Source organism: Hydra vulgaris, chromosome 01 (assembly GCF_038396675.1).
Source record: "Hydra vulgaris chromosome 01, alternate assembly HydraT2T_AEP".
NCBI classification, from domain to species: Eukaryota; Metazoa; Cnidaria; class Hydrozoa; order Anthoathecata; family Hydridae; genus Hydra; species Hydra vulgaris.
This window is the reverse complement of record NC_088920.1, coordinates 20,235,819-20,492,836: the sequence shown is the minus strand read 5'-3', so window position 1 is coordinate 20,492,836 and position 257,018 is coordinate 20,235,819. Positions and strand designations below refer to the sequence as shown.

At 27.7% G+C, this 257,018-nt stretch overlaps 7 protein-coding genes and 1 long non-coding RNA gene across 22 annotated transcripts; 3 read left to right on the top strand and 5 right to left on the bottom strand.

Moving 5' to 3' along the window:
* Positions 1-54,402: 54,402 nt before the first annotated feature.
* Positions 54,403-64,263, top strand: LOC136075184 (merozoite surface protein 9-like). 5 transcript variants are annotated; one of them, XR_010635728.1, is made up of 3 exons: positions 54,403-54,788; positions 61,926-61,994; positions 64,081-64,263. XR_010635728.1 is itself a non-coding variant. In XM_065787639.1 (3 exons), the coding sequence occupies exon 3, from the start codon at positions 62,738-62,740 to the stop codon at positions 63,491-63,493; it is 756 nt and encodes a 251-aa protein (XP_065643711.1). In that variant the 5' UTR covers positions 54,403-54,788; positions 61,926-61,994; positions 62,269-62,737; the 3' UTR covers positions 63,494-63,862. The 5 variants fall into 5 exon arrangements, 2 of the variants coding, with proteins under 2 accessions (XP_065643711.1, XP_065643710.1); XM_065787639.1 differs by lacking the exon at positions 64,081-64,263 and adding an exon at positions 62,269-63,862; XR_010635729.1 differs by lacking the exon at positions 54,403-54,788 and adding an exon at positions 58,116-61,856.
* Positions 64,264-79,333: 15,070 nt separating this feature from the next.
* On the bottom strand, positions 79,334-81,916 carry LOC136074203 (uncharacterized). The gene is made up of 3 exons (XM_065786507.1): positions 81,910-81,916; positions 80,762-80,976; positions 79,334-80,635 (listed from the first exon to the last, which is right to left on the bottom strand). Exons 1-3 carry the CDS (start codon positions 81,914-81,916, stop codon positions 79,334-79,336), a joined length of 1,524 nt encoding a protein of 507 aa, XP_065642579.1.
* Positions 81,917-86,825: 4,909 nt separating this feature from the next.
* Positions 86,826-214,334, bottom strand: LOC136075182 (uncharacterized). 2 transcript variants are annotated; one of them, XM_065787629.1, is made up of 4 exons: positions 214,208-214,334; positions 115,743-115,810; positions 113,555-113,663; positions 86,826-89,850 (listed from the first exon to the last, which is right to left on the bottom strand). In XM_065787629.1, exons 3-4 carry the CDS (start codon positions 113,589-113,591, stop codon positions 87,008-87,010), a joined length of 2,880 nt encoding a protein of 959 aa, XP_065643701.1. In that variant the 5' UTR covers positions 113,592-113,663; positions 115,743-115,810; positions 214,208-214,334; the 3' UTR covers positions 86,826-87,007. The 2 variants fall into 2 exon arrangements, with proteins under 2 accessions (XP_065643701.1, XP_065643702.1); XM_065787630.1 differs by lacking the exon at positions 214,208-214,334 and adding an exon at positions 115,909-116,118.
* LOC136074202 (uncharacterized) lies at positions 124,374-125,144 on the bottom strand. Its single transcript, XM_065786506.1, has one exon. It carries the CDS (start codon positions 125,142-125,144, stop codon positions 124,374-124,376), a length of 771 nt encoding a protein of 256 aa, XP_065642578.1.
* LOC136075183 (uncharacterized) lies at positions 125,950-148,322 on the top strand. Of its 7 annotated transcripts, XM_065787634.1 has the most exons (7): positions 126,097-126,228; positions 128,077-128,137; positions 129,162-129,260; positions 131,786-132,593; positions 138,953-139,051; positions 139,378-139,717; positions 148,253-148,322. In XM_065787634.1, exons 4-6 carry the CDS (start codon positions 132,062-132,064, stop codon positions 139,695-139,697), a joined length of 951 nt encoding a protein of 316 aa, XP_065643706.1. In that variant the 5' UTR covers positions 126,097-126,228; positions 128,077-128,137; positions 129,162-129,260; positions 131,786-132,061; the 3' UTR covers positions 139,698-139,717; positions 148,253-148,322. The 7 variants fall into 7 exon arrangements, with proteins under 7 accessions (XP_065643705.1, XP_065643708.1, XP_065643706.1 ...); XM_065787636.1 differs by lacking the exon at positions 131,786-132,593 and having other exon boundaries at positions 126,094-126,228; XM_065787637.1 differs by lacking the exon at positions 131,786-132,593 and having other exon boundaries at positions 126,101-126,220.
* Positions 173,782-184,665, bottom strand: LOC136075181 (uncharacterized). 2 transcript variants are annotated; one of them, XM_065787628.1, is made up of 4 exons: positions 183,926-184,664; positions 183,146-183,807; positions 175,484-177,226; positions 173,783-175,231 (listed from the first exon to the last, which is right to left on the bottom strand). In XM_065787628.1, exons 3-4 carry the CDS (start codon positions 177,117-177,119, stop codon positions 173,877-173,879), a joined length of 2,991 nt encoding a protein of 996 aa, XP_065643700.1. In that variant the 5' UTR covers positions 177,120-177,226; positions 183,146-183,807; positions 183,926-184,664; the 3' UTR covers positions 173,783-173,876. The 2 variants fall into 2 exon arrangements, with proteins under 2 accessions (XP_065643699.1, XP_065643700.1); XM_065787627.1 differs by having other exon boundaries at positions 173,782-177,226; positions 183,926-184,665.
* LOC136074812 (uncharacterized) lies at positions 178,136-180,067 on the top strand. 3 transcript variants are annotated; one of them, XR_010635461.1, is made up of 3 exons: positions 178,507-178,803; positions 179,001-179,401; positions 179,868-180,067. It is a non-coding gene; the product is annotated as an uncharacterized LOC136074812 (long non-coding RNA). The 3 variants fall into 3 exon arrangements; XR_010635462.1 differs by having other exon boundaries at positions 178,523-178,803; positions 179,001-179,097; XR_010635460.1 differs by lacking the exon at positions 179,868-180,067 and having other exon boundaries at positions 178,136-178,803; positions 179,001-179,097.
* Positions 212,439-213,002, bottom strand: LOC136074201 (uncharacterized). Its single transcript, XM_065786505.1, has one exon. The coding sequence runs from the start codon at positions 213,000-213,002 to the stop codon at positions 212,439-212,441; it is 564 nt and encodes a 187-aa protein (XP_065642577.1).
* Positions 214,335-257,018: the final 42,684 nt, after the last annotated feature.

The following is a 257,018-nucleotide window of genomic DNA, read 5'->3' as shown; positions in this document are numbered from 1 at the left end:
ATCTAATTAAAACACAACTCAATTTTTTGTGATTTTAAATTGTTATAACTACACATAAAAGAATCTGTGGTTCAAAGTTTTGATGTTGAAATATAGATTAATTTTTTTTCGTAAAGATATCAATATTAGCTATAAATCCGTTCCATTTTTTTGACTTCATTTAAAAACACCATTTTCGTGTAATATGAGGATGCTCAAATTACCCAGTAATTTTTTTTTAAATTATCTAGTTTAAAGTCTTAAAATTAATATTGTTTTAATAAAAGGTAGCTTAAAATTTGATCTTTTAATAAAAAAATTTTTTTATAACGAATCATTATATTTCACAAATTAGTTCTAACCCAGCCGGCTTGTATCTTGTATTGTAAATAGCCAGAGTATTTATCACGTATTATATACCGCTGTTGATACCAGAATAATGCGCATTTAGTTTCAAGTTTTATATTAATACGTATATATAATACGTACATATAATACGTACATAAAATTATACGTTTAATTCAATAATACGTATAATTGTGCCCGGTTTTTTTTAAATAAACAGAAAAATTAAAATTTGGGTGCAAAGCGCATGGGTACACCTGAATCGCAAGATCAAAATTAAATTAATCAAGAAGTTCAGTAAGAAGTCTTTATTTAATTTATGTAACTTTTAAAATTGTCTAAAATTATTTTTTTGTTTTAATAAAAACTTTTACTCTATAACTATATTCAGTCAGGAATATTCAGGTATATAAGAGTAAAGTCTGTATATTGCTTTTGTGATATAACGGGTGATGCGGAAGTTATCGGACAAAATAAAAACGTCAATAACTTATTTATAAATAAAAAAAACAAACTACTATTATATTTTTTTTAAATAAAGCATTTATCTTTTAATAAAAATATATTGTTTTTTATATAAAAAAAACCATCTGCAATTGATCTCAATTTTGCTCTGACGCCTTTCATATGCGACTGTAAAAAGTTTAAATCAATTTCTTGTAGTTTTAGTTTAATGCGATCAATCAAAACTTGCTCTGTTGAAGCTTGCCAATCTCCCTTGAAAACCTTCTGTGCCAAATGTCCCCAAAAATTTTCAATTGGTTGTGCTTGAGGCACATTAGGGGGATTGGATTCTTTATCAACGTAATAGACATATTAGTCCATCCAATTTAGAGAATCTTTAGAATAATGAGAACTTGCTAAATCTGGCCAAAAGAAATAGTTAAAGTCTCCATGATACTTGTGAATAAATGGAAGAAGTCGTTTTTCTAAACATTCATTAATATAGATTGATGAATTGATCGCTACAGCCTTGGAAGTGCGAAAAAATGGCTCGGACATACCGCGGTCAGATATGACTATCCACATTAATAATTTTTTTGGAAATTTCTCTTTTCCTATAAAACGAACACTTTCTGGGCATGTCTTTTTGTTGTTTGTTTAGTATTCAGAATTTACAGGCATGTTGTCCCCTGCAAAACAAAAGTGTTTTTCGTCATCGATGACTAGAAGCGATTTTGTATTATAGAGTTGGTTAACTAGTTTCCTGCTTCTTTTCTTTGCCTTTCTTTGTTGTTCTATAATGTATTTTGGAGTCGTTTCACGTTTTCTATATTTACTATTCATTTTTTTTAACTGACGACCAATTGTCGATTGATTTACACCGAATTTAATACCTATTTTTCTCTGACTGACACCTTTTCGATTGTTGACAAGTATCATATATTTTTTTTATTTTTAGATTAGGTTTATTTACAAAAAACCTTTTTAGTCGCTTTCGAAAAGATTCTCATTCAGCTGCATCTAACCTCATTTTAAATAATTGTGTTTCAAATAAAAAAGTTTATATTTTAACGTTTATGCCTACGCATAAAACCACAAAAACTAATTATTATGCTTGAGCATAATAATTAGTTTTTGTGAAATTAGGATTTGTCCGATAACTTTCGCATAACCCGTTATGTGAAATGTTTTAGCAGAACAATATCTCTTCTGAAGAGATATTCTTCTAATAAAGTATTTCACACGTATCAATGCTTTCATTTACATTATACTATATAATATATAAATAATATTATATAATTGTGTTATATATTTACAAGTTCATTAATATAATATTAAGTTATAAGAAAAGATTTCAGTTAAATCCTGTCTTATAACATAATCGTTCAGTTAAAGCACTATCACAGTTATTATTTTAATAAATGATGTTATCATCTAAAACTCATCAGTGCAAATTGTAACGGGAATTTATTTATAGTCACTTAATATAAGTCATAATAGACAGAAGACACAAAAAAAATCTGAAGTATATATAGAATAATTCTATCTATACCGTAAAACAGGGTAAGTAGAAACAATTTTCAACTTTGGTTTGAAGTTTAGCATATTTGCAGTTGTTCTAGATAAACAATTTTTTGCCCAAACAAATGTCTCTGTTTGACCTATTTGTTTATGGTTATTAAATTTTTTAATTTTAACTTATTTTAAAGAAAAAAATTAAAACACGGTGTTTCTAATCACTATGCAAATTGGGGTGAATAGTACTTTAATTTCATGCTTTTTCTATTGAAACAAAACGGGGGTTGTCCCCAATCAAAAATTTTTGATCAGTTTGTTTTTTCAGATATGGAAGAGCAACTGTCAGGAACCCAATCTTCAAAGCAAAAGGAATCAAACAAGCTAGACTTTGTTCTATTGTACCTGGCGTTTTTCGGCCCACCCTCTGTCCAGCTTAGCTACAAGTTCTTTGTCTTGTACACAACTTATGCGGGTAAAATAGTGCCATCAGCAGTGGCTGCAAACATCACAGACGTAGATGCCTTTGATAAAATATTACTCATTTATTTCAACTAAACTTACTCACTGTCTTTAAAATGTCACTGAAAAAAGCTGCATTCAAACAAGGCGATCCAGTCTCAACACTCAAAGATAGCAAAAATAAGAACAATAAAAGTTTCCAAGATACAGCAAAGGTACTCTCTGATGAAACAGAAAGAATGATGGTGCATGCGTTCCAATCACTTGGTGCCAAGTGTTATGGTTAAACCCAAAGTGAGCTCATTTGTAACTGACTACCTTGAACGTGAAGATAAGTTGCACTTATTCAAAAATGGAAAGCCTTTGCTCCAAATATTCAATTATAAAATCAGGTTGGACTGAGCACGATAAGTTTATTGAACGGCTGAAAGAAGTATCTTTATCCAAAACTGAGCAAAATGGTGGTATTATAGTACTAGATGGCCATACCACTCACATGAGTTTGGAAGCATTGTTACTGTGCAAAAAGCACAAAATAATCTTGATTTGTCTCCTAGAGCATTCTTAACATATTTTAAAACCATTGGATAGAGGTGTCATGTGTCATCTATTGCCATGTCAAACAAGCGTGGAAGTAAAAATTTCTAACAGCAGCACCAGTAACATCTTCCTCAGTCACTGCATTATCATCATCAACTGCCGTCGCAGCGCCTACTCCATCTACACGCCAGTTATCATCTCTATTAACTACACCAGATTTAAATTTTAATAGCAATCAAGCACGTGTTGACTCAACACGTGTCTAATTGCTATTAAAACTTGAAGCTGGCGTAGTTGGTAAAGATGATAACTGGCGTGATTAGTTGATAAAGATGATAACTTGTCATTACTATAATCTTTAAAAAGGAAGAGGACTCATTGATTCATTCTTTATGGCCCTCATGGTCTTACTTGGAACCTTAGTCATTATTACAGGGATCTTGACGGTAAAAATTAGTAATAACAAAAAAAATAAAAAAAAAATACAAGAGGTTGTTAGATAAAAGAAAAGAAAAAAACAGCTAACTTTCTGGAGGGTTCAATTGAATTGTGGAGAAAGCGGCATTTTCTTTGGTGTGCGTTATAGTTGTTAATCCTATATCCTTAAAAGTCTACTTTTCTTAAAGTTTTGCTCCTTTTGGTCGTTCTGCTCCTTCTGCTACTTTTTTAGCAGCTTTAGCACGGTTTTGAGCGCAAAAAGATTTCTTTCGAACCATTTTGTCGAAACACCTATATTTAATTTTAAAGTTTTTTATAAAAGAAGGCAATTTCATTTTCATATTTTAGTGTTTATACAAATCAAGCGTGTTTTACTCGAGCAAAATTGTTTTTAATAGAATTTTATTATTATAATTATTTTAGATAAAAGAAAATAAATTAATCGCATTTTGTTTTAATTGTTATTTTGTATTATTTTAATTTTATTCAACGTTCTCAATTACAAGACCTAAAAGATAAAATAATTAAACCCTTTTTGGTTATGACTTTTAAGCATTAAAATGGCATTAAGGCTGCGACACAGTGGTCAAAAGCTTGCTTTAGAAGCAAGAGATCCAGTGTTTGAAGCAAGCTCTGGACATATATCGCGCCATCGTTAAGGTAGGACATGAAAACTTTCTAGATAAACGCTCTTCCGCGGTGCTCTGTTACAATGCCCTAAGTTTTTATTTGGGAAACCTAAATCAAAATAAATAAATAAATGAAACTTTAAGTAAACTTATCTCAGTTTAATTCCGCGAATTTTTGAAAAAACATTTTATTTTGTTTAAACATCAAAAATCTGCCCCATTACTGGTTCAACTATTTCTAATAGTCTATTTGATACTTCTCCAAAATTAATAACATTCGTATACCTGGTTCCAATGTAAAACAATAGGATTAGTGCTTAACAAAATGTATAACTGCTTTACCTATTTCCTAACCTTTACACTTACTTCAACACTTAAGTCCATCTACTCTTCATGATATGGAAGCTATTGACATTAGATCTTTAATTAAGCCGGTTACATTAAACAGTCAGTAATTCTGAGTAAAACAAAGATTGGCGATTAACTTGAATTTTTTTAAACTTTGTTCACTAAGAATACAGTCAAAATGGTTCGAACTATTTAAAATATTGTTGAAATCAAGTAATGCAAGTTAATATGTATAAAAAGCTATACCAACGCCATTCTAGCGTCTGGCCTGGCAACCAAGGCCAGACGCTAGTATGACAAACCAACCAAGTTTTGATCGTTTTTGCCCCCTTTTCCCTTACTTTACTACAAAATCGTAACACTTTAGTAGCAAGTCTCGTAATATATAGACGACCCCTAAATTCGAAAAAAAGTTCTCAAAATCTCCGATATGCCGAAGAGAGATAAATAGTTTGTCTCTTTTTTCCGACAATAGAAGGTTGTAATTTAAATAACGACTGAAGGTACAATAAAACCCTTTTTGCCGAATAATGGTGTATATAATGGTCTTTTAATGAAGGTGGCTGTCACGCTCCCTACATACCCACTTCGTGCCAGCCTTTCTGGCAACACGGAACAGCAGTAACCACCTAAAGTGCTGTTTATGTAACTATTTCCTATTGCCTTCCTCAACGATGAAGCTTTTATGGTTATAATACGAGAACAATGTATATTAAGTCCAGCACATCACTGCGACAAATTATTCATTAGAATGGTTTCTTTTAGAGTTTAGAACTATTAAGCTCATTTTTTTCTTTCTCGAACTTTATATATTTTTTTAAAATATTGTTTTATTATTATTATATTAGTAACTATTTTTTTACATTTTTTTTTAATGTTTTTTTTTCATTTAAAGTCATTAAAAGTTTGTCGTTTGACGTTTATAAACAACATTAAAAAAAAACTTTGAAAGAGAGAAATATTATTGTATAAGTAATAATATTACTTATACAATAATATTTCAATAATTACAATAATTAGTTTACTAAACTATAAACTTTATAGTTTAGTAAACTAATTAAACAGCATAACCAAGGTAAATAAGTTTTAAGTACATAATACTTGTGTAAAATATTTTAAATCTAATTTTTATTAATAATTTTATTAATTATTTATAGGTATATAATAAATTATTTGTAAACAATTTATAAATAAGTTACTTGTAAATTTTTAAAAATAAATTACTTTTAAATAGAGACTGTTAAAGACTTATTGTTTAAATAATATTACTAATATTATTATTTATACTATTCTAACAATGTAAATCTATAAATCTATTTAAAATCTGTAAATCTATTTAAATGTAAATGTATTTAAATGTAAATGTATTTAAATCTATGTAAATCTATTTATCTGTAAATCTATTTAAAAAAAAATTGTTTCTTAAATTTATTAATGATTATAAAATTTATAACAATGAATTTGTTTAAAATTGCTTTGGTATTCTTTAGTTTTTAAATTCATAAATATAGTTGTTAGTGGTAAATGTTTAATATTCATATTATTATTGGTAACATGATAATAATAACAGCATCAATAACAATATTGATAACAATGATCATAACAATAACAGCAGCAACAACATTGATAAAAATAATAAAATATACTTGTAAGAATAGTAAAATAACAATACTAGTAGTATTTATTAACAAATAGTTTTTTATTAACAATTTTTTTATTAACTATTTATTTAAAATTACTAGTATTTAGTAACAATACTAGTAGTAGTATTTGTATAAATAATAACAGTAATAACAATGATAACTGATTTTTTTATTAATAATAATATAAAAATAAATATTTAGAGTATAGTGTCGTAAAAAAAGAACATATTTATTATTAGAGTAATTAAAATGTTAAAAATATTTGGTATGAATTTATTCTAGCACAAAATATGAGCAGCAAAAAGTTGGCAACTCAATTATCTGCTGCTGTTTCTGCAGTTATTATTCCAACTTTTTTAAATTCAGATTCAGAGGTATATATTTAGCTTAATTGAGTTTTTATTATATGTTTCGATGTTTTAGTTTCAATTTAACTAACAAGCAGTTTTAAAAAAGTTTAAATACAGTTTTAAATGGTGTTATATTTTCAAAATGGTTCCACAGTGGTGTTTGATTATGATATAATGAATTATTATTTGACAGAAGCTGTTATTGATGGGTGAGAATTTAAGTTTATAATGCCAATTCTTTATCAACATTTAAAATGTTTGTTGTAAAAATAAACAAATGTTACTATGTAGTTTATGAAGAGCAATTGAGAGTAAGTATAAACAATGGATTATTCAGTGGATTAACTACTTTTTTTTATTCAAAACAAATAACTCAAAAAGTCGATATTAATCTGCCACACATGAGTGATGTAAAACTGCTAATATATTTTTACCCATCTGATAAAGATTATAAATATTTTGGCCTATAGCAATATTGTAGTAATTTTGAATTTTGTTAATTTTGTTTTCAGTAAGCCTACCTTTGCCACCAAGTGACTTTTTATCTTCAAGATCATTTTTGTTTGTACATTTTTTTAAGTTTTATAGTCTAGTGCCCATACATTTCTGGACATGACTTACACATTCACCTTTTTTAACTGTCTGTCCTGGATAGGGATTAGCTGCAAGTATTGCTGGATGCAAGGAAGTTTCACCATCACCAATGTATCAAAGATATCTTAATTTTCTTGCCTCAATGTAGAACTGAAAACATTTATCAATACCCTTCGCCTCCAATGATCCAGCTGATCCTTTGTGATTTTTTGAGCAGACATGATTGTCTTTAAACATCATATTTTTTGATGAACCTTTGTGTGGATTCAATACTCACAAGATTTGCACTTCTTAGAAAGTCTGCAATAATCTATACATTTTTCATTTGTTTTGGTAATTATGGTAACAAGTTTATTGAGTGATGAGCATCCTCTCTTTTGCCAAGCTCCGTCCCCTGAAATGTCCTCATCGACTACTATATGATCATTATAATTTTTTTCAAACTTATTATTCTTACTTCTTTAACTGCAGCATTCATGCTAGCTTCGGCAATGTAATTGTAAGAGTTAGCAATTTCTTCACTTAAAGAATTAAAAGAAGATTTGTTTATAGGATCAGGTATATTCATTAAACTACAGAATTTTTAAACTAGAGTATCCTTTACCTATTTCTCAAAAAGCTAATATAATTCTTAAATTAATGTCAAAACTTTTCGGACCGGCTGTAACTGGTTTGCTTATAGTTTTACTAGAATGAAACATTTGCTCCTATTGGCAAGATGCACAGGAAATAAATATACAGTGTGATAAAACATTTTTAAGTTTAGCATCATGGTTATAAGTCACATTGGCAGAACATTTTAGACAGCAGCCAATAACAGTTATTATTTCTTCTAAAATGTTTGTGTTTATAAAAATATAGCAGTTATTGACTGATTATCATTAGCAGAAAAATTATTTTTATTTACAAAATCATTATTTATAATATCTATGAAGATTTACTACTAGAACTGGATGACAATATGTTCATTTTTTTTGCTGAGCTACATTTGAATTGTAATTCTTGTAAATTAGATTTTCTTCAGCTACAATGTTTGATGATTTATGTTGGTTTTTTCTGAAGAGTCTACGTTTACGCTATACCTTATTTCTTTTATCTTTGTTTTCCATTATTTTAGTAATTATTTAACCAAGGTATGAACTAAGGTAAGAACACAGAAAATTAGCCAAAGATAGATGTGGTTGTTGTATAGTAAATAGATATATAGCTAAGAAATGCATTAAAAACCATGTAACTTACTGCAACAAAAGCATTTATTATTTAACAAAAAGTAGTTTTAGAGTAGCAGTCACCACACAGTTTTTTTCTGAATTTTAATGGAATTTTGTAAGATAACTTGCTTTTTAGCTACATAAAAATGAAACAATCCCTTGCTGTGGGAAAATTTAAAAATAGCCTAACCCGCATTATTAAAAACTGTTTTTTAAAAGGGTTAGCTTTATTTTTATATAAAACTAACTCAAAATTTGTAATCTACGATAATTATTTACTTAAAAACTTTAAAATTGAAAAAATGATTTTTTTGATTTTTAATAGTCGTCTACCACCTTAAGGGAACTAGTAATGACTTGTTATACTGAGTGATTATGGTTTTGCTGATCATGGCTTTTGTAAAACTGGTGAACTAAATTAAGTAAACTCTTTTTATATCTGCACTCATTTTTTATAAATTGAATTATTAAGTTGGTACTTATTGTTTTAAGAATTCTGAAGTTAAGATAAGGTCACATTGATATAATCAAAAACAAAAAAAATAAAATGAAATATATAAAAGCAGTAACACTAGTAAATGACATGTTTCCTAGATTTGCGTAGTTCAAAAAGAAGCAAAGAAACAAGAAGTTTTTTTATTTTAGCGTCAGCAGTGTTTATTTTGCACAAAATTTTATCTAATGAAACTCATCATAAAATGATAAAAAAAATTTATATATAAATAAAATTTTTTTAGTCAATTTTGACTAGTCAGCTTTAAAGCTTTATGCTAATGATATCATATTATACAGTTTATACTGGGATATAGGTTCAGCCATAGCTGATTTGTTGTTTTAGATAGAGTTATACTTCTGCCAGAAACAGGACCAAGTAGTCTAAAGTAATAAGACTTAGCTCAATGCTTAAAATGCTAAGGACTATGTTTAAGTCAAGTACTCTTTAATAATTTACCTGACTATAAATGACTATGAATATAAAAATTATTTTGTATTACCAAGTTGTTGTAATATATATTTTACAAAATATATATAGTCTTTGGAATAACTTTTTAACTTTAGAATTCCTCTTTATCTTGTGGGTTATCAGATGCCTAAATATAACAGTTTTTTTTCACATCATCATCATCCACGCCATTTCATGCCATCAAGTTGAAAATGAGCTTCATTGCTGACAATGATATTTGAAGCAAAATCAAAATCAACTTTCAGTTGCTTATGAATCCAATCACTGAATATTTAACTCTTGTGATGGATAGTCTGTTTTAAGAAGTTCTTGAGAAACCAGGTTCCTTTTTAAAAAACCATCTTATTAAAGTTGCAGTTAAGCCAAGTTGCCGACGTCTAACCAACTTTTTCACATAGCTGTTGACTTTATCAACACTTTCATGTGAAAAAGGTTGAAAAAAAATTAAATTTTTGAAAAATTTCTCTGAACGCCATTTTTCTGACAAAATAACAAGGTCTCAATTATAAATTTTAACAAAACTTTTCTGACTAAAAAAACAAGATTCAATTTGTAAAATTTTGACAACTTGTTTTTATTTTAAAGCTTTTAAATCAATCATGACATTTCATATGCTATTTCATAACTATTTTTTTAAGGGAGTTAAAAATTTGCAAGTTAGAGTTGACAAATTAGCAGTGGAACAGGATAATCCAAAACTATATTAAGTCTTTTCAGAAAAGGCGTGCAGTCACCTTATGACTAAGCATATAGTATTTTGTTTTGACAACTTGGTCATGGCTCTTTGCAAGTTGGGATACTTAGCTGAATATTAAAATGCGTTGAATAAACAAATGTAAACTTGAACTAAAATTAAAAATAAACAAACCATAAATTCAATAAATAAAAAAATAAAGAAATAAAAAAATAAAAAACTTAACAAAAAAAAATCTTAACTCTTGATAAAATAAATAAAAGATAAACCAGAAAAAGAAAAAGCATTTTTTTTTTTTTAATTTGAAAGTGTTTCACTTCATAAAGTTTAAAAAAGTTAACTTTGAAAACTTCATTGAAGTTTATTAATCCAAGGTTATTTAATCCAAGAGTTATTTAATCCAAGGGTTATCACAAGAGTATTACAATATTACAATTAATATTACAAGAAACTTAAGAACAAGAAGGTGAAAACTATGGGTTAGAGTAATACTTCAGTTGAAATCGACCAGAAGTAGTTAAAGTTTCTATGATTTCATGATTTATATATATATATATATATATATATATATATATATATATATATATATATATATATATATATATATATTTATTTGTTTATTTATTTATTAACATATACATATACACTAATATTTTATATATTATTACATATTTAGATATTAAAACACCAGAAGAAATTAAAGAATATAATTTTAATGCAAATAAGGATAGTGTGATACTTGTTGATAATTGTTATAAATTCAATGAAGACCAAGGTAAAAATAATTTTAATAGTTTTTATAATAAATTTAATGTAAAATTTATATTGTATAAGAGAGTGTGGCACCATAAATTATATATAAATTTTTTTGTTTTGTATTTATTTTCTTTGTATATTTCATAGTCAACTGAAATAATCCTGGTCTGGAAATGCTGTTGTTTAAACTATTTTTTTGAACTGTATCTTGAATTGTGCTTGATCTAATTTAATCTAATCCAAAAGTCACTTGATCGGACCTGCCCAAAACATATCGGAAAACTGTGTCTTCCGATGTGTTTTGGGCAGGCGATACGGTTGGATATATACATATATATATATATATATATATATATATATATATATATATATATATATATATATATATATATATATATACATATATATGTATATATATATATATATATATATATATGTTTATGTATATGTATTGTGTTTTTTGTGCCAAAAATGAAACTTTTGAAACATTGTTTTTTTTTCTTTGCGAAGATAGTGGTAGGTCCTATGAGTAAAAATTATTGTAAAGATTCAAATCATGAATATTTTTTATTTTTTAAACTTTTTTCTTCTGTAGTTGCGGTTTTTACAGGATCTGTAGGCTATTTATTTGAAAAAAGGTGTTTTGGGTTTGTTGACAAAATTTTTGCTGTGATAATTTGCTTATGGTATTTACTACAGAAAGTAACAAAATTGATAAAATATTATTTTTAGTTCATTGTTTGTAACAATATTGAAATTTTTTGTTTGTATTTTACTTGATAAACATAAAATAACGTTAACAGGGTTTTATACCTGGAAAATAGCTGAATATAGTTTTGGCTTTATATACGAACTTATATATATATATATATATATATATATATATATATATATATATATATATATATATATATATATATATATACATACATAAATATTTTATATATTTATATATATATATATATATATATATATATATATACATATATATATATATATATATATATATATATATATATATATATATATATATATATATATATATACATATATATATATATATATATATATATATATATATATATACATATACATATATATATATATATATATATATATATATATATATATATATATATATATATATATATATATATATATATACATATATATATATATATATATATATATATATATATATATATATATATATATATATATATATATATATATATATATATATACAAAAAATAATAAATAGCGTTTTGATGAAAATATTGAACTAATTTTAATAAAACTTTTTTATAATAAAGTAATTATTTCATAATTCTTATAATTATAATACATTGTTTCCAGTTTCGGATGTTGAATGCTGGATCTTCCTGGGGGGCGAAATTTTGTTTTCTGACAAATAGGTGAAATTTTACAACAATCATGATCAGGATAACCATGTGACTATTAGAATCTTTACAAACAATAGGAAAATAACAATTAACATAATAGATGTAGATCACTCATAACATTTTTTAAGCTTTTGCTAAAGTTTGGCATGCTGGTCTTCTTCATGAGCTCTCTTTTTAAGGTGCATTAGGTAATATCTTTAAGATTATTGAATCCTTTCTTACCAATCACAGTATAAAAGTTGTCCTCAATGGACTGCACTCTTCTTCATTCCCTTTAACTTCAGGGGTTTCTTAAGGTTCTATCATTGGCCTTATACTTTTTTAAATTTACATTAACAATCTCCCAGAAATTCTTAAATCACAAGTGGCATTGTTTGCTGATGATACTACTGTTTACTCTTGTTTCCATATGTAGTCAGCACTCTCTGGTTGCTTGGGAACATTTGACCTTGAAAAGGATCTCACTTCTGCTACAACATGGGGCTCTCAGTGGCTGGTAAACTTTAAATCAGATAAAACTCAATATTTTTGGCTAATTGTTATCGTAACAATCTAGATCTTCTCTTCACTTACTCATCATTTTCTAGAATTAACTCTTTTTGCGATCATACTTGGAAGTAATATATCAAATCTGTTGCAGAATTAGTATTTTCTAAGGTTGCAACTCTTTATTGTGCTTGCCACTTTCTTACTCTGGATTATATTCTTTATCTTTATAAGTCTCTCTTCCGTATTTGTAAGGAATACTTTTGTCATATCTGAATCAGATCTTCGAATGATGCCCTTTCTCATTTAGATAAAGTTCAAAAAGGCATTGTAAACATAGTTGGACCTGGTCTTGCAGCCAACTTTCAACTTTAGTTACATCATTGTCATATTGCTTCTCTTTCTCTTTTCTATAAATGCTATAATGGGCACTGCTCTTGTGATATCTACTAAACTTCATTCTCATGTTACTCATTGCTTTGTTAAGTCTCATACTTTTACTATGATTGTTCCTAAGTGCCCCAAAAATTCTTTTTTGTCTAATCTTTTATTTCAAACATCAGCTTTTAGCAATTTGCTCCCTTTATCTTGTTTTCCTGTTTCATTCAGTTTGTGATCTTTTAAGTTGTCTCTTAATCGTTTTCTCTAATCTTAAACTTCATCTTTCCTCTTCCAGTAACTTTCAACTCTAATAGTGATTACTTGCTGTCTTATTGGTGAATATGTTTAAAAAAATTAATTAACTAAGTTTGTATCTAGATTTGTTTAAGTGACTATATAAAAAGTGAATAATAACATTTAACAAAATGTTTTACAGACCAGGGCTTCTTCTATTGACTATGTATGTTTTATAAAAAATGATTTGAAAACTCTCAAAAAATTAGACCAAAAAGAATTAGACCATCCAAGGTTTTTCTACCTCTTCATGACTACCTACAGTTAAATTTGGTGTTTTATCCTAAATCACTGTTATCATGCTCTCACCCAGCTCAACGCTTGTGTAAGTTGATGTGGGTTAAAAAAGGCCTGCACAAAACATAATTTTTTTTTTTGAAAGTTATTTGAAAAACCAAAAATCTCAACAAGTTAAAGTAAAACTTTTACTTCAGTGAAATTTTGGTATTTGATAAAACAGTATCAAAAGTATTTTAGTATAATCAAAAGTGAGATATTTATAGTGTTTATTTTATGCTTGTAATACAAACACAATGCAACACTTTTAATGTTCACATAGCACTTCTATTGTATATGTTATATAAATATATTTTATTTAATTTATATAAATATATTTAATTTATTTATTATAAATATATTTAATTTATTTATTATAAATATATTTACTTTATTTAACATAAATATGTTTAATACATTTGTTGGACCCTCCCCTATATGCACGCTTATGCAAAATCTCAACTTAGGACACCCCCTTTTCCTGGGTGCTTTCATAATATATAGATGTCCCCTTAATTAAAAAAAGGTTGTATTAATTTTAATTGACTTTATCATTGCTTGCTTAATGTTTAAAGTTTTGAAAATTTGATTTAATCAAATGGTTCTTTTTAAGAATGTTCTAAAATGGTGTAAGGGGTTACATGCAATGGATGATAGTGAAAACCTAAAACCCCGAAAAATATATTTTATGGATAATTCATTAATTCCTGTATTAATTTAATATTTTGAATATAGATATGTTATATATAAACACATTTTGGGTATATGAAAAAACATATAAATATATATTTAGACTGGAAAATACAAAACGAACATCATAAAAGTAACTTTTATTCAAATAAAGATAATGGAATATTGATCAATTATTGTTTTGAATTCGATGAAGAAAATGGTAGTTATAATTTAATGTTTTAAATTACTTTTAAAAAAAAGAAAAGTAAAGATTTCATATTTTTTGTTTTATTTTAATTTCATTTCACAATTTATATAACATAAATAAATATACCACTCAAGTAGCCAATCAAAAGGAATTAAAAGTAGCTGATACTTTAAGTCAAGTTATTAGTTGCTAGCCCATCCATTTGACTTTTTGGTTAGTCTACATTGGCTAAGGGTTTTGTTTAAGGAAGACTATTTTTTATTTGTCTTGTTTAAGAAAGAAAGTCTTTTTAAAAGCAAGTACATAAAAAAGTCTTTTTCTTTCCCTTTCTATTTTAGAAGCTCTTTCCACTCACACTTCAAAGAATTTTGATTCTTCTATATACGGAGATGTTTCTTCTATATATGGTGATTTAAAGTTCAAAGGCTGTTTGAAAAATTTAGACATTCCAACAGAATCAGAGCTTGATAAAATAATTGAACAACTTCCGAATTCATTGAAAAAGAATGAAAGCTCATTTGATGATTCTGATAATCTTTATGAATCTAATAGTAGCGCTTCATCTCTTCTCGAAAAACTTGAATCGATGATGGTTCAGTTAAAAAAAGAAAACAAGAACAAGTTGGAATTTTTAGGCGCTGCAGAAAATTATTTTTTGATGGAATCCAATTTTTTGCCAGTAAGATTTTTTCATTTACAAAAAATAATTTTATGCTTTCCTGAGTGAAAAATGTAGAGATAAAAAAAAAAATTTTATGTCGTCAAATCTCATAAAAGTGTTTTTGATGTTATATTGCATGCATATAGCATATTATATTGCATGAGAACAACAACAGAGTAAATACAGTAATTGGTTTGTGATTATTGAACAGAAGCTTTTTTTGTTAACATTTAGAAGTAAGTTAGAATTTTAGTAGTCGGGGTTATTGGAAAATAGTCATGTTTTATGGGGGATGGGGCCATAGATTTTGTGATACTTTATGACATGGAAAGGGGTGCTTGTTAAATTTGTGATGTCACAGTTGATTTGATCTTGGTCATTAATATTTTAGCGCTTCAAATTATTGTTATTTTAAATTTATAAATGTATTTTAAAATGTAAATATTTATAAAAGTTATTGTTAATTAAATTTATAAATGCATTACCAATCCATTAGTCGCATGCATAAAGACATTTGACTTTTTTAAAATAAAAATAAAAATTTTTTGAAAATTAAAGAACTTTCTTGATGAAAGTCAAATGCTCAAAATACCCAATTCTGGTCTTCAAAACAGGTTAAAGCCTAAATAGGCATTGGGTTGTAAAAAAATTTAGCAAACAATGTCATTTAAGATAAAAAATTGACCTTTGTCAGGGTTAAACACTCGGACTTTTGGTTGCTCACCAGAAGGGTTACTGAAAGTAACCAGTTTATTAATTTTGAGTCAATTTTTTTATTAAAATTTTTGCATTCAGCGGAGTTCTTGCATATTCTAGTGATTTTTCTTAAAGGGCTAAATGTAGGCTAGGAAATATTTGCGTAAATAAAACGAAAATTGTAAACTATTGATAACATTTACTTTTTTACTTTCAGATAAAGCACATGCTGACATATACGCCATTAGTTTTTTCACTTCAATTAAACACTTATTTTATAAAAAAAACAGGTTCTTTTTTTGTAACAACAGTGTATTGATAAATATAAAAAAACAATTTACAAATACTTTAAAATCCTTTGCTTTTAATGCGTTGTAATTATTAAGATCTTATTTGTTACAGAAGCCTGAAAACAATTGATTATTTGAAAGTATTTGAAAGTATTGTGTTGTCATTGAATTTAATATTTAATTTAATTCCGCGTTATAAATCATTTAATCTAATATAAGAATACTAAGTTATTGATAGAATCTGAATTCGATATTTGAAAAAGATTATATTTCTTTATAATTTATTTCTTAAAACTATCTTATATTAAACGTAATCTTTCGTTTATCACAATTTATTTATTTTAATTTTTATGTATTTTATGTAGCATTTTTGATAAAGATTAGAAACAATTTTTTCAGTTACCAATTAGATATATGTAAATGTAACTTATGTTTGTAAATGTGTTATGTCAAAAAAACTTTACATGGTATTGAATTAATAAGAAAGAAAAACACTTCTAACTTTTATAAGAAAAAGAAAGTTTTTAATATATTTTTGCATATTATAATTTATGATAATCTATGATGGAGAGAGTTATGTTTTATGTCGTGAATTTGTTAGCAGAAAATAAGAAAAAAATTTCTTTAATAAAAATTGCAAAACTATTTTACATTCTCTTAAACTAAATTTTACATTTCAACATTGTACTATTTTACATTCCTTCAAAAGTAAATTAAAATTTTTCAAATCATATTTAAATTCTTTTAATAAAAGAAAAAAATTATAAATTAATTTGCTTCTTCAAAAAATTCACAGTTGCAGTTAAATGCTTTTTTTTACGACCTAACATTTTCTGAATAAACGTCACATTAAAAGATAATTTAAATATTTCATAATAAAAAAGTCTTCACTAACATAAAACTATTGAATGTACAGATTAAAAAGCGAGCATATATAATCTGATATATATCCTGATATATACACTCGCATGAGATTGTTTAAAGTGTTCCTCTTTTTGTTTTGTATAAACCTAAAGTGTTTAAAGTTATGTTTTATATACTTAAAGCGTGATAGTTATTTGCTTTTTACTTTTTTGATAGCTTCTTGCAACATCGTAACATCATAAGAAGCATAGATTTGACTGTTAAATTTTTACTTGTGAATTCTAGGCATTTTTGTTGTACTTAAAAATTTATATATTATGAAATTATTAAAATTTGCATGAATATTTATATTACAGTTAATTCCCGTCATGTAAAATTCTTGTAAACTTGAATTTTTGTTATCTTGAACTGAATCATTTGGTCCTTTAAAAATATATATATTATAGTATAATATATATATTTTTAGAAAAATAAAACTAGAACTGCGGATATAAATCAATTTTCTGGCAACTTTTTTGCATCAAAGAAATATTTTTAGTTGCCTTTCACAAAATTTAAAACATGAATGTTGAACATAATCATGAATGGAAACATGAATGTTGAACATATTTTTTATAAAAAAAAAGTTCTCTATTTTTGTTCAAAACTTTGTACTTTTGTGTAAAAAAATTCTGTTAATTAGATGCAAAATCTGCTCTTAAATACTTTAATATACACTTTTTCTTATAAAAGTTTTATGTGGCCCCCCTGCTTATGAATATTTTTGTATATTTTTGCTCAGGCTGTTTCTTGTTTTTGCAAATAAAATAATGCTATGAATTTAACTTATTTAAAATTAATATATCTTTTGTTGAATATAAATTAGTAAATATTTTAATATATCTTTTAATAGTTTCCCCTATAACATTTTAAAGTTATGTTATTTCTTAATTGGTTACAATTGGTAACAAGGTTACATTCTCTAACTTTTAATTAAATATTAAGTATATAAATTTGATAATGCAGTAAATGTTTGTTTATCGTTGCCGTATTGCTAAATACTACCTTATGTTTTATTTTTATTGTAAAATAGCTTCATCTCAATTGGTTACTTTGTCACGAAAAAAAGCTAAGTTTTGATTTGCAACGTTACGTCTCAAATGTTTTTTCTTTTAATTTTCTCAAGCGTTAACAAATACTTAAATAATATTGTCAATAAAACAATTTTTTTAAATACCGTAACTCATGATCATGAGTTACGATATTTAACAATGCGTTTGTCGAGACATTTGTAACTAAAAAGTATTTTTTTTAAAACTGCTAATTATTATTGTTTATTTCAATTGTAAAATAGATTCGTCTAGTTCTTTTTTTTTTTGTAACTTTTTTGTTGCGAAAAATAAAAAGTTTCAATTCGCAAAGTTACGTTTCAATTATTTTATTTTAACTTATAAAAGTGCAACTTTTAAAAAGTGTAGACTGAAATGTAATTAATGTTTAAATCTATTTTTTAGATATATTTTAACTACATCTCATATCTAGATTTTGTTACAATACATTACGTTTTTTTTCTTGTCAATAATAAAAGTGTAATACTTCATGAGTTTTTATAAACCCACAAGGCAAAATGTATTTAAAATTTCAATCTTTCTTATGATGTCAAATGAATTATTATGTACATTAATTAGCTTAAGGCAATTATGTGTATACTAGCACTCTCTGTGCATTATGTCTACACTCATTCTGACTTGACTTCACTTTTATCTCTATATTTATATAGCTCTCTATATATAGTAGCGTACTCTCTGTACGTATATTTAATTACATATGAAAAAAAAATTATGTAGATAGATACTATAGATTACAATGTTACATATCATTAGGTCAAAATGTTACTTGTTGTTATGTAACACTTTTCACATTGCGTTACGTTACAATGTTAATTTTAATGGTACGTTTACAATGTTAATTACAATGTTACGTCTTGGTTATGTAAAAATAACGGACATTTTGCATGTAAACTAACAAATCCCGTTTTTGTTACAATACATAACGTAACTTTAATATGTAAAAGGGGTTTTATAATATATTTTTATTTGCAATTGTTTTATAGACAATTACACAAAAGAAAAAAGTTAACCTGACTGTTATGGCTTGCTACGGAAACAATTGGTTAGATTTTTTTTTCTATAATTTATGTATTAATATAATGTTTCAATAAGTAAATCTACACTTGCAGTAATTAGTTAAAATGATAATGATTTCTTAAAGTAAATTATTTTGGTGCAGTTATCCTACATTTGGAAGATACTCTTTTACAGTTACCTTACCTTTAGAAGTTACTCTGTTAAAATGTATTTTACATGGTGCTTAATAGTATTAATTTAGAAACTTTAAAAAAAGTTACTTTAAATTCTTTTTTTCTTAAAAATAATATAAATTGATATGATCTCGTATTAAAATTTTTTCTAATTTCAAAAGTTTGAAATTAAAATAATAAACAATGAAAATAAATTATAAGTATATAAATTATTTTGAGCAACAAAAAAGTAGAGTTTTAGCAAAAGTAACCTAAAAAATTTGGCTATTAGTAATTAATTAGTATCACATACACAAATCACATCCCAGTGGAAGTAGTTTCAAAACAAAAAATATATTCCAGGATCATGTTTATACTTTTTTAGATCCATACTGACTTCTACTTTTAGAAAATAACACCATGGAAAAAAAATTTCAAGGTCCTTGAAATTTTTTTTCCATGTGTGGAATTAATCTCCAAGGGAATAGTTTAACAATCATTATAGAGAGTTTTTCGTATAGTTTTCAAAAGGTAATTGCTTGTGTTGCAATCATTAATCATTCTAAACCAGTATTAGAAATTATTGTCAAGGGGAATCGATTTTGTAACGTTACTGTTATAACAATCATAATATTGCTCAATATTATGATTGTTATAACATTAACATATAAATCAATAAGCAAACAAATTGTCTAGTCTACTGTACAAATGTGTCTGAGCTTAGTGGGAAAAAAAAATATCCCCAGAATATATTTTGAAGATTGGAATGGATAGAGAAGAAGGATTTCTAAAGGTTTGTTTAAGTATTATTGATTGTGAAGTGAATGAACTTAAAACTAAATCCTTATACAGAAAGGGAATGAAGCAGGATAAGTTCAAGCATTTTTTAGCATTGGACTTAAAAGCTTACAAACATTTATCTTGGCAGCTTCTTCTACTCATCCCTGCAATTGGTATGAACTGTCAAAGCAAGGCATGCGGCATTTCACAATGTGTAGCCACATAAGGTAATTAGGAGTTGGTTTGGCATTATAAAATTTTTTTTTTGTACAGATAAAACCTCATTTTGGATATTTTTTTAATAAAGGATTTTAGTCTACTTTTTTTTAGAACACTTCGTATGATTAGTAAGACTCACAGAAAAAAAAGTCTCTGCTGCTCTATTCAAGAATTGTGTCCAAACTCCTTTGCTAGACCTACCCAGATCGTACTTTTGTTGCAGAAATCCTTACTTCAATATAGCTTTATTTTTTTCTAGAAATACAAATGATTTGTAGTGCATAGGTGACAATATACTGTCAAAAACAAAAAACATCTAATTCCATAGGTATGTGGAATAAGGTAATTGGATTTATTGCACAGCGGCCAGTTCAAGAGAAGACAGTGTTTAAAGCTATTGGATAACATTCAAACATTAGACAATATTCTTATATGCAAGTTTGAAATTGTAAGTGATGAATTGAAAAAGCTCGTGTTCAATGAAAGCACTTAATAATATCAAGAAAACTTGCTTCGGTCTACATTTGGACATATCTTACAATCACATCAATGCCAACAATGAAGCATATATGGAATTGAATGAAAAAGTATTACTGAAATAACATGGTCTAGTCATCCATGTACCAGCTTTTTTGGAATCAATGGCAGACAAATACTCTGAAACAAATCTTGGCTTTTTGTAAGAACAGGCTTTTAAATCTGTTCATTACAACTTCAAACAGTTTTATGAACAAAGAAAAAAATTCCAAGTTGTCACAAACGGTATCAGTCAAAACTCCTAAAATCGGTTATTGTTTATAATAGTAGACATCCACATTTCAAGATTTAATTTTATAGAAGACATTAATTGTTTTTAAAAGATTTATACATATTTTAATACACAGTCCATTTTAAGTCCATTTTGCTGTTCTGAGAAAAAGGCATTTATTGTTTTTAATTCGTCATTGCGTTTGATCTTCTAAATTAAACCAAATTGTTTTTAAAGTACTTATAGAATAAGTTATTATTTTTTACAATATAACTAATAAAAAATGAATATTTAAGTTGATGAGAAGTAACAATGCAAACAAACTTTAGATAATCTTAAAACTATATAAAATATGACAAAATTCTAGAAATTAAATTGCCACTGCAAAATAAGACAATCTTGAGTCCGTTTTGATTTTCTGAGAAAATCAAAATGGACTTAAGATTGAAAATGACATTTAAAGTTTTAAATTTAATCACTGCTTCTGCTTTTTTTTAAATCTACTTGTTTTCAGTTATTTATTATATGTGAAAAGTATTTTCAACATATAATAAATAACTGTAAACTAAAAAAGTTTTTTATGCCAAAAAATGGACTTTAGAATTTTTTTTGCAGCAATGATGTCTATTAATTATTTTTTTTAGGACATAAGATATTTGAATTTTACTCATAGTTGCCAAAGTTGAATCAATTTTGGTTCCATACTTTGTGCGATAACTTTTGTGCACCTAAGGAGTATTTTAAACCAAAAAAGTCAATTTTGCCAAAAATGAACTAAAGATATTTTTGCTTTGCAGCGACGATTTTTATTCTTATATTTGTAATTTATTTATATGTAAATATAATACATTCAAATGCCAAGTCTGAATATGGTTTCATTTGCCATAGGAAATAATTAAACAACTATTTAAAATATAAGTATTCCCTCATTTTTAAACCTCCTTATAAAGATATTGAGCTTGACCATTTCATCGGTATAATTTTTTTTAAATTTAAAGAATAAAGTTATTTGAAATTGTTTGTTCAGTAACTTAGTAATCATAATTGTTATGAGAACATATTACCTATCAAATAAAACCTCTGTCTATTGTGATTATTTTAAAGATTATAAAATATGTTATAGTCTTGGAATAATTTGTGATCAAATAAAATATTTATTTTTCATGTAAGGAAAAATGCTGGCCTTTCCGTGCGTTTACAGAAAAGTATTTTTTTTTCTTGGACCCCAAATCTTTTTTTTTTCTTTGTGTTATGTTCTGAGAGTAGAGGTCAGTACAAATCCAAAGTATGACATGACCCTGGAACATTTGAACATACTTCCACTGGGGTGGTAATATTTTTTTATACTTCATGTTTACTATAATTTTTGCCTAATGTTTTAAATTTTAAGGTAAATGCATTTTTTATGAAACTAGCCAATAAAACTATTACTAGAATTCTAGTTTGCAAAGAAAAAAATGATTTTGCTTATTAGATATTTAGCATAATAACTTAGTTAAATTTTTGATTAAAATGTCTATTCAACCTTATCAATTTGAAATGTAAAATAATTTAAGCAAGAATAAAATTCAGAAATAAATTTGAATAGTTAGTTGATTTAATGAGCTAAATAATAATTAAATAACAGGTCATATAAATAAGTTGTTATTAAAAAGTATTGAAATAGTTAAATAGTTTAAAAATTATTTAAAATAACACACACACACACACACACACACACACACACACACACACACACACACACACACACACAAGTGTTTTTCTGATCTCTTTAAATTTGAATTAAATGTTTGAGTCAAAAACCACACTTGCTTGTGTGTAAGACCAAATGAATCTCCTTAATTATTTTTTTTTCAACAGTATATTTAAAAATATGACTTTATGATGGTATCTTTTTACTCCATTGTCATTTTATTAATGTTAGTTACACTGGTAATTAATTACTATTTTTTTTTATTAAATATTTTATATCTTAAATTATTATTTCCTCCCCCCTTCCTCCCCCAAAGCTATAATTTTTAATTTATTTATTTAAAAAATTTTTTTTTTTTAGTTCTACAAATACCGATGATTTTGATTTGGACGAAGAAGATATTGAAAAAATGCGCCAAGAATTTAAACAAAAAAGTCAAAGCATTATTAATTTATTAAAAAAATAAGAATCTCTAATGCCTTGCCGTTACATAGAAGAATCTAAACATTTGAAAATAGAAAGAGAAAATGAAATTGATTTTAGGAATCACATTAAAGTTTCTAGACATGAATTTTTGGTAGGTGATATTGTGGATATTACAGTCAAAAAAAAGAAGATGCAAAATTGAACATTACTGTTGATAGCATGCTGGATGAGGTGAACCGTATTATGTGTGAATTCGATGACCAAGTTTTCTTGAATAACCATTGTGATGATGAAAACAGTCAGTTTGTAAAAACTTCTAAAGTTATATCATCCAATGAGATTTGTGACATTGTTTCTAAGAAAACTATGGATTCTAATAAAGTCAATGATAATAGTATAAACAATGTTATTAACAATAAAAATAATGAATATAAATTTAGGCAACACAAAATGTGTAGCCCTATTATAGAAATAAAAGATAACGATGAAGCTGGAAATCATAGTAGATTTTTATTTTCATTTATTTTCTCTATTTTTGTTTTGAAAATATACATGTTACGCATTGTGCTTAGTTTATGGTTAAGGACCTATTTTAAACAAGTACAGCTTCACATTAAATTAAGCAACTTATAAAAATAATAAATTTAAATGCTTTACTGCAAGATAACGCTTACAAAGTATGTTATTTTATTACTAAAAGTACCTTAGTTTGATTAACATAATTTAACATAAAATGCATGTAGTCAGTTAAAAAGTTTAATTTAGATTAATTTTTGTTTGCATTGTGGCAGTGGTTGATTTTGTTTGCTTAAATTTTTATTGTGTGCACCTTATTTATAAGCATTGTATATAAAAAAAAGTATTAGGAATACAAAATTATTTTTGCCTCAAGTCTCTAATATATCAAAAAAATAAATAAATATTTAATTGTGCATGTAATATAACTTACAGCTAATGAAAACAGCCATCTGCTGGACTTTTTAGATTTTAGGATTTAGCAGGTAGTTAGGTTTAACAAGTATCTAAAGCATTTATTAGAGCCATAAATGACAGTTTTACAGCATCATTAATTACTGTAATATAAATGTATATGTCTTTTAAATAGCTGCATAAAAGACATTTATAACTATTAAAAAAAAATTTAGTTTTTGTAATATCCTTTTTCTTCTCTTGATTTTAGTCTCAAAAGATATTATTTAAGACTATATTTGTTCTATGCCAACTTTAACCTGCAATAAATGTTAAACTGATCTTATATCAAAGGCAAGTGAAGTTTCTCAGTTGTGGTGTAGCTAGGAGAAGAAAACTTTGATAGCAATAGCTTACTCATTTTGCTTATCTTTATAATATACTGTTTTTGTATAAAAAACAAAAAATAATGAAAGAATGGATTGCTGCCCCAGTCGAAACCCTCAGTCAATGTAGGGACACTCCTTTGCAGCAGCATGCTATAAGATTGTCCATGTATTTACTAAAGTTCCCAGCAGCAGGATGTTTTAGTATGACGTCAGACATACTAAAATATCCTGTTATCTAATCATTATCTTTTTTCTAAAAGCTCTAGACACTCAAAAACGTTTTGGTATTTTTTAGATTAGAATATTTATAGTCTTTTTTGTTTTTTATATTCAATTTCACTTTTATTTTCATTTATGATTTAGAAGTTTCACAATCTGTACACTTGTACCCTGTGTTTGACTCATGTTGTTACATAGACTATGATATGAAGACAGAAGTTATTGACTGGTGTAATATTTTAGATAAAGATAGTTATAGTGAAAAAATTTTTACTAGTCCATTAAAAAGTGTTCATAATGAAGTGTTCGACAGCTTGTTTACAAAATTGTTTTTTTCAGCTGAAGGAGCATTAAAAAATCTAAAACATGAAGAAAATAAAATAATGACTAAACCGAAAACTTCTGTATTAAGTAAAAAAAACAAAGATACTCATGGAACCAAAGATGAAGAAAGTTTATTTAAAAGTGATACAAATTATGTGTATCACTTTTAAATGGAGAAGTTAAATCTTGTTTATATACAGATAGTAATGTCTCCCTTGGCTCATTAGCTCAGAGCTTTAAAAAGCAGGTAAACATAATCTATTTAATTTCTATATATTTATTTAATGAACATTTTGTTTATATTATTATAATTAATACTCTTTTTATGCCCTATAATTTAAAACCTAATAAAATTTATTTAAAAAAAAGCAATAGGGTTGATCAGAAGAGATTATTATTTTGTCATTTTATGCTATACACAAATTACTTGTGTTAATTTACGCATTTTTCATAAGAAATTAAAAGGTTTTACTTTAACCATCAAATATTTTAAATTATGTATTGCAAGTTTATATTGTAAATTATATATTTTATAAGTAATATATTGAGTTCTAAATAAGTCAATTAATTTCATTTAGTCGATTATCCTCAGATTATAGTTGGTAGCAGAGGTTAGTTTCTTTGTTACAGAAGAATGGCAAAAATAGGAAATTGAAAATCAAATAAGCTAAAAGCAGGCTTGGCCAGGAAGGCGTGAAAATAGCTTTTATGACCACACAAATAATATTCTGTTTTGACAGTATAACCACAGTTTTTATCATTTTAAAAACGCGCCGAATAAATTGATATAATAAAATTATATCAATTTTTTAAAGAAACAATTTAATTATTTTTTCTTTTGTTTATGTTACAGCGAAGAATTGTTAACAATCTTTTTTTTAACTTTTAAACGTGGGTATTTACTAAACAATTGTTAGATGTAAGTTGTCAATGTACATTATTTTAAAATGTTTTGACTAATATTATATTATTAATATATTAGTAGAGATGGTTCAAAGTTATTTATTCCAAACATAGTTTAAATAACCTTATCGTTATAATTTATTATTTATTTTAGTTAAGTTTTAATTTTATTTTTTTGATTTTAATTTTAGTGAAGTTATTTTTATTTTATTTTTCGTTATTATTTTTTTTATGAAGATCTACTTACTTCTTTGCTTCTTTAGGATGAGTTTTTTTTTTAGTTAAGTTAATTTAATTTTTTCAGCGCATTTTTAAAAGCATACAAATTTTCAAATCATCTTAACAGACATGATCAAGTTTTCAAAATCAATTAGTATTTGCATTATCATATTATGACATAAAATCACACTACTTCCTGGCCAAGCCTGTAATAAAATATCATTTAAGTGTGGGCATTCAGTAGGAAGAAAATAATTTCTTCCTACTAAATGCCCACAAGTCTATATTTATGTGAACTAAACATCAAATTATTCAGCTTCTCAGAGACGGCAAACTAACGTATAAAATTAAGTTATGTGAATTGAGTAACAAAATAACAAAGTCAAAAAAAAAAATGCTGGTGTAGATGTATTTATAATACATTGTTTCCAGTTTTGGATGTTGAATGCAGGATCTTTTTGACTCAATGCATGGGTTTTGCTTGTGTCTCTATTTTTTTATGACTAGGCAACTCATGCTGTTATCTCCTAATGAGGGTACAGCTCTAAAACTCCGTTTTATGGTTTTTAGGCCGACTCATAGTCAGGTTTCCCAAACTCTGAATTTTAATCACATGTAAAAAGGATACAGAAACTCAAAATTTTTTGGAATTAATGGTTGTACATATAATCACAATCATTTGCTTCACAAGAAGAATTTACCCAGAAGATTTGCGGAGGAACCCAAGAAAAAAGATATGGTAATTGAAAATTCTTATGTGTCGAATATTTAAAAAATTAAGATAAAAAAATGATGATAAAAAAAGTGTTTTCAATGCATTGCTTAACAATAAATGTATCAAGTCATACTTGAATTCTGATGTAACACTCATACTTGAATTTTGAATCACTGCAAGGTACAACAAAAAAGATAACTGTCATTAAGATAAGCATAAAAATTGATTCTTTTAAAGCAATGCCAGTTGAATTCCTGCTGAAGTCATTAAATGAAAAAACTAATAAAAAAAAAGCTTTGGGCGAATGGTGTAATTTGTAATGGTGTAACTGTAATGGTGTATGGTGTAGCAAACTGTAATTGTGTATGGTGTAAAGAATGGTGTAACTGTGATAGTGGAAACTTAAAGTATTTAATTAGACAAAAATCTCAAAAAAGCAAAAGCATCTAAGAAACATAGAATTATGGAATATTGAATTAAAACCAAAAATATATATTTTAATTCGCATGGATTATGAAGAATCACACTGTGCAATTGAGAAAGTTAAAGGAGGATCTAAGGAGCCAGTTATTTGTCTCACACACCTTTGATAGACATGTGCTGGTTCCAGAAAATATCTTTAAACTCACTTTACAAAGTTGATACCAAATAATAGAAAATTAGAAGGTGCTAACAACACAATTAAAAAGTTATGGGAAATTGAAGGTAATAAGTAATTTAAAAATTATTAACAAGCTTGGAAGGCACTACTGCACTAAAAATGGTAACAAGTTTGGTAAAAACAGAGAACGAAAGGTATGATTTAAAGTAGTCATTTCTTAGAAAATGGACAGTTGGATGATAATTATTCAATGCCATTAAACTAAAGGCAAAAAAGACAAAAATAAATAATTGTACTAATTTAGTATTAAGTAATGTAATAATGCAATGTATATAATGCAACAGTGGCATAAAAATATTGTTCACTTGGTATAAACCATATTGTTAATCTTTAATATACTGCAATTGATTACATATTTTTTTTGGTCAGTAAAGTAGCTTTTAATCAAACAAAATATTTTGTTTGTTAGAGTATTGCTATATTTTTTCTAAAATTATAGAATCATATATTGTGTCAATTACTTTTGACAAGTCTTTAAATAAACTGACTTACTTTTAAATTGTTCGTTATTTGGTTAACTAAGTTATTAATTGCATGCTCTGTAAGCATTTTTTAGAAACCAAACTGTTTAGGGTTTAACCATAGATTTTCATAATATTATTTTGTTTTTATTTATTTTTTAGACCAGATTTTTAGTCGTTATTTACTCCGCAAGTAAACAGAATATATATATACAGCCCTCGGAATTAGGGTTGGCATTCAGAAATGTAGACCTAGCTGCTGACCTCGAAACAACTTCTAACAGTTTTGAGGTTAGCAATTTATTTCCGACCTCATTTTTCCTAATTCCTAAAGAGAGAGAGAGAGAGAGAGAGAGAGAGAGAGAGAGAGAGAGAGAGAGAGAGAGAGAGAGAGAGAGAGAGAGAGAGAGAGAGAGAGAGTTTTGAAGGATATAGTAATTTAATTTAAATGGATAAATATTAGTTTTTATTTTAAAGAGAAACCTTAATATTTATTTAATTTCAAAATTAATTTTAGAGTCTTTTTTATTCATAGTATTTGTCCTTGGTTTCACCGTAATAATTTTTATATATCTTGAGAAGTATATTTTTTTTTTCTTAGAGTGTGTCACATCAAGAAGAATATCCATTTATTCCAAATACAAATAAACAGATTTTAATTTTGAAAATTAGCTTAAAATCACCTGGTGTCATAAAAATGAATTGCCCTGATTCAGTTTTCCTTGTTATTAATTCATTAGCAAGTGATATTTATATTGGATTGGTTACTTTGTTTCACCTTTTGTTACAAGGTAGTAAGTGGGAGATGACTTCACAATTAACAGAAATACCGTTTGATGTTGTATCTTTGTTTCAAGTAAACTTAGATGGTGAACTTATGCTGGTGGTTGGTATAACAGAAAATCAAAATACAAAACAAAAATTAAAAAAAAGCAAATTTGGATATACTTTTTTCATGCAGCATCTCATTTTTTGAATGTAACAAACTTGGAACAAATTTTAAAAAAGATATGGGACAAAATAGAAATTGAAAGATTAAAGTCGGTTTTTAGTCAAACTGTTATTTTTCAACAGTTAGAATTGCAAAAGAAAGAAAAATGTGAAATACCTGGCACTGGTAAGCTCTCCTCTTTTATTAGTATTAGTCCAGATGCAAACACTTTAAATCGCATTTTAGCCATGAAGTCACCATTATCTATCCACACTACTGATGACTCTCCAAGTTTCTCTTCCTTTCAATATGATTCGCAGATTCCAGAGGAAGAGTTAACATGCTTAACAATTCAAAACATTTTATCTATGTCTCCTAAATGTATATCTGATTTTTTAAAGACATTGAGGGATAACTCAGTTGAGATAATTGGTTTAAGAACAGGATTCATAATAAATGGTAAGACTGTAAATTTTTAGTTAGTAGCATTTTTTTTATTTCATATTTTACAAATTACATTTCTCTCTTTTTCTCCCTTGATATTGGGTTGTGCTGACTTTAACTAGTCAAAAACAAAATTTTGCAGATCTGGATACATTATTAATCTGTAGCAGTAATTTACTCTACTAGTTGATAAAATTACTTTTTGCCCAAATATTTCCATTGTTAGCATGCTATTATCGCTAGTGATTAGGACTTCTGAAAAGTGTTAATATTCCCTAGGACTCAAGGACTCAGCTTGGAATAAAAATAAATTACATAATTTGTTAAAATATATATAGCTTTTATATAAATTTTTTGAAAAGTAAAAAAAATTTTTTTTAATTAAAACATTAAAATCTCGATAATAAAAATAAACTCTTGTTTGCAAATTTTATCTCTTGTAAATATAAAAAATTGTTTGAAAAAAACAGCATTTATATTTATATATGTAAGTTAAGGGTTTTACTGAATATTATATGAAACCGAATCTATCATTCAATCAATACGTTTTGACAAATAGCGTTAGTTACATTATGGTCTACAAAAAAAGTTATTACTATATTTCTTATTTATTATCAATATCTATTATTATTATTATTATTATTATTATTATTATTATCATTATATATTATTAATATTTATTATTTATTATTAATATCATGGTAACAATAATCATAAAAGTAATGATAATTATATGTAAATATACAATGAAGATAATTCAATATTAATTATAAATCAACAATTGAATTTCTTTAAAAACTTTACAAATAAGTTGCGTCAAAGTTAAGTTTGTTATATATATGAATGAAATAAAATTTAATTATTCGAATTTAAAAAAAAATCTTCAATGTTTGCTTATTCAAGATGATTTAAAAAGCCTTTAACTACAAAGCATTTATAAATAGCTTTTCATTAACTTCTTTAAATCCATTAATTTTTTAATTTTCAGTGGTAATACTTAGGTTTTTAGGTAACTATTAGGCTGTTTTAATTTATTACCAGAATGCGTAATCTTAAGAAAACCTTGTAAACTATATATGCTAGTAGAACCTTGTAAACTATGTATGATAGTTTTCCTGGTTGAAGTATCAAAGCTTTTTGTCCTGATTTGCAAAACATGTTTATGTCAAGAACATCTACTTATAAAAAGTTGCTCTAACTCTTTCATGTCATATTTAAATTAGAAAGTAGCATTATGGAAAGTTTTCTAAACCACACAAAAAAAAATGTTTTTATGTTATTAAAATCATTAATATAATAAAAAGTTGTTACAAAAAAATTTAAAAACTCCTGTAAGTAAATATTTTAAGCAGGGTTGGTGACAAATATGTATTTGTATTTGGTGAAAATAGGCTGATTTGGCGTATTTGAATTTGTATTGTATTTGATTAAAAAATTTCTTAAATATTTGTATTTGATTGAAATGTATTTATAATTTCTTAAACTAAATCAACTGGTGTTTTTTTTTTAAGGAAAAACTTAAAGTACAATTGTATTTATTTAAAGTAATGGTATTGTATTTAGAAAAACCCCATTGCATATATATGTGTTTAAATTTGTATTTGGAAATCTAGAATTAACTTATTTGTATTTGATCAAATGTGTATGACCCTAACCCTAATTGTCAATGTATGTTTTAAATTTTTTCAAATAGGTTTTTAAAAAGCCAATATGAAAAAAAAGATTTTTTGCAAGAGAAAAAATCATTTTGGTATCTTAATTCTTTTTTTTTTTTTTCCAGTTTTCTTTGATCCAGTTTAAATAAATCAGTTTTCGATTTTTAAAGATAAAGTTTACTCATAATTTGTAAAAGCTTTTTGTAAAAGATTTTCTTAATAGATAGATATATTTTTAGTTGTTAATATTTAATAATGATACTAATAAATACAATTAATGTTATAGTTACTTAATAATAATTGTTTCTAGAAACTTTATTGAATGTCATATCAATAAATATAATACCCTAATTTGTGACATTGTTAAATTTAAATCTTATTTTTCATTACAGATATGAAATCGCAGTTCATGCTTTCAATTTGTATAAATGAAGTCAGTTCATTTATACAAATTGAAAGCAGTTCAATTGTGAAGAACTTAAAAAAATTAATTTTAATTTTTATGCTGATCTTTTCCTGTTTAATAATAATGAAGACCCTATAATTAATTTTCCTGTTGGCAGTAAGATGGCTTTTCAACTGGTTGTTCAATGGTTTGGACCACATTATAAAGATCACGATGAAGCTTATTTAGCCATTAAAGAATATGAAATGGTTTCTTCTCAAATTAAAGATAAAAAATGGAATTTGGAAACATCAAGTCTTTCTCTTTTAGCAACCTGCTTCAGTTTTTCTTGTTTGCTTGTTTCGTCTAGTGTTCCCACTTCATTTTTAACATTTATTATTAGTTTCCCAGAGAGGAGGGGACTGCAACTTAAATCAATGTGTAAACTTCGTATTTCACTAAAAGAGCAACATGCATGGAAAATAATTCCTGATCTAAACAATAAAACTTACTCAAGCATTAATGAGAAACATACTTTATTAGTTTTTTATGGAAGGAGCTGCCCATACCGTTTACTTGGAATTGTTAAGAAGCTATGCAATATATTAATGAAACCCACAACCGGAGAAAGTCTGCGACTGCTGTGCACTGACGAGTTTTTTTAAATATAATGAATTAAGTAAAAGATGCAAATCTTATTTACTGTCCCACTCAACTAATCACATAATCATGCTTTTATATTTTAATGAACATGTCGTTGCTTTATTGAAAATGTCAGAACTGCTACCTAACCCATCTTTACTTGTTGACTTACGAGATATTGTGTTTGAAGCTAGATTGAATCTATATACTCCAGAACTCAGTCTAATCGCTTTATTAGTTTATGGTACAAGCCTTGTTAGACAAATGTCTGTTTTTTTTCAGAATTGTTTTTGAAGATTTATTTTTTGATTGCATAAACGCATGGCGCCAAGCCTTTCAAAACTGCTCAATGAAAGTTTTATATGCTCCTAATTTAGTATGGCTTGGAGTCAAATATATTTCCAAACTTTCAGCAACCCAAGTCAATGATTTTATCATTTACAAACCATTTAGCACTAAATGGAAAACAGAAACAACGAAAATGATAGGAAAAGAAGCTAATCTTGTGATATTTAGAGCTGTTGACAAGCGTGAAGTTACACGGTTAATGGCAAAACTAGAAGATTTTATAATCGAATCTAAATCAGATAACAACCATTCTGATATTATTCTACATTCTGGTGCAGAATATGTGACTCAAATAATGTATAAATATTTTAATGACCATGAAATTTATGGTGATAGTTTAGCCTGCTAATTGTATAATTATTACATACCAATAGATAAGAATTTATTTAGTTTGTCAAAAATGTTCTATTCTAATGCTGAATATAGTTTTGTTTTTTTAGAGCATGTTCCTAAACTAGAATTTAACAAATTTTATAATTTTATTCCAAATTGTGACAAAGTATATAAAGTAGAGTTTAACAGAGCTCCCTTACTTGCCCAATTAGTTTTACAAAATGAACAGTCCTATGTTGGTTTTTCTGTGTTGTATAATACTGAACAAATTTTAGCCATCTCTAAATCCCTTACAAGAATTGTCAATATATGTTTTCAAATATGTGCATTAAAATTTTCTATTTTAGTGTTTGTTTTTTTTAATGTTGTAAAGTACTGTCTGGACTATTTATCTTCTTTTTTTTTTATTTCATACATAAACATTTGAAATAAAATGTGTTCCATCTGTGTTTTATGCTATTTTGTTAAGTTTTTATTTAGTTTGATCACAGAGTTTTCTGGATGCATTTAGTTTTTAGGCGATCTACTACATTTTTTTATTAAGCAAGTTTTTACTTGAACTGAGGAGTTCAAGTAAAAACTTGCTTAATAAAAAAATGCTTGGCGTGGAGTGGTATATATATGATTATTTTGACATCTGGTTTATAATTTTTAAATTTTTTGCAGTTATTCAATAATAATTTTCCTAACAATATTGTTATAAATTAATTATTTTCAAATTATTTTTCAAATATTTTTTTAGTTACAGAAACTGAAGAGGATTTGATGTTTTATTGAAAATAAGCAGAATTGAACTCTGGAGGGATATTTTGTTCCAACTATTTTTCTTATGTCCATGGAGAGAGTTTTTTTAAAACTTTATTTTTTTAAATTCATTTCACCTTCCCAAGTTCATGAAGCCCACTACAATTGAGAATGCTACTTTTAGTTATGGTTACAAACCTCTTTCAACTCTATAAATCTGAAACACAAACCTTGACAAACAAGGCCCCTGCGCGGAGAAACAAGTTGAGCACAGTACTACCAGGGACTTGGGGTGGGGATCAAATTTAGAACTTCTCGCTTTTGTGGCGAGCGCTCTACTACTACACTACTACTGCTATTTAAAAACTTGCTCTATGATACTATCTACTATATAATGATGTAAAATAGAAAATTATTTCTAGCAGTTCATTTGATAAAATTATGAGTTAATTATGATATATATATATAATTATCTACTTATACTATATAATTTCAAGCATATCTGTTCAAAAAGGATATATATTATAACTTTTTTATGTTAATTGTATTACATAATTGTTGTTGTTAAGCTATACTGCCAATATATTCCATTAGGCAATATAGTAATACTCCATAAATAAACATAACATAATTAGCTTAAACATAAATAACAAATAAAACCACCAAATTTGCCTAGAGCTATAGTTTACATTTTCATTTACTTTTATTAAAACCCTAAATGCCGAAAGCGCAAGGAATATCAAACTTTGATATTCTTTAATGAACTGCAATCATTCCATCATCCAATAAGTTATTTACAACTTTGGATTACCTTTTTTTACCTATATTATTTTTTAAATATTTGGTTATCCAAGAATTCAATTCTGAGCATTACACAACATGCTTGTAAATAAACAGTAAAAGTTCAAAATATTACTTTGTGTGAGTTAATGATCAATTATTTGATAAGTTATCTAAATGTATATGTTCATACTTTTAGTTGCATTTTGAGTATTTTTTAAAATACTATTTTGAGTATTTTAAAAATTAATGGTATTTTAATTTTAAATTTAAGCATTATTTATAGAGTTTGGAAGGATTTAAATTTGGGACTTAGACACAAAATATAGGCTATGATAAGTTATTCTTATCATATATATATATATATATATATATATATATATATATATATTATATATATATATATATATATACAGCCCTCGAAATTAGGGTTGGCATTCAGCAATGTTGACCTAACTGCCCACCTAAAAGTGTTTGAGGTTGGAAAAAAATAGATGACCTCATTGCTATATTTTATGATAATCTCTTTGTGTTAAGTTTTTTTTGCCGACTTGATGCCGACCTCATTTTTCCTAATTGCGATATATAAATACATATTTTATATACAGTGGGCAAAATAATTGTCTGTACATTAATGAATAGTATCTATATTTGATCAAAACAACATTTAAAAGTATTTAGATAGTTGTAATTAAGAGTTTTTAAAGAAATATTATAATATTAAAGTAATTTTAAGTGTATTAGTTAAAAATATATTAATATATGAAAAGTTATATAAGTTTATTTGAAAAGAGTTAAAAGTTTAAACAAAAAAATTGTCCGTACACTATGTTAATTTTTAAATTAAAATTAGTTAAATTTAAATTAATATCTTGTTGGACCACCATCAGCTTCAATAGCTGCTCTTCAACGATTTTTCATTGATGAGACAAGTTTAGACGTAATTTCTTGATTAATTGATGACCAAACATCCAAAACCAATTCTTTGAGCTCGTTTTTATTCTTTGGAGCTCGATCTTTCATTCTTTTTTCCACCACCGACCATAAATGTTCTATAGGGTTCAAATTGGGCGATTGTGCAACCCAATCCAACACGTTAATGCCATTTGCAGCAAGATATCTGGTTACAGATCCAGCTTTGTGCTTTGGATCGTTGTCACGTTGGAATATAAATTCCGTTCCAAGTCCTAATTTTCCTGTCGAAGCCACCAAATTCCGTTCTAATATGGATCTATATAAGTGTTGATCCATTTTCTCATCAATAAATTCAATTTTGCCAACACCGGACGCACTCATGCAGCCCCAAACCATAACATTTTCCCATATATATTGAACAGAGCTTGGTGGTATTTTCAACATTTTTGCAACTTTTCTAATTGATAATCCATTTTCCCTATCAAAAATTACTCGTTTACGTAAGTCAATACTACATTCTTTTCTTTTTCCTTCCATCATAGCCACGTAGTTAAGAAAAGGTTTATATTTATTTATTATAGTATTATTTAACTTAAAAGTATAAGATATTATTATAAAAATCATTTATAAACAATATTTTACCTTTTAAATCAAATGTACGGACAATTAATTGGTTTTAAAATTTTTAAAACTTTTAAACAAGTTAATTATAATTTAAATTGTCGGAAGAAAATTAAAGATGGTGTATCGTTTTTATTTGTTTTACTTGTGCACTATCTATTGATTTAATTTATTTTTTTCTATCATTTAAAGTTTTAGAGCTTTTTTAAAAAACCTCATTTTTCATTAATGTACGGACAATTATTTTGCCCACTGTATATACATATTTTATATATATATACATATTTTATATATATATATATTTTATATATACATATTTTATATATATACATATTTTATATATACATATTTTATATATATATACATATTTTTATATATATATATATCACATATTGTTTTAGAAATCATTTTTAATGGATAAACAACACCTTATCTTGGCTGTTGTAATGGTTGGGTCTTGTATTTTATCAAATTTCTTCATAACTTTGCAAAGGTAAGATGCTATTGTAAATTTACTTTATTAAATATATTCCACTCTGATTTTGATGCTGCTATTTCATCTCAAAAATTATATTTTTATTGCTATGATGAAACTGTTGGAAGCAGATGTTCTGATGATATATGTTCTATGCTGCATGATTTTGAATTATTAATTCTAATATTAATTAATTAATAAAAAATCTCGAATGTAAAGGATATCAAATTGATTTCCAATTTATATGCTAGGCAAAATATAAAATGAAAAGTTTTAGATTGATTTTATTATCTAGTTCATAAAACTGAAAAACTTGACAGCATTACTGTTTCATTACCAACTCTGTAATGTTCTGTATAGGTATGACACCTCTATAGAATGTGACAGAAACATAGCTGTTTCGAATCAAGTTTCTTGCAGAAACATTAGTCGACCTCACAAAAAACCAGAACAATTTATTATTATATACAAAACATGATACAAGAAAAATTGGCCCTGGTCATAACAACCACTCTAACAGAAATGAAAATCAATTAGTTTTTATTTATTTATTGATAGCTATTCATATAACTGTTGTCTGGAATAAACTAATTTCGATTAGTCTATTCCAGACAACAATTATTCCAGTTAGTCATTTCCAGAAAGGACTTTTATTTTTATTAGATTGGTTTTTGACAACAACCATGCTGAACGAAAGAAGCCAAAATACAAAACTTAGAATAAAATTGCAAAATGAAGAGCTATTTCCAAAGCAAGAACAATATACCAGGCAGTCTTAAAAATTTTTTAAATAACTGATGTAAATAACATCAAGAATAATTTTTAAATGAAATTTAAATAAATTGAAAATAAAAAAATTAAAGTTAAAAAACTAAAAGTTAAAGTAATTAACTTAAAAAAATTTATAACTTTTTATAACCACAACTGCCGCTTATTTTAATTTATTTAATATACCAAATTTAGTAGTGGGGTTCAAAAAATCACACATTTAAATTTAAAATTATATGGTCGATTGTGAAGTATCTTGATGTTATTTCATTATATAGATGAAATAAGATCAAGTTCTTTTTTTTCAGTAACTTTGGTTAATTTATTTACTTTAAATTTTCAAAAATTTAAATTAAAAAAGTTAACAAAAGTGCAAATCACAATATTTAAACAACCAGATGTCAATCACACATTTAAAATCAGACCCGTAGCAAGCCTTTTGTTTTTGTTTGAGAATTTAACTTTATGTAACTACATGGAGCAAAATCCAAACATTTATTTATTTATGTTTATGTAAAGCCTCTCAAAAGTATTGCAATAATTGGAGTCTATTAACAATAAACCCCCAAATTGTTTATAACATTTATATATACATTTTTTTTACATTTTAAACTTAAGTTTAAATTTAAGTTCATTAGCAAGTCTCTTATGTCATGCAATAATTTCTTAGTGTCCAAAAATTATGCCCATATAAATTGTGAGTTTAATGATTTTGTTTTAGTTGACAATTATAGTTTTGTATTTTTTAGAAATATGCCTTAAAAACTAATATATAAGTAGCTGAAATACCAAATTTTGCTGTTTTAGTATGTTGTTTTAGAAAAAGAAAAATATTTTTCTAAAATATAACATACTAAAACAGAAGAAATATTGCATAAACAACGGAAGTTTTTATAATTTTTTTTTTTTTAAATATAAATAAAATGGTTTTAAAAAATATTATTCATGAAAATATAAATTAAACAAAATACAAGATTTAATTTTAAATTGATTTAAATACGAATGGTAATGTGTAGTACTATCAAAAGTAATATAAAAAGGTTTAATAATTTGAAAATGCAGCAATTCCTTTATCACTAAACCGATTAGAATTACTTACTACAGCATTCTTTAACTGATTGTATTATTCTATAGTTATGTACAAAAGAGGTCTTTAAATGTGTTGTTAAAAACCATTTTAAAATCATTTAAATACTTTATGAATAACCAATAATATAATGAATATAATTATGAAAAACCGATGATTTTGGTTAATATATATACTTTTGGAAAATGAAATATATCTAAGTGCCAAACTTAAGTATGTTTCTGTTTATATCACATTTGGTTAGGGTGTAAACCTATCATAACTTTTGAAATTTGAATTTTATAACCTGTTGTCTAAAATTTAGTGTAAGAAAATAAAAAAATAAAAATTACTAATTTGTTGCCCTCACATTTAGAGTAGGGATGGTAGATGTTTTAGGGTATTTTTGTTTCCAGGCCCTAATCACCACAAGTTTTAATTCTTAATCTTCATATAAATCATTGCATAGATACAGCTCAGGTTATTTGTAGATTACACAGTGACATAGCAAAATATTTTTGGCCAGTAGACAGACATGGCCCAGGTGCATAACTTCTGTTCTCTGGAACAATATTTTTTACTAAATAAAATCAAAACACTTTAAATACATCTTGAGGCTCCTAAATCTTGTGACCCTGAGCCTACTTGCTTAAGGGACCGTAAGTTTTTCTCACATTGCCCTTGCTGTAGTTAGGTCACTGATACTACACTCAGATAATGATATTTAAATGAATAGTTCTAAATTTTACATGCCCATTTAAAAAACCGTAGTTCTTAAAACTAGTTCCGGGTTTAAGATTTGCAGGGTCTAGGGATATTTTTGAGGAGGTGGACATTTTTCTTATTAAAGTGGCAAAAAAAATCTTACAAAAATAAAGCATCCTCTTGAAAATTTCGGGGCTCTTAAATCTGCAGAACATGGGTTTGTAGCCCCCCTAATCTAGGACTGCTTTAAACTTTCCTTCCTTAGTTTTTAAATAATAAAAACTTTTACGTAAAAAACCTGTAAAAAGAACTAACAATAAGGCCAAATATGCCTTTCAAATAGTCAATCTTTTTTGAGTCTCACATCGGTATATGCGTCTTCTTCTCGCTACCATGTTTCAGCTTTATCTGATTTCTAGACTTTACATTGGTAATGAACTGGGGCTGGATGTTGTTGGTAACTGAGGGAAATGTGGTAGAAAACTGATAGAAAAGTAGATATGCTGGATAGCATGCTTGAATAAGATATTTTTTGTTTTTATCGTTGATTCTTATGATTGAGAAGACACAAAAGTTGCAGTCATTTACATGGTCATATTGCTCTCGCCATATCAAGGAATAGCAAAAGGAATTCAATGTTCACTTGTCAACCAAGTATCCGTTCTGATGAACATCTCATACAGCAAATACGTGGTACCCATGTTTTATCCTAATCTCCAACAGCATAATCAAATAACAGTTTGTAGAGCTTTTTGAGTAAATATCATCGCATATGTAACAAAAGCCATCATGATGATCGATCCCGTCTGGAGAAGCCATAAAAATGCACAAATAATAATGATGAGATGAATGACCTTAAATTTTTTATACTATCTCTAAAAGAAAAACAATAGACGATTATTTTTATGGGAGAAACTTTTTTGATTTTGTGGTTTTTTAATTTGGTAGATTGAGATCTTTTTGTAAAGAGGACGGTTTTTAGACTTTATGATTTATGAACAGACTAGTCCGCATATCATAATGCTTTTTGAGTTAATTTTTTTTTAATATCAGTGTTATTTATGTAACTATGGAATGATGTAATATGTTGGTTTCCCAAAATTCCAATGTAAATTCGCATCTTACAATTTTATTAAATTTCATATTGTTTTTAAACAGTCTGCCTATTAGGCCTAATTTACTTCCTTTTTTTTTAAACAACATGCTGAGTTAAATATATAGATGTTTAAAAATGTACAGATATACAAAAATATTTTCACAAAATCTATATGAAATGGACAATTGCCTCTCCCACCCCCCACCTCATCCATGAAATCGCCCCTGCATACATTGGTTGTTTTTTATTTTGATAATTTTATTATTCCTGGTGTAAATCGGTATTTTATTATTCCTGGTGTAATGCAGTTGTGGTGTAACGGTAGAGCGCTCGCTTCATAAGCGGGAGGTTTCAAGTTTGATCCCCACAACGTCCCTGGTAGTACTGCGCTCAACTCCTTTCTCTGCTCAGCAGCCTTGTTCGTTAAGGTTTGTGTTTCAGAGTTATAGAGTTGAGAGAGGGTTATACCACAAATAAGTAGCCTCCTTGTCTGTAATGGCCTTCTCGGCCAAAAAAAAAATCCAGAAATTTAAAAATGTTTTAGTTTTAATAATTATTGTTATCACTTGCAACGCTTTATCAGAGTGTTTTTGAAGTATATGAAGAAAAATTTTTGTTTATTGAACAGTGCCTACAACACATTTTTGAACTAATATAAATTTTAGTAAATGATCTGATACATTGATATAAATAATCTAGTTTTAATTTTTATACTTGCAAATTTGTTAATTTGATCAATTAAAGATTAGAATAGATTAAAATTTATTAGAACAGCGATACATGTTCTATAGGACACGCAGGTCAGTAAAATATGAAGGACTCTGACAATGTGCCCTACAATCACATAATACATATGCTAGACAATTTACAAAATACATATTATAAATATATATAAGACCACAGTTATAAAACAAAAACTAGTTACCAGTATTTTTCAAAGTCGATAGAGTTAATTTTAATTTTGAAGCTCTTGATATATTTTTGGCATTCACAACGTCAGACAGCAAGTTATTCCAAATATTAACAAACCTGAGTGAGAAAGAGTATTTACGGACATTGAGTTTACATTTTAGTTTGCGTAATTTGAAATTATGACCTCGAGCGTAAATATGGTTGTTAAATAAAAAGAAACTTGATTTATTTAGGCAAACTGAGTTGTTCAGAATTTTGTAACATGTAATCGTGTCTTGCTTTAGGCAACGAATTTCTGGTAGTTCCAAACCAAGAATTTTAAGTCTATTTAAAAAAGTTATTTAGGTTAGCAATTCTTTTGGTAAAATGTCTTTGCACTGTTTTGTTCATTTAAGTGTGGTTTGGCGATCAAACCAGAGAGCAATATTCTAAGATCAGTCTTATGTAGGTATTGTAGGCTTTTATGATAACATGTGGATTGTGACTTTGAGGTTAAGCTATTCCTAGTAATTCAAGTTGGTTTATTTATAATAAATAATACTAATAATATTTATAATGTCGTTTTATGCGGTTTTATTTATAATTTCAATCGTTAATGGTTCACACTCCTTACTCATTATACTAAATTCCATTAGCGGTTTAAAGTATAAAGAGTTGTGGATAAAAATACACTCCTCCACCAATTAAATTTATTGTTTTTTGGTTAAAACCTTGTTTTATTCTGTAAATGCAATGCATTCTAGTGAAGCTGCACGGAGCAGTGAATGCCTTACAGATGAATAATAAGTACAAAAAGATGTCCAGTGGAAAACAAAGAGCCTCAAAGTAGAAAAATACTAAAAAAGTGATAAGTAAAATGTTGTAAAAATAAACAATAACAATAAACAATAGTCAAGATAAGTAAGAGTCATTAATTGTCGTTCTACTAAATTGTTGTTAGTGTCAAGCATAAGTGTGATGTGTAGACAGTATTAGTGATGGAGCAGAATTATTCCTTTTATAAGTAGTTATCATGTAGTCTGTATTATTAGGGTGGTAAACATACATTATTGATATAAGTGTGTCGTGGGTGTCTCAAGTACAGTATGGATTCGCGCCTTACGGTACAGTATTACCATTTTAGACATTTGGAAGTACTTTTTTCGAAAGCAATGAGTTAGACAACTGATGGGACAGCAAACAATAAGCTTGCTTTGAAAGCAATGTCATTAAAATTATTGGGTAAGAAGAAATTTCATTCTATATTTAACATTTGTATATATGTTTATTAGGTTGATTGAAAAAGCAACTTTTCAAATAGTGTGCTGCTCAATCCTAAATGTATTCTATATAATAAAATCACACTAGATAAAAATTTTGATACTAGTACTCAAAAGACGCAATATTAAATAAAGTTTTTAAAAATAGTAATCATTTTATATAAAAATTATTATTTCAAGAAAAACTATGGTTTTTTGACTTAAAATGAAAGTCAATATTTAGTTTGTTAATAATAATTATTTTTAAATGTTTTTTATATAAAATTGTTATTATTTTTGAAATTTTTATTTTTTTGCAATAATTTTATGAACTCGTCTTATGTTTAAGGGTCTTATGAAAAATATTTTTTTAAGTTTTATATCTAGTGTTATTTTATTATATAGAGTAGGGTTGGGGTGCGGAATATTAAAAAAAAAATGCTTTTTTAATTACCCTTTACGGTGATTCAAGCATAGGGTTTTATTGTGAGCATGCGCATTAAATTAGCTTTTTAAAAAAATGGCGAAGCAGTTTTCCATAAAAACTAAAAACTTTAGTGATTGATTTCCTTTTTAAATATGTAATTAGTCTTTGCAATCAAAAAAAGAAAAAAAGTTTTTAAGTTATATAGTTGATAAGCTCTTCATTAAGCTTTAAAAAAAAAAAAAAAAAACAAGTCATAAAAAAAGAAAATTTTTTGTTTGAAATAATTAGGTTTTTAGGTAAAATAAAGTACAGCATCACCTCGATTATTTAAAGAATATTTTGCAAATAAAAGATTCAGAGATTATTTTTTATCCTCTTTTTGAATCTAGTTTTAAAAAAATATCTGGAATTAAACTTTTTGAATCGTATTAATTTCATTAAAATGACTTTTGTGGTACATATTGAGACAACAAGATTTTTATATAATTGACTATACTACTACCATTATGCCATGCTGTTTACAGTTTGATAATTTTCTTATTAATCTAAAGTATTATTTTCTATATTTAGAAAAGCAATATTAGTATTAAATCTTATTTTTATAACTTAACCTGATTATTAATAGTTTTTAATATAAACAAAGATGGTAAGAAATTATATAAGAAAGATCAATATCTAAAATGGGATGAAATGCAGTTTTAGCTGTGAGAATAAAGGAATTTAAAACTAGAAAAGCTGCTGATAAATATGGTATTTTTAAGTTTGCTCTACATTGGCTAATAGATGCGGAAGTGGTGTAGTGGTAAGAGCGCTCGCTTTGTAAGCGAGAGGTTCGGAGTTCGACTCTCATCATGTCCCTGGAAGTACCACGCTCAACTTAGTTTCTCCGCGCAGCCGCCTTGCTCGGCAAGGTTCGTGTTTCGGAGTTAAAGAGTTGAGAGAGGGTTGCACCACGAATAACAACTATAAAATAAAAAACACAAAAAAATGAGTAGCCTCCTCGACTGTAGTGGTCCCCCTCGGGCCTTGGGGAGGTGAATAATCTTTAAAAAAAAAAAAAAAAGATGAGCCAGCTCAACAAAAATGTTGCCAAATTGTTTCAGGATATTTTTTGTGTGATTCATGTGATTCATAATATTTTTTGTTTAATTTTGAATATAATAGTAGTTACCAATTTAATAATATATAGGTTAGAGCATATGCGCATTTTATAATAAAAATTATTATAAAATGCGGAGGCATTTTATAATAATTTTTCAACAATTAACTTTAGCAACATTTTCAGCTTAGTAACAGTTTAAAACTTAAAATACCAAACAAAACAAAAAAATATATAATCTAAATTCTAGCAATGATCATCTGCATCATATAAAAATTAAATTTTGATTTTGAATTAAAAGGCCATATAAGTTATAAAAATTTTATTTATTTTATTTATTTTAGCTTTCAAATTATATAGACATTTTCATTCAATATTAAAAAGTCCCCTCATATTAACTTTTAAATTTACATTGCTTATGGGCTAAAATCAAAAAAGTCATAAAATGAAAGTTAAAAAAGAAACTAAGATTTTGTTTATGATTTATATTTTTCAAAATTTATAATAAATCTAATTTCAAAATTCTTTTGCAAAAAACACTTAGTAAAAAATTTCTATAAATTTATTTTTATTATTTTTTTACATTAAGCTTTATATATTTTGCTTTTGGGTGATTTTATATAAAATGTTCTTTAATAATGCTTACAAGCTATATGCCAGAATAATCTATTAAAATTGGTGAATTTGGCGTGTAAACCCTTACCATAAACACCTATTCCTAATCTCCATTTTTAACCATGAACACCTGTATCTAATCTCCATTTTTCAATAAATTGATATACATGATTTTCAAGTAAATGCATTTTTGGTGTTACAGAAGCATCTGATCATGCGAATCTATAAAATTCAATAAGTTGTTTGATTGCTAAATCTAAAAATCGATAAGAATTTCCATTGTACAATACATGATGACAAAATAATACTCGATAATATCAAATTATAAAAATAATATAAATATAGTAAAAATAATAAAAATATTAATCAAATAATAAAAAAAATAAAAATAAAAAAAGTTAGTTAAGTTCCTGAATATCATGATCTTAGAAATAGTATGAATTATTTATAATATTATGAAAAAAACTTTTTAAATTTCAGGCTCACTTTAATAGAAAGTAAACACCTATAAATTCAAGGTCTATAATTAGCTTAGGAATCGAATCGCATAATTCAAGCAACGATTGATGCTATAAATTGATTAAAGAATATCAAAATAAGTCATATCAATTCATAAATCCAGGCATTATAAAAATTGGGCTTTAATATTATATACAATAATAAATTTTTTTTCTTAAACACTTATATTAAAAACTTTGTTGTATATTTATACACACACACACACACACACACACACACACACACACACACACACACACACACACACACACACACACACACACACACATATATATGTGTGTGTGGTGTGTGTGTGTGTGTATAAATATACAACAAAGTTTTTAATATAAGTGTTTAAGAAAAAAAATTTATTATTGTATATAATATTAAAGCCCAATTTTTATAATGCCTGGATTTATGAATTGATATGACTTATTTTGATATTCTTTAATCAATTTATAGCATCAATCATTGCTTGAATTCATAACTTAAAATAAAAAAACTTCAGCTTCTTTATTAAACTCTATCAGCCTATTTTGTACAAAATTTAAAAGCAAGTTTTATGTATTAATTTTAATTACGAGTAAATTTAATGAATAATACTTTTATTTCAATACAATACCTCTTTTTTTTCTCAATTCATAATAAAGTATTCTTGGTTTACTTTTAAAACATTTTCAAAGCACTTTCTGGCTCACACAAAACTTGATTCCAACTCTACCTTGCAGAAGAGCAATTTTTTTTTAAAGATAATCAGTAATAATGCTATTCAAAAAACATGAATGGATATGCTTGAAATTATATTTGTCAAATTCAGCTTTACCAATATTTTTACTTTTTAATTCAAATTCTCAAGCAAGTTTTATATCAATTAAATTACATTCATCATCGTAATAAAACGTAATAAAAAATTAAATAAACTGTCCACACAGCATAATCATATTTCTTATTAAGAAAAATTTTTCCTATTATTTTCTTAAAATAAGAAAAATAAATCTTAAAACAAGAACTTATGCGCTTAAAAAATAATTTAGAAAAAATTATCTTTATTCAAGATTCTATTTTTGCTGTTGCTTGTTTAAATTAAGCAAATTTGTTCTAATATTTTTATCATAATGAAGTTAAACTTAAAACAAGAAGTGAAATTCTTATTTTCAATACAAAATAATTCAAAAGTAATTATTTTCTTGTTTCAAGACAATTTTCATGAAATGAATTTCTAAAATTTATCTAGAAACAAGATAGTTTCTTGTTTATAATAAGAGTTGGTAGAAAGTAAAATAAGTAAGAAAAAAATTTATTAAAACAAGAACTAATAGATCTAAAAAAATCTTTAAGAGAAAAATATCTTGTTTTGAGTTTTTATTTTTATCTTTAGTTTGGTTCAAATTAAGATAATTTGTTTTAATATAATTATCATTATGAAGGTTAAAGCAAGGAATTTTAATTTTAAATATGGAGTAACACTCAAGCAATTATTTTTTTGATTTAAGCTAATTCAAGTGCAATATATTTCTGAAGTTTTATGATATTATAAGTTAATATTATTATCTATGAAATAGTTGCTACAGAAACGTTTAATGTTTTTTCATTAGTTTCTAGGCTTTGAAAGAGTGCAAATGATGATAAGCTTAAAACATGATATCAATAATTTAAATATCTGCAGAAATTTCAGATCCGATTGTTAATCGTGATCTTTATGGCATTGTTACAACTTGCATGATTCATGGCCCATGTGGCATACTCAATCCAAATTTTCCCTGCAAGAAAGATGGGGCGTGCAGCAAAAACTATCCTAAAGAATTTAATGCTAAAACAGTAGCAGTTCATAATGGTTATCCACGCTATAGACATTGTGATAATGGTTTGGTTATCAATATTGAAGGTAACAATGTAGATAACCGCTGGATGGTACCTTACAATCCATGTTTAGCATAGAAACATTAAGCTCGCATTAATGTTAAAGCTTGCATGTTTGTTAAGGCTGTTTAATATTTGTACAAATACATATACAAGGGTCACGACTGTGCCAATATTTTAATAAATAAACAAGTTAATCACGATGAAGTAAACACTGTTTACTTCATCATTCAATTTACTCTCTTTTTTTTTTTTTATATATTTTTAGCATCGTTTTCTGTTACCAGTGAAAGTGGTGAGGCTATACTTTATATTTTAATTAAATAAATTTGCAAATATTTTTAATTTTTAATAAATATGACATTTTTTAACTGGTCGCGTTAGACTCATATTTTTATTAAAATAAATTTTTTACATGTTTAACCCTATTTAATTTATTCTTTTTTTTTTAAATATCTTTAGCATCGTCTTCTGTTACCTGTAAAAATGGTGAGGTTATGCTTTTTATTTTGATTAAATAAAATTGCAAACATTTATAATTTTTATTATATTCTTCTATTTGTAATTTTAGAGTCGTTAACATTTGAGAACTTTTGTAATTTTAGATTCGTTAACATTAAAGTACTACAGAAATTATCGCTCCCAACACCCAGGGCCTCTCTCGGAGAGGTTCTTTAAAAAGTGGTGTAGTAGTGACGGTATGAATGACCCCAAATGGAGGGCTCATCCATACTGGGGTGTTGGGAGACACCGAAGTAAAAACAGCAACCAAAAGGTTGTAAATGTCTTCTATCAGTGAAGATATTTATATCTTTTTTGTTGCCGCTTTTTCTTTGGTGATTTTATTTTTTTTTAATTTAGTAATTTTTTTGAATAATATATTATGTTGTATATTTGATTTGAATTTACTTAAGACATTTAAGTAAAATCAAATTAACTTAAGAACAAATCTAAGTATGAATTTCACTATTTATAATAACAATTAGTAAGTCTTAAATTTGAATGATTTTTAATCTTTTTTATAAATTCAAACATATAATTTTGTCCTTTTTTTAGTTGCATTTGTCATCACTTGATTTGCTTGCTTACTGTTGTAACATGGTTTTAATTTAGTAAATTTATATGATGTAAAGTTTACTCTATTAATCATTAGTCAACAGTTAAGGAGAAGCTGGTATTTTACATAATATGGTAAAAATAATTTTGTTTGCTTGATAAAACCAGTTTTTATGTTTATTTGTGTTTTAGCTATTTTGTGCTAAGATGTTGTTTTTGTCGTTAACAGTAACAGTAACTTTTCTTATGCTCATAAATATTAGTTGCGTGTCTTTTTTACTTTTTTTAGCATGCTGCCTTGGAAACACTATTTTAGGTATTTGCAGGCTTTTCTTGATTTTTCTCTTCTGGTACCTGCTGTGTTGTAACAGATTTTAAAAAAAACTTAACTGATGTTAAGTTCTTTTTTGTCTTTATGTCGTTAACTATAATCAATGACATTGCTGATAAGTAGCCCAATTTAAAATATTATTTATAGATAAATTTGTACTTAATTATATTTTTTAAGATGAAATATCAAGTCATAATAAATGTTATTAATCATATAATTACTAATAACCCGTATTACGGATTGCTTTCTGCTAGTTGTTATTATTATTATTATTATTATTATTATTTTTATATATATGTGAATTAGGGTAGGTCGATTTTAGCTTTTTTTTTTGAATTTTAAGTTGCGTAATGTTGCAGTTACTGTGTCTAGGTTAGAAATGAGGTTTTGCCAAATCTCAAGTACCCTGGTTTAAAAATGGCTTGCGGATTTTCATTTCAAGTCTTAATTTCGGACTAGTTTTGTTAAATTGTTAATTTCAAATGTTAAAATATTTTATTATAAGTCTATTAATCTCATTTTAAAATATCTCGTTTCGAATTTATTAAGTAACCAATAAACGATTTCTTAAAGAGCGCAATGGTTTTAAGAAGCCAATAAATTTTCGCTCAATCGTTTACAAGCATTTAAATTTAAATTTTGCAAATCTTTTTTGTATTTAAAAGTTCTTGTTTGTATTTAAAAGTATTGTATCTTGTTTATATTTAAAAGTTGGTTTTAAAATTAAATATAAAGTATTTAAAAGTAGGTTCAAAATTGCAAATTAAAGAAATCTTTTAATATCAAAGGTAAATACTTATGATTATTATATCTAGAGTAATGTTTTTACCTGTTAATATTAAATAGTTTTTGTTTTCAACTTTTCGAAGGAACTAATGGATTTACTTAATTTAGTCGGAGGAACTAATGGTTTTACTCAATTTTAAAGTTTTTACTCAAGTCATAAAAACTATTTTTTCGCGGAAAGAGAAAAAACTTATTAAACCCAAAATTATTAATTTAATAAATTCAAAAAAAATCTGGGTGCTTTTTGACATCTTTAAATATTAGATTTGTTAAAATATATATCAAAATTTGTGATATATATATGTGTTATACATAGTTAAAGTTGTCTGACTTAAAACCTTTTTGTTTACATTTGTTAAGGATAATAACAAAAAGCTTGTCTTTTATATATTTATTCCTTTTTTGTACAAAAAACTATTAAAAATCAAAGTTCAAACTATTACACATGTTAAATCACACAATGTATAAAAGGACCGATTACAAAGCCTTTGTCAGACACCTCACTGGATATCGTGTTCCTCTTCCCCGCCATTCGCCTCGTCGCACAGTGACCCAGATTAAGTTAAAAGCGGCAAAAATTATTTAACTATTAACAACATGTACATTAAGCTTATGCTATGCATCAAAATGGGGTTTTTGGGGTCAAGGAATTCGAATTAGCAACTTAAATTTTTTTTTACATGCACTTATTACCCGTATAATGCACATGTACGCGTCAAAACACGCGTTAGAGGACTTTAAAATTTGTAAATAATATTTTTAGTAAAAAACTTAGCTTCCTTGACCCAAAATATAACATTATCTTATTATTACACAAACGCTCGCGCACGCGTTAAAGACTTGCACACGCGTTCAACGCGCGCGAATTTGCGCGCAGACGCCTAACAAAGCGCGTTATGAGTCTTTAACGCAATCTATAATACAAAAATAAACAAGTCAGAATATTAAAATCTTTTTACAATTTAAATTACTAATAAGCTCACTACTTCTGGAGGCAAAGTTCTTCCTTGATAACTCCTGTGTTTTACAAATGAAATGCTTGAGATTTTTGGATCCGATCTAATCAAAAGGTAGTGCATCTGATCTTTCATTGTGTTAATTCTTGATATTTTTGTCGTGTGATGTAACCTTACATTTCGGATTTGCTTGTTTAGACTTTCCTGAGCTTCCTCAGAGTATTGGGCAATTGGCAAATCAAATTGCTTTGAAATGGAGCAACCATGTATCAAAATTTTGTGAACACTGGGTGGCATTATATACCAACCATATTTATTAACTATAATTTTAGCTGTATCAGTACAATAAACTTCAAATTGATTACTATCGATATGGTACCCAGAGGATATTGTAATAAGGACATTGTGCATTCTCTCTATAAATTCCATATCAACCCCAGTTATTTCAGAGAAAATCGCAGAGTTCTCAAATGCTCTTCTTGAATTATTTCCATCATTGCTATTACCAAAGTCTACTTTGGGCTGGTCAACAATGAGACTCAACTTTTCTCTGAACTTTGATTTAATAAAATTCTTCTTTAAATTTACAGTTAGCTTCTCTTTTTCAGTTCTGGCTTGAAACTTCTGGATTTCCATTTTATAACCTAAATGTAAAATGAATTCAAAAGATCTTATCGAACAGTGCAAATTTGAAATACCTAGTTTAAGGGCTTTCTCATTAACAGGCTTTTTTTTAACTAAATCTATATCATTCATCTCTTTGGGCTTACAACCAAACACATTACAAGACTGAGTTGACGTTGTGTCAGTCAATGAGTTTATTACTTTTCCTACAAACATGGTCATATCAATTTTAAAAGTAACCTTAATAGTTATTACTGCACCAGCAATATTCAAATCTGTTGAGAAAGGTTTTAACTGATTCATTTGAGTTTGAAGATCAGCTTCTTCTTCTTTGCACAACTCTGATGTCTCTTTTTTATATTGCAGGTGAAGAGGTCTACAAAAATGGCAGCTAGAACTTTTAGAATTTTTCAAAAAGTCAATGTTTTCAACTTTAAACAGAAGAGGTACAATAGCTGTGCTAATCAGGCTATCTTCTTGCTTTGAATCTTCAGTAAAATTAAGGCTATCAAATTTTTGTCTTTAAATACTTTGACTTGAAGCTCCATCAAACCCAATTTTCACATACAAAATTCCATTCATCTCAACTTTACAACTTTCCTTTAAATCAATCATATCTATAATCCTAGTAACTGTATGATTTAGCATACTTTGTAATGAGCATTTTGCTGACATTTCATTAAATTGAATACCTTCAGGATAACATTTCAGCTTTTCTTCCCCAAGTTTATTAAGACTAGGATATATTTTTACATTGTGAGAAAGAGCTGAATTTCTCAACATTTGGTATTGTGAATCACTTAAGTCAGTTTGCGTTTTCAGAGCAAGAGCCTCCTCTAGTTTCATAGTTGTTGGAGTCAAGGAATCAATACTTCTTCTCATCTGGGCTACATCAACACATTTAGAAGTTCTCTTCAAAATATAAGCTGAATCGTTTTCTTCTGCTGATTTAGCACTCTTTGATGCAGCAAGAGATAGAGCTACATGGTGTTCATTAGCTAAATCTGCAATCTTTGCTCTTTTACTTCTTTCACAAAGATCTCCCCATTCCTTAATTGGTCTTCCAGGTCTTGGATGAAAAGACACACTATAATTAATGAGATTTTTTCCGAGCCAATTATTTTCGTACTTTAAAAACTTTTCATAGTTTCTACAATATTTTTTAAGCTTATTTTTTACTTTCGAAATAAAAATCTGTACAATTCTATTTAGTTCACCAAGTTTATCTTTTGGAATTATTTCGGATTTTTTGATAAATTCAATAAGTATTTCAGGAAGTGCTTCGTTATTTGTTTCAGATTCGCGAATTTTTAAAAATAAATCCAACCTTTTCATTTCACTTTTAAAGCTTAATTTTTTTTTTCCAAATAATATTATAATTAGATTTCTTTTATTTTCAAAATAGAAGGTAAATACTAGATTGTATATTATTACACAAGCGTCCGAAAACTATTTTTAAATTGGAAAGGGAGGGGCGGTGTTGCATTTGACAAAACTATGCATGAATCAATTTAAAATATCTCCTTAAGGAGCAGGAGGTTGCAGCAAATATTGCAGAGTTTACTTGGCTATAGATTAGTGGTTTTATTTCACTAAAATTGAACGTGGAACAACGTGGAACAACGTGGAACTTTTTTTTGGCTGGCACTTATGTTTAAACTTGTGTACTAAAATTTTAATTTTTGAAAGAAAAATTAAAAAAAACTTATTTTTTAAATCTAAAAAAAAAAAAGTAAATAAATTTTAAATATCTAAGCACTCATTACTTTAACAAAAATAATAATAAAGTTTTGTATGGAGGTGGAAAATAAGGTTGCTTACAAGATAACCATACCTTAAATTTTCATATTTTATGGTGATAAATTTAACTTTTTACGCATATATCCCTTTAAAATTACACAATAATAATATCTGTAAAATTATTTAAAGTTGATTTTAGACCAAAAAGTAGTTTACTTTAACATTTTAAGTCTAAAAATTATAAAACTTTCACTTTTTTTTTCGGACTTTTTGCCATTTTTAGGTTAATCTGGGTCACTGTGCGTCGGTTGTTGGCCAGCTTATGAGTTCATCATAAAAACCACTGAACTCATCCGGAACATATTGCACTTGCTTCTTAATATCCTGCAGTTTCACTCTTTTTATCGGAACATTACCCAATGGGTAGCACACATTTTGCGGAAACTCGACGATGCGATCGACAACTTGAGACATCTTGGTCTATCAGCCCATCAATGAGTGGCCTACAGACAATTACACCTGGAGAAGTCCCGTAAGTGAAGTGCATTAGAGAACTTATTCCAAAACTTATCTTATCCTTAGCAGGAACTTTCTTTCCCTGTGTTTCTTCCGAAATGAAAGATTTTTTGTAGAATGTTGGCCACCACTTTTGAAAATCTATAATATCTTCTGTTGCGACTTCTTCAACAGTAAACTTACAAGTAATACTAGAAGTAATGATAAGTTCAGTTATCTGGTGAACAGTGTACACCCTGTCATACTTTTTCAGTTTTCTCTTTATTACAGCGAAGTCCCGGTCACAAGGAAGGTACGAGTGACCTCTTATCGGGTAGTACTGCTCGATTCAATCAAATCAGCCAGTATCTGTGAGAGCCAAAAAGACTGTTTAGTGCAAGGTTTTTACGGACTTCAGTAAACTGTGGACTTCTATAAACTGTGGAGGAGCAGACATTAGGTAATTGTACACAAAAGAGCACACCTCATCAGGGCTTTTTCTGGCTGTGCCTTCATGGCACACATAAACATGACCTTTATTGCATTTCACATCGTGAATAGAGAAGAGGTTAACAGATAGCTGTCTGAGGTAAAAGGTTTCCTGGACTGGTATCATCGGTAAAGGGATATTCTGCATGTAGTCAAATGCGATCGCTAAGACATGCGGTTCATTTTGTTTTGTTTCCGGGTTGCCTTCATTTTGGAGTTTGTTGTAAAAATTTTTTGATCGACATTTGTGCAGCATCAGTTCAGCAGCAGCATTTCTCTTTGCTGCATCACTGAGATGAGGGCTTCGTAATTTTAAATTAAGCTCCTCACAGGTGCAACAAGAGTCTATCTGGGGACGGCCAAATCTTAACGTAAAGTTGTCCTTAAAGTAGCCTAGAAAAAATTTGTAGCTACATTTTGCTTCAGGATGTTTTCCTTTAAACATTGAGTACAAAATTTTGACATTTAGTCTAGCATCTAGATAATTGATAGTTTTACCAGCATATTTGCTCTGTTTTACCGGATAACTTTCGATATGTTCTCTTATGAGAAGTCTTACATTGCCCCTGATTGCATTCGTTCCTAATTTTTTCCCTCTAAGGTCCTTTGGTGATTTTCCAAAAACCAACAGGGAGCGCAATCGTCGAATACAACTAATTTTAATACCATAAAGGCTTTTAAAGACATCCACGCATACCTTTTCTGTGGCATCCCCCACCAAAACCTCGTAAGTAAATGAAAAGTCATGAGCTACTCTTCCTTCGGCACCTTCCTTTCTGGGTCAGTGAGTTTTCACCTTGATGCTTGTAGTCAACGATTGTAGAAACGTATCTTGCTCGTTCTTTGTCTCTAACGATCTCATGCGTACGAAGATCTCGCCGCTCTGGTTTTTTAGACGTTCCGTACATTTCTTCGAGCATCTGAAAGCAAAATATCTCATTAGATTATGCTGATGTTCGAGGTAGGCCTAAATAACATAGCCAAACTCTAAAAAATGATGTTTGAGTAATTCGGCTATAACCTTTGGCTACTGTTTAAGGTTAATTCACTAGCCTAAATGGAACGATATGAAACGTGTTGGATTAGTTTTGTCTAAGACGTTTTTATGAAAACATGTTGCATGGTATGCTATGATAGGCCTAAACAAATTGTTAAAAGGCTAATTGGGTATCGAAATTCCAATACAAATCTCACCTGCAATCAGTTCCAACAGTAGTAGCAGGTACAGTTCTTCCTTTGTAGTCAATGTACTCTTTACCTTTCACTCTAGCTTCTTTAACAACATTCCTTTTCGATATAGCCTCATTTTTAACCTTTCTTTCACTGCTAGTACCCCAGTGAAAAATAAAACCGCGTCCCACATGGGTTTCGCGTGGGTTCCGTGTGGGATTGATGGGATTTATGTGGGACGGATTTTCCCATGTGGTATCCGTATGGAAATTTGTCACCTTAAACCCATGTGGTTAATCCCACATGGGTTACATGTGGTAACCATATGGTATTTACACACATGGGAAATCCCACGTGGGTTTCCTGTGGGATTTGCATGGGAATTAATTTGAAAGTTGGAAACTAAAAAAAAAACTTTTTAAATCGACATTGCATTGCGTTACGTTTATATTGTGTGAAAATAAATTATATTAATATAGAGAATGACAAGCAAGTATGTAAGTACCACGAATAATGTTTATCTTTCTTTATAAAAATAAGATTAAGATTTGTGCAAATAGACGTATTATTAGGATAATATAATAGTGATAATATAATTTGAATTTAGATTTTGAGTAAATTATTTGCAAACAACTAACTGATGCAAGTTGAAATGTTGTCAAAAACCAATCTTGCATCCATGGGACACTGCAGTGTCCCACAAAGAAATGCAGGTTTGAAAGTCAAAGAATTCCCAATTTTCTTTATTAAAAAAAAAAAAATAGGATGGAGATGGATTTCTGTAACTTTTTTTATGCTCCAAAACTTTTAACTTTAGATATAATAAGGTCCTTAAGACTTAAGGGACTTACGAACTACATTGAGGAACAAAAACAGGATATTTACAGAAACTTTTCAATTTTTAATTTGGAGTACCACAGTGTTATTGAGAAGAAAGCCTCTGGGTCCAGTTTTCAAAGTAATATGATCTAAAGTAATGTTTATATAAAATAATATGCTTAAAAATGCATATAGTTATACATATAACTCCAGATAGTTAGTTTAACTAGTTATACATATAACTCCAGCTATATGTATAACTAGTTAAACATATAATTTATTATAAAAACTTATTTTTTAAGGTTATGCTTGAACAAATTAGTACCAATTAATTCAAATTCAAGATTTAGTTAAAGTTCAAGTTAAAGTTCTTATTTATTCATTGTTTTTGTTAATTTTATATTTATTTGTTCAAATTTATCAGTTAGTACTATTTTTTACTACAGTAAGAATGTTTATCATTGTTGAACGTGATTTTATTAGTAACTTAATTTTATTTTCAACATATTTTGACAACACCCTTTATATTTTAAACGATGACAGCTTTACTTTTCTATTGATGTTTAATTTATTCTGTTTCAATAACTCAGATTGAATCTTAACTGAATTATTGTAAGCTTTGTAAGGGTTTGTTGTATATCAAATGGTGTTGTAAATAAAGTAAAGATTATATATATATATATATATATATATATATATATATATATATATATATATATATATATATATATATTTTAAATGAGAAATAATGCAAATTGATTACTTATTTTACCTAAATCATAGGGTCATCTATGCATAATGATGTTAGATGATGACCCGTTTATTGAACACCTTCACCCTTTATCAAACTCAGTCAATTTTTTGTTATCTCCCATTGAAAATGATGTCAGTTTTTGACATCATTTTGAATAGGAGACACCCTTTATATTTTAAATGATGACAGCTTTACTTTTCTATTGATGTTAAATTTATTCTGTTTCAATAACTCAGATTGAATCTTAACTGAATTATTGTAAGCTTTGTAAGGGTTTGTTGTATATCAAATGGTGTTGTAAATAAAGTAAAGATTATATATATATATATATATATATATATATATATATATATATATATATATATATATATATATATATATATATATATATATATATATATATATATATATATATATATATATATATATATATATTAAATGAGAAATAATGCAAGTTGATTACTTATTTTACCTAAATCATAGGGTCATCTATGCATAATGATGTTAGATGATGACCCGTTTATTGAACACCTACACCCTTTATCAAACTCAGTCAATTTTTTGTTATCTCTTATTGAAAATGATGTCAGTTTTTGACATTATTTTGAATAGGAGACACCCTTTATATTTTAAATGATGACAGCTTTACTTTTCTATTGATGTTAAATTTATTACGTTTCAATATTCAGATTGAATCTTAACTGAATTATTGTAAGCTTTGTAGAGGTTTGTTGTATATCAAATGGTGTTGTAAATAAAGTAAAAATTATATATATATATATATATATATATATATATATATATATATATATATATATATATATATATATATATATATATATATATATATATATATATATATATATATATGTATATATATAACTATGTTTTTAAATGAGAAATAATGCAAATTGATTACTTATTTTACCTAAATCATAGGGTCATTTATGCATAATGATGTTAGATGATGACCCGTTTATTGAACCCTTTCACCCTTTATCAAACTCAGTCAATTTTTTGCCATCTCCCATTGAAAATGATGTCAGTTTTTGTTATCATAAAATGATGGTATATCTGAATTGTTAATATAATATAAAAAAATGCATATACCATCAATTTTTTTCTGGTTCAATTATACATATATTCTCAACAGTACTAAAAGTAAAAAAAAGAAAACATAAATTGTTCTTTTAGATAAGCAAGCTAATTTCTGATTTTAAATTGTTTTTCCTATGATCCTCTACAGTTTTAAGCAACAAAAGCAAGAAGTTTTTGGACCACATTGTTGGTGTAAATACCTCTAAAACCTGCTCATAGCTAGCATAAATTGTTTTACTTTTTTTTAAAACAAAATATGTTACTTTTTTTTTTTAATTCAATTTTTTATTGACATTATTTTGGTCTCAACATCCCCTCCCCATTGTCAATTATTGTTAAACTCACACTGCCCCTCTATCTACTGGCATCATTTATGGATGATCCCATAGCCTAAATACTATATATATATATATATATATATATATACATATATATATAGATATATTTATATATATATATATATATATATATATATATATATAGATATATATTATTTTTACTTTATTTACAACACCATTTGATATACAACAAACCCTTACAAAGCTTACAATAATTCAGTTAAAATTCAATCTGAGTTATTAAAACGTAATAAATTTAACATCAATAGAAAAGTAAAGCTGTCATCATTTAAAATGTAAAGGGTGTTGTCAAAATATGTTGAAAGTAAAATTAAGTTACTAATAAAATCACGTTCAACAATGATAAATATTCTTACTGTAGTAAGAATTAGTACTAGTTAACAAATTTGAACAAATAAATATAAAATAGCGAAAAAACAATGAACAAATAAGAACTTGAACTTTAACTAAATCTTGAATTTGAATTAATTGGTACTAATTTGTTCAAGCATAACCTTTAAAAATAAGTTTATATAATAAATTTTATGTATAACTAGTTATACATATAGTTAACTATCAGGAGTTATATGTATAACTGCATGCATTTTAAAGCATTTAATTTAATTTATATATTACTTTAGATCATATTACTTTGAATACTGGACCCAGAGACTTTATTCCCAATAACACTGTGGTACTGTGTGTCTTGTGGCACTGTGGTGATTAAAAATTGAAGAGTTTCTGTAATTATCCTGTTTTTGTTCCTCAATGTACTTTGTAAGTCCCTTAAGTTTTATGAACCTTATCATATATAAAGTTAAAAGTTTTGTAGCCTAAAAAAAGTTACAGAAACCTCCCTATCTCCCCTCTATTTTAATTTTTTTTTTTAATAAAGAAAATTTGACTTTCAAACCAGCATTTCTTTGTGGGACACTGCAGTGTCCCATGCATGCATGCTTGGTTTTTGACAACATTTGAACTTGCATCAGTCAATTGTTTGCAGATAATATACTCAAGAACTATATTCAAATATCATGAACATGTTAGAAAATGTTCATATGATATTTGAACATCACAAATTTAATAATATTGTTGTGATATGTTATATAAATAATACCATATTAGATTATGATATGAAAATAAGATAGGATATGAAGGCAATGATCAAAGAATAAATTTACTTATAGAAATTTAGATGTTTGTTTATTAGTTTTAGAATATTATATTATGTGTAACCACGGCCTTCTATAATAACAGGCCTTGACATCGCCCAACAAAGTTGTTAAACTGAAGGCCAATTCCTAATACTGTGTTTACATTTTCATCTTTTAACATTAGACGAAAGTTTGTGTTCACACTTTTTTAATAAATCTTTAAAATTTGATTGGTTTATAAATTAGATAGCGCAACTTCAAGACAATAACCTTGTAAGGTTCAAGGCGTTACATTGTAAGGTAATAATATTGTCAAACTAACGGTAAGTTTTTTTAATAATTAAAATGCCTTTAAAATGCTGTGTATCTCTTTGCAAGTCGAACTATCTCAACTACAACTACAATATCAATTTATACAACTACAACTACAATATCAATTACAACTACAACAAAAATATCAATACTCAACTACAACAAAAATATCAATTTATAAATTGCCAAAGAATCTAGAGGAGAGAAAAAGATGTAGTGAAGCTATCCCAAGAACTGGTTTTATTGTTACAAACTATACAGCAGTATGTCAACTTCATTGGCCGAATGAAGCACCTTTTAAAAGCAAATATGGGAAGCAACGACCTTTAAACCCACCATCTGTTTTTAAAAATATTCCACCTAGTTGTTTAACCACACCAGCAAGTAAAGTTAGAAAAACTATAACTTCAAGCGGTTTTCGAAGCATTTTACCAGATGAGTTAAATGATTTTCTAAAAGAGGATGAACTTATATTTGACGATATTCAATCTTTGTTAAGTGATAATAACGATGTTATTGTTTTCCAGCTTAATAAAAAAAGTTTACACATACAATCAAAAATGTACAAACTTACATAATGGCACAACTTGTACTATTTCATCTTTAGCTGTAAACAAATTAAAGTTAATAAAAACAAAATCAGCTTTATTTGAAGCAGTTAGATTTTTAAAAAATAAAGAAAGTTCGCTTCAGTTAAATATTCTATTCGAACACCTTAATGCTATGAGAAAAGTTAATGTTGGTGAAGTTTTATATACTTCAGATATTATATGTAGAGCATATGAGTATTTTGCTATGTGATGAAGTTTATATGACTGTTTGTGTATTGACTACAAGTTGCAAAGTATAAGGACTTTAACACGATTGACTTTAAAAATAAGCTCAATGGAGGACCTAAGTTTCATAAATAGTATTTTTATGAATTTAAATCCATTGAAAAGAACTTTCATACCACTAATTGATGAGGTCTATGTCAAAGCTTCATTACTTTACCAAAGAGGTGCTTTGTTTGGTCAAGCAGTAAACTACCCTGAAAAGTTAGCTAAAACAATTTTATCATTTATGATTAAATGTCTTTTTGGAGGTCCAGAATTTATATATAGAGCTCAACCTGTTGCAAATTGTTCTTCTGAATTTCAGTTTGCTCAATGTCAACAAATTGTTGATACGATAAATAATATTGAAAATAGTAAGACACTGGTAATAATTACTGATGGTAACCGTGTAAATCAAAGATTTTTTGGAATGTTTAAAACAGTTGATAGTAAACCATGGTTAACAACATCAGGTATATATTTATTGTATGATTATGTGCATCTCTTAAAATCTATACAAAACAATTGGTTGACAGAAAAGACTGACGAACTTCAATTTTTGAACAATAAAGAACTGGCTTTGGCTAAGTGGAGTGATTTAGAAAATTTATATAAAACTGAGTGCAATAGTCTTTTTAAACTCTCTAAACTTACAGCTAAATCAGTTTATCCAAAACCAATAGAGAGACAATCTGTAAAGTTTTATTTGTCTGTTTTTTGCGAAGAAACAGTAGCTACATTAAGAACGCATCCAGAGATTGAAAATAAAGCATTTGAAGGTACTGCTGTATTTATTGAAAAAATAATTTTTTTTCGAATGTTGTTAATGTCAAAGCACCTGGTGCTGGCATTCGGTTTAGAAATGAATTATGCGGAGAAATCCACTCAGTTGGTGATCAACAGTTACAACTGCTAAGAGATATTGCTGAACTGTCAAATTTTATGAAACCTACAGGTAAGCGTGTAAAACAGCTTACGCTAGATACTAGCAATGCAATACGCATTCATGTTATGGCTTTATTGATCTCGTAGAAACTTTGTTGAGTAATGGAGCAAAGTATGTCTTATTAGGTTGGTTTTCAACAGATCCACTTGAAAAAGCTTTTTCTAAACTTCGACAGGGATCTGGAGGTACTTACTTTATAAACACTAAATCTGTAATTGAAAAAATTAATATTCAACATACTAAATTGATATTACAACTTGACATTCCTGTTGATGGTATCGATGGTCATACTTGTGACATATGTTTTAGAGATATTTCTACTGGTGAAAAAGAACTTCTGGATAATATACATGATCTTGAAAGCTCAGTTAATAAATCTACATTAGTGGCTATAGTTTACATAGCTGGCTATGTGCAAGAAAGCAAAATAAAAATTTATGATGGTTCTACCAATTATTATTATAAATATGGAAGTTATCTGTATAGCTTAAACAGAGGCGGACTTGAAATTCTTTCTGATACTCTAGTCTAATGGTCAATATTTTGCTTTTTTTTTCAAGGTGCTACTGACCCTTTATGCAGAACATTTTGTGTTACTCAGTTCGTTGCTGCTAAATATAAATTTAAAATCACAAAAAAACAATGCAGAGTATATTCAAATATTCTGCTAAAGAATTACTCTTTAATTACCACTCCCAAAATACTAAAGCTATCATAATTTATGTGAAAATTAGTTTTGTAATTTATTATGCTATTTACTTGTTATGTTTTTTATTTTCTCATTAGCCTATATGTCTCTCAATATGTTTGAATTTGTAAATATTTACCCTGTTGAGATATATTGATAAAACTTTTTTTTTTGCTTGAATCAACTTTTGTTGGTGTTTTTTATTGTTGGTGATTTTTATTGTTACCATTTTTAGCAAAATAAAAAAAAAAATACAGTTATCTTTCTAATATATAGATGTATACTTTGTTATAGTTCTGCTTGTTATTGATACTATTTAATATTACATAAATATTCTTAATGAAATTTGAAATACGAAAAATATGATTATCTTTTAACAATTTTTTGGTTTTCTTTTTATATTTCCGTCTTTACTAGAGATTATTATTAGAAAACTGCCATTAGAAGACTGCCATTACACCCTACCTAATATAAAAATATATCAATATAAGTAAAAGTGAAAGTTTAATCAGCCTTCAGTTTTTTCGGCATTTTGCGCGATGTCAAGGCCTGTTATTATAGAAGGCCGTGTGTGTGACGAAAAATTAAAGATACTTTTGCATTCAGTGGCTATTGCACCTAAGGTTTATATCATTGAAAAAGTAGGTTTTTACATTTTTGTTTTTGTTTTTTTGTTTAACTACTTATCCTAATTGATCACTTTTTTTCAGGATTCTCTACATGGGTTCAAGCTCATTACGCATAATATGTGTTCAATTACCCATAATACGTTAGTCATTGTAAGTAATAACTTAGAAAATAATTATTTGTGAAATATTGTAGTCATTAATGACTTCAACCTGGCTAATAATTAAAATTGCTCGACTAATAAGGTTCCTTATTAAAATTGCTCTCTCTCTCTCTCTCTCTCTCTCTCTCTCTCTCTCTCTCTCTCTCTCTCTCTCTCTCTCTCTCTCTCTCTCTCTCTCTCTCTCTCTCTCTCTCTCTCTCTCTCTCTCTCTCTCTATATATATATATATATATTTATTTTTATATTTATATTTATATTTATAGGGTCATTTCGGATAAAGCGAGCCATCGGATAAAGTGAGCCGGTCGCCTAAATATTGCAATTTTACGAAATCAAATTATGCTTTCGATTTACAACAATTTATTAAATATTAGTTATTCATTTTAAAGTCTAATGAATATTTTAAAAACAGTTGCTAAGCAATTATTTTTGCGGTGGTATAATTATAATCATTCGAGTAGTAACAAAACGTTTTTTCGCTTTAAGACATTATATTTTGTTTAGCTTCAATTAAGAAAAGTGAGTATTTCATATTTGACACTATTTATAGTAAATATGATTGTAATATTAGTAATATGAGAAACTATTTCAAAAAATACAGTGTTGATATGTATTTGAGCGATGATAAAGTTTTTTAATCGAATTTTCAACCTGGCTTGGTTTTGCATAACTGTTAGATAAACCGAGCCAAGGGCATTCAGGTAAACCGAGCCATTGGATTCTCAGCCCATTATGTTGTCAAATATTGAAAATTCTTGTTTGCCACTGCGATCGAGTATTGAACAGCCACCTGTACCTAATGCAGCTATGAATTTGCAGTTGATTTCTGTGACCGAATCCGTTGACATAATTAATCTGAATGAAATGCAATTGCCAGATATTTCAAATAGTTCTAGTGCTAAACTTGTTGATACAGCTAATAAAGATAATATTAATGCATCTAATTCTAATACTCGCCTAGATAAGCAGCATGAGCAACATGTCAATACTGATATTGCTGGTAGTACTTGTTTACCTACCACTGATGAAAATGCAATTGTGTCAATTGAACAAGCAGACCTCGATGTGTCTTTCGAAAACTTGATGCCAGTGCCACACAGAGATCGACCACAAAGCAGTCGGCCACGTAAGAAACCACCATCTTATGAATTGACATCAGAAGAAAATGTAGCATTTATTCAAGAAAGAACCAAACCAATAACAAAAAAAGTAGCTAAAGAGAAAGAGACCAGCAAAGAAAAGAAACAGAAGAAAACTGTTAAACAGAAGGTTATAAAGAAAAAGAAAGAATCCAAAAAAGAAAAGAAACAAAAAGAAGAGGACATTTGCAAATATTGTGGGTTTGCATATGGTGAAGCAACTGATCCTCTCATTGATGATGAATGGATTGAGTGTGACGCGTGCCGTGATTGGTTACATGAGAGCTGTATCGAAATAACCGTGCGTGGACAACTATGTGCTGATTGTGTTCAAACAACAACTAAGTAAATTAACTCTAGTTAAGACTTGATATTTTGCATTTTGTACTGCATCATTTATCTGCAGCTTTAGCAGTATTATTTTTATTAGACTAGTCGCTGACATTTTTATATTGCTTTTGTTCTTTAAATTTTTTGCATTGTATGCATTTGAGGTTAATGTTTGCAAACTTTTAATACCAGTTTACTATATCGTAGGTAATAAAGTTAATATTAATATAGTAAATATTATTTGTAATAATACTTCCAATATTGTAAATTTTTGTCTGAAATAAAAGCTAAATGGCTCACTTTAGAATAATCATATAAGCTATTGGCTCGCTTTACCAATAATGGTGGCTCACTTTTTAAATTTGTTAATATAAAGCGAGCCTTTCCTATGTATATATATATATATATATATAGTTTACTTGGCTCACTTTATATTAGTGTGGCTCACTTTACATTATACCATAGTTTAGGTATCTGTTATAGAGTTTCCTAGTACAAGAAGTATTAAGATATCTCACATAGTTATTAATACACACTGATTTTAGTTTTATTGGCTCGCTTTATCCGAAATGACCCTATATATTTTTTTTTTTTTTTTTTTTTTAGAAAATGTTTGAAGAAAGTTAGAAGATACTAAAAACCTTGGTATTATGCAAGCTGAAGCGATTTAATTAATTCAATCGACAAAAAACGGCGTGTAAATCGCAAAAGAAAAAATAATATTTTTAATATTTATTATGGATGTATTGATTAATAGCATTTATTTTAAAATAAATTCATTTTGCAACACTTTTTTTAATTTTATAAAATTTCTTCATAATAGTTTAAGGTAAATCCCACAGGTTATAGGTGGAAAGCATCACATGTAAAAGATCAAAAATGCTACACATTTTGAATACCAAATGGGATAAAGTAGCAAATACCAGATTAAGTTAAGCCTCTCTGAAAGCTTTGATGATTAATTTTAAATAACTATTTAAGTAATTTTTAAATTAAAAGAATTTTAAAAATTATCATAGAAGCTTTCGGACTTTCATTTGTCTAATATTGACTACTTTTATACCATTTGGATTAAAATATGTGGTATTTAAGATCTATAACATGTAGTATTTTTCACCTATATCCCATGTAGGATTTACCACATAAAACCCATGTGGGATTTACCATATGAAACCCACATGGGACAAAATAATAATCTCCACATGGGTTACATATGGAAAAAATCCACGCGTATCCCATGTGCGCTTTTTCACTGGGACTAGGTTCTTCATCCATTATAAGTCTTTTTCATTAAAACAACGAGATGAATTGTAATAATTACAATGCATAAAGCAATTTAATAATTAAATTGCGTGGGAGAAACCCTGTACGGTGGATTTGACTGACGTAGTTTCCCTGTGGAAATATAAATATAGTCTAAACGGTTTTTTTATGAGCATATTTGAGGTGTTTTTTAAAGTATAAGTTGAACGAGGAATTTTTGTAGAAGCAGTTTTTTTTAATGAATAAAAAAGATCTGAAATCGAAGCATTGTGTTCACTGCAAGAAAACTACATGAATAATAAAATAAGCCCAAATAACCTCAAACTCGTAACCAAAACAAAACAAAAATTGGATTAAAAACATCTGAAAGCTACCAGCAGAACACAGCTGGTTTTCTCAGTGCTGCCAACAAAAACCTTTTAGTTTACAGATAATATTTCAGCTCTCTATTCAACGTGTACGGAGAGGTCTGACTTTTAATGTTTTACTATACAATGGTGGAACTGTCTTCAAAGAACAAATTTTCATCAAAAAGTCAAATATTAAAAAAAAATGACTTAGAACGTTTTTGTATAGATTCATACATAGTTAGTCCACGAGAAATGCCAAAAGTAAAGGCTACAATTACACGGATAAAAAGTGAAAAAAAATGTTGTGGTGGCCCATGTGAATTATCATAACAGATCCAAGCACTTTTAGACAGGTTGTTCAGTACTATTACTACCTTGTTCATATAAATCCAAATGCAGATATCGTATTAGTGACTCAGCAAATAAGCAATAACATAAAATCAATTTGGGCTACAGTAAATCCAAGTTTACCTCTTATAACGGACTAAACTATTATTAGGAAAGTTAAAGATCTTCTCGTACTTGTTAAGGATATTAATCGTAAGCACGGAAAAGCAAGCGCTAAAAGAAATCTTGATGCAAACTTAGACAAACTTTTTGATATTTCTGCATGTTCCTGTTCATTAGAATTGTTTCCTTGTAGTGACAGAAAAGTTTCATGTAATAAAGTAAATTGCATAGAAGAACATACTGTATGCCTTTGCTCTCAAAGTAATAAAGTAATTGAAGACAGAGCTTATCTTCGTGATCAGAGGAAATAAATTGGTCCAAAAGGTGCATACCAACTTTCTTCCGTTGATAGATTTTCTGTCAAAAGGATTCAGAGACTTGATAAAGAACGAAAAAAAATATCTCATAAGGAAGTTGATAAAGATGAATTCCTCATACCACATGTAAACTTAGTTGGAGAAACAAGTGATTTAGCCATTACGGAGGTAAATATTTTATAAATACATGAAAAATTTGTAGTAGATGAAACAAAAAGTATTTTATTTTGTTAACTTTTTTTAGAATGAAGGTGAATGGAAACCAATAAATAATCCTATTGGAAAATACAACTTGGTTAAACTTCCAAGATTTGCAATGGAACTAGTCAGAAACGAGTGTTCGTCAAATGTAGGTGCAGCCCTTGCAAATGCTTTGCTACATGGCAAAAAATATCTCCTGAAAAATGATGTTGATATAAAAGATATTTTGATTAATAAAATGGAAATTAGATAGGGCTAAGTCAAAAGTAAAAATTGTTAGTGAAGATGTGGACTCAGAACAAAAAAAAACAGTTAATTTGTCTTGGGGTTGATAGCATGCTCGATCAGATAACTAAAACAAGTAAAGTAATAAACTCACCTCAAGGAGAAGTACTAAAGAAATGCATTAAACCTGAACATCACCTCACATTTACTTATAAAGATGGAATCGATTGGAAATTATTTGACTCATAGGACGATTCCTGTCACTGGTGCTACAGGTTCTTGCTACCTAAACGTTCAGCGTTTTACAAGAACATTACAGTTTAGAAAGTATACAAGCTGTTCTTCTTGATAATACTGTTACCAATATTGGACCAATAAGTGGCTTAGTAGTAAAACTAAAAGAGTTTTTAAAAAGAAAACTACATCTAATTGGATGCGCCTTACATCAAAATGAACTTCCGTTAATAGCTCTTTTTGTGAAACTTGATGGTGACACAACCGGGCCAAGAAGCTTCAGTGGTCTACTTGGCAAAAGGTGTGCTGAAAATATTCAGGATAGAAATCAAGTTTTGTTTAAATTTATTGAAAACCCAATTGTAAATAGATATATTCCAGAAGAAATACTAACAGACCTTAGTTGCGATCAAAGACTTTTATTTGAATTTTGCAAAGGAATAGGTATTGGTAAAGTTTCTGATAAATAGGCTGCCTATAAAATTTGACCGCTTAACCGTGCAAGAAGGTTAACACTAGCTATTCGCCTTCTTTGTTTGTATACTAGAGACAATCAACCAACCGTTTCTTTAAAAAAACGTGTATATTTTATTGTTCAGGTTTACGCTCCAGCGTGGTTCGAAATAAAAAAATCTTCAAAATTTCACGAACCCCCTTGTTTTTTCTACTATTACTAGAATATATAATCTCTCCTTTGATGATGTTAAACATATTGTTAAAAAAAACATTAAAAACAACGCATTGTGTCTAAAACCTGAAAATATTCTTTATGCCATGCTAAAAGATAATGACAGCAATATACAAAACATTGGTTTTCAAATCTTATTGGCTTTAAGGCAAAGGTATTTTTTTATAATTAACTAAAATAAATTTAAAAAAAAGTCACATAAAAAATGGTAATTGCCTTTGATTTATATTTATAGAGTAAACAGCAAGAGTTTGAAAGTAAATTTGAAGAAATCTAAATTAGAAAGCTAATCATTGGTATGAGTTGGTTGACATCATCAATACTAAATTTACGGAGCCCCCAACAACACAACATTTTTCAATTGAGCAAATCCAATATATGATTGACAATAATGATGAACCTGAAATCCCCATCATCACTTTCCATCTCACTCCCAGAATGTTGAGCGAGCGGTAAAACTTGTGTCGGAAGCATCCCAATATATGGATTCGAGAATCGAAACAGCTGCATTTTAACTAAACTACTTAGCAGGAAGATGCGTAAACCATATGTTTCGAAAGAGCATTATTTCCATTCTTATGATGATATTTTTTAATTAAAAATGTTTTCCTAAATATGTTCAAAACCATGTTTGTAAATGTAAAATGTAAAACCATGTTCAAAATGTTTTAAATTGTAAAAATAATGTTTATTTTGATATTCTTAAGTAAATATAAGAATAAAAGTTTCACTATTTAAATCTTCAAATAGATAACAAGTTGTTAGAAAATTAGCTTAATTGTTATAAATTATTATAAATTTAAATCATTCAGAAATGCAGTTAATTTTAAAAAACATTTAACTATGAACAAATTTAAAACGTCAATTTTTTGCATATAATGCCTTTTATGGTGATTTTTCGCATGATCTTACAAATCTTAGGATTTAAATCCGCAAGCGATTCTTCATCCAAAATCTCTCAAATTTTGAGAGAAATCAAATTTTAACTGTCTCCAGCTACTGCAATATTACGCAATGTGTGTATATATATATATATATATATATATATATATATATATATATATATATATATATATATATATATATATATATATATATATATACATATATATAAATATATAATTGATTTAATTATATTACAAGGGGGAGGGCAGCGAGTTTGGGTGGTCCATTTGCAAATTTAAGAGCCATTTTGCAAATGTGAGGAATTTTTTCTTTTTTTTTTCAGTAATACCTAATAGAAAAATTTTTAAGATTTTGGGGCTCTAGCAACAGATTTTTTTTGGGAGGGGGGGGGGGCTCGTACCTAGTAGCCACGGCGCCGCTTATAATTACATTTTGTATGCAATCTTGATATTATATGCAAATATATAAATCAATTTTATCCATATACATATATACTACCGGTCAAAAGATTTTGATTACAATTCAATACAAATAGATTACTAACAATACTTTATTTTCTAAAAGCATTCTCGCGTGCTAATATGACGGAAGTGGGAATAAAGGAAGAGGGAATTTAGTTCAGATTGGCACATATGTACATTTGACATTTGAATTGGCAAGTTTTAAACTTTAGTTGGCAAATATCAAATACCAACGAGCTTTTTTTTTACATTTTTTTTTTTGTCTTTACCAGGCAAAACACACATTGGATACCCCCTCCCCCATGCAAAACCTCTTCGAAACGGTTATAGAAATACACTGGATGACGAAATGAACTATACTAACGTGACTGAGAGGTTTATTTGAAGAGTGCGTTTCCAAAAAGGTGTAAGTGCCATAGTCCCTCAATTTCAGTTTTCTGCTTCGATTGGTTGTAAGTGCTACTGATTCTCATTTTACAAAAGATGGGAGCGATACTACTGCTTTTAGTGTCTTAAATGTGCATTAGACTTGTTGTGCAAGTCATAACAGTGTAAAAAAAAAAGTTTTTATTGCTACACTTACAGCCTTTTGGAAATGGACTCTTCATTTAGCAATATAGTTTCAAATTTTTTTTGGCGTGAAGCTTTCGTCGAGATAAGACGCTCTTTTTCTTTAAAAAAAATGGCTAAAAGTTTAACAATCACACAAGTGAAAGAACTATTAGAAGCCCATGAAAATACTTTATTAAAAATCTTTAGAGAGAAAATAGACAAACTTGAAGGGAAAAATAGAGCAATTAAAAAACGAAAACATATCACTAAAAAATTAAATTGCTTTAATAAACAACGGGATAGACTTTCAAAACGAATATAACGAAAAAAACATAAAGGAAACGAACGAACTTAATGAAAAACTAAAAAATCTCATCAAAGAAAATGAAAAAAAAATTCAAGCGAACTTTTTATCGACAAAATTGCTGAATTAGAAGATCGTAGCAGGAGAAACAACTTGAGGTTTGAAGGTTTTGAAGAAAAAGAAAACGAATCATGGGAAGGAAGCGAGTCGAAAGTAAAATGTTTTATTAAAGAAAAATTAAATATAAAACATGACATTCAAATAGAAAGAGCCCACAAAACTGGGAAAAATAATGAATCTGGACAAAAAATGCGACAAACAATGGTTGTAAAGTTCCTAGACTATAAAGACAAAGAAAAAATATTACATCATTATAAACGACTAAAGCTTTGGAATGAACGGATATATCTCAACGACGACTACAGCAAAAGAACGATTGAAAAAAGAAAAATACTCTTTGCAAAAGCTAAAGAATTGAGATCCTCACTTAAGTATGCAAAAGTAGTCTATGACAAACTGAAAACACGCGAATAATAATTACAATAACAAAAAGAAATTCTTTAAACCTGTGCACATGAAAAAATAATTACAAAAATGAATGACTTTCAATCGCTAACCTATAATTTTTACAAAAAATACATTATATCAGATGAAAACGCACACCCAGATGTATATTTTTTTAGTGATATGTACACGGACAGATATATCGATACCCCAGCAACATTAAAGAATTTCTTTTTAAAAATGTAAATGATATAAGCAGTGAAAGAATCAGAATCCTTCACATTAATATAAGGAGTTTAAGCAAAAATAATGAAAACTTTCGACATTTTCTAGAAGAAACTGAAAACATTTTTAATATTATATGTGTTACGGAGGTTTGGTGCTCTTCCTTCGAAATTGAAAATAATTCTAATTTTCATCTTAAGAATTTTGAATTAGTCTTATTAGGAAGACAAACAAATAAACGCGGTGGAGGAGTTCTGGTATACGTCAAAGAAAACATTGCATATAAAGTTAGAAGCGATTTGAGCGTTTCTGACGAAAATAAAGAGATCGCAACAATTGAATTAATTATTAACAAAGGAAAAAACATACTTATAAGCAGCTGCTATAGGCCACCTGACGGCGCGTGCGAAAATTTTGCCTCTTATTTGCAACATAATATAGTTCACGCTGGTAACAACGAAAGAAAAAAAACTTTACAATTGGGGATTTCAATATGGACTATTTTATTTATAACGACGACAAAAAAAGTGAGAAGTTTCTATGATGAAATTTTTTTAGCAGGCACAGTTCCCCTAATCAATCATCCAACAAGAGTAACTAAGAATTCTGCTACCCCCATTGACAATATTTTTACTACATTCTTTAATAACTCCATCCAAAAAGGTATCATCAGGGGCGTTGCGAGAAAAAATTTCAGGATAGGGGAGGGGAAGAGACCTTGTTTTTCCCAACTGTTTAACATAGTTTTCACAACTGTTTTTTATAATTCAAGAATTCAAGAAATCAATTTCTGTCCTATTTACAATATCTACTGATTGTTATACTACACTGCACTCACCCTCATGAATTTCCAAATATCAGTATTTATTAACTTTTATTAACAAAACATGGCTTCCTTTACATATATACAAAATATTCATTCAAAAAACGTCTAAAAGTTTTACCCATTTATAGTGAAATTGTACCAGTCCAAGAAAATGTTACAATTTACAAATCCAATAAACTTTACAAACCATTCTGACAGCATATATAGCAGTTTAAAATTTTACGGAAATGAATTAGTACAAAGGAATTTGGAAAATATTAATTTATTACAAAACTTATACGCACAATATTTTATCACCAGTCTATCATTTTTTGTCTACTGTTTGATTTTAATACGACGTTTCTTTAATTGAACCCGTTTAACAAGATGTTTGGGGTTAACTCCTTTACAATGTTCTTTTTCACACTTCAGTAGCATAAGACTATCCCATCTCTCGTCACTCATTGTTGTTCTCAGATGTGATTTTACAATCTTGAGTTGACTGAAAGAACGCTCATTTGATGCTACACCATAAGCAGCTGTGATTACAAAAATGCATAGTTTATGGGCTTGTTTCAGTATATCCTTTAACTTCACAACATGGAACAAAATGTCTTTCAGCGTCTTGGCTGGTGTTCTTAATGACTTGTTCTTCATCACCTTCTTCTAAACAGATATCTATCAAAATTTACATCTGGCCTTTTAGCACATGAACGTTTGGAATATGATCCTTGTATCAAGGAGGAAAAAGTTTGTTTGCTTTTGTTAAGTTATAATATAATACTCAAATTATCCTTATTTAATGGAAAACTAAAAATTTTGGTGATAGGGGAAAATATTTCCTTTAATGCTGCCGAGTTTTCGGTTAAACCCATGGCTAGAGAGTCTATGACCACTTTGAATTATTTCCGGTAAAAAGCTTTCATCTCCATTGCTATTATTCTACGGTGTCGTTCGTAATCGCTTTCTGCATCAATGTGTAATTTCCTAGAAAATATTACTGCACTTTCAATCAAATTATTCAAAGCATCTGTATCGTTACTGATATTTTGTATGTTCTTGGCAGTACTTTCAATTAATATGTCAATTTTCATTAATACTGTCAATGACATTAAAGTTTAGACTTTCTAACATTTCTGTTAATATTTTTATCTTCTCAATGATATTCATTCAATTTTCATTAATACTGTCAATGACATTGAAGTTTGGACTTTCTAACATTTCTGTTAATATTTTTATCTTCTCAATGATATTCTTTATAAAGAAAAGAGTAATAATGAAATCAAAAGTTGTTACTTTTTTCAGAAGTTCCATTGCCTTAGTTCTCGTGTTAGTATCAAAACACTTATTATTTGAGATGCTCTGAAGAAGATCAATAACCTTCTCTAAACACTGATTTGAAGCCTTAACAGAATTTGCTCGTGCAGTCTATCTTGTTCTAGACAGGTTTACAAGCTGTATTGCACTGTCAATGTCTTCAAGTTTTTCTTTTAAATGACTAAATCTTTTTGTGCTTGATGTGGAGAAAACATACAACTGTTCGAGGACATTAAACAATTCTCGTATTAAAGTATTAACATTGCAGGCATGTTCAAGAGCAGTGTTTGTTCTGTGGTCTTGACAAGGTATGTAGGGTACATTTTGGCCTAATTCTTCTGTTATATACTTTGTACTCCTTTAAATTGTCCAGACATTGAACTCGCGTAGTCATACGACTGAAAAACCATCTTTGATGTATCAATGCCTTCCTTATGTAAAGAAGATAAAATTAGCTCAGTCATCCCTTTTCCAGTCTTATTAGTGCATTCGACTGATTTCAAAAGCTTTTCCCGAATCTCACCGTTTTCACTGGCTGTTCTCACAACTATATTCATTATGTCCTTAAATGACATATCGGGAGTAGTGTCGGCCATCACGGAAAAAAAATTGGAGCTGTTAATTTCACCAATGATCTTACTCTTTAATTCAGTTGCAACTAAACTAATCATTTCATTTTAAGACGATGGACTTGTGTATGTAACTCTATATGGACGAAGGGCTCTATCTTCAATCCAGGCTTTTAGTGCGGGATTGTGGCGAGAGATAAGATTCACAATTGCAACAAAGTTACCTTGACTTCCAAAAGTCTTGCATGTATCGATAAGAATTTCGACAGTTTTTCTATTTCTCTACTTTTTTGCACTTCTATTAGAGCAACTCTATTGGATTTATCAATAAGGTGATCTATATGTCCTTTTTTTATAAGAAAGTGACAATATTCACTTAATGCAACTTAATGTGCTTGAGAGGTAAAGTGCGCCTGAAGCTTTCCAAGTTTGTCTTATATGTCCATAGCTTTTCATCTTGGACCCAAGATATCACCCCAACTTTTATCCAAGCATCTTCAGTTTTTCCCTTCTTTCCAACACCCTTGGGGAAAAGTCGGCTGGCAAAACAAAATGTGGCATCCTTCTGGGTGCTGTATTCTAAATGTTCAAACTCTTTGTACCACTGGGATTAAATCTATTTTTACCGTCACTTGGGAAACTAGCAAGTTTTGGTTGTTGTGGCCCTAACTGGATTAATTACAATTTTTGATTATCCGTAATTGTATGTGGACGTACCCTGGGTCATGGCTTATCAATGCTGATGAATTTGATTTGTCAATTATAATATTTTGAGCTTTGATATCGAGTTTTTTTATAAAAGCGGTTCCCATTTTCAAAACATTTTTTGATATTTCCACCACAGAACTTGTTGCATTCTCAATTTCAATTGCAGCGAATTTTTCATTTAGTAATTCTTCTTTACAATATTTTTTATAAATGTCATTACAATCTTTAAGATTGCCTATTAAAATACCCATATTCCCCATGAGCGATGTCCAATTTGTTGCTTCACTGCTTACTTCAGTAGTATCCAAGTTAATAATATTCGTGTCATCCTTTTCATCTCGGTCAGGAAACTTGGTTAAATGATCTGATTTAGAATTTAATTCTGTAAATTTCTCTGCTTGTTCCTGGACTACAACATAACCCGGGTTTTCCCCTTTTGCATCTTGAATTTTTAAACTTGCGTCCTCTTCAAATTTTTTATCAGAAGATGTTGTTTCTTCTTCTATGAGTATACCACATGTTGAAGTCGATGTTTCAATTATTATCAAGTCTAACTTTGTATGTTCACTACTTTGTATTTCATCATCCACTTCGACATCGTTACCAGCATTCTGAGGTTCCATTTTTCGTTTTTTTGAAGCTAAAGAGGCTACAAAAGGATTCTCTGGGGATTGGGCAGAAGGATTGCCATTTTTATGCTTCCACTGTTTTATGCTCCCACTTTTTTTATATTTATTAGCAACATTTATATGCTCTATACGAACAAAGGCTCATATAGAGCATATAAATGTTACCAATATACATAAAAAAAGACTTTATTTTTAAAAAGATAATACAAAAACAAAAAGTTACAGGGTCATAAGGAATTTTTTTTTTTTTTTTTTTTTTTTTTTAAAAAAAAAAAGAAAATTTAAAAATTTAAAAAACAAAATTTCTTTTAAAGTAATAAAGTAATCAATAAAAAGTAATATAACAAATTCTTAGAAATAGATATTAAATAAATAAGTATATAAAGATTAATATAAATATGCACAAAGTAAAACTTGCAATAAAATAAAAAAATAATAAATAAAGGTTTTTAACAACTTTTTTTTTTTAAGATTAAATACTAAAATTATTATTAAAACACAGAATTGAGAATAAATTGAACCTTTTGAAAAAACATATCTGTGTCACCCAAAAAAGTCAAGCACTCCATAACTAACTAGGAGCATTTGCTTCAATTTTACTTTAAATTCGTCAAGAGTTTCAAGAGTTTTAAGTTTATTAGATAGGATTTTATTCCATACTTTGCCATTATTTTTTCTAACCCCACTTAAAAATACTTAACTATTGAGATATTTTTAAATTACTTGTTTAAAAAAAGAAAAAATAAACAAATTTTAACATTAAAATGTTCATCGGTTTTAAAGATATTGACTATATAACAAGTTTAAAATGGCCGATTTTGAATTCCAGAATCCTATTATGATAGAAAGTTTAAATTCAGAAAACTCAACAGCTGCTAGACAACCCGAAATTTTTTTTCTTCTTTATTTCTTGTTCTTATATTGAAGATACATTCCTAAAATTTTCAAGTGTTAAATTCACTAAACACCTGGGTAATTTTTAGTAGTAAAATAGACCTTAATTAACCATTTTACGACTTGAGGCTTTTTTAAGGGAGTCTAACTTCTATAATTTTGAATACAATGTTACAGAACTTATCATGAATGATGACTACCACCTACATTCTCACAATATAACATAATTTTCACGTTTGCGTTTGTATTCCGCTATTATTTGCTTTATTAATATTGAAATTATTTCTTTAAAGTGATTTTTTTTGAAAGTTGAGGTAGATTACTGTCATTTGATTGATTTATAATTATTTAAGATAATTGGTTTTTTATTTATATGGATTTGAAAATAAGATTTTTTTTAAAAAAACAATAAATTTCACGAAATAGACTAAGACATTAATTTTTAAAGTTACCATAATTTTAGAATGCTTCAAGTTAATGAGTCAAAATTCTAGGGAAATCTTTTTTCCATGAAACCTATAAAGGATGGAAATTTCAAAAAAACCTGAGATTGTCACCCGGGAGGATTTGCCTCATCTAATATTGAGTGACCCCTATACGACAACGCGTAAAATAACTATATGACTGCACGTAAAATAACTATATGACTGCGCGTAGATTAACTAGGATCATATTTAATTGAAAATCAAATACAAACTACTAGTAACAATATTTACAAATAAGAAATGATAAATATAAATAATGATAATAAATAAGAAAAAGGTTCATAATTCATAAGCAAGGTTCCGAGTTCGATCCCCACCAAGTCCGTGGTAGTACCACTGTCAACTTGTTTCTCCGCGCAGCGGCCTTGTTTGTCAAGGTTCGTGTTTTGGAGTTATAAAGTTAAGAAAGAGTTATAACCACTATTATTAAGTAGCCTCCTCATCTTTAGTGACCATCTCGGCCTTGAGGAGGAAAATAACAAAAATAACAAAAAATAACAAAAAAAGAATATTGAAAAACTTTTTTTATTGTATTAGTTACCTCATCAAAATATACAAACTATATATTTTTGTTGAAATTAACAAAAATATATAGTTTCTTTATGTAACCTTAAACTAATAACGAATAAATATATAGACATTGTTTTCGATATTAAATAAAAGAGGCGTGGTTTGGTGTGGTGGTCACACAAATAAATCTTTACCACTAACATTGAAAAAAATATCAAGGATCTTATTTATATCAGTAAAATTTAATCTATTTTTGGTCATTTTTTAAAATCGATTCGAAAACGGTTTGAATTATTATTTTAAGAAGTTATTCACATTTCAAAAATAAATTTAAATTTTTCATAATCGAATTATTCGAAATTGATAAGAATCGTCATGTGGGTCACTCGCCACGAAATAAATTTCATGAACCACCATACGGGTCACTCGTCACGAAAGGGTTAAAAATTCCAAGTGGAATGCAATGACGGGAGCCGACCAATAAGCTCCATACCGGAAAGTTTCTATTTATATAAACAATTATTTTTTTCCCTGTTATACAAATAACTAAATCGTTATTGTGAAAATTTAAAACTGAACACAATGAAATTCGGTTAAACGTGAAGAAATTGACGGTTGAACACAATGAAATAAGGCTTGTTTTGTTGTTGTTATTTACTTGAAAACTAAATTTTTTGATAAAATAAAGCTAATTGAATAATTATTTATTTCATTAATTTTTTACATTTTTTTATTAGGCGCTTTGGTGAAAACTAACTGTTTTTGCTAATACAAGATCTGGAATATCGTGTATTCGCAAGACCTGCAAGATCAAGATATAGCAGATGCATTTGCTAGATCTTGCTTTGAACTTCTTTTTTGAAGCTGCTATTCGTGTTTTCCGAAATATATTTTTCCTAAAATTTATTTTTTTGTTTTTCTAATAAAAATTCGCTTATAATTGATCAATAACTTTTAATAACTCGCTGCTCAGGAAACTTTAGAGGATTTATTTCTTTAGGTACAAATTTAACGCCATTTTGTTGATACCATTTTAGAGGCTTCTTGGAGTAGTGGAGCCAAACTAGACCAAAAAATGATTTTTGATAAGTAATAAAAGAAGTTTCTTTATGCATTTTGTAATAAACAAACGCGCGTTCAAAGTTTTACGAGTAATGTTATTTTAAAACATAGGAGCAGATTACTTGCCATTGATGGACTTTGGAAGCAAATTTTTCAGTTTGAGTAAACCTTAATTTTTTAGTGACATATCTACCGTTCTAATGATTTAGCAAATTTAAAAAGTCATTTACGCAATAGGTTTTATTGTCTTCAGTTATGACAAGCTTTTTTATTTATTAGCTTTTTGAATGACAAAATGCTTCAATTTCTCCATCAATTGGTCGCTTTAGAACTTTCTTTTTATATTACGCTAAATTTTTTTAAGATCCAAGTGCTAAGTGTGCTTTTTTTTAATTTTATGTTAAATCTAATTTTACCATGAAAGCTTTTTTGCATTTAAATTTTCTTGCAAGAAACAGACCTCTTGCGCAAGACCTCTCATACGACATGAATTAACCTTGAAGTGAATGATCAGTTTTCATTTATATTTCTCTTTAAATTTTTTCTTTTTTCTGATTCCAGCATCTCTATTGATATATTGAGATTGTTTATATCGCCGAAAATAAAATCTAACTGAGGGCCGAAAAGCATCGGATCATTTTAAATTGTAAACATGTGACAATGAAGGGTTTTGAAGAAAAGTTTTTAAAATATTTTTTAAATTTAATATTTACTCACTTATTTTAATTCCAAAAAAAATTAAACTCCATTTAGCCGTCTCAGAATTGATTCGCTGTGGACCTAGTAAGATGAATGAATGCCTCATTCCAATCCATGTTGAGTTTTTAACTGAACTGAATCGCTGCTATTTCAAACAATGTATGAGTTTTCAAAGAAGAAATAATTTACCACTTTTGAATACTTAGAGCCCAAGAGGTTGCAAAGCAAAAGTAGAGAGTTGGTCAAGCTCAAAATGAAAAAAACCTTTTTTACTTTTAGAAAAAAAGGTTTTTTCATTTGGAGACTCTGATGACTCACTTTGAAATCCTTTATGAGATAAAAAATAATGGAACACGCTCAAAGAAAAGATTCTCTTCAAAAAATCACGACAATGATCTCGTAGCTTCAAATAATGTAAACGGGTTCCTTTAAAATAATCGCATCATGGGGTTTTTATTTCAAAGCAACTGGCGATGAATAGGGGTTATCATTATCCATTACCAAGTCAGGTTACGGATCACATTCTATCCTGCTGGATAAAAAATCTTCTTTTGGCTTTGATGACTCAGTTTGAAATCCATTTAGCTCATCTTTAGGAAAAAGTTCTCTAAAACAATCAGATTGAGTGCAGCAGTAACAGAGTTGGATCTAGCATTTTGAATGGGTGATGCAAAATTTTTTTTTGAACCTTCCTCCCCCCGCCCAACTTTCTTTGGATTTAAGTAAAACCAATTTAAATTGAAAGATTGACAGAAACAGGCATAACAATTGCAAGGCGGACATGACTTTGGCGACTTTTTTATGGAGGGGCGTTGCTGTTAATGTCATTGAATAATAACTAAATTTGTTTTGTATAGCTTTTGTAGTATTTATTTTTAAAAGAAAGTTTTACAAATGTCGCCTTTGCTATTTCATTTATAAATAAAACATGTAGGGGAGATGGGGGCGCATTGATCGCCGTAGCAGTGTTTTGAAAATTGCGCAGAACCTGAAATAGATGTAAAAACTTATTAACTACGAAACACATGTAGAACTATCTGGCTTTTGGAATATATAAATATTTTGATTTAAAAAAATGATAAACATGAATAATTTTAACTTTTAAACAACCCTCTCAAAAGATCAATGTACCCCAAACTATGGGGTACTATGATCTCCGACTTGGGGCACATTGATCTTATATGCGTAATATTATCTAAACGTTTAACACTTCTATAACTAAATCTTGTAAATAATTTAGTCAAAGGGTAAGATTGTATAACATATAATACATCTAAATTTTTTAATTATTTTTTAAATATAGCAGTTAACCCACTAGTCTAATTTTTAATTAAAAAATGTATAAATCACAGCAGCTATAAGCTACCCGCTTTATATACGTTTAAAACTTTACAACAACTTGAAATTTATAAGAACTGAAATATAAAGACTGAAATAAGAATACAACTTTTAAGTTTACAAAACTTGTTAAAAGTACAATATTTTGATTAAGAATATTTCATCATTTGTGAAAGTCAAGTTGTGAAGCAGCTTTTGGTTTACATTGTTTTTTATTCCTAAGCAAGTAATTCTTAGTTTCTTTCTTATCTTTTGTGGAGACTTTTTGTTGATTTTTGGTTTGCTTCAAAATTTTCTTTTCTTTTGACAAACGAATTTCATTTCTGACAGGAGTATCAGTCAAGATCCTTGTTTTTAACTGCCTACTTTTAACATTTTTTTTTCTGGCAGATGCTTTTGGGTAAGGTTTTAAAACCTCAGGTGAGATTATAGAAGCAACACTTGTTGACACTTTGTTTAAAATACTTGTTTCAATATTTACTATAGTTATTTCAGACTCTATGTGATGAACATGTGCTGGTATCATTTCAGATTCCATGTTGTTGACAGGAGTGATAGTAACTGTATCTGGAGCAGCTCTATCTGTAATTGATGATGGTAAATACTCGTCATCTTTGAAAATTTTAGAATTGAATGGCTCAATGCCAGCTACTCTAAATCCTGTCTGTATATTAGATGGTGAGAAAGCTTTTGTATACGGTTCTCGAACTATTGAAACAATATCATAAATGGTCATTGGTCTTGGGTTTAAAACCATCCAATTATCACATGCAGAATTGTAAAACCTTTTCAATGGTCCAAAAACAGTTCTATCTAATGGCTGCAATTTATGGCTGCAATGGGGAGGAAAACTTATCATTGTAATTCCGTGTTGAATTGCAAGCTCCAAGCCTTTAACAGAAATATGACTTTCATGACTGTCGAGAAGTAACAAAACTGGAGATTCCTGAGAACAGTTTGAATATTTAACAAAATGTTTAATGCATTCTATGAAAATTTCTGAGTTCATCCAACCAGAAGGATTTGCAAATCCCACACATCCAGGAGGTCCTTCCTTAATCATGTAATCATGAAACTTTACCCTAGGAAAAATAAATAATGGAGGAATGGAATTTCCAATAGCATTAGAGGCACAACATGCAGTTACCAATGTTCCTCGTTCTGCAGATGTGATTTTTCCAACTTGTTTGCTTCCTCTACCAGCTAAAACCTTTACCGGCTTTTGAACGGTTGTTAAACCAGTTTCATCAACATTATATATACAGTTAGGATTATATTTATATCGATTTCTTATCGTTTTAAGATTTTGAAAAAACTCTCTTACAGTGTGTTTGTTAAAAGCTGTTGATCGAGCGAAGCTCGTTGCTTCAGGTGTTCGTAGAGACAACTCTGGTTGTCTTTTCATAAAACCTTGCAACCAATCAATGCCTGCAATTTTATTTTTGATCCATGATGATGGGCATATCTAATTGTTTTTTAAAGCAAATTCATATGCCAATAATCGCGTTGACCTAGTTGAAAGGCCATAGTTCATTTTTGATGCAATTAGTAAATAACTTGATAAACTTTTTTCATCTTCTGCTGTAAAAACTTGTCTATTGTTGTAGTTAGGCTTGAAAGCTTCATTTGGATTAAGCCTCTTTTTACGACAATATCTTTTTAAAGTCATTCTATCTATGTTAAACTGACGTGCTACAACATTCAGTTGTGTTCCTTCTAAAACTTTATTAACAGCTACTTTCATTGTTTCACTTGGTATAGCAACTTTATTTGTTTTTTTAATTCTATTTCTAACCATTTTAAGATCTGTAAAAAAATATATCAATAAAAACATATGTTTTTAATAAATGCTAATATTTAACATAATAATATTATGTTAAATATTTTTTAATTATTATGTTAAATATTATTCTTTTGATATTATAAAATAATAGTATTATTATTACTAGCTTATAACATAAGTAGATTTAAAAAATGAAATGCTAAAAGCTATTGTTTGTTTATATATAGTTTTTTTTTAAATTATAAATACAATTCCATTCGTTTAACTGTATTGCTTATAAACAAAAACATGGGGCACTTTGTCTTCTATGGAGCACTTTGAACCTCCGATCAATGGGCCCCGCATAGTCAAAGATCAATGTACCCCAATAGGTATAGGTAACATATTGATAGCAATATCTACTGTATAAATTGCAGCCAAATAAAAATTATATATTATATTATACACCTAACACTTACAAATTTAAAATAAAATTGTTGTTAACCCATACAGACATCTAAATAAAAATATATTTGAATTATAGTACGATTTAAAAAAATCACTTTTTATGACGAAAAACAATATTTTCTTTATTTTTTTTGACGCTGATAACCTTATGAAAAAATATTACGAATAATCAATTAGGGAAGCATAATGGTTAATTAAATTGCAACCTCACTTCTAGTAAGGCAAAAATGAACGAGTAAAAGCCAAAAGATCATACTGCCCCGGCGATCAATGCGCCCCCATCTCCCCTACTTTTAAGCCTAATTTACATAACAACGTGTACCAACGAAAAGAAAAGAAAAATTGTTAGCTTGGCAGTTGATCAATGCTTCCATCATGGTAATTTCAGATATTGATTCACTGCTGATTAATTTAAATTGATTTAAACATTTAGAAGAAACACAGACTATTAGCACTTCAGAAAGTTTAGGAAAATTATTGTTTTCAACCAGTTTAATAGAAAGGAATACCTTGCATTCTTAGAAAACGTTTTCAAACAGTTTGATCAAATTTAGAAGCCTCAATACTTTAACTATTTTCAGAGACTTGTGAAGCTGAACTGTACCGGCAATATCCATCTTTGGATGGCCTTAAATAAAATTATTTTAAGACAAGCTCAGTTTATATTATTTTCTAGCTGGAAATATGAAACACATATAACTTTAGTGGTAGTATTTTACCTCGGAGCAACATAATCTTTACTATCTTCTTGCTTCGGGAAAAAACAATTTAAGTTAGCCATACGTCATCATTTGCCGTAGGAGAGCTAAACTACATGACAGTCAATCATACTAGAATTTAGCCACGACGGCAAACAAATCAATTAAGAACTAAATTTAATCGACAACTTGTAGCGAAAAGATTTTTTAGCGCGCGCTCCTTTTTAAAAAAAGCACGTCCTTTTTAAAAAAGTCACGTAACCCTAAAACAATTTATTTCAGAATTTTCAAAAGACTGACTATATGCACTGGAGACTTGTTATTTAAAATTTGCAACTCTTCAGTTAACTAATTTTTTATATTTGCGATTATTTGGCAAATGTAAAGCTTAAATTTCATTTCAGACTAAAAAATATATTTTTTGTTTTAAAACTTTAATTTACTAGCAAAGTCCTACGACGAAAAACACGTGCGAAGAACGTATATCAGGTGACAAATCAGAACTTTGTAAATTTTGAACGATTTAAAGCAACTGATGTGGCGGGTTATAGAGGGGGGTGGGGGCATGGGGAAGTAGCCCCCCTCTTGCGACATTTTTTCAGTAATATTCTTTTGTAAATTCACTATTGTGAAAAATTGGACTTTCATACTGACGAATTAAATTGACTATTATATGTAATTATACGCATATAAATTTGATTATTACACTAAAGTACAAAAAATTAAGAAAGAAAGTTACTTATCAAAGAAAACATCCAGACCTTTTTTTTTTTAGGCAATTGTTCTAAACTTTTTCAAAATTGATTATATATTGGTTATAAAAAACATTCACAATCTTTTTTGAAACAATTTTGTGTTTTTTTTTTCGGAGTTTAGAAGCAACTGTCGCAATTGTTATTTTTATAAAAAGTGTTTGGTTTAAACAGTTCTTTACCAATCATTTATGATTTAAAGAACAATTGTGACAAGTTATGCACTTGCTAAAAAGTGATCGGAAAAAATTGTAAAAATATAAAAATAAGATTGGTTAAAGAGTAAAATAATTTTTCTTTAACCAATCACATTTGAATTTAGTGAAGAACAATTGCATCAGTTGCTACAAAACACATGCAATTTTGTCTAAGTAACGAAAAAGTAACTTTAGAGATCAAATAAAATCAATGTTACATCAAAAATTTTTTTCAAGTTTATATTTAAATGTTTCATTTTTATTGAATATTAGATTTCTGCTTTAATGTTTTATTAAGGGAAAAAAATGAAAAAGAGAAACACTTATATTTAGCGGTGCAAAAAGACTGATCCACGCGCATCAGTAGCAACACCCGAGATCCGCTCCTTCTTTTGAGTGCAAACTACTATTGAAAAAGAACCAGAAACACGTTGCAGCACATGCCTCTGCCTTTTAAAAAAAGGTTAGCCCTACCGATGCTTTCAAATTAAGTTTAGCAATAACCTTCAATCTTTAGCAAGAAAAGATGCAAGACCAGCTAAACAAATTGCATCTCGAGTTAATTTCAATAAATAAGTATGCTCTGGAGGAACTATTTGATTTGCCAAAGCATCTGTCGGGCTACCTATTACAATTACCTTAGGTAAATATTTATACTTAAATAAACTTTACATTCAAAGAAAATCATTAAAAAAAGAAACAAGATAAGTTCCGGCAAGTTTTCGAATTGTAACAAGTTTCTAACTACTTTAAAAATGAATATTTTAAAATTTTAAACAAAATTTCTGAACAAAAACTTTTCGTTATATAAAGATATGTGTGTTTTGGTTTAGGGACAAAGTAGTGCCCAGCCACAGTCAAGCTCTCCAAAGTTGAACTTTCTAGCTCTTGTAAATGTACAAATAAATACGTGATTATCAACCAACAAAACTAAAGAAACTGGTCAGAGCTGTAAACTAAATATCAAGCATAAATACCTGCTCTTAAGAAATTCTTATTGCAATTCGGTAGAGCTGAATTGCTATAAGAATTTCTTAAGAGCAGGTAATTAATTGAGTGATTTTTTCACCTGCAGTGACTTGCAATTGCCGACGGAAATGGAGGTTCTGGTACAGTTCGGGTTGTTGCTTACTGCAATGAATTTATCAAGTCTTGTGAATAAGTAAAGGAATCCAGGCGGGATGGGATATGCAAATATACAGGCTGATATTTTGTTAAGCTTGGTGATTGATGGTGAAGATGTTTTTTCAATTTTTTCTAAGCTTTGTTAATACTGCGTTAAGGATTGATACCAGCTCACCGCCTCAATTAGAAAACTATTATCAAAGGCTAGAGTTAAAAGACTAATTCTTGCTGCGGCATCAAAAGATATGCCAAAAGCTCAATCTAACATTGAAGAAATCTGTTCTCTGATTAATGCAAATGGAGTTAAACTAATTTTGGCTTGCGATATGAAAGTTGCATATATCTTTAAACCCATTTAAGTATACACCCTAGTATAAAGAGTGACGTCAAACCCAAGTGTCTTGTCAAATCTAGAAACTTGCGAAAACTGGGAAAATGAAACTTAGCCTCAATTTTTTTTAGCAATCTGACGAGGGTAGTTGCTCTTGAAAAGTAGTATTGTAATGTCATTCAAAAGCCTTTTGCAATTTTGCATTTTTTGCATTCGAAAACCTGGTTCAAACACAACACCCAAAATTCAAACCGTCTTCTACTATTTCAAAGATTTCATCAGTCGCAAAGAATCTCCCTTCGGACCCTTTACTGAAAATACTGTTGAAACTTTTAATCAAGACTTCTATAAAAAGTTATAAACAAAACAACAATTATCAAGAGCACAAAAGAAAATTGTTATGCTGTATAACTGATCTGAAGAGTAAGCACCTTTAAAGAACTGTTACCATAGCTACCATATATCGATTTATGAGATTAGGCAGCAGAAAGTCATAGCTCACAGTTTATGATAAACATTTTAATTATTTTAATCATTAACTGCTGGTAGTATTTATGAATTTTAATATTACATGTAAAAATGTTGAAGAGTACTTGATTAAAAAAATATATAAGGTTATATATAAGCTTATATATGATTTTAAATAAGTTTCGTTTGTAGAAAATTAAAGAACATGTATTACATTTTAATCAGATATTTGATGGTATTATAATGTAAAAAATATAATTTTTATAGTTATTTTTCACTTTCTTTTGATAATCAATGTTATTAAGAAGGTTTTCAGGGCTAATAAAATCTAACAGAATTTTTTTTTGTTTTATTAACTGATTGTCTTTTTGCCAGGATTTGCACTTTTTTCGGCACTTTTTATTTTGCATTTCACCAATAGTTTATTAAGTAGGATATTTATGCTATGCATAAGCCCAATCAAACCATGCTTCTAATAGCAAATCAATATTTTTGCCTACAGAATCTAAATAGTAAATGTTGCAGTAAAACAATTATTACAAAAATTTTTTGACATTTTTATCTAGGTGCCCAAATAAGTCCTCACCTTTTTATCACAGAGCACCGCGGATGAGCATTTAATTGGAAATTCCCGCCTCCTTTGTACTTGCTGAGCAGCAAAGGCTGCTCAGCAAGTGGCGCTACCTCTGCGCCACGGCTGCTCTGTTTCTCATTTTACACGGCTGCTCAGTTTCTCGTTTTACACGGCTGCTCAGTTTCTCGTTTTACAGGTGTTTTTATTGTTACACTTTAAAGTCAAAGTTTCACTTAACTAGAACAAAAATTTAAAAGATTTTAAGTTTTGCATTATAAGGTACTTTGATGTGTTCGCCATCACCCTATATAAGTAGTGTTCTTAGGTCAGCTAGGTTGGCATTATCAGGATCCTTGCTAACCGTTTACTATCTTATTTGAATCTATATGTTCTTTTAAAAACTTTTTAAAAACGAAAACCTCGTTCCTACGTAATTTTTTTATTGCAACACTTATTTAGAATTAAAAAAATAAGAAAAAAATATCATTAAAATATTATTATTATTATCATTTAAACAAAAACAGCCGTTTTAAGAGTTCTTTTTACGCTTTATCGCGACTTTTTATCTGTGCAATCAATCAATTTAGATCACTACTATTTTTTTAATTATTTTTTAACTAAATTAAGATAATACATTTTAATAATTATTTTTCCTATAATAAATTAATAATAAGAAAATCTTATATATTATATTATCATATATATAAATAAATTAATCGTATATATAAATAAATTAATAAGAATAAAATCTTCATCACTAACATAAAGTAAATTATTATCGGGAGAGTTAAAAACTACATCAAATAACGTTTTCCTAATATTCCATACTCCAAAGTAATATTCCAGACTACAAATTCCAAAGGGAATCGCATTAATTACTAAATTATCAGTTCAAAATAATTAGTTTAACTTTAAAATATAATTTAAACAAATAAGTATACATACATATATATATATATATATATATATATATATATATATATATATATATATATATATATATATATATATATATATATATGCATATATATATATATGTATATATATATATATGTATATATATATATATATGTATGTATGTATATATATCTATATGTATATATATATATATGTATATATATATATATGTATATATATATATATATATATATATATATATATATATATATATATATCGCTATAACAAAATCTTTGCTTTCAAATAAGTTTGGATTGGTTTTACCTCTTTTACCATTTTTTAATTTTAACATATAAAAATTTTAATTACAGAGATCTCTAACTTTCAAAGAAAAACGTTCGTCAATTATATTTTATCAACAGATAAACTTTAAATATTTTAAAACTAATATAATAATCAAATAATTACACAACTCGTTTGCTTTTTTTCTAAATTATTCAAACAGATTGCGATATTGTGTTTTGTTGTCATTGTAGACGGATGATTGATGCCAAAAATTTCAGTTTATATTTTATCAACAGAATAATAAATTTCTGAAGCTTCGTTATATTTTCCCATATTGTACAAACAGAGTGCGATATTATGTTTTGTTGTCATTGTATTCAGATGGTTGATACCTAAAATTTCAGTTTGTATTTTATTAACAGAATAATAAACTTCTAAAGCTTCGTTATATTTTCCCATATTGTCCAAACAGAGTGCGATATTATTTTTTGTTGTCATTGTAGACGGATGGTTGATACCTAAAATTTCAGTTTTTATTTTATCAACAGAATAATAAACTTCTAAAGCTTCGTTATATTTTCCCATATTGTTCAAACAACTTGCGATATTATTTTTTGTTGTCATTGTATCTAGATTGTTGATACCTAAAATTTCAGTTTGTATTTTATCAACAGAATAATAAATTTCTAAAGCTTCGCTATATTTTCCCATATTGTCCAAACAACTTGCAATATTATGTTTTATTGACATTGTAGACGGATGGTTGATACCTAAAACTTCAGTTTTTATTTTATCAACAGAATAATAAATTTCTAAAGCTTCGTTATGTTTTCCCATATTGTACAAACACCTTGCGATATTATATTTTGTTGTCATTGTATCCGGATGGTTGATACCTAAAATTTCAGTTTGTATTTTATCAACAGAATAATAAATTTCTAAAGCTTCGTTATATTTTCCCATATTGTTCAAACAACTTGCGATATTATTTTTTGTTATCATTGTAGACGGATGGTTGATACCTAAGACTTCAGTTTTTATTTTATCAACAGAATAATAAATTTCTAAAGCTTCGTTATATTTTCCCATATTGTCCAAACAGAGTGCGATATTATTTTTTGTTGTCATTGTAGACGGATGGTTGATACCTAAAATTTCAGTTTTTATTTTATCAACAGAATAATAAATTTCTAAAGCTTCGTTATATTTTCCCATTTTTTTCAAACAGTTTGCGATATTATGTTTTGTTGTCATTGTAGACGGATGGTTGATACCTAAAACTTCAGTTACTATTTTATCAACAGAATAATAAATTTCTGAAGCTTCGTTATATTTTCCCATATTGTACAAACAACTTGCGATATTATTTTTTGTTGTCATTGTAGACAGATGGTTGATACCTAAAATTTCAGTTTTTATTTTATCAACAGAATAATAAATTTTTAAAGCTTCGTTATATTTTCCCATTTTTTCCAAACAGTTTGCGATATTATGTTTTGTTGTCATTGTAGACGGATGGTTGATACCTAAAATTTTAGTATGTATTTTATCAACAGAATAATAAATTTCTAAAGCTTCGTTATATTTTCCCATATCGTTCAAACAGCTTGCGATATTATGTTTTGTTGACATTGTAGACGGATGGTTGATACCTAAAATTTCAGTTTTTATTTTATCAACAGAATAATAAATTTCTAAAGCCTCGTTATATTTTCCCATACTGAACAAGCAGTTTGCGATATTATGTTTTGTTGACATTTTAGACGGATGGTTGATATCTAAAGTTTCAGTTTTTATTTTATCAACAGAGTAATAAATTTCTAAAGCTTCGTTATATTTTCCCATTTTGTACAAGCAGTTTGCGATTTGATGTTTTGTATTAAGCGTGATTGTATTATTTTCATCATAAGTTTCTGTATTAAAACCTTGAACAGTTTTTAATATTTCGATTGTTTCTTCAAATAAACCTTTACATACTAATAATTTTTCAATAGAAGTTGTTTTATGATGGAAGGTTTCCGAAAATCTTTTTCCGTTAGTACGAAACATATAGATAAAATGAAAAACAAAATGATTTCCGTAATCCATGTGATCTTTTACTTCATTCAATTCAACTTTAAAATAATTTTCGATTAAATCAATATATGTATTTGTACTTGAATTTCTCTTTTGAAAACATTTACATGTTAACTGTGTCAGTTCGTGCATTGTATATTTTTTATCATCAAAACAGTTTAGTAAAGAGTAACTCATTAGTAATCCAATAGCTTCATCTATTAAAGATTCGTCGTTTGTTTCCATTTGATTTGAGATTTGTGTTATAAACTGTTTACTGATTTTTTGACCGTCGCAATGAGATAAACAGTTTAATATTTTAAACAGAAAAGGTTTAGTTTTTTCTAATTTTATTAAAACTAAGTTAATTGCTTTTATTGCAGACTTTGACTCTTCTTCGGTTGGAAAAATATTGTCTAATATTTCTGATGGTTTCGATCTATATCGATCTACGTATTTTTCTATCGAAATTCTATGTATATTTATATATTTTATTGCCTGAGTAATTGCAAACGGATGATAACCAAGTTCTTTAATTAAGTTTCTTATGTTTTCGTCGCTGTTTTCTTTAGTATTATTTTTTATATACGCGAACGCTTCTTCAGAAGAAAAAACATCAACTAGCATTTTATTTACATTATTCGACCATGTTCTCCATTGGGAGGTAATCAACGTGAATGAATTCGGTTTTCTTGAAATGTACATTGATAAGTTTTTAACACTTTCATCGTCGACATTGTCAAAAATAAACAAAGTCTTTTCATTTTTATAATAGTTGTGAATTTTTTCAACAATCACTTTTATATTCAAATAATCTCCTTTTGAATCATGAACCTCGAGTGCTAATATTTGACAATGGTTTCTCATTGAAATTTGTAACATTACAAATGCTGCGTCAATCCAAACAATGTTTTTATAGAAGTTATACGATATTTCACAATATTTTCTGGCAATATGTGTCTTTCCGACACCAGACATTCCATATAATACTAACGTTGATTTGTTTGCATCTTGTAAAAAATAATCTTGAATTTCACGAAGTAGTTTCTTGCGTGAAAATAAATTTTCTGTAAAATATTGACTAATTAAAAATAGACGTATGGTAAATGTATTATGAAAAGTTATTATTTCAATTAAAATAAATTTAATATCATTTATTAAGTAAAAAGGTTCAACTACTTACTAAAATTTTCTCTTTTTTAAATGCAGCGCGTTATTCTTAAATTTAAAAAAGTTTTTATATATATAAAATTAAACTAGTTTTGAAAAGATTTTTGAATAAAGTTTTATGTTATACTATAATAATTACAATGTTATACTATAACAATTTTATAAATTTTAAAAAGGTATCGAAAACAACACTTAATGTAATGTACTTTGGTAACTGAACAACTTGAAAAACGTCAAGTAATTATTGTTACTCGAGAGAATACAAGTAAAAATCATATTTAATTTTTCAAACTGAGTTTTTGAGTTTAAATTTCGGCTAATGAAAAATAACCTTTTTTTTTATAGCGTGTGTTCTACTAACCTGTAATTTAAATGTTTCGATTTCATAAAATGTTTTATTTATATATTTTTTTTCCTTTGCAAATTCTAAAAACTTTATAAATTTTTTAATTAATAGACATAATAGTTTACTCTGGTTATTAGTTAAACTTTAAATGTTTTGGCAAACGTTCCACTCCTGTCTGAAAATCAAGATAACCTTTTCGAGCTAACCCGGATAAAGGCATAAGGAATTTGAAATGGTATATATGGCTTGAAAGCATATGATATCAGGATTATAAAAATGTAAAAATTGATATCAAAACATTGAATCCAAAACAGTTATTCAACATTTAATTTATTATTACAAAGAAACTAACAGCAGTAAAAAATTTGGCATTTCTACTGTACAAATAAATAAGTAATTCTTTAATTCACAATCAAGAACAAATTATTCATGATTTTTCATTCAAGTGAAACTGTTTTAAAAGTCTTAAGGCAGTTTTACAAATGTTTGCTGTTAAAATCAACAATACATTTTTAAAGCTGAGTATCATCTTCTTCTGGATGTGAAATGGAACGTTTATACCTTTGCCAACTATTCTGAAATTGGTAATGCAAAGCTTTTGTTATTTACTCACTATAAATTCCTAATGAAGTGTTCTTTCTCATAATGATATCCTTGATATGAAAAAAATATAACATGAACTTTTGGAGTCATACTTCCTGCAAAAAAACAAAGAAAAAGTGCTAGAAACGAAATTTTTTTTATCAAAATATTCCCAAAGCATGCCTTTACAACAGCATTGAACTTTTGTAAGGCTTCAATAACGGGGAAAATGTGAAATGCTGCTTTCTCTTTAAATTCAAAACAAGGACAGTGTCAACTGCTTTAAGAATGGGTTCATATATGACATATACAATTTTTTTTTTGCACTCTTTACATCATTGCCAGCAGAAGCAAATGCTTGAAAAGAAGCTTTGAGAGAACTAAATGCTCGCAATTCTCTACATTTAATTTATAACTTTATTTCAGAAAATTTCAAAACTCTGACCATATCATCAAACTTGTTCGATGTTTGATGATATGGTCAGAAAAAATCTTTTTATCCAAAAAAACATAGTCAATGAGAATACTAAATTGATTAACATCTGAAGGCGCTTATATATAACTTTTAGTTTTTCTAGTAAGTTAGAAAGTTCGAAAAGTTCTGGAAACTTCGAGAAGTTCTAGGAACTTTGGAAAAGTTCTAAACTTCGAAAAGTTCTAGAAACTTCGAAAAGTTTTAGAAACTTCGAAAAATCCTTGAAACTTTGAAAAATTCTAGAAACTTTGGAAAGGTTCTAGAAACTTCGAAAATTTTAAAAATATTTTGGGAAAGTTCTGGAAACTTCGAAAAGTTCTAGAAAATTCAAACGCGTTTACATTTTAAATATATATATATATATATATATATATATATATATATATATATATATATATATATATATATATATATATATATATATATATATATATATATATATATATAGGATAAGTCACCCAGTATTCGCCAATATTTTCGATAAGAGAGTTATAGCTACCGAAAGTCGAAAACGACGGCCACTGGCGTGTTTTCTATGTTTATCCTCCACGTTTTTGAACTTTTGCTAGTGTTCGCCTAAATGTTTTTTTTTAATATATGTTATTTTGATCGTTTTTTGATATTAGTGCTTTTAAAGTTTATCAAAAGTATAAAATTGTATGCTTTACAACTAAAAGTTTAGTTTTGATCTATACTCATGTAATTTGACCTGCTCAATTTTCGTTGTATTTACTCAATAATATCCTATCATTTGAAAAATAAAGATAAACGTAATTGACATATTTTGTATCAATAATGCACTTGAGTTAATAGCTTTAAATATTTTTACGTTACGTTATAAAAGAACATATAGGTAGTTAGGCTTAAGCTAATTTTAAGATGTTCTTACCATAATTAGAAGGGTATTGCACAAATTACTATTTCTTTTTAGGTTTATATATTAGGTTTAGGTGATGAAAATACCTTCTTTTTCGCTATCTCTAGTTTGCTTTCTATGCTGTTGCAGCCAAGCGTTGCCATATTATTATTGGTTTAATTTGCAGAGAGTTCGCTATATCTTCTTTAGCTTATCCATCTCTATTAGTCATTATAGATGTACTACAACTTTGTTTAGTCATCTTTAATTTGATAAGTTGAATAAAATATTTGAAGTTTATATAGCATTAGCAAACTTAAATTTAATTAGAGACTGCAGCCGAATGAATGAATAACCAGCATCAACTTGAAGCTGATCAGCTCAATCGGCTTGTAACAGTGAAACGTGAAAAAACTTATAAATATTCATAAATTCCAAGTAAAATATTATTTTGCAATCGTCAATAATTGCGCAAATAGAACTTTACAAAACCTTATTAACAACTGTTCAAAGAGATTAGTTGTGTAGCATAAATTTCAATGGCGAAATTAAAATATTTTTTTAAACATATCTCTTATTAATCAAAAAATAAATAAAAAAATTTCTATAAAAATAGATTTGATTAAAAAAAAATATCATAATGACATTTTTTTAAATCTATTTAGCGTAATAAAGCATATAATATTTTAATATTATAATATTTTAATAGTAATTAGGAAAAAAGTTAAAGCATATAATATTAAAATATTATATGCTTTAACTTTTTTCCTAATTACTATTAAAACAAAGAACAGGGTTAATTGATTATATAATCATTGTATGTGTAATGATTTATAAAAAACTAAAGTAGCAATTATCAAGTACTTATCGATTACTAGCAAGTTACTACTAGCAAAGACTGGTAAAGATTTAACTGCTTATTACATGGCTATTTTTAAATAAAATTAAGCCATACACCTTTAAGTGTACTTACATATATTTCAGAATTTATACTTTATAACAAGGACAAAAAAAGTCCATTTTAAATAAAGACCTTTTAATAACAATTACTAGAAAGAGATCGTCCATAAAGTACGTACGCTCGGAGGGGAAGAGGAGGTCTGCAAATGGCGTTTATGAGATGGGAGGGCAGTAGGTCAATTGTAAAAGAAAGTAGATACTAAATTAAAAAAATATCATAAAATTTTAGATAAATAGATTAAAAGTGTAGGTACTTTTAGGGAGGTGGAGGGTACTCAAAATAGCGTATTGCAAAATGCGGGGAGGGGGGGGGGGTGGACGAAAAAAAAGCGTACGTTATGGACGATCCCAAAAGGGTTTTTTTTTTTAAATTACAGAAAGTCGTAAAAGTCTTAACTACTGTAACCTTTCATACCTTTGCTGACACTATGATAAAAAGAATTCTTTAGAACTGATTACTTCTGCTTTATTTTAGAAAAATTTTAAAAGGGAAGGGGGGGGGGATGAAATGTAATTATTATTTTAGCTCACTTATTTTTATAGTTTTTTAGGAGAAACTTATTTTCGTGCCTGCGTGAAACCAATTCCAATTTTTTGTTTAATAAAAATTTTTGGTTCGCATGTGCAATTATTTCAAATTTTTTCTTATAGACAGGTGCTAATTTTAAGGATGGACCAATTTAATATAAAATCATCAATATTATATTCTTTTATTTCCCATATGTATTTTGACAGCAGTTTTATGTATTTTGTATTTTGGCAGCAGTTATTTCCCATATTTGAATGTATTTTGACATTTGTCTGCATTTGACATTTTGCATGTTTAACATTTTGCACAGTTTGACATTTTGCATTAATCGCATTATTTGCATGTATTTTGACAGCAGTTATTTCCCATATGGGATCGTCCATAAAGTACGTACGCTCGAAGGGGAAGAGGGGGTCTGTAGATGGCGTATATGAGATGGGAAGGCAGTGGGTTGATTATTTATGAAAGGAGACTCTAAATTTAAAAAAATATCATAAATGTTACACAAATAGGTTAACAGCGTAGGTACTTTTAGGGAGGTGGAGGGTACTCAAAAAGTCGTATTGCAAAATGTGGCGGGGGAAGGGGGGAAGGTGTCAACTAAAAAAAAGCGTACGTACTTTATGGACAACCCCTATGTATTTTGACAGTCTTTTAAATATTTTTTATTTTTAAAGGATTGCTGATGATTGCAAAGATATTTTTTTCATTCAACCTCTGTTAAGCCAATATATTGTTTACGAGGTACATTCTTAGAGCAAACAACACATTTATATACCACGTTTTTTGATAAGCATATTTCATTCATAGGACATTTGTTTTTTTGTTTACAATTAAATTTTTCTGTTATTTTTCCGTACAAGGTTTCTTTTTTGTCTAATAAAGCATTTTTATGACCTTTTATAGTTCTTTCCATATTTTTTGTCCAACTGTAGCTAACCTTAATTGCATTTCGATCAAAAATTTAGTTTTAATTATTTGAAGACGGAAATTGCTTATCGACCAATTTTAATCAAATAAATTAACAATCTAATGAAATAAAAAGAAATTTAATTTTTGGTATAAATAAAAGTTTTATTAATTTGATTATTTATTTATTATGAGTCTTTATTAAGCGTTAAATGAAAACTTTTTGATAAGTGATATATATATAAATATAAATATATATATATATATATATATATATATATATATATATATATATATACGCATAAATACACATACGAAAGTGTTTATAGATGCGTATATTGTATGTTAACAATGAAATATAAGGAATAAAAAAAATGAAAGAAGATCATAAGACTATGTAATCAGAATCTTATAAAGTATAAAAAGGCAAAATAAAAGACTACTATAATATATATATTTAAAAAAAAGTAAAAATAAAGTACTAAAATCCAAGTTGAAACAATTTTTACAGTGTTAAAAGTATCTAAGTATATTAAGGTTGATTAGTAATTGCTTTATAGGAATTGTTATAAATATTTTTGCAATTGTTGTGTGCATTATTATAGTAATAGTAATATTTTTAATTAAGTCTATTTAGGTAACATGACAAATAATTAAAAAAACAATCAAACAAAATCAACAAATTATACAAAAATTTGTGGCTTGTGTAATATAAACTTTAAGTAAAAAATACCATTTGTTATTTCATAGCAAGTAAGTTGATTTCAAAATTGAGAAAAAGAGAAAAAAGATACAATTTGTCCTAGATTTAAACTTTCATTTAATTAAAGTTTAAATCTAGGACAAATTGTATCTAAAAAGTCAATATTTGTAGCTGCTAAAGCACAAATAATTTAGTAAACGTGCAGCTCATCTTCATTAAAAGATGTACTGTTTGCAGCTGTTGAAAAAAAATGTTTGTCAATTCTATTCATAAATGCAGAGCCTTTTTGTATGCTGACGGCAAGTTATTCCAATCATTGACAATCTGATTTGTAAAAAAATTGTGACGTGCATTATTATATGTGAATTCACGCATTAGGAAGTTGGAAGATGATATGCGAATTGGCGGACTATGCCGATTGATAATCTAAAAACCGTTATCAAGCTAAAACTGTTGGATCAAGTCGCCAAGTCTCCTGCGAGTTTCCAAGGTAGTAAAATTGAGCCGCTGACACCTTTATAGCATAAACACTCTACAGCATAAAATAATCTGATTAAATCATGAGGTACTTTTGTTGTTTTGTGCTGAATTTTTTCAATTTCTTTGATGTCATCTTTTAAGTAAGGACACCATACCGGAACAGTGAATTCTAGATGCGGCCTAATATACGTAGTGTATAATTTACTTCAAAGCTTCATATCTCTTGATCTAAATGTTTTTTTTTATAGGCCAAGTATCATATTTGCTTTATGTGTAGTAACTTGTATGTCTTGATTCCATTTTAGATCATTAGATATAAAGATACCTAGGTCTCTCTCAATATCCGTTGCCTGAAGAGTAAGTGATGTATTTCCATCATTCATTAGATATTCATGATTACTATTTCCATAAACAAGGTGCATGACTTTAAATTTTGGAACATTTAATTCCATTAGCCATTCCTTTGATCATTCTGTGACAAGGTTTAAATCGTGTTGAAGGATCAGGTGAGCAGCATCGTGAAACTCAGGTCTTATTTCTTGTAACAGTTTAGTGTCGTCAGCATAGATTTTATGAACTGATTTTATCTTATCCGTTAAGTCGTTTATATAAATGTTAAAGTATGAGGGTAAGTCATTTGAGTTGCGCATTTTTTAAGTACCTTTGGACTAATGTTATTAGCACCAATAGATTTATTCCGGTTCAACCTGTTAAGTAAGCTAGCGTCGTTTGAAAATAAATAATTATATCGCCTAAATCCTCTTGATAATGCCTTCTCTCAAAAATCGGTGACTAACTACTTTTACTATCATCAACAAAAACTGATTTGAAGTGTTCGTTAAGTCTATTTGCGATATGTATTCCCTCTGTTAACGTTTCACCTTTTGTATCAGATATAGCACTAATACATACATGAACATTCTTTTGCGCCTTAGCATAAGTGTACGCCCTTTTAGGATTATCTTTATCTGATGCTAGTTGTGCTTCAAAAACTCGAACACGACGTTTAAATCCTTTCTGCACTTGGCTTCTTAGTTTCCTTTATTCATGAATCAGTGTCGCTAATCGCCAGTTAGTTGCAGATAAGTAATTGCACAGCAAAATCGTGTTTCTTATTAAGATATATTTTTCTTATTATTTACTTAAAATAAGAAAAATTATTCTTTAAACAAGAATTAATACGTTTATAAAATCTTTTAGAGAATTTTCTCTTTTATACATATATATATATATATATATATATATATATATATATATATATATATATATATATATATATATATATATATATATATATATATATATATATATATATATATATATATATATATATATATATATATATATATATATATATATATATATATATATATATATATATATATATATATACATATATATAAAATTTTCTTACATTATATATAGCGTCATAGAGCTAACCTAAGTCTGCAATTATATTTGTATACACTTATAAGTGTATATATTTATAACTATACACTTATAAGTGTTATACATGTATATACATGCATGTAACTCTTATACTCTAGATTCCCGAATACAAGGGAGGGTCGGAATAAACGGTTGGGTGAGAATTTTTTCACTAGATCCAACAAACGGGAGGAAAGAGGGGTAATAAAAGGGGAGTGGGGTAGGAATTTTTCTCAAATCTAATAAATTGGTGGGGGGGGGGGGGGAGACTCCTCCTCCATTGCTTGGAGAAGCAGTTACAGCATCTCCATCTGTCTCGACTTGGTTTAGACATCTTTTCCCAAATTTAAGGGCTTTTGTTAATTAACATTAAGCATGATAACCTCACCTTAAGGTGAGGTTATCTTGCCTAATGTCTTTAAGGTCCGTATAAAACTCTTTCACTCTTTCTTAGTTTTGAGATATAATTTTTTTTGTTGATAACAAGTCAAAATTATTATAAAATCTTAATAAGCTTAGGGTGGGTGGAAAAAATACCCAAAAATTTATAACTGGTGGGGGGTGTTTATTAAGGATTCGAAAGCAAGTGTTGAAGAAACTGTTTTTGTTGCCGAATATATTAAGCAAAACGCGATAAAAAAGGCTAACATTTTTTATTACGTTTTCATAAAAAGAATAATGTAAATAAATTGATCTTTTCCCTAACCCTAAGCTTTCCATGTGTTCCATTCAACTATACTGATGTGACTGAGGAGATTATTTATTAGTATGGTTTGAAATGAACAAAGACTACAGGAAAAAACAGAACTCATTTTTATTTTTATTTTTTTTGTCAACAAAAAATTGGTTAGTCCAAATTTCCATACCACTAGGTTAGTAATGTTTATTATTTAGTAATGTTTATTAATTTATATTTTTCAAGGTTTAATAGAATGATTGTTTCAATGCGTTCAGTGATCTAGCCGTAGTTATTGTTTGCCGTAGTTATTGTATGCTGTTGTTATGTTTTGTCAGTTTATTACTGTTTGTAACTGTAACTTTTGCGCGCTTTTGCGCACTGATTTGGCTTGTGGTACTTTTACTCTATTGAAAGAAATAAAAGTATTAGTTGAAATAATTCACAAAATATTTCCTGGTAAAATGAAAATCTTCCCTAAAATAGAATTAGTGTCTTTTCAAACGGTTGTGGTTTATCTTTATCTGTTTAAACCCACGCCTCTGAAAATCAATAAATAATTAAAAAATAAATTGCTACAAATATAAATCGGATTACTGGTATTACTATATATGTGACCTTAAAAATGATTTATTTACTTTTATAAATTCTTTTAAGCGAAATTTATGTAAGAAGATGTAAGAAGTGTGTAAGAAGTGTAACAAGGTACGTCTGTGAAAGAAGGAACCTTTCTATCACAGTTAACACAGAAGTGTTATTGTGAATAATGAATATTCAAATGAATAATGAATATCCAAATTCAAATGAATAATGAATATCCAAAATGAATATTCAAGATTTGTTTCTCCTGATTTCAGAAATCGATAGTAATATAGTAATTGTAATACATTTAAGGGTTAGTTGCATAACTTTTAGAGCTCATTTAATTTACAAATATAACATTATGTTTTGTGTATATAAATGTTTTTAATTTCGCAGTGGCTACGGGTACGTCTAGACGTATCTTTAATAAAAAAAGTCAAGAGATACGTCCAAACTTTCGGACGCAGAGGGACATTTTATTTAATTTTAATCTTTATAAATTCCTGAAAAATCAAAGATTGCCGTTAACAATGGCTTTAAATGTTGGTGATAGGTTTAACTCTTTAAAAGAATTAGAAGTAAGCATTAAGAACTATGAAATAGAATTTAGCGTTTTTTTATATAAGCGAGAAAGTAGATCCATTGCATCAGCAAGTAAAAAAGGCATTAAGCGAACCTTAAACGACGATTTGTTGTTTTATACCATCATGGTAAAATCTAATATCAAAAATCATATTTGATTAAAAATTTTGTAATGCAAACCGGGTTTTTAACAATAATTTTTCAGTAAACATGTCTAGTTTAAGATTAATTGCAGGAAAGGTATAGATCTATTCATTTTAAATCTTTACAATAATAGTTTATATATAAATACCTGAAAGAAGCAAAAAATATTTCACTGTTTTTTAATGCGCCTATCTATTTTATGATTGTTTTATTTTTGTAATTTTATTTTTTCATTTTTATATACCGTTTTGGTTATAATCTCCATATAGAAATTATAACTAAAATAATTTCTCACAAAAATAGTAATGCCTCACATAAGTATTATTATTAATACTCAAATGTTAAAACCAATTGCTCCATTTATTTAATTAAACATGAAAGAGAGTTTTCACCATCTTCAAGAAATTAAAAAATTTCATGAAGATGGTGAAAACTCTTGCCAGATGCCTGGTCAAAAGGATTTTTTAAGAACTGCTATCAAATAGCGCAATAATTCTAGGAGGTTTTGTAGAAAACTATAGTTTTGTTGTGCAGAATGAAGTACAAGGTATCCATAGGAATAATCTTCAGTGCACACTTCATCCAGTAGTTGTTGTGTATTATAAAGAAAATCAAGTGTTGCATTCCACTTCATATTGCATTATATCAGATAATAACAATCATGATGTACCAATGGTTTATGAGGTACAAAAATCAATTATCAATAATCTGAAGCAAAAGATACCCAGCATTGTAAATGTGATCTACTTTTCTGATGGCTGTTCATCTCAATATAAAAACTGCAAAAGTATTTTTAATCTATGTCAGCATAAATCAGACTTTGGAATAGATGCAAAATGGGTTTTCTTTGCAATCAGCCATGGTAAGCAACCTTGTGATAGTATAAGAGGAACAGTTAAACGGCTTGTAGCTAATGCTAGTTTGCAGAGAATTTCTACAAATCCAATATTGAACTCACATGGTATGTTTACATATTGCACTAACAACATCAAAGGTTTAAACTTTATTTTTATTTCAAGTGAAAGTTTGGTAGAAACAAGATTATTACAATCTGAACGATTTAAAAATGTAAAAACATCACCAGGAACTAGAGACTTTTGTGAATTTATTCCTGTATGTCAAAATGAAGTTAAGATGAGATACTGCAGTGATGACACTATGCCTAGTTTGACTTACAAGTTTAAAAATTGTGAGATGCAAGGTGATGTGCAAAGTTGATGTGGAATTTAAATTTATGTACCAACATGGCCCTTGTATCTTGAAAGACATTTACTTACTTCTTTTTATGAATTATTACTTAAAATCGACAGTTTGTGTATGTCTATGATATGTATATGACAATATTTTTCATTTGTTAAAAAAAAATTACCTAATTTTGTTTTGTTTTACAGTTCAAAGAAAAACAAAAAAATATTTATAGTTCACTAATTTGTATAAAGATTTGTCAATTCGTAAAAACACGGAATTCAATGAGTTTAATAAATAATAATTAATAAATGCAAGTACATAAATAAACTCAATTTTAAATGATATTTAAAATTGAGTTTATTTATGTACTTGCATGTCATGGATATTGCAGTTTTACACCTAAGTGAAAATACCTCTTATTTTTTTGACTAGCTCTGAATGAAAATACCTGTTTTTAATATTTAAATGTTTTTAATTGAGTTGATTAAATATGCATATTGTAGTTTTACACATAAGTGAGAACTCTTACTTTCTGGTTGTGCCTAAACATAAATACCAATCAATCTTCTGTCTCAATCTTAATATACTTTCAATTAAAAATAAAAATTGAATTGTTTAGATCAGTAAGTCAAAAAAACAACTCAGTTTTTTTTTTTTTAGATATTTATATATACTTTAAAAATATGAAGTTTGGAAATATATAGATCATAACTTTTTCTGTAATTCTTCTTAAAGTAAGCATGTTTACTTTTAAATTTTATCAAAAGCGCCGATTTACTCTTATTGATTTATTAATAAATATAAAAAATTATTATTTCTTAGTATAATTTTATGGTTTAGCATCTAATAATATGTGGAAAATTTCAAATTATGAAAAAATATAGTTAAGGTAGCAACGTATGTATCGACATTTACTTGTTATTAAGGATGTTGCTAAGGGATCGTGATAAGTAAAAATGTTACTAAGTTTTGAATTTCAAGCTAGCCTAACTTCTAAAATATTCCGATTTGTTTTAAACAACTTTGGGGAATTCTTTTTAGCGTAGTTAAGTATCTTTGTTGCAAAAATTAAGTCATTTAGAGATAGTGGGTTATATTTTTGAATTTTTGTTGTTGTTTTGACACGGAATTACCCGAATCTGTTTTATGGCTTCGGTAATTAGATGTATTCCGATATATTATATGGATACGGTATTTATCCATCCATCGCCGAATGTTTTTCTTAATTCTCGTTAAGTTTTTTTTTTTATTATTAACATTATTAGTCCTAATGGTCTTTTCACAGACAACCGCCCCATATAGAATAGCATTTAATAGATTAGCTCTCCATTTCCAACCTTATTGAACGGCTTTGCGGTCAGGGTCCAAATGCTTAACCTCTACGCAATGGTTGCCTACTACGCTATGGTTCATTGCTAAATTTCAGGTCAGAAAGTTTGAACCTATTCTAATTTTTTTTTTCTTAGTAACTCAACTAAATTTTTCTGTATGTCCAAAAGTTTTGAATTACCTTTATCTTTATTTTTCTACTCAGTGTTGTTAAGGCAATTATTCAAATTATTTTATTTAGAATTAATATAATCTTATCATGGTATTATGTCGAAACAAGAGCTTTAGATGTTATAGTTTTTTTTGCTTCAGGTTTTTTTAATATTTGAAGAAACTTTTCTTTTTTATATACAATTTTCAAAACATTTTTACTACCCGTAATAGTGAATCTAGAGAACAACATTTTGGAGTCTTTAGATCAATTCCGCTCATCGGCGTTAACATGAATTTAGTTAAAATCTTTTGAAAAAGTTCCTTAATTTACTATTGATCCTAGTTTTAATCAGTTCATACGTATATTAACAATATATAGTGTCAAAATTCAATATTTCTATCAATTTTCACAAAAAATACAAGAATTCCGACCAAGAAAGAGTATATAATGAAGAAAAATTGTCAATAAACGATCAGAACAGATCATATTGTTAAACTATAATGTTCATTTCACCTAAAAAACGTATTTATTTGAAATCTTATTAAAATTTGGACCAGCTATTGGGATTTTAAGAAAATTTTTTTTTTAAAAAAAAAATCTTCGGTCTGGGTTTTTTTGCTATAAACATTTACATTTTATGATACCGCAAAATTCTTTTCATAAAAGTCTTTTCATAATTTACTTTTTCCTGGCAATATGAATTTTAAAATGCGGCAACTTCTTCTTACTAAATTAAAGGAACTGCGTGAATTAGAAAATGAAAAATTGAAGAAAAAGGTAAGTTCATTCAATGAACCAAAAATGAAAACAATAACATGTGTTAAAAACTTGATATATTTGTTATATCTCAGATATAGCAAATATTTGGAAATAATATAACATAATATACCAAATAATAAAATAAAAAAGAATAGTATAGATGTAGCTATATCTCAGATTTAGCAAAACATATATTATCTGTTAAAATTAACTTCAATTATTTTAGGTTAGCACTAATGATATCCAAAGCTCCTTATTCAAACCAATTAACTTATTTACAGCTGAGGTATGTATAGTTTTTTTAAATAACCATTTAAATGGTAATTTAAAATATACCCACATCAATTTAAATATATTGTTTACTTAAAATAAGTCTAATAGTAAATGAATCAATTGGGTAATTAAACCACAGCCTTCTAAATATAAAATAATTAGTCAAGGTTGTATTTATATATTTATTTTCTCTTTTATTTGTTTATTTTTAGAACAAAGAAAATAAAAAATTAACAAAAAAGGTAAGTTTATTGAACCTAAAATGAAAACAATAATATGTGTTATAAAGTTGATATATTTTTTAGTATATAAAATGTATATAAAATTAACTTCAATACCATTTTTGCCAAATGTTAGGTTAGCAATAATGATATCCAAAGCACTTCATCTGAACTCAACAACTTATTTTACTCAGAGTTATATGTATATGTATAATTTTTTAAATAATCATAAAAGTAACTTAAAATAAACCCACATCAATTTAGGTAATTTTGTTTACTTATAGTGAATGACTTTATCGGCTATTTAAACCACAGCCTTCACAAGTCTAAGGTTGTATTTATATATTTATTTTCTGTCGTTGTTATTTTTAGAACAAAGAAACCATTCCCTCAGCTAACTTAGTTAAAGTAGATTTTGAAATTATCGAAGTTACAGAAGATAAAGCTAAAGTAATTATGGAAGTATTACTTATATTAGAAATTTAAATTCAATCACTGATGTTCTTGATTATTTAAATGATTTTTTTTTTTAGATTATTCATTTAATATTGTGTAAGAACACAATATAAGATTTAGGTTGTGTTCTTACACACATTTACGAGGATAGGTAAATTGCATGATGGCAGTATCTATGATGGCCCTATTTAATAGAACTCCATCAAGCGCTGAGCTTAAAGAAATGGCTAAATCATTAACATTACAATATGTAAGTATATTATAAATATATATATATATATATATATATATATATATATATATATATATATATATATATATATATATATATATATATATATATATATATATATTATATTTATATTTATATATATATATATATATATATATATATATATATATATATATATATATATATATATATATATATATATATATATATATATATATATATATATATATAGGTATATGTATATATGTATATAGGTATATGTATATATATGTATATTTATGTATATATATATGTATATATATATATATGTATATATATATATATATATGTATGTATATATATATACATGTATATATATATATATATGTATATATATATGTATATATATATATATGTATATATATATGAATATATATATATATATATATATATATGTATATATATATATATATATATATATATATATATATATATATATATATAAATCTTATATATATATACATATATATATATATATAAGATTCTTCCTGATGAACCTACTGATGGTGAAACACAGTGTTGAAGTAATCAAAAATTAGATAAGTGTTTTTACTAATTTATACATATATATATATATATATATATATATATATATATATATATATATATATATATATATATATATATATATATATATTATATATATATATATATATATATGCAAACAGCATTATAACATTTTGTTAACTTTGGTAACCTCTTATAATGATTTTTATCTTTATTTTTTTAAAATAAATAATATATTCAGAGCTTTATATTTCTAGTGGTTTCATTTGTTATTGTAAAAAAAAATCATTTAGGGAAAATTGTTTCAACAGTTAAAAAATCGGTTAAAAAATATTAAACCAATTAAAAGAAAAAAGGATGATCTCCCAAAACAAAGAAAAGCTAGTAAAAATGGCAAGTCATTCAATTGCAATGAAATCAATACTTTTTGAACTAACGGTTGGCTTTTTAATTATTTAGTACCATTTTTATCATAATAATAATAAAAAATTAATGATATAAAAATATATTGATAAAATTTAAATAAAAAAAGTCGGATAATACTATTTTGCCTATATTTTAAAATATTTTCAATAATTTAAGCTAACACAAAACCTTTTGAAGAAATTATGGATAGACATTTCGTAAGTCTTCAAAAAGAATTCAAAAAGAAAAATCCTTGCACAGAATCATTTTCTAAATATCTTGATCAGGAATTTCCACGTAGTAGGCAATGGACTTTGATGACGGAAAAAAAAAATGGATTCAGAGTGTATTTGACACATATCCTTGTTTTAAAGATTATTTAGAGGTGAGTTCTTATAATGCTTTTTTTAAATTTCATTGCTTTTTATTAATTACTTTTTTTGGGGCTAACTACTTTGCATGTTTTTCATTCAATTACAAATTCAATGAAATTGCTTATAGATAATACATGAAGTAGGTTGTATTTTAAACCCTGGAGTAAAAGACTATCATAGTATTGTCATAAAAAATCTTGAAGATGATTTAGACAATATAATCTATTTTGGAATATCTAAAAAGAATTTAATTCCTCCTAAAACTAGTTCAGGTTAGTTTTCTGATGTTTAAATCATAACAAAAGAATGCAAAACTAACATTAATATATGATTTCTTTAATACCATATATAAATTTGATCATTATATTGTTTTTGATTAATGAATTTTTAAACATATTAATATATAATTGAATTAACTTAAGATAAAGCTTTTTATGTTATCAAAAACATAAATAAAATTTTCCCAAGTAAGAAAAAATGTGGAATTAATGATGATATAATTAAAGAAGTCATGGTACTTTTTATAATATGTAATATTTTTATAATAAATACCTTAAACTGTTTTAGGTCGGCATCAGGTTGGCAAAAATGCCGACCCTAATTCCGAGGGTTGATATATATATATATATATATATATATATATATATATATATATATATATATATATATATATATATATATATATATATATATATATATGTTTATGTTTTTTTATTATATTGTTGTGTTTTACCTTTTTCATACATGTTTTTCATTTAAGTGTGAGCACAATCCAGCTGAAAACCTTAATAAAAAAGATATGGATGTACACTTAGTTCGTTTTGGACAAAATATTTTAAGTCGAACATCAGTCTCTAACATTAATGAAGGTTTGGTAGCTCTAATATCTTTGCATTATTTGCTTGGACTATCAAAGATACTTTGAAATTGCTTTTACAATTCTTCAATGGATTATTTTCAAAGACAGAAAAGCACCAATAGACATAATAAAATCTGTTGATATTTTATGGAATGAGTTTCAGGTTTTTAAAAGTGTTGATGACCTGCACCTATCAGGGAGTAGTTAGAATTAAAATGACTTTGAATTGAGTGATTTTGGTGTGATATGGAATATCTGAAATATATTGTATAATATGTATGGAACATCTCAAATATATTGTCAACAAAATATATAGTATAGAAAAAGTTCTTCAAAAGTTCGCTTCTTTGGAGACCCATGTTGGGTCTCCAAAGAAGCGAAATTTTATAGAAATTTTAAAAATAGTTATCATTTTATAAAAAAAAACATTAAGAAAAAAAATTAAAAATTAAAAAAATTTTTTTTTTTTGTAAAAATGCATACTTTTATTTTTGGTTAAAAATACGATTATTTAGACAGTGAAATTTAAAATAAAATTTTTTAGAAATATAAAAAATATAGAAAATAAAATGAAAATAAAATTAAAATCTTGTTTTAAATTATTATCTTAAAACAAGATTCTATATTCTTGTCTGTATTAATTTCTTAAAACAAGAAAAGAAAAGGCTTAAATTAAGAAGAATAATTCTAAATTCAAGAAATTAATTGTCCAAATAATTTCTTGAATTAAGAATTATTCTTCCTATTATAAGTTTTTTTATTTCATCTGTTTGTTTTAAGAAATAAATATCCTACACTACGGACAAGAAATTATAGTCTTGTTTTAAGATATTCTTCTCTTGATTTAAGAATTTTTCTTCTTGTATTATGAAGTTTGTATTTCTTGTTTTAAGAAAAAAAGTTCCTACACTATGGACAAGAAATAATATTCTTGTTTTAAGTTTTTTTTTCTCAATTTAAGACTAACGATATTTTTTGCTTGAGAAAATAGTCTCATTTTTAGAAAGGACGACAAAATCCCAACTCAATATGCGATGACCTTGCGACTAACTACCTAACGGCAGAGAGCTAGATAAGTTGATTACTGTAATTGAAGAGTCTGTAATAATTAAATCCTAAATGTTTTTTGCTTTACCATTAGATGCTTCAAATGTTGAGAAATCAACTAATTGTTCTAGGTTTTGATTAGCCAAAGTATCAAGAAAAACACTTGCTGCACTATTTTGACCGCTTAATAATTCGATCCTGTCATCATTGTGCCATTAGATATCCGGAAAGTTAGAATCGCCTGCTGGTAACATACAACTATACGATTTTCTATCAACAGCTTGCTTAGCCAACATAATTGCATTAATTATATCATCTATATGCGATAAAAGTGGTCGATAGACGATTTCGTTATCGATTTTAATTTCATACTATATTTGCTCGGAGTTGCTGTTGTTTAATATGTCTCTTAGATGACAATCAGATACCTCATTCACGACTAGACCACGCTTGATGTAGATAGAACCACTTCCACCGTGACCAATTTGATTTTTCTTTACTAGTGAGAAGTTGTTCAATTGAAAATAAATATTTTAGTAAACCATGTCTCAGAAATAAAGATTTTTTTAATTTTGTTATTTAGGTGCCCCAAGAAGTTCAAACGGTCTTGTCACAGAGCACCGCGGAAGGGCATATAACTAGGAAGTTCACGCCTCCTTCCTTACCATGAACCCAAAATATGTCCAGAGTTCGTTTCGAACCTGAATCTCCTGCTTATAAAGCAAGCGCTATAACCACTGCCCACGGCCGCATAAAAAATTAAATCATACATGTTCAAGTCACAGAGTGCATATAATTCATTCATTTTTATTCGCATTAATAGAAGTTGCGTTAATATAAAAACATTTTTAAAATGTATTTTTAGGGTTACATTTAGCTGATTTTATTTTTGTATTGCATCGTAATGAATTTAACTAAGTATTAGCAGGTAAACATTTTGATTTATTGTGTTTTTGCAATTCTGGCTGCTTATGCATCTCTCCATTTGATGAACAGATGCTCTTTACGTCCATTTTAATAACTGTTATATTATAACCATGTTATAAACCATTTTAATAACTGTTTATATTATAACTATTTTTACTATTGTTTTTTTTATTATTAAAATTTTTATTAAGGTTACCGTATTATAATTGTTATTTGCAATAATTTTTTTATTTGATGTATTTTCAATATAATTATTATTTTTATTATTATTTTTGATATATTAAATACTGATATCATTAAATACTATTATAATGACTTTTTTTATTAATGTTATTAAAATTTTTTTTATTATGCTTATTAATATATAATTATTAATACTATCATTATTTATTAGTGCTTTATTTTATTTTAATTTGCTCTTCAATGTTTTTATTTTAATTTTCTTTGTTTTTCTTTTTTATTATTATTATAATTTTTTTTATTTATATTTTAATTCTCAATATGTTTTATTAAATATTTTTTTTTTTTAGGAGTTCATTTCATTGACTAGATTGTAACTATTTAATTAACACCTAATCTCGATTATATAAGTTTATAATTCATTCTTGTAAATATCCGTGTTTTTTGGTGAAAAAATTGATAAAAAAAAAAAAAATCTTAAGTAAATGAATACATTGTATAAGGTTTAGTTGGAAAAGTTATAAATGGTAGATCAAATCCGCAAAAAAATTTTCTCGATTTACGTTAATGACTTGAATAAAGCCTCAAATCTATTAGTATTATGTTTGCGGACAACGTTGACCTATTTCTTTCCAATAAAGTTATTTAAACTTTTTTTCACAAGGAATGACGAGCTTAAAAACATTTCTTCCTGGTTCAAATGCAACAAGTTAACTATAAATAATAATATTAAAAAATACGCTACTTTTATGCACTTAAAAAAAAGTCTACCAATAAATCTACCAATAAATCTGCCTCCAACCTTTATTGACCAAATTGAGATTAAAAGAGTTAACTTAAATGGAGATTAAAGGAGTGAAGTGTGTAACTGCCTTGCAACGTTTTTAAGAGTTTTCCTGGATAAACTTATTACATGGAAACATTGGTTACATAAAATAAATGAGATTACTTAATACATCTAAATTAAATGTATTCAACACAGCCGTCGACACAGTGAAAGGAGGAGGGGGTCCCAACTTTTTTTCTGAAGGGTGTTAATTTTTTTTTTTAAAGGAAATTCTAGATATAGAAGACTTTTTTTTAAGAATTGACGATTGTTCCCACACCCTAAGGGGAACAATTGTCACAAAGTCGCAAAGGAACTCTAGGGGAGATCCTTTGCGACTGATAAAATCTTTGATCTGGCAGAAGACGATGTCAATTTTATGCTTTCCGTTGGCACCAGTTATCATTAAGTCACACATTTTGAAATTTTTAATTATTTTAGAAAATCCGGTTAAAAGATAAATCCAAAGCAGGCTTTTACAACTGAATTGAAATTTTTGAATGCTTTAATTATGTGGAGAATGTTGGGAACTGAGTTTGTATCAGCAATTTGCTTGAGCACATCCACATTTTTAATAGTTTTCTGCATTAATTTTCTTTGAACTGGCCACCATGATACGGGCTCAGCTAAATGTGGAGGGTAGCTGGCCACTTAAAAGTGACAACCCCTATTAGGAGATGCAATTCCATCGGTGGGATTATTTTCAAAATCACGTAGTGCAAACAACAATCCCATCAGATTGCTGAAAAGACTCGAAACAAGGTTTGAGTGTGCCCAGTGTTCGTAAGGTTCAAAATTTGGCAAGACGTATGGATTTGACTAAACACCATGTACAAGGGTGGATACTTAAATGGGTATAAAGACCACAAATTATATATGCAACTTTTACATCGAACGTCAAAATTAGTTTAACTCCCTTTGCATTAATCAGTGACTAGATTTCTTCAATTTTTGAGGGTGTTTCTGGCAAATTTTCTGACACTGCAACAAGAATTTGTCTCTTAACTCCAGTCTCTTTTCCAGTCCTTTGAGTGAGAGGTTGTTTTTGAGGCAGTGAGCTAGAATCAATACTAAACGCAGTATTAACAATGCTTGTACAAAACTTGAGAAAACCTTTACCACCATCAATTCAGCGCTTACCAAAATATCCAAAATAAACTATGCAAGATTGAATAAAAGGATTCAAAAGACTTGGTAATTCATTGCTGTGAGCAACAACCAGATCTCTATTAGAATCTCCTTTTCAGTCGGTGTTTTTTAAGCCACTGCAGGAGAAAAAATCAATCAATTAATTGAGAGTTTCTTGCAAAAATCTGGCTCAACCATCTTTCTGCTTGATGTTTGATTTACAGTTCTGTTCAGTTTCTTTAATCAGTTTTTTGATATTCCTGTATTTAATTTTACGCTTACAAGGGATAGAGAGGTCAATTTAGGCGCACTTGATAATGGCTTGGCATTACTTTGACCTGAAACCAAAACATATATATTTTATCTTTATATTAAACTTTGTTCAGAAAGTTTGCATAAAACTTTTAAACTATTTGTTTTTCAAAGTGATTTGAAACTTAAAAATATATTTCCAGAACCTAACTTTTCTCTTTTTTTAAAGGTTTTGATTGAATATATATGTAAATGTTATTTATGTATAATTGTTTACCGGGGGATGTGTAATTGGTGGCTCGCCAGATTCTTTAGTTAAATAGTTCTTTCAGGGCATATTTCTTTATTAAACAAAAAACTCGAGGTGCAATTTCTTTGGCTGCGCCGGCGTTTTTAGCTGCTAAAGATTAAAGATTTTCCTTGAACTTATTTGGAGAGCATTGGTGGGGCAAACCTTTTTCTAAATGGTAGAGGCTTGTACTGCAACGTGCATTTAGTTCTTTTCCAATGGTGGTTGTTCTTTAAGAGGATTTTTTCTTGCAGCTTTGAACAACCTATTTTGCAGATTAGGCAATAACACATTGTGCCTGATGTTTTAGGTCTCACTTGCATTGAATTGAAATTAAACAAAGGATAGAGTATAACTTCTTTCCCCTCTTGTTCCCTTTGAAAAATTGTTTCACCTGATTCGGAAAGTCTTTGTGATACCCGAGAATCACTAATATTGATATTTATCTTGCACATTTAGCATATCTACTTGAAACAGTTGTCTCTCTTAAACAACTTTTCAGACCAAGCAAGCACATAAGTTATCGATTTTTATCATCCACCTTTGCTTCATTGGCATTGTTGCATTTCACTAAATCCAACTATACTAAATCAAACTATCCCTTTACACAATTTACAAAATTTACTTGAATTTATAAATGGTAAAAATCTACAACTATTATTAATAATAATCAATTAAAATCAAAGAATTAATTACTTAAATTACAAGGAAATATTTCTTACACAATTCTTTCCATTAAAGGAAATAATTATTAAAATAAATGACCTGTTATACTTGTTGACAATTTAGATGAGATTTTATTTGATGAAACATTCTTAAAAAATATTTTTACTGCTCCTCAAAGAGCTATTCTCTCATTCATATGATTTTCCTCTGACTGGCTCTGTAACCTTTTTATATCTCAATTATTTTCGTTATTTTATCTAAACACTTTTTTTTTTTTTACGAAAGTATCTTTATTTCAACATTTTTTAACATTTTCATGCATTTTGACAGTAGTTTATACCTTAACCCAGTGGGCACAAATACGTTTTGCAAACGTTTAGTAAACGTTTAATGGTCGCTTGAACGACGATTGTTTAAGTAAAACGTTCAAAAAACGTTTTAATAACAGTTTTTTTATCATTTGATTTACGGGGCCTTTCAAAGTCTTTGACGGATTGTATTTAATGACTATGATACAGATTGTATTTTATGTATTTTCAAGATTCTCTACGAACTTATACGACTGTAAAGAATCTTTTTCAAAGTAAAATACACATTTATAAGTTCTATGACAACTTTTACTAAGATCATACATAAATACTATATAAATATATATCATAATATATATATATATATATATATATATATATATATATATATATATATATATATATATATATATATATATATATATATATATATATATATATATATCTTATTATTATTATTTCAGTGAAATAAAAAACACTTTTTAGTTTGAAATACATGATACATTTTCAGCTGAATATTTTTAACATACTTTGTTACTTAAAAAGTTCATCAACAGTTTAAAATGACTAATATAAAAATTTTAATATAAAGATTACAAAGTAATAAAAATCCCTTGAAAATTTACAAATTTAGTGAGATTTCAAATTTCTTATCTAAATTTGTTATCATACCTAAATTTTTTTTTCATGTAGGTATCTTTATTTCAACATTTTTGAACATTTTAATGCATTTTGACAGTGTTTTATATCTTAATTGCTTACATTTTCACGCAATGCATAAGCCAAGTTAAACGACACTTAAATTAGCACTATTGCTACTATTTTAGTTAATAAAATGTAAATGTTAGTTGCAGCAATAACACAATTATAACAAAAACTATTGATATTACATAGTAGGACACTCAGGTAACCATTATTTTGAAAATAGTGACCGTATATTACAGTAATCGGTAACGTTTTGACGTATAAGTAGCGATACTCTAAATTACCCGCAGGATTGGCAAAATTACATGCAGTATTGACAAAGTTACCTGCAGTATTGACGAAATTACCCGCAGTATTGACGAAATCACCCGTAGTATTGCCGAATTATTTAAGAAATCCCAATTTTTGTTACGAGTTTTATTGACTTATCACAGTCTTTGAATCAATTGATCACAAAATTCTATTTAAAAAATTAGAGTACTATGGAATCAAAAAAGACATTTTAATGCAACTTAAAAGTTGTTTAAGCATTTATAAACAGTTCATTGATATTAATTCAACTGTTTCTTCTAATTTATTAGATTTAACTTGTGGAGTCCTTCAGGGCTCTTCATTAGGACCCTCTTCATTAGTATTTCATATTCTAATCTTATGTTTTTATAAAAATAGTATTTTAGAAAATATTATGAGATAAACATGTTTTTTTATATATATTTACGAGATTTTGTTCCTGATATTTTTCTGGTATATTGTTTTTTCTAGATATTTTGTTATTTCTTAATATTATTCTTTGATATTTGTTATTAATATTTTTTATAATTTTTCATTGCACATTATATATACTTTATTTCTAAAACGTAAGTCGTGCTAAACAATTCATGTTTTTATAATACGATTTTTTATGAGTTTTGAGTAAAGTTGTGAAACGAAAAATAAGTAAGAAAAAAATAATAAATAATAATAAAATAATAAAAATATTTAAAAAATATATATATAATAAATAAAAAAACTAAAATAAAAAATGAATAAATTATGTGTTTGTGTGTACATGTATATATTTATGTATATGTGTGTATTTATGCATTTATTCATATATGTCAATGTGTAGGTGTATATATATGTATATGAGTTTTAGTTTACTTGTACATAAAAGTGTATTTGTATCTTTGAACTTATGTATGTGTAAATATGTATACCTGTGTATGTATGTAAACTTTTAACTAACCTGTTTTGCTGTCTTCATAACCAACCTGTTGGTACATTTCAGAAAGTCGAAAAACTTAGACAAAAGAACTTTTATGATACACGAAGTTCTGACAGACACTTTTAAAGAACTGTAAGAAAAAAAATAAAGAGGCAAAAATTGTATCAACACAATTCAATGACCCTATTTTATCCACGCGAAATTATAATATCAAAAATATTTAACCTGAATACCAAAATGTCTGAATACCAAAATGTCTAATATACAAAAAGAAAATTAAAACATGAAAACTGAAGTGCACCAACTATAAAAAACGATGAAGTTTATATCCAAAAAATATATAAATCTGACGAATTGACCTTTATTAATTAAAAGTCTAAAAAATAAAAAAGAAGAAGCGATACTTGCTTGAAAACTATTGATATAAACATTTATTGACTGGAATCAACTTCTTTTAACTTAGTAAGAAATACTCAATCATAAGATTATTCTAAGCACCCCAAACACCATAAACACACTACTAACTAAGTCTATTTTTTTAGATAATTATTTGTGCGTATCATCGATGTATATCAATGATATGTGGAAAAAAAACGAAAGAATAAAATTTAAGCTTATATTTAAAGATATTTAAAGTAATGGTTAAATTAATGGTAAAAAGCAATTAAAACAATTTTTATCCAGAGACGTGTGACGCAGGTGCAGAATATGCAATAAAAAATTTGTTAAACTTTTTTCTGCAAATTTGTTCGTATACAAAATTTTTATTTCTAAGTAAATATTTAATTAATTGGGTTTTAAAAAAAAGGTCTTTAAAGATGAGTAAAATTAAAGTGTTTTTCCAAATGTATGTAAAGCGTAAACCGTAATAAACATTGAGTTCGAAAATATTAAGTATTTTTATTTCCATAAATAGGATAGATTAGGGTATTATGAGCACCTAGGTAAAATGAGCGTACTATCATCACGCATGAATGTATCTGTGGTGCGAAATTTTGGTGCTATTATTATGAAATTATTTTTTCATAAAGAAAATATGTTAGCTAAAAATCCGTTTCATTTTTGTTTGAAAAACAATGCATAAAAATGATTTTATGTAAATATTTTTGTGTCATAAAATAACAGAGTCTTATTCAATTTTGTGCATGAGACTGTTATTTTTATATGTTTTTGAGCAACTATAGTCAATATGTAGTTTCTATGTATTTTTTGCCTAATAAGTTTGCAACAAAATCTGTCTTTATTTCAATTTTATAAAAAAAATATTTCAGGTTACTGTTGTGGTAAATATCGTTTTTTAAAGAGCCATTGGAAAACAATCCATTTAGTTTTATTAATGCTAAGAGTTCAATAGTATGTTTTAAGTGAGAAAAATTTGACACCTAAAATACAGTAGGTAAACAGTCGCGCCTTTTAGAGTTTATTAAATCTAAATTTGACTAAAAATGATATCGCTAACTCCAAAACATTTACACATAAACTTTTGCATACATATTATTGGTCACTTTTTGCATGTTCTGTAACATTTTATTTGTGTCTGATCTACACGAATATACCAAAGATACTTTTGCTGGTCATTGCAGCAAACCAAAGCAGGCTTCGACCTTTATAAAATATTTTTGCGTTTTATATAAAAGCATTAATTACATTTATAAAAAAGAAATCAAAAACATTTTTTTCATTTTTTTCTTTTTTTTTTTACCTAAAATTTGTCAAGATGTAAAAGTATGCATAGAAAACACTAATATTAATTTTTTATGTGATATCATACATTCACAGTTTTTACGATAATCATTTGTATATATTTTATTATTATTACCGGTCGCCACTTTTATGATCACTTTAAGTGCATATTAGTCATTTATAATTTTTTTATTGATAATCTTAAACAACAGCTGTGCCTAATAAAAGTATACAGCTCAACAAAAAACGTATAAACTAAAAACGATTGCTTTCACGAGCATTAAAGATCCCGGCTACAACAACAACAACAACAACAACAACAACAACAACAACAACAACAACAACAACAACAACAACAACAACAACAACAACAACAACTACAACTACTACTACCACTACTACTACTACTACTACTACTACTACTACTACTACTACTACTACTACTACTACTACTACTACTACTGATAAATGAAAGCATCATTGAAACATAGAATTAAAAATAACGGGCGTTTATATAAAAAATTACCCGTAAAACAACTAAATTTATGGCAATCTTCTTGATTTGATGTCATTTAGTTTTGAAAAGCAGTTGTGCTAAAAAAGGATATAAAATTATTATTGAATGTTAATAAACATGGTTTGAAAAAACTAACAACAATAAAAAATGTAAATGTTACATAATATTAACTCACACAAAATAAACGATACTTCTTATAAAAAAACCTTCACATATAATTATAAAAGCATACAAAAAATTATTATAACTGTATTTATATGCACGCACTTTTTTAACATATTAATTTACTTGAAATAAACATTTTAAATTTTAGAAAATGAAATTAAATGAAGTATTTATTATCTGAAAGAAAAACCTTGTTTTTTTTAGATGTTTTTGTTTGTCTAAAACACAAAGTATGTTTGATTTTTCATAAAACAATGATGAACATATTTACTTTTAATTTAATCACGTGTAAATGATTTACTATATATTAAGGTTAAGAGTTTGTTATTGACTTTATGTAAAAGAATATGATAAAAATCTTCTATAGGGTAGATTTGGGTAATATTTACAACGAGGTGATATGAGCATATCAAAAGATTTTTAAGTTGCAAGCAGTGAAGTTCAAGTTGCATTGTATTTTTTGAACTGACTTTATGAGGTCATAAAAGAAAGCAATATAAATAGTGCAAATTTATACGCAATAATTCACGGCTTTCATATTTTTTTTTTTTTTTTTTTTTTTTTGTAGTTATTTCAGGTGCTCCCATAAGTCCTTACGGTCTTATCACAGAGCACCGCGGTAGAGCATTTAACAAAAACTTCACGCTTCCTTCCGTCCCAATGTCGCTTGTTGGTCTAGAGCTGGCCACGAAACACGAACCTCTGGGTTCTGAGCCAGAACTCGAACCACTGTGCCACGGCTGCTCAATTAAAACCGGCTTCATCAAAAATTTAAATCGGCTTCGTCTAATTAAAACGCAACAATTTTTAAATTATCTAGTTTAAAGTCTTAAAAGTAGTATTGTTTCAATAGAAGGCAGCTTAAAATTCGGTCTTTTAATAAAGAATTTGTTTATAACTAATCATTACATTTTACAAATTAGTTCTAACCCAGCCGGTGTCATGAAATAAATTAACCCCCATAATAAATTAACTCCCGTTGCGTAAAAAAATACCCGGGAATTTAATCTATTTCGAAATAGATTAAATCCCCGGGTAATTTATATAAATATATATATATATATATATATATATATATATATATATATATATATATATATATATATATATATATATATATATATATATATATATATATATATATATATATGAGTTTATATAGCCAACTAGTATATATTAATATACACACACACATAGAGAGAGAGAGAGAGAGGAGAGAGAGAGAGAGAGAGAGAGAGAGAAAGAGAAAGAGAGAGAGAGAGAGAGAGAGAGTAGTTTAGATATAAACTCTATAACCTTAGACATTATTATTAGCAAAAAAGAATGGTTCTGAAGTGTTAGTATAAAAACAATAGTAATAGTAGATCAAAACTTGCACGAACTTCAGTTCCTTCAATTACTATTGTTTTGATCTCCTTTTTATATTTAATATAAAGGCTTGTCAAAAATAAACAGTTATAAAGTAATTTTATTCAACGCTCACTAAATATTTTTATATTATATATTTAAATATATATAATACTAAACATATTTTCAAAAAATTTAAAATACTTACACAATTTTGAAGATGTAATTGTAAGTTAAATTATTTAAAACGCGTATTAAAGGGCGTTAATTTATTTCAGTTGGGGTTAGAAATACTTAAAATTCCGGTTTATCCACTTCGCAATATTTTAATATAATTTAACTCCCGGGTTTGATTTATTTCGAAATAGATTAACCGGGGAGTTAGAATGTTTTAACCGGGAGTTAACTTTTTGGGGAGTTAATCTATTTCGCGTCACCGGCACATCTTGTATTGTAAATAGCCAGAGTATTTATAACGTATTATATACCGCTGTTGATACCAGAATAATGCGCATTTAGTTTTAAGTCCTAAATTCGAGTTAAATACCACGTATTAATCAATAATACGTATAATTGTGGCCGGTTTTTTTTAAGTAAACACATTTAACAGAAATATTCAAATTTGGTTGCAGAGCGCACTTAAATTGCAGGATCAAAATTAAATTAATCAAGAAGTTTAGTGAGAAGTCTTTATTTAATTTATGTAACTTTTAAAATTATCTTAAATTATTATTTTGTTTTAATAAAAACTTATACCCTATAACTATATTCAGTCAGGAATATTCAGGTATATACGAGTAAAGTCTGTATATTGCTTTTGTGATATATGTGAAATGTTTTAGCAGAACAATTCTGGTTTGAAGTTTTGTATATTTGCAGTTGTTTTAGATAAACAATTTTTTGCCCAAACAAATGTCTCAGTTAGACCTATTTGTTTATAGTTATTAAATTTTTTAATTTATTTTGTAGAAAAAAATTAAATAACGGTGTTTCTAGTCACCTCGCAAATGGGGATGAATAGTACATCAACTTCATGTTTTTTAGATTGAAATAAATCGAGGGTTGTCCCCAATCAAAAATTTTCGACCACTTCGTTTTTTCAGATATAGAAGAGCAACTGTCAGTACCCAATCTTCAAATCAAAAGGAATAAAACCAGCTAGACTTTGTTTGATTATACCTGGCATTTTTTAGCCCACCCTCTGTCCAGCTTTGGTACAAGTGCATTGCCTTGTACACAACGTAAGGGGGTAAAATAGTGCCATCAGCAGCGGATGCAAACATCACAGACGTAGATGCCTTTGATGAGGTTTCACTCACTTATTTCAACTTAACTTACTCACTTTCTTTAAAATGTCACTGAAAAAAGCTGCATTCAAACAAGGCGATCCAGTCTCAACACTCAAAGATCGCAAAAATAAGAACAATAAAAGTTTCCAAGATACAGCAAAGGTACTCTCTGATGAAACAGAAAGAATGATGGTGCATGCGTTCCAATCACTTGGTGCCAAGTGTTATGGTTAAACCCAAAGTGAGCTCATTGAATTCGTAACTGACTACCTTGAACGTGAAGATAAGTTGCACTTATTCAAAAATGGAAAGCCTTTGCTCCAAATATTCAATTTTAAAATCAGGTTGGACTGAGCACGATAAGTTTATTGAACGGCAGAAAGAAATATCATTATCCAAAACTGAGTAAATTGATGGAATTTATGTTTTAGTACTAGATGGACATACCACTGACATGACTTTGGAAGCGGTGTTAATGTGCAAAAAACACAAAATAATTTTGTTTTGTCTACTAGAGCTCACAATGTAAGAATTTAGTTAAGCAAAATATTTCACTGTTGCTCAAACTTCTGTACGAGAGTGGTTAAAGTTTTATATGCTTACATGCAATCGCTGGCTTTCATTACACTGCCTTACTTCCACTTAACAAAAACAACATAAATCATAAGGCATTTTTAATCACACAAACGTTTAATCCATTATCATCATTTTTAACAGCAGCACCAGTAACATATTGCTCAGTCACTGCAATATCATCATCAACAGCCGTTGCAGCGCCTACTCCAACTACACGCCAGTTATCATCTTTATTAACTACGCCAGCTTTAAGTTTTAATAGCAATCAAGTACGTGTTGACTCAACACGTGCCTAATTGCTATTAAAACTTGAAGCTGGCGTAGTTGGTAAAGATGATAACTGGCGTGTTTAGTTGATAAAGATGATAACTGGTCATTATTGTAATCTTGAAAGAAGAAGAGGACTCATTGATTCGTTCTTTATGGTCCTCATGGTCTTACTTGGAACCTTAGTCATTATTACAGGGATCTTTAAGGTAAAAATTAGTAATAACAAAAAAAATACAAGAGGTTGTTTGATAAAAGAACAGAAAAAACAGCTAACTTTCTGCAGGGTTTAATTGAATAGTGGAAGAAGCGGCATTTTCTTTGGTGTGCGTTATAGTTGTAAATTCTAGATCCCATAAAATTTTTTTTTCTTAAAGTTTTGCTCCTTCTGCTGCTTTTTTTTACAGCTTTAGCACGGTTTTGAGTGCAAGAAGATTTCTTTCGAACCATTTTGTAGAAACACCTATATTTAATTTAATAGTTTTTTATAAAAGAAGGCACGTTCATTATAATATTTTAGTGTTCATACAAATCGAACGTGTTTTACTGGAGCAAAATTATTTTTAATAGTATTTTATTATTATAATTATTTTAGATAAAAGTAAATAAATTAATCACATTTTGTTTCAATTGCTATTTTGTATTATTTTATTTTTATTTAAAGTTTTCAATGACAAGACCTTTTGGATGAAATAATTAAACCATATTTGGTTATAACTTTTAAGCATTAAAATGGCATTAAGGCTACGACGTAGTAGTTAGAACGCTTGCTTTAGAAGCTAGAGATCCAGGGTTTGAAGAGAGCTTTGGACTTATTTCGCGCCATCATTTCCCTCCTTTATTACAAAATCGTAACACTTTTGTAACAAGTCTCGTAGTAGCCGTGATAAAACCATTAACCCCCTCCCCTTACAGCGTGATGTAATAGATAGACGACCCCTAAATTAAAAAAAAAAGTTCTCAAAATCTCCGATATGCCGAATAGACATAGGACATAGGAATAGACAAAAATGAGCAGAGCATATTTGTCGAGCTAGAGGTCTTATAACTGAAGCATCGATAAGAAAATGGTTTAATGAGGTGTATGAATTATTAGGCGATGATGCGCAATACCTTGATGATCCATCTCGTGTTTTTAATTTAGACTAATCTGGTTTTGAGTTAGCACCAAAAACTGGAAAAGTAATTGGCATTAGAGGAAGTAATGTTTATGAAGAATGCAACAACAGCGATAAGGAAAACCTTACAACTCTATTTTGCGTAAATGCAAATGGTCAATTTGCACCATCATTAACATTGTACAAGTATGCTCGAATGTCAAAAACTATTGCTGCTGCTGCACCACCAGGTTGGGGACTCGGTAAAAGCGACAGCGGCTGGATGACCGCCGAATGCTTTTATGAGTACTTCACAAATGTGTTAGTACCATATTTAAAATCTATTAATACACAATTACCTATATATATGTTCATGGATGAACACCGCTCGCATCTGTCTAAAGAGCTCAGTATGTATTGCTCTTCGGAAAGAATTCATTTGATTTCGTTGTTTCCTAATGCTACACACATCTTACAACCATTAGATGTGTCAGTTTTCGGACCAATGAAAAAAAATGGCAGAGCATTTGTCGGCAATTTAAATTGGATAACGATTTTAATGAAATTTCCAAAGAAAATGTACCAATGTTGTTGAATAATTTTGTTATGGATCCAAGTATGAAAAAAAATATTATTAACGGATTTAGGTCGACAGGAACATTCCCATTTAATGCGAACAATGTTGATTATAAAAAATTAATTCAACGTGTTAAATTAAATTCCACAATTGATAATAATGAAACTAATCTTTTAAGCCATAATAACGTGGGAAACTTATTTGAAGACAACGTTGCACCTGAAGTATTGCTACAGTTTGAAAAAACTGGAAATAAAGAATGGGGAGGTAAAATTGACTTCAGAGAATTATTTAATTTTTGGAAAAAACTAAAATTTAACGATAGGTCCAAACAAACCATAAATTTAATAGAAGCCAACAATAATGTATTAAACAATGAAATCGATAAAGAATCGTATTTAGATATTAGCAGTACGCAAAATGAAATCGTATCTAGTAATGTTAGCGAATCTTGAAAATGCGTAATACTTGATGAATCCGGTGAAAGTAAATCAGCAGCAGATCCACCAGATTCAAATAAACAAATAATAAAAAGATATAAACTCATTACACGACTTTCTTTTATGGCCAAAACAACCAATCACAAAAAAAAGCCTGAAACAAGTTGAACGATTACCGAGCGTTGTAACTTCAGCCAAATGGTTAGGGATTTAAATAACTAGAGAAAATGCAAAGGAAGAAGAAGATATCAAAAAAATTGAACGTAAAAATAAAGTTGCTGAAAAAAAAGAATTGAAAGAAAAAGAAAAACAAGAAAAATCTAAAAGAAAACAAGCTGTAACAAAAGAAAATAAAAATAAAAGACAAAAAAAAAAAAAAACATTAAAAAAAAAAATTTAAAAAGAAAAAAAATCTAAATTCAGAAAAAAGCTTTGGTGGATAATTTTATAGCGAATGTCTTCTTTGTTTTGTAATCATATTAAACTTATGTATTTGTTTCTTGATTTAAATATATAAAAGTAAAATTAAAATATATGATTTTTTTTTCATACACGGTAGGTGGAGAATCGATTACGGTAGGTGGTGCTTTATCACGGTAGGTGAAGAAACGTACTAGATCTTACAAAAAATTAAAAATAACATTAAAAAAATAACTTTATTCAAATTCGAATTATATAATTTAGTTAATAATTGAGTATAAAATATTAATTCGAAAACCCTAAATAAAAATCTGTTATGGTTTTGGAGTTAAGAAGTTTTGAAGTTAAAAGATTTCTTAAAGTCGCGGTAGGTGGTGCCATGACCCTAGTTCTTTTAGTGTCTAGTGTTTCTAGTGTCTTTTTGCCGACTATAAAAAGGTTCTAATTCATGATATTCATATGAACTCCAAACGTCCGCAAAACTTTGTATCCGCCATGATGGGTGGCAAAAAAATGTAAACAAATATTAGATACAAAAAGCCGATCTGTTGTAATTGATTTAAATTCTTCTTTGCTTACAATTATGCGATCGCAGTATTACGAGAGTCTTAATTTGGAAGCAAAAAAGAGATACGAAGAAAAATTATCAGTTCTAGAGATTATTTTTGACCCGTATTCTTTATCAGAAAAAGACTGTGAACTAACTAATAACGTAGACGAATGGCCTAATTTAACTTTTGCTGATATATACAGCTATCTAATCAACTTTCCTAGTCAGTTTACAAGTTCTAGTTTAAAATCTTACAAAGGTCTTGAGTCTTACAACTATGTAACTAGTGGTCTTGTTCACAACGTTCTTGTAAAGTTCATTCATGGTGTAAAGTCTATTTATATTGTTACCAGTCGTGTAAGACATGGTCAGAGCATTTTTTCTAAAACTCCAACAAGGGTATGGGTTAGCATTCAAGGAGATGGTGAAGTTATAAATGCACATTGCACATGTATGGCAGGTTTAGGCGAAGTCTGTTCTCATATTGGAGCAACATTATTTTATTTAATGTTAACATCTGATTATCGGAAAAGAAATAACGATGATGCTTGTACATCTCAATTATGTGCTTGGTTGCCGCCAAACCTTAAGGAAGTTACTTATTTGCCACTTTCACAAATTAATTTTACCGATCCTAAAAAAAAATTTGAAGCAAAAGTAAAGAACAAAACACGAGCAAAACCTTATATCGAAAAAGCCTCATCCGTTCCAATTCCAAGTAAATCAGAAATTGCTAACTTTTACAGTAAAATATCATATAATGCAAGAGATAGTGTAATTCTTCGTATAATTCCTGAATATAGTTATAAATATATACCTTTAGTTGCAAAACTTAATACAATCATTTTTAACTTTTACAAAAGAGAATATGAACAATTAAAGTATCATGAACTCGTGCAACTTTCAAATAAAACTTTTTTAGATATAAAAATAACTGAAGATGAAATTAAATTGATTTCAGATCATACAAAAAATCAATCCCAATCAAGTTTATGGTTTAGAGCACGTGCTGGGGTTATAACAGCTAGTAAATTTAAAGCTTGTTGTCATTCAAATATAGCCATGCCTTCTAAAAATTTAATAATGCAAATATGTTATCCATCACAAAATAAATTTATTACCAAAGCAACAAAGTATGGTTGTGATAATGAAATTGTAGCTAAAAATTATTTAAAATCGCATCTATTAACAACTCACAAAAATGTTGAAATTTTTGATTGTGGATTGCTTAGAACACCCAGATGGCCATACCTCGGAGCAACTCCTGATGGTAATATGAAATGTACATGCTGTTCTCATGAATACATAGTTGAGATAAAATGTCCATTTAAATGCACAAAAAGAAATGCCTTTGAACTGGCAAATAATGATAAAGAGTTTTGTATGGAAATAAAGGATGGAAAACACTATTTAAAAAGAAATCATCAATACTATTATCAAGTTCAGCTACAAATGTTAATTTCAAATATTCCGATTTGTTATTTTATTGTGTATAATGGTGAAGCTAGTCTAATTGAAAAAATTTATGTTGATAAAGAATTCCTCACTGAAAACTTAAACAAAGCAAGAGATTTTTTTATCTTAGCGATATTGCCTGAACTCCTTGCTAAATGGTATTCTAGAAATCATAATACTTTTGTAAATATTGGGGAATTAAAACAAAGTAACAATTTTGAAACAATATGTACTTGCGGTAAAATCAAAGAGAGTATTATAATTAAATGTTTCGATTTAACTTGCGTTATAAAAATATATCATCTTAATTGTCTTGGACTCACAAGCAAACCCATTGGAAAATGGTTTTGCCCATATTGTTGCCACAAGAAAACCAGAATTAAAAAAAAAAAAGTTTTAAATGAATAAATAAACATAACACTACATTTATGTATTTTTTTATATATTAAAATAAAAGTCAATCAATAGGGACTACTCCACAACAAAGGTTACATAAAGCAGAACAAACAGTTAAAATATCATTTAGTTTACATATTCCATCATCTGTTCGACTGATTAGTTTATTAGGAAGTATTCCTTGCAAAATTGTGTATTTATTTCTTAAGAGCCCAATTAAACGTTCAACGTGTATTCGTACACGGGCAATCTCTCGAGTCCAATCAACTTCTATTTGAGATAACTGAGACTTTCCTCGTGTAAAAGCAGGAAGTTTTAATTCTGCACAATATAAACCAACGGAATCTGCAATTGTAAAACCTCTGTCTGCTAACACCTGATCTCCAATAAGTAAATTATTTAATATTCCAGAATTTTCTGTAATATAAACGTCAGATACTCTTCCACCCCAAGCTTCTGAAACAAATGATATTGAGCCTTGTGGAGTAATGCCAATTAAAACTTTAACAGTATTATGGTGCTTATATTTAGAAAAAGTTTGAGCTCTAGCTGTCAGATCTTTTGGTTTTTCAATAAAAATCTCAAAACAGTCAATAATAACAATACATTTAGGAAAAAATTCTCGAAAACAAGTTGGCATTGTTCTCCTTAATATATCTCTCTCTGGCCACTTTATTAAAAAGGATAGTCTGCGTGCCATTACAAGAAGCCATTTTTCAAAGATTCGTGATACGGTTGGTTGACTTATCCCAAATCTATACGCTATATCTTGTTCCAGCAAATTAAGACACAGTTTCATTAAAACAATACAAAATTCTTGCAACTTTGTCATAGTTGAAGCATTATTAGCTGGCACGTAGTTTTCAATTAAGTTAAAAACATGTTTAAAAACATGTATATCAGGAAGACCTGTATAAAATTGAACTTTCTTTTTGTCTTTTATTAGTTTAAAAGTAGCCTCATCAATTTGATTTTTCAATTTTTTGTTTTTCTTGACAAAGTGCAGTATTTACATTTTTTAATTTTTGAATAATATATTTAGATTTCATATTTTCCTTTTGAAGAAGTTCAATTTCTGCTTTACTGTCTTCTTTTAGTTTTTTAATTTAATTTTTAAACTTCTCGTTTTCTTCTCTTAACTCTCTTATAATTTTGATAGTTTCGGATTCTTCAACAATTTCTTCTTGAAAACAACTGTTAATACTATTTTCTTCAATAAGCACTTTTTCAGCATTCCTCTTCTTTAAACGATTTGATCTTTCTGAATATATTTTCCTTGATGAATGACATGACATGTCATTAATTTCAATAGGTATACCTTTATTGTTTCTGTTAACATTTTTAATGGAAGGAACAAAGTCAACATGATTTTTATCATCATTTTTTCTTCCTAAAAAATAAACATATATATGTTTATTATAAAAAATAAATAAATATATATATTGTTGTATATAAATATATATACCTATATATGCATGTATTTATATGTAAATTTATAAGTGCTCATGTGTTAATGTATTTAACATTTAATAAATTCATACAAAAAGACTTGACTTACCAGTAATAAAATGTTCACCGCAAATGTAAGCAAACTCCAAATTCGGCAAAATCTTTCTCTTCTTTCGGAAACCTATGAAAAGAAATTGTGCTACCTTTAATTTTTCTGTTTCCACAGTATGGTGCGCAACAGCTTTTTACCATTTTTACTTTTGTTTACATATTTTTGCCACCCATCATGGCGGATATAAAATTTTGCGGACGTTCGGCGCTCATATGAATATCATGGATTTGACGACTGAAGGTACAATAAAACCCTTTTTGCTGACTAATGGTATATAATGGTCATTAATGAAGGTGGCTGTCACACTCCCTATATACCCTCTTTGCGCCAGCCTCTCTGGCAACATGGTACAGCGGTAACTATTTCCTATTGCCTTCCTCAACGATAAAATATACTTGTAAGAATAGTAAAATAACAATACTAGCAGTATTTATTAACAATTAGTTTTTTATTAATAATTTTTTTGTTAACTATTTATTAAAAATTAGTAGTATTTAGTAACAATACTACTAGTAGTATTTGTATAAATAATCACAGTAATAACAATGATAATTGATTTTTTTATTAATATTAATATAAAAATAAATATTTAGAGTGAAGTGTCGTTAAAAAAAGAACTTAATTATTATAAGGGTAGTTAAAATGTTAAAAATATGTGGTATAAATTTAATCTGGCAAAAAATATGAGCAGCAAAAATTTGGCAAGTCAATTATCTGCTGCTGTGTTTGCAGTTATTATTCCAACTTTTTTAAATTTAGATTCAGAGGTATATATTTAGCTTAATTGAATTTTTGTTATATATTTCGATGTTTCCGTTTCAATTTAATTAACAAGCAGTTAAAAAAGATTACAAAGTTTTATTTACTGTTTAAAAAAGTTTAAATACAGTTTTAAATGGTGTTATACTTTCAAAATTGTTCCACAGTGGTGTTTGATTATGATATAATGAATAATTATTTGACAGAAGCTGTTATTGATGGGTGAGAATTTAAGTTTATAATGCCAATTGTTTATCAACATTTAAAATATTTGTTGTAAAAATAAACATGTTACTATGTAATTTATGAAGAGCAATTAAGAGTAAGTATAAACAATGGATTATTCAGTGGGTTGACTACTTTTTTTTATTCAAAACAAATAACTCAAAAAGTAGGTATTAATCTGCCACACATGAGTGATGTAAATCTGCTAATATATTTTTACCTATCTGATAAAGATTATCAATGTTTTGTCCAATAGCAATATCGTAGTAATTTTGAATTTTAATAATTTCCTTTTCAGTCAGTCTACCTTTGCCACCATGTGACTTTTTATCTTCAAGATCATTTTTGTTGGTACATTTTTTTTAAGTTTCATAGTCTAGTGCCTAAACGTTTCTTGACATGACCTACACATTCACTTTTTTTAACTGTCTGTCCTCGATAGAGATTAGCTGCAAGTATGGCTGGATACGAGGAAGAATCACCATCACCAATGTATCAAAGATATCTTAATTTTCTTGCCTCAATGTAGAACTGAAAACATTTATCAGTACCCTTTAATTAATACCTTACCCCAGTACCTTAATTGAGCAGACATGATTGTTTTTAAACATCATATCTTTTAATGAACTTTTGTGTGCATTCAATACTCACAAGATTTGCACTTCTTAGGAAGTCTGCGATTATCTATACATTTTTCATTTGTTTTGGTAATTATGGTAACAAATTTATTGAGTGATGAGTGTCCTCTCTTTTGCCAAGCTCCGTCCCCTGAAATGTCCTCATCGACTACTATCTGATTATTATAATTTTTTTTCAAACTTATTATTCTTAATTCTTTAACTGCAGCATTTATGCTAGCTTCGGCAATGTAATTGTAAGAGTTGGTAATTTCTTCACTTAAAGAGTTAAAAGGAGATTTGTTTATAGGATCAGGCATATTCATTAAACCACAGATTTTTTTAAACTAGAGTATCCTTTACCTTTTTCTTGAGAAGCTAGTTTAATTTTAAAATTAATGTCAAAACTTTTCGGACAGGCTGTAACTGGTTTGTTTATAGTTTTACTAGACTAAAACATTTGCTCCTATTGGCAAGATGCACAGGAAATAAATATATAATCTATAAATAAAACTCATCATAAAATAATATAAAATTTTTATATAAAAATAAAATTTAGTTTTTCTTTCAAAATTTGTTTATAATTCATATTTTTCTAATAGAGTGAAAATGAATGTGGTGATGTATATGAAGAGTTAGTGTTTCATCCAGTTTTAAACAAGAGTAAGTTCAAATTTTTTATAAATTTTTTAGTCAATTCTAACTAGTCAGTTTTAAAGCTTTATGCTAATGATATCATATTATACAGTTTATATTGGGATATAGGTTCAGCCATAGCTGATTTGTTGTACTAATACTTGAAGTCTAAAGTAATGAGACTTAGCTTATTACTTAAGATGCCGTACTATACTATACTATGTTTAGGTCAAGTACTCTAATAATTTACCTAACTATAAAAGATTATGATACTAAAAATTATTTTGTATTACCAAGTTGTTGTAATTAATAGAATATTCTACAAATATGATTAGTCTTTAGAGTAACTTTTTAACTTTAGAATTCCTCTATATCTTGTGGGTTTTCAGATGCCTAAATATAAAAGTTTTGCTTTTTCACATCATCATCATCCACACCATTTCACACCATCAAGTTGAAAATGAGCTTCATTGCTGATAATGATATTTGATGCAAAATCAGAATCAACTTCCAGTTGCTTATGAATCCAATCACTTAGTATTTAACTCTTGTGATGGATAGTCTGTTTTAAGAAGTATTTGTGGAACTAAGGTCCTTTTTAAAAAACCATCTTATTAAAGTTGCAGTTAAGCCGAGTTGCGGTGATTGACGTCTAAACAACTTTTTTACATAGCTGTTGACTTCATCAACACTTTCATGTGACAAAGGTTGAAAAAAGTTAGATTTTTGAAAATTTTTTTAAGAAAGGCAGGAAGAGTGTGACTACTAAACTTAAACTGTTAAAAGCCTAACCTCTAAAATTTGAGTAAAATGAACCTTAGCATCAGTCAAAACTTTTTTGCATCAATGTTTTTTAATGATCAATAGACCTTGTTCTTAAGTTTCTTGTGATAAATAGCACAAGAAATTTAAGAACAAGAAGGTGAAAACTATGAGTTAAAGTACACTTCAAAAGTAATACTTCAGTTGAAATCGACCAGAACTAGTTAAAGTTTTTATGATTTCATAATTTATATATATATATATATTTTATTTATTATTACATATTTAGATATTAAAACACCAGAAGAAATTAAAGAATATAGTTTTAATACAAATAAGGATAGTGGGATACTTGTCGATAGTTGTTATAATTTTAATGAAGAGCTAGGTAAAAATAATTTTAATAGTTTTTATAATAAATTTAATGTAAAATTGATAATGTATAAGAGAGTGTGGCACCATGAATTATATATAAAATATTTAGTTTTGTATTTATTTTCTCTACTAAAATAATCCTGGTCTGGAAAAGCTATTGTTTAAATTATTATTTTGAACTGTATCTTAAATTGTGCTAGACCTAATTTAATCTAATCTAAACGTCACTTGATCTAATCTAGTGAAAAACAAACTTAGAAAACTGTGTCTTCCAATGAGTTTTAGACATGTGATAAAACTCATTATAAAAGTTACAAAATTGATAAAATAAGTATTTTTAGTTAATTGTTTGTAACAATATTGAAATTTTTTGTTTGTTTTTTACTTGATAAACAAAAAATAACTTTAATAAGATTTTTTACCTGTAAAATATCTTAATATATTTTTGTCTTTATACAAGAAATTATATATTATATATTATATATATATATATATATATATATATATATATATATATATATATATATATATATATATATATATATATATATATATATATATATATATAATATATAATATATAAGTTCTTGTATAAAGCCAAAACTATATTCAGCTATTTTCCAGGTAAAAAATCTTATTAAAGTTATTTTTTGTTTATCAAGTAAAAAACAAACAAAAAATTTCAATATTGTTACAAACAATTAACTAAAAATACTTATTTTATCAATTTTGTAACTTTTATAATGAGTTTTATCACATGTCTAAAACTCATTGGAAGACACAGTTTTCTAAGTTTGTTTTTCACTAGATTAGATCAAGTGACTTTTTAATTAGATTAATTTCGCTGCGTAGCGAAAACGCGTAACGCATTTCTAAGTAACTCAACTCAGCAAATATATTTTGCATCGTTAGAAGTTATATTGCGTCACTAGCGTCTTTTCAAGTACCGCATTGTAATTTAAGTTATTTTATTAACGCGTTAAAAATCATACAAACATTTTTTTTTTTCTCACTATAACAAAAGTTACAAATAAAATCTTATTAAAAAAATCATTTTTATTATTTTTTTCAAATATGAACTAAATTTTATTTTGAAAATTTAATCTAACTTTTAAGTTTGGAACCTCAGTCCTTTACATAAGATCAACGCTACGTTATTTTATTTGAGATTTAAAATTATACTAACTTTGTTTATATTGTGGAAAATATTCCGAACGTGAAAACAAAAATGCGAAAAAACGTCTCGCTGATTTATCTTGTTTAATAACAATAATAAAATTTAACTCAATTGCAATGGTTTATTCTAGTAATAAAAACATTTTACTTTGATTTGAAATAAAAATTACTTCGTTTGGTTGTGTTTAAGTTGTCACTTTTTTAGTTTTTGTTACCCATAAATAATGACCTAATCATGGCCAAATGTCAACCTATTCTTGGCCATGAATAAGGTCTTAATTGTAATATAAATTTTGTTATAAAAAAACAAAGTTAGTTAAAATAAAATGTTTTAATTATAAAGTTGAGTCAAATTTTTATTATCTACATTATTTATTCTATTTTATTATTTTCATGCTAAAATTATATATATATATATATATATATATATATATATATATATATATATATATATATATATATATATATATATATATATGTATATATATATATATATATATATGTATATATATATATTATATACATATATCATATATTATATGTATATATACATATATTATATGTATATGTATATACATATATGTATATATATTATATGTATATGTATATATATATATATATATATATATATATATATATTTATATGTAAATATATATATATATATATTGATGTTTATTATTGTATCAAATTGAGATACAAATTCTCTTGTTTGTTTGAGAGTGATCAATATAATGTAAAAGTAATTTTTACAAAATAGATCAATATATATATAAAGTTTAACTAAATAAAAAAATACAACTTTATGATGGTATATATAAAGTTTAACTAAATAAAAAAATACAACTTTATGATGGTCTAAATAAAAAAATACAACTTTATGATGGTCTAAATATAAAAATACAAATATAAAATATGATTACCATCATAAAGTTGTATTTTTTTATTTAGTTAAACTTTATATATATATATATATATATATATATATATATATATATATATATATATATATATATATATATATATATATATATATATATATAATTTATATATATATATATGTATATATATATATATAATATATATATATATATATATATATATATATATATATATATATATATATATATATAGATATATATATATACATATATATATATATATATATATATATATATATATATATATATATATATATATATATATATATATATATATATATAAACATTGCATGTTAAATATAATTTATATATGTTTTGTTGTTTGTTTTTAAAATTAAGTTTTTTGAATAAATCTCATAAGAGAAAACGTTTTCTGTTTTGAAACATTTTATTCTTTTTGGTTTTATAAGTAAATTTTTTTAGGTTGAATTATGCATCCCACTCAAATAAAAAAAATGTGCAAAAATAAAAAAAGTAAAACAAAACACTGTAACTTTAACCCAAGGAAAGGAGTAAAAGTTTTAAAATGGACAAAAAGCCAAATGGACGAAGCAGTGGCTGCAGTCAAAGAAAAAAGAATGACTCAACGTACTGCATCTAAAACTTACAAGGTTCCTCATTGCACGTCCAGGTTGTTCTACAAAACTTGGAAGTGAAGATGAGCTTAAGCTTGTTGAATATGCATCTAAAAGAGCATCTATGGGTATTGGTTTTGGAAGGCGTCAGTTTATGAAATATGCTGGGGATATAGCAAGAAAGCGGGGTATTCCATTCAAGAATGGTCTGCCATCTAAAAAATGGTGGTCTCTACTTAAAAAAAGACATTTAACTCTTCGACTAAGAGTTCCTGAGGGTACAGCTGCTATTCGCCATCAGTGTATGGACAAGGAAAAGGTTTCTATTTATTTTAACGCGCTGAAGCAAGTTATGGATGAGATGGGTCTTTATTGCAAGCCCCATTGTGTGTGGAATATGGATGAAACTGGTTTGCAATTGCAGCATACACCAGACAAGGTTGTTACTAAGTCATGTTCAAGGTATATACAAAGTCGGACAAGTGGAAATTGTGAAACAATAACAATAATTGCCACAATTAGTGCCTCAGGCACTCACATACCTCCTCACATTATTGTAAAAGGTAAAACCAGAAGAGCTTTAAATGGCTTTGAAGTTCTTTCAGCTCCTGAAAGAAGTACTTGGAGTGTTTCTGATTCTGGGTGGACTAAACAAGGTATTGCATTATTTTGGTTTTCGGAATCTTTTTTAACAAATATAGGACCTGAGCGACCTCAAATATTAATTTTGGATGGTCATAGTTCTCATAATTTCATAGAATTGATTGAATCAGCTATCAAGAATAACATCATTATAGCTGAACTTCCAGCACACACATCACATTGGCTTCAACCTTGTGATCGGAGTGTATTTGGACCACTCAAACAACACTATAATGTTGCTTGCCAAGATATGATGAATATGTATCCAGGTGTTTTAGTGTCATATAGGAATTTTTGTGCTTTGTTTAGAATAGCATGGGTAAAAGCCTTATCGGAAAAGAACATTAAATCAGGGTTTAATGCCTGTGGTATATTTCCATTCAATCCAAATTCCAATGAAATTCCACCAGAGGCTTATCTGCCAAACAACCTTTATGAACCATCACAATTAACTGAGGCTAAATATGAAAAAAGTATAAGATTTGACGAAGATAAGAAGCATATTATTAATCCATTTTTGGAAAAATCTGAAAAAACTTCTGAAATTATATTACAACCACATCAAACAAACTTTGCAGTAAGTAATGTACAAATAGATTTTGCTATTGAATCCAATTGTGTAGAGAAAAAAGTGAATAGTTCTAGTCTTGTTTTACCAACTTATTCCATTGATGATCTGGAATCTGTTTTAACAGACCAACAACGCCAATGTTTTGCTTTTTGTTTTGATAAAGGATTTGACATTAAGAGTGATGAAACTTATGAGTTGGAAAAGTTTGAAAATGTTATCTCCTGATGTATTAACTGCTCTTCCAAAAAATACAATAGCACTTGACCATGTTTCAACACCGCTTGTTAATAATAAGTCTAATGATACAACATATACTCTTCTCACCAATGCATCTACATCTTATGGTTTAAATAATCTGTTAAACACTGAGGACGATGACAATGATATATTACCATACCCAAAAAAGATTTTGCCAACTACTAAAAAATTTTCAAAAAATGGCCTGCAACCAACATATTTCATATTGACATCTAAGGAAGCCTGCGATGCTAAGATTCTGGAGATAGAAACTAAAAGATATATATATATATATATTATATATATATATATATATATATATATATATTATATATATATATATATATATATATATATATATATATATTATATATATATATAAAGTTCGTATTTGAAATTGTCGAGGTTCTTATGTTCTCTATTTTAAAGACTCTTTGTTCGGTTGACGCTGAGTGACTGAGAAGTTAACTTTATTATTTAGATAAATTTAAAATTACCAAATGCACGTTTGCTTATTTTTTCTACTATTAAAATCTTAAAAATATATATATTGTAGTATAAAGTTTCGTTTTAAGTAACACAAATAATTTTGATAGTATTTCATAAAACGATTGTCATGATTTTATTAAATATTAGTTCAGCATCTGCCGGCAAGAGGCATTAACATTATTATCAACTAAATAACATTAATAGTTTATAAAATGATTTTAAACAAAAATGAATGAAAGATATAAAATGATACAAATGAGATATAAAATGCAATCATTTTTCATATAAAGTGCATTTTTCTTTTTCAATGTCGGTAACGACTGAAGTTCTTATTTAACCATTATATAAAATTAATGTAACTAAGAACATTTTCTCCTTTTTTTTCATTCATTTTTCTCGTAACCTTTTCCGGCAATATCTGAAGTCATAGCAATGAATGAGTTATTTTTAAATAAATTTCAAATTAACAATTGCGAATTTGAACATTTTTTATATTACTAAATTATAAGAGAATCGTCAAACATCAGCACTTCAAAATGGAGGCGACTAAAAAGAGACAAACAACACTTTCATTTTTAACACAAGCAGGATCGGAATTAAAACCACCTGTTGAAAAGAAGAAAAAACTCAATAGTTGAAAATTACAGCTAACAACAGCTCAAAAATGGGTAAACCTACTCTTGCAAAATATAATGCAAATGAATGGCTAGAGATATTATATAATTAAAAAAGAAGCTATATTTATTATCAGTTTCGATCCTACTCCAATAGGAAAGACCGAGATATGCGTTGAGTGTTCTTTTCTTTCTATTTCTTATCTTGAATACGGAACATCTGAAGGAGTTTTTAATAAAATTAGTCAATCCCTTGAATCAGAAGGTATCGAAAATTTTAAAACTAAATTAGTTGGTTTTGGTGCTGATCGCGCAGCTATAAATAGAGGAAGTAGAACAAGTGTAAATGTATTACTTCAGAAAGAAATTCCATGGGTAACTTTTGGTTAGTGTGTTGCACATCGCCTTGAGTTAGCGGTAAAAGATAAATTTGCACAAATAAAAGCGTTTAATGATGTCAATAACATCATTTTGAAAATGTATAACATTTATAAAAATCCCTAAAAAAGTTACGACAGTTAGGAAAGCCTATTGCTATCCTTGAAGAGGGTAATTCAATTGACATTGCAGGTATTCGCCCCAAAAAAGCATCAGGTATATTGGATTTTTTTTTTCAATTTTAACTATAAAAAATACTTTATAAAACAATATACTTTATTAGATGCTGGTTTTTTATACAACAAAAGTTCTTTATAAAACAGTATTTTGAGCAATAAAAACTTTTTATAAAATAAAATACTTGTGCAATAATAATTAGGAACACGATGGATTGCACATAAAATTCAAGCACTTGAGATGATCTTAGACAAATATGGAGTATATATGAAACATCTCGAAAACATGACTGCAGATTTCAGTTTTACTCAAGCAGAAAGAGCAAAGTTTAAAGAGTATCATCAGAAGTAGAATCATGGACGAATACCTCTTTATATAGCATTATTCATAGAAGTTTTATCGCCAGCAAACTTGTTATCTTTATCTTTTCAATTCCGTAGCATCATCTAGATTTATTAAACAAACTAAAAAACAATTAAGTCGCTTGAAGAAAAAAGAATTTGCGGATTTACCAACAGTCAAACGTTTCCTTGCAAAAGTAAAAAACAACACTGGAAAGTATTCATTCCAGGATGTTGAGCTTCATGACTTTACAAACGCACTAACTTTAGTTAAGAATTCGAAATGAATGATTGTAGCGTTAATTGCCGAATCCATAGAAGAGCGTTTGGGAACACAAAATACGGTTCCTGATATGTATGGAATGTTTATCCTAAACACTGGTGGCTAATTTCAAAATAACACCAATAATTCATTTGCTGATGATAACATCGAAAAATTGTATGACTTTTATAATATGCCGTTACGTTATGCTGGCTTCACTGGGAGTGTAAATAATATGTTTGATGCTTGGCATAACTTAGTTGATTACACTGTCAAATATTTGGCACCAGATAAAACTGAGTACCGTAAAGTATGGTACCAAATTTTTTCGAGTTCTATGAAAAAAGTTTGGAGTCCAGTTCTACTTCTTGTTTAACTGCTGCTCGTATTGCCTATTTCGAATGGAAAGGTTGAGCGTCTTTTTTCTCTTATTAATATAATTAAAATTGACACAAGAAATCGCTTAACTGAAAAACGGCTCAATAATTTAATTCGGGTGTGCACTGATGAAACAAATAGTGAAGAATTTGATGTGAATCCTGCCATTGAATTATGGGCCGAAGATACGTTGCGAAGGCCTACACAAGAAAGTCGAAAAATTTATTCAAAAAAAGAAAAGAAAAAAACAACTATAAAAACATTAATTGATTTAGAATCGTCATCAGACGAGTCTTTAGATTTAAAATCGTCTTTCGATGAAACTTTGGTTAATAAATACAGATGAAACGTATCTTTAAAAAAACATTTTTAAGTTATATAAAACTTTGTTTTTTGTAACTTAGGCATTTATTATAGTAGTATTACATAAAACGATACTTGATTAAGTATTCAGTTTAAATTTTTTTGATATAACATAAAAATGTGTATTTTTTATTATTTAAAAAAATAGAATACAATTAAAAAAGGAATACGAGTTCGTTCATTTTAAAGTATCAAGTTATTGTTTTATTTACAAAGTTTCGTCATGCAAAATAATTGCTACGATAAAAATTTAAAACAAAAAAAAAAATTAAAATTTTGACCGCCCAAAAAAAACAACTGACCGTCAATTTTATGTATTAGCCGGTCAGTTAGACCGCTCGCCTTTGATTTCTTATTTTCCACGCTGTATATATATATATATATATATATATATATATATATATATATATATATATATATATATATATATATATATATATATATATATATATATATATAAAATTTTAATTTAACTAAATTTTTAGTTTGGTAAAATTAGCATTTTGATTAAAATACTAATTTTTTATAAAACTTTTTTATATTAGACTAATTATTTCATAATTATTTCAATTATAATACATTATTTCCAGTTTAGGATGTTGAATGCTGGATCTTCCTGGGGGATGAAACCTTGTTTTTTGACAAATGGGTGAATTTTTACAACAATCACAATCAGGCCAAGTATGTGACTTTTAGAGTCTTTACAAACAATAGGAAAATAGCAATTAGCGCTAAAGTTTGGCATGGTCTTCTTCATTAGCCCTCTTTTTATGGTGTATTAGGTAATATCTTTAAGATTATTGAATCCTTTCTTACCAATCACAGTATAAAAGTAATCCTCAATGGGCTTCACTCTTCTTCATTCCCTTTAACTTCAGGGGTTTCTCAAGGTTCTGTCATTGGTCTTATACTTTTTTTAATTTACATTAACAATCTCCTAGAAATTCTTATATCACAAGTGGCACTTTTTGCTGAGGATACTACTGTTTACTCTTGTCTCCATAAGTAGTCAGCACTCTCTAGTTGATGGGAAGGGGCATTTGACCTTGAAAAAGATCTCACTTCTGCTACATCTCTCTTCCGTACTTGTATGGAATACTTTTGTCATATCTGAAGTAGATCTTTTAATGATGCCCTTTCTCATTTAGATAAAGTGCAAAAGCGCATTGTAAACATAGTTGGACCTGGTTTTGCAGCCAACTTTCAACCTTAGTCACATCATTGTAATATTGCTTCTCTTTCTCTTTTCTATAAATGTTATAATGGGCACTGCTCTGAAGAGCTAGGCTTATTTGTGATATCTACTAAACTTCATTCTCATGTTACTCATCACTCTGTTAAGTCTCATCCTATTACTGTGATTGTTCCTTAGAGCTCCAAAACTTCTTTTTTGTCTAGTCTTTTTTTTCAAACCTCAGCTATTAGCAATTCGCTCCCTTCTTCTTGTTTTCCTGTTTCATTCAGTTTGTTATCTTTTAAGTTGTCTCTTATCGTTTTTTTATTTGTGATCTTTTAAGTTGTCTCTTAATCGCTTTCTGGATTCTTAAACTTCATCTTTCCTCTTCTTGTAACTTTCAACTCTAATAGTGATTACTTACAGCCTTAAGGGTGGATATGTTAAAAAAAAATTTAAATAACTAAGTTTGCATCTAGATTTGATCAAGTGACTATATAAAAAGCGAACAACAAGGTTTAACAAAATGTTTTACAGACTAGGGTTGCTTCTATTGACTATGTATATTTTATAAAAAAAAAATTTGAAAACTCTCAAAAACTAAACCAAAAAAAATTAGACCATTCAAGGTTTTTCTACCTATTTATGACTACCATCAATTAAATTTGGTGTTTTATCCTAAATCACTGTTATGAAGCTCTCACCCAGCTTAACGCTTGTGTAAGTTGATATGGGTTAAAAAGGCCTGCACAAAACATAATTTTTTTTTGGAAAGTTATTTGAAAAACCAAAAATTATACCAGCTTAAACTAAAACCTTTACTTCAGTGAAATTTTGGTATTTGGTAAAACAGCATCAAAGTATTTTAGTATAATCAAAAATGAGATATTTTTACTGTTTAATTTATGCTTGTAATAAATACACAATGCAACACTTTTAATGTGCACACAGAACTTCTATTGAATATATTATATAAATATATTTAATTTATTTAATATAAATATATTTAATGCATTTGTTGGACCCTCCCCTATACGCATGATTATGCAAGTTACTCATCTTGGGACACCCCTCCCCCTGGATACTTTTGTAATATATGGGTGTCCCCTTAATTAAAAAAAAGTTGTATTAATTTTAATTGACATTATTATTGCTTGCTTAATGTTTAAAGTTTTGGAAATTTGATTTAATCAGATGGTTCTTTTTAAGAATGTTTTAAAATGGTGTAAGGGGTTACATGCAATGACTAATAATGAAGACCTTAAACCCCCAAAAATATATTTTATGGATAATTCATTAATTCCTATATTAATTTATTATATTGTATATAGATATGTTATATATAAACTCATTTTGTGAATATGAAAAAACATATAAATATATATTTAGACAGGAAGATACAAAATGAACATCATAAAAGTAACTTTAATTCAAATAAAGATAATGGAATATTGATCAATGATTGTTATAAATTCGATGAAGAAAATGGTAGTTATAATTTGATGTTTTAAATTACTTTAAAAAAAAAGAAAAGTAAAGATTTCATATTTTTTATTTTATCTTAATTTTGTTTCACAATTTAAATAACATAACTAAGTATACCACTCAAGTAGCCAATCAAAAGGAATTAAAAGTAGCTGATACTTTAAGTCAAATTATTAGTTGCTAGCCCATCCATTTGACTTTTTGGTTAGTCTACATTGGCTAAGGATTTTGTTTAAGGAAGACTATCTTTTATTTGTCTTGTTTAAGAAAGAGAGTCTTTTTAAAAGCAAGTACATAAAAAAGTCTTTTTTTTCCCTTTTCTTTTTTAGAAGCTCTTTCCACTCAAACTTCAAAGAATTTCGATTCTTCTATATACAGAGATGTTTCTTCTATATATGGTGATTTAAAGTTTAAAGACTGTTTGAAAAATTCAGACATTTCAACAGAATCAGAGCTTGATAATATAATTGAACAACTTCCGAATTCATTAAAAAAGAATGAAAGCTCATTTGATGATTCTGATAATCTTTATGAATCTAACAGTAGCGCTTCATCTCTTTTCAAAAAACTTGAATCTAGGATGGTTCAGTTAATAAAAAAAGACAAGAACAAGTTGGAATTTTTAAGTGTGCAGAAAATTTTTTTATGATGGAATCCGATTTTTTACCAGTAAGATTTTTTCATTTACAAAATATAATTTTATGCTTTCCAGAGTGAATAATGTAGAGATGGTAAATATTTTTTTTTTGTGGTTAAAACTCATAAAAGTGTTTTTGATGTTATATCGCAAGTTATATTGCATGAGAACAACAACAGAGTAAATACAGTAATTTGTTTGCGATTATTGAACAGTAGCTTTTTTTGTTAACATTTAGAAATAAATTAAAATTTTAGTGGTCGGGGTTGTTGGCAAATAGTCATCTTTTAAAGGGGATGGGGCCATAGATTTTGTTATACTTTGCGACATGGAAGGGGGTGCTTGTTAAATTTGTGATGTCACAGTTGATTTTGATCTTTTATAATTTAGCGCTCTAAAATTATTTTTAATTTAAATTTATAAATGTATTTTAAAATGTAAATATTTTTAAAAGTTATTGTTAATTAAATTTATGCATCTATTACCAGTCCAGTAGCATTCTTAAAGGCATTTTTAAAATTAAAATAAAAAGTTTTTTGAAAAGTAAAGAAGATAATGAAAAAGTAATAATAAACAGATAATATCTTATGAAAGACAACAATATTAAGCAACAATTTTCTTTAGATTAAGATATTAGTTGTTGTAGTTATAGACATTAATTTTTATAATATTGTGTTATTCTATTTTATTTTATTCATATTCTATTTGGACAATCATTATTTTATTACTCATGACAATGACTAAATTAGATTGTACAAGATTTTAAATCTTTTTCTAGTTAATTCTAATTCAAGAACTGCTTTAAATAAGACTGTATATATATATATATATATATATATATATATATATATATATATATATATATATATATATATATATATATATATATATATATATATATATATATATGTATATATATATATATATGTATATATATATATATATATATATATATATATATTTATATATATATATATATATATATATATATATATATATATAATTCTTTCTTTTTTTTACAATAAATAAAAGTTACTGTTATAAACTTAAATAACTTTTTTATTATTTATACTGTTGTTAAAGATTAACTGCCAAACAAAAAAACTCGAATTATGTTTATAACTTGATTTGAATTATAAAAATGAAGTTAAAAACAAAGAAGTTGTTAAAAGTTATTAAAAACATTTTTGTATTGAAGTCAAATATTAACTACAAAAACCGTTTAATTGGTTTAGATTTTTTTTAAAGTTTTTTTTAAAGAAATAATCAATGAGCTAGAGCTTACCTTCACAGCAAACAAAATGGCATTAAAAATGATAAAGTTTTCTGTAATATATTATTATGTAATTCGTATGGAAAGTTTAATTACCCCTAAACTCATTTTATATGGTTTATTTAAGATATGAATACTACTTGACTTTGTATTTGAAGATCCCTTTAAAAATGACACTTTAACAGGGTAGACAAAGCTCCTTTGTTATCATTTGAAGTCCTTTTTATCAAAAACCTTCTTTAAAATCCTCTATCATCTTCTAAAATTTTGAAAATTGTTATCAAGTCTCCTCTTAAACTCCTTTTTTTGTATGTTTTTGTTTCTTGATGAAAGTAAAATGCTAAAAATATCTAGTTCTGGTCTTCAAAACAGGTTAAAGCCTAAAAGGGCATCGGGTTGTAAAAAAATTTAGCAAATCAATGTCATTTAAGATAAAAAATTGACCCTAGTCAGGGTTGTACACTAGGACTTTTGGTGGCTCACCAGAAGGGTTACTGAAAGTAACCAGTTCATTAATGTTGAGTCGTTGTTATTATTAAAATTTTTGCATTCAGCGGAGTTCTTGCATATTCTAGTCATTTTTTCTTAAAGGGCTAAGTGTAGACTACGAAAAATTTGCGTAAATAAAACGAATATTGTAAACTATTGATAACGTTTACCTTTTTACTTTCAGATAAAACACATGCTGATATATACACCATAAGTTTTTTCAATTCAATTAAACGCTTATTTATAAAAAAAACAAACTCATTTTTTTGCAACAACAACGGATTGACAAATTTAATTCCTTTGCTTCTAATGCATTGTAATTATTAAGATCTTATTTGCTACAGGAGCCTGAAAACTATTGATCATTTGAAAGTATTTGAAAGTACTGTGTTGTCATTGAATTTAATATTTAATTTTATTCCGCGTTATAAATCTTTTAAATTAATATAAGAATAATAAGTTATCGATAGAATCTGAGTTCGGTATTTGAAAAAGATTATATTTCCTCATAATTTATCTCTTAAAACTATCTTATATTAAACATAATCTTATATTTATCACAATTTATTTATTTTAATTTTTACGTATTTAATGTAACATTTTTGATAAAGATTATAAATAATTTTTAAATAATTTTATCAGTTACCAAGTAAATATTTGTAAATGTAACTTATGTTTGTAAATGTGTTACATTAAAAGAACTTTACACGGTATTGAATTTATTTTTAAATTGAAAATACACGGTATTGAAACGAAAATTTTTAAATATATTTGGGAAAAGAGTTCTCTTAAACAAAAACACTTCTACCTTTTTATAAGAAAAAAAAAATTTTAATATGTTTTTGCATATTATAATTTATGATAATCTATGATGGAGAGAGTTATGTTTTATGTAATGAATTAGTTAGCAGAAAATAAGAAAAAAATTGCAAAACTATTTTATATTCTTTTAAACTAAATTTAACATTTCAACATTGTTCTATTTTACCTTCCTTTGAAAGTAAATTAAAATTTTTCAAATCATGTTTAGAGTCTTTGAATAAAAAAATTTTTATAAATTAATTTGCTTCTTTAAAAGATTCACAGAAACAGTTAAATGCTTTTTTTATGACCTAATATTTTCTGAATAAACGTCACATAAACGATATTAAAAGATAATTTAAAAATTTCATAATAAAAAAGTTTTCTCTTAACATAAAACTATTGAATGTACGTAAAAAGCGAGCTGTGTAACGCTTCTTAACTAGGCCTGTCTTCTTAACTAGGCCTGTCTAAAAAATATTTTTTTCCGCAAATTTAGTTCTATTTGTTCTTATTTCTAAATCCTTGAGTAAAATTTTTAAAAAAATGAATAATAAATTGGTATTTTTGTTTAAATGATAAAACTTTTTTCGTTTTTATTTAGAAAGTATATTTTTAAATATGTTTAAACGCTTGTACAATTTTCTTATGTTCTAATTAATTATCATTAATTATTATTAATCAATAATTAGAACATGAAAAATGCAGAAAACAAACTTGGGTACTATAATTTTCAAAATATAGTTTTATTATAATTTTTATAATTATTTTAATATTAGATACTATTAATTTTTATAGAATTCTTTTTAGGTTTATATAGATTATTATAGATTTAATTTATAATAAAACTAAAATGTTTTATTATAAAGATATGTTTTATCATAATCTGATAAATATTCTGATATATACACTCGTATATATAATCTGACATATATCCTAATATATACACTTGCATATATAATCTGATATATATCCTGATATATACACTCGCATAAGATTGTTTAAAGTGTTCCTCTTTTTATTTTGTATAAACTTAAAGTGTTTAAAGTTATGTTTTATATACTTAAAGCGTGATAGTTATTTGCTTTTTACTTTTTTGATAGCTTCTTGCAACATCGTAACATGAATTCTAGGCATTTTTGTTGTACTTAAAAGTTTGTATATTATAAAATTATATTACAGTTAATTTCCATCATGTAAAATTCTGGTAAACTTGAATTTTTGTTATCTTGAACTATATCATTTGGTCCCTTAATAAAATATGTATTATAGTATAATATATATATATATATATATATATATATATATATATATATATATATATATATATATATATATATATATATATATATATATATATATATATATATATATATATATATATATTTAGTTTATTTAGAGATTATATTCTCTAACTTTTAATTAAGTATAAAGTATATAAACTTGATAATGCAGTAAATGTTTGTTTATCGTTGCCGAATTGCTAAATACTATCTTATATCTTATTTTTATTGTAAAATAGCTTCGTCTCAATTGGTTACTTTGTCACGAAAAAAAAAAATGTATCAATACGCAACGTTACGTCTCAAATGTTTTTTTTTTTTAACTTTATAAAGTGTAACCAATTGAGACTTAACGTAACGTAACCAAATCTAGATTTGAGACGTAACTAAAATATGTCTCAAACAGATTTTTTTATCGTTATGTTACATCATAGTTTGTTACACTTTAAAAAAAAAAAAGGCGTAATGTAACGAAAATTTTTTTATATTTGTGACGTATTTTAATTGCGTTAACCTAATTAAAATACGTCAATTAAATACATTTAAGAATTAAAATGTTTTAATTCTTAAAGGTTTTACGTTACGTTACTTCCGATTGGTTATACTTTTAAAGGTAATAAGTTTCCCGGAGCGTTTATTCGCACGAAACAAAAACTAATCGAAGAAGGAGAAAAACCTTCAAAATTTTTGTATAATTTGGAAAAAGTTCAACAGCGGAACAAGTCAATTACCGAAATTCGCAAGAATGACGGCACATTGACGAGTGAACCTGGTGAAATACTAAACTCCCTGATTTCATATTACAAAAACATTTACACTAAAACTAGTTTATGCAAAGACAGCCAAAATTATGTCTTGTCACACATCACTAAACGTTTAAGTGATGATGAAAATCAATTTTTAAACACCCGCCTATCCGTCGCCGAACTAAAAGAAGCCCTTTTTAAATTTGAAAACGGAAAATCTCCGGGCTATGACGGACTTCCAGCTGAATTTTATAAAACCTTTTGGCACATTTTAGAAAAAGATTTTGAAGAACTTGCCTACGAAATACTTTTCGTAGAAAAAAACACCAGCCACTCTATGAAAAAATCTATTATTTCACTGATCCCCAAACAAGGAGATCTTACCGAATGCAAAAATTGGAGGCCCATATCCCTAATCGGCGCTGATTACAAAATAATCACGAAAGCGCTGGGCCTAAGACTTGCAAAAGTAATGGGGAAAATTATAGAACCAAATCAAACTTGCGGAATCCCAGGTAGAACAATATTCTCAAATTTACATTTAGTCCGTGATCTCATAGATTACGCGGAATTTAAAAATCTACCTAGTTTCATTTTGTCAATAGATCAAGAAAAGGCGTTTGATAAGGTCGATCGTGCGTTTCTGCTTCAGATTCTCCAAAAATTCAATCTCGGAGAAAATTTTGTGTCTTTTGTTCACACTTTATATTCAGAAGTTTCGGCATCTGTTCTGAATTGCGGTTTCCTGTCAGCCTCCTTTCCTACAGAAAGAGGAGTTAGACAGGGTGACCCCCTCTCTCTCTTGCTGTACGTTTTTGTAGCCAAAGCTCTCGCTTTGGTGATCAGAGCGGACAGCAGAATCGAGGGTTTCCCGTTACCAGGTACACCTAAACCCCTCAAAATACAGCAGTACGCAGATGATTCGAACTTTTTTGCCAGGGACGTAAAATCAGTCCGCTTTTTTTTCGAAAAAATAAAACTGTTTGAAAAAGCAAGTGGTTCAGTGATCAACGCCTCAAAAACCAAGGGTCTCGCCCTTGGGGGTTTTGATCCTAAAATGTACCCAGAATTGGACGACATAGAGTGGAACAACAACACCGGTTTCAAAATATTAGGTGTTACTTTTTACACCAGACTGAGCGATACTACCAATTTCAACTGGTTAGTAACTCTAAACAAAATAGAGAAAAAACTCAAGTTTCTGGGACTACGTACTTTGTCACTTAGGGGAAAGACTACGTTGACAAATACGTTAGCAATGTCAAAAGTGTGGTTTCTGGCAAACGTGCTACCCGTTCCCGAATGGGTAATAGAATGTCTGCACAAAGCCATTTTCGAAAACCTGTGGCAAAAGACCAATTACAATCCGGTCAAGAGAGAGACACTTTTCTTACCCGCCAAAAGCGGGGGTCTCGGAATTTTATCACCGAAGGGGCAAAGTCTTGCACTTCGCCTCAAAACACTCTTTCAACTGAAAGAATGCGAAGAGGACAAAGCTCATGATTATTACTACTTTTCAAAGTATTGGTTGGCGAGTTCACTTATAAAATTTGCAAACCAAAACCAAAGCTGGAAATTTTTAAAGCAGAACAATTTTCCAAAACACTGGGACAACAAAACGTCTCAGTACTACAAAACAACAATAGAAATATTAGGCAAAAACGGGTCCCTATTTAACATCCCCCTAAAAACAACAAAAAATTTTTACTTAGAAGTGGCAAAAAACAAAAAGACAGTTGTGCCAGCAGAACTTTTCTGGAACGGTTCAACAAAAACAACAATGCCGTGGACCCAAATTTGGAAAAAAAACTTCACCTCCCACGCATGCGGACCAACTCAAAACATCCTCTTTCGTTTTTTACACAACAGTTTACCTTCTGCGGCCTTGCTAGCCAAAAGCACAAGGCAGCAGATCGTCAAAAATAACAAATGCAAAACCTGTGGTAAAATCGAGGACAACATGCATATCTTTGCCTACTGTCCTCCTTCTGTTGAAATTTGGGAGTATTTTAAACATGTATATAACTCCTTGACATCCCGAAACAACTTTTCTCCGATAAATTCGATCTTCTCAATTGAAACAGCGAATTTATCGGAGAAAAACCCCACTTCGCAGCTGCTGTTGACACTCACTCAAACCATAATGAGTGCAATATGGAACAGTAGATGCCACCACATGTTTAGTAACAAAAAAATTGACCCAATGGCAGTGATCAGGGTAATAATCAGGAACATCAGGAATATTATTACCTTAAAATATAATTATCATGTCCGTAGAAACACTACGGATATTTTCTGTGAGTATTTTTGTATTAAAAATGTTTTCTGTCAAGTAGGGAATGGAAGTCTGAAACTAAACATATGAGCTGAATTAAAACAACGGCTCGTTGTATGTTTAGTAAAGATTTCCTTCCCTCTTGCAATTTTTTTATGTTATACAACAAACTTATTATTATATAAAACAAGCAAATCACTGCCAGCCTTTATTTTATAAAATATTATTTTAACACCAAAATTTTTTTTATATCAAATTTTCGTAACGTAATGTTTATGTAAAAGTCCTGTAACTCCTTTTTAATTTTTTTGCATATAAATCACTCTTTTTACCTTATGAACCTTTCCTTAACCTATTTTAAAATTTCTTCTTTTTTTAACTTAATCTAAACTCTTGATATCTTTCCGCACAACGGCAAAAAAATTTAAAACAAAAAAAATACAAAAAAATATAAAACCAATAAACACAAATAAAAATATAAAATCAAAAAAACAAAAAAAAAAAAAAAAAAAAAAAATTAAAAAAAAATACAAAAATTATGTAATAAAAAGTATAAAACAGAAAATGTATATATTTAAAAAAAGTGTAAAGCCATACATTGTAAAAACATAAAACCGTAGATAATGTTATAAAAAATTTGTAAATATTTATTATTTTATAAAAAAAAAAAAAAAAAAAAAAAAAAAAAAAAATAAGTACCTTAGATTGCTTAACGGTACCATAAGTTATTTTAACTTTTAAAGGTACTTTTTTTTTTTTGTTTATTGTTATGTTACTTTTAAAGCTTCAATAGTTGTATTTACCTTTAAAAAGTATTTTTTTTAAAAAACCAGAAGTGTTGGTTAATTTTTTAAAATACTTTTTTAATTACAATAGTTTTGACAAGCGTGTTAATGCATTTTCAAAAATCAAATACATAAATAATCAAATACTTAAATAATATTGTAAATCAAACAATTTTTTAAATACTGTAACTCTTGATCATGAGTTACGGTATTTAACAATGGATTTGTCAAGATATTTGTTACTAAAAAATGTTTTTTTTAAAACTGCTAATTATAATCTTTTATTTTAATTGTAAAATAGATACGTCTTAATCTAAATTTTGTTACATTACATTACGTTTTTTTCAATAATACAAGCATAACACTTCATGAGTTTTTATAAACCCACAAGCAAAAATGTATATAAAATTTCAACCTTTCTTTTGTTGTTAGTTCTAATATTATGTACATTAATTAGTTTGAGGCAATTATGTGTATACTAACACTTTCTGTGCAATATATGTCTATGCTCTCTGACATGACTTCACTTTTTTCTTTATATTTATATAGCTCTCTATATATAGTAGTGTACTCTCAGTATATATATTTATGTACGTATGAAAAAAAAACTATGAAGATAGATACTATAGATTACAATGTTACATATCATTAGGTCAAAATGTTATGTGTTGTTATGTAACACTTTTCATGTAGCATTATGTTATATCTCTGTTTCGTAAAAATAACAGACATTTTGCACGTAACGTTACATTACAGTGTTACGTATTGTTACGTAAAATGTTACACCTTAGTTACGTAAAATTAATGGACATTTTGCACGTAACTTAACAAATTCCGTTTATGTTACAATACGTAACGTAACTTTAAAATGTTATAGGGGTTTTTACTATATTTGTATTTGCAATTGTTTTATAGACAATTCCACAAGTAAGAAAAGTTAACCTGACTGTTATGGCTTTCTACGGAAATAAAAGGTTAGATTTTTTTCTTCTCAAAGTTATGTATTAATAGAATGTTTTAATAAGTAAAATCTCTACACTTGCAGTAATTAGTTAAAACAATAATGTTTTTTTAAAATAAATTATTCTGGTGCAGTTATCCTGCTTTTGGAAGATACTCTTTTACAGTTACCTTACCTTTAGAAGTTACCCTTAAAGTTAAAATTTATTTTACATGGTGCTTAATAGTTTGAATTTAGAAACTCTTTAAAAAAAGTTGCTTTAAATTCTTTTTTCTTAAAAGTTATATAAATTGATATGATCTCATATTAAAATTTTTTTCTAATTTTAAAAGTTTGAAATTAAAATAATGAGCAGTAAAAGTAAATTATATAAATTATTTTGTGTTACAAAAAAATAATTAGAGTTTTAACAAAAGTAACCTAAAGAAACTTGGATATTAGCAATTAATTAGTAACACATACACAAATCACACCCCAATCGAAGTAGGTTCAAACCAAAAAAAATATGCCAGGATCATGTTTGTACTTTTTTGAATCCGTACTGACCTCTACTTTTAGGAAATAACACCAAGGAAAAAAAAACTCAAGGTCCAATAATAACTTGAAATAAGTTTTTGTAAACACTAAAAGGCCAGTACTTTTCCTTACATGTGCAATAAAAATTTTATTTGATCATGAATTATGCCAAGACTTTTTTTTTTAATATTTTGAGCTTTTATTTTATGATTAATATGTTCTCATATCAATTATGGTTACTAATTTATTGAATAAAATGTAAAAATAAATATTTTAATATGGGTTTTCTGTTGTGCCAACATTTATGAAGAATATATATGTTATGTTTTGTATTCTTGTTTATAGCAAAGAGAATTCGTGTTGGTTTTTGTTTGACACTTATTTATACATATGTATTTAAGTTATTACAACTAATTATATTATGTTAAATTGTGTGTAGTATTCATGTATTGCTATTCCAACTTTATTGATATACTAGCTCTATTCATATAGAATGGCTTTTATTTTATTCAAGGTAGAATTCCTTGTGTGGAATTAATCTCCAAGGGAATAGTTTAACAACCATTATAGAGTGTTTTTCATATAGTTTTCCAAAGGTAATTGCTTGTGTTGCAATCATTAATCATTCTAAACCAGTATTAGAAATTATTGTCAAGATGGAATCAGTTTGTAACATTACTGTTATAACAATTATAATATTGCTATAACAATCATCACAATATATTTAAGGAAATCCATGAAAATCTTGGAAATTCAACCACTAAAGCCAGCCAACTAGTGAAGTAACAAGATTCAAAAATATAATAGGGTAAGAGTATCCCAAACAGAAACTGCTTGTAGTGTTCAAAGGAGCTGGAAAGGGAGAGAGTTTTTTAAATCTAAAAGAAAAACTTGTGTTTCAAGACTGTGTTCTAGATCCTTTCTTTGATGTTGTAGAACTTTAAATCAATAAGCAAACAAATAGTTTAGTTTACTGTGCAAATATGTCTGAGCTAATAAATCAACTAGTAGAAAAAAGTATCTCCAGAATATATTTTGAAGATTGGAATAGATAGAGAAGAAGGATTTCTAAAGGTTTGTTTAAGTATTATTGATAGTGAAGTGAATGAACTTAAAACCAAGTCCTTATACAGAGAGGGAATCAAGCAGGATAAGTTCAAGCATTTTTTAGCATTCGCCTTTAAAGCTTACAAACATTTATTTTGGCATTAAAGCAGCTTCTTCTACTCATCCCTGCAATTGGTATGAACTGTCAAAGGAAGACATGCAGCATTTCACAATCTGTAGCGACACAAGGTAATTGAGAGTTGGTTTGGCATTATTTTTTTTGTACAGTTAAAACCTCATTTTGCATATTTTTTTAATAAAGGATTTTAGTCTACTTTTTTTTATAACACTTCGTATGATTAGTAAGACTCACAGAAAAAAAAGTCTTTGCTGTTCCATTCAAGAATTGTTTCCAAACTCCTTTGCTAGACCTACCAAGATGGTACACTTGTTGCAGAAATCCTTACTTTAATGGAGCTTTAATTATTTTGTAGAAATACAAACAATTTGTATAACATAGTTGACAATATCCTTTCAAAAACAAATACATCTATTTCCATGGGTATGTGGAATAAGGTAATTGGATTTATTGCACAGCAGCTAGTTCAAGAGAAGACAGTGTTTAAAGCTATTGGATAACATTCAAACATTAGACAATATTTTCATATCCAAGTTTGAAATTGTACCTTATGAATTGAAAAAGCTTGTGCGCAATGAAAGCACGTAATAATATCGAGAAAACTTGCTTCGGTCTATGTTTAGACATATCTTACAATCACATCAATGCCAACAAGGAAACAAATATGGAATTGAATGAAAAAGTATTACTGAAATAATATGCTCTAGTCATCCATGTACCAGCTTTTTCGGAATCAATGGCAGACAAATACTCTGGAACAAATCTTGGCTTTTTGTGAGAACAGGCTTTTGAATCTGTTCATTACAACTTCAAACAGTTTTATGAGCAAGAATAAAAATTTCCAAGTTGTTACAAACAGTATCAATCAAAAAATCCGTTATTGTTTATAATAGTAGACATCCGCATTTCAAGATTTAATTTTATAGAAGACATTAATTGTTTTTAGAAGATTTACACTTATTTTGTTGCTGCAAAACAAGACTTAAGTGCATTTTTGTTGTTCTGAGGAAAAGGCGTTTAATGTTTTTAATTCATCATGCGTTTGATCTTTTTAATTAAATTATCTTTTTTTGATCTTCTTAATTAAATTCATCATTTTTGATTTCATCATGTTTGATCTTCTTAATTTTTGATTTCATCATGTTTGATTTTTGATTTCATCATGTTTTTTGATTTCATCAATTTTTTGATCAATTGATTTCATCAATTTTTGATCAATTCATTTTTGATCAATTGATTTCATTTTTGATCAATTCATTTTTGATCAATTTCATTTTTGATCAATTCATTTTTGATCAATTTTGATCAATTTTGATCGATTCATTTTTGATCAAATTCATTTTTGATCAACTCATTTCATTTTTGATCAATTGATTTCATCATGTTTTTTGATTTCATCAATTTTTGATTTCATCATGTTTGATCTTCTTAATTAAATTCATCATTGCGTTTGATCTTCTTAATTAAACCAAATTGTTTTTAAAATATTTATAGAATAAGTTATTATTTTTCATAATATAACAAATAAAAAATAAAAATTTAAGTTGATGAGAAGCAACAATGCAAATGAACTTAAGATAATCTTAAAACCATATAAAATATGAAGAAATTCTAGAAATTAAATTGCCGCCGCAAAACAAGACAATCTTAAGTACGTTTTGATTTTCTGAGAAAAGACATTTAAAGTTTTAAATTTAATCACTGCTTCTGCTTTTTTTGATTAAATCTACTTGTTTTCAGTTATTTATTTTATGTGTTGAGTATTTTTTTAAAGTCTTATAGAACATTCAAATAGCAAGTCTTAATATGGTTTCATTTGCCATTGGAAATAATTAAATAGCTATTTAAAATATAAATATTCCATCATTTTTAAACATCCTTATAAAGATATTGAGCTTGACCATTTCATCAGTATAGTTTTTTTTAACATTAAAGGATAAAATTATTCGAAAATGTTTGTTCAATAACTTAGTAACCATAATTGATATGAGAATATATTACCTATCATATAAAAGCTCTGTCTATTGTGAATATTTAAAAAATTTTAAAATATGTTAAAGTCTTGGAATAATTCGAGATTAAATAAAATATTTATTTTACATGTAAGAAAAATGCTGGTCTTTTGGTGTGTTTACAGAAATGTATTTTTTTTCCTTGGACCCAAAAATTTTTTTTATAGCACAATTTGAAACACAAAAACATGCAAGAATGTACACATACAAATTTTTTTGGTTTCTTAAGCTGCTCTTGAAGCTACTCTTGAACCGATAGTTTCTGTAGTTGATGAAAAGAAAGAAATAAAACTATTCTAAAAACTCATGTTACTATGGTGACTATGGCATTTAGTAAAAGTGTTTGCTTGAAAATGACTTTTAAAATCCATCGAAGTTCTTAAAAGCAATGCCTGAAATTCATTGTGCAAAACATGTAAATTTAGATTTCTAGAAAGTTACCTTTTTAAAAACACTTGGAGTTTTCATAGTAAACTCATGTTACTATGGTTACTATGGCTTTCAGTAAAATTGTTTGCTTGAAAATGATTTTTAAAATTCATCAAAGTTCTTAAAGCAACACTTGGAATTAATTGTGCAAAACATATAAATTTAGATTTCTAGAAAGTTACCTGTTTTAAAAACGCTTGTAGTTTTCAGGAAAGTAAAACCTAATTTATTTATTTTTCATTCTGTTGCCAACAAAAAAAATAACTTATGTAAAAAGCAATTTTTGCTTTAAAAAATGGCTGCAGTATTCGATTGCTTTCACTTTAAAAAATGTGATTGATTTTGCTTAAAAAAATGGCAGCAAGATTTAATAATTAAGCAAAAAATTTTTTATAGATTGACTTAATTGGGATGATAAAATTCTAGATAAAGTTGTTCAATGGATTTAAGATTTAAAACTTGAACATACTCATATGATAAACATTCTCAGATAAAAAATCAATCAATACATGTTTTAACCGATTCATCTCGTAAAGCATATATTGCTATTGCTTATTAGCAATGTTTATATGACATAGAAAAAGTGACCTATGTGATCAATCAAACACTGAATTAAAACAATGGAGGTACATACCAACAAACTAGTATTAATAAAAAGGATTTACTATACATTCAATCAAAAACTGAATTAAAACAATGGAGGTACATACCAACAAACTAGTATTAGTAAAGAGGATTTACTATACATTCAATCAAAGACTGAGTTAAAAAATGGACCTACATATCAACAAACTAATATTAATGTAGAGGATTTACTAACTAGAAGAATATCAGCAGACAAACTGTGCAGTTGCATAGACCACGTTTCCTAAATTCTTTAAAAGAAAATTAGCCACAAAACCTTGTTGAATTTACACAAGAAGCTTTAGTTGAAGTAAAGTAGATTATTGTATTAATGAATTGTGCATTATTTAGTAATGCACAATTCATTAAGTAAATCAGTTGCTTGTTACGTTGGAAGAAACTTGCTATGATGAATAGATAGTTACATCAATTTGTAAGTGACTGTCAATATGCAAATGATTTGCATAAAAAGAATGATATTACAGCCAATAGGTCACATAGTTACAAAACTAATTGTTAAACATTATCATGACAATAGAAATCATCTGGTGTGAACAAATCAACTGCTAACAAAATTATCAGAATAATTTTGGCTTATATGATAATGAGAAAAAGTCTGTGATACAGTACTAAAATGCAACAAATTAAAAGAAAAAATGATTACCTACTCAACAACTGATGGCCCCTCTACCAGCAATTTTTCTAAAGGAGCAATGTGCGTTTGCTAAAATTAGTATTAATTTGGCTGGGATATTTCTTACCATGTAAAATAGAGAAAAGACGAGACAAAAAAGATACTTATGTTTGTAATCGTGTGATCATGAGCAGTACACTTGGAAGTAGCTGGATCAACATCAACGAAAAAACGATTCAATTTCTTAATAGTATCTTTTTAAGGTAAGTTATTTTTTGCAATTTTTTCCTTCCCAGTTAATTCTCTTAAAACATTCCATGATTTTCGAAGTTTTTCTTTTGTTAATTTCAAGCAATTTAGCTTGAAATTAGCAAAGAAGTTTTTCAAATAAATTTTTTAGTTTTTGTATTTAATTTCATTTTTATATGTTTTAAATACTTTTCAAACAGTTTTAGTTTTTCTCCTTGATGATTTTATTAGTCCTTTGTTCATCCATGGAGATAAAAATGACTTAAAATTAATTACTTTTACTTTTAAAGGAAATGCCTTATCATACATTTTACAAAATTAATTCAGAAATAAATCATAAGCACCATAAGATTACATCTGAGGTTGTAAAATAAGATTTCAATCGACGGATTCATTTAATAGTTTTTTAAATTGGCTTCTAGAACTTTCATTGATTTGTCTCATGAATACTGTTGATTTGAGGGTATCATTATTAGGAGTTACACTATCAGTAATAAGGAATATATGAAAATGATCAGTTGAGTCAGTCTTAATTATATTCGTTTTGTAACGGCTGTTATGAAAATTGTTAGTTATTGCAGTAAACTACTTTATCCGGCATAATTTTGATGCTTTATATCTTACTTTAAACGTTCCTAGAAGAAGTGCATTTAATTGAAAGAAAAATTACACCACTTAATTAAAAACTTGCGAAATTGATAATACATGACCACTGGTAGTCTTCTGAAAGAGAGAGATGTTACAATTGATGTCAATGCAGGGACCAATCTTTCTGAAACATGGTCAAGCTTGATTGTAGATAACTTTCCAACAGTAGCAGAGTACATTGAGCCCACAGAGTCTGAGTTACAAAAACAACTTTTTCAGAAATTGTATGATAGTCACATACAAACGAGTCAATATCTTACGCAGAGTGTGAAATGTAATGACAATAAGTGCTGTTTGAAACCAAGAAGTTCCTATTTCAGTATGATAACAGACAGATTTCATCTTCTCCGTTGCCAGTTGTTCAAACAAGTGAAAGTCCTTATTTTCTAGAATGAACAATGAACCCAACGAGCCATCAATTTCTAACTCTGTTTGCACAAAGTGTAAAAGTTGACAACATCCTTCCCCGCCCTTCAAAACCGCTTTCCATATGACTTGCACTGTCCATCAATGCAACCCGTGATTAATGATAGAATCTGCAAGAAATTTCACCAGTACTTTGCATCAATAGTCGTGCTGCGCACATATATTGTAACACACACCCAGGAATCAACCGTTCCTATCATTACACGTCGACAATAAGAAATAATGGTTCTAATCGCTGATGAGGAAAACGGTGACAATTGGATTTATGACACCTATTTTGATCTTAATGGAATGACTTTTTCCCAAGATACTGGTTTCAACACCCTTTCAATTTATTCCATAAAAGAACTTTTTTATTCATCAAGGAAAAATAGTTTTTGCTAATTTTTTAATTTCAACATTGTTTTATGATTTATTTGTTATAATTGGTTCAGATAAGATTCAATTACTATAATTATTTAACATTATTATGAGTATTTAAAAATGTATTTAAAGGTTAAAATCATTTTGAGGTTCAATTTATTCAATTATTTCATTTAGAATGCGGAATAGCTGCGAGATAATAGTTAATTTATAGTAAGAATATGCGGAATAGCTGCGAGATGATAACTATATATAGTAAGAATATAAAATAGTTTTAATTACTATTATATTTAACTATAATAAACTTCAAATGAACTTTTTGAAAATTGTTTATTTTTATGATTATAAAGTGCAATTTTATATATCTCAATTGATAATAATGCAGTAATAATTCTCAAAATAATGCAGATTTTATCTAAGAGGAGAAAGGGGTGGGGGTTAACACCTCGTGACGTAATATTTTAGGGAAGTCTAAACTTTTGTGACGTCTTGTGATGAGGGGGAGGAAATGGTCAAAAATTGCAATAAATTGCGTGACGTTGAATATGAACAGCCCCTGATGACAACATTTTTTTGTAAGCTTGTTTATTATCTCAACACGTAAAGACTCACAACCTGTTGTGTTCACATTGAGGTTGTTTCATTTAATAAAATCAATAGAATTGTGGATGTATATTTCTACGCCACCAACTACGCAAACATCGCGCATTTGATGTACTGATACATAATATGTTAACTCAAAGTTAGAATTTTTTTAATCGCTTTTAAGCCAAGTTTCTGTGAAACAAATTATTTTAAATTCATGATTAAGTTCCTCCAATAAACATTTAAAGCTCTCGAAAATTTTATTCATACTTCGAATATTAATATGCAAATTAAAAGTCTATTCTTATTCTCACAGAGATATTGAGTAGATTCATATATTGAATAGGGCTTACTTCCCAGTGGGCACAGTAGGTTTTTAAAACGTTCTTTGGACGTTTTTATTAGGTTCAAACCTTATAAAAACGTCTAAAAAACGTTTTAAAAACATTTTAAAAACGTACCGTGCCTACTGGGTTTCTAAACGATTTTTTATAAAGTTATCAAGGTTTTAATCATTATTGTTGGCATTTTCAGCATTTCATGTTATAAGAGAAGTTGTTTCTAAAATGTTTTTGTTCATTTCCAAAAAAAATTTGAACAAAAAAAAATTAAATAAAATATTATAAATAAAAAAAAAGGGGGCCGTTAAACTAAAAGAGTATGACTTTACTTTCGGAGACCAATCATGAACGATCAACCTGTCGTGTGATAGCAAACTTCCCACTTTCTCGAACTTTTTTCATTTTCATCCGAACTTTTTTCATTTTCAAATACCTTCCTAATTTGTACCACCTCTGCACAATAAAACTCGTTGATATAAATGTTTTTTCCTTTCAATTTTAGTGAGTTTTTTAAGTTGTTTCTCTTATCTTTGTAATTAAGCAATTTTAAGACTACAGAGCTGACCTTTTTTTGTCTCTGATTCCAGTTTTATGAGCACTTTCTTTTTTAATTTCTTTCAATCCATGTCTTTCTTCAAATAACTTTAATAATTTTGCTTCACTATCACTCCAACTTTCATTTTCATTTTCTTTTAAGCCGTCCCCAGGTTAATCCTCAGGTTGTTCTGTTTCGACCTATCTTCAATTTCTCTCAGTTTGCTTTTTACCTTTAAAATTCACTGTTATCTTTTAACTTAGAGTTTTCCTCTTTAGTTTTCAATTTCAATATCTCTAATTTTTCGAAAGCAATATGATCACTTGTCTTTATAAATTTCTTTAGCTCCGAAAATTCAGTCTCAAGAGGGATGGCTTTTTTAGTTGTTTTATCTAATTCGTTTTCAATTTTTATCGTTAAATTCTATTTGCTTATCAATATTAACTTTCTCGTACTCGTTCAGTCTTTCTGTGAACATGTTAAGGTTTGCAGATGTTAACGACGCAAAGCTTTTTTCTTGTTTTTTCAAAAGTTTTTTAAAAGCTTCTTCAAAGTTTGCATTACTATGGTTTTCGAGTATACCAGCAACAATTTTTTGAATACTTTTAATATCTATATTATTATCAAAATTTTATTAAAATTTGATTATTATTCAATTGTTAATAATAAAAACAAACTAATTTCTCGCTACAAATACACTTCAGAAGATGAGTAAAAAAAATGATAAGAATAATAAAAATAAATAGAATGCCCCGCCAAGGCCGAATTTTTCCACTTTTCCTCAAAAGTATGTTTTTGATGTTGACAAATGCGTGTCGACACCTTGAGCTTTGTTTCAGCTACATAAAAGTTTCCACATGAACATAACAAAATCCGTTCTATTTTGTTTGGAAAATAATGCAAAGAAACGTTTATTTTCGACTTCAGCTGTGGTGACTGTAATCCTGTACTTATAATTATGTACTATCAGAGGATATTGAGAATATAAAAATTTCTTTGGTTTGTTCACTATCAGTTAATTAAAAAAATGACAAAATCAGGAATGGGATTCTGATCTGAATGAGGTATTGTTCTAATGATGGAGGATAAATTTGTATACTTGAGTGATAACTTTGTTTTTGAAATTTGTCTGACATCTTGATTCAAACAAAATAAACAATCACTTATAGTAATTTATCGGCTCTCCAAATATTTGGAATACCAAAAGTTAATCCTTTACGTTTCCAATTTTCCACTTCCTTAGATTTTCAACATATGGTCCGCAAACTGATTGCGGATGCCCTATACTTGTATTGATCTCCTAATTTTCACTGCAAAATAAGCCTGGTACGCCTCTTTAGTAAACTCTAAGATTGTTGAACGTTGCTTTGGAGTTGTAAACGAGACACATGTTTAATAAAAAATTGGATCAGTCATATCATATGTCCAGCAGTAAAAAAAGCGCGTTTTGATGGCACTGAAGATTGATATATTGGATTGCGCAAGCATCGATTTTTCATCTGTCATTTGCAGAGTTGACGCATTTCTTTTGGTTGCAAAACATCGTTGAGACAGCACGGCCTTAATCATTTTACGTAGCTTTGGTAATCGCACTAACATGTCCAAAGAAGAATTCCATTGAGTAGAGCAGTCCAGAATGAATTCCAATGATATTTCGTCATTACAAAATTTTATTAAAGCTTGTTCGTTACTCAATATCTGCATTGCTAACGCACATCACCTAAAGTGTGCCACCAATCACCTTGCAGCCCAATGCATACTTACAATTTCTGGAATTTTTAGTCCAGCCCGATTTGCTAACTGTAACATGTAAACACAACAGCGCTAACCCAACCATTTATAAAACAAGTTTATTGTTAGATTTATATTTGAGCCTTTCTTATGGACTGTAGAAGTTATTTCTTTAACACAAATTTCTTAGTCGTTGGTAGAGCCCTAAAACTTACTACTTATGTTTTCACTAGTTTGCGGTTCGGAACAATCTCATATCTGCAAAATTGAAGAATCTAGCTCCCATTATTGCGCTAATCAAAATGTCTAAAACGTAAATCGTTTGGATTGGCTGATTGTATAAAACCATTAATGCCCCCTATGGGAATTTGTATAAAGAGCGTGTCTATCGAAGCCTCGCTCTCTTGGAGTAACCTATTAAACAACAACGGACTCGAGTAACTCTTCTACTACTAGCTGTGATCTACGATCTCTTTTTTGTGTTTATCGCATATTTTTATAATAATATTATTATAATATATTAATAAATTGAACTCGTTTTACAATACGACTCTTACCCCGTCAACACCCACCCCGTCGTGCAAAATTCGCATATACACAAATATACGCAATGTTTTGAGTACTATTCCAAATGTCAATTGTAAACGCTACGAACTGCACCTTCTCTAATTTTAGTTTTGGAAACTTAAATGCCTGGTCGTATTTTTTCTTTATCAGGATTAAAGTAGTTTCTGTAGTACTTTCCGTCATCCAAGTTTTGATAAAGTTTGGTCTCAGAGACATGTTTATAAACGAGTTGGATAAGTTCCAATGTAAATAAAGAAAAATATTATACATAATTTGAGGTTTATTGAACTTAACACTTTACATAAGTGGGTTTCTAAATAAAAATCTCAAAAAACTTTCGAAACGTTAACTTTTTTAAGAAGTTCTAATTATGAAATAAAATCGTAACTATTGAAACTTTAAACAATAAGATCCTCAAGATCTTCTTTTACATAATTAATATTTTAAAATTGTTTTAAAATAATTTTCAACTCAAAAAATGTATGAAAAGAATTTTAAACTTATTAAATAACATGCCTGGGTAGAATTTTTAATTGATAGGTTCTTGCTGAAATTTCAAATTTGATAGGTTCTTGCTGATTGACATTGTACAACCAGAGTATTTACTTTTGCTAAAACATTTACAACATGAACCCAACAATTGTCTTCTCTGAGACATAAATTTTATATGAATAATCGAATCATCTGCAATTTTTTTTCACAGTTTCAATGTACCATTCATTAGCGTAAACACATGCAAGATATATTCCAGCATGCAAATCACCCGTGCGTTCCGAAGTCCGACCTTCGTTATTAGTTCCATTAACTGTTATAAAACATGTATCACCTGATATACGTGATAAATCTTTTAGAACTAGAGTAGCGGTCATCAAACATAGCATTTTCTATATGATCTTTTATATTAGTTTTTAGAAATAATAATGAATCTAATACCTGTTATATTTTCAGTACACCATTTAAACGTTTTAGTGACAGGCAATATTTAGCTATTTTTCAGATTAGTTTTTGCTACAAGTGATTTTACGGTCCTACCTATGCCATCACATGGAGTTTTACCGTGACTTGTTGCAAAAAAATTCCACTCTGCACTTATTTCATGGTCTTGGAAATGATGACATTGATTGCTAAGAGTTTTATAGTTTTTGTATGGGCAAGCTGCTCTATCACTAAAGTAAAAACATAAGGTCAAATTTTGCCAGACAATTTTTATATCTTCTAAAACTCTAGCTAAAAATTTATTAACAGCATTAGCATCATTTTGCACACAGTCAGATATTATGCAATAGTTTATTGGTTTGAGCTTATTTTCAAAATCATTGTAGTATATAAGCAATGAATAGTGCTGCTTGGCTATTTTTCTAAGGAAATCCTTGGACCGCACCTTGTGCTATAAAACTATAAATTTCTGCAATATCAAGGAAAATAATAATTTAAAGGAATAAGGACTGCACCTTTGAAATAAAATGGTGTGTTTTCAATTATAGAAACAGTTTCTTCAAGAAACTCCTTTAACGTAAGTTCTAAAGTTATCGCACTAATAGCATTCTCCTTTTTTAACTACTGTTTGTACGGCACTTTATCCTCATATTCAAAACCATGTTGAAGATATCACTTATATACTGTATTAAGTTTTCTACATTAGGACAGTTATCACAAATATGAAGCATACAACTGCAATTCTAAATGTCAAGAGTTGTTTTTTAATAAAAGTCCTTTATATTTAATATTATCGGGCACTGCATAAGTAATCAACTTTGAATTTTGATTTACTTGGCTGTTACGCACCATTTTGGACGAAGCTTACAAAACTTTGAATATCTCCTATCCTATATTCTCTCCTATATTTGGAAATTCTAAATATAGTCATTTTAGATTTACACGAAATAATCGCTTTTAGATTTGTTGTTTTTGACCATAACTGAAACAAAATCTTTCTTACCAGAACAAATTCGAGAATATTCGTCACACTGATAAAAAAATCTTGATATTTGTTTTAATTGCTTGTGATATCTTATTTCTAGTAATTTTTTTTTCCACACTTCTAAAACACCTTTAAACGCCTTTAGTTTACACGCTTTTTTAACCATTGGCTTTAGTACAGAAAAGTATTCTGTTGTTTATTGGATTGTCAAAACTGTTTGTTTTTTCATTTCTGTTTGATTTAGTATTTTTTTTCTTAAATGGTTTCACAAAATAAATCTTGGTCTGTCAATTTTTTCAAGTATTCATTGTTTATTGAGCAACGAATAGAAATTTCATTATTGGAATTTCCCAAATAATTTGAAATTAATTTTTGGCAAGAACTTGAAACCTTCTTTAACTTTTTTTTTTTTCGTAACTGGGTTTGTTTCGAATAGACACTGACTTTAACGGAGAACAAACCAGCATCCTGAATGTTTTACTTGCAATTTCATTGAAAAATTTATTGAAAAAAAAAACGAAAACCAATTTATACAATTATTAGAATTTTTAGCAAAAATATAAAATCTTGTATAAACATAAAGCTTGTTAAATACGTCCATCACAAGTTTTTTTTTTTTTTTTTTGCCCTTAACATAAAGCAATGACAAAAAAATAACTAAGTAGCTTTTAACTTTAAAAATATTTTCAGAAAAATTTTTTTTTGTTAAATTTTCAATAATTACTTACTAAATGCTTTAATTTTATGAGCATTTTATTGGTCACAGCAATATCTTGATGTAGTTTCATAACATGCAAGGAACATTTTTTCATGATGAAAACATATAGAACTACAGATCAAATTTTACCAATGAATTTCTTACATCAAAAATAAAAACAAGAATATTTAAAACGGATATTTCGGATCACTTTTCGATTTTTATTTCTTTAAATAAATGCAATAAGTCTTTTTCTCACAAAAGGAAAGTAACAAAACGACTAACAAACAACACCTCCATTAAATCTTATCATGATATTATTTCATTTGAAAAATTGAACAAAACTCTATTAAATTTAAATGTTGATGAAGCCTATGATATCTTCTTAGCTAAGTTTCTTAAATATTATAATAAAGCAATTCCCAAAGTTACAAAATTATTAAAAGAAAAAAGCCTTTTAAGCCCTTGGATAACAAAGGTAATTGTTAAATTTTCAAAAATAAAACAGCGATTATATTGCAAATATTTTAAAAAAAGAACACTACAAAATGAAACTAACTTTAAAAATTATAAACATTTATTTGAGTTAATTTTGAGACGTTCAAAAACTAATTACTAATCGGATCAAATAATAAAAAGTAATGGTTTACAAAACACATGGCGCATTATTAAGAAAGTAATTGGCAAGAAAAATTTAGACATAAATACTCAGCCAAAAAATCTCAAATTCAATAATAAATTAGTTGTTGATAAACCTATTGAAGCAGAAACACTACAATAGGTAATTTCGGAATCCTGTTATGATAGAAAGCTTAATTTCAGATATCTCAGCAGCTGCAAGACAACCCAAAATTGTTTTTTCTTTATTTCTTGTTCTTATATTGAAGATACATTAAGATTTTCAAGTGTTAAATTCACTGGACACGCGGGTAACTTTCAGTTCTAAAATGGACCTAAATTTACCATTTTAAAGCTGGACGCTTTTTTAAGGGGGTCTTACTTCTATAATTTTGAATCCAATGTTACAAAACTTATCATGAATGATAAATACCACCTATATTCTCACAAAATAATATAATTTTCACATTCGCTTTTGTATTCCGCTCTCATTTGCTTTAAAAATAATGAAATTATTTCTTTAAAGGGTTGTTTTTTTAGAAACTTTGTTGAAGATGTAATTTTAAGTCTAAGATGGCCAAAAATAATTATTTTTATAGAAAAATTTTTTTTCTTCTGAAAGTTAAGTTTAATACTGCTATTAGATTGATTTTTAATTATTTAAGATAATTGGTTTTTGTTCATATGGATTTGAAAATGAGACTTTTTCAAAAAAAAAACAATAAATTTCTCGAAATAGGCTAAGACATTAATTTTCAAAGTTACCATAATTTTAGAATGCTTCAAGATAATGAGTGAAACTTTTAGGGAAACCTTTTTTTCCGTAAAACCTAAGATTTAAATTTCAAAAAAACCTGAGATGGTCATACGCGAAGGTTTGGAAGGCTCATCTAATATGGAATGACCCCTATTTGACAGCGCGTAAAATAACGGTATAACTGCGCGTAAAATAACAAGAATCATAATTAATTGAATAAATATCATAATTAATTAATTGAAAATCAAATAAAAACTACAAGTCATAGAATGGCTTTCAGAAAAAATTGAAAAACTTTTTTTATTGTATTAGTTACGTCATCAAAATATATCAAGTTAAAATTAACAAAAATGTATAGTTCCTATATGTAACCTTACACAAATAAAGAAACCTTAAAAAAATAAAGATGAAATATATAGACATATCGTTTTTAATATTAAATAAAAGAGGAGTGGTGTGGTGTGGTGGTCACACAAAAAATTTTAAGCCATTTAAAAAAATATCAAGGATCTCATTTATATCAGTATAATTTAATCTATTTTCAGTCATTATTTAAAATTGATATGTAAACGGTTTGAATTATTAACTTGAGAAATTATTCGCATTTCAAAAATAAGTTTAAATTTTTCACAACCAAATCATTCAAAATTGTTTAAGAACTGTCATGTGGGTCACTCGTCACAAAATAAATTTCATGAACCACCATACGAGTCACTCGTCGCGAAAGGTTTAAAAATTCCAAGAGGGATGCGATGACGGGAGCTGACCAATAAGCTCCATACCGTAAAGGTTCTATTTATATAAATTATAAATATTAAATTTAATACTGAACACAGTGAAATTCAGTTAAACGTTTAGGAATTGACGGTTTAACACGATGAAGTTCAGCACTTATTTGTGGTTACTTATTTAAAAACTACTCAATACACTTTGTATAATTTTTTGACATAATAAAGCTAATTGAATTACCTATTTGTTTCATTAGTTTTTTACATTTTTTTATTAGGCGTTTTGATAGAAACATACTGTTGCATAAACAAGATCTAGAAGATTGTGTATTAGCAAGACTTGCTTGATCAAAATCTAGCAGATGCATTTGCTAGATCTTGCTTTGAACTACTTTTTTGAAGCTGCTATTCGTGTTTTCCGAAAGACTTTTTTTCCTAAACTCTAATTTCTTGTTTTTTTTAATAAAATTCCGTTTGTAATTGATCAATAACTTTTAATAACTCGCTGCTCCGGAAATTTTAGAGGATTTGTTTCTTTAGGTACAAATTTAACGTCATTTTGTTGATACCATTTTGTTGAGACTTCTTAGCGTAATTGAGTATGCAAACTAGACCAAAATATCCTTTTTGATAAATGATAAAAGACGTTTCTTTATGCATTTTTTAAGAAACAAACGTGCGTTCAAAGTTTTACGAGTGATGTACTTTTCAATACATGAAACAGATTGCTTGCCATAGAAGGACTTTGGAAGCAAATTTTTCAGTTTGAGTAAACCTGAAATTTAGGCGACATATCTACCGTTCTACTGATCTAGTAATTTAAAAAAGTCATTTATGCAATAGGTTTTATTGCCTTCAGTTATTCACAAGCTTTTTCAGTTTATTTGATTTTATAGCAATTTCTCCATCAATTGGTCGCTTTGGAATTTTGTTTTTATATTATATTTTATTATATTTTTCTAATATTTTTTTTTGTTTTTGAGATCCTAGTACTTAGTGTGCTTTATTTTTAATTTTATGTTAAATATAATTTTACTGTAAAAGCTTGCTGGCATTTTAATTTTATCGCAAGACTTCTATTGCAAAACCTCTCATGCAAGACTTCTCATGCAAGACTTCTAATGCGAGACCTCTCATGTAAGATCTCTCATGTAAGACCTCGCTAATATTTATTTACTTATTTTAATTCCAAGAAAAATTGCCCTCCATTTAGCCGTCTCAAAATTGATTCGCTGTGGACCTGGTAAGAGGAAATAATGCCTCATTCCAATCTATGTAGAATTTTTAATTGGACTGAATCGCTGCTATTTCAAACGATCCATGAGTTTTCAAAGGAGAAAAAATTTACCACTTTTGAATTTTTCTTTAGAGCCCTTGAGAAAGCAAGGCAAAAGTAAAGAGTTTTAGTGCTCAAGCTCAAGATGAAAAAAACTTTTTTACTGTTAGAAAAAAAGGATTTTTCATTTGGAGAGTCTGATGACTCACTTTGAAAACCTTGTGAGAAAAAAAATGATGAAACACGTTCAAAAGAAAAAGTTCTCTTCGAAAAATCACAAGGATGATCTCGTAGTTTCAAATAATGTGAATGGGTTCCTTTAAAATGATTGCATAATGGTGTTTTTATTTTGGAACAACTGTCCGTGAATAGAGGTAAGCATTATCCATCACCAAGTCAGGTTGAGGATCACAATCTATCCTGCTAGATAAAAATTCTTCTTTCGGCTTTGATGACTTAGTTTAAAATCCATTTAGCTCATCTTTAGGTAAAAGTCCTCTAAATCACACAAATTGAGTGAATTCTTCTTAGGATTTAATTTAATTTAACGAAATCTTCTTAGGATTTAATTTAAGTCAATTTAAAAAGTGGAGTGACAGAAACAGGCATAGCAATTGTGCGGCCGTGGCGTAGTGGTTAGAGCGCTTGCTTTATAAGCAGGAGATCCAGGATCGAAACGAGCCTTGGATAAGTAATCGCGTCACGATAAGGAAGGAGGCGTGAAATTCCTGGTAATATGCACTTCCGCAGTGCTTTGTAACAAGACCGTAGGGTCTTCTAGGGGCACCTAAAAAAAAAAAAAAAAAAAAAGAAAAAGCAGACATGCACTTAACGATTTCTTTACGAGAGGGCGTCGTTGTTTATGTCATTGAATAGGCCTAATTTACTTAACAAAGTGCACCAACGAGAAGGTAAGCCATAGGACTTTGCACTTTATCTCTATACTGTCATTTTGCCTAAGGTTCCATTTCTGGGCTCTTTTGTTTTCTTGATATTAGTTTATGTAAAGTATTAGTAATGTTGTCTACGGTTAACCTCCCATTTTTGGATTCTTTTGTTTTCTTGATAGTAGTTTATGTAAAGTATTAGTAATGCTGCCTAAAGTTAGCCCTCCATTTCTAGATTTTTTCTTTTTCTTGAAAAGATTTTTTTTTTTGTAATTTTTAACTGTATTTTTCTAATAATTTTTGTTATATTTTTTTATTGAAATTATATTGATTATTATATTTTTATTAAAAATAATATAAAATTTATTTAGGCTGATAGTCTGACTATATACTTATTAAAAAATTATATATATATATATATATATATATATATATATATATATATATATATATATATATATATATGTATATATATATATATATATATATATATATATATATATATATATATATGTATATATATATATATATATATATATATATATATATATATATATATATATATATATATATATACAAAGCCATAAATAATACTTATATATACATATACAGAGACTCTGTATATATATATATATATATATATATATATATATATATATATATATATATATATATATATATATATATATATATATATATATGTATATATATATATATATATATATAAATATATATATATATATATGTATATATATATATATATATATATATATATATATATATATATATATATGTATATATATATATATATATATATATATATATATATATATATATATATACAAAGCCATAAATAATACTCGGGAGCCATATTTTATCCCATCCCTCCTTCAAAAGTACCATAGGCCCCCCTAAAATCAAAATTGTGGTTACGACTCTGAAATATATATATATATATATATATATATAAATATATATATATATATATATATATATATATATATACATAAAGAATATTTGACTTATTTTTTCAAAATAGTTCCCATAACTCAGCAAGTATTGAGGTAAAATGAGACATATTAAGTATATAGAAATTGAAAAATTAATAAAAATCAGATGTTCATGGTATTTCAATTTGTATTTTGTACAGTACAGTTGAAGGAACTGCTGCTAGACCTTTATAAACAAACATACCATTTTCTGGATTATTTTAAAAGACTGTAATAATATTTCAAAAGATATTACTTGTTTCAAAAGATGTTACTTGACAAGATTAAATCCATCTTGTTCAACAAGTATCTAATAATTTTTCCATTAATCAAATTTTTTTAATAATTGGTACATATTGGTTTGGTGACCAGTAATTAATATTTTGCATTACTGACATGAAATCAGTTTTACACCATAAAATAATTAAAATATTTTGATTTTTAATAAAACGAAATAAAAAAACATTTTTTTCATTCAGTTTTTTCAATTTTTCTAAACCGAAATTACGATACATTGATTTAATAGAAATATTTAAAACTGATGACAAAGCAATTACAAAAGCAAAGAAAACTTGTTAACTTGGCAGCTGATCAATGCTTTATGATTATGATAACTTGTTAAATTAATATAACTTCAGATATTGATTTATTGTTGATTAAATTAAATTCATTTAAAAATTTAGAACAAACGCAGGCGATTAGCACTTTAGAAAGTTTAGAAAAATTATTGCTTCCAACGAGTTTAATAAAAAAGGAATACCTTGCATAATAGGAAACTATTTCAAATAATTTAATTGAAGTTAGAAGCCTCAATACAATAACTGTTTTTGGAGATGAATTGTGAAGCTGAACTGTACTGGCAATGTTCATATTTGGATGACCTTAAATAAACAAAAGTTTACTAAGTATAAGACAAGCTCAGTTATTATTATTTTCTAGCTGGAAATATGAAACACATATAATTTTAGTAAAAGTGTTATACCTTGGAGCAACATAAGCTTTCTTCAGTTAACTGATTTTTTTATTTGCAAATATTTAGCAAATGCCAAGCTTTAATTTCATTTGAAACTAAAATATTTATTTTTATTTTAAAACCTTAGTTTACTAACAAAGTCCTATGACGAAAATCACTAGCCAAGTACGTTTATCAGGTGACAAATCAGAATTATGTAAATTTTGAACAATTTAGAGCAACTAAAATCGCGGGTTTTTTTAGGAGAGGGGTCATGGGGGTTGTAGCCTCCCGCTTGGGAATTTTTTTCAGAAATATTCTTATATAAATTGACAGTTATATAGAATTAGACTATTATACTGACAAATTAAATTGACTATTATACGTAATTATACATATGAATTTGATTATTACACTAAAGTACAAAAAATTAAAAAAGATAGTTACTTATAAATGAAAACACGGGGACCTTTTTTTTTTACTTGGTCAGGGGCGAATGACAAAACCCGGACCAAAGCAATTGACGCAATTGTTCTAAACTTTTTGAAAATTAATTGGTTATGAAAAACTGAAAACTAAAATTGATTGGTTATAAAAAACATTCATTAGTTTTTTTGAAACATTTTTGCATTTTTTTTTTGTAGCAACTGTTGCAACTGTTATTTTAATAAAAAGTGATTGGTTTAAACTGTTCTTTAACCAATCATTTATGATTTAAAGTAAAATTGAGACAAGTTTTTCATCACTTGCTACAAAGTGAAAAAAACTTAAAAATGTACAAATAATATTGGTTAATTATTGGTTTTTATAGGAGACGCAAATGTGTTATAAAGCTCAAAAATATGTCAACATCCCTCCTCACCAAAAAATTCGTGGATCGATGTTGCGAATCATTAGTATTGTGAATAATGTTATTCAATCTCGCAAAATTTCTGGTCAATATTTTGTTAAGCTCGGTGATTAAAAGTAGAAGTATTCTCAATTTTTTCTAAGCCTTGTTAATACTGCGTTAAAAATTGATACCAACTCACCGCCTCAAGTAAAAAACTATTATCAAAGACTAGAGTTAAAAGACTAATTCTTGTTGCGGTATCAGAAGATTTGCCAAAAACTTGCTCCAACATTGAAGAAATCTGGTCACTGATTAATGCAAATGGAGTTAAACTAATTTTGGCTTGCATATGAAAATTGCAAATATTGTTTGTGGTCTTTATTATACCCATTTAAGTATACACCCTAGTACATAGTGTGACGTCAAATTCAAGTGTCTTGTCAAATCTAGAAACTTGCGAAAACTTGGAAATTCAAACTTAGCTTCGATTATTTTTAGCTATCTGACAGGGGTTGTTACTCTTGCAAAGTAGTCTGGCAATGTCGCTCAAAAGCCTTTTGCAATTTGCGTTTTTTACATTCAAAAGCCTGGTGCAAACGTAACACCCAAAATTCAAACCCTTTCCGCAATATCAAAGATTTCATCAGTCGCAAAGAATCTCCCTTTGGACCTTTTAGTGAAAAAACTGTTGAATCTTTTATAAACATTGGTCTAGGTATAAACAAAACAATAATCATCCAGAGCACAAAAGATAATTGTTATGTTGCATAACTGATCTGAAGAGTAAGCATCTTTAAAGAACTGTTACCATAGCTACCATAATTCGATTTTTGAGATTGAGCAGCAGAAAGTCAAAGCAATAAAAAATACATTAGGCTATTTTGAATGAATTTATTTTCAGAGAGTTAAAGAACATTACTGCTAATCTAAAATAATAAAAAATATATTATTAAAATTAGTTCTTAATAGAGTTATTAACTCTTGTTTGCAGATAATTTGTGAATTTAAAACTCAATTGAAGTCTATTGTTTCTAAAATTAAGAGATTTAACATCTTTATTGAAAAAGATACAAATCTAACTATGTCAGTATGAAATCAAAAAATGTTTGTTATCTTTATTTACATTTATAAACTTATTGAGATTCAAAAATTTCTTTTCCGGATAATTAGTTTTTTGTTTGTTTGTCTCAAAACAATAAAAATGTGATTTAGCTTCTTTTACAAAATGACCTTTGATTCTAATAAGACAATGGTTTTATGAAATATAAATATTACATATTACATCCTATTGCAAAAAAATTTAATCTCTAATCATTGAGTCCATTTATTACATTTGCAGAAAAAAAATTCAAGAAAATTAATAAAAAGGTTTAAATAAATTTATTGTGCAGAGAATTAAAGAACATGTCTTACAATTACAAATCAAATATTTGATGGTAATATAATGTAAAAAACAAGGTTCATCTAGTTTTTTTTACTTCGTTTTAAAAGTCAATGTTTTCAAGAAGGTTTTAAGGGCCAATAAAATTTAACAGAATTTCTTTTTTGTTTTACTAACTCATTGTCTCTTTGCCAAAATTTGCACTTTTTTTTTTTGCATTTAAACAATAGTGTATAAAACAGGAAATGTTGAGATATTTATGCTATCCATAACCCAAATCAAACCACGCTTCAAATAGCAAATCAATATTTTTGTCTATAGAATCTAAATAGTACATTTAAATGGAACTAAATAGAACATTTAGATCTAAAAAACAATAGATCTAAATAGAACGTTTGGTTTAAAGTAAATAAATTATCTTTAAATCAAGAAAAAACAAAATTCATCTTGTTTCATTCCAACCAGCAAAAAAACAATATACTAAGCATGCTACCATTACTAAAAATTGATAACATAAACATCGAAAGAACTGAAACTATTAAATTTCTTGGGATAATTATTGACGAAACGATTTCTTGGAAAGCCTAAAACATTAAATACAAAAATATCAAAAAGTATCGGCATACTTTACAAAGTCAAAACTATACTTTCCCAGGAAAATCTGAAAATTCTCTCCTTTTCTTATATACAAAGTTACCTAACATATGCTAATATTGCCTGGGGAAGTACAAATAAATCAAAATTAAGTTCTCTATATACACAACAAAAACACGCATCAAGATTGATTTATAATAAAAATAAATTCACTCATGCCGATCCTTTACCTAAAAACTTGAATGCTTTGAATATCTATTAAATTATTATCTACCAAAATGGTAGATGTTAATTTGATAGATATTCGATTTGATAGATATTAGATTTATTTATGCTCAAATATAAGCTCGGACTTGTCCCAACTCATTTAGCTAATATCTTTTTTCAAACCAACGCCAACAGATATATCACACGAGGAACCGGAAACTTTACATTGCCAATAAAAAAAAAAAAATTTTCGAGATTTCCAATTGTATACCATGGCCCCTATTTATACAATAAAACAGTACCTCAAAATATAGAACTTACTAAATTGGATAATCTTATTGCCCTAAAGAAAAAACTAAAAGATCTCATAATTAGCAAAACCAATTTTGCCGATATATTAAATATAAAAGAACAATTAATACAGTAAAATGTAAAAAGAACAATTTAAACTAAAAAAATAAATAAGAAAGAAATAAAAAACAAAGAAAAAAATAAAAAAATTGTTAGCAACTATACATAATAAAATACTACTGAACAGTAGACCTCAAAAAATTAATTTGTGTCTTTACTCTTTAAATTTTTAGTTTATTTTGTATTTTAAAGGTTCTCGATGAAAAGACTTTTCTTAGTCTTCTGCGAGTTTCCTTACAACTACATAGTACTATTAATATACGTTAATATATATTTTCAACAAATAAAATATATTTTAAACGACAACGACAAGCAAGTCCCTAGTAGCCCTGTGGTGCAACGGACTTGCGTATATTTTTTAAATGCGTGGGTTAATCGCCAGCACTTTATATTATAAACCACGAATTTTTAAGTTTATTTTAACTCGCATAATTTTAAATGTCAAACGCGCATGCGTAAAACAGCATTGTTAACGCTCTTTAGACATTGTAAATATTTGTGGTGGACATTTATATAAACTGGAGATATGTAAATATTATTTGTTTTTGAAATATATAATAATAAATGTTAAAAAAAAAAAAAAAAAAAAAAAATATTACATTTAACAATAAAACAATTATAACAAAAGTTTTTGGTATTACATAGTACAACACATATGGAACCTTTATTTTGTGAATTTTGATTAAATATCACAGTACATAACAAATTATAAACTCAAACTGCCATAAATTCTTAACTAGAAAAAATTTCAAATAAAACTTTATCTAGAATTTGGTGAGGCCATATGCTACATTTGCACCAATTTTTATTAAATTATATGCAGTGACTCTTTTTTTTTTTTTTTTAATTTTATTTAGGTGCCCTAAGAAGTCGTCACGGTCTTATCACAGAGCACTGTGGATGAGCATTTCATTGAAAGTTCACGCCTCCTTCCAAACCAATGTCACAAAAATTGCCATAAGGTTTGGTTTGAACCACGGATCTTATGTTTATGCGCTACCACTGCGCTACAGTTGTTCAGTTTGCTACTTGCTGAGCAGCTACGGCTGCCACTTGCTGAGCAGCTGCGGCGCCAATTGCTGAGCAGCTACGGCTGCTCAATTTCTCATTCTACACGGCTGATCAGTTTCTCATTCTACAGGTGTTTTTATTGTCACATTATGAAGTCAAAGTTTCTCTTTACTTGAACTAAAAAATTAAAAGATTTCAAAATTTGCATCATAGGGTAGTTTGATGTGTATGCCATCACCCCCATATAAGTGGTGTTTTTAGGTCAGCTAGGTTAGCATTATCAAGATCAGTGCCAACTGTGTACAATCTTATTTGAATCTATGTGTTCTTTTGAAAAATTTTTAAAAAACGAAACTCTCGTCATAAGTAATTTTTTTAGTGCAAAACTTATTTAAAATTAATAAAATAAGAAAAAAATATCATTAAAAAATTATTATTATTAAAACAAATACAGCAGTTTTAATATTTCTGTTTAAAGAGAATTATTAAAAACGGCTGTATTTGTTTAAAAGTTTACGCAGATAAAAAAGTCGTCATAAAGCATGAATATGTTTTATGACGACTTTTTTATCTGTGTAAACAATCAATTTAAATTACTATTATATTTTTTTATTTATTTTAACTAAATTAAGTTAATACATTTCGATTTTCTTTATTTATAACTATTTTTCTAATTTCAATTAGTAAGAATAAAAGCATAAATCGTCATCACTAGTATATTAGAAGTAAATTAATAATTTAAATTAGTACTTTAGTAAATTAGTAATTTAATAGTAAATTACTATCGTGAGATTCAAAAATTAATGATAAAAAATCAAACTAAATAAAGTATAAATATATATATATATATATATATATATATATATATATATATATATATATATATATATATATATATATATATCGCAATAATAAAATCTTAGCTTTTAAATAACATAGACTTAAAAAATTAAGTTTAAACTATAAACTGCTTTTACCCTTTTTAATTTTAAAATATAAAGATTTTAATAAGCACTATTATATATAATGAATAATAATATATAATATTAACACCATAAACATTGAAATAAACAATCATTTTTTCTTTAAAAATTTATTAAAAATTGATATTTTAATTTATTAGAATAAAATACAGAAATCTCTAACTTTTGAAGAAAAGCGTTTGTCAATTATATTTTATGAACAAATAAACTTTATATATCGTCGTTGGCCAAGTAATATCTTACTTGTGTAAAAAGCAAAATTTTACAGGAGACTGAAAAAACTATATATTTCAATGAAATGAGGTTTTAAAAGTAAGAGTAAAAAACAAATAACTAACAAATTTTGTTAGTTATTTGATTTTTACTCTTACTTTTAAAACCTCATTTCATTGAAATATATAGTTTTTTCAGTCTCCTGTAAAATTTTGCTTTTTATACAAGTGAGATATTACCTGACCAACGACGATATATTAAAACTAATATAATAATCAAATAATTAAACAACTTGCTTGCTTTTTTTCTAAATTATTCAAACATATTGCAATATTACGTTTTGTTGTCATTGTAGACGGATGGTTGATACCTAAAATTTCAGTTTGTATTTTATCAACAGAATAATAAATTTCTAAAGCTTCGTTATATTTTCCCATATTGTTTAAACAGAGTGCGATATTATGTTTTGTTTTCATTGTAGACGGATGGTTGATACCTAAAATTTTAGTTTGTTTTTTATCAACAGAATAATAAATTTCTGAAGCTTCGTTATATTTTCCCATATTGTTCAAACAGAGTGCGATATTATGTTTTGTTTTAATTGTAGACGGATGGTTGATACCTAAAATTTCAGTTTGTTGTTTATCAACAGAATAATAAATTTCTAAAGCTTCGTTATATTTTCCCATATTGTTCAAACAGAGTGCGATATTATGTTTTGTTTTAATTGTAGACGGATGGTTGATACCTAAAAATTCAGTTTGTATTTTATCAACAGAATAATAAATTTCTAACGCTTCGTTATATTTTCCCATATTGTTCAAACAGCTTGCGATATTATGCTTTGTTGTCATTGTAGACGGATGGTTGATACCTAAAATTTGAGTTTGTATTTTATCAACAGAATTATAAATTTCTAACGCTTCGTTATATTTTCCTATATTGTTCAAACAGCTTGCGATATTATGTTTTGTTGTCATTGTAGACGGATGGTTGATACCTAAAATTTTAGTTTCTATTTTATCAACAGAATAATAAATTTCTAAAGCTTCGTTATAATTTCCCATATCGTTCAAACAGAATGCGATACAATGTTTTGTTGCCATTGTAGACGGATGGTTGGTACCTAAAATTTTAGTTTGTATTTTATCAACAGAATAATAAATTTCTAAAGCTTCGTTATATTTTCCCATATTGTTCAAACAGAGTGCGATATTATGTTTTGTTTTCATTGTAGACGGATGATTGATACCTAAAATTTCGGTTTGTATTTTATCAACAGAATTATAAATTTCTAACGCTTCGTTATATTTTCCCATACTGTTCAAACAGCTTGCGATATTATGTTTTGTTGTCATTGTAGACGGATGGTTGATACCTAAAATTTCAGTTTCTATTTTATTAACAGAATTATAAATTTCTAAAGCTTCGTTATATTTTCCCATATTGTTCAAACAGAGTGCAATTCTATGTTTTGTTTTCATTGCAGACGGATGGTTGATACATAAAATTTCAGTTTGTATTTTATCAACAGAATAATAAATTTCTAAAGCTTCGTTATATTTTCCCATTTTGTTCAAACAGAGTGCGGTATTATGTTTTGTTGTCATTGTAGATGGATGGTTGATACCTAAAATTTCAGTTTGTATTTTATCAACAGAATAATAAATTTCTAAAGCTTCGTTATATTTTCCCATGTCGTCCAAAGAGCGTGCGATATTATGTTTTGTTGTCATTGTAGACGGATGGTTGATACCTAAAATCTTTGTTTTTATTTTATCAACAGAATAATAAATTTCTAATGCTTCGTTATATTTTCCCATTTTGTTCAAACAGAGTGCAATATTATGTTTTGTTGTCATTGTAGACGGATGGTTGATACCTAAAATTTTAGTTTGTATTTTATCAACAGAATAATAAATTTCTAAAGCTTCGTTATACTTTCCTATTTTGTTCAAACAGAGTGCAATATTATGTTTTGTTGTCATTGTAGACGGATGGTTGATACCTAAAATTTCAGTTTGTATTTTATCAACAGAATAATAAATTTCTAAAGCTTCGTTATATTTTCCCATTTTGTTCAAACAGCTTGCGATATTATGTTTTGTTATCATTGTTGACGGATGTTTGATACCTAAAATTTCAGTTTTTATTTTATCAACATAATAATAAATTTCTATAGCTTCGTTATATTTTCCCATTTTGTTCAAACAGAGTGCAATATTATGTTTTGTTGTCATTGTAGACGGATGGTTGATACCTAAAATTTCAGTTTGTTTTTTATCAACAGAATAATAAATTTCTAAAGCTTCGTTATATTTTCCCATGTCGTCCAAAGAGCGTGCGATATTATGTTTTGTATTAAGCGTGATTGTATTATTTTCACCATAAGTTTCTGTATTAAAATTTTGAACAATTTTTAATATTTCAATTGCTTCTTCAAATAAACCTTTACATACTAATAATTTTTTAATTGAATTCGTCATACAATGGAAGGTTTTCGAAAATCTTTTTCCGTTAGTACGAAACATATAGATAAAATGAAAAACAAAATTATTTCCGTAATCTATGTGATCTTTTACTTCATTCAATTCAACTTTAAAATAATTTTCTATTAAATCATAATATGTATTTGTACTTGAGTTTCTTTTTTGAAAACATTTACATGTTAACTGTGTAAGTTCGTGTATTGTATATTTTTTATCATCAAAACAGTTTAGTAAAGAATAACTCACTAGTAATCCAACAGCTTCATCGATTAAAGATTCGTCTTTTGTTTCCATTTGATTTGAGATTTGTGTTATAAACTGTTTACTGATGTTTTGACCGTCGCAATGAGATAAACAGTTTAATATTTTAAATAGAAAAGGTTTTGTTTTTTCTAGTTTTATTAAAATTAAATTAATTGCTTTTATTGTAGACTTTGATTTTTCTTCTGTTGGAAAGTTTTTATTGTTTAATATTTCTGATGGGTTCGATTTATATCGATGTATGTATTTTTCAATTGAAACTTTATATATATTTATATATTTTAGTGCCTGAGTAATTGCAAACGGATGATAACCAAGTTCTTTGATTAAGTTTGTTATGTTTTCGTCGCTACTTTCTCTAGTATTATTTTTTACGTAAGCAAACGCTTCTTCAGAAGAGAAAACATCAACTAGCATTTTATTTACATTATTTGACCACGTTCTCCATTGGGAGGTAATCAACGTGAATGAATTCGGTTCTCTTGAAATGTACATTGATAAGTTTTTAACACTTTCATCGTCAACATTGTCAAAAACATACAAAGTTTTTTCATTTTTATAATAGTTGTGAATTTTACCAACAATCACTATTATATCAAAATAATCTCCTTTTGAATCATGAACCTCGAATCCTAATATTTGACAATGGTTCCTCATTGAAGTTTGTAACATTGCAAATGCTGCGTCAATCCAAACAATGTTTTTATAGAAGTTATACGATATTTCACAATATTTTCTGGCAATACGTGTCTTTCCGACACCCGACATTCCATATAATACTAAAGTTGAGTCGTTTGCATCTTGTAAAAAATAATCTTGAATTTCACAAAGTAGTTTCTTGCGTGAAAATATATTTTCTGAAAAAGATTGATTACCTAAAAATAGACGTACGGTTTGATGTATTATAAAAAGTACTTTTTTTTAATTTAAAATAAATTTAATATCATTTATTAGGTAAATACCCAGTCGGCATATCTAGTATTGTAAATACTCTGAGTATTGATCACGTAAAACATACCGCGATTGATACCAGAAAAATGCGCATTTAGTTTTAAGTTTCGAACTCGAGTTCAATACCACTTATTTATCAAAAATACGTATTTATAATATTTGATCAAAATCGGATATGATATCGAATCCGATTTTGATCAAATATTAACAAATAAGGGGAAAAACGAAAATCTTTGCTTATAAAGCGCATGCTATTTTATTGACATTTCTGTTATGCTATTACCTTTTTTTGTTCTGTTTTAGAAAATTTAAAAAAATAAGTTAAAATTTTGAGCCAACACTGACACTTTATTTGTTGCTAAACGTTAAATTTTGTTATTAGGATTGCAGTTCTTTTATCTGTTTTTTGTTCTTTATTCAATAAGTATTTGATTTAAGTTAAATATGATTATAATTTGATATTTTATTACGAGATATATGTCTTTATATATAAATATATATGAACCTTTTTAGATATTTTCATGTTATTTTTAAATTTTTTGTTCACACAATTCAAGTTATATATGTTTATAGTTTGCATATGTGTTTATATTATGTTCAAAATTTAAAAGTTTTTGATAAATATATGTATGTGGTAATATGTGTTATATAATTGTTTTATAAATGAATTTTTAAAATAGTATAAAATGTATCTATTGTGTATATAAATATTATAAGAAGTGTTTATATATGTTATACAAATTTAAATAAATATATTGTGTTTTATAGTTAGTATATATGTTTATATTATGTTGTTTCCATGACATAGAAACAACATAATATAAACATATATACTAACTATAAAACACAATATATTTATTTAAATTTATATAACATATATAAACACTTCTTATAATATTTATGGACCATGTTTTCAAAGTGTGTGACTTGGCAAACGTGTTGAGCAAGATTTTGCATAAAGTTGTTATTTATGTTACTAATGTTGTTACATTTGGCTTACCTTTATGTTGGTATCTATTGTTAAAAATTATAAGTGGTTTTATTATTGAAAGTCACTGCTTTTAATCATTCACTAAAAGCCACTCAAGAAAAGTCATTTTGCCGCATATACATTTTGTTTATATATTAATTTGAATTTTTAGAACCATGACGTACCAACATGAATTGTTTTCTAAAAGCTAACATGAAATAACAATACTTAACAACTACTAGTCTCTTATCATGACATCTTATCTCTATCTGTTATATTGATTTGTGATTCATATATGATGTTTTTCTTTGTATTTACTTATCCATTACATTTTTTTATTTCAGATTTATCATATGATGGATTTATGCAATATAAAAGAACGAATATATGTAAATTTTTATGAATTTTTTAAAAACATCTGCTAATAATTAGTCCAGTCAACGTTCAAACTTCAATTTTGCATATGTCATCTTTAAGTAGTTTCTAGGCTTTTCTAAATGTGTTTCTTATTCACATGGTTTTACAAGCAAGGTATGCAAGCAAATTTGAGCTGAAAGTTTTTTTTAGCCTTTAAGGAGAATTGGCGTTACACTTTTTTAAATTTAATTTGTTTAAATATAGTAGTTTTAACAAATAAATGTTTGTTTGTTCTTTGTTTTTTTACTTATTTGTTTTCAGATTCTTAAGAACTTGCCAACTTATCTAAGTAAGTTTTTTTTTCTTTTTAGTGCAATTGGAAAGAGCTGAAAGTTATTTTTTAAAGCAATTGAAAAGAACTAAAGTGTTTTTTAGTTACTTCACACGGTATAACTGATACTGATTTGAGTAAGTTTACTATTTTGTTTTATTTTATATTGGATTTATTTGATATTTGATATATGTTATATTTGATATATATTTTATGTATTTAACATGGAAAACTGACTGTAATTTGTTGACACAAAAGTTTATAAACATAAATCTGCCTATATTTCAGTATATTTTATATTTCTCTGTATCTTTATTAATATTCTTTCTTAGAAAAAATAACAGACTAGAAAAAATAAATAAATTTCTTTGAAAGTAGTTGAAAAAAATGATGATGTATTTCCATATTTCATTGTGTAAAGTGTAATACCACTTTTTAAAGGTATGTGAATAGATATATAGGGGAACATGGGGCAAGATGACCACTGTTTTGAAAAACGCCTGTATCTTAGTCTGTCCAAAAAATAAAACTCACCTTTAGCTGGTGATGTAGCGATGTAATAAATCAAGTCAAACGAGGATAATAAGTTTTTTTCTCAATGTCGGAAAAACTTTTTTAATACTTAGCTTTCGTCACAAAAATAATATTTAAAAAGAAACCATTGATAAATCTAGTAAAATTAATCTACTTCCCTTTCAGCTAAAGTCAACTGTTATATTTAGTTTTGCTTAAGAGATAACTGTAGGTTGTCATCTTGCCCCATTCGTCATTTTACCCCATGTTCCCCTATATATATATATATATATATATATATATATATATATATATATATATATATATATATATATATATATATATATATATATATATATATATATATATATATATTATATATATATTAATTTAGAGTAAAATATACTGATTGGCATTGCTTCATTTTTTTATACAAGATTGTGCATTTATTATTTTTATGCATTAAGGTAAAAATAATTTTGTGCATTGTAGTCTAGATTCTTTTTTAATTAAAAATAATTGATGTAAATAAATGTTGTTTAATATTTTTGATAAACGACTAATGTATGTAAACATATAAAAAGATATGGATTTCAATAAATCTTGAGTAAGATTACTGGTAATATGTTTAATGACATTAGGTTAATTGAAATAGATAGTATTAGGCTCAACAAAGTTATTTATGTAAATGCTTATAGGCAACTTGAAAATAGTAGTCAAATGAAAAAAATAGATCATTTCTAAGAAATATTTTACGATTTGCTTGCTATTTTATGGTATAATTGTTTAAATTGTTTAACTATAATTGTCCCTCGATTATTCAAATATTGTAATAAATAAAATCTTTTCAGTCCAAGTATTTAAGTTAATAAAATATTTTATTAAGTTGTGGTGTTATTTGCCAGTGTTACTACATTGTGTTGTCTAGCCTTTTTATAATCTTTTTTAATTATTCTGTAGTCACGGAATATATATTTTCTGTTATTATTATCCTAATTCTACTAACAATACAATGCAAATAGTACTTTTGTAATTAAAAATTGTAATTTTTTTTTAAATTTTATTTTTTAGGTGTTTTCAGGCTTTCCGTTTCTGGTACCTGTATTGTGACAGATTTTAAAAAGAACTCAACTGATGTTAATGCGGTCTTCGTCGTTAACTATAAGCAATGACGTTACTGAAAGGGAGTCAAAGTTAAAATATTTATAGATAAATTTGTATTTAATTTTTTAGATAATATATCAAGTTATTAATGTGTTTTTATTGTTATTAATGATTTAATAACTCATAACCCGTATTATGGGTTGCTTACTGCTAGTCATTATCATTATGTTATGAATTCATATTAGTTAATAAAATTGTATTGAATATTCTCTGGTTATCGTGTTTTATACGTGTTTAAATGCGAGTTTGATACTCAGTAGGCGTCGTATTGTATACCTGTCTACGCATCTGATGTCGTATTGTATACTGTCTGTATACGCATCTGATGTCTATTTTTAATGCGCGTTTGACACGATAAAATGGCTAACAAATATTCGTAAATAATGCGTATTCTGGAAAGTTTTAAATGCGCATGTAATACCAGGAAAATATCGTATTGAATATTCTCTGGTTATCGTGTTTTATACGTGTTTACAAGAGTTTCAAATGCGAGTTTGATACTCAGAAGGCGTCGTATTGTATACCTGTCTTTATACGCATCTAATGCGTATTTCTAATGCGTATTCGACACGATAAAATGGCTAACATACATACCACATCGATACGTATTTAAACGAGTTTCTAATGCGCATTTACAACTAAATTTGCCGACTGGGTAATTTCAACTTCTTATTAAACTTTTCTTTTTTTTTCCAAATGAAGCGCGTTATTATTAAACTTAAAAAAATTTTATTTATATAAAATTAAACTAATTTGAAAAAACTTTTGAAAAAAGTTTTATCTTATACTATAACAATTACATATAGTTTAAAAAGGTTTCGTGAACAAAACTTAACGTAATGAATTTTGCGAACTTTACAGCTTGAAAAACATCAAATTATTATGTTACTCTAGAGAATACAAGTAAAAATAAAATTTTAATTTTAAGCTGAGTTTTTGAGTTCAAATTCATGAAAAGGCCTAGAAAAAAACAAAACATTTTTTATAGCGTGTGTTTTACCAACCTGCAATGCAAATGTTAGGATTTCATAAAACTCTTTTTTTTAATCTTTTTTTTTTTGCATTACGAATTCTAAAGTCTGTACAAATTTTTTAATTAACAAACATATATATTATATACAGTTTTCAACGTTTTGACAAACGTTCCACTTTTGTCAAAAAATCAAGATAACCTCATCGAGCTGACCTAGAAAAATGGCATAAGGAGTTTGAAATGAGATATCGGGTTGGAAAGCCTGAGGTATCTGAATCATAAAAATGTAAAAATTGATATCAAAACTTTATATTTAAAAAAAATATTCAAAATTTAGTTTATTACTATTAAGAAAATAACAGCAGTAAAATATTTTGCATTTCCACGGTACAATTAAATAAGTAATTCTTTAATTCACTATCAGGAACAAAATATACATGATTTTTATTCAAGAGGGACTGTTTTGAAAGTATTTAATGCAGTTTTAAAAATGTTTGCTGTTAAAATCAACAACACATTTTGAAAGTTGAGTTTGATATTCTGGATGTGAAATGAGACGTTTATACCGTCACCAATTATTATGAAACTAGTAATGTAAAGCTTTTGTTTTTTGCTCACTATTAATTTCTAATGAAGTGTTCTTTCTCATGATGAAATCCTTGATATGATAATATTTAGTATGAACTTTTGCAGTCATACTTCCTGCTGAAAATGCCAAGAAAAAGTGCTAGAAAAGAAATTTTTTTTTAAATTAAAATTTTGTTCCAAAACATTCCCAAAGCATGTCTTTATAACAGCATTGAACTTTCGTGAGGCATCAATAAGGGGAAAAATGTGAAATGCTGCTTTCTTTTCAAACCCAAAAAAACACGGACAGTGTCATCTGCTTCAAGAATGGGTTCACCAATGACATTTACAAATTTTGTTGCACTTTTTACATCATTGCCAGAAAAAGCAAATGCTTAAAACGAAGCTTTAAGAGGACCAATTGTTTGCAGTTCTCCACATTTAATTTATAACTTTATTTTAAAACATTTCAAAACTCCTACACCACCATTTGCTCCACGTTTGATGATATGGTCAGAAAATATATTTCTTTCCAAAAGAACATAGTTAAGCAATACATTAAAGTCTTTACAGTGGATGTTTGCTTTTTCCATTCTTGACCCTTTCTCTTTTACTGTTTCAAGTTTTGAATGAGTAAAAAAAATTTGCAAGGTAGTAACATAATTAAAAAAATTTTTGTGTAGTTGTATAGAATCATTGTATAGTTGCGTGACTTTGATCTTTAAAACTTGGTTGAGAGTGGAAGTATTTTTCCTCAAATCAAATCAATACAGGAATATCCAACCTTAACGGGCATTCTTGTATTGATTTGAATTTGAGCAAGATCCTGTGCAATCATTTTTATGGGAGCTTCAATAGTTGTCTAGCACTTGATGGGCCTGAACATAGGAAAACTAAAATAAATAAAACCTCATTATTTTGAACCTCATGTTTTTAAAGTAAAATTTTAGAAGGAGAATTAAACTTACCTGGTGTTAATGGTAAAGGTCTACAACTTTTAGCCTGACCAACACGAATAGTCCCATTTGGTGATGATACTTTTCGGCAAAAAACTGTGGCAACTATTTAATCAGAAACTTTACTGACGTTTGCAGCAAGTATTCTCATATTTTAGTTGAATTTTTACTCATTTCAACGATGGGGAACACCTTTGCCACGAATTGAAATGCATTTAGAGCATCTGTGGAGATTTTTTTTACTTTCAAATTTTTAGCAGATATCGAATGGATGCTTTTGAATGAGTTTAAGCTGACCAAGTTGACAGATGAGACAATAGCATGATTGCTCCCTTGTGAACACATTTGAATAAATTACTTCAAATTTGAATAGAGATTAATTACGTGTTTTTCTTCATCTGTTCTCTTCATTGCTGAACGACATCCAAGCACTGTGTTTACTTTTTTAATTATGAACGGTGTTACCCAGTTCACCTTCCACGTTTTTGAACTTTTCCCAGTGTTCACCTTAACGTTTTTCTTTAAGTATATGTTATCTTGGTCGTTTTTTTGATGTTAGTGTTTTAAAAGTTTATCAAAAAGTGTGCTTTACAAATATATTTTGGTTTTGGTCCTTACTCATGTGGCTTGACCTGCTCTATTTTCGTTGCATCTGCTCAATAATGTCCTATCGTCTGAAATATAAAGATAAACTTAATTGACGTATTTTGTATCAATAATGCAATTGAAATATTTTTACGTTACGTTATAAAAGAACACTTTAGACTTAAGTTATTTCTAAGATGTTCTTACCAGAATCAGAAGTATATTTCATAAATGACTATTTCTTTTTAGGTTTATTCTTAAGTTTAGGTGATAAAAATAGCTTCTTTTTCGCTATCTTTGGTTTGCTTTCTACGCTGTTTCAGCCATTTTATTATTAATTTAGTTTGTAGAGAGTTCGATATATCTTTTTTAGCCATATCCATCTCTATTAGCCATTATAGATGTATTATAAAAGTCTGCAAATAGAAAATTAACATGTATAATTAGGGACTGTGGCTGAAAGAATAGTCAGCTTTAACTTGAATATAACATATGCTTTAACTTTTTCCCTAATTAATATTAAAACAAAAAATAGTGTTATTTGATTTTATAATCTTGTCTGTGAATGATTTATAAAAAATTAAAACTGAAATTATCAACTACGTATTGACTACTAACAAGTTACTACTAGCAAAGGTTATTAAGATTTAACTGCTTACTATATGGCTCTTTTTAAATAAAATTAAGCCATACACCTTAAAGTGTACTTACATATATTTCAGAGTTTACTTTTAATAACAAAGACAATAAAATTTAATTTAAATAAAAGACCTTTTTATAGCAATTACTAGAAAGGGGTTTTTTAACTTAAATTACAGGGAGTCGTAAATGCCTTAACTACTGTAACTTTTCATACCTTTGCTGACACTATTATAAAAATAATTCTTTAGAATTGATTGCTTCTGCTATTTTTTAGAATTTTTTATAAGGGAAGGTGGGGGGGGGGGGGGAATGATGAAATGTAATTATTATTTTAGCTCATTAATTTTTATAGTATTTTAGTAGAAACTTATTTTCGTGCCTGCATATAGAAATCAATTCAAATTTTTTGTTTAATAAACATTTTTGATTCGCATGTGCAATAATTTCAATTTTTTTTAAAGGCATAGAAGGCATTTTTTGGAAATATTGTTATATGCAAGTGATATTTTAAGGATGGTCCAATTTACTATTAAATCTTCAATATTTTTTTTCTTTTATTTCCCATATGTGTTTTGACAGCATGATGCCTTTTAAATATTTTTAATTTTCAAAAGACTGCTTACGATTGGCAAAATGTTTTTTTCACCCTCTGTTAAGCCAATATGTTGTTTATGAGGTACATTCTTAGAAAGAAAAACACATTTATATTCCACGTTTTTTGATAAGCATATTTCACTCATAAAATAATTGTTTTTTGTTTACAATTATACTTTTCTGTCGTTTTTTCATTCAGGGTTTCTTATTTGTTTAATAAAGCATTTTTATGACCTCTAATAGTTCTTTCCAAATTTTATGTGCACCTATAGCTTACTTTAATTGTATTTTGATTAAAAATTTTATGTAAATTATTTGGGGGCGGAAAGTTTTTATTGACCAATTCTAATCTAATAAATTAACTATCTAATGAAATAAAAAGAAAATTAATTTTTGGTATGAATTGAAGTTTTGTCAATTTGATCATTCATTTAAGATGAGACTCTATTGATAAAAAACAGTTAAAAATAGTTAAATAAATAATTTTTGATAACCTATTTTCTACCGATTTAAATATAATTATACATACGTATATTGTATGTTAAAAATGAAATATAAGGATTTGAAAGAAGATAAGATTAAACAAGCAAAATAAAGACAATTATAATATATATATTTAAAAAAAAGTTTGAAACAACTTTCATTACATTAGAAGTATCTCAGTATATAAAGGTTGATTAGTAATTGCTTTATAGTTATTGTTATAATTGTTATTGTAATTGCTTTGTGTATTATTATAATAACTATTAATGTTAATATTAACTTTTTTTATCATGGTTATTAATATATACTTATTAATACTATCATTATTTATTAGTGCTTTATTTTATTTTAATTTGCTCTTCAATGTTTTTGTTTTCGCTTTTTTTGTTTATCTTAATTATTATTATAATTTTTTTATTTATATTTTAATTCTCTATATGTCTTTTAAAAGTTTCTTTTTTTTAAGTGTCACTGCATTGACTAGATTGTAACTATTTAATTAACATCAGTTTTAATTATGTAAGTTTATCATTCATTCTTGTAAATATATATGTTTTATGGTAAAATAAATGGATAAAAAAAATATGTTGAATAAAAGAATACATTGTCTAAGCAAGGCTGTAGACAACTTTTTTTGATGTTTGAGCAAAGCAACTTTAAAACATGAAGAGAACTCCATATTTAAGTATGACTTTAAAAAGTTTACTGCCCCCCTCAAATTGATGGGGCTGTAAACTTTATAAGGTCATAAAAGCTGATCAAAAAAGATTATTGAATCAAATTTAAAATTCGTTGATAAATGTAGATTAAGTTTAAGGTTGAAATATAAAATTGACTCATTGCCCTGCTTTTTGGGGCTGGGGGGGCTAACGTTTTGGGGTTTTTGTTGCTTCCAGTCTCCAATCACTGCATTTTTTTGCATAGCATCCTCATTCCTCATATATGTAAACATACTTAAATATGGAGTTTTTTTCATGTTTCAAAGTTGCTTAGCTCAAACATCAAAAAAAGGTGTGTACGGCCTTGTTAAGGTTGAGTTTGAAAATTTATAAATGGTAGATCAAATCCGCAAATATATTTTCTTGATTTACGCTAATGACTCGAATAAAGCCGTAAATCTATTTAGTATTATGTTTGCGAACAATGCTAACCTATTTCTTTCTATTAAAGATATTTAAACTTTTTTCTACAAAAATGACGAGCTTAAAAACATTTCTACCTGGTTCAAATGTAACAAGTTAACTTCAAACACTAATAAAACAAAATATGCTCCTTTTTATCCACTTAGAAAAAGTATTATCTACCCATAAATATGACTCCAATCTTTATTGATCAAATTGAGATTAAAAGAGTTTACTTAAATAGTGATTAAAATTGTAAAGTTTGTAACTTACAACGTTTTTAAGAGTTTTTCCTGGATGAACTTACTACATGGAAACATCACATTAATTACATCAAACAAATAAGATTACTTAATACATGAATGACTGAATTAAATGTATTCAACACATTCAACGTCACCGGGGAATGGGGACGGGGGCCCCGACTTTTTTTCTAAAGAACCTTATTATGTTGCTTTTTTTTTTTTTTTTGAAGTCTATTCTCGAATAGCATACTTTTTTTAAGAATTGACACTCCTACTTCGAAACCCGTGTCGTCGGCCCTGTTCAATGTTTAAAATTTTTCTATTTTTTATTTCGTTTTAAGTTTTTTTATAGCTAATATTACAGAAGACAAAATACCGTATTAAATACTGATACAATATTACTGCATGGAAGATGACTACAATCAAAGATTAAACATTTTTGTGATTTAATATCAAGAAAATGTCTCGAAATAAAAATTTTAGAGTTCATAGTTTCAAATTTATGAGAATTTATGGCAGTTTGAGTTTATATTTTGTTAGACCTCAAAACGTTACCTATTACTGTGATATTTGGTCACAATTTTCAAGATAAAGTTTTTTTAACTAAAGAAACCTTTGGGGAGATCCTTTGCGACTGATGAAATCTTTGACATGACAGAAGACAATGTGAATTTTGTATGTTCCGTTTGCATCAGTTATCATTAAGGAACACATTTTAAAGTTTTCAATTATTTTATAAAATCTGGTTGAAAGATAAATCTCAAGCAGGCTTTTACAACTAAATTGAAACTTTTGAATGCTTCAATTATGTGAATAATGTTAGGAACTGAGTTTGAATCAGCAAGTTGCTGGAGTACCGCCACATTTTTAAAAATTTTTCTGTATTTATTTTCTTTAACTGGCCATTAAGATATGGATTCAGTTAAATGTGGAAGGTAGCTGGCTTGTTGAAATGATGATTGACAACTCCTATAAGGAGATGCAATTCCATCGGTCGGATAATTTTCAAAATTATTTAGCACAAACAACAATCCCGCCAAATTTCTGAAAAGACTTAAGGCTAAATTTTAGTAAGTCCAGTGTTCGCAAGCTTTAAATTTGGCTAGACACTTGGATTTGAAGTCACACCATATACATGGGTGACGTCAAATCCATAGGATACATTAATGGGTTTCAAGACAACAAATTATATTTGCAACTTTTATATCGGTTGCCAAAATTAGTTTTACTCCCTTTGCATTAATCGGTGACCAGATTTCTTCAATGTTCGAGTGAGTTTCTGGCAAATCTTCTGATACTGCAACAAGAATTTGTCTCTTAACTCCGGTCTCTTTGCCAGTACTTTAAGTGAGAGGTTGTTTTTGAGGCGGTAAGCTGGAATCTATCCTTAACGCAGTATTAACAATATTTTTACAAAACTTTAGAAAACCTTTACCACGATCAATTCAGCGCTCACCAAAATATCCACCATAAATTTTGCATAATTTAATAACATGATTCACAAGACTTGGTAATTCATTGCAGTGAGCAACAACTCGATCTCTGCCAGAATCTTCTTTTCCGTCGGTATTTTTCAAGTCACTGCAGGAGAAAAAATCACGCAATTAATTGAGATTTTCTAACAAAAATTTGGCTCTACCATTTTGCTGCTTGATAATTGATTTACCGTTCTAATCAGTTTCTTTAATCAGTTATTTGATAGTCCCTTATTTAATTGTCCACTTACAAGAGCTAAAGAGGTCAATTTTGGCGCACTTGATAGTTGCTTGGCACTACTTTGACCTGAAACCAAACATACAAATTTTATCTTTATATTAAACTTAGTTCAAAAAGTTTGCATCAAACTTTTAAATTATTTGTTTTTCAAAGTGATTCAAAACTTGTTAAAAATATATTTCCAGAACCTAACTTTTCTCTTTTTTTAAAATTTTTTAATTGAATATATATTTAAATATTATTTAAGTATAATTATTTATCGGGGGCACTTGTAATTGGAGACCCTGCTGATTCTTTAGTTGTGTAGTTCGTTCAGGGGATATTTCTTCATTAAACAAAAATCTCGAGATGCAATTTCTTTGCGCTGCGCAGGCGTCTTTAGCTGCTAAAAATTAAAGGTTTTTCCTGAACTTTATTTGAGGGCATTGCTGGGGCAAACCTTTTCCTAAATGGTAGAAGATTGTGCTGCAACGTGCATTTAGTTTTTTTTCAATGGTGGTTCTTTTTTTGAAAGGATTTTTTCTTGCAGCTTCGCACAACCTATTTTGTAGATTTGCATTAACACATCGTGTCTTTTGTTTCAGGTCTTACTTGCATTGAATTAATATGAAACAAATGAGACAGTATAACATCTTTCTCCTCTTATTTCCTACGAAAAATTGTTTTACTTGATTCAAAGTTCGGAGAGTCCTTGTGGTCCGAGAATCGCTAATATTGATCTTTATCTTGTACAATTGGCATATTTGATGTACTTGGAAAATAGAAGTCTGTCAACTTTTTAGACGAAGGAAGCACATTAGTTATTAATTTTTATCATCCACCTTTGCTTCATTTGGCTTTGTTGCATTTGACTAAATCCAACTGTACTAAATCAAATTATGCCTTTACAAAATTTACAAACTTTACTTGAATTTATAAGGAATAAAAATCTACAAATATTATTAATTATAAACAATTAAAATCAAGGAAATAATTACTTAAGTTTCAGGAAAATATTTTTTTCATAACTCTTTCCATTAAAAGATAATAGGTAATAAAATATATGACTTGTCATACTTGTTGACAATTTCGATGAGATTTTATTTGATGACACATTCTTCCAAAAGATTTTTACAGCTCTTCAAAGAACTATTCTCTTTTTCATATGGTATTTCTCTGTTTGGCTCTTCAACCTTTTTATTTCTTAATTATTTTTGTTTTCTTACCTAAATTTTTTTTTTCATGTAGGTATCTTTATTTCAACATTTTTGAACATTTTTATGCATTTTGACAGTATTTTATACCTTAATTACTTATATTTTCACGCAATGCATTAGCCAAGTTAAACGACACTTTAATTAGCAAACTACTATTTTAGTTAATACAATGTAAATGTTAGTTGCAGCAATAACGCAATTATAACATAAAATATTGATATTACATAGTAGAACACTCAGGTAACCATTATTTTGAAAATAGTAACCGTATATCACAGAAATCGGTAACGTTTTGACGTATAAGAAGCGATACTCTAAATTACCCGCAGTATTGGCAAAAGTACCTTTAGTATTGACAAAGTTAACTGCAGTGTTGACGAAATTACCCGTAGTATTGACTAAATCACCCGCAGTATTGCTGAAACATTTAAGAAATCCCAATTTTTGTTAGGAGTTTTTATTGCCTTATCACAGTCTTTGAATCAATTGATCACAAAATTCTATTTAAAAAATTAGAGTACTATGGAATCAAAGAAAACGTTTTAATGCAGCTTAAAAATTGTTTAAGCATTTATAAACAGTTCTTTTATATTAATTCAACTGTTTCTTTTGATTTATTAGATTTAACTTGTGTCAGGGTTCTACATTAGGTTCCTTCATTAGGTTCTACATTACCCCTTAAATTTCTTATTTACATTATAAGTCTCCCTAAAGCCACTAATTTAATGACTCTCTTGTTTGCTAACGATACTTATATCTTTCTATCTCATAAATGCATAACAACATTGTTTCAAATAGTATTGAAAATAGTATCAAAAAGTATTGGATTTCTTGGAGCTTTTCTTTGGAATTGAATAGTTTTGAAAAACTTTGAATTTTTCTTCGAATAGAGTTACCCTTTATTCAAAAAAATAAATAAATAAAAGAAATCATTTTATTATCGAAGACACATTTTTATATTTTTAACACTTTTTTGTTAAATGAATTCTTAAAACATATATTATACAACATATAATAGTTTATTGGATTCTCATCTTATGTTTTTATAAAAATAGTATAAACAATTTTTTTTTATACATATTTACGAGATTTTGTTTTTGATATTTTCCTGGTATTTTGCTCTTGCTTGTATTATTTTGTTATTTCTTGATATTTTTCTTTGATATTTGTTCCTAATATTTTTTATATTTTTTCATTGCACATTATATAAGATATGCTATCGGAAAAATCTGCCCACCTTTTGCGGTATGGTAAAGCTAGTTAACGGTCGTTTTTTGAAATTATTTATTTGTGTGTGGTAGTGTTTGTGTAATAAAACATTTTGGCAGAAAAAAATAATTAAAAATATTGTTTAGTTTCAAAATGTCAACCGAGCAAACTAAACAAAGATTTTTGATTGTGGACAAACACTTAAAAAATCCAACATTATCGAATAGAAAGTTGGCGAAAACATTAAAAATATCAAGAAGAACTGTAGATACTGTTATTAAACGGTTTAGAGAACAGAAAACTATTCAGAGAAAACAAGGAAGGGGTTGAAAAAAACGCTATGTAATCTTTACAGTATTAACTTTTTAGAAATATATTGATTTAAATACATTTAAGCTTTTCTCCTTTTTTGATCAAGAAAGGTGGGCAGATTTTTCCGATAGCATGCCTTATACTTTATTTTTAAAACGTATATCGTGCTAATTAATTCATGTTTTTATAATACGATTTTTATAAGTTTAGGGTAAAGTTGTAAAACGAAAAATAAGTAAGAAAAAAATAATAAATAATAATAAAATATTAAAAATAATTAAAAATATATATAATAAAAAAAAAAACTAAAACAAAAAATGAATTAGTTATGTGTTTGTGTGTATATGTATATATTTTTATACATGTGTGTATTTATGCATTTATTCATATATGTACGTATATGTCAATGTGTAGGTGTATATGTATGTATATGAGTTTTAGTTTACTTGTAGATAAAAGTGTATTTGTATCTGAACTGTAGATAAAAGTGTATTTGTATATTGAACTTATGTATGTGTAGATATGTATACCTGTGTATGTATGTAAACTTTTAACTAACCTGTCTTGCTGTCTTCATAACCAACCTGTTTGTACATTTCACAAAGTCGAAAAACGTAGACGAAAAGAACTTTTATGATACTCGAAGTTCTGACAGTCACTTTTAAAGAACTGTAAGAAAAAAAATTAATAGGGCAAAAATTATATTAACACTATTCAAGGACCTTATTTTATCCACGCGAGAATATAATATCAAAAATGTTTAACCACAATGTAGAACAACTGAATACTAATATGTCTAATATACAAAAAAAAAGTAAAACTTAAAAATTGAAGTTCATTTACAATAAGAAACGATGAAATTTATATCCAAAAAATATGAAAAATCTGACGAATTGACCTTTGAAATTAATTGAAAGTATAAAAAATAAGAAAGAAGAAAAGATACTTGCTTAAAAACTATTGACATGAACATTTATTGACTGGAATCAAATTGTTATAACTTAGTAAGATATGCTCAATCATAAGATTATTCTAAGCACCCCAAACACCATAAACACACATAATAAATCTATTTTTATTAGATGATTAATTATGCGTATCATCGATGTATATCAATGACATGTGGAAAATTAAAAAAAAAAAAAAAGAAAGAATACAACTTTTAAGTTTATATTTAAAGATATTTAAAGTAATAGATATAACAAATTAATTAAAACAATTTTAATCTTGAGATATGGTGCACAATACGTAATGAAAAATTTAGTAAACTTTGTTCTGCAAATTTGTTTGTATTCAAAATTGTTATTTCTAAGTAAATATTTAATTAATTGGGTTTAAAAAAAAGGTCTTTAGAGATGAGTAAAATTAAAGTGTTTTTCCAAATGTATGTAAAGCATAAGTCGTAATAAGTATTGAGTTATAAATCATTAAGTATTTTTGTTTCCATAAATAGGGTAGATTAGGGTAATATGAGCACTTAGGTAAAATGAGCGTACTTAAAGATTTCTTAGATGTATGCTGTGAAGTTAAAGTTGCTTTATATTTTTTGAATTGGCTTTATGTGGTCATAACAGGAATCAATACAATTAGCGTAAATTTATATGCAGTAATTAGCGGCTATCATCTAATTAAAGCGTTCTCAAACTTTTTGCGTTGTGAAAATAATATCGCCACTCATGAATGTATCTGTGGTGCGAAATTTTAGTGCTATTATTATGAAATTAATTTTTCATAAAGAAAAATATATTAGCTAAAAATAAGTTTCATTTTTGTTTGAAAAACAATGCATAGAAACTTTTAGTTATGAGTTCATGTAAAAATTTTTGTGTTATAAAATATCTTTTACAATTTTGTGTATTAGACTCTGTTAGTTTTAGATGTTTTTAAACAACTATAATCAATATTTTGAAATGTTCTCGTTAAGAACCCCTCCTAAAAAGTTTGCAAAAAAATCTGTCTTTATTTTAATTTTATAAAAATAAATATTTCAGGCTACCTTTGTGGTAAATATCGTTTTTTAAAGAGCCATTAGAAAACAGCCCATTTAGTTTTATTAATGCTTAGAGTTCAATAGTATGTTGTAAGTAAGAAAAATTTGACACCTAAAATACAGGAGGTAAACAGGTAAGTCAGTTTATAAAATATTTTTGCGTTTTATATAAAAGCATTAACTTAATAATTTTAATCATGCATCAGTAAAACTAAATGCTATCATGTTTGCAGACGATACAAATCTGTTTTTATCTAACTGCAATATTATTCAACTTTATGCTGACATGAACATTGAATTAGAAAAAGTAAATGATTGGTTCAGATCAAACAAACTTTCTCTTAATATTGAAAAAACACAATATATCTTTTTTCATAAAAAAACACAAGAAGAAAACTTTCCTCTAAAACAGCCAATACTTATTATAAATTATAAACAAATTAAAAAACAAGATACTATAAAGTTTTTTGGAGTTATTGTGGATTTATCAGTTTCTACTGATTTATTACCCATATTTTACTATAATTGTTATGATCTGTAGGGCTTTATGAAACTATTAGGTTGGTATCTTTCCATCCATATCTTCTTTGAGCTCCTGTCTGTTTATTATTTATGCATTAGTAATTATACTTTATTTTTTGTGAAAGGGAATCGTAATTTATAAAAACAGCAAAATAAATAAAATGAAAAAATTTAATAAATTTATAAAAAAGAAATCAAAAATATTTCTTTCTATTTTTCTTTTTTTTTTATACCTAAAATTTGTCGACTTGTAATTGCATGCATAAAAAACACTAATATTAATTTTTTATTATGTGATATCATACATTCACAGTTTTTACGATAAACATTTGTATATATTTTATTATTACTACCGGTCGCCACTTTTAAAATCACTTAAAGTGCATATTAGCCATTAATAATTTTTTCATTAATAATCTTGGACAGCAGCTGTGCAAAATAAAAGTATACAGCTCAACAAAAAACGTATAAACTAAAAACGAATGCTTTCACGAGCTTTTAAGATATTGGTTACAACAACAACAACAACAACAATAACAACAACAGCTACTACTAGTACTACTACTACTACTACTACTACTACTACTACTACTACTACTACTACTACTACTACTACTACTACTACTACTACTACTACTACTACTACTACTAAACTACTACTACTATTAATGAAAACATCATTAAAGCATTAAATTAAAAACAACGGGCGTTTATATAAAAAATTACCCGTAAAACAACTAAACTTATGGCAATCTTCTTGATGTCATTTAGCTTTGAAAAGCAGTTGTGTTAAAAAAGGAAATAAAGTTGTATTGAATGTTATAAACATGGTTTGAAAAAACTAACAACAATAAAAAATGTAAATGTTATAATATATATTTATAATATATAAATGTTATAATATATAATAATATTTACTCACACAAAATAAACGATACTTCGTTTAAAAAGTCTTCACATATTATTATAAAACCATACAAAAAACTATTATAGTTGTATTTATATGCATGCACTTTTTTACTTGAAATATTTTTTTACTTGAAATTAGTTTTAAAATACTTTTTTACTTGAAGGTAGTTATGCGAAATATTTCACTTCAATTAAAAATTATGTAAATCACTTTTTTTAAAATCACGCGTAAATGATTTACTATATATTAAGTTTAAAAGTTTGTTATTGACTTTATGTAAAAGAATATGATAAAAATCTTCTATAGGGTAGATTTCGGTAATATGAACACCGAGGTGATATAAGTATACCAAAAGATTTCTAAGTTGCAAGCAGTGAAGTTCAAGTTGCATTGTATTTTTTGAACTGAATTTATGAGGTCATAAAAGAAAGCAATATAAATAGTGTAAATTTATACGCAATTCACGCTTTCATCTTTTTTTATTTATTTAAGTTATTTTAGGTGCTCCTAGAAGTCCTAACGGTCTTATCACAGAGCACCACAGGAGAGCATCTAACAAGAGGTTCACGCCTCCTTCCGTACCAATGTCGCTTGTTGTCGAACCTCGGACCTCTGGGTACTGAACCAGAACTCTAACCACTTTGTCACGGCTGCTCAATAAAAAACGAATCATTATAGTTCACAAGTTAGTTCTAACCCAGCCGACATATCTTGCATTGTAAATAGCCAAAGTATTTATCATGTATTATATACCGCTGTTGATACCATAATATTGCGCATTTAGTTTTAAGTTTTAAATTAATACGTATAGATAATACGTATATATAATATGTACATAAAATAACACGTATAGTTCAATAATACGTATAATTGTGCCCGGTTTTTTTTAAATAAACAGAAAAATTAAAATTTGGTTGCAAAGCGCATGGGTACACTAGAATCGCTTCAAAAAAAAGATCAATATTAAATTAATTAAGAAGTTCAGTGAGAAGACTTTATTTAGTTTGTAAAACTTTTAAAATTGTCTAAAATTATAATCTTGTTTTTATAAAAACTTATACTCAATAACTATATTCAGTCAGGAATATTCAGATATATATGAGTAAAGTCTGTATATTGCTTTTGTGATATATGTGAAATGTTTTAGCAGAACAATATCTCTTCTAAAGAGATATTCTTCTAATAAAATATTTCACATGTATCAATGCTTTCATTTATATAATATTATATAATATATAAATAATATTGCATTATTGTGTTATATATTATCAAGTTCATTTATATAATATTATGTTATAAGAAAATATTTCAGTTAAATCCTGTCTTATAACATAATCGTTCAGTTAAAGCACTATCACAGTTATTATTTTAATAAATGATGTTATCATTTAAAACTCATCAGTGCAAACTGTAACGGGATTTTATTTACTGTCACATAATATAAGTGATAATAGACAGAAGACACAAAAAAAACCTGAAGTATAGATGGAATAAATCTATCTATACAGTAAATTAGGATGAGTAGAAACAATTTTCAACTTTGGTTTGAAGTTTTGCATATTTGCAGTTGTTCTAGATGAACAAACTTTTGCTCAAACAAATGTCTCTGTTAGACCTATTTGTTTATGGTTATTAAATGTTTTAATTTTAACTTATTTCAAAGAAAAAAATTAAAACACGGTGTATCTAGTCACCCCCCAAATTGGGGTGAATAGTGCGTCAGTTTCATTAATGATTATAAAAATTATAACAATGATAATTGATAAGTTTTATTACTGTTAACATGATAATAATAACAACATCAATAACAATATTGATAACAATGATCATAACAATAACAGCAGCAACAACAATGACAAAAATAATAAAATATACTTTTAAGAATAGTAAAACAACAATACTAGTAGTATTTATTAACAATTAGTTTTTTATTAATAATTTTTTTGTTAACTATTTATTAAAAATTAGTAGTATTTAGTAACAATACTAGTAGTAGTATTTGTATAAATAATAGCAGTAATAACAATGATAATTGATTTTTTTATTAATATTAATATAAAAATAAATATTTAGAGTATAGTGTCGTAAAAAAAGGAACTTATTATTAGGGTAGTTAAAATATTAAAAATATTTGGTATGAATTTAATCTGGCAAAAATTATAGGCAGCAAAAATTTGGCAACTTAATTATCTGCTGCTGCTTTTGCAGTTATTATTCCAACTTTTTTAAATTCTGATTTAGAGGTATTTATTTAGCTTAATCGAATTTTTATATATATCATTTGATGTTTCCGTTTCCATTTAATTTATAAGCAGTTAAAAAAGGTTACCAAGTTTTATTTACTACTTCAAAAAGTTTAAATACAGTTTTAAATGGTGTTATATTTTTAAATGGTTCCACAGTGTATTTAAATTGTTTGATTATAATATAATGAATAATTATTTAACAGAAGCTATTATTAATGGATAAGAATTTAAGTTTATAATGCCAATTGTTTATCAAATTTTAAATATTTTTTGTAAAAATAAACATATGTTACTATGCAATGCATCAAGAGCAATTAAGAGTGAGTGTAAACAATGGATTATTTAGTGGATTGACTACTTTTTTTTATTCAAAACAAATAACTCAAAAAGTAGATATTATTCTGCCACACATGAGTATTGTAAAACTGCTAACATATTTTTACCCATCTGATAAAGATTATCAATGTTTTGGCCAATAACAATATTGTAGTAATTTTGAATTTTGTTAATTTCTTTTTCAGTCAGCCTACCTTTGCCACCAAGTGACTTTTTGTCTTCAAGATCATTTTTGTCGGTACTTTTTTTTAAGTGTCATAGTCTAGTGCCCATACGTTTCAGGACATGACCTACACATTGATAGGGATAGGGATTAGCTGCAAGTATGGCTGGATATGAGGAAGAATCACTATCACCAATGTATCGAACATATCTTAATGTTCTTGCCTCAATGTTGAATTGAAAACATTCATCAATACCCTTTGCCTCCATTGATCCAGCTAATCCTTTGTGATTAATTGAGCAGACATGATTGTCTTTAAACATCATATCTTTTGACGAACCTTTGTGTGCATTCAATACTCACAAGATTTGCATTTCTTTGAAAGTCTGCGATAATCTATACATTTTTCATTTGTTTTGGTAATTACGGTAACAAATTTATTGAATGATGAGTATCCTCTCGTTTGCCAAGCTCCGTCCTCTGAAGTGTCCTCATTGACTACTATATGATCATTATAATTTCTTTTCAAAATTATTATTCTTACTTCTTTACCTGCAGCATGCTAGCTTCGGCAATGTTATTGTAAGAGTTGGCAATTTCTTCATTTAAAGAATTAAAAGAAGATTTGTTTATAGGATCAGGCATATTCATTAAACTACAGAATTTTTTAAACTAGAGTATTCTTTATCTGTTTCTCAAAAAGCTTATATAATTCTTAAATTAATGTCAAAACTTTTTGGATCGATTGTAACTGGTTTGCTTGTTATAAGCTTATATAATTCTAAAATTAATGTCAAAACTTTTTGGACCGGTTGTAACTGGTTTTAGTAGAATAAAACCTTTGCTCCCATAAGCAAGATACACATGAAATAAATTGTATTAAACCTTTTTTAAGTTAAGCATCATGGTTTAAAGTCACATTTGCAAAACATTTTCGACAGCAGCCAATGACAGTTATTATTTCTTCTAAAATGTTAGTGCTTATAAAAATATAGCAGTTATTGGACTAATCATCATGAGCAGAAAAATTATTTTTATTAACAAAATCATTATTTACAATATCTAGAGAAGATTTACTACTAGAACTGGATGACAATTTGTTCATTTTTTTTGCTGAGCATTTTTTTGAACAATGTAGCTGAAGAAAATCTAATTTACAAGAATTACAGTTCTTGTAAATTAGTTTTTCTTCAGCTACATTGTTTGATGATTTATGTTAGTTTTCTCTGAAGAGTCTACGTTTTTTAGTTATACCTTTTTCTTTTATCTTTGTTTCCCATTATTTTAGTAATAATTTAACCAAGGTATGAACTACGGTAAGAACACAGAAAATTAGCTAAAGATACTTGTGGTTGTTGTTTAGTAAATAGACATATAGTGAAGAAATCTGTTAAAAGCCATGTAACATACTGCACCAAAAGCATTTATTATTAAACAAAAAGTAGTTTTAGAGTAGCAGTCACCACACATGTAGTTTTTTTCTGTATTTTAATGGTATTCACTTCCTTTTTAGCTTCATAGAAATGAAACAATATCTCGCTATGGAAAAATTTAAAAAGAGCCTTAAAAACTGGTTTTTAATAGGGTTAGCTTTATTTTTATATAAAAAAAACTCGAAATTTGTCATCTTCGATAATTTTATTACTTAAAAACATTTAAATTGAAAAAATAATTTTCTTGATTTTTAATAGTGGTCTACTATCTTATGGGAATTAGTAATGACTTGTTATACTGAATGATTACGATTTTGCTGATCATGGCTTTCGTAAAACTGGTGAGCTAAATTAAGTAAATTTTTTTTCTATCTGTATTCATTTTTTATAAATTTAATTATTAAGTTGGTACTTATTATTTTATGAAATCCGAAGTTAAGATAAGGTCACATTGATATAATCATAAACAAAAAAGTAAATAAAAGGAAATATATAAAAGCAGTAACACTAGTAAATGACATGTTTCCTAGATTTGCGTAGTTCAAAAAGAAGCAAAGAAACAAGAATTTTTTTATTTTAGCGTCTGCAGTGTTTATTTTGCACAAAATTTTATCTAATGAAACTCATCATAAAATTACAAAAAAAATTTATATATAAATAAAACTTCGTTTTTCCTCTAAAATTTTTTTATAATTTATATTTCTCTAATAGAGTGAAAATGAATGTGGTGATATATATGAAGAGTTAGTGTTTCATCCAAATTTAAACAAGGGTAAGATCAATTTTTTTATAATTTTGTTTTAGTCAATTTTGACTAGTCAGCTTTAAAGCTTTATGCTAATAATATAATATTATACAGTTTATACTGGTATATGGGTTCAGCCATAGTTGATTTGTTGTACTAGATGGAATTATTACTCTGGCCAGAAACATTGCAACTTTGTTAGCAGCAATTAGACTAAAGTAATGAAGCTTAGCTTATTGCTAAAGATGACAAGTACTATGTTTAAGTCAAGTACTCTTTAATAATTTACCTGACTGTAAATGACTGTGATACTAAAAATTATTTTGTATTACCAAGTTGTTGTAATATATATTCTCCAAATGTTTATAGCCTTTGGAGTAACTTTTCAAATTTTATATATATATATATATATATATATATATATATATATATATAATATATATGTATTTATAAATATATATACATATTTATAAATATATATATATATATATATATACATATTTATAAATATATATATATATATATATATATATATATATATATATATAAATATATAAATATATATATATATATATATATATATATAAATATATATATATATATATATAAATATGTAAAAGTTTTTAGAAAACACTTAACAAAAATTTATCTCATTTAACACTGTGTTTCATCAATAAAGACTCATCAGAAATGAAAGATCAAATTAATAAAACTTCAATTTATACCAAGAATTTAATTACAGGAGGTCGCAAATGTCTTAACTACTGTAAATTTTCACCCATTTGTGGAAATTGCTGACACTATTAAAAAGAATTCTTTAGAAATAATTACTTTTGCTTTTTTAGAAAAATAATTTTTTAAAACAATGGAACTTAATGTAACTATTATTTGAGCTCATTTATTTTTGTAGTTTTTTAGGAGAAACTTGTTTTCGTACCGACATTTAGAATTTAATTCCGATTTTTTGTTTAATAAACATTCTTGGTTTGCATGTGTAATTATTTAAAATTTTTCTTGTAGGCATAGTATACATTTTTTGAAAATACTGTTAAATGCAGGCGCTGTTTTTACGAAGGACCAATTCAGTATGAAATCATCAATATTTTTATCTTTTAGTTCCCATATATATTTTGAAAGCATGGTGTCTTTTGAATACTTTTTGTTTTTAAAAGATAGCTTATGATTGGCAAAACATTTTTTCCATTCACCCTCTGTTATGCCAATATATTGTTTATAAGATGCATTCTTAGAGGAAATAACTCATTTACATACCACGTTTTTTAATATACAACTTCCACTCATTGGACAATTGCTTTTTTGCTTACAATTACAGTTTTCTGTAGTTTTTTCATTTAGAATTTCCTTTCATGTTTAACAAAACATTATAGTGACCTTTTATAATTCTTTCCATATTTTTTGTACAACTGTAACTAACTTTAATTGTATTTCGATTAAAAATTTTATGTAATTTATTAGATGGTGGGAAATGATTATCAACTATTTTTAAAAACACTTTTCCTATGTTAGTGTAAACATTTTTGCTATATATATATATATATATATATATATATATATATATATATATATATATATATATATATATATATATATATATATATATATATATATATATATATATATATATATATATATATATATATATATATATATATATATTTATATATATGTATACCTACATATATGTATATATATATATATGTAATATGTAATGTATATATATATTTGCAATATATATAAAAAAATAGTAAAAACACTTATCTAATATTCTTCAACACTGTGTTTCACCATCAGTAGGTTTATCGGGAATATATAAATATATATATATATATATATATATTTATATATTCCCGTTTTCACAGGATCAGTTGGTTATTTATTTGAAAAAAGGTGTTTAGGGTTTGTTGACAAAATTTTTGCTGAAATAATTTGCTCATAGTATTCACAACAGAAAGTTACAAAATTGAAAAATTAATACTTTTAGTTAATTGTTTGTAACAATATTGAAATATTTTTTTTGTTTTTTACTTAAGCTTTTGTTTGTTTTTTACTTAAAACAAACAAAAACTTAAGCAAAAAATAACTTTACCAGGATTTTTTACCTGAAAAATAACTGAATATATTTTTGGCTTTATATACGAACTTCTATATATAATTATTTTATATATTTCTGTATATATATTTCTGTATATATATATATATATATATATATATATATATATATATATATATATATATATATATATATATATATATATATATATATATATGTATATATATATATATATATATATATATATATATATATATATATATATATATTTATATATTAAAATTTTTAATTTAATTAAGTTTTTAATTTAGTAAAATAAGAAATGGCATTTCGCTTAAAATATTTAACTAAATTTTTATAAAACTTTTTTATAATAGACTAGTTATTTCATAATTCTTATTATTATTATTATTATACATTGTTTCCGGTTTAGGATGATGAATGCTGGATCTTCCTAGGGGACGAAACCTTGTTTTCTGACAAATGGGAAATTTTTAAAACAATCACAATCAGGCCAAGCATGTGACTAATAGAGTCTTTATAAACAATAGGAAAATAACAATTAACAAAATAGATGTAGATCACTCCCAACATTTCTAAAGCTTTTGCTAAAGTTTGGCATGCTGGTCTTCTTCATGAGCTCTTCTTTTATAGTGTATTAGGTAAAATCTTTTAGATTATTGAATTCTTTTTTACCAATCACAGTATAAAAGTTGTCCTTAATTGACTGCACTCTTCTTCATTCCCTTTAACGTCAGGAGTTTCTTAAGGTTCTATCATTGGCCCTATACTTTTATTACTTTACACTAACAATCTTCCAGAAATTCTTATATCAAAAAAGGCATTGTTTGCTGATGATACTACTGTTTATCATAGTTTTCATAAGTAGTCAGTACTCTCTGGTTGCTTGGAAGGGTCATTTGACTTTGAAAAAGATCTCACTTCTGCTATAACATGAGGCTGATAAACTTTAACTCAGATAAAACTCAATATTTTTGGCTAATTGTTATCGCAACAAACTAGATCTTCTTTTCATTTACTCATTGTCTTCTAGGATTAACTCTTTTTGCAATTTTTATTTGAAAGTTATATATAAAATCCATTGCAGAATGAGCATCTTCTAAGGTTGCATCTCTTTATTGTACTCGCCACTTTCTTACTCCGGATTATGTTCTTTACTTTTATAAATCTCTTTTCCGTACTTATTTGGAATACTTTTGTAAAGCAGATCTTTGAATGATGCCCTTTCTCATTTCAATAAAGTACAAAAACGCATTGTAAACATAGTTGAATTTGGTCTTTCAGCCAACTTTCAACCTTAGTCACACCATTATAACATTGCTTCTCTTTTTCTTTTCTATAAATGCTACAATGGGCACTGCTCTAAAGAGCTGGTCCTCTTGTGATATCTACTAAACTTCATTTTCATGTTACTCATCTCTCTATTAAGTCTCGTCCTTTTACTGTGATTGTTCCTAAGTGCTCACAAAATTCTTTTTTGTCTAGTCTTTTATTTCAAACATCAGCTTTTAGCAATTCACTCCCTTTATCTTGTTTTCCTGTTTCATTCAGTTTGTGATATTTTAAGTTGTCTCTTAATCGATTCTTAAACTTCATCTTTCCTTTTCCAGTAGCTTTCAACTCTAATAGTGGTTGCTTGCAGTCTTGTTGGTGAATATATTTAAAAAAAATTTGAAATAACTAAGTTTGTATCTAGATTGGATCAAGTGACTATATAAAAAGCGAACAATAAGATTTAACAAAATGTTTTACAGACCAGGGTTTCTTCTGTTGACTATGTATATTTCATAAAAAAAGATTTAAAAACTCTCAAAAAATAGACCAAAAAGAATTAGACCATCCAAGGTTTTTCTACCTCTTTATAACTACCAACAATTAAATTTGGTGTTTTATCCTAAATCACTGTTATGAAGCTCTCACCCGGCTCAACGCTTGTGTAAGTTGATGTGGGTTAAAAAAGACCTGCACAAAACATAATTATTTTTTTTCGAAAGTTATTTGAAAAACCACAAATCTTAACAGCTTAAAGTAAAAGCGTTACTTAAGTGAAATTTCGGTTTTTGGTAAAACAGTAGCAAAAGTGAGATATTTTTAGTGTTTAATTTATGCTTGTAATACAAACACAATGCAACACATTTATTGTAATATTATATAAATATATTTAATTTATTTAATAAAAATATATTTAATTTATTTATTATAAATATATTTAATACATTTGTTGGACCAAAGATATTTTAATACAACTGGACATAAAACAATGCTTTCATATGATTGCAGGATGCAAAGCATTAAATAATGAAATAATAAGTTATGTTGCACGTAGGAGTATTTGACGATTTTAGCTGGCCAAAATTGGAATTATTAAAAGTGGCCGTACCCACTTAATTACCTACTCTTATTATCTCTCGATAATGGTCGCTTAATGAGCAGTTAATGGTTTGGTTATAAAAGTAGTAATTGGAACTACACAGTCTAGTTAAATATCCGATCTAAATCTGCGTGGTTCATTTTATTTACGAGCGATTTTAGTGGTGTTTATTGAAGCTGTGTACAAGTGTTTACAACAGAAGTTTTACAGTGTTATATCATGGATGAATCTATGACAGGTATGTACATTATTTACTCTTACTACCGTTTTGAAATATTAATTATCACAAAAGTTATGTACCATAAAACTTAGCATTTTTTAAACGAATTTTAAAGTAAATTTTGACTTTAAAAGTGAAAAAATTGTAGTGCGCATTGAAACCCTCTTAGTTTTTTTTGTTTTTCTATGAGTTTGTATCACTAGCTATTTAAAAATCTTAATTTCAACTGCCTGTTGATGCCATCTAAATTTTAATCATGTTCTAAGCACATCAAGGTCGAAGTTGAATTTTTCAACTTAATTTTTTTTTTGTAGATGGGTCATCAGGAATGGAAACAATCTCTCGTTTAGATTTCTACAACAGTATTCAGCAGCAGGAGGCTCTAAATTTCAATGAAAAAATGGACTTTTGCTGATCAAAATTTGTTATCAAGAAATCAATATACCGAAGAACTAAAAACAGTATACAAGCGTCAAATGTCGAGGTTGAAAGCTATTTTTAGAAAAATGTGGTTGTCTTCATCCAGAACTCATGAAATATTTATTAAGAAGCATGGCCCTTGGCTGCAAGAGAGTTTCCAAATACCGGGTACCCCATCCACTCCATCATCAGCCGGACGACCAAGAAAAAGTTTTGTCGATTCTAGTGAAGTTCAAAGAGGAGAAAAACAGAACAGCTCAGGAAAGATGTGGAACCAGAAGCTATTGTTTTTGCAGCTGAAACTTGTTTGACAACAAGTGGCAAAAGAAGTGCTGCAACCGTCCTCAAAGATCTTAAAGAATCTCCCAAACGAGCGGGAAAGTATAAAAAAGCCTATCGCAGCAGTTTTGAACCTACAAATAAATCATTGATACCGTTAGAGGCTCTTTTAATATTTACTGACGCAGGCCTAACAAAATCTCAATATGAAATCGTACGTACAAGTGACAAGAAGCAATGGCCCTGCTACAGTATTTTGGTCGAAGAAAAAAAAACATGCTATCCTGATCCTGATTCGTTCATAGTCACAGAAAGTTTAGTTAAAGTAGACTTACAAAGTCTGTTAAACCATACTGCCGAAAGATTGGTGTTGTATTTAGAAGAAGTTATTAAGACTCTAACGAAAAGTGGGCGTAAACATATGAAATTATCTACGAAATGGGGTTGTAATGGCTCCCAGCAGACACAGTTTAATCAAAAGTTTGAGGATAACTCTAGTTCTGATGCCAGTATATTTCAATGCTCAATGGTTCTATTACAGCTAACTTGTGGAGTAAATAAAAAGGTTTTCTGGCAAAACCCTACACCATCGTCTCCAAGGTTTTGCAGGCCAATTCGAATTAGGTTCATAAAAGAAACTGCTGATGTAATAGATGAAGAAATTGCTTACATGAAAAACAAAATTGCAGGCTTGAAACCAACTTAACTTCAAGACATAGCAGTAGAACATGTGATGATGTTAACTATGATTGACGGAAAAGTCTGTAATGCAGCAACCACCACTAAATCGACCATGCAATGTTATATTTGTGGAGCAACATCAAGACAATTTAATGATTTGGACAGAACATGTGTTGACAATCAAAGCAGCTTCAAATTTGGACTATCCATTCTGCATGCTAGAATACGGTGTTTTGAAAGTCTCCTTCACCTATCGTATAAATTGCCTGTAAAAAAATGGCAGAAAAGGCTGAATGAAGATGAGAAGAGACTCATCTCAGATAGGAAAAAGAAAATCCAAGATGAATTCAAGAGCAAAATGGGCATTCTTGTCGACATACCTAAGATTGGATTTGGGAATACCAATAACGGCAACACAAGCAGGAGATTCTTCAACGACCCGGAAACATCTGCAGATATCACTGGAGTAGACTTCCGTTTAATTTCCAGAATGAAAATTATCCAAGAAGTAATTTCCAGTGGCCACAAGATTGATGTAGAAAAGTTCAGACAGTATACTTTGGATACTGCAAAGCTTTATGTTGAACTATACCCCTGGTGTCCAATGACTCCAACTCTGCATAAAGTTTTAGTACATGGTCCTGATATAGTAGAGAATGCACTTTTGCCAATTGGAAAATTGTCGGAAGAGGCTGCCGAAGCCAGAAACAAACATTTCCGGGAGTACAGACTTGGCTATGCTAGAAAATTTTCTAGAAAAGATTGTAACCAAGATATCATCAATAGGTTATTGTTAACATCCGACCCTCTGTTGTCCAGCATTGGGAAAAAGAAACACAAACTTACAAAGCCTTTTTCAAAAGAAGCTTTGGAATTGCTTCTTCCTGGAGAAGTCCAAGATTCCGACACTGAAAACAACGAAAATGAAGAATATTCTGACAATGACGAAGAGGAATCTAATTAAATATCAAAATATAGTATGTTATTTACAATAATAAAGTTTGAAAAATAATATATCTTTTATTTCCTCAAACCCTATTGAATAGAATAAAATGTAATCCCTAAAGTACCCATCTTTCTCCTATATTGAACGCCACTGGCTTGGATTTGTACAAAAAACATTTAATTTACAATTTCTTGTCAGATGGTAAAGTTTTCAGTTGTTAAAAAGAGAGAAATAATTTTGGCCAGCTAAAATTGTCAAATACTCCTACGTGTGTCGAAGTTAGAATGAACCCTGATAAAAAGTCAAGGCAACAAATATTAGGTGCCTAAAAGTTAAAAAAAATAACCAAACATTTAAAAAAGATGGTGGATATGTACTCGGTGGATTTTGAAATCTTGCTTTACTTTTTTAACGTATTTTATAAATAAAATCTTTCTGTATTTAAAGTTTTTCCTTTAATCAATATTTGGAGAACCGTATGATATTTTTCTATGAAATTTTCAGGAAGTATTTACCATATTACACCCTATGATATGAATGGAATAGATTTTAAATAAATTATATAAATAAAATTTTTTTTCAATAAAAAGATAAAAAATTTGACTCTAAACTTTGGTCGTCCTGCTGTGGTGTTGACAAAAAGTTATGAGAAATCTGTTCCACTCATATCTTAGCACTGCCTTGTGGCAACATTATGGTTCAATATTGATTGGTATTTCTTTGTTTTTGGCCGACTTGAAGTCACTTTATGGTCATTTTAAGGGGTTTTTATTGGTTACCATGACAACACTATGAATTTTCAAAACAAAATTTATGCATTATTTTAAATTTACAATTAGCACGTTACTAATTATCATTTTTTGTAAAATTACTAAGGTTTAAAATCAGAGGGGTACCCCATTAATGCTATTACTTTTTTTTTTATTATGGTTATTAATATATAGTTAACAATAATATCATTATTTATTAGTGATTTATTTTATTTTAATTTGCTCTTCAATGTTTTTATTTTAGTTTTCTTTGTTAATTTTTTTTATTATTATTATAATTTTTTTTTATTTTTATTTTAATTCACTGTATGTTTTATTGAACACTTTTTTATTTTAAGTTTCACTGCATTGACTGAATTGTAACCATTTAATTAACATCTAACTTTAATAATGTAAGTTTATAATTCATTCTTATTAATTTACATGTTTTATGGTGAAATAAATGGATAAAAAAAAATCTTCAGTAAAAGAATACATCGTTTAAGGTTAAGTTTAAAAAGTTATAAATTTTAGATCAAATCTGCAAAAACTTCCTTGATTTACGTAAATAACTTGAATAAAGCCTCAAATCTACTTAGTATTATGTTTGCGGACAACCTATTTTTTTCTAACAAAGCTAACCTATTTTTTTCTAATAAAGATATTTAAACTTTTTCTACAAAGAATGACGAGCTTAAAAACATTTCTACCTGGTTCAAATGTAACAAGTTAACTATAGTAACTAATAAAACAAAATGTGCTACTTTTATCCACCTTAAAAAAGCGTTTGATAACCATAAATCTGCCTCCAATCTTTATTGACCGAATCTTTATTGACCAAATTGACCGAAAGATTAAAAAAATAAAGTTAAATAGAGATTAAAAGAGTAAAGTTTGTAACTGCATTACAACGTTTTTAAGAGTTTTCCTCGATGAACTTATTACAGTGAAATATTGCATTGGTTACATCAAATAAATGAGATTACTTAATACATTTCAATTAAATGTATTCAACACAGCCCACAGTACCGAGGAGAAAGGAGGGGGGTCCGACTTTTTTGCTAAATGAACTTATTTTATTTTTTATATTTTTTTAAAGAAAATTCTAAATATGAAAGACTTTTTTTACGAATTGACGATTGTGTCCCTCCTCCTCTTTCCCCCACTTCGAAACCCGTGTCGTCGGCCCTGTTCTATGTTTAAAATTTTTTTTTTTCAAAACTTCGTTTTAAATAAATTTGCCATACAATATTGCAGCTAATATTACATATGAAAAAGTACCGTATTAAATACTGATACAATATTACCGCATTGAAGATGACTGCAATCGAGGATTTAGCAAAACACTTTTTGTGATTTAATATCAGAAAAATATCTCAAGATGAAGACTTTGGAGTTCATAGTTTCAAACAGAGTATTCAGGTTGGAGTTTTCAAACACGGTTAGTACGGATAATGCCAACCTAGCTGACCTAAAAACGCCACTTACATGCAGTGATAGTAACATATGGCTACATCAAACTCTGGATAAAATTTAGGTTGGATTAGTTTACTGATTGAGAATTTATGGCAGTATGAGTTTATATTTTATTAGATTTTTGCTAGCCCTCAAAACGTCCAAGCATACATACTTTATCTTAACATTTAGTTTGTTCAGAAAGATTGCGTAAGGCTTTTAAATTATTTTTTTTAAAGTGATTTAAAACTTGTCAAAAATATTCTTTCGAAAACTAACTTTTCCATTTTTTTAATGGTTTTGATAGAATATATATGTCAACATTTTTTAAGTATAATTATTTACTGGCGCATTTGTAATTGGAGGCCCGCCAGATGCTTTAGTTGAATAGTTCTTTTAAGGGGATATTTCATTATTGAACAAAAAGTCGAGAATCAATTTCTTTGAATGCGCTGGCGTCTTTAGCAGCTAAAGATTGAGTTTGTGGGGCAAACCATTTCCTAAATGTAAGAGGCTTGTGCTGCAACGCGCATTTAGCTCATTCTCAATGGTTGTTGTTTTTAAGGATTTTTTTCTTGCAACTTTGAACAACCTATTTTGCAGATTAGGCAATAACATATTGTGCCTTTTGTTTCAGATATCACTTGTATTGAATTTAAATTAAACAAAGAAGAGAGTATAACTTCTTTCCCATCTTGTTTCCTGCGAAACATTGTTTTACCTTATTCGGAGAGTTCTTGTGGTACCCGAGAATCACTAATATTGATCTTTATCTTGTACAGTTGGCGTATTTGATCTACTTGGAAAACAGTAATCTGTCTTAAACAACTTTTCAGACAAAGCAAGCACATAAGTTATAAATTTTTATCATCAACCTTTGCTTTATTTGGCATTGTTGGATTTTACTAAATCCCACTAAACTAAATCAAATTATCCTTTTACTAAATTTACAAAATTTATTTGAATTTATAATGGATAAAAACGTACAAATATTATTAATTATAAACAACTAAAATCAAGGAAAAACTTACTTAAATTACAAGTAATTTTTTCCATTAAAATAAATAGTTATTAAAATAAATGATTTTTCATACTTTTTGAAAATTTATATGAAATTTTATTTGATGACACTATCTTACAAAAATTTTTTACTGCTCCTCAAAGAACTATTCTCTCATTCATTTTCCTCTGACTGGCTCTTTAAGCTTTTTATTACTTTTGATTTTTTTTTTATCTTATATTTTTTATGAAGGTATCTTTATTTCAACATTTTTGATATTTTTATGCATTTTTACAATAGTTTATATCTTAAATGCTGATATTTTCACAAAATGCATAACCCAAGTTATACGATGCTTTAAATAACTAACTAATATTTTAGTCAATAAAATAGTCAATAGAAATGTTAGTTTTAGCAATAAAACAATTATAACAAAAACTATTGATATCACATAGTAGAACACTAAGTAACCATTATTTTGAAAATAGTGACAGTATATAACAGTAATCGGTAACGTTTTTACGTAAGTTACGATACTCCAAATTACCCGCAGTTTTGACGAAGTTACCCGCAGTTTTGACAAAATTTTTAAGAAATCCAAATTTTTTTAGGAGTTTTTCTTGACTTATCGAAAGCCTTCGAATCAATTGATCACAAAATTTTATTTAAATAATTAGAGTACTATGGAATCAAAGGAAACGTTTTAATGCTACTTAAAAGTTATTTAAGCATTAAAAACATTTCATTGATATTAATTTAACTGCTTCTTCCGATTTATTAAATTTAATTTGTGAAGTTCCTCAGGGTTTTATATTAGGACCCCTTCACTTTCTTATTTACCTTAATGATCTTCCTAAAGCCACTAATTTAATAACTGTCATGTTTGCTGACGATACTAATCTCCTTTTCATCTCATAAATGCATTACAACATTGTTTCAAAATATGAACATTGAGTTAACAAAAATGTGTGACTGGTTTAAAATGAATAAATTGTCGCTATTGTTGATGAGATGAAATAGACACGTTTGCATCCAACTTCTAAAATGAAATTACTGCCTAATGAAATGCCGTTCATTTTATAGGCAAAATGCAAATAAACTTTAGCTGGAGACATCGCATTGAACTTTTGTCTAACAAAGTTGCTAAAAGTATAGGAATAATGTATAAAGCAATAAATACTTTAAATAAATGAAGTAATAAAATAAATAAACACTTTACCACAACTATATTTTCCTTTTATCTATTGCCATACAAATTATTCAAACATTTCCTTAATAAATCTAAATTTTTACCACTTTATCGTCGGCAGAACCGTTGCTCGGGTAATCAATTTTAAAGATAGATTTGGTTATGCCAAGGCTCTCTTATTTGAAATGAACGTTCTCAATATTTATCAGCTGAAATTATTTAAAACACTTTATTTTATGTACAAAGGTAAAACTTACGCATCTCCTATTTATTTTCATAATCTATATATCTTTGAAAAAAAAAGGCTAATACAACTTTGATAATTTAATTCAGCAACCTTTTTTACAAACTGATTATGGAAAGTCAAGTACTTGATTTCGAGGAACTTGTCTTTGGAACATGATAGTTTTGAAAAACTTTGAATTGAGTTACCCTTTATTCAATAAATAAATAAAGAAATCATTTTATTATCGAAGACACATTTTTATATTTTTAACACTTTTTTGTCAAATGAATTCTTAATACATATATTTTATAACATATATTGGTATATTGGATTCTAATCTTATGTTTTATAAAAATAGTATTTTAGAAAGTATTTTAAGGTGAGCAAGTTTTTTTTATGTATACTTACGAGATTTTGTTCTTGATATTTTCCTGGCATTATGTTTTCTCTAGATATTTTGTTATTTCTTGATATTTTTCTTTGATATTTGTTCTATATTTTCTATATTTTTCATTGCACATTTTGTACACATTATTCTTAAAACGTATATCATGCTAAACAATTACTGTTATTATAAAACGATTTTTTAAGAATTTATGGTTAAGTTGTAAAACAGAAAATAAGTAAGAAAAGAAAAACTTAAAAAATAACAATAAAATAATAAAAATAAAATAAAAAATAAATAAATTATATGTTTCTGTGTACATGTATATATTTATGTTTAAGTATGTATGCATTTATTCATTTATGTCCATTTATGTCAATTTGTACGTGTATATGTATTTATATGTGTTTTAGTGTACGTGTACATAAAAACGTATTTGTATCTTTGAATATATGTATGTGTAGATATGTATATGTGTTTTGGTGTCTTCATACCTAACCTGTTTGCACATTTTAAAAAGTCGAAGGCCGTAGGACGGGCAAAAAGAACTTTTATGACACACGAAGATTTATTTATTGATGAATTAAAATGTATTATAACAATAATGAATTAAAAATTGATGAAAGAAATATTGCGTAGTCTTTAAACGGAATGTTAAGTTCTGTTCTGACAGACACTTTTGAAGAACTGAGAGAAAAAAAATTTAAAGGGGCAAAAATTACAATAACGGGTGTTGCGGAAGTTATCGGACAAAATAAAAACGTCAATAACTTATTCATAAATAAAAAAACAAACTACTATTATATTTTTTTTAAATAAAAATTTATCTTTTAATAAAAATATATTATTTTTTATATGAAAAAACACCACCATCTGCAATTGATCTCAATTTTGCTCTGACGCCTTTCATATGCGACTGTAAAAAGTTTAAATCAATTTCTTGTAGTTTTAGTTTAATGCGATCAATCAAAACTTGCTCTGTTGAAGCTTGCCAATCTCCCTCGTAAACCTTCAGTGCCAAATGTCCCCAAAAATTTTCAATTGGTCGTGCTTGAGGCACATTTGGGGGATTGGATTCTTTATCAAAGTAATAGACATATTGGTCCATCCAATTTAGAGAATCTTTAGAATAATGAGAACATGCTAAATCTGGCCAAAATAAATAGTTAAAGTCTCCATGATACTTGTGAATAAATGGAAGAAGTCGTTTTTCTAAACATTCGTTAATATAGATTGATGAATTGATCGCTTCAGCCTTGGAAGTGCAAAACAATGGCTCGGACATACCACGGTCAGATATGGCTATCCATATTATTATTTTTTTTGAAATTTCTCTTTTCCTATAAAACGAACACTTTCTGAATATGTCTTCTTGTTGTTTGTGTAGTATCCAGAATTTACCAGGCATGTTGTCCCCTGCAAAACAAAAGTATTTTTCGTTATCGATGACTAGAAGCGATTTTGTGTTATAGAGTTGTTTAACTAGTTTCCTGCTTCTTTTTTTTGCCTTTATTTGTTGTTCTATAGTGTATTTTGGAGTCTTTTCACGTTTTCTATATTTAATATTGATTTTTTTTAACTAACGACCAATTGTCGATTGATTTACACCAAATTTAATACCTATTTTTCTCTGACTGACCCCTTTTCGATTGTTGTCAAGTCTCGCTAATTCGGCTTTCTTTTCTCTATTCCAGAATGTCGGCGACCTGGGTGCTTCCTATCAGAAAACGATTGAACAATGTTCAGGTCTTTTTAGGTTATCATATATTTTACTTAAAGCAAATCCTTCCTTTTCAAAATGATTTACGATTTTTTTTTTTTTTATTAGGTTTATTTACAAAAAACATTTTTAGTCGCTTTCGAAAAGATTCTCATTCAGCTGCATTTAACCTCATTTTAAATAATTGTGTTTCAAATAATAAAGTTTATATTTTATAGAACGTTTATGCCTACGCATAAAACCACAAAAACTAATTATTATGCTCAAATAATGAAATTAGGATTTGTCCGATAACTTCCGCATCACCCGTTAATGCTATTAAAGTAGCCTATTTATCCACGCGAGAACATAATATCAAAATTGTTTAACCACAATGTAAAAAAACTGAATACCATTATGTCTAATATACAAAAAGAAAACTAAAACTTAAAAATTGAAGTTCATTTATTATAAAAAATGATGAAGTTTATACTAAAATAATATAAAAATCTGACGAATTGATTAACCTCTATTAATAAAAAGTATAAAAAATAATAAAGAAGACAAGATACTTGCTTAAAAACATGAACATTTATTGACTGGAATCAAATTCTTTTAACTAAGTAAAAAATACTTAGTTAAATCTTAATGGCTGAATTTGTATATATTTTATAACTAGTTTTAAAATAAATTTTAAAAATCGTATTACTTAAGACCGTTTTTTTAAAAATAATGTTGTGTTAAAAGAAACTCATATATATATATATATATATATATATATATATATATATATATATATATATATATATATATATATATATATATATATATATATATATATATATATATATATATATATTTGTATGATACGGAAACAACTGCTATTATTATAAATATTATTTTAAAAAAAATACTTGTTTTTTTTATCATATTTTTCTGCTCTGTCTTCGCCTATTTGTTGAACTGCTTTTTGTCGATGTCAGGAAGGCGTAAAATTTGTAAATCAGCTATTAAATCAATAAAATGGTAATTTATTCGCTAAAATCATAATGTTTAGTTTACATGAACAAAGAACGGATCTATGTTGTGATTGTGCATTAAATAAGAATAATAATACTTTGTGAATGGGTGTTAATACGAACAATGAATTCATCAAGCGTAATTAAGTGTTGTACAGAGTAAGCAAGTTAGGGGTTGTCCATAAATTACGTCATGTTTTACGGGAGAAGGGAGAGGAGGAGTTAGCGGTTTTGTGACAACTCATACGGAACTTGTTTTTAAAGATTCAATGTCGTGAGAAAGAGGGGGGAAGAAGGGGTCTTGAAGTGTCAAAAACTCCGTGACGTAATTAGTAGACAACCTCTTACTTTTAAAAGAACTCTAAAGGATAGTATTTTAAAGTAGTTCTCTCATCATAAAGTAGATGTTTAAAAGTAGATGTTCTCTCATCATAATTATTCAAAGTAGATGTTCTCTTATCATAATTATTCAAAGTAGATGTTCATTGAAACTCAATATTTGGATGAGTAGCTCACTACAAATTTAAATAAATAAGCAAGAATTTTATTTCAAATTTTTAGCCATAATTAACAGAAAAAGTTAAACTTTATATTATCTTGATATAAAGTTGTTCTTCTCAACAACAAAAATAATAATTAAGTTTCTGGTTTTTTAAAAAAAACATAAATTGCCTTTTCGCTGCGTGCAGTATAATAAAAACAAATTTACAACAGTTAAGAAGTTTTTTTTTGTTAGTACGTATTTTTGTTAATTTTTTTTTTGTAAATGAAGGTGAACAGTTAATAAAGAAAACTATTAAATTTATTTAGTTAATTAAGAGCCATTGTCCGTAAGAGTCAGACAGTTATAAATACTGAATGTTTCCGATTTAGTTCTTCTTTACATATTTGCTTTTTATAATAAGTGCAATGACAAGTCCCAAATATTTTGGTCTAAATATTTGTCGTTTGGCCAAGGCGGTACTTTAAAAATGGGACGAACTTAGTCAATTTGCTTATTTTGCATTAGATCATACTTTTTGAAGCTATAATTGGAATATAATTTTATCTTATAAAGTTTTGACAACTTATTAAAAATACAGCTAGTCGCAAACTTTACTTATAAAAGAAAAAAAAAAAGTGTTCTTTGTTGTCTAAAAATCATAGTCTAAAAGTACAAAAATTGCGAAAAATACGATCTTTAAAAAGCCGTAACGAATGAAGCCAACACAGCAACTTGGAACCACATTCATCTTTAGGTGTCTTTGATCACAGTTAGATCTCTCTAAAAGTAATATCTCATTTTTCTTCATCATTTGAATACAACATTGCAACTTGACATCAGAACATAGCTGTGGGTCTAATTTTCATTTAAGGTGGTACACCCCCATTCTAAAAAATTTCCTTAAAATAATCAATACAAAATTAAAACTACAATACACAAGTTAAAACAAGTATGCTGATTATCTTTTTAAAATGAGAAATCTCGATTGCCCAACTTTTGCCTCACTTATTCCATACGAATTGCCAAAATATGGGTGTAATTTAAAACAAGATATCTCCAGTTCTATATATCTTTTAACTCTGAAATTTTCACACTATGTTCCTAAAAGGTACGAAGAGGTTATGAACCAAAATCATGCATTAAAGATGCATAGAACATTTTAAAAATAATTTTCTATATATTTAAGAAAATTTTTAACAAAAAAAGCAGGAAAAAAAGATTTTAAACATACTTATACATCATATTTATTTGTAGTTTTGGTTCATTACCTAAGTCAATTTATAACAAAAACACCCTGAAAATTTCGAGTCAGCATATGGTCCCAAACTGAAAATATTACGTTTTAAAATTTAGGTATTTGGTAAAAATGACATTTTGAGAAAAACACAAAAAACAAAATATAAGTTTGTTATATTAGGAAAAGAAGCACGAGCCCAATTAAAAACCTCCACTATTATATTGTGGGTCCTTTTCCAGTTCTTTTTCAATATCTATGTAACCTTTTTTGATGGCTCTAAGCTGTTTTCTCCTTATTTTACCTTTAGCACTTGATTTGTGATTCATTTTTTTAATTCGGTTGCAGTCCAATTTACGAAGTCCTTCCTGCATAAATATACTTGGTTCGATACCTCCAGCACTAATTACTTTTTTAACTGCTGTGCTTCCATCATTAAATGCTATAATAGCTGCTGAGTTCATACTAATCTCAAGAACTTTTTTCCCAATAAAAAAATCTTTAGGACATCTCTTCCATATTAAGGCATTCAGACTTTCATTGTTATTTTGAGTTTGTCCGTGCAAACATTTTGATAATAATGTTTCATTTGTCAAATCTGTAAATATAGGCATAAGTACTGCTTTAATTGCTAATGGTAAGCTTAATTTAGTTTTGTATGTTGTTTCACCTGTTACTTTATTACTCTGCCACAAACACCAACTAGTTCTAGTTCGTGGGCAAAATTTGTGTCTCTCTGACTCTTCACTTATGTCACTGTTGTGAAATAAAACAGCCCAAGCATCTTTTTTCATTGCATATAGGTTATTCACATTTTGACGGATAGCTATACCAAAATAATTTTGAAGCGTATTTATGGCTTTATCTGTCAGTCGACCTTTTCCATCTATTTTTTTTCCACCTGAAAGAAACTGACCTTTAAGTGTCACTCTGAGGTTACGCGCACGATTTCCAAGTCTCTTTTGGTAATGTCCAACACAATGAAGTCTATTTATTTCAAAACCTGGATATGGATTACTTGCAACAACATCATTATATGCTGAGCTGTCACCGTCTCCAATATATCCTTCATATCTCAAACCATGCTTTTCAATTGGTCGTTGAAAAATTGAAACAGCACCAGAAGCTTCCATGGATCCTGATGATTTATTGTGGTTAGCTTCACAAACATAATTTATTTTCTAATTTTGATAACCTGGAGTTGACTTTTTTTTGTCCCAATAACTACAAGCTTTGCAGAACTTAGTTAACAAAATTGAATCAAGACATTTTCCATTCTCTCTTGATATTGCAGTGACAATACCATTTAAAGATTGATGGCCTCTCTTTTGCCAGGTACCATCAACAGAAACCTGGCAAGCAGAAACATCATTAACATTGCTTGATTTAGAAATAAATCTTTGGTTTCATTGGCTGCGCTTGACATACTTGCAGAAGCAACTTCATTATAAATATTTAACAAATTGTTATTTATTGCACTATAGTTTTTAAAATTCATAGGAGATGGCATGTTCATTACTGCAGCAAATTTGCATATAGATTGATAACCTTTACCAATTTCACGAAAAGCAGTAACGACTTGAAAATTAACTGATGCAGTAGGAACACCGGGAGTACTTTTAGATTATTTAGTAGAAAACTGAGACGTGTGCCATCCTTTGCTAAATTGGCAACAAAGGCACTGTAAAGTTAAATAAAAACAAAAACCTTTCTTGCTTTTTAAATCATTTTCTAAACAAACTTCATTTCCACATTTGGGGCATTTTAAACTCACTAACCATTAGTTTTAAAATATTAAAGTTTATAATGATGTTGTAATTTTTTTGACTTCCAGATATTTCAGTGTTTACTATTTTTCTGGAGCTTGCTGATAAACTTGGATCAGAAATTGATGTATCAAGTTGAATAAACTTTGAAGATTTTAGGTGTTGATTACAAGAAAACTTTCTTTTTTTAGTTCGAGCAATAGAACGTCCCATATTTTATTTAGCTATTTATTTATAAGAACATTAACAAATTAAAACAGCATGCAAGCACGATACATTTAACATGTTCGCATTAGTAGTTCAAGTTATAGCTTTTAAAATAAACATGAAGCACAAAATAAACAAGCTGCAGTAGAAAAGAGTTATTGATGTTTATAAGCAAGTTTACATTTTTTGTTTTAAAATGCGTTGCTATGGCGTTGCTACAGACTTCTCAATTTACTATGGCCACAAAACACATAATTGTACACACTTCCTTATTTATTTATTAAAAAAAAAATTAATAATATTGTTCTATGAAAAATTTTGAATTTAAAAAACCAATTTTCAAAAAATTGATTTTTTCTAAAAAGTTTCAAAATTAATGGGGATGTACCACCTTAAAAGATTAAAATTGCACGTAGTCGCATTGGTATCTCAAAAAATCAACTGCATAAAACAGGTTTTTGAAAAAATTATTCCAACTTTAGGCCACTTTAAAAATTTTTCTTTTTCTTTTTTCGTTTTATATTTATTTTGCTGTTTAACAATAAATAATCAACATATATATACAACAAAACAAAAATTATGTCCCTAGAACAAAGAAAACAGTAAAATCGTATCAACAAGCACCGTTTTTGTATATACAATAAAAAATAAAAACTTTTCTTTTTTAAAATCATCTTTATAAAATAAAGAGTTAAACAGACAGGGGCTCAAAAAAGATGAAAATGGCAATGTGTCATCGCAATATTTTGAAAGAGCCCTCTTTATACATTTTCAATAGAATATAAATATTAAATTAAAAACCCTAATGGGTATAAAACCGCTGCGCTAATCAGCAAATCAAAAAAAGATCAAATAAAATATATACTAAAATAATTAAATATACTAGGTGATCCCTGTAAGCATAAATGATTCTCAAATTTTAAAAATTTCTTTACTTATTAGAAACTTAAATGAACTTAATGACTTTGCCATATATTTGAATCCTTTTTGATAACTATTCCATATGCTTGGTCCTCGATATGCAATACTATATTAATCATATTTATTAAAGTTTTGAGAGATTGTTATTGAATTGATACATAAAAATTTAATGCTGATAGATATTTATTTCAAAAACATCCATCATTTTCATATTTTTTATTATAGGTTTGGTGTGTTCACGCCTAATTTTAGAGTAAATGATTCTGCTAGCATTTTTTTGAAGACTATAAATTTTTTCATGTTTTGATGGTTGCGTTCTCGCCCACGTTATAAAGCTGACGAAACAATGAATTAGTTTAAAGTAATTTAGTTTGAGATTTTATTTATTGATATATGAGCAAACTCGATAATCAATACCAATTATGTTAGTGATTGTAGATTAAATATATATTTTTTGAGGAAGCCAGAATAAAATCTTACCAATAAAAACTCCTAAGAATCTTATACTGGCTTCTTTTTTAATTAAGTTATTATTTAAGATAAGGTCAGGCAACTTAAGAGGAAGATTTTATTCTTGTGTTTTTTTATGGAATAATATATAATTTGTTATTTCTGAGTTAAGCTAGAGTTTGTTAGCCCAAAACCAATTATATACTTTATTTAGTACAATATTTGTATCTAAGTAAAATTTCTTGATACCATTGTTAGTAAGTTAACTCTAAAACCATATCTAAAAGATTTAAAAAAAAGTTAAATGGAAAATTTTTTAAAAGTGTAAAAACTAACGAGCTGAAGTACGATAATATGAACTTTTTCAATTGAAGATTTTTAATATACATGGAAAATACATATTTTATATGTATTTTTAAAATATATATATTATTAATATATAAATAAAAATACACATTTTATACGAATTTTTATTCTATATATTATTTAGGAACTTATTTTATAAACTAATAACTCTTATTTCGACATCTTTGGCATTATCGTTTTCAAGTATATTTTCAAGTAAATTTGGGTTTAGTTGAACCCCAAGTTTTCTTAAAAATTGCTTCGATCAAAATTGATGATATCCACGTTAAAATATTTTTGTCGCCTTAAAAAAAATACGCTTCTTCTGTATATCGTTATTAAAAAAACTAATAAAAAAATAAATTGCTAACTTCAGTACTTTGGTCCTGCGTTGAGTAGTGAGTTTTGATGGACATGAGCTTTTAATACAATTACCAAAGCTCATGTTCATCAAAACACTATAAATTAACTAGTAGAATGACAAAGAAAATAAACACATTACAAAAAGCTAAACTTTGTCTTTTTTTGCATTTTCTTACCCTGATGAATATTGGTAATAAAAAATTTAGAACTGATTTCTATATTTTTATATTTTTATGCTATTTTTGTGATATTCACCTATTAGGCTGGTGCAGATTAAGTTTTAACATATTGTTTCCAGTATAGGATGTTGAATGGTGGATCTTCTTGACTCAATGCATGGGTCTTGCTTGTGTCTCTGTTTTTAAGACTAGGCAACTCATTCTATTATCCCCTGATGTGAGTACAGCTCTGAAACTCAGTTTTATGGTTCTAACGCCTGCGGTAGTCTAGTTTACCAAACTCTGGTAGCTCTCAGAGAGGCTGATTCCATCAACAGCTGAAAAATATCAAAGTATTAACAGTGCCACGTTACGCATTGATGGTGTCCCTGTTTGTACTTTTGGTGTGCATTGAAAAGGCCACATTTGGAGCTCTTTGTTACGGCTTAGGGTTTATAAATAGAAATGAGGAAATTACTTTCAATACTTTGCGTCAAGTTCTTTAACAAATTTAAAAATGAATAAAGTACCAATAACTATAAAGCACAAAAAACCATCGTTATCACCAAGTTCTCTAAACCTATCAGTCCCTAACATACGTGGTCTTTGAAGTAACTTTTCTTCTGTTGAGTCTTATCTCTTGCAAAGTTGACCAGACCTACTTGCTCTTTGTGAGACTAATTTAAGTTCAGCTCACTCATCTTGTGATCTTAGTGTTAATGGTTATCTTCCTTTAATTCGTGAAGACTCCAATAGTCACATGGTTGGACTGGGCATTTACATTTGTAATAATTCACCCATTTTTCATGAAACTAGGTTTAAATCCTAAGAATATTCTTTGATATGTTTTCGTTTAGCACCACTTCACTCTATCGTCCTTCTTTTTGTTCTATATTGCTCGCCTTCATCTAAAGACTGCACTCTTTTTAATGTTATTTCTTATCATATTGACCAAGCTCTCTCACTTTATCTATAAGTCAATATTGTTGTTGTTGGTGACTTAAATGCTCATCACACTGTATAGCTTGGCTATAATGTCAGTGGCTCTGCAAGGATTAAAGCCCACAATTTTTGCCTTTCTCAACCCCAACTTTTTCCTTTCTAAAATTCCTAATAGTCAACTTTCCATCTTGCTTTCCAGACAACCCGAATTATTTACCATCCCTACTCGATTTATGTCTTGTTTCTGATCCTAGTTAGTGATCAGTTTCTCCACATTCATCCTTAGGTGCCTTTGATCACAGTTAGATTTCTCTAAAACTAATATCTCATTTTTCTTCATTATCTGAATCCTCCTATCATTGTACCTCTTACAACAACTTAAAAGCTGACTGAGATTCTATCAGTGGTATTCTTTGTGATGGCCCTTGGGTAGACATCTTTCAATTACCTGTCGACAAATGTGCTTCTTACCTAAATTTGTGGATTCAGTCTAGCATGGAATCTTTTATTCCCCTTTGATGATTCCTGTTAAAGCTTCACTCTCCCCCATGGTTTTCCTCATATTGTGCTGCTGCGATTGCAAATTGAAACCGTTACTTCCAAATCTATCAGCAATACAATTCTCCAGAAAACAGACGTCTGTTTATTACCGCTAGAAACCATTGTAAAAAGGTTTTGTCTCACGCCAAAACCCGCTAAACTCAGGTTATGAAATCTTGTATTTCATCACAAACATTAGGTTCTTGTGACTTCCAGAAAATCTTTGTATCAATAATAAGGGCAAATCTGTAATTCCACCTATCTTGTATGGTTTAGACTTCGTCACCTCACCCATAGACAAAGCTGAATTGTTTCCTTAGAAATTTTTATCAATATCATCTCTTGATTCAACTACTTGCGTTCTACTTGATATAGCCAACAAACAGGTTGATCCATTGCTTGACATTCGTATCACTCCAGCTTTTGTATCTAAAGTGGTTTCCTGCGTAGTCTTTTCTACAGCTTGTGGCCCGGACAACATACCTATTATAGTGTTGCAGAAGTGTTCTACGTAGCTGGCTTCTATACTTTCATAACTATTTAACAAGTGCTTATCAGAGTCTTGTTTTCCAGCCTGCTGGAAAGCGGCATCTGTTATCCATATTTTTAAAAATTCTGAAGAGCGATCTGATTCGTCTAACTACCGTTCTATTAGTCTTCTTCCTTTCATAAGTAAGATTTTTGAATCTTTAACTAACAAATACTTAATCTCTCATCTTGAATATAACTTACATTCTGATCATCAATATGGATTTTGATCTTCTCGTTCTGCAGCTAATTTGCTAACAAAAATAACAGAGAGGTTAAAGCCTTCGCTCTTGACATTTCTAAAGCTTTTGATAAAGTTTGGCATTTTTCGGGTAGCATCTTTAGGATTATTGAATCCTTCCTTTCTCATTGTAGTATAAAAGTTGTCGTCAATGAACAGCACTCTTCTTCTTCTTCTATAACTTCAGGGGTTCCTTAAGGTTCTATCCTTGGTTTAATACTCTTTTAATTTACTTTAACGATCTTTCAGATATTCTTACATCTAAGGTGGCATTATTTGCTAATAATACTACCAATTATTCTTGTCGTGATAGGAAGCCAACACTCCCTGATTGCTTGGAGGGGGCATCTGAGCATAAAAAAGATTTCACTTCTGCAACAACATGGGGCAGAAAGTGGCTGGTGAACTTCAATTCAGATAAAACTCAATTTTTTTCAGCCAATCGTTATCGCAATAATTTAGACCTATATTTATGAACGGTAATGTACTCAATGAGTCATTCATTCTTCATCTTCTAGGATTAACTCTTACTTTCAATCTTTCTTGAAAATCATATATCAAATCTGTTGCAAAAATAGCATCTGCATCTGTTTATCGAGATTGACACTTTCTTACTTCAGATTCTATTCTTCAAACTCAAATCCGACCTCGAATAAAAGCCTGTTGTCATATCTGGTGCTTTTAATGAAGCGCTTTCTATTTAGACAAGGTACAAAAACGCAATGTAAACGTAGTTAGACCTGCTCTTTCAGCCAACCTCTAATCATTTTTATATTGTCATAATGTTGCTTGTCTTTCAGTATTCTATAATTACTATAATAGGCACTCCTCTAAAAAGCTAGCGTCTCTTGTGCCATCTACCAAAATTCATTCTTATGTTACTCGTCATTTAATTAAGTCTGATCTTCTTTCTGTGACTGTTCCTAAGTGCTCCAAAAACTCTTATTTGTCTAGTTTTTTTCCTTGAACATGGAATTCGCTTCCTTCATCTCGCTTTCCTGATCAATATAATTTGCAATCTTTTTAGTCGTCGGTCAATCGTTATCTTGCTTTACAATCTTCATATTAAACTTCCGCTAACTTCCAAATTTTATTAGTGGTTGCTTCCAGCCATTTTGGAATCGAAGATGTTTAAAAATATATATATATATTTTTTTATAATTATTAGTTTTTAGAAATAATGGACATTTCACTTATGATTTTTTTTTTTTTTTTTTTCACTTTTAGAACTGAATAAAATGAATTACTCACCATTTTGATTATATACCAATTAATGGATTTATCAATATTGAGCATTTAGACAGAAATGTGTTGAAGCACTTTAACAACTTAAAACACCACGTGACTCGTGATTGGAATGAGCTAAAACTAATCCGAAATAGGCTTATGAGAAAATTAAATAAATATGAAAATTATCTGCAAACCACAGGTTCAACAATAGTATTGGATGGAAAGTATCTAAAAGTGGGGACATCCTAACCATGATCAATTAAAACAAGCAAAAGCATTAACTACACGATCAGATTACATGACTATGTTAACACCAATATTTACCATGAACAACATAAATGTTCTCATTGGGACTGTTATGTGTGTCATTCCCGTTGAAACGAAGTGCGAGATATCAATAGAATGCACTCCTAATCCGCTACAATAAAACCAAGATTTCGATAACTTTGATCAGGACTTTTAACCTGAAGACAAATATATCGTTGAATACCGTAACTCATAAATGAGTTACAGTATTTAATAAATTTATTGAATTAACAATATTGTAAATGCATTGAATACATTTGTCCAAACCATTGTTATAAAAAAGTATTTTTTAAAAAAACTAACCCACCAGCAATCTAATTCCTTATGTATATGATTTTCACTGTAACCGATCCAAACGAATTGTAACGCATTAATTAAAAAATTAATTCGCGAACAAATTTTGCACCTTCTAACACCGCGTGCAATCCTGTCCACTGTCTTTATGCTATCTTTCTAAATCGACTACTTCTATCCTTCGCTCTAACATATCTTCGTTCTTCCTAAAATCACTTTACTCTTGGTCCGTAGAGCGGGTTATGACGTTCCTTTTGGAGCCGAACTTGTCTTTGCGGTCCTTGGTAATGTGGCCTCTATATGGCAATTAACCGGAGGAGGATAAACCACTGTACCAATTCTAAAATTTAATGCGTCACAAAGTTTAATTTATTTTAATTCAATTTATTTTAATTTAATTTAATTTATTTTACGTTACCTTTCGTCTATCTTGTGACTCGTTCGAGTGTAACCAATTAAGACGTAACGTTACATAAAAAAAAACCCATTTATGTCACGTAGTTTAGTTACGTCTCGAATCTATATTTAGTAACGTTACGTTACGTCTTATTTAGTTACACTTTATAAAGTTAAAAAGAAAACCAATTGAGACGTAACGTTGCGAATTGAGAACTTTTTTTTTTTCGTGACCATGTAACCAATTGAGACGAAGCTATTTTTCAATAAAAATAAAATAAAAGATGATTTTTAGCAATAACGCAATATAAAACAAACAGTTACTGCATTATCAAGTTTATTTATTTAATATTTAATTAAAAGTTAGAGAATGTAACCTTGTTACCAATTGTAACCGATTAAAACGTAACGTAACTTTAAAATGTTATAGGGAAAGTAAATGATTTTTATAAATCAAATTTCTAAAGAAATTTTGTAAAAAGAATATTTGTAATTATAATTATTTAAGAAAAACTTTGACGCATTTATTTCTTTAAGGGCGATCTATATTGTATTGGTAAAATACTAAAACTTTCAATAGGTCAAGTGCAGAAATAAAGTGCAGAAAATAAATTATGACAATATTTCGCACTTAATTCCCGCAATTAACCCGTTGAAAATATCCACATTTTTTCATTCTATGTCTTCCAATTGATACAATTGATATGATTTATAAATTTTATAAGTTAAAATATGTGATACAATCTTCCTTTCTTAAATTAGACTGAGCAATTGAAGTGTAAAAAGACCACTAACTTTTTGTAAGCAGGGTGATTTATTTTTCAACATATTTCTTTGATTTTCTACATCTGTAATCGATTTACCTTACCATAGAAAAAACGCGATTTTTTCACGTTGCAATATTCTTGAAAAAATTTTCGTACTCAAATGGAGATAAAATATTGTAAAATCGAGAGTTTTTATAAAATATTTCACCCATTTCATATTAATTTAAAACTCTTTCTAAAAACATATAACGACTAAATTTATAAAAAGTTCAAAAATTATAAACACGTATCTTTATGCTATGTTATATTAAAAAGAATAAACTTAGAGATAAAAATCAAAATATTATAAAAAATGTTGCATTAAATTTAAAGGTTTATATATTTAAGCACTTTAATCTTGTATATTTATAATATGATTTAACTAATATATCCACAACAAAAAAATACTTATTATCATCAATTCTGTACAAAAGATAGTCGTCGTAAGTTATGGCTTTGTAACAATATAAATTTAGTTTGTAAACTTAAACTTTTTTAATAAAAACAAATAAATGAATATAAAACTGAAGAATACTTACGAATTTTAAAAAGTTTTGTTACCAGAGTAAATTTTAATAAACGATGGTAACACAATGATTTCGTAAAACTTGTTTAAGAAAAAAAACACGTTAGGTTTTATATACTCAAAACTCGACGATCAAATTTAAAAAAAATCTTTTTACAAGTTCGAACAAAATAATAAAAATGAAAACCGGTTTATAGAATTATATCGTAACTATTGCAACCATTTTTATAAAATGAAAGTATTTGTGACTTCACGAAAAGGTTTAAATCACGTTAAAAGCTATATATATATATATATATATATATATATATATATATATATATATATATATATATATATATATATATATATATATATATATATATATATATATATATATATATATATATACATATTATATATATATATATATATATATATATATATATATATATATATATATATATATATATATATAAAAAGTTTGTATTTATCGTTTTCTTGATGTTTTTTTATTTATATCTGTTTTAAATCATAGCTTTCACAAGTTTAACACAAAAAACATTTTTTTGTGTTATATTAGTGATGAGTTTTTTAGTTAAACACGTGACAAGCAAGAGTTTGACAAAAAAAATTGCGCGCAAAATAAGAAAAATTCAATAACTTTAAAATGATTGTACTTTCTTTAAAAATTTAGATTTTAATCAAACCACTTTTTTTGGATTATTTTAGATAAGAAGATAGAGCTTACTGTTTTCCTTGTACTTTGCTAGGTGTTAGTATTCTAAATAAGTCTGGAATACTAAGTTTAGTTTTAAAGCCACGTCAGGAATAAGGTAATGCTGTTTATGATTCGAAAAAACATGAAAAAAGTTGTGTTTTAAGTTGTTTTTACATAAATGGTCAATGCTTTCATTTAATGCATTACGTTCACGTTGCAACTCCAAAAGTAATGTTATAGAGGTTGATTTTATTAATTCTCGCTGAAAACTCTTTTTCTGATAAATGAAAAAAATTAGTTCCTATAACTAAAACAATAACATTTCTTTGCAGAAACAATGTAGCATTTTGTAGACATTTTGATGATACCAAATATCATCCTAATATTTGGGAAACTTCGACACAAAAGGTTAGAAGAAGTAACGTCATAGAGTCAAATATTAGCTAATCTTTTTTCAAGTCTAAAAAATGCAACCTATATATCAAAACTACCCAGAACCAACTTATTGGTTAGTGTGGAAAAACAACTGAGGTAGTTTCAATTAAAGATGTTAACCCTTCGATTTTTTTTTCCAGTTCTTTGTGACGAAGCAGTCGACTGTTCAAATACTGAATAAATGTCACTTGTTTCAAGATATGTAAATTCAAATAATGAAATTTGCGATGATTTCTTAAGATTTATTGATTGCAAGACTGGTACATCTGGCCTAAGTCAAACTCTAAACTTACTTAATACACTTCAGAGACATTTTGGACTTGATATTCAAAATTAAAGAGGCCAAGTGTATGATGGTGCAGGATTTATGGCCGGCGAATATAAAGGAATTGCTTCTTGAATAAAAGCTGTTAATCATAAAGCAATGTTTGATCATTGTGCAAGTCAGAGGTTTAATTTAGTTGTAGCAGCTGGATGTCAAGTTCAAAAAGTGAAAAATCTTCACCAATTAAAAGATATTTCTTATTTTTCTAAATCTTCAAAATATATTTAAGTCTAGACCAGGAGAAAATAATTGATACTTTTCGAGCAAGAAATTCCTACCAAGAAAAGGAAAGAATCCAGAAATGGAGGGTTAACCTTAGATAAGATTACGAATACTTTAGATAAACTGCTATCAAGAAAAGGATAGAGTTCAGGAATGGAGGGCCAACCTTTATCATTTTAATGTTACATAATTAACTTAAAATTACTTTACATTAATAAATAACATAATATTAGTTTACGCTACGTGTCTATCAAGAAAAAGAAAGAATCCAAAAATTGAGGGCTAACCTTAGCCAAAATGATAGTAAACAGAAGAAGTCCAAAGTCTTGTGGCTCACCTTCTCGTTGATTACTTTTTACACAAGTAAGTTAGGCCTAAAATCTCATGTCTAATTTATAAACAAAATAGCCAAGGCAACATTTGTGAAAATTTCTATTAAAATAGATACTACAAAAGCAATAAAAAACAAACCTAGTTATCATTTAATGCATAAACAGCGGCGTAACTCCTAAAAAAAAGTCGCCCGTGGCATGTCCACTCCACCCAAGCTACGCCTTTTTGTGACTCTCCACTTTTTAAATTGACTATACTTAAACCCTAGGAAGGTCGGAGGGGGGTTCCATGGAAAAATTTTGCATCACCCATTTAAAATAATAGATCTGCCCCTGAAACTGCTTCACTAACTGTATTAATGAACTTATCCAATAAAACCTTTTGTTTTAATTGCCAAAAATGAAAAGAATAATCTGTTAATTTCTGAATGAAGACTAGTGTTTTGCATACTCATATTACAAAACAAAACATTTTTGTTTAATATTTCAGCAAAAGATTACTTTATTTACAAAGATAATTTTATTCATCAAAATTCTGACAAATTAAAACTAGCTATCATACAAATTTATTAGAAATAATTTGTCTCAACTATGATGTCATCTCAACTATGATGTCATCTCAACTATGATGTCATCTCAACTATGATGTCATCTCAACTATGATGTCATCTCAACTATGATGTCATCTCAACTATGATGTCATCTCAACTATGATGTCATCTTAACTATGATGTCATCTCAACTATGATGTCATCTCAACTATGATGTCATCTCAACTATGATGTCATCTCAACTATGATGTCATCTCAACTATGATGTACTTGTGCTATCTTTTAAACATGATAGTTTGTGATCAGATCTTTGATTTAAGACACACAAATTGAGATCTGCCAAACACATGTCTGAACTATGATGTACTTGTGCTAAAAAAAAATTTTACTTAAAAACATCTAAAAGAATCAGTGTCTTGTAATTTTAAAATCAGTATAACTAGTATAAAACTTGGAAATCGAGAAACACAATAAAACTTATTAAACTCAAAAAAATTATTTATACAATCTTTATTATCAGGACAATATCAGAATAAATATAAAGTAAAATTAAATCTTTTCTCTACGTAGTTATAAATTTTTTTTGTAACATTATACTTGTTATATCATAGTAACATATATATATATTTTTTTTATGATTATTATAACTTAAAACGCACTCTTATAGCTAAGTATAACGTAATGGCCTAATAGCGTAATCTGGCTTACTTTGTGGCAGATCATTTTTCAGATCTACAAATACTAACTAGTTATACTGATTCTAGAATTAACAACAAAAAAAAAACTAATTTAAAAAAGATATTTTTTATCTAAGACCTGGATTGTTGCCTTTAGCAGATAATAGAATCATAGGCTGACCAAAAGAATATCAAAATACTTTTGATCAGCTTATAAAAAAAGAAGCATAGCAGCCTACAAAAAGCAAAGCGGACTGACACACCTAGAATTATTCCAGAACAATTTGCTAAGGAATAAAGAGAGGAATGGTTCAATAACATTACCCTCAGAAAAAAACTGAAACTATAGTAATAAAAACTAATACAAAAAGTAGTTTCAAGCATGAACTGGGAACTCTTAGCCTCAGAAGATGTTATTTGAAAAAGTGTGATTGAATACCAAAAGCATAGCTTGCACACATAGAACCAGACAAAATGATACGAGATAAAAAAAATTAACAATTATTAAAAATTTTAAAAAATAAAAACAACAACTAAAAGATTTAAATAAACATTAAATTGTCGTCAAAACACGAGGGCATTAAATTGCTGTCATAATAAGAGGTCAAACATGCATTAAATTGCCCTCATAGCATGAGAACGATTCCATGTAAAAACATCTAGGACATGCCACCCAAAGTTTCATATTTTGCTGATTTTTACACCACGTAAAGATTTTAATAAGTTATGAATATTCCCAAAAATTTACCATCTTTTCTTAAACAGGAAAAAAAGGTTGATATCTAATAATTTTTGTAAAATTTTCCTACCCACCCTGAGCTCATCAAGATCTCCTCCACCTTTTTATCCCCAGGGATAAAAAGAATCTGGTTTGAAAGTCAAAAAAAGATTATCTATTCCTAGTTTTTAGTATTCAGGAGCTCTAAAAATATAAAAAAGCTTATGGACTACTAATAGAAAAAAATTTAAAATTTTAGTTTTAGAACCCAGAGTCCTTAGGCATAATAATAATTAGGTATAATGGTGGCAAGGACTCCACAACTTTGGGCTTAAAACAATAAGTTCTAAGTCTTAATGACTTAGAACTTTTTGTTTTTAATCTTATGAATTTTTTATTTTTGCAGGTCAAGTCAAACAACTAGTTTAGAGCTTCTGAATACGAGAGCAGGACAAAATAAAGATATAAAGCCGGAGACTATTTGAAACTCTGCATTCCTAATTTTACTTGTTATAAACGAAGAAATTTACTTGTTATGAACTGTATCTCAAAACTAAAAAACAAAAAAATTATTTTTAGTTATTATTTTCTAATTTTTACGACGGATATAAGTCTTAAAAATTAGAAAATATTAACTCATTTAAAGAAATAAAAATAAAAAAATTCCCACCCTCCTTTTTGTTATTACCCATTTCTTACCCTCTTCCTTCCTTTTCTACTTCCCTCATTTATTATACCTGAAAATATGCTTGATTTGGGAAAGCGGAATAGTATCAAAAATTAACTGATCGAAAAAATGATTGATATCGAAAAATAACTGACCGAAACCCATTTTAATGATTAAGATCGAAAATGTGATTTTCAGATTAATATCGAAAAGTTTTTATATCGAAATTCACAAATGCGGAACAATATCGAAAACAATAAAAACGGAATAAGATCGAAAACTTATTTTAATGACTAACATCGAAAAAGTGATTTTCAGAACAATATCGAAAAGTTTTTGTATCGAAATTCACAAATGCGGAACAATATCGAAAACAATAAAAACGGAATAAGATCGAAAACTCATTTTAATGATTAACGTCGAAAATGTGATTTTCTGAATAATATCGAAAAAAATAAAAACGGAATATGATCGAAAACTCATTTTAATGATTAACATTGAAAATGTGATTTTCTGATCACACTTTTTTTTTTTTTTTGTATGAAAAACTATTACTAGGAAAAAATCTTAAGAAACTTTTAATACTATGTCACTTTTCAATAAGAAACTTATTTAAGAGTTCGATGAATATTAAGAATGAATTTAAGAGTTAATAAATGAATTTAAGAGTTCGATGAATAGTTCGATGAATATCCTAACTTTTCACCTAAATATCGCATTAACTTTACACGAAGTTAGTTATCTACAACGGAGAACAGCAGTTTAAATGAACAGTTTAATTTGCAGCACAATAAACAGTTTAGTTTGCACGTGCAATGAAATAGAATTCAATTTTTAAAGTTGAAATTTAAAAAAATGTTAAGAAACTCAATATTCTAAAATGTCGATAGAGAACTTTTTATAAAATTATAGTGAAACTGAAGGAGAAAGAAAAAACTCAAAAGTTTTTTGGTCTGGTGATTTTGGATACACTAAAGATAAATTTTATAAAGATAAACTGCATCTTAAGTGGCATTTTTTTTACAAGAATGAACAGCAAAGGCAGAGCTTTTATTAATAAAAATAAACTTCAGGTTACAACTGTTCACAGTTGCAGCTCAAGAGAAACAGATTTTTAAGTGCTGCTTGCTAAAAGTCCCATGAAGAAAAAAGCAGAAGCTATTTGGGCATATGTTAGTCATTAACAAGGCAAAATCGGCCAAAGTGTGTTTTGTTGATGGAACAACCAGGTATTTATATGGAAGCATTTTACTTTTTCAAAGAAAAAATTATCAAGGGGGCTGTCCATTAATTACGTCAACAAACTTTTGGCAATTTTTACCTTCCCCCCTCCCCCTATAAACAATTTGTCAAATTTCCCGAGACACCCACCACCCAGACCCCTCTATTTTTGAGTAATGAAATTAAATAAAGTAAAGTAAAATAGTTGACGTCAACTTTATTTGACCTCCTCCCCTCACCTTTGTCAACAATTGTCAAAAAAGTTCAGGGTGCGGATTCACAACTTTTGCGTAACTCTTGCGTAGCTGAGCTAAAGTTACGAAAAACTTACGCAAAATATTTATTGCGTAACTATTTGGTATTCACAACTTTTTCGCAGCATTTGCGTAAAGTTAAGGTTGCGCATGAGTTACGCAAAACTTAGGCAAAAACTTACGCAAAAACTTACCCAAAATTTAAATTAATTTTTTTTTTTAAGACACACAGGGCAATGTGACCAAACAGTGAATGTTTCTTTTTTAATGACAGGGCCTAATTTTACTTACAATTTTTTTTGTTTTTGTTGTTGCTATATTTTAAAATGTAGCAAAACCATATAGGGGCTATTCAAATAATACGTATTCTTATATGGGGTGGAGGTGTTTGAAAGTGTCACCAAATATCACATGGGAGAGGGGATGGTTAGCCACAGTGTGGCATGACAAAATATTTAAAATTTAAATTCTAATCACAGCGGAATAGTAAACCTTTAGCATAAAAGTACAAACTCAAAGATATATTTGTTGAAAAATAATGTCACGTTTCAAATAGGGCGGGGAGAGATTGTTTAAAATGTTACATATACAAAGAAGGGAGTCAAAAAACAGCAAAAAAATGTTTCTTTGTATTTGAATTGCCCCATATAGCATATACATGCAATTACTTTTAAAAGTAATAGCATATTTTTTTTTTTTTTTTTTTTTGTTATTTCACCTCCCCAAGGCCCAGAAGGCCACTACAGATGAGGAGGCTACTTAATTGTGGTCATAACCCTCTCTCAACTCTATAACTTCGAAACACAAACCTTGACGAACAAGGCCGCTGCGCGGAGAAACAAGTTGAGCGCGGTACTACCAGGGACGTGGTGGGGATTGAACTCGGAACCTCTCGCTTATGAAGCGAGCGCTCTACCACTACACCACTACACCACTACCGCATATATAGCATAAACATTCTTTCAATCTATTTTGAGTATCTATTAGCAAAATAATCAAAATAATCAATAATTGGATTAAAAATGGAACAAATAGGAGTCGGTTGGTTTTTTAAATGAGATATCGATTATTAACAAAATGCTACACATCTATTATTTTAAATATAAATATTACAAGCACTCATTAAGAAATAGTTCGGGCATACTTATTCAAATCCAAATGGGTAATATAAATTGTATTATCTTTGGTTTATATAAGATAATTATTCGGCTTCCTGTATGATGCCATCAGTGAATGCCCATTAGTTTTATTCAACCCTAACTCTAAACTTGCAGCGAACCTTATTTGTAAATATTACTGGCTAAATAAACAAGCTAAAATATGCAGAAAACTACCATTTGAAAGAACTTTTTTTTCTATTTTTATTATAAAAAGAAAAAGAAAAACAAAATGAAATTGATATTTTGAGTCATTTTTTTGGCGCTCATACCGGTCCTATAGAACCAAAAAAGGTCTGGGTTCACTCCTGATCAGATCATGCAAGTTATCTTGCATCGCTTCAGGAAGTTAAAATAAAGTACTTTAGTTAAGCATAAAATTTCACGTTCATAAAATAATGGAAGTGCTAAACTAAAGTATTTTTTTTTAACTTCTTGTTTTCATTCTTACTTCTCATACCATAAGGTATAAGAAAACATCATGATAATTGTTAAATTTTCTTTTCAGTGGTCTTGTTTTATCATATAATTGACTTGAATCAAAAACACTTTTATTTGCTATAGGGAATGACAGTTTCATCAAATAAAGAAATTGCTTCAATAAAATCAAGAAATACATTTGATTGCATTCTAGTATATTTGAAACTATTTATAAACAAAATTTCTATTGTCAGAAATACAAGGAACATTTTGAAAGCATAAGCAAAAGTTCAACAACTTTTCCATAACATACTATGAAAAATATATTGTATTTTTCATAATATGTTATGGAAAATGTTTCAATTGTATTAATTAATAAAAGTTGAGTTTGAATTAAAACCCACTTGTTTTTTGTAATTTTTTTTTCAGTGATATTTCAGATTGAGAATATATGGTACCATACTTGCACGAATAAAAACATGATTTTTATATTTGATGGATAGCATTAAGTTAACTCGGTGAATCAGGTACATGCAGTATAAAAAAGTTTGACTCTTTGACAGAGCAAGTATTGATTAAATCATAACAACAAGTATTGTAGTAGGTTTTCAAGACACCAAATACAGTATAATCTAATAGCTACAGCCAGTGTGAACAATATGCTTTCATCTCAAGAGTTGTAATACTATTTTCAACACCAACAGATAATAATTTTACTGAATTGTGAAAAGCACTATCATTCCATTTGGACTAACTGGTGGATCAAGGAACTTTTTATGTAATTTCTGCTCTTTCCAATAACAAGCTACACCAATGAGATTTCATATAGATATACAAAAAAAAAAAGATCTACCAAAACAATTTAAACTGTAACAGAATATGTTTACTATTTGCAAATAACAATATTATTTACCAAGAAATTAGGCTTTAAAAAACAATTTTAAAGCCTAATGTTTTTAATAATTTAATTTATCCATAAATAATAATATCTCCTGATAATTGAAATAATTAAAAACAGAGCATTATTATTCAAAATAATTTTAATATTGTTATACCTTTAATACCTTTGAATAATTAAAATTATCGAAAAAACATAGCATCATTATTCAAAATAAGTTTAATAATTAGTTTATAATACTTTTTTACTTTAATAGCCTGATTACTCAGAGATAATTTTTGCATTATTGTATTTTTGTGAATATTGTATCTATATTAGGACAAATATTTTTTCTCTCACACAGAGAGAGTGAGAGAGTGGGTCTCTCTTTCTCTTTATGCTAGTTATGCAAGTTAAAGTATATACTTCAATAATATTATTGTATATATTTTTGTATAACATAGTATAGATAGTATAGTATAGATACAACCATAAGTTAATATAGTATGGGTACATCATTATGATGTATCCTTTATCCTTATGATACATCATTATGATGTATCATTATTATGATGTATCATTATGATATGATAATCATATAGCATTGATGTATGACAATAACTAGTTAAGTTAATTTATTTAATAAGTTAATGGCATACTGCAAAACTATATGATATATCCGTACTATGGTCGCTCTCCTTGTTTTAGCTAGGCTATGAGAGAGTGAACTATCTATTATATAGATTGAGTGTATATTTTTTTAACCTTAAATTTAAGGTGAAACAAGTTTTATAAAATAAGTTTATGTAGTACATCTAAATTTTTGGTTAATATACTGCTATGTTGTTGTTGTTGTTAAAAAAAAGAAAAAATTATTGTTGTTTTATTTAAATAAATAACTTAACGTATAGCAGTATAAAATTAAGATAAAATTATATTTTATTGGCAATAACAAACAAAATCTGAAATCTTTCATAATAATAAAAACGCCATTTTTAAATATTATTAGATGATTTAAAGTTACGCCAAACTTAAGTCAGAAAATAGCAGACGTAACTTTTCTTGCGTAAAGTTTGCTGAGCACTTTTTAGGAAAATGTTGTGAATACCGTTTTTTAGACTTTTTGCGTAAGTAATAACTTACGTAAAAACTTAGGAATTTCGTAAGTTTTTGTTTACGCAAGGTTTGTGAATACCACTTAGCGTAACTTTGAACTTAAGCAAAACTTACGTAAACTTTACGCAAATTTTGGACTTACGAAAGAGTTGTGAATCCGCACCCTGCTATTTTCTGACTTAAGTTTGGCGTAACTTTAAATCATCTAATAATATTTAAAAATGGCGTTTTTATTATTATGAAAGATTTCAGATTTTGTTTGTTATTGCCAATAAAATATAATTTTATCTTAATTTTATACTGCTATACGTTAAGTTATTTATTTAAATAAAACAACAATAATTTTTTCTTTTTTTTAACAACAACAACAACATAGCAGTATATTAACCAAAAATTTAGATGTACTACATAAACTTATTTTATAAAACTTGTTTCACCTTAAATTTAAGGTTAAAAAAATATACACTCAATCTATATAATAGATAGTTCACTCTCTCATAGCCTAGCTAAAACAAGGAGAGCGACCATAGTACGGATATATCATATAGTTTTGCAGTATGCCATTAACTTATTAAATAAATTAACTTAACTAGTTATTGTCATACATCAATGCTATATGATTATCATATCATAATGATACATCATAATAATGATACATCATAATGATGTATCATAAGGATAAAGGATACATCATAATGATGTATCCATACTATATTAACTTATGGTTGTATCTATACTATACTATCTATACTATGTTATACAAAAATATATACAATAATATTATTGAAGTATATACTTTAACTTGCATAACTAGCATAAAGAGAAAGAGAGACCCACTCTCTCACTCTCTCTGTGTGAGAGAAAAAATATTTGTCCTAATATAGATACAATATTCACAAAAATACAATAATGCAAAAATTATCTCTGAGTAATCAGGCTATTAAAGTAAAAAAGTATTATAAACTAATTATTAAACTTATTTTGAATAATGATGCTATGTTTTTTCGATAATTTTAATTATTCAAAGGTATTAAAGGTATAACAATATTAAAATTATTTTGAATAATAATGCTCTGTTTTTAATTATTTCAATTATCAGGAGATATTATTATTTATGGATAAATTAAATTATTAAAAACATTAGGCTTTAAAATTGTTTTTTAAAGCCTAATTTCTTGGTAAATAATATTGTTATTTGCAAATAGTAAACATATTCTGTTACAGTTTAAATTGTTTTGGTAGATCTTTTTTTTTTTGTATATCTATATGAAATCTCATTGGTGTAGCTTGTTATTGGAAAGAGCAGAAATTACATAAAAAGTTCCTTGATCCACCAGTTAGTCCAAATGGAATGATAGTGCTTTTCACAATTCAGTAAAATTATTATCTGTTGGTGTTGAAAATAGTATTACAACTCTTGAGATGAAAGCATATTGTTCACACTGGCTGTAGCTATTAGATTATACTGTATTTGGTGTCTTGAAAACCTACTACAATACTTGTTGTTATGATTTAATCAATACTTGCTCTGTCAAAGAGTCAAACTTTTTTATACTGCATGTACCTGATTCACCGAGTTAACTTAATGCTATCCATCAAATATAAAAATCATGTTTTTATTTGTGCAAGTATGGTACCATATATTCTCAATCTGAAATATCACTGAAAAAAAAATTACAAAAAACAAGTGGGTTTTAATTCAAACTCAACTTTTATTAATTAATACAATTGAAACATTTTCCATAACATATTATGAAAAATACAATATATTTTTCATAGTATGTTATGGAAAAGTTGTTGAACTTTTGCTTATGCTTTCAAAATGTTCCTTGTATTTCTGACAATAGAAATTTTGTTTATAAATAGTTTCAAATATACTAGAATGCAATCAAATGTATTTCTTGATTTTATTGAAGCAATTTCTTTATTTGATGAAACTGTCATTCCCTATAGCAAATAAAAGTGTTTTTGATTCAAGTCAATTATATGATAAAACAAGACCACTGAAAAGAAAATTTAACAATTATCATGATGTTTTCTTATACCTTATGGTATGAGAAGTAAGAATGAAAACAAGAAGTTAAAAAAAAATACTTTAGTTTAGCACTTCCATTATTTTATGAACGTGAAATTTTATGCTTAACTAAAGTACTTTATTTTAACTTCCTGAAGCGATGCAAGATAACTTGCATGATCTGATCAGGAGTGAACCCAGACCTTTTTTGGTTCTATAGGACCGGTATGAGCGCCAAAAAAATGACTCAAAATATCAATTTCATTTTGTTTTTCTTTTTCTTTTTATAATAAAAATAGAAAAAAAAGTTCTTTCAAATGGTAGTTTTCTGCATATTTTAGCTTGTTTATTTAGCCAGTAATATTTACAAATAAGGTTCGCTGCAAGTTTAGAGTTAGGGTTGAATAAAACTAATGGGCATTCACTGATGGCATCATACAGGAAGCCGAATAATTATCTTATATAAACCAAAGATAATACAATTTATATTACCCATTTGGATTTGAATAAGTATGCCCGAACTATTTCTTAATGAGTGCTTGTAATATTTATATTTAAAATAATAGATGTGTAGCATTTTGTTAATAATCGATATCTCATTTAAAAAACCAACCGACTCCTATTTGTTCCATTTTTAATCCAATTATTGATTATTTTGATTATTTTGCTAATAGATACTCAAAATAGATTGAAAGAATGTTTATGCTATATATGCTATTACTTTTAAAAGTAATTGCATGTATATGCTATATGGGGCAATTCAAATACAAAGAAACATTTTTTTGCTGTTTTTTGACTCCCTTCTTTGTATATGTAACATTTTAAACAATCTCTCCCCGCCCTATTTGAAACGTGACATTATTTTTCAACAAATATATCTTTGAGTTTGTACTTTTATGCTAAAGGTTTACTATTCCGCTGTGATTAGAATTTAAATTTTAAATATTTTGTCATGCCACACTGTGGCTAACCATCCCCTCTCCCATGTGATATTTGGTGACACTTTCAAACACCTCCACCCCATATAAGAATACGTATTATTTGAATAGCCCCTATATGGTTTTGCTACATTTTAAAATATAGCAACAACAAAAACAAAAAAAATTGTAAGTAAAATTAAATTAATAAAAAAAAAATTAATTTAAATTTTGGGTAAGTTTTTGCGTAAGTTTTTGCCTAAGTTTTGCGTAACTCATGCGCAACCTTTACGCAAATGCTGCGAAAAAGTTGTGAATACCAAATAGTTACGCAAAAAATATTTTGCGTAAGTTTTTCGTAACTTTAGCTCAGCTACGCAAGAGTTACGCAAAAGTTGTGAATCCGCACCCTGAACTTTTTTGACAATTGTTGACAAAGGTGAGGGGAGGAGGTCAAATAAAGCTGACGTCAACTATTTTACTTTACTTTATTTAATTTCATTACTCAAAAATAGAGGGGTCTGGGTGGTGGGTGTCTCTGGAAATTTGACAAATTGTTTATAGGGGGAGGGGGGAAGGTAAAAATTGCCAAAAGTTTGTTGACGTAATTAATGGACAGCCCCCTTGATAATTTTTTCTTTGAAAAAGTAAAATGCTTCCATATAAATACCTGATTGTTCCATCAACAAAACACACTTTGGCCGATTTTGCCTTGTTAATGACTAACATATGCCCAAATAGCAATGCTACGTTGTCCTGTTCTGCAACTGATCCCAAGAAAATGTTTCCATAGCGATGACATTCTTTGTCATTTAGAACTTCAGCAGCTTATTTTGGTGATTTTGAGTTCGAGGGCTCATTTAGCCTTCTCCTTTTCTGAAGACTTGGGATAATTTGAGGAAAACTAACAGATTCAGAAGCAACTGCAGGAAACTCACTCCCAGTGTTTTGAAAAATTGAGCGCAGGTCTTCAGATGTCGCTTCTGCTTTTTTCTTCATGGTACTTTTAGCAAGCAGCACTTAAAAATCTGTTTCTCTTGAACTGCAACTGTGAACAGTTGTAACCTGAAGTTTATTTTTATGAATAAAAGCTCTGCCTTTGCAGTTAATTCTTGTAAAAAAACGGCACTTAAGATGCAGTTTATCTTTATAAAATTTATCTTTAGTGTATCCAACTTATATTATAATTTGTTAGTTATTTGTTTTTTACTCTTACTTTTAAAACCTCATTTCATTGAAATATATAGTTTTTTCAGTCTCCTGTAAAATTTTGCTTTTTACACATGTGAGATATTACCTGGCCAATGACGATATGGTTTTGGCATATTTTTTGTTCCGCTTGACGAGCTCTTTCTGATTATATAGGTTTTTTTTAGTTTCCTAATTAGCACTATTATTCCGAAACACTTATTGAAGCTCGATTATCTAATGCCTTTAGTTCTAGGCGAATGGCTTTGGGATTGAATCCCCGTGGTGTTTATCTTTTATTTCTGAAATGAGTATGTGGTCACTGCGCCTTCTCTTTTCTTTTCAGTCCTTAACTCTCATCTATGTCATCATGCTCAGCACAAAATAAGTTTTTATTACGCAAGATAAATTCAAAACAAACTGAGCAGCTGTTCAGAATGACAAATCAGTATTGATAATAACATTAAAAGTAAAGTCTAAAATTGAAAAAGATTTACAAACATAAATTGTTAATATATTGTTTATCTGTTAACATTTACTAACTGTTTGTGAACTTTTTCCTTTTAACCTGTGATATGGAAGATGACTTCTCTACTACTTCTTATAGGTAAATTTTGAAACAGGATAACTGTAGTTAAAAATTTGTTGAATTTATATATTAAATTGTTAATTTATTTAAAATCGTCATTCTTTAAATAAAAATTTGGTAACTCACAACGAAACATCTTTTAAGTAACCAAAAGTTAATGCCACTCATCTATTGATACTGACCTAAATTATCGACACAGTTATAATCGTAACTCAAAAGACCTTGAAATAAGAAGTCATATTTCACAACTGCAAAGGAGCACACAGATTTGTATTAGATTTTTATCCTCAATGCACAATATAGCTGTTTAAAATTTAGGTTTTTATCATTTTATTTAAATTTTCCTTGATTCAGAACTTTATTTGCAAGTTTTGAGATTTTATATAAATCTGCTGTTAAAATACTTGCCTGTTTAACTGTGCAAGTTTATAGTTGAGACTGATTAATGAGATGAGTTGTAATTTTTTGGAATATTTATTATAATCATTAATAGTAAATATTGCTTTATCACCTATTTCTCCACTTTCTGGTTCTTCAATACTCTAAACCATTTTAACCATTTTTATACTTATTTTCTGTGCTACTTAGTACTTAGTACTTATTTCTGATCTTATTATTATCCTTGTTTAGTTTTTTCATATATAATATCTAAAATACCTAAAAAACAATTATAACTAATTTTCTTTATAGTTATGCTCTACATTTACAAACCACCTTGATCTAACTTTATTTCTCCTTTGCCCCACCTCCGAATCTCTCATATATTCTAAATAATAAAAACATACTAACACATCTTATTACTTTAATCACAATTTTTGCTTTCATTACTTATAATCCCAAAATTGTATTGTTCAACAAGAATTATTAAGGGTTATAGTTATGGAAACGTTTTTGGTTTTATTTAAACTTTTCTAAATAAATTTAAGACATCGAAAACGCAAAAATGTTCCAGCTGGATGTGTTTCTACTGGAGTAAATAGATATCACCAGGGTTCTAGAGCTAATTCAAACAGCTCACCAGATTCTTGTGAAAATGATCTTGAAGACGAGTTTGATGAGATTAATTTAAATCAAAGTTCTCCAAATTTATTAAAATATCAGCAAGGTAAAGTTATTTTTGTTTTCAATATTTTTTAATGATATTTTAGTTTTTTATTGCTAAGTAAATCTTTTGATTTTTGGTTTCAGCTATAGAACACAATAACTAGTATTGATGCAACAAATGGGTCACTATTTAGTCCAATTTGTTCAACTTCAAAGATTGATGAAGGTAACTTTATTATTATTTTTTTTTTCAATCATTTTTTGCCAAAAACCTTTAAAAAATTACTCGTAATGTTGTCGAAAATTAAAATAAAACTCATAAAGAGGTCGAAATAGATGCTAGACATTGATGGTCATTGGACTTTTTTTTGAAAATTATCTAAGGGGGCTAACAAACCATTGTTCATTTTTGGTGACGTAATGAACATTGGTTGGTTGCCCACCTTAAGGGGATCTTGGGATGATCTGAGGAGCACCAATGTCAGACACCCTTTGTTTGTTAATTATGTAAAAAATCATATAAAAAATTATAAATTTTTTTTCATAAATTTAAACTTAATTGTTGGAAACTGGTTTTTTGGTAAAATTAAAACTTTGTGTTGTTTTTTATCATAAAATTTCCAGCATTTATTTTTCCCAATTGTTTTCGTTTTTCAAACAGTGCTTGGCTCAAATGCGCTAATTTTATTCTGTAGCAAATGTGTAACAGAGCTTATTGTGAAGAAATTATGTGTACTTTTTTTTTGGATGATTGTAAAAGCCAAATACTTGTTAAATAACATTTAATAAGTATTTTTAAAAAAATAATTACTTTGTTTTTAAAAGTTTAAGCAATTCTTTGTAGAAAAAAACAACACCAATTAAATCATGAAAAAAAAAAGACGTCAAAAGATAGTAGAAGTAATTGAATCTTCTCCTTGAAATGAATGAGTTAATAACAAACCAAATGCCTCCTCCACACTGCAAAGCAGCACCGGAGATGAGAGGGCAAATATACCAGAATACCAGTGAATTCACTGGTAGCTGAATCAATGCGGGGCTCAAATTAATGCAAAAAAAATTTTCAATTTGCCCTCTCTCTCACCTTTGGCGCTGCTTTGCAGTAAGGGAGGGAGGGGTAAGGTTAGTATAAAAAAGTATCTTTTGCACATTAGTTTGTAATTGTTATTTTTTAAATATATATTTTATATTTAAAAGTTATCTTATAATTTTCACTTTGTGCTGCGTTTAAAATTTTTTAAAGTTGTTTTGTTAGAGTTATAATTTAAAGTTTAAGTTGCAGTTATATGGGAATGAACAAGTTATAATGTAAAAAGTAAGTCTTGTGTCTTGTTTCTGAGTCTAAGTTATAATATAATAAGCAAGTCTTATGTCTTGTTTCTGATCCTAGTCAATGCTCAGTTTCTCCGCATTCACCCTTAGGGTCTTTTGATCACAGTTTGATTTCTCTAAAATTGTTATCTTATCCTTCTTCATCACCTGAATCCCCCTATTATGGCACCTCTTACAACTACCTTAAAGCTGACTGGGACTCTTTCTGTGATTTTCTTCTTGATGGCCCTTGGGTAGAAATCTTTCGTCTTCCTGTTGACAAATGTGCTTCTCACATATCTTTGTGGATTCAAGCTGGCATGGAATCATTTACTCCCTCACGACAATTCCAGTTCAAGCCTCACTCTCCTCACGTTGTGTGCTGGTTTTCCTCACATTGTGCTGCTGCAATTGCCAACAAAACTATTACTTCCATATCTATCAGCAAAACAATTCTTCAGAAAGCAGACATGTCATGAAATCTTGTATTTCATCACAAAAGTTAGGCTCTCGTGACTTCTGGAGAATCTTTAATAGTATCAATAATAAGGGTAAATCTGTAATTCCACCTCTCTTGTATGGTTCAGACTTGGTCACCTCACCTAAAGACAAAACTGAATTGTTTGCTAAGAACTTTTCATCAATATCATCTCTTGATTCCACTAGTTGCGTTCTACCTGATTTAGCTGTCAAACAGGTTGATCTATTGCTTGACATTTTATCCATCCAGCTTCTGTTTCAAAAGTGATTTCCGCTTAGACTCTACAGCTTGTGGCTTGGACAACATACCTGTTATAGTCTTACAGAAGTATTCTCCAGAGCTGTCATCTATACTTTCAAAATTATTCAACAAGTGCTTATCAGAGTCTTGTTTTCCAGCCTGCTGAAAAGCCGCATCTTTTATCTTTATTTTGAAAATTCTGGAGAGCGATCTGATTTGTTCAACTACTGTCCCGTTTGTCTTCTTCCTATCATAAGCAAGGTTTTTGAATCTTTAACTAACAAACACTTAATTTCTCATCTTGAATCTAATTTAACTTAATTTCTGATCATCAATATGGATTTCAATCTTGTCGTTCTACAGCTGATTTGCAAACAGTAATAACTAATAGGTTTTATCCTGCACTAGATAAAGGTGGAGAGGTTAAGGCCATTGCTCCTGGCATTTCTAAAGCATATGATAAAGTTTGGTATGCTGGTCTTCTCCATAAGCTTTCTTTTTACAGTGTATCTGGTAACATCTTTAAGATTATTGAATCCATCCTTTCCAATCGTAGTATAAAAGTTGTCTTTGATGGACAGCACTCTTCTTCTTATTCTGTAACTTCAAGGGTTCCTCAAGGATCAATCCTTGGTCCTATACTATTTTTAATTTACATTGACGATCTTCCAGACATTCTCACATCTAAGGTGGCTCTTTATATTGTTTTAGATTAACAAGTTGTGTTAATCTAAAAGAACTAAAAATTAGCATATGCTTAAATAATTTTTTTAGAAAAAAATTTCTTTGAACAGAATTAACTAATTTTTTTTTAATTTAATTTTTGATTTAATAATCTGGTTTGAAATAATCACTGGTTTAATGTTTGGAATAGAAAGTTTCTACTTTTAAAACTATTCAAGAAACAAAAAATAGTTAACTATTTAAATAAAACTTTCTTCACTTGCACTATGTTCTAAATCTGATAGTCTACCTGAAGGTGAACTTAATTGAAATCTATTTTCTCTGGTGTAGTTGGCTGATTAAGTGGTGTAATTATGAATGTTAACCCGTATCTTGAGTCTAAAAAATATATTAAAAATATGATCCTGTTTTATGCTGTTATATTATTATTGTAACATGATAAATTGAAAACATTATACAAAAAAATGTAACAATATTATTATTATATTATGCAATGTTTTATTAGTATAATTTATAATAACATAACATCATAATAATTAAGGTGTTGTTAAGTTAATAAGATGTTAAATTATTATGATGCATTTATATTTGTGTTAATATCTATAATTATTGTTAACTTTATTATAATATATACAGTTTATATGCATAAATTGTATATATTACAATAAGATTCCATATATGACAATAAAGCTATATGAATCATAATATTACACCATTTTTAATATTTATTATTTATAAGTTTTGTTAAATGCAACGGCGCAAGTTTCGTGAAAACGAATTTCACAGTTTTGAACTTAAATCAAACTTACGCAATAAAAAAGTTTGTTAAAAGGCTTTACCCCCAAGGCTTTACCATACACAGATTATGAGACTGGATTCATGAGTATTGGTCTTTGCCTTTGATGTTAATGAGAAGAAAAAAAAGGTTATGTAAGTGTACCCCCTTACCTATATTTTTTGACTCCAATGTCAAAATAATGTTAAAGTGTTCTAATGGTTTTGCTTTTTTATATAGGTTACTGGTTAGAAAATTAACTAATAAAGTTTGTTTTTTATTTATAAAGTAATTATCTATTTAACTTATTTAGGAAGAAATTTAGTAAATAAATCTGTATTAAATGAATTTCAACCAGCCTCTATTCAATCAAGTCCTTCTTTATACCATTTAGTTGCTTATGTCATCCAACATAAACCACAACAGCAACAAGTTACCACTATACAAAACTTTGGTTATAAACAAAATGTAAGTTGTTTTTTAAATTGTCAATATTTATAAACACAAAATTTTTGTTATTTTGTACAGTTGTTATGCAGTGATCATTTAAGCTTAAAACACTGTTCAAAGATTCCAACCTAACTTTTTCTTTTTTTTTTACAGCTCTCAATAGATTTTGGTTACTTTTCTGACCCATGTTCTCCTCGATCAAGTGGATTAAGCAGTATGTCACAAACATCACCACAATTAGATGAAAATATATGGGGGGATTCATTGATATGGGCTGCTCCATCGGTAATTTCAAAGAAATAAGATAATCTGCATAAATACAAATTTTTTGCAAAACTTTATTTAAAGGGATCCCAAACCTCTGAGATATGTTGTGTCATGTTAAAGAGAGTGATTAAAAAAAATGTTTGGGCTAAATTTTTTTGATTAAAACAAAATAAGTGCATTGCCAAGGAGACCTATCTTTTTTTTTTTAAGCCAAAATGCGCCTTTTCCGATTTAGAAGAGTTTCAATACATGACATCATTGATTTTTTTGTTTGCATAAGAGATCGATTATGTAAACAAACAAAAAAGTCAATGATGTCATGTACTAAGACTCTTTGGAATAAAATGCGCTTAAATAAATTATCAAATCTTAGATTGTGACATATATTATGCTGACTATTAAGCCTACAATAAAACGAAAAAGGCGCACTTTGGCTTAAAAAAAAATAAGTTAGATTTTCTTGGCAATGCATTTATTCTTTTGTTTTAATCAAAAAAGTTTAGCCCAAACATTTTTTTAAATCATTCTCTTTAACATGAACATATCTCAGCGGTTTAGGAATCTCTTTTGAAAAAATATGATGTATGTATTTTTATTATTTTGTGAAAGTATATGTTTTTTTTTCTCTTGTTTTCTTCTATATAATTCGCCTACTCAAGGCTGAGAAGGCTACTACAGATGAGGAGGCTACTTGTGTTTATAACCCTCTCTCAACTCTATAATTCCGAAACTCGAACCTTGATGAACAAGGTCGCTGCGCGAAGAAACAAGTTGAGCGCGGTACTACCAGGGACGTGGTGGGAATCGAACTCGGAACCTCTCACTTATGAAGCAAGCGCTCTACCACTACACCGCTACTGCTTTTGGTAAGTGTAGCATGTAGCTAAGATTATATATAATAATATATAATCTTAGCTACACGAAAACGTTAAATCACTTAGTTTATAAGCAAGAAATTCTTAGTTTGATAATTACCCTGTTCCAGGTAGCCCTCAACTCTTCCTCCGGTTAGCAACTTTGTTTGTCAAGACTTATATATTAGAGTTGAGAGACAACAATTAAAAATGTATGTTCATTTGGCCCGCTCATTCTTGGGAAAGTAAATACAATTTTAAAAAATAGCATCATTGCACAAAGACCAAATATTTGGGCAGGTGAGGCTTTATAGCCATGTTGATGGCAGCTTAAGTTTAAGAGCTTGATTTTTCTTAAGTTAAGCAACTTTTTAGTAAAGTCAAGTCAATAAATAGCTAAAAAAAAATTTTTTTTGGTTTTGTACCTAGTGCCTAATTTGTTTTTTTAAAAATTATAACCAATCAGGTGAAGAAAAGGTTTAATCAAATGCTTTCTTTATTTGTTTGGTTAGTTTTTTGTATCATCTGATTATTGATCTGATTATGTTGCTAGTAAGAATAGATCATACTAGTAACACCAACTTAAAATATTTAAAAAGAATCTTAGTTTATCATTGTAATACTTTTTTGTTCTAATGAAGGATCTATTAAAAAAAATTATTTTTCTTTTAAATAAGATAAGATTTAATAAAACAAGAATCTTCTTTCTCGTCTCAACAACAACTGATTTATAGATAATATTTACCAATCTGTCATGGCTACTTTAAAAAAAAATACTTGTAGCGAATTTAACTTCTCAAGTATTTGTCATCCAGTGAAATTACATGCAAATAAATTTCTAAACTATGAAGAGGTTTATGAAGAACTATAAAGAATAAGTTAAGCCCATGTTTAAATCTGTGTTTAATTCAATTCCTACAGTAAGACTTTACAGAGTTGTCCTATTGTCTTAGATACCATGACAATTAACTTATGAAATTCTTCAAGTGTGATAAAGATAAAGTTTAAAATGAGTTAAAGATATTTAAAAAAATCATTGTTGTTGTTTGATCAGTGTAAAATAACATTAGACTGCAAATGAAAAATGGATACTGAAATTTATGAATGCAAGTGTTCTGTTTCATTTTATGTGTAAGTGCGAAAAAAAGAAACTCAACATAAAAAAACTTAACCTGCTTAAAATAATTACAAGATGAATTCCAAACTTGAAAGGGTACTTTGTTTTATTTTTTAACTTTTAAATTTTTTTCACTCTATAAAAATAAATACTGGATTTTAAAAACAAAATTGAAAACAATTTTTAATTTGCAATAATAAACAATTATACTTTTTTTTTTTAATTGTTTCTAATTTTTTAAATTCTTTATCTAATATTGCTTTATCAGTAGTATTATTATTGCTGAATTCTAGTAATTCAAATCGTTTATAGAATAAGTGCATGTCTGTTTTTTTTTTATGTCTGTTACAATATGCGTATTATTTAATTTTTAGATCGATAATAAAAAATATTCTATGATGGAAAAATGGAGTGGTGACTTTAACAACAATCGCTCAAAATCAGCTGTACGCCCTCTACCTGGTTTTAATCAATTCTCTGATGAATAAAGTTTTAAATTTTTGTAAGTAATTTTTGTAAGTAATTTTTATCAATGTCTAATAATTGTGTCTTTGTATTTAAATAATCCATCCAATATGCAATTGATCAATTTTTAAATTACATACATTTACCTAATTATCTACCTGCCAAGATGTCTAGACTAAACATTGTATGCTATTGAAAGTTTAGTATTAGTTAAAAGTTTTTAGATGCTATGTTAAAAGAAATAAACTTTAAGATAGTAAATTTTTGGTATAAGCAAATCTACCGAGTAAAACATTGACTGGGTCAGGTTTACATTGAGTAAACCCAATTTTTTTTATGCTTTTTAGGTGAAGTATTTGTATTGTGGGACATTCATTTATTGGTGCTTACAATTTAGTGAACTCAAGAGCTATTATCAAGTAACTAGATAGGGCACAGTAGTTAAATTTTAAAATAGCAATTCTGCTTGTCTATTCCAAACAAAGATTTTAGCATATATATACAAAATATGCATTTTAGCATATATACAAAAAGTGAGACATTATAGGGACAAATTTATAACAATATTTATTTTTTTATTTCAGTGAAGCTGGTTGAATGGAATATCGAAAAGTATGAAATATTTAATATGAAATGTTTCAGAGTGTGTGTTGTAAAAGTTATTTTTATAATATTTTGCTTCATTTGGGTAGCTGACCATTTTTTTGGTACAATTACGTACCACACGTTTAATATTTTTTAGTACAAACATATTTTGTAAATACTCTTATTGTCAGACGAGAACCAAGAGGCCGTATGACCATTTTTTGTGTTTCCGAGAAAATCAAGTTTTAAAAGTTAATTTTTAAAGACTTTTTGCCAGAATGTCCGACTAATTTTTAGATATTTCTAAAAGTTGTATCATTCTTCAGATTAAATTTATTGGACAAACACCCCATTGATTGTTGAATATTGATTAATAATAATAATAAACAGAAAAAAACAAAATGAGGACATACGGCCTCCCTGGTATTCGTCTAAGTTTGTTTTCCCCAATGTTTTGTTTTTAATTTTTTCATTTTTTTTTTTGCTTTATAAAGAATTTAAATTCTTATAAACTTATATCCTAAGTTGAATCTTAGCACGAGCTTTATATATGTATTTTTTCTTATAATTGTTTTACGTTAGTGAATTTGTCAGAAATAAAAAATTTACCTTTCTCGATTTTAATTGTAATACGAAACTGTTAATGATTTTGTAATATCTTATGATCTTGTTTTATAATCTAAAAGAGCATTGTGTTTTAATGGAGCTTTTGTCGTGTTTTTTGTTGTTGTGTGTATCCTTGTCAGTTTTTTAGATTAGGTTACACGACCACGATATAACAATATTTTTTTAACATAAATGTACATATCACTGTTGGTAACTCCGTTTTAAGCAGTCTGTAAAAAAATTTCTGCTTTTTTCAACTTACAGGCACATTTTCATCCATGTACCAAGGGCGCATTTGAGTTGAGACCAATTCGAAACGAATTTTTCTTCTATACTAACTAAAAATTATTTACAGTAGATTACCTATAGCTTTGTTTCTGTTACGCGTTTGTTACGCGTAAATATATAAAAATAAAAGTATCAAATTGAATTAAATTAAATATTTATTTAACATTTGTTAAATAAATATTTGTCGACAAATAGAAAATTTGTCGATTATATCATAAATGGATATAGTATGCCTTTGAACATGCAGCAAAGCCAAACCCATTAATCAATTTTAGCCTATACTCGATCTTAACCATGTTTTCAACCTACGAAAATATGTTTTAGGCCAATATTAGCATTTGTGCACAAATTAGTAAAATGATTAAGGACTTATATAGCTTAACTTATATAACTTATACAACGGCGTCGCCCTTTCTTTTCCACCTTTATCAGAAGATAACGCGGAGTATTTAGAAAACAATCAGTTCTTTTTCAGAATAAGTAAGCCACTTATGTTTTTCAAAGTGCAATCGTTTTAGGAATCTCTTCTTTCCTTGTTTTTATGATATTAGTCATCTCTATCAATTTATATTTATCAGTAATTTTATTTGAATTTGATACTGTTTCCTTTTTTAATACAAAGTAACCAACGTCGCTGCTAATTTCATTACACACATTCATTGATGTACTTACAATAGATAGTTAACTATTCTGATTTTAAATTGCTTTTAGACACGGAGGTAGATCTGGAAAATTTGATAGTTTTTTGATATTGACATTTGATTTACTCGAATTCGGAAAAATTTCATTACTAATTTTTTTTTTCGCATTGCATTTACTTATATTACCATTAATAAACTTTTATTAAAATTAAATATAAACTCAAAACAAAATGCAAAATATAACAAAGTTTTGTAATAAATAATAATACAATTTACATTTAGTCATTATCACTACCTACTTTATATCATGGCCAAATATTTAGTATAAGTTAATTGGTAATACTACAGATAATATGATACTACTCTCGAGTCCTTAATACAAAGGAGGGGGAGGGGGGGCATAGTGCAACAGGGCAAGCATAAAATTCTTATTAAGTATGATATCATTACGATTTACGATCTTTATCAAACGAACAATTTTTTAAATAAATTATTAGTTGATGTATTATTTAGAAAAAATTTCGAGCCTAGGGTGGGATGGGGGGAGGGGGCATGCGCCCTTCGTTGGTTTAAGAATATTTTTGTAGAAATCTCATAAACGGTAGTTTTGTTATACTGTGAAAAACATGCTACAAAAATCTGTTGTTTTTTTTCCTTTTTGTCAAGTTACTTTTTACATATCCTTACTTTGACAAGACAGACTAATAACGTACAACATCCAGATTTTTATTATCCTCCAAAACTTTTTTATTTTTTATTTTAAGGAATTCTTATCGGCTTTAAAAGATAGTTCATATTGAGTTTTTCCTCACGTGATTGCGTTTTTTTGTCTTTCGCTCAAAATCCGCGCAGACTAAATTGGCTATACAATTTAGAATTGGGCATAATTTATTGCGGGAAATAGTTGGGCGCATTTGTTTTCATGTTTATTGTAAACTGGCGGTAACTGTCTTTGGCAATTTAGAAACAACAATTTATCACATGTAAATATAATTGTATGATTATTGATGACAGCTTCAACTTCAGCTAAAGTAGTTTGTAGGTAAGGCGTGCATTTGCAATTACTTTGCGGAGACAACGTTTTGTCAAAGCAACAAGTCTTTCGAAGAATCCTCTCCACCACGGTGCAGCAGCAGGGTTGAAATGCCATGATATGCCACAAGATGCGATAAAATCTTGAGTGAATTTAGAGATAAAATGTGAGCCGTTGTTCGAAATGATTTTCACAGGTGCTCCTCGTTTTGCTGTAAATCTTCGTAAACTACAAACACACGATTCAGCTAACAAATCAGGAATCAGATCTAAAAACAAAGAGCGTGTAGTACAACATGTATATAGAAAAATCCAAGTTTTATATACAATACTGCCCTCGTATACATTTTTAATGTATAAAGGGTCTGCATAGTCCACACCTGTAAATTTAAAAGCGTGGTTATCATTAAGTCTGCTTAAGGGTGAAGGGGTTGCTTTGGGGTAAGGGTAAGGCAGCCCTTCAAAACTTTGCAAAAGTGACATTTTCGAATAAGTGTTTTGATGTAATTTCTTGCTTTTGGTATCCAAAACATGCTGCGTAGTTGGTTCAATGTTTCTTTTACTCCATTGTGCATTACTATCGAGTGATGAAAATAAATATCTAAACCAGTAATATTCGCAATCCCGTGATAAGAAGACAGGATATTTCATGTCAAATGAGATTGGAGCGCAACATGTAATAAGCAATAATATAAAAATGATTATTTTAACAATTTTTAGATGTCGAATTTTTATATTTTATTTATTCAAATAATTTGTGCACATATTTTTACACACATACATTTAAAAATATAAATACAACACAAGCTTACATAAACATACAAGCATATATTTTTTTTAATTATTTGTTTCTTAAAATATTCCTCAAATTTAAACTACATTGTTTAGACAACTTAAATTTCTCTTAAGTTTCAACGACAGACAGCTTTGTACTCAGCTGTAAGTTAGTAAAAAATTGAAAATATAGACAAAATTGAAACAGAAATAATAATAGTTTAAATATCAATTAAAAAAAACATTTGAAAAAATGTTACTTTTTTGTTTTTTATGGGTAATGCCATTTACTTATTTAAAAAATGAAAATATTTAAATTGTCCATGGATAACAAAAGAAATAAGAAAATCCTCAAAACAAAAACAAAAACTATAAGTAAAATACTTAAAAAATAGAAGCGAAGCGAACATATCTCTCTACAAGCAATACAAAAACCTATTGAAAAAAAAAACACAAAACTTTATATTATTCTAATCATTCTAATGTCTTTTTTTAAAAAAGACATGGGACATTATGAAGGAAATAATTGGTAAAAGTAAATCTAATGTTAACAAAATGCCTTCTAAAGTAATAATTAATGAAAGTGAATCAGACAACAAGCGAGATATTTCCAATGAATTTAACAAATACTTTGCCAACATTGGCGCTGATCTTGCATCGAAAATTCAATGCCCAAATAATACATTTAAAAGTTACTTAACAGGCTCACACTGCTCTTTAAATTTCAATGAAATAAATCAAGACGAACTTGAAATAGCTATTAAATCACTTAAAATTAAGTCCCCAGGAATCGATGATATCTCTTGCAAAGTAGTGTCAGATGTTTTTGAGGAGATACTGATCCAATTTACCAAGTATTTAATTCATCAGTTTCAACATGTATTGTACCTGATAAACTAAAAATCTCTAAAATTATATCAATCAAATCAGGAGAAACCAATTCTTTAAACAATTATAGACCAATCTCTATCCTTTTAGTATTCTCAAAACTTCGAGATCGAATAATCTATAATAAATTAAATGAATATTTAAAAACTAACAAAATTATCAATAAAGGTCAATATGGTTTTTAAAAGCTACACTCAACTGAGCATGCAATCCTTGACCTCTCAAATAGGATGAGTTGATCATTTAAAAAAAAAAAATCACATTAAGGATTTTTATTGATTTGTCAAAGGCATTTGACACCCTCAACCATGAGATTTTACTAACAAAAATGAAAAACTATGGTATAAAAAATCAAGATTTAAATTGGTTTAAAAACTACCTTAATAACAGACAACAGTGTGTTATTATAGATAGAAAAAGCAACTCAAATTTACTAAAAAAGCGGCCGTGGCGCAGTGGTTAGAGCGCTTGCTTTATAAGCAGGAGATCCAGGTTCGAAACGAGCTCTGGACTTTTTCGTGTCACGGTAAGGAAGGAGGCGTGAACTTCCTGGTTAAATGCACTTCCGCGGTGTTCTGTGACAAGACCGTAAGGACTTCTTGGGGCACCTAAAAAAAAAAATTAAAAAAAAAAACAAAAACAAAGTGTGGTGTACCCCAAGGTTCCATTTTTGCTCCTCTTTTGTTTCTTATTTATATAAACGATTTTTCAAAAATCTTTAAAGCTATTATGTTTGCCGACGATACAAACTTATTTTACTCGTCAAAGACAATCGAAGACCTCTATGGAAAAACAAATGCTGAACTAAAAAAAGTTAATATATATCAACAAATTAAAAAAATACCCCTGAACCTACCAACAATAAATATAGAAAATATAACCATCAAAAAAGCTATAATTGATGAACACATCTCCTGGAAATCCCACATAAACTACACAAACACAAAAATATCAAAGAACATAGGTTTACTTTACAAGGCAAGACCATTTTTGTCACAAAAAAGTCTAAAACTTATCTACTTTTCATTCATACATAGCTATCTCATGTATGCAAATATAGGATGGGGCAGTACCCACAAATCTAAATTACAACCACTTTACTTACGTCAAAAAAACGCTTCAAGACTAGTATACAACAAAAATAAATTTACTCATGCTCAACCCCTACTGGAACAAATAAACGCACTAATTATATTTCAAATAAATATTTTTCAAAACTTTCTTTTCATGTTTAAATATAAACTAAGTCTGGTTCCAGAACATTTTACAGCACACTTTTTTAAAAACAATATAAATAGATACAATACAAGAGCAACAGGCAACTTTAAGATACCTTTTGAAACAACAAGACTCTCAAAATTCTCAATTACATATCGTGGTCCCTATTTATTTAACAAATTAGTTTCCAGAAACGAATCACTATTAAACTTAAACAACGAACACTCTCTGAAAAAAAAGCTAAAAACTACAATAATCAAATTAAACAACTGTAAAGAATTTTTTTAAATTTGAATAAATAAATAAATGTAACTTAACTTTTATTACAAATCGATAAAAAAAATATAATATTAATAACAGGTATATATGTAACACATACATATAGACCACGCATGCAACTGATTTTTTATGTGTATTACACGTCTAAGAAAAAGGTACTCGATGACAAGACTGACTTAAGTCTTCTGCGAGCTTCTTATAACTACAAATAAGTAATTCTTTTTATCAATCTTACACAAATTTCGTTGTTATTATATTTATACAATAACATTCATTTGAAATGCGGTAAATAAACTTATAGTGAAACATCTAAACTCTCCTGCAAAAAATCAGCAGATTTATTTTTATTTATTGTATTTTTTATTTTAATTGGAGTAATATAGAGATATATTTCTCGGATTATTTTTACGTACACGTCATTGTATTGTTGTAATTGGTATTTATTTTATTCATGTCTCGGAATTGTAAGCAACTATATTTTTATTTACCTCGTATATTTCGAACTTTATATTTATGATTTAAATTTGTAAATCTTTACTGCCAATCAGTGATTGGTTACTAATGTCTAAAGTCTAATGAGCTAGAGATGGGTGGGAAAATGTTTCAAAAATTAATAAACGTCCATTCCCGTGTATTAAGCACCAGAGAGTAATCAAATAATAATGTAAAAGTAAAATGTTGTGCTAAAAAGTAGTTAAGGCTTGAATTAAGCTAGAGTCTTTCCATTAATTATTTGTTGCAATAAACTGAGGCATAGAAGTTAAAAACTTTATTTGGCTATGAGACTTGGAGATCTGAAAACCAGTCGTGGCATCTTAAAACTATACGGTAATGAGGTTGGTATCTTGTGATATAATTAAAAAGTCACAACTATTTTTTGGCGTAATTATAACAAAATAAAATAGAACATTAGACTTAATGTTTTTATTACAAAAAAATTTAAAATTTATAATTATTATAAAAAATGTAATTTTATTTAATGGTAAATTTAGCTGTTAAGCATAAAAGATCCGTTGCAGTGCTAAGCATTACGAAAATAAATCGTAAAGGATGTTTCAATTGGCAATAAAAACTTATAAAAAACTAACAACTATATGTCTAATATATTTAGCAAAGTAAGTATGAAGAAAGTAATTATATTGTTTGAGAATAAATAGGAAAATGATTCTAAAAACTATGTTGTTGGTGTTCTTGAAGTTTTTTGAAATTTTCATTATTACGATATAAGTGCATTTTTAAAATGAGTTCAATATTAGATAAGATTATGTTAAATGATAGTGAATGCTGCGAGTATTTGAAGAGTAAGTATTTTATTAATCTATCTTAATAATTAGGCATGAGTACGGATGTTGTATATATACAAGGACGCATTATTTTATTTGTTTTTATCGTATTACAGTATTTAGAAATATGAACTTGTATATATCACTCTATTAAGGTTTGGGATTCACATTCGATGAGATAATAATGTCGATTGACAACACTACCATGAGAGAAATTTTCCCTAAAAGTAGAAAAAATGCTTTTTTGCATCGATTTTGGGTCAGAACAGCTATTGCTGAGTATTTAGTAAGAGATTACGTGTATATTATATTTTATTATAAATTTTTGTCAATAAATAAAAAAAGTTTGTATTTTGTATTGAGCATAATTTTATTCCTCAGTGTTACTTAACATTTTTATTAAAGTTAAATTAAAAAAAAAGTTCATTATAGCAATACTTTAAGATTTTTTATTCTATGTTATGCGTGACTCGTTGATATAATGGTCGTGATTTTTTTTATTTATTTTGAAATTTTAATTTAGAAAAAAACTGCTGCAAGTGATTCAAAAGTTACGGTCAGTTTACATTTAAACTTAATTTTTGTATCATATGTAACAAGTAAATTTCTTTTCAAATAATGTAACTTCGACTAAGTTCAAAAGATGAATAGATACGCAGGGCTTTCCTTTGGATTTGCTGCTAACGGGGCCAACCTAATTGTAACGCCCCTCTTTCTAGTAATTGTAGCGCGCATAGGTTTTTTCTACTGCCACCAATACTAATTAAAATTTGTTCCGGTTACTACCCTTTTAAGAACAGCCCTGCGTATACACTTGTATAGATATATATTTATATACGTATTTATGCACATATGTTTATACATATTCACATACATATACACTAGATATAATCTTTCAGTTTAGAATGTATACACTAGTATATGCACAACCATATACATACGTGATGTATATATTAGTAAACATTATATATATATTTACATACAGGCATATATATACATCACATATATTCCTTTATGCCTGAAATATTGTATTTATAGACTTGTATACATATACATACATGCATGTATATGAATATCAGAATGAATAAAGGAAAATGTTTTTCATTTAAATACAAAAGCGAGTATTTACAAAATATAACAACATTTAATTAAAAGCACAACCTTTTCTCAATCTATATTATCAGTCGATGGTATAGGTTTGTAAACAAAATTGTTTCCGCAAATGTTTATTCTCGTATCCGCTTTTTCAAAAGATTAGTATATTTTTAAAATCTTTTGAGTATTTAAAATTAAATTTTTTTTAATTT

Coding starts and splice junctions, on each gene's coding strand:
- LOC136074202 (XM_065786506.1), bottom strand. CDS start 125,144: ATGACAAAGTTGCAAGAATTTTGTATTGTTTTAATGAAACTGTGTCTT.
- LOC136075181 (XM_065787627.1), bottom strand. CDS start 177,119: ATGTCGGGTGTCGGAAAGACACGTATTGCCAGAAAATATTGTGAAATA.
- LOC136075182 (XM_065787629.1), bottom strand. CDS start 113,591: ATGTACCAACAGGTTGGTTATGAAGACAGCAAAACAG. Junction 89,851..113,554: donor TTATGAAGACAGCAAAACAG/GTTAGTTAAAAG, acceptor AATATTTTACAG/AAAATTTATTTTCACGCAAG.
- LOC136075184 (XM_065787639.1), top strand. CDS start 62,738: ATGTTGTCAAATATTGAAAATTCTTGTTTGCCACTGCGATCGAGTATT.
- LOC136074201 (XM_065786505.1), bottom strand. CDS start 213,002: ATGCCTGGTAAATTCTGGATACTACACAAACAACAAGAAGACATATTC.
- LOC136075183 (XM_065787633.1), top strand. CDS start 132,062: ATGGGTATTGGTTTTGGAAGGCGTCAGTTTATGAAATATGCTGGGGAT.
- LOC136074203 (XM_065786507.1), bottom strand. Junction 80,636..80,761: donor CTAACTACAACAATAGACAA/GTTTTTACAGCA, acceptor AAAAACAATTAG/ATATGCCCATCATCATGGAT.